At 36.4% G+C, this 231,102-nt stretch overlaps 1 protein-coding gene across 9 annotated transcripts; it reads right to left on the bottom strand.

The window, feature by feature from the left end:
- Positions 1-16,429: 16,429 nt before the first annotated feature.
- Positions 16,430-189,394, bottom strand: LOC145681014 (uncharacterized). 9 transcript variants are annotated; one of them, XM_081752289.1, is made up of 6 exons: positions 74,600-74,835; positions 67,970-68,103; positions 66,072-66,201; positions 40,150-40,307; positions 36,581-36,777; positions 16,430-17,772 (listed from the first exon to the last, which is right to left on the bottom strand). In XM_081752289.1, exons 3-6 carry the CDS (start codon positions 66,184-66,186, stop codon positions 16,791-16,793), a joined length of 1,452 nt encoding a protein of 483 aa, XP_081608415.1. In that variant the 5' UTR covers positions 66,187-66,201; positions 67,970-68,103; positions 74,600-74,835; the 3' UTR covers positions 16,430-16,790. The 9 variants fall into 9 exon arrangements, with proteins under 9 accessions (XP_081608415.1, XP_081608414.1, XP_081608413.1 ...); XM_081752288.1 differs by lacking the exons at positions 67,970-68,103; positions 74,600-74,835 and adding an exon at positions 128,747-128,885; XM_081752287.1 differs by lacking the exon at positions 67,970-68,103.
- Between the last annotated feature and the right edge of the window lie 41,708 nt (positions 189,395-231,102).

Here is a 231,102-nt window from a genome sequence, read left to right as displayed (position 1 = left end):
TGCATAATTTCAGCTGTGTTAGTTTTTCAGTTTAATGCATAATATAATATTCAAAATACATACAGCGGCACTTTGTATAACGATGTCGTACATTCAAACAAGACAAATACTAACCTTTGGACGCAAACACGATCCACCTTTTTGTTACTTCATGATCCAACTTATTTAAGGAGAATAAATAGTGGTTTTGCACGTTTCTATCACCTTTCTTAGGTGAGAAAGGCATAGTTTTCTTCATGCAGATTTAAGAGTCGACGGCAATCTTGGGTTTATGACGTCATATACTCGCCTTTCGCCTCAAAGAAAAGACAGTAACTTATGTTACTTTATGATTCTACATATGAAAAAAGATATTGGTGGTTGTTGCACGTTTCTATCGTTTCTCTAATGCGAGAAGTAAATAATTTTCATAATCCGTATGTAAGCCATGGCGCCATACTGTGTTTATGACGTCATATACTGGCTTCTAGACAGGGGAGCCAATCACATGTTATGTCAAGATTCTTCACATCCAAAGAAAGATATTGGCGGTTATTGCATGTTTCTATTATTTTTTCTGTGGCGAGAAATTCCCATTTTTCATACCGGAGATAAACCGCGTCGGCCATCTTGGATTTATGACGTTATAAAGGGTTTTCAGCACTGACAGGAGATAAACGCTTGTGATTTGCTATTCTCCACGTTAAAAGGAACATACTGGTAGCGGTACTACGTTCCTATTATCAAAGGGCCAATGGAACTACAAATGCCATATAACTACATCTACGGATACATTCGAACATTATTCACCAAAGTTCGATATTTAGTCCTACAAAAAATTGATTATCTCAGTTATTCGTTGAGATACATCAATGATTCTGGTTGTGTTCAAAAGCTATATAAATGACCTTCGACGATTGTTTCAAAGTATTTTTCCATAATCATAGCAGTTTCAAAGTTATTTGCTATAAAACATAGAAAATCGTTTTGAAAATAAACATTTTTCCAGTTTGAGACGCCATATTTAAAAATGGCGGCAATATAATGACAATGACAAGTAATGGCAAGCAATGACAATATAATGGCAAGTATTTACAATGACAATAGAGGTACAATGTATTCTCTGCAAAATAAAGGAGAAACGAAGTTTCTACCTTGAACGGTAATGGAGTTATGGTGCCTTCCATTTCAATTCAGGCAGAGCATGTACCATCACCATCTCAGATATTGTTGAAACTTTTTTTTATAGCAACTAGACATGTTTTTAAGAGACCCATATTTTTTTGTTTTGTCGAAAAAAATTTTCCCGCCAAGTAATGGGCCATCAAAGACGGGGAGTACAATTTATGAATTGTAGAAGACATGGAAAATGATCAATTTCGGAGCCTCACCATTCGGCTATGGAGACAGGTAGAGTTATAATTCTTGTTGTGGTATGTACATAGGGATATAAATAAACTATATTTTATTATAGTTTGGTTTGCGCATGCGTATCTTTTTGTACATAAATTAACAAATGAACGTCAATTTATCTGAAAAGTCGAAGTTTGCGAATTTTTTTCGAGCACTTCCGGTTCGAATTTTAAAATTCTGTTTTCACGGTTGGTAAGACCTAGTTACCCGCTTTCCGAAAAAAATTTTGTATCGCTTCTGTGGTCAACCGTTTTGTCGCAAAAAATTCGAGAAATTGTAAAATTTTCAAAAATCGCCATTTTTGGGCGCCATTTTCTCGAAAACACCATTTTTTAAAATTCTGAAATTTTGTCAGATGGTTCAACTTTACCTGAATAATAAACACACCAAATACCATTCTCGACCAATGCTTCATGGATTAACTGCAGCCTTTTAAAGTTAGCGAAGTTTCGCTAATTTTGATGTCACAGTTAGCAACACTGGGAACAATAAAAGTGCAATGATTTGATGATGTTTGTGGTTCATATTCATTAAATGAAGAATAAAAGGTTTTCTTGGCTGTTTTTTTTATTATTTTGAACAAAGAGGCTCTTTGAAATAGTAAAATGAGCCCCCCCCCCCCTACTCCGTTTTCTTAAACTGAAGTAATCTGAGGTGGAAATTACGATTACGAAACACACAAATTTTAAGTTTACTTGAAATGGCCATCCAATGAATTCTGATGATCTATAAAAGGCTTAAACTATTACCTCAGTATGATTTGGAATGCTCCAGACAAAGTCTCAATTAAGTGCGATGTCATTACAGTGATCGAAAAATGACAAAAAGTTAAAAAAAAAAATCGAAACATTTTCTTACGCGTTCCAAAGAAATTTACTGAATTTTTAAACAGAACAATCCCAGCATAAAAATGGGTCACTCGGAATTTTATAGTATTCGACTAAAGTGTGTCGGTCCGCAACCTGAGAGGGAAGTGTGTGTGTGTGTGTGTGTGTGTATTGTGCAAAATTTAAGTTAGCTGCTACTGCGTTGCTACAAATCAAAGGTGCAACCTGTATTGATGCTGTCATGAGTGACCTATTTCCTTTAGTAGTATGATCCGTAGAAAATGACAGCTGTCTTCTTCAAGAATGTGGAGAATGTCCTGGAGTGGAAGAAATAAGTGTGGTGTCTTTAATTATTGATCCTGATGAAAATGAAAGTGGTTACGTATGCCATATGGGAGAATAATGATCTCGTCACCAAAAAAAAAAAAAAAAAAAAACTGTGCCACTTTCTGTTTTCGTATTGTACATTGCCGGTTTAACTGAAAGAATTGTAATTCATGACTACATCAAGAAAATCCAAAGAGAATCAATTGCTACCGAAAACCACCGTATAAAATTTCAAGATACAAATTCTATTTTACTTCATGTGGACTTCGTTGAAAACTGGACTGTTATTCTGCAAAGTGAAATTCAGAGTTATCACCGAAATATGAAACAATTGACAGTTTTGTTGTAATAAACGTCGATAAAACACACGATTCGGCTCATGTACTCATAGTCATAGACAAAATTCTAAACATACTCGAAGAAAAGCGAAAATATATTTTATAGAAAAAGGTTTGAATACGTGAAAATAGGTGTCTACAATTTCCCAAACCGTGTCAGTGATTTCTGATGGTGCTGCATCCCACTTTAAAAATCGCTTTCAGATGTTCGAGATGCAGACAGGTCCGATAAAGCAGTGTTTTTGCAGTGAAACCGGCCATGCAAGGGTCTCTGCGACGGTAGTGGGGAAGGGGGGGGGACAAACAATGTGGCAACGCGCCATAGCCTTAGGCTAAAACAGATACACAGTATTAAAACCGCAGTAGAAAAAAATGAAATGAAATCTTTAAGTTTTACGTTCCACGCTTATGCCGGTTAGGCTAAAGGAGACGGTGATTATGAGAAATGAATGAAATGGTAAAATTGCAGAATGTTACGAGCTGGGATTGAACCAGGGACCCCAAGCACCGGAAGTGAACGCTCTACCACTGAGCCACCGCGTCTCCACTAAAACCGCAGGAGAATTCGTGAGTATAGTGCAAGTACAAACTCCGGGTATTACTCTCGTTTTGTTACCTGGAACTGAATTCGACGACTTCCGGAAGAAAAAACTGGTATTCAATGAAGTTATCTTTGGCTTTCGGAAAATTGCGAAGTTTTTATGGCAGTAACGGGTCACCATGAACTAACTTCATACTTCCCCCAAAATCGAAATTTTGCAATTCAAATTGTAGATTTAAGAAATCTGCAAAAAGGAACTTTTGTTATATACATATATGTATGATAACCAGTGGTGCGTAGCAGAAATATTATGAATAAATCATGAATTACGTGAAGTGCTGTTTATGCTTCCACATGAACCTTCAGCAGGGTACAGGTTTCCAGAAGAGCATAAGAGAAGTGAAAATAAGTGTTTTGTGACTATCGACAATGTGCTACGCAGGGGCGTATCCAGGACAGACTTCTGGGGGGGGGGGAATTGTAATACTGCTACTTAGAGCTACTTTTAAGAGCTCCAAACTCTGGGATGGGTTTTATTTATATATAAATAAGAAAGTTTCTTCTTCTGGGGGGGGGGCGGCAATCGTCCCCCTAGATCCACTCCTGGATGAGTTATGAGTGAACCAACATCTATCGGAGCATCTGCACGGTTACATGCTAGTAGCAAAGAAGACAACCACCAAGCAATAGATTGGTCCATGTAAAAAAAAAAAAAAAAAAAAAGTGAAATTTTATTTTCTAAGACCATTTTAAGTAAGTGAACTTGAAATTTGTGTGTTTCGTAATCGTAATTTCCACCTCAGATTACTTCAGTTTAAGAAAACGGAGGAGTAGAGGGAGGCTCATTTTACTATTTCAGAGAGCCAGGGGATATAGTTTATTTATATCCCTATCAAAATAATAAAAAAAAACAGCCAAGAAAACCATTTATTCTTCATTTAATGATTGTGAACCACAAACATCATCAAATCATTGCACTTTCATTGTTCTCAGTGTTGCTAACTGTGACATCAAAATTAGCGAAACTTCGATAACTTTAAAAGGCTGCAGTTAATCCATGAAGCATTGGTCGAGAATGATATTTGGTGTGTTTATTATTCAGGTAAAGTTGAACCATCTGACAAAATTTCAGAATTTTAAAAAATGGTGTTTTCGAGAAAATGGCGCCCAAAAATGGCGATTTTTGAAAATTTTACAATTTCTCGAATTTTTTGCGACAAAACGGTTGACCACAGAAGCGATACAAAATTTTTTTCGGAAAGCGGATAACTAGGTCTTACCAACCGTGAAAACAGAATTTTAAAATTCGAACCGGAAGTGCTCGAAAAAAATTCGCAAACTTCGACTTTTCAGATAAATTGACGTTCATTTGTTAATTTATGTACAAAAAGATACGCATGCGCAAACCAAACTATAATAAAATATAGTTTATTTATATCCCTATGTACATACCACAACAAGAATTATAACTCTACCTGTCTCCATAGCCGAATGGTGAGGCTCCGAAATTGACCATTTTCCATGTCTTCTACAATTCATAAATTGTACTCCCCGTCTTTGATGGCCCATTACTTGGCGGGAAAATTTTTTTCGACAAAACAAAAAAATATGGGTCTCTTAAAAACATGTCTAGTTGCTATAAAAAAAGTTTCAACAATATCTGAGATGGTGATGGTACAATTTTATATTTTTTTGCCTGAGTTGAAATGGAAGGCACCTTATACATTTTTAAACTCTGTTAAGTCGAAATTCTTTGGCGGCCATATTGATGACGTCATATACCTAAAAGAAGACCCCCGCCGAGGTGTTTCTATATCAGGATTTACTTATTAATAGGCCTTTTATCTCTGAAAGTGGCGTGTTGGTATCACATTTTGCACAATTCGGCCCTTTTATGCTGCTAAGGTACTAGACTACAATGCGTGATAGAGATTGCAACACCGTACAGCACACACAAATCTAGCGGCAGCGGTAAGTGATGACTGTTTTTGATTCTTACGACACTGTAAGGCAGGGTTACTTTGCACCAGAAATAGGGAATTCTAAAGGAGATCGCATGTAACTTACAAACATAATGTTTTAGAATGTTGTATTTTAAACATATAATAGCTACATATATAGTATAAGGAAGACATTTGTGCAAGTGCATTAGTAAATATTTAGTATGTTCATACTTATTGAAATACAAACTTTGGTGCAAAGTAACCTCATACGTGGAGATACTTTGCACAAATACAAAACAAACAAAAAAAAAAATTAAGTTCAACATACGAACATAATGTTTCTGTGTAATGTTTTTTCCCCTCAGGAATAATACATTTCATTTCCTACACAAAATTGCATGCAGTCTACATATTGATATTAGAATGATGGTACTGGTACCAGTACTTAGTATGAATTATCCATATTTGTAAAGAAAATTATGTAATTTCTGGTACCGGCACAGGAACCGCATTCTGATAGTTCAGCATATGCCCCATAGAAATGCCAACTCAGGAACAGAAAAAAATCCCCGTGAACTGTTCAGGCTTAAGGTCACACAACATCTAATGTTAAAATATACCATATTGACTTGATCCCTAGTCTTCCGTTGCAAGCGCTGCTATCGGCTGAAGGAATTCCACTCGCTTTCTCTCGCTTAACAACAGTTGAACCCTTATTGGCTCAACGCGTGGGTGTGTGAGGGTGTGAGCTTTAGTTCGCATTTTTGCCACGGCTCAAGACATTTTGGCAGCACAATAGTCATTCCTATGCGTATAAGCTTCAAGCCCCTTCCCCCTTCCAAAAAGCTCTACTGATTAGAAGAAACACTTTCTAAGTGAAGCCTCTCTCAAAATAATTTTCTGGATCCGCCACTGTTCGTAATTTATTTTCCAACAAGAAATCCATTCCGGCATCTACCTATATAGAAAATTTACCTAAAATTAGAAGGTAGGAGGTACCAGCAGTAGTAATTTCCTATCTAAGGGGTTACTTTGGACCGGTGCAAAGTAACCCCGATTAGAGGCTGAAACCGCCGTCTCCCAGTTTTATCTTTTTTATGACTTTAAAACATTTCACATCTCAATTTCAACTATTACCTCAAAGACTCATTATACAGTGTAGTATTCTACGAAACTGACTTAACTTTGACGGAAATTCTTGTAGGTGATACCTTTCAACTTTTGTCGGCCTTTAGAGTGACTGCTTTCCATAGCTCTACAACAAGAAACCCTCCCAGTAATTAGAACTGAAGTTAACTGCCAATATTATAGCCGAAATACAGCTAGATGTCCTATCTTATGGTGACAGTTGAAACTTTCTCTTTAAGTTCATGATTTTACGGACATAGGACTATGCAACTCATTTCGTATTTTGTGCAAAGTAACCTCGTCTTACGGTACTTGTAAAGTGGCAACGTTTTCACTATAAGAACAGCGTGTAATCATTTGCTTTTTCAATTTGCGTGGTAATCACCGCTTGAAATGCATCGCCAGTTGAGTGAAACACATAATATTGGTATCATGGATGTGTCTATTGTGTGTTCATGGGTGCGACAGTTCAAAGAAGGCAGAACGTCGTGTGACAACAAACCAAGGAACGAATGGAGAAAGTTGTTTTGGAGGATCGCCGAATGTGTGGATCGCCTCCAAAGCTGGTATTTCCGTGGGAATGTGAGCACAATCGTGCATAACAACCTGAAAATGCGAAAAGTGTCCTCCAGGTGGGTGCTACGAAATGCTGACGGACGACCAGAAAGCTGCGTGTGCCACGTTGCTAGGAGTGTTGACGCGTGATAACGGCATGAATGTGACTTCGTTTTCAGCGATTATGACAATGGATACCGTTTTTCAACCCTCAAACCAAGAGAAAGTCTGCTCAATAGAACCACGCAAATTCAAATAAAAAAAAGTGCTGAAAATATGATGATGGCCATATTCTGGGACCACGATGGAGAAATCCTTACGCATTGCGTTCCAAAGGATACTATGGTGACAGGTGCACATCATGAATGCTTTGAAGAAGCTCCTTCCAACATTGCGTAAAACGGCCGGAAAATGCTGCCTGTGCACTCTTCCACCAAGTCAACGCACCAGCCCATCGAGTGAATAACGCAGCAGTTTCTCTATGACAACTTCGAAGTGGTTTCTCGTGCTCGCTACTCATCGACCTGTCTTCTAGCGACTTTTCGCCGTTTCCAACATAGACACACTCAGTGGTTGAACATTCACTAGCCGTGCTGTTATTGCATCAGCGATTTTACAGTAGTCAAAACAGCTCATAAATGCGTTCGCTGCGACCATGGAAGCATGACATCGAAAAATATGTACGGCTGCAGGGAGATTGCGTCGAAAAGTGACGCAAGACTCATAGTTCTCGTATGATTACTTACTGAGAAAAAATGGGTGGTATTATAATTTGAATGTATCTCGCATACAATGTAACTCTGGATAATGCAATAACACTCACAGACCCTTTTCAAACTTCAATTTAATTATGTTCAATTCTCAGTCTTAAGTATGTCTTCTCAGAGCAAACAGAATGTTTTGAAACGAAACACTACAATACGTAAGAGACGTAAAAGACTCTTGTGATCCAAACTGAACAAGGGAAGTCACTTCACCGATTTCAGAGCGTGCACTGCCGAAATCATTGAACCCATGTTCTGGTCAGTTAGGGCTAGTCTTTGGGATAGATTAGACAACAGACTTCAATGTAAATGCTATATCCATGAACTATGGTTATCCTACTATTGAAAAACGGCAATTGTCAATTTATTGATTATTTTACGAAACACATTTTGTCCTAGATCATCGAAATATCAGACTGTGCGACGGCATGTGAAGTGCTTCCACTGGACAACCTAGTAGACTTCACTGGCTGATCTGATTGAATCGACCTCAGAAAACGGAACCTCTTCCAATTCAGCTATTAGCAGATTAGTTGCCTTCAATTCAACTATTAGACCAGATGGCGATTCTGTCAAAGTCCTGTTTACATGGTCGATTGAATCGAAAGCTAAGTCAGTTCAAGTGAATCGACCACAAATCACCTAAATGAAAACGCCACTTACTTGCGTACCTATTGTTGTTGACCATGATCCAGTTACCGTGCATTAGAAGACTATAGAGAACACTATTACTACAACTACAGCTGATTGGTGGTTTTAAACGGAACACATTGTGTAACGCAACTCTCAGTGGCAGAGCTAAAGTAGACAGGCAATGTTTGAGTAAAACGCAGATTGTAGTTAGTAATACAGCCTTCAATGCCCACATGCGATTGATCTTCCATTACCTGCTTAGAAGCGTCCGTGTAAATTAAAACAGCTTCTGGACGACGTTAATTGATAAAATTATCCCATAAATGTGCCACCATGAAATGTGGAGTGATGTGCGAGAGTAGTTGAAAATTCAAGTTACGAAATACTTAGAGATGTCGAGTAGAATGTTAGATAATAGGGAAGTTTAGATTGATGTATGCAAAATTGGTCTAGGGTAGTTGTCGGTGATATGGTAGGGTTTTTCAACGATTGCTGGAATACGGCATTTGTGAATTAGAAATTATAAGCGATCTAGCAGTTTCCACTGTTTCACAATGAAGAGCTTGGCCATATGAAATTTTTAGAGTAATTCCCTTTCTTCAAAAAGTGCTTTATTTGACGTATTTCGGGGCTACCGTATTAGAAAACGGATTTGTGAGCTGACGTCTGTTACATGTTTAACTGAACCTCGCATTAATGGTGAGAGAACTAGATTGCCATAACGGAGCCGGGATTCCGAACACTGGTGCCCTTATATCCATATCCCATTATTTGGCAAGTATAGCGAGAAGATTAAAAATTGGTTGAGCTCTGGCAGTAAGGAAAGCTAGGTGAGTATTCCAAAGTAAACGATAATTTAAGCGTCATGCTGAAGTAATTTGATTCACTGAAAAGAGGTCGGCGTCCTAAAGTGCCAACAGAAAAAATACATTCCTCTGTTTCCTTGTAAAAAACGTAGTTACTTTTGCGCCTGTCTACCAAGGATGTAACAAAATATAGGATCTGCCCTTATGCATCTTTATCTTATGAACTCAATGAAGGAAAAAAAAAAAAAGAGTATCGTCTGAGCTGACACGTGTGATTGGCTACTCTCGTTTCCACCATGACTGCTGGCTCGAAACATTGCGATTTTAAAGACACGGAGCGGGCAGAGCGCGCCTGGCGAAACTGTGACGTATGGCTTCACGATTTTGTTGTATGGCAGATCCTCTATTTTATAAGATCCTTGCTGTCTACACCAATGCTGTAAGGTTTGGAGAACGTGTCGAAGTGTATCACCACGTTGGGTCACTGTAGGAGTAAGAATATAAAGCAAATAAGGCGATCGGTTAACTCGTACTAGCATTAGTAGTTCTCGATGAAGCGTGATCGTAAAGAGATTGAAGAGAAACGGACAGACTGCAGAGCCTTGTGGTACTCTTTGGGGAACAGTCGTTAGAGAAGTGTATCAGTATTCTAACATGTACTAAAACCTGACATTAAGTAAGTCAGTTATACGTAAAATCCAGATATTCAGCTGGGACGTTCAGTGCAGAAAACTCATGTATGAAGGCATTCAGCAGTACATTGTCGTATGTCCTTACAATGTGGTTGTGAATATCTATATAAGATATTCCCGACGTTGACAGGTGCTCTAGATATTCGTAACCAGCCTGGTGAAGGCATCATGGGTGCTGCGACATGTGTGAAAACCGTCGAAGGTTGGGGAAAAGATGTAACACTACTCTGGTCATCACATAAGACTTGATATGTAAGGAGCAATAGACTTAGCAGGCCAGGGTAGAAGGTGTATAAGGAGGAGAGACAAGATACCTTACTCTGCTGGAAGATGGTGGCCAGCAAACTGTTCAGTTAAGGTTGGAGAAAAGAACTGACAACTCAAACTTGCGATATAGTGACCATATTTCTCTGGATAAAGACCATACATGACTAGGAACTGTAACAGGCCATACCGAAATGCTACCTGAGGCTGCTACATAGCGAGTGCTGTAAGTGGATACCCCCCTTCCTTTCTATTATTCTCTATATTCCCAAAAGGCCCATCTTGTGTGGAATGAGGCTCCTGAGTTGCAGCGCAAAATTTTCGTCAGCAGCACTCTTCTGTGTAGCACAACAATACTCTTTTTCGTAGCACCAAGCAAACAGATTCTGTTAGGCGTAATTGTTTTGTGCTTTCAGAACAAAGACAGTAGGGTGATGTAACGAGTAACGAAATATAGTCCATAAAAAGCAATCGTCATCCGTACATATTCAAAGGTTTTTTGTAGTGAAAATTTGTTGAATAAATGGAAAACTATCATAAAACTGGATTATGCCTGTATTAGTGTGATATTGATAATTTTCGCTTACAATTTCATGTAAATCAGCGTTTTGCAATGGCGTAGGAATACAAAATACGACAGTCACTAGTCCGCGAAAAAATGTGAGTGTGCGCTACTGCAGCTATGGAACATGATGGTCACTGTTTCGAATTATGCTACAAGTATCGACTTTAATATTAATAATTAGTGACCATCTAATATTTTCTTTAGTGAGGTGTTATGCAAAAATATTGAAAAGTTACATTGCAATTATAGTCATGCAGTAATTATGTCAGGGTGATTTAACAAAAGTGAAAATTGCTAACGTCAGCTTATGGACATAGAACCATGCTGTTGTGAGAATAGAAGGAATGGAAAGAAACTTTTATCGTATCATCATTAATTGAAATGTGATGCATCTCAAGAATCTATCTACGAAGCAAAGACATTCATCAAGAACTATATCCCCACCCCCCACCCCTCTTCATCCCAATATCTTATTAGCATGTGTGAAACAGTGTAGTGTAATGAGTGAAAACGAAGAGAAATAAAGTGCGCGTTTATGCTATAATTGTCAGTAAGTGAATAAGCTGGCTCTTCGATAAAATACTATCATTATTGCTATTAATATTTTCTTTTCTTTTTTTTTTTTATCGTAACTATTCCAACAAATGGGCTACTAAGGGTACAATAATGACAATATTGGTAAATGTTATTTTGTATTGTAATATGCGCATATAAGTATTTTATTATGTTGCAATAAGCATATTAATTGAAGCTTACAGAAAATAAATACAATTCAATTCGCTGTACATTTAGATATTTGATTGATTGAATGCTTTTTAGATAATTATATGTTGGGTACAACGTTATGTGTGTGTGTGTGTCGAAATAACGATTAAGTAAATATTTTTATTTTTATACCGACTCTCATAAATTGTTTCCTTCGAAATCACGTATCAGAAAACATTAATCATCCAATGGCATGGTGGTTCGAACCCCAAAGTCTACATGCAGAAGGCATAGATTTACTTTGAGTGGGTCATGAGTGGTAAGTATTTGAAGTGCAAGGTATAAAGTTTGTTTAACATGGTTGATACGAAGGTAAATATAAGATTTTTGATTGATACTTAATGCTAACCACACCTACCTTAAGTATTAGCGTCTGAACAACTGACTCTAACCACCAAGCACGAAATAGAATTAGCGTCCGCAACTGGAACGGACTCTGTCGACCTTAGGAAATAACGTAAAACCAACCTTTCACGTTATGGAATTGTCTTCCCGAACAGGGACACAGAAGAATCGAAACCCGATCGTGTTACAGAAATGGCGCACCGATCAGGAACAGAATTTCAGAACCGTAAATTTTAAAATTGATGATTAATGGTTTCGGGATGTGATAGTGAAGTTAGGTTAATCAAGCGAACTTGTGCTAGATGGTCCAAACATCACGTTGCATTACCAACGCGTAATCATGCAGGGAAAATGAAAAACCAGTTTGATCAAAAAAGTGAATCCATTGTTTCATTCAAAATCACGCAGAAAAAATCGTGCAATAGAAATTTGGAAAGAAAGAAATACAGTGAACGAAATTACAAAATATGTCGAAACCGCAACGTAGTGAAAGAATGTGGTAAGTTGAAAGTCAAAAAATATTTCAGTATACAAAGCAGTGTTGTCTTATTGACGGTGGAAGATCATATGCGTATGCAAAGTTAATATTTATCAAAGTAATTAATAGTAGCAGAAACCACATAGTTAATTACGAGGAAATGTTAATTAGGTATTTGGCAACAAAATTCAAAATTCCTGTTGTGCTTGAGAAACCAAAGGTAGGAGTAGGATAGAAAGGAAGAATGTATAGAAGCCGGACTGTGTACATTTTCGAAATTTGACCTCAACTATGTCTAAGATATTTGAAAATTATTATAAAGTTAAAATTTCTTTTAAACCGTATAAAAGTTTTAAAAAGTGTTTAAAGTTATTGAAGCAGGCATCTGTGACCAGCGATGCGAGATCGAGATGCCCGCTGATATTCTTTTCCTAAGTAATGGAAAAACCAGCCAAGCTGTACGCTAAAGCATTGAGATGAGGTTCCCTCCCGTACATGTTGGGTAAAATATTTATGTAAAGCTCGAAGTAAGCCATTTTCTTAATATTCCTTTTTTATTATTTTAATTTTTAATCTTACATTCTGTCCTTCACCGTCATCTCGGGGTTGGAAAATAATGATTTTAATGTGGGTAGGTATCTTCAAATTTAGCAAGGCAGAACCTACCAAGTAGTCAAAGAATAGCATAACTGAATTATTACTTTGTAAAAATTTAGCTGTGAAACTCGAATGCGCCGAAAATTTCTAAATCAAACCTCGACAAATTATATTATTAAATGCTACTTTAATAATAAAATGTTTGATATGTCATGTGTTGTAATATTTTCATTTTGTTGTAAGGAGAATTATTTACATATTCCTTGTGTCATTGTAACTTTGTATGTTATGTGATGTTTATAAATATGATGAAGTAATATCGTCTGAATGAGACATTTTAAAATATCATTTAATGGCAATAATATCTAAGAGAAAATTTGCTTTGGAAGTTGTTTAACTGTAAACATGCACATGTATTATATAGCTGTGGAATTTCGTATTTTATTTTGTGTAATGTTGTATTGAGAAGTGAATTTATTTGATAATATGTAATGAAAATGTTTAGTTTAAGTATTATGGCACGAGTCACACAAACCCAACAAATATAAAATTTAAATATAAATAGTATGTGAGTCATATAAAGTCAATTTATATTAAAATAGTGCAGTATGGTTAAGAAATTATGCTGTAAAGATATCGTATTTTTAAAAAAAGGAGGAAAAAAGAGCCCAAATGTATGATATAACCCATTTCTTCAAAATAGCCCATCTACGTTTCTAGTGAATGAATTTTTTGGAAATAATGTTAGAAGAAAGATGAGAATTAATAACCTAAAGACTTCTTATTGAAGTTTGGACTCACCAGGATTCCAGGGTTCTGAACATCTTCGTTAAAGATCATCGTCCCTCCCGCGCGCCATCCGTAAGTGGATGCCCCCCTTCCTTTTATTATTCTCTATATTCCCAAAAGTCCCATCTTGTGTGGAATGAGGCTCCTGAGTTGCAGCGCAAAGTTTTCGTCAGCCGCACTCCTCTGTGTAGCCCAACAGCACTCTTCTTCGTAGCACCCAGCAAACAGATTGTGGTAAGCGTAGTTGCTTTGTGCTCTCAGAACAAAGACAGTAGGGTGATGTAATGAGTAACGAAATATAGTCCATGAAAAGCAATCGTCATCCGTACATATTCAAAGGTTTTATGTAGCACGAGATAGAATTAGCATCCCCAACTGGAACGGACTCTGTCAACCTTAGGAAATAACGTGAAACCAACATTTCGCGTTATAGTGCGAGCACAGGCTAGATTCTCCTTCTCACTTGTATGTATACGGACACAGTCATCATTTTATCCAAAATAGAAATGACTCTCACCGCAGGGTACCTACACTTTCCATTCGTCTCGTCACTGCGATCTTTTCGAGACCACCGAAGGCTTTTTCAGGGATGAGTAGGTATAATGGTGCAAGAGGAACACGAATTTGTCTCCAACAATCATATGTTTCGTGTTCGTGCATTCACATGGGACCACAGACTGTGTTTGCACTACCACCTGTCACCCTTTCAGACCAACCCGAAGGACCTGTCTCTTCAGGTACTCCTTGGAACTTAGCAGAAAATTTGATAGGCAGCGTGTGCTATGGAAACGTTCTACCCTCTATTCTGTACACTACCGATGGATTACTGACCCGTTACAAACCATGCAATTTTCTCGCACTATTACCAGGCGTGTAATAGTCCTCTACGCTCTCATTTCATTACTCGTAAAACAGAGGTTCACTGGCAAGTCTTGGTAATGCAGACAGAGACTCTTGAATAGCACATACAAGATGCGGCAGCTATTTGAGAACAAAATAACAGCCGCGGAAAAAGGAACCATTCTATGAAACCGCCATCTGCCGTAATAACAGCCTCTAAACAGTGTTGAAACCGTCGGCAGGCATGATTGAGGTGGGTCCTGGGAATGTTTGTCATGGCATCCACAATGGTGTTGTGTGGATGGTTATTGGAGGCCCTCTCAACCACGACCCAGACATAAAAGTCCAAAGGGTTGACATCAGTGGAGCTGGGGACATGTTTGGGGTGACGTCATGAAAATTCGTGGCCAACCATTCTCGGGTTGAATGGGCCGTATGGACGGGAGCGGAGTCCTAGTGAAAAACATATGGCCTGCCACGTGCTATAGCAGTAATCCAGGGCTGCACAACCATCTTCAACACATCGGTGTAAGCAACGGCGTTGACTCTGGCACCTTGACAAAAGAAATGTGGAGGCATCGCGTCGCCCTCACTGCTCACGACCTCCAGAATCATCACGGAGACGGGGAACTTGGTGTGCATGACGGTCGGAACCTCCTCGGGTGTTTTACACAGCCACCGATCATTTCTGCGGTTCGCCCTCTGGTCCTGGACGAATATTTTCTCATCCTAGAAGAATTAGAGCTTGTTCAAAAGGCGCCAAGCGCGGGTCACTCTATTCCCCCTGGTTCTCGCGGACATGAACTAGTCTCTCCGTATCACTTACGACTTGTAACGGAGTTCTTCATACACCACATGTCGAACGGTAGCCTCGTCAACTTGCTGCTCTCTTGCGAGTGTTCTCATGAACTTACCTGGGTCCGCTTCGACAACAGCTTGCACGGAAGCGATGAATTCGGGCGTCCTGGTCCTGTTCGAGCGCTGACAATATCGTTTCCTGTGGGAAACGGTTTCCACATCAACACTGGTGGCCTCCAGTTCTCTCCGAACTTTAAAGACGAATGACCGGACGACGTTCAGGAAGGCAGCGATCTTGGAATCTGCGTGTCCTGCAGCCAAGGAGACATTGACTCCATGCCTTTTCATTTCCTTAGTTAGCGTACGATTTGCCATGTTTACCTGCAACAAAAAGGGATGTGTTACAATGACACACAGGATACTGTGTCACTTATACTATGTGTTCTCAAATAGCTGCCGCACCCTGTATAACTATACTCGTCAAACTACTGCATAATACGCTTCATAGACATTTCAGTGCATTTTCGATAGTCGGTGTACTGGTATCTTCAAAGAGCAGTTTGCCCTCTGCAGACACGCATTCTGTGAAGCAAATTTCGTTCGAGTTGGACGGTGTATATGGGAAATTTACACTTTATTTTGGCTTGTAAATCGATTGTTTTGGAATGGATGTAACGAATTTTGATTCTGAGTTATTTAAGCAAATCTTCAATAGTATTTGTTTCTGGAGGAAGACTTTTCTTGTGATCATCCACTATGGACGATTAATGTTTGGGTGACTGATTCACTTCATTAATCTCTTAATATGTGGTAAATCTGTCCACTTCCAACAGAGAATAGCTTTCCACCAAACTGTCACCGCATTCTCTTGCCCGTCGCTTGCAAATATTGAATGGTATTTCCATAAGCAATATTTCTCACTAATTACAAAAGAGAAGTTAAAATCTTCAAGTCATTGTGTGAACTTTTAACACTAACGTGTTCTTATATTTCTACATAATGAAAACTTGGCGAATAAAACAGATATAACAACGAAAAAAAAAAACAATATTTAATTATTGGCAAGTAAAATAATTTTATTTCCAAATTTCAGATCTCAAAATATCTTATTTTTTTTCGAAGCGTATGAAAAAATATTGTATTTAGTTCTTATAAAATACACTTGTAGGACTATATATAGAAACAAAAAATATTATATTTAGTTCTTATAAAATATACTTGTTGGACTATATTATATAGTAACAACAATACAGAACTACTCGTATTAACAAAAACCTTTATGACCGAAGCTACATATATGACAAATACACACTGCAATTTGAAGAGCAACATTCTATACAATGATATGAACTTTAAGCTGAAAATCCAACTAAATGTAGGTTACGATTGTTCTTTCAATTTTTTCAGATGACCACTATATTAGCTATATCACTGGGTGGTTCGTCGTACATGTTACCCACATATATATATTTTAGCGATTTCTTTTCTGACAACAATATTTCCACACATTCTGGTGTGAAATGGCCGGATTCTATCAGACACAGAAGCTTCAATTCCCGTAAAATATTATCTTTTAACAGTAACTGTTGTAAAAGTTCACTTGAAATGGTACTGTCAACAATTAATACTTCTTGTAACTTTGGATTTGACAATAGGAACTTGTAATAATTCACAGGGAATTCGCCATATGCCTCTGCACTCGCCAGATACAAGGTCTTCAAGTTATTCATTGGCAATAAGTCATTCACATTTTCTAACACAAGGCATGAGTCGATTCCCAGCCACTCTATATTTGGACACAAACTGGCAATTGCGTTCATATCAATGGCTGAAATTGCTTCTAAATGCAGAAGTTTTATAATAGGCCCATTTTGCTTTAGAAGAGGCAAAATACAATCATCAAATATATTATATACTCTACCAGGATATATGTGTAACAAAATCAGACTCTCAAGGGCATTGAGTTTTAATAATGGTACTAGGTTCTTACATAATGGTCCATACTCAAAAACTATTTCTACAATTTTCATACAAGGACACAGGCACGCAACCGCTCTGATGCAATTTGTAAAATAATTATTCACAAATTCCTCAGATTCATCCTCAGCATACACTTTTAACGACTGTACAAGTTTCCATTCTACAAGTTCAATGTTGACCAAAGTGTACTGGGGAAGGTTGCTTCCACGCTCCTGACTAATTCTGTGCAGTGCCGCACCAACAAGAGGATGATTCAGAATTCGTAGCTGCGGTAAACTGTCCAAAATAACACAAAGATAATTCACTGGAACATTAAGGGTATAAACATCAAGCATTTGAATCCAATGGTTTTCACTTGAAAGACATTGGCTGATAAAGCCTGTGTTGCGTTTGTTGGACAATAACCTACAAAATAAAATATTATATCTATCTATATACCTATCTCTCTCTCTCTTTTATATATATATATATATTGACAAAAGAATCATGTATTAATAACAATAATTACGTCTAAAAAACAAAATTACAAATGTAGATACAGTGCGCTTCAAAAAGGCACTCCGAAGTGGATGCAAGTACTTGTTATGGTGAGAAGGGGTCTGAATACATTAACTTTTCTTTTTGTGTATGCTTATGTTATGCAAATCCCCGACAAAGACAAGAACAAACCTAGACTAACTTTCTACTCAATAGAGACGTACACTGGGCAATAAAGGAAACTCGCGTTACATTGTACAGGAAACTCGCGATCTTGTTGTGCTCAAAGATCGGTCAGTCTTCTGTTGAGTTCCTAGTTATACAGGTGCAAGTTACAATGTTAAAAATGGAGCAGCAACTGTTTTTTGGTTGAACACGTATCTCATGTGAATGACAATTATAGAGAGCATGTAATACACTGCTCGTTGAATCGCTAAACAGTATTAGGATCGACTTAAAACTATTAAAAGTACTGAGGGATATTATCACATGTAATTTTTCCGTCCCGTTTTGCCTTGTTTAGTAGGAGGAGATGATAGAAAACATTCCTTGTAAGAAAATGTTCCCAAAAAATTTAAAATAAAATTATAAGCGCAAAGCAAAATTAAGCTCGATTGGGTAAATCCTGACAATCGTGCTTTCAAAAGATTTCAGAAGTAGCGAAGGGAGTAAATGCTGAATCTGTTGGTTTAAACCTAGTGTCTAGATCGTCTGCCAAACATATATTAGCTTCTGCAATCAAGATTTTGTACGCAAATATAGAAACCTAAGTAGCATGCCCTTTCAATAAAGTTTCCGTGGATGAATGAGTAGGGTGAATGATTACAAATTTGCAAAGCATTTTGATACCGGATCGAATCCCATTCCCTTTCCTTAATTTCTTTGAGGGCGTACTAAGCAAGAAGGTACGATATACCCACAAGTTTGGCTACGAGGAAGGATGATTCTTTTTTAAATATATAAATTATATAAGTTTAGGTGCATGAAATATGAATACTTCCAAAGAATAGCATGCTTATGAACCAAAACCATACCTTTCTAAAACAGACAGGAGAGTGAAACACTGATATTAAAGTAATACAGATGGTGATCAGAAAAATGGAAACACCTGAACGAAATTGCAACTTACCAGATTAATATGGTGTCGAGCCACCTTTCGCCTTCAAAACAGCCTTGATGCGACGTGGGATGGAGGCATAGAGGTCGTGAATGGTAGCAAGTGGAATTTTACATCATTCCTCGTGCAGGGCATCGGCCAGTTCTGTGTGAGAGGATGGAGGTGGAAATCGTCGCCGGAGTCGTGTTTCCAAGACGGACCACAGATGTTCAATTATGTTGAGATCTGGGGATTGGGCGGGCCAGGGGAGGTGTTGAACTTCATCCCGATGTTCCTCAAACCACGCTGCAACAACGCCAGCTGTGTGAATGGATGCATTATCATCCTGGAAGATGGCGTCATTGTCCGGGAACAACATCCGGACCATAGGATGCAAGTGGTCTCCTAAAATTGCGACATAATCGTTGGCAGTGATTCGTCCGCTAAGTGTGACCACAGGACCCAATGAAAACCATGTTTCACAGTTGGGCGGAGACACTGCAGATCATAAGCTTCTTTGGGCGTTCTCCATACATAAACACGGCCCTTGGTTGGGAATAGGGTGAAGGATGACTCATCCGAACATATCACACGTTTTCAGTCCTCAATGGTCCAAGTTGCATGGTCGCGGCACCATTTGCGGCGTGCGAAAGCGTTATGGTCCCTGATGAGCGGTTTGGCCCGTGCAACACGACCCCGTAAGTTCATGTCATGTAATTCGCGGCGGACTGTGATTGTCGAAACAGGGTGGGGGAGGTGCTGATGGAGTTCCTCCGTCACTTGCTCCGCATTTGCACGATGGTTCTGCGTGACAATGCGCTTTAATACCCGGCGTGACCTGTCACTCATGATTTTCTTCAGCCCACTGTTCCGCTTCCCCGATGTGGTTTTCCCGTATGTTGTGTAGGCCGTAATCACCGATACTGTCCCACGCAACACACCTAACACAGTAGCCACTGCCGTCACACTCACTTCACATAACTGCGCACCAACAATTTGCCCTCTTTGAAACTCTGAGGGGTCTCCCATTTTACACTACCTCCGTCTGCTGCAGCCACTGGACACTACCTCCGTCTGCTGCAGCCACTGGACACTGCTGTTCCACTGCGCCTGACGTAGTATGGAGACCGACCTAACACACCACCACCAGCGGTCCGGCGCTGCGGGCGCCACGACACCACTGCCAACCCATACATCTGACGTGTTGCCAACTACAGGTGTTTCCACTTCTCTGATCACCATCTGTACATTGATAAGGCGTAAGCAACCTTTCTCTTCTAGCGTGAAAACATATGAACAATATTTCGTTAACTTTCTTGGGTTACAGATCAACTTATGTGTCGGTGCGTATTCTTTCACTAAACATATTTTTAAAGTTTACTACTATTCAGAATATTCCTAACCAAATTGAAGCGAAAAATTCCTTATGTCTCTGTGGCCAAGCGGCTAAAGCATATGGTCCCGCGTTCAATTAGCGCTGGAATCTAATTTATTTTGATTCATAAAGTTTTAGATATCACGTCGGCGCAAAAAGGATTGTTGAACGAACCAAAACAAACTAGTCAAACAACTAAGTAGTGTTACGAAGACTAGTCTTGATGCGTTAAAAATGCTCAACTCACATATGTCACTTTCAAAGGTGAACAAACTGAATACTACAATGTCACATTAGTCAGTAGTCTCACGCTAAAGTTAGATATTTTTGTCTTGTCTCAACAACAATTGCATTCCATGATGAAAGAAATTTGAGTCTACGAAGCGAAGAAGTAGTAAACCGCAAACTGCACCATCCGGTCATCAGGAAAGTTCTTTCCTGACAAAAGGTGATTGAAACAGACGCGGATCCAAAAATCTTTTGAATGAGGGTGCAGACGTTGGAATATATATATATATACATGTTTGCAGTGTCGGCGATTGGACATTAAAAGTGTGGGGAGGACAAGACACGATCTGAATATTTGTATATCAATGTTAGTTTTCCAGGTTGTTTCTAACACTTGGTTTTGACGAAAGGTTGTATAATAATACGATACTATTTTTTTCAGTTAAAATACCTATGTCATATTTCATATTATATTAAGTAAATTGACAAGAGCAATAGGTACTACCCCTTTGTACTCTTAAACAACGGAAGTGTAAGTATAGATTTGATTCCTTGCTCATGAACATCTTAAAATTCTGTCTGGAAAATCGTGTGATCAGATTGTTATTTCATAACAAATTTACAAAACAAATAAATAGAAAGGATAATATTAATCATAGTAAATGAATAATGAGGCTTGTTTTGTAGAAGTTATATTGAAACTGGGAATTAATGAACAACTTATATTTTTAATTAAACATAATGCCATTAAATGTATGTTATTACTCTTAAAAGAATGGAAGACAGTAAATACTACAAGCATATGCTACGACATTTAAAGAAATACCCAACTGCAATATTAATTGCTTTGAACTGCAATTAAAACGGAATTTCTGTAGCTTTCATAACTCCATGAGAAGACAAAGAGCCAATACGTATTCATGAAACGGCAAACATTATATGACATCATTTTTTTCTATGAACGAGTAATACATACAAAAATTTTACATTTCCAAATGAAACTATATACATTAAGGGGTCACTTCGAAAAAAAAGTGGGGGGCAACGCCTCTTGCCCCCTAATCGCCGCCCCTATGTGTTTGTGTATCTTTTCTTACACGGACGTGGTATCTAAACCCTAAGACTGGATCAAAATACATCAGGTCCCACCGCAAATTGAACCCGGAACTACGCACTTTAGCCGCTTGGCCACTAAGAGGCACGTGGGAGTTCTTATTTCGATTTAGTTATGAACACTGTGAACAGGTATAAACTTTAAAATATGTTCAAATAAAGAATACGTACCGACACACAAGTTGGTAATCCGTAACCCAAGGAAGTTAACGAAATACTGTTCATATGTTCTTACGCTGGAAAAGAAAGGTTGTTTACACCTTTTCGTTGTAATCTTTTAATATCAGTACTTGTCTGTTTTGGAAAGGTATGCTTTTGGTTCACGCGTATGCTATTCTTTCGAACTACTCATAATTCGTAAACCTTAACTTATAGAATTTATATATTTATTTATTTAAAACAGAATCATCCTTCATTCCGTAGGCAAACTTGTAGCAGGGGCCACGGTGGCTCAGTGGTAGAGCGTTCGCCTCTGGTGCATGGAGTCCTTGGTTGGATCCCAGCTCGCGCCAAGTGAATTTCGTGGTGGACAAATACCGTTTGCGTGGGTTTGCTCGAGTTTTTCCCGTTTCTTCCCACTTTCTTCATTCCATCATTTCATTCATTTCTCATCATCACCGTTTCCTTTAACCTAGCCGGAATAACTGTGGAACATATAAGTTCAAGATTCCATTTCCGAACTTGTGGGTATATCGCACTCATTGCCTTGTACGCCTCACAAACCAAAAATATGTTTTAACATTCTGACAAGTTCCACAAATTTTGAATTTTTCTTCGCTACAACAAAAATCCCTCGAAAACACAATTCCCAGGATTCAATTAATCGAGTTTAATTTTGTTTTTTGCTTATAATTTTATTATTTTAAAATATCTTTGGGGAGCATTTTCAAATAATGAATGCTTTCCATCATCTTCACTTACTAAATATTAGAATTTCGCCAAAGACAGAAGGAAAAATACAAGTGCGTAAAATCTTGAACTACAGTATACGCGCAAGAGTTAATAAGCATAAGTGTACATACAATTTATCAATCATCAATCTTTACTTCATACGATGGTAAGATTGACCTGCCTTGAAGCTAAGACAAACCATTTTCAACATTTACTGTGGTGGAGTGTTTCTATGTTAATCGTTTTATATTGGTGAATAACGAGAACTGATTTCTGAAGTTGGGTGAGAATTAGTCGTACATAATGGATTAACTTCGTCTAATAATGGATCAATTACTCACCTAATAGTGATCTTTCTAATTTTTCTTCTGTATATTTTGATTTAGTCACTCAGTCACCCTTCTTCAGGCCACACAAAACCTCAAGTAGTTTTTACATTGTATTCTTGTGCCTCTACGATGACAATTCAACATTCATTGTAAATGTTTGAACCTTACCGTTGTCTGTCTTTCCCAGTGGTATAGCTATTTCTGATTTCCAACACAAAACATTGTCATAAATATTTTAACATTAGTACATTAACAATTTTACTAACACCTTTTTTATTTATATTTTTAGTCTCTTTTCCTGTGGTTTGTTCTCAAAACAGCATACTACCATAACCGCTACATAGACATTTATTAAAACTACGTATACCTTAATGAAAGGAGGAAGCAATTGATTTTGTACACATCAGATCCTATGTAGGTGCGAATTCAACAACACACTAAGTGTGATTAAGTGAATGACTGGACCGCGATTCGAACCGGGGATCTTCGGCTTACCGTGCCTAGGTGTTAACCACTACGCCACCCAGTCAACTTCCCAGAAGAGCCACACACTCTCTCACTCTTTAAGTCGGTGTTATCCACTCAGAGCACGTGGCTTGTACCACAGCCTTCTGCTGGCTTGAACAATCTAGTATCTATAAATTGAGAACACTTCCTCCTCTCATTAATATGTATCAGGGGTTTTCAAACTTATTTTCAGTTGAGGTTCTCCTCAACTACCAAAACCTGAACGCGCCTCCCCTGTCAAAAATGAAATGTGTCAACAACATAAATATGTGTCCTTAAGAGAAAAACTATCACTACGATTAACTATGTTTTATTTATTAATCACTAATGGAAATATCTAATTACATTGTACGCACTGATTGTACCTTTTAATGTTAACAGCCGGTGTTAATAATTATAAATTGTGATAATTCAGATATTTATGTTAACACTGAAACATACAAGCAGGGAGGGAATTAAGATAATAAAAACCGACACATTTAAATGTTGAGTAAAGTCAGTGGGATGTATGACCTTATTTTGAGTCAGACAATTTATTAAATCTCGGCAAATATCTTGAAATGGCACGATTCATCTCTTTCTGGAGATTTATTTTTTACCTACATTAGGATTTGATCACCGCCATGGCTAAAAATCCGGTTTCGCAGAGATACGAAGTTCCAAAAGGAAGGAGCAGTCGCAAGGCCTTCTTACTTAATTTCGGATACTCATTCTTCACTGAGCTCCAAAATTCAGGCAACGATGCAGAGATAAATTGGTCTTCAATGTGCTGTCTGAAGAAAGATCAATAAGCTTTTCTCTTTCTCAGGTGGTGAAATTTGATGGATCCTCTGCGTTGAATGGACCCACAACCCAGTTGTGCTGTGTATCCTCTGGAAAGTACTTCTCGAATTTGATGTTCCTCAAACACTGATTTGATTTCTTCATTTAGTTGGTCCCCGGTTTCTTGTAACAACTTGGTTAGTGTAGGAAAGCAATCACTAATATTCGCATCTTCAAAGTTACTCTTCCAAAGCAGCAAATTCGTTTTGAAGCCTGGCATCTTGTGTGACAACTGCAAAATGTGTATCATTCCCTTATAAAGACACATTGAAAACATTCAGTTTCTCAAAAATATCACAAAGGTATACCAGCTTCTGAAGAAATACAGAATCGATTAAATTTTCAGCACTGGGATGATTTTCAGCCACAAGATACGAGTACAATTCCAGTTTTAGTTCAAAAACACAGAAGATTACAATACCGCGAGACAACCAATGTCAGTTGCAATAACACAGGAGAGAAGTATGCTCAGCTTCCATATCAACACACAGTTTTGAAAACCTGGCTTTTTTGGGGCGACTTTTGACGTAGCTCACACTTCTATTACTAATGGTAGTATGTTGTTTAAGTCACAACTGAAATTCTTGGAAGCAAGAGATTCCCTGTGCGTAATGCAGTAAGTCCAGAGTGCATTATGGGCTTTCTTACGTATGAGAGCTTGATAACGTCTTGACATGGATAGAGCACCGTCTGTGCATATTCCCATACATTTTCTCCAGTCCAGTTTGTTTTCTTCCATGAACTTGTCCCCAGTTTCGAACAAATCATTTGCTGCTGTTGAAAGTGCGATATTCTCACAAAACAAAAGATCCAAGAATTTATGATTTTCAGCTATGAATCTCACACAGCAGATCAAGTTTGCATCGCTGTTACTATCAGTTGCCTCATCGATTTAAATCGCGAATTCTTTCCTCCTTAGTTCCTGGATTAACATTACATTTACATTATCGGCTAGGTCACTTATTCGACCACTAATTGTACTATCAGACAAAGGTATACTTTTCAGTTGCTTAGCAGCAGATTCACCTACCATAATCGAGACCATATCAATTGCTGCCATTGCGAATCAAACCACAAAAAACGTCCTATTACACTTAATGTAATTAACACAGATGCCTGCACATAAAACACTTGCAGCTACTTTCTTACTGTTCACTGTCAGAACAACGTAAATTTTGGTATCTCTTTCTTCTCAGAGTAGCAAAATACAAAAAGCAGACAAGCTATGGCAACGAAAGAAGGAATAACCAAGTTGAACTGAATTCGACCAATGCAAATAAAACAAATAAGACTATTCGTGAATGGTGGTAGTACTTTAGAAAGTATTAGAACTCAAGAATCGTCCCAAAAATAATAATAGAACATTAAGAGAAAGAAAAATTCAGATAACATGGCATCACGAAAAATTCCAAAGACATTTAAGACGACATACGCATTATTCTATAGAGATAAAAAAGTAGAAGATCGTTAGTGGCCATGTAACAAGCACTATACATGTTTAAGCCAGAGGTGAAAAGGTCATTTCTGATCGTATGTGGAACAGAGGAGATACAAAGGCTTAGTCCACTATGTATTATTAAAGAAGAAGGGTACAGATTTATGTATGCGTGTTGCATTATTACTATGTTTCTTTTCAGAATCTTTTTTAAAAGTTCTCGCACTTCCCTTGACAAACTTCTTTGCCTCCCCAGGGAGGCGCGCCGCACAGTTTGAAAACCCCTGATATATATATATATATATATATATATATCTGAAATTACAACCATCAAAAAGTGTTCTCATTATATGGACACTGGATTGTCCAAACACAGCAGGAGGATGTGGAGCACCAACTACGAGAATGAGACTGTGGCTGTTCTGGGAAGCGGACTGGGTAGCGTAGTAGCTAACGCATCGGCACGATACGCCGAATATCCCGAGTTCGAGTCCCGGTCAAACATTCATTCACTTTTTCACTCTTTGTGTGTTAATACGTATATATTGTAGTCAGATCAAATTATTTTTCAATGTGTAGCTGAAAGTACAGTTCTTCTTAATTTTTAAAAGAATTAAATGTCTGTAACTCATAGAATATGAACTAACAAAACAAAATTAACAAAAACATCAAATATACTAATAACACCTGTGTAAGAGTTTTAGCAATGTAACATACCTTGATCAAAGACGTTATAAAAGATTCATCCAAGAATAACAACTTAAATATAAACAAAAATAAATAAATAAATAAATAAATAAATAAAATAAAATAAAAGGAAGTCACGCACATTTACCCACAGCCAAACAGGGTTTCCTCTTCACTTTTTACATCCACATATACAAATCATAAATTTTTAATTAGGAGCTCATCACACTTTCCCCAATTATTTGTACACATGTTCTGAATTCTCGACACCTGCACATTTGACAATGTACCCCGCGTTTATTAGTTCTTTTTTAAATCCAGTTCTATTTGATACCCCGCTGTATTCCATAAATCATGAATTGTAAGTCCGCTCGTCCAATTCATCAATATCTCTTTGTCATGTTTCTTAATACACTGAGCTTGTTTACAATTCCGTATCACATTTCTCTTTTCTCTCTACAGCCCTTCTATTGTTTCACAATCTATTTCATGTCCTGTTTCTTTGACGTGCTTATACATCGCACTGTTCTCTCTTCTTAATTTCGTCTTCTTTGCATTGCCTTATCGTTTCTTACAATCTCTTTCCTGTTTCTCCAATGTATTTCCTATTACATTATCTACAATTTATTCTATACTATTCCTTCCTCTTCTGTTTTTATCTCATTTTCGTTCTTCTTTCTATTTTCTCTAAATCTAAAATACTCTTCCCTCCTTTTCTGTATGTTTTACTCTTCCATTTCTAAGCAACGTCTTAAGAATTTTTGTTTTATCACCTAAACATTCAATTCCGAAACAACTACTTCTTCTTTTTATTCCTTTTTGTCTCCTTAATTTCTTTCTTCTATATTCCTTTCTTAATATTAATCGGTCAAATATTTCCATGTCCTCTTGCCTTCTTCCGTCGTTATTGTCTATCATTTCTATCCTTCTCTTGTTACTTACAAAATTCCTTTTGATCCCTACATCTACGTCATTAATTTTATGAAAATGTATTCCCGCAAAGAATTCCTCTTGCCAATTTGTCTTGAAGTTTCCACGACTTTCGATCGTAAAGACGAAGTACCATCTATAAAATTTATCTTATATTTCTCTTTGATATTTTTTGTTCATCCGCAATTCTCTTAATAATTTTTTACAAATGTCTCCTAGTCCCTTTACACATTCGCACTCAATCGTCTACATACCTACAAAATATTCTAAGATTCTGCTCCTACATCTTCATTACGATTTCTGCAAGTACCGAACTCAATCTCGATCCTATGCTTAGCCCTATTTATTGTCACCACTTTTTGTCCTAATATACACACACTATTCTCCCAACTCAACTTCAGGACTTTTATTATTTTTTCCTTTATCCAATTTATAATAGTGTTATGTTTTTCTTCTTCTTCCACTGTCTTTAAGACGTACTCTTCATGTTTTGGTCGGTTTTATTTTATTAATACATATTCAATATTCAAAAGCTATAATAAACAATGTGCAAGTTAAAAACGAATAACACTATATTACGTATATACAGGGTGAGTCAAAAGTTCTCGGACACCCTTATAATTCGAAGCCGAAAAGGAGCAAGTGAAAAGTGAATATAGCAGCTGATATTGGATGAGGGGCTGGAACTTTTTTGGGGTGTATGTCGATCATGGCCGCCATCTTGGATTCAAGTCGAATTTTTTGAATGAGAACGTGCATATGGCATATTAAATAACATTAGCTCGAACTCACGAATGCAGTGGTGTTTTTTTTTTTTTTTTTTTTTTGTGTGTGTGTGTGTGTGTGTGTGTGTCAATGTTGGAGGGTTCGGGAATTGTGAAGGCCAAAAAAATGGAAAATGACATTGAAACTGATATAATCTCTCTTTGTTGCAAGTGATCTCAAATGGGTTACACTGACAATCTCTCTCTGTTGCAGGTGATCTAAAATGGGCTACACTGACACTGGCAGAATCTCTGTTTGCTGCAGGTGATCTAAAATGGGCCTGACAATGGAACACAAGGAGGAAATCATCCTTATATCCGGAAAACGCAGCTACTGAGCTATTGCAGATGACTGCAACAGACGGCACCCGGACAGAAAACCGGTATCAAAGAGCACGTTCGCACAAGTGACCAACAAATTCCAGGAGATTGTTGAAGACAGGTCACGTAGTGTGCGACCAAAGACAGTCACCACTGAGGAAACGGAAACGGAGGAGAGAGGATCGTTTGTGAGAAGTCCTAAATGCAGTATCCGTCGTGTGTTATTGGAATGTGCAGTAAGCCAATCCTCCATGATCCGGATATTGAATACCTATCAGTGGCATTCTTACAAGCTGGATGTGCTACATACACTTAATGAGGATGATTCTGATTGCCAGTTGGAGTTCTGCATGTGGGATACTCGAAAACAGGAACGGGATCCCTGGTTTTCCAAGGGCATATTGTTCAGCAATGGGGCGTACTTGAATTTGAACGGAGAGTTCAATCGGCATAACTGTCGATACTGGTGTGACGAAAATCCGCACTGAGTTGAACCGAGTAGACAACATAGTCCAGAAAAGGTAGTGGTGTGGTATGGCATATGGAACACCCGCATCATTAGGCCAATTTTCATTACCAACCTCTTAACGGCGCGACAGCACCTGATGCTACTGCACAACCTAGTGTTTCCTTTTATACTGAACGCACACGGCAGCTTATCAGGGTGTCTACTAAAATTCCAAAATTAAATTTCGTGACCTTTTCTTTACCAAATCATAAAATTTCCTAATATTTTCAATGCGAATTAGGCCGAATTTTCATCCATGCGATAGAAACGTACTTTGCTTGCGATTTGGTAGCGTCTAAAGCCGACGACAGATATTTTTGGTACTGAACTTTGACGTTTTATAGAACAAAATTTTTCAATCTGTACTTACATTTGTACAGTTTAAAAAAAAACATCGTGACCCAAAAGCTAAATTTCGTGACTTTCATGATCGTTTTCTCATTTCGTGACTTTTTCGTGACCGATAGACACCCTGCTTATCTTATTTTCAGCACGATGGAGTCCCTCCTCACACACTATGGAGTTGGTATGCGTGAACGGTTAGATGCGCAACTTTCAGGGAAGTGGATTGGTCGCTGTGGTCCCGTGGAGCGGCAGCCCAGATCCAGGGCCGTAACTTGTGGGGGGCACGGGGACAACTGCCCCCCCCAGTGAAGCTCCCCGCTGTTCGAGGGGGGCCCATTTTAAGACAAAATTTTCTTACTTCATATACGAACATGAAATTATACATGAAGCATCAAACCATTTCACTACATTACATAAACAAAACAGCACACAAAAGGTCAATAAAACAAAAATGAGTCATGGGCCAATTTCAGTAAAAAATGTCTCTATTAGGGGCCCTAGAAATAATATTTATTCGTATGGCTTTGAGATCAGTCAATATTGTCCCCTTAATAAATGTCATGTATGGAACGTGCCCAAAGGCGTAATTAACGGCCCCGCAGACCTTGCCGTGCGGGAGGCCCACATGCACCGGGGGCCCATATAGAGTAAGTAAAAGAAGGAAAGAGGGGCCCAAATACGCGTATTAATGCTTGCCCCCTCCCCAGAAAAAGATCTAAGTTACGGTACTGCCCAGATTCCCTGATCTAACGCCCCTTGATTTTTATCTGTGGAGACTTTTTAAGCAGATTGTGTATGCAGAGAGAATCCGCACTTTGAGACACCCTGAGGCACGAGTCCAGCACGCCTGTGACCGACATTCTCCTCCTCCGCAGAGTGGTTGCGGTGACTACAGTTATGCATTGCACGGGGTGGCCACCACATAGAATCTGTGTTGTAGCATGCACTTAGAGATAATTTGCCAACTTTGGGCCTTCACAACTCCGGAACCCTCCAACATTGACAAGAAACAATTACACCACTGCATTCGTGAGCTCGAGCTAGTGTTATTTAATTTTCTACATCCAAGATGGCAGCCATGATCAACATACACCCCAAAAAGTTGCGGCGCCTCACCCAATATCAGTTGCCATATACTCACTCTTCACTTGTTCCCTTCCAGATTATAGAGGTGTCCAAGAACTTTTAACTATAAATTAGTAATACTACCATCCCAATCTCTATCAAGATTTCCTTTGTCAGTGTTCAGTATTGAATTTTTTCTGATGAAATAGACTTTTTTTTTTTTTTTTTTTTTTTTTTTTCAGTATTTCAGGTAGCACGGTGTAAAACTCTTAAATCCTGTACCGAGTGTTTGGTAATTTCTAGATGTTTCCAGCCCTTATTCAACGTTCTAAATATATTGACGGCGTGTTGTTTTCATATTTCCATATTAATTGAATTACAACCATTAACTATATTTGAGTTAGTAATTCGAACATTACGTTCCACTAAGAAGTGCCACCAATCTATACACTCTAGCACACATAATTATCCAAATTTTAGCCTTAAGTTGTCGGGAATGACCTAAGGTTTTGTGTACAAAGTAACTACTGACTGAAGGCTTTTCATATCCTTTTGATTAAAATTCGTTAAATCTGTAAAAAGAAACAACCAAAAAAAAATAATGCACTTGTTTTTCTGCTTTTTCGCACAGGAACTTAATTTTTGAAGCTATTGTTCCAATTTTTTCAATCAAAATTTGAAACATATTAAATACTTTCTTTACGCTGATGACTCGTTTTTGGTATACAAAAACGATGTTCATCTACAATTTCTACTACGGTATTATAAGTTTATTATGACGTGAAGATTGGTGACACTCTAGGAAGAACTTACAGATGAATTGAACCGAATTACTAACTTAGGTCCAATTTATGATTATAATCTAACAACTACGGAAATAGGAAATATTGAAACATTATTAATACATTTAGAAGGTTGAATAACAAAGGGAATGAAAAAAAAAAACAAAAAAAACTAATAGATACGGCCACTCAGTGAATGTTCTTTCCTGTATTTCTAAATTTGACCTTCAAATTACGGAAAACAGAAATAAATCACAACTTTAAAGTTGGTCTTAAACCTCCTACAAATACGGAAAGGTTACTAAGGTAATACAAAAACTATTTTGTTGAGAAAAATACTTTAAGTGGTATTTACGGAATTTTTTGTTAAATGTGATGCCACCTATAGAGGTGTGAGAAGAATGAATATTGGCATCAGGTTTACAGAATACATTAGAAAGTCCCGAGAAGACAAAGAAGTTATAACAGGTTTATTTAAACATATACAAATTACCGAACACTCGGTACAGGATTTGAGAGCCTTACACCGTGCTACCTGAAATATTAAAAAAAAAAAAAAAAAAAAAAAAAAAAAGTATTTGTAGTATATTTCATAAGAACAAATGCCAAACACTGACAAAGGAAATGTAGATAGGACTGGGATTGTAGACTTATCCATTATATCAACAAAATAATACTAAAAACTAGCAAGAAACTTCTGTTGGTTACAATACTGAATTTCTAAAAACAAAAATTAAAAATGCTTTGATTTTCACGAATAAAAATTTGAGGTTTACTTTTAGTACCGATCGGATAAATAGTTTGGACTGGGTATATACTTAGTGATTTAAATAAATGTATGTGTAGCAATCATGGTAGCATGCAGTTTCGAAACTAACCACACGAAAAAACATCTAAAAGAAGAAGAAGAAGGTATTATTAAAATTCTATTAGTGTATTAATTTGGGGAATTCACGTTTAATGTGGTACGTTGAAAATAAGACCTATCTATCTCATTGGAAAAGGCATCCAATTATAAGTTTGGAACATTTAAGATTAATGTTGAATTTCCACTGATGAGAGACAAGAATACAATGTAAGAACTCGTTGTAAGAAGAACTTAAGCTTTTGTGTGCTTGCGAAGAAGAATGGCCGACTAATTACAGGGGAAAAAAATTAGAAGGAACGTTACTAGGTGAGTAATTCGATGCTATTATGATGTGTTTCATGTACTAGATAAGTAACTGTACACCATAACTTCCATTAGCAGCATCTTCGTCAATGTAAATAAAATGTCGAACTTTCGAAAGAGATTTTATTAAATTACTAAACGAACAAGAAAAGGAACAAATTTTAGAAATTCTGCACCTTTACTAATAATAGCAACGAAGTAGTGGAAAAGCAGCCTTCATCTGCTAATTCTTCCTAAGTCACTCATGAGCAATTAAATTAAGAAATACCTGGCTAGCAGCGTATAGCACCTCCTTTTGTCTTGATGACGGCAACTATGTGGCGAGCACAGAACATAGAAGCGTTGGAATGCCATACTGATTCATGACCGCTGCACAGTCACCCACAATCTACGAAACTTGGTCGGAGCAGGGTTCAGACACGCTCATCCGTCTCGATTGTATCCCAGATGTGCTCAATCGGATTGAGATCGGGGGTACTCGGGTACCTGGTAAAAATCTTCACATCCATGAAGTGCTCATCGAGTTAGTCAGCTCAATTTGGGCTGGAATATGGTCTTGCTGTAGGTGCAAGTCACCTGCAGGGTGCTGGGAGATGAAAAAAAGGGGTGAGCATGATCAGCCAATAGGTTCCTGTAGCGTTCTCCAATGAGGAACTTATTAGAATTACCACTTACTAGTGGTCCAATTTCATCCAGCATGAACAGAATCCATGCGAAAATATCAGCAGCAGCAGCATGGATTGTACCCTATTGGTAAGAGGGATCTATTGCTGCATGTGGTTAACGACGCACTCATAACCGGATATCGGCGTGCACCAACTGGAACCTTGAATCACATGACAGGTGACCGTTTTTTATGCTGCGAGTTCCAATGGCAGTGTTCCTTTATTCATGTCACTTATTGTGTAATGCAATATGTGTTATGTTGGGTATTCAGAGGTGCCATAAAGGGACACTTGCTTGCGTATCCCATCTGGATTGTGAGCCTTTTACACGTCGTTGTTGTCCGGCATGGAGTTGACGAATGATCTGCTGAACTGTAGCCCGGCTATCCGTTTTTACCATCCGAGGTACCCGACGGTAACCCTTAACATCAAAGCATCGTACACAGTGACAGCTGAACCTGGCGACGTTGGTTTTGCCCGAATTCATGCACTCACGGTAGGTACATTTTTAATACGGTGGCCCGTGGTAAGATCAGCAGCTTCATGACATCAGAACTGAGTGATCCATACGTCTCGCCCCGGTAATTGGCCGTGACGAAATACGCTGAAGTTTTATGTCTTATCCATCCTATAGTCAGTTTTTACTCATACAGCCAGTACGATGTCTGATGTTTCCGCTGTTACATGCCACGATCTCCTATTACATTTGCCGGTCCGAGCACAGCGCCACTTCCCCAAACGGCATCTATCTCTAATGAAATTGCTCAGAAGTGTATTTTCATAATGAATCGTTGAATAATGGTGATTTCTCAAAAAAAAACCTAAACCATAATACTGTTTTGTGCCCGTTGATATTTCTCTATGGAATGAGGACAATCAGTAAGACACAAGTTCTTTACAGAGAAATAAACTCGAACCAATTGATATTTAGAATAAACAAGATGATCATTTTAAATTGCGAAACTTAGTAATTACCCAAAATAGAAGTGACAAAGTAGCAGTCACTCGTGAAACAAACAGTGCTGTGACTTATATATTTTGAAAACAGAAACAGGTGTATATTTTAACTGTTTAAGAGAAGTAAATCAGAATATACAGCATACATAAAGGAAATGATAGAAGACCTCCCGTGTACAAAAAGCAGTTAGTAGAAAAAGATAATGAAAAGAATTTCTTGGTGAAACAAACAGAGAACTTCATCGATATAATAGATGTTAACGACTAGGCAAGAGCATCTACAAATGCTAATAAAATTATTCAGTATTTTCTAAATTAAATCTGCAAAAGTAAACGGGTTATTGCAATTTTAGTCACTGCTTGTTACAGTATTGATAATACCTGTGCGACTTCTATTGAACACCACCTCAAGACGACTCATTAACAGTAATGACCGACTGTGTGTACAATTTGATAACGATTTTCATCTTCACAGAATGAAGAAATACAATCATCATATTCAAAGAATTGGACTACAATGATCTGATAAGCCTAAAATGAAAACGATTTCTTGTTTTCTCGTTTAAATTCACGTAGTATCGCTTCTATAAGAATTCCTGAAATTTCTGATTTATATGTTTGTCCACGAAACATGTCACAAAGACAACTTTCTTATTGTGTTAAGGACCAAAATACATTAGTTTAAGAATATTGAACCAACTGTAATGATAACAGCAAATGAACACGTCAAATATGAAGGAGTAGCGAAGGTGGATGTATATATTGGTATATTTCTGAATCCTAGACGAAGTTTGTCGCCATAATTTATCCTAAGAACTATTGAACTGTCTTGCAATCGCGACATATGATGCGGAATTTTTCTTTACTGAACAGAATCAAGAGCTTCAGTTAAGCTGTAACTACCCTTTTCCTCGGCGACTGCATTAGCTTTGAACATATGCAGATTCAGTTTATCCCTCCAGTGAGGAAGACTAAGGGAGTTTTGTATCTGCGTAGTTTCATAGTATCTACTGAAAATATATCCATTATGCGTTACAATGTATTTTTTATAATCCATTGTTAAAAAAATAAGGAGTCGTCTTGCATTCAGAAACCTACGATATATTATATATATATATATATATATATATAAGTACACACAAGGCACCAAAAAAAGTAGCCCAAAACTATGACACAATAGAGTATTTTCAAACAGACCACGCACATTTTCTTTTATTAATAATTACATATTTTACTAGCAAAAATGTTTCACTGCTATTTGATTAGATATACGTACCTACTTGAGAAGGGGGACAGTCAAATGTGGACAATCGTGAAAAGACATCAGTGAGATACCAACGTTATTCTACATCAGTCGTTGCAAACTATGGTGTTTTCTCAGTTCTTGTGTAGGCTCAACTGAATTGTTACCTATTAACAGTTCACTCGTAAATGCCATGGTCTATTGTATTGGAGCATGTCTGGCTGTAGGACTTTCAAAGAGGGCACATTGTTGATGTTTAGCTGGTTGACGCGTCTAGTCGCACGTATCCTAAGGAACTGGACTTCCAAGCAATGAGCACATATATGGTTAGAGTATTTGAACTTCACTTTATTCCCATCCACAGAATGATTATACGTTTAGCAAACACTGTCAGAAGCCAACAATTTAGAGCAGTGGTCGGCAAACTATTTTAGGAAGGGGCTGTAGAAAGAACTTCAGGTGGCCTAAAACAACAGTGCATCACTCTCAAATTTTAACATTCCAATATCTTGGATAAGTAAATAACTTCTTCCTAAAGCTAAGCATGCGAGCATTGTGCTATATATGTGGGTTGCCATATCCTGATATTTTGCAGTTCTAATTACTGTACACAGAACCATCACTGCCAAGCTCTAAAAGTCCATTTTGTGGGCACGTTCAACTAAAGGCACACACATAGTTACCTATAAGGTAACGGAATGTACCAGAAAGACATGGCTCCAAGTCACATCTCTAGGACAGGGATGGCGATTTTGCAATCGGCGCTCGCTCAGACTCATTTTTTCAATGGATCTCGAGCTCACTAACTTCAATGAAGCTCACGCTTACTGAGATTTGCAATTGGTAGAGCTTGGACTCGTTATCCCTCAGCAACGGTCACTAAGGGCTGAGGTTCTGTCCTCAATAGGTTTGTACTCGCTCGTGCTCGTACTCTCTAATCTCATCTCATCACGTCTCGCACTTGCTCGGACTAGAGTTCTGGCTCGATATCCACTTATATGGCTAGTGCATATGTAAACTCTCTCTTAATTATTTAGCTCGGGACCGAAATTCGGACTCTTCATTTTAGACAACTGTGCTCTAGGAACACCAAACGTAGTTTAAGCATCAACAGGAACGAGCACCAACACATCCACTGTGTTCCAAAATCACCAGATCTGAACAAAACTGTGGACCGTAGGGAAAAGAAAAAGAGGTTCCGTTACTCCACCATTACCTCCCAAGGAACTAGAGAACGTTTTGCATGACCTCAACTATCATGTTGATTTTGTTTGCACGAAAAATCGTTTAAAGTGCTACTAAAAACAATCTAAGACTTGGATGCTTCTCTTATGCGGATTCCCGCTGTTTTGGATCCCAAATGTGGTCTTTTCCTTATGCTTATTAGGCATGTTATTATTTTATTAAATGTTAACATTATTTCATTTATCCTTATATATATACACACACACATAGAGTTACTAAAATATCAAAGAAGAAATTTCACTATCATATAATTGTACCTAAATAAACTCCAATTTTTCATAGTCGCAGTGGAGTTGATAATACTTCTTAATTTGTGTAAGCAATAATCCTCAAATTGTAGCAAAAACTCGCCTTTACAATCAACAATATCGTATTTCTTTTTTAGTTCAATAAGTCTGCCTTCTACGTCACCTGCAGTTTTAGTACGCATGTCCAGGAAAAGACATTTCAAGTTCTGAAAAGACAAAAATTGATATGTTACTGTCATTTCATATTTCTTTTATGCCATTCAGTGACGTACGCAGAAGTTTGCCAAGTGAGCAGCAGTTTAAATTTTCAAGATCAAGCAATTTCAGGTGACTATATACGTATCTTACTAAGTTAACTATTATTTTTCCATAACATTTTGCTCAAAGGTGGGTATTAACACCCCAAAACCCTCCCCTGTGTACGCCACTGATGATACTACTCACATCTCCAAAATTTCTTCCTTCGAAATGAATTCTATTACATAGAACAAGTGTTGGCGTAGGTCATCAGCGTTACGTCAACGTTAGCAATTTGCAATTTTGGCTACTTTCACTAAAGTGAGTATTTTCAATTGGGAATACACACTACAAATTTCAAATATAAACTAAATAAAAATGTGCATGGTCTTTCTGTATTACCCTTCATCAGATTTTCAAATGTAAAAGTGGATATCTGTGAAGAATTTAAATCTATAAGATGAGAAAAGTTGCAGTATTGACTAGAATCTAATGCGCACAAGGATTTCAGCCAGAGTTGTAAACGCTCTTTTGAAACGAACTTCGCTCACCTCAAACTGAAACTTTGAAAAAGGAGCGCGCTCAACTCATGCTCAATCTTTTTGAACTATCGCTTAACTTCATGCTCAACGTAAGAAAAACACGCTCTGATGATTTAATAACTAAAAATACTCACAATGATACACATTAAGAACAGTCCGAATTATAACTGGAAATAATAGGGTAAAATATAATATTAGTTTTAAAAAAAAGAAAGAATAATGTCCATGGAACTCATTTATACAACCAGAATATCTGTAATTACAATAATAAGGTAGAACGTGACCTCTATATGTGCCTCCATAAGAGAACTATCCTCAAGAAAAGCACATCTTATGTGCTCTAACACCTAATAAGCACTTGTCTGAAGTATTGTACAGTTGTGTGACTTCGACGCCTTTACGTTATGCCACTCTCTTGCCTTTAGTCTGTCAGCTCTTACACCTTGGTGTGCGTGTTATGAAACAAATATCCCTGCCTAGCATGTTTAGTGAAATGTAAATGTATTTACGAGTTAAAGTATTTAAAGCATCAAGATACTTGTTGCCGCAAAAAACTCTCTATTTTGCTGCCATATTTTGTATGCTGGATAGTTCTTAACCTGTACGAAATGATTAAATCTATCTACATTATGCAAAGTTTAAAATACCATACTAAATGCATTAAAAATCGGTCACCTACGGAAGCTGCTTGGCATCAATGAGGGTTGCTTCACCATTTTTAATTTTTAAAGATTTTTTTATATACTATTACCATATACATGGCAGCATTAAAAGGTTTTTTGAAGTTTTATTCCCAGCCAGTTTATGAGAGGCGGTCATTTTTGTTTGTGAGTGGCGGCCAACAGCAGTATACACACGTTTGGATGGATGTTACTGACCATCAACGCATCCTCAGGATCTGAGAGGAATACATAAAGGATCTACATGACTAGAAACGCCGCCCACGAGATGTGACTGCCGAACTAAAGGAACAGATGGATAAAGAAGATAAAGAGCCTAGTATATTGAAAAGTAAAGTAATACAAGCAATCAAGATCACTGAAGCTGACGAAATACCAGCGGATTTACTCAAGGAATTAGGAGACAGTGTAATGGAAACATTGACTTCACTTATAGGCAAAATCTACCTGTGGGGAAAATGACCAAAGGATTTTTTTTAGATGTTACAATGGTTGCATTACTTAACAAACGCCAGGTAAAGAAATCAAGTGATCACAGAAACATTCGCCTTATTTCCTCAGACTAGAAAGATTATTTCGCGCATACTGAATAGGCAAGAAGATCAATTTGGATTCCGGAAAGGAAAAGGTACCAAAGATGCTATTGGGTTGTTGAGAATTATATTAGAACGAGTTCTTGACGTAAGAGTTGTGTTTGTGCTTCATAAATTGTCAAAAAGTGTTGATCGGGTCAATTGATTTTAACTTCTGAAAATATTTAAAGAAATCGGGCCAATTTGAAGGATCGTCGACTCATTCGCAACCTGTTCACAGGATAAAGAGTGAAGGTACACTTCAATCAAGGATAAACCAATAGTATGACAAGATACAGTATGCTACAGAAATATTAAACGTTTATAGTGAATGCTTATTGTAGTAAGCATTAAAGGAAGTTGGAGGGCAGATCATTAACAAAAGTCATGTACGTGGATGCTATGGTTATTATAGCTAGAACCGAAGGACCATAGGAAACTATGGTTAAAATAGTTGACACTGGGAAACAATATGAAATGGAAATTAACAGGGAAAAGTCGAAAGTCATTAGAATATTCCATGGAAACATGCCCTTATGATATTAGAGTAGAACAAAGAGAGCTTGAAAAGGCCAATCATTCAAATATCTGGGAAATCATCGTTCAGTTCAAATATCTGGAAAGTCTTTTGAAGGGAGACGCTTACTGTATCAAATCAAGAACTGCCGTAGCCAAAGAGACGGTTAATAAGAAAAGATCAGTCCTAACTAGTAGGCTTAATATTAGACTAAAGAAGAACGTGATCCAATGTTATATATGGAGTATTGGACTGAATGGTTCGGAGACCTGGATATTACGGATGTTACGAAAGAAACATCTAGAGAGCTTCGAAATGTGGCGTTGGAGGAAGATGAAGATAAAGCAGTCAGAGAGAGTAACTAACGAAGATATTTTGAAACAGGTAGGAGAGAAGAGAATGCTCTAGGCAGTAGTCTTCGTAAGAAAGCCAATTGGATTCGACACATCTTGGGAAGAAATTGTCTTCTTCGTAACGACATACAGGAAAAGATGGAAGCAAAGCGAGGAGTAGAAAGAAGAGTACAACTGATCGATGATTTGAAAAATAGAATATTTGGAGTTAAAAGACGAAGTTGAAGATCAAGAAACGTGAAAGAAACATTTCCAGATCCAAAATTATGAAATAAAAACAATCCCAATTAGTTCCAGAACCGGTCGATTATTATGATTATCATTATTATATGTAATCTTGGATTAAAAAAAAAAAAAAAAAACATTGGGGAGAGAAGAGACAAATGTTCAGTTTCTTGCTCTCGACTGATTATAAATCTCAATAGTGGAGTAGATTGTGAAACGTAAAAGATTACTTTATTTTAGCGACAGTTATCATCCGAAAACGAAAGAATGGGAACCATTTTATTTAGAATGTCAAAAACTATCCTGTGGATTGATTTTAAAAGCGATCCTCGTTAATATTAAGTATGTATCCTATCAATACAGAAATTGGAATTTACGACTTGACAGCTTACTACACAAAAAACTAAAACAAAATATCGCTAGTATGTAAAGGCAAATAAAGTATAACATACCGTGCACGTTTTATCCACAAAGTTAAGAAGGTCTTCGTCGAACCTTATGAACGTCCACCGTACATTCGGAGTTAAAAACACTTTGTATTCATTTCTCCATTTTAATTTCTCTTCTAAGCAAAGAGCGAGTATGAATAGTTCTTCTACAATTACTCTAGCTGAAAAAAAATATTATATTTACTATACAGCTACACATGTAGAGTACGTTACACTTTATATCATTCTCGCAAAGTGAAGCATTTGAAGTAATATACAAAGTTTAACAAGTAAGATAGACTTAATACGTTCATCTTCGAAACTACTTTAACTCATAAATCTTCGTTCACATCCGATAAATTTCTGAAGAAAAACTGATGTAGGAATAAAACGAAATATGAATAGGACATTAACACACAAAGCTTAAAAGATATTAAACTAAATACTCTGTACATCTCAGTTTTAGATCTTTCTTTTGTTCAAAGTAATTTATCATAGTCTGAAAAACAAACCTAGCTATTTTTCTCTTAGAGATGTAAACTGTGTAATGTCAACCGGACCAGATGGCTCGGGTTCGATATCCGATGGGGGCGGAATTTATTTCCATCTACGTTCGTTCCAAAGCGCTCAAATGGGAGTAAAGGCGGTTACTGTATGATGCTGGCTATATAATTTCCGATATCTATCAAAGTAAACAAGATGTGAAGCTTCAACCCCATGAGCCATCTTGATCTGTGATGAATGGAACCATCTTCATATATTTCGTCTTCCGCTTTCATGTAATTCGTAACATACATCAAGCATTTCACCCTCTTCTGCTCCCAAGTTCTTAATTGGTTTAAATAGTTGTATTATATACTCTAGTTGCTTCTCCATTCCTCATATTGCTGAAAGATTTTTAAATTAGTTCCGTAAGATCATATACTTCCTGTTGTCTTCATTTACTTCTTTATCATCCACAACATCAGGACTACGTGGTCAGTTCATAATTTCGCGTAATATTTCAATGTACTCTATTTATTTAAAAATTATTCTCGCTATCTTTCTATTCTTATTTTATATGTCGTATTTGAACGCTGGTTCTTATCTCTTTCCATTGATTTAATTGCTTGATACATTTGACCATATATATATATATATATATATATATATATATATATACAGGGGCGTAACGCAGGGGGTGGGTCCTGGGGTCCGGACCCTTCCCACCGAAATCCCGACTTTTTTGTAAATCAGTCTACTTTTAGGGGCAATTTTACAAATGTTCACATAATTTAGCCACAAATTGTATTTGGACCCCCCAAAACGCTTTAGACCTCTCTCGAAATAAATTCCTGCGTACGTCCCTGTATATATACTCCAAATTCACTTCTGCAATTTTTCATGTCTGTTTCAGATTCGTTTTGTAATTAAACTTCACACACACATTTTACCCTTCTTTGGTACCACAGACTTTCTTCATTTTCTCTAACGCTCGTCAGTAACCCATGGCACCTCAGCCCTGTTTCGACTCCTTTAGCTTACTTTATTCTTCTGTAGCTTAATGTTTGGAACGCTAAGTTCATCTCAATTGCTCATTAGTTCCTGTGCCTGTTTCTTACGAATTTAAACCTCTACTTTAGTAACTAGTTTATATTTCGTATATTAATTGGAGGAAATAATGCACCACAGTAATTCCACTATCGATATGAATTTAATGATACACAAAGACTGAAAAAAAAAAATGCACGACTGGATCGAAAGTGGAACCAAGGTGTTCGGCTTATCGCACTGATGCGTCAACCACTACGCTACCCAGGTCGGTCCTGAACCGCCATACATCGTATCACTCTTGAGGTGGGTGTTCAGCCACTCAAGAACACTTTGTTTACACGAGGGCTATTTGTTTTCATCCTCCACTAAGTCACCACAGGTGAACCATATGAGATGATGAAACGAAGACAAAACAAAACTGTTCATTAGATGTCGACTATCCACCCAATGATAGACTCTGCTATTCAATCGTTGTGAAATAGCCTCAATACGTTTGCAGTATGGCATCTGTATATCTCTTGTATGTCATTAGTGAATGTTTTCCCATCATTAGGACTTCATTAAAATCTCATCCCTTCTTTAGTATTGTAGGTTACACAGGTATATCATTTACTGTATTTTATTTATATCTATACATTTTGGCTTTAAAACATATCGAGTGCAATCGAAGCGCTCGCCAAATGTAATTCGATTTCTCGAGTCGCTGATCTTAAAAATTACAGAGAACACAGCAGACAGTTCAGAAATGGTAATCTATACCTTGGACGAACCGCATGATTCAGCAAAGTCGTCCGCCGCCATACCCTCCCAATTCTTGGCCCTCCATGTGGTATAAATCGGCAAGTTCTTTAAACTCACTGCAGAAGATATACACACAGAGCTAGCTCATAATCTTTACTTATTCCGTCGAAATCCTCACTCATTTGACGATGAACTGGAGCTGTATTACGGCGTTCTACTTGGCGGGCGCTTCGTTATGTATTGAAACTCGTTAATCTACAATGATTGAACGGAAGACTCTGTCTGCCGGGTGAGGGATGAGGGGGGGAATGATATTCAAGGAACAGCTTTGCCTTTTCCTTATTTATCATCTCATGTGGTTCTCCTCTGTGGCTTAGCGAAACTTAAAAAACATCGTGTTTCACCATTTTCCAACTTCTCAGTATCTAGTTTATTGTATCGTACTTCTACTCTCCTGGATTTTTTTTTTTTTTTTTTTTTTTTTTTTTAAATGTATAACGGCCGGGAAAAGATGTTGGCCCAGAAAGAACTTTAATTGAACGACTCGTAGGTTAATGGGGACGTCAGCGGTAAGACATCTGCCCCGTCACGGAAATGTCAATGGTTGAGATATATGCTAATCATAAAAGGGATCTTACAATGAAAACTATGATTGACTACAGACATCCGAACGCTGTAGATGAGAAAAATTATTCCTCCTGTGACGGTCGTCTGAGCCTTGCAGACAGCAGCATATGCTTGCTTCATTTGCAAATTTATAATGAGTCACTGCGGACAGTCGAATTGATGACTTTGAAGATTGGACTTTTCAAATACCCACAAAAAGTTTGAGATGGCGTTAAAGGTCGTAGTTCGAGCACAACTCCTCTATATTTCAAACATTTTTTTGTATATATTGGATAAAAGAGTCATAGGTGGCTTTGTCGCACGGTTTTACTTTAGGGTTAATCCATGTAAAGTGGTCCAAAGCAGGTTGCTCGACTATCTCCGAAAATTTAAAAATTGGAGTGTGATGAACCTTGTATATAAGAAAGTCAATAACACTATTCACGTTATAGTAAGTGTAAGTGTTCCTGAACGGCGGCCATCTCCGTTGTGGTGGAGTGCCATTTTATGCACTTGCAAGCGTGTACGAAAACTACACTTACACAGGACGTACGAATCAGACGAACACCAAACAAAAACGAATGTTTACAGGAGAGATTGAGGTACACGAAGAATACCATCTCTTGCTTCTAAATAAATATACAGGGTTCCAAACCAGTACATGAAATCACCAGAAAAAGTATAGAAAATTGCACTTTTAATGTGGTTGTGTGTTGGAACGGCATAAAGTGGGTGGCTCGTAAGTTTTGTGCTGAATACTATTACATGTAAAGATTCTGCAGAAATATCCACAGCTATGATACTACTGGTGCCATATATTTATGGGGGTCTGAAATTTGGAGTTTGTAATTTTGATGGCATTTTTGGGGTGCAATATCTCAGGAAGCCAAAGTGCTAAAAATTACTGCTTAAGCCACAAAGTAATTCTGTATGCGAATAAATTATTGAAAAAAAAATCAGGATTGATATTACATGGGAAATAGTGAGGACATGGTAAAAACGCAAAGACAGCACATGTGTGAAGATGGTCGTAGCTCGGAAGCAGGGTTGGCAAAACCATGGTTTTTATTAAAAAAAAAAAACTTTTTTTGGGGGTTTAAACCAGTTTTTGTTTGTTTGTTTGTTTAAATAATTTGCTCTATGTATTTACATCACATATGAAGAGAAATAAGTTTGTTTCGTCTTGGTGTTATTATGCAACAACCAAGTTATGCCGGAAGGTGTCACATAAGCTTAAAGCGGAATCCAAACCGCTTCTCGGCTTACATCCGAGAGAAATTGTCCTCCATTTGAACTCGAAAGCAGGACTAATTGGCCACAAATGCGATACGTCTGCCGACTCACTCACGAAGGACCCCTGATAAAAATACGTTGTACTGATCTTTACATACTTGCTAATATAATTGTCAAGAGTCATTTCATAATGGCAAAAAGATAAACAGCTGCACAAATGAAACCATTACATATGGACAGTTTCAAAATATTGCAGAGTACAGAAGAACTAATTAGTCCAAGTTAGTTCACTACGACATTTATTAGTCCAAGTTAAAGGAATACAACGACTTAATTTGCATATCAGTAAGAAAAGTGAATCAAGATACGAATTATTTGAGTCCACTTTGGCTCTGACCCATTTATACATAAATAGATACCAAAGATACTTCTGATTTCAATAAACGCCTCTCGTGAGGTTTGTATGACCCCCCCCCCCCCAAAAAAAAAAAAAAGTACGGCATTTCGATGTATTTTATCAATAGTAAACATTAATAAAACGAAACAATATTTAGAATTTTTCTTTGATTGCAATTGCATAGCCATAATAAGAAACTATAAAAAAATCACACAAGAAACGTTCATAAACTTAAAAAAAAGAAAAACAAAAGTTGCTTTTGTAGTAAAGTAATGAATGGGAAATTTAGGTCTGAATACAATACGGATGATATACGGGAGTGAAACGTGATAACCCACAAATATTTGTTCACCAAGATTTTACGAACACTTACACTTTTACGAACATTTTTCTTCTTTTGGTTTAAACCATGGTTTAAACCAGCCAACCCTGCCCGGAAGAATTTTAAATTTCTGGATATGTTTCATGCTACATATCAAAAGCTACGCACGGTTCAGCGATTAGGCCCGCTTTCGTTTGTGTGCACGTGTGGAAAAGCTTGTGAGTGGCGTTAATTCCTTCCTTCTACCTACAGGGTCATTCCCACTTCTATATGGGAAAGGGGGTCGGCTTCCCCTTGCACCCATGACACTCATCGCCGAACTGGATCGCGATATTGAGGCACTCAATGCATCAGCAAAGTATCATTGAAATCCAGTCCCAGTTACGGAAGTTAATGTGTTCACAATGTAACGTACATGTCACATATGTAGATTTGTGTGGCCCCCATAACACTCTTTGCGTATAATTTTGCGAATCTCAGATATTTATGCTATTTTACTGGCCACAAATTATTTAAAAAATCAGTAATTTAACAATTTAGAAATAATTTACATCTGTAGTAAGCTAGTTTGCATAGTGCTAAACTATAAATCATTGTTTTAGGCGTACTAACGATATAAGAATCTAAAATCGTAAGCTAAGTGTGCATTGAAGGGTGCAGGACAGAACGAGAGACGATTTTGCAGAGTAGTAGAAGAAGAAGAAGAACAAAAGGAAAATGTGCAGAAGCATTTTTACGTTTTGGCGCAAGGTGTGGTGGCGTGAAAGAAATAGTGATTCAAACAAGTTTTGGATTGTTTTTATAAAAGAATAAGATATCTTACAATAGAAATATACGTATTTATATAAATCTTCAAGAAGAGTAAGTGATTTATTTTGAAAATTCTATGCAGGCCATCGAACTAACGAGAGAAGTTGCTGTATTTGTATGATTGAAGTTTGTCACCGTATATTGTGGCTCAGCTTGGTAAACTTTGGACGTGCAAGCAAGTGATAAATTGGCTTGTGTCAAGGAATAAGTTATTCTAATACGAATTTTGAGAAATATTACCTGATATTTCATAGGTGTAATAAGCGTCACAAAGTGCATAATTATTCTGAAGAATTGTTGTTGTGTGTTTATTCCGGTATAAAGATGGCTAATGTAGATATCTTTGTTTTGTTGGGTAATACATTCGTAACAATGAATTCTGAGTAAGCTTTAAAGCCAAGCCACTAACCATGTAATGCCAAACTACCTAAGCTTGCCCCGTTAACTGGGCAAACCGTATTTTGCTAAGATCCAACTAAATTCGTCCACCTAATGTAGCTCTCGTTGTATATGCTCTGCTCTCTCGTCTGTCCGACAATCTCATGCTACTGATGCTCTCAAAAATGCCATTACTTCTTGTGACACACAAAATAAATTTCAATGTGTTTAGTTGTTTTGTTCTATTTGAAGTCATATACGTTATAGAATATTTAATCTGAGGGGTTCCTAAAGCTCCGACCTTATCATGATATAGTGCTTAAAACAAATAATAACGATAATGATTTGCATATATATATATTCTGTTTAATTTGCTGCTAGTGTTGAAGTAATATTTTCGTCATGCTTAGTTCAAAGGATCTCTATATTGCATTTTTCTTCTGTAGTCTGTATTGTTTGAGCGAAGAGAAAAAAAAAGGAGTACAAAGTAATACAATAATTGCGCTTAATATTACGTAGGAGACCTGAACGACCGGTGAAATGCTACATATTGCATACCACTGATATTGGAAGCGGAAGATTTGATTATAATTATCGTTGGCAACAGTGCAAAAACAAATTAAATTAACTAAAAAAAAAAAAAAAAAAAAACAGTAGCCTTTACTTGTGAGTTATTTCCAACCTGAAAAAAAAATCATATTCAATAGTGGTAAAAAGTGGTGATATGTTCATGAAATTATTGACATGTAGGATGGTCTTGAGTATGGTTCCGAAGACGGCAGACGCTAGTACAGACATACCGTACAGAGTAGGAAGTATTAAGAAGTTTAAAGGTCTGACCAGATAATTATCCTTGATAACAATTTTGATAACCGTATGATATTCCTTCCACAGTTATAGTGCGAATTAAGTTGTTAACAGTTTCAATTAGTATTAATTATATGTTATCCTCAGTAGCTGAATAATTTCTTAGATAAAAGATTTTCTTTGGAATCCATCGTAAATTCGTTATATCATATTACAATGGAGTTGAGTAGCTGTTTTATTAGATATTATCCTTTACAGTTATTCTTAGTATTTTGTTGTATTATTGTGAAGTTGAATGTCAGGTTTAATATGAAACTACGTGTGATACATACAAAGTAATTAAGTGAATAGCACGTTGTAACTCGTATGAAATTGAGTATTTTCTAAAAGTAAACTACAGACGTTATAAATAGTGTGAAATACCGGAATGTGTAACTGCATATTTTTCAAAACTTATCAGATGCGTCCACCATTTGTGTGATGATATGACTATATTTATAAACAGTGCATCATCAAAACGAGTGAGACATTCTAAAAGCGATTAGTGTAAAAAAATCCATTGTGCTAAAGTCATCGTTCCTACGGATCTTCGTAAAAAAAAAAAAAAAAAAAAAAAAAAAAAAACCTTTTTTTTTACTAAATAACCTGAGACAGTACATAAAATTTGAGAAGTATTTAAAGGTTTCTATGTGCAGACACCTGCCGTATTTGTAAACGTTGCAGAATATTCATTTTATTGAAATATATCTATATATATACATGGTAAGTTTGTGCTATTTCTTTATTTCATTCTATTCGTTAATTTTCTTTAAAGTTATCTTACGTTAATGTAAATAGTAACTTCATTAATAATATTAGCTTTCGTATTCTTTTAGAAAATTAATAATACTAATATATCACTCTTTAGTGACTAATCGTCAGTTATATTCTGAGAGACGTAGGTGCGTAAATGTTAGAGATATCGCAAGTATTGTGTTCCAGATATATACGTACGTATATAATTTAAGGTTGAGTGACTAAAGAACTAATTATCAGTATTACACTCGCCTTCTACGTCTTTTCTCCCAAACTTTACCTCTCTCTCTTTGCCCCAATTAGTTTCTTTGTGCGAGCAAGTAACACGGTAAAAAAAAAAAAATATCTTCGGATGAAGTTTGCCTCCAGTGGTTTTCATCGGGAAATCTACTGGTGGTTAACAAGGTAACAGAGAGGGGAAAAGAGGGGGAGGTTACAAAATGGCGACCGTGACAAGACGCGTGATGTCCTCGTGTTCGAAGGGAAATCACTAAGATTGTGAAGTCTTCGAAGAGAAAAAAAAAACTAAGAGAGTGAGAAAGCAGACGAGAGTGAATAGAGAGCAAAATGAATATTAGGAAGTTAGCTTGCATGGTTAGTGGTGAGGCTATTATATGAAAAGAAGCAAACAGATACATTTATATTGTTTGAACTGTGTGAGTATAATTTGTAAACGATGGATTCAATGAATTCGACTAATACTTTTAAAGGGAGTAATAACTCTGAAAATAAACCGTCACATATGTGACCGTACTGAACATGACTTATATACGTACTGGGTGCAGTGTACGCAGTGTAATGAATGGTATCATTTCAATTGCTTGGGTTTACCCGAAACAGATGAACAAAATGTAGCATTACAAAGTGATCAGGGGTGGCGATGTTTGTACTGTCGGAAGGAACCGCCAATATCAGTTACCGTTAGTAATGGTACGATGAATGGGAATACGAGTATTACGAATGGTTTTATTGGTGTTGGTCTTAAACCTCAGTCGACACCGATAAGCAAGGGAATTTCCAATCAGGGAAATGAAACAAGTGACATAAGTAGTACGGCTAATGGGAATACTTTAGAGCATGCAATCGAGAGAAGAGAACCCAATAAAGACAAACGTCCGGAAGAGAAAAATACGGATATAACATTGTCGGATTTAATGACACAATTAGTAATGGTGCAACAAAATAATCGAACTATGGATACTCGGTTGACTAACTTAAACAGTCAAATGGAAACTATGGTTACTAAAATAAACGACACGATAAGTGGAGTAACTGCTCATGTAGATCGTAAGATAGAGAATTTAGAAAGTCAGATTCAAGCTGTTCAATTAAACAATGAAAACCAGTTTAAAAGGTTACAGGACGATTGTAAGGATAGGTTTCAGAACATGTCTGTGAGATTCGATAATATGAGTCGTAGAGTAGGAAGTATCACATATGCTATCGATAAGAAAATTGACTTAGTACAGCAGGATTTAAATGACGGTCTAAGTAGAGTTAATTCTGAGATTATATCTCTAACGACAGCAGTAGATGATCTCAAGATTGAGATTAAAGAAGTAGACGAGCGCGTAAATGACGCGATAGAGAAAAGAATAGGAGCAGTAAACGAACAAGTTAAAAATTTTGAAACTCAGGTTATTGAAGTTGACGCTAAAGTTTCTGCTATACGGGAGCAGACCATGCAAACCCAAGAAGGGTTGAGGGAGGTAAATACCATCGTTCAGGGCATTTCTTCTCGGTTTGAACTTTACGAATCGAATATGGTTTCTTACACAGGGGATGTCAGCAAGTTGCGTAAACAGTCTGAGAAGGTAGAAATGGATTTACAATTAATTGATGCCACTACGCGGGGAATGCAACAGAAGTTAAATGATATACAGAGAAAAACTGCGGAGGATATTAGTGAAATTAATAACCGACTAATAGCTATTGAGTTAAAGCCAACACTTCTTGATACTGGCGAGTTAGGAATTTCTCGGAAGAGAAGGTATGAAGGAATAAACCAAGATAAATCGATTATAAATGAAACGACCTTCAAGACCGTGAGTGGGGAGCCACCAACCGTCATCAATTCCACAAAGGCAGCTACTACTTGTGTAACTACTAGTATTATTACAACTGGAGGCGTAAATACCACCTGGTCAGCACCTTATCTGTTTGGAGGTATGACTAGCGGAGTTTTCATCTCTCAACCAAGCCCTAGTTTTTATTCGCGAGTTGGAAATGCACAGACGACGGAATCAAGCCTAAGATGTGGAGTATTTACTCCCGGAGTATACGATAATGGCCATTATATTAAACCTCCTCCCAATAGCAATACTCAGACGGTAACGTGTAACTATCTTACTTCTAATTCTATTTCGCACGAGAATCCCAGAGTGACTGTACCTGACTCCAAGTTAGTATCAATAAAGAAACCTAAACTTAGTGACCGTAGCTATTTCCCTACATATGATGGAAATACTACAAAAGGAAAACCTCGTGAGTTCTTGGGAAAACTCCAAAGATGTTTATCGAACTACCCGTCACTAACCGATGAGGAACGTTTAGAAATCGCAAAAGAGCAATTAACATCATATGCCCGAGCGTGGTATAAAAGTGTCGAACATAGTATTAAGTCTTGTGCGGATTTTGAACGGTTATTTCGGGAGATGTACTGTAATGATCAACTCGAACGGGCGCAAAAGTGGGAGTTACAATCTCGCCGATACGACAAAATGAAGGATTCGTCGTTGATAGAGTTTACCTGGCGATTGATAGACGATTATTTCCAAATTGTTAATAATCCGGATGAAGCTGAAATTGTGGATTTAGTAGTAAAAAGTTTGCCGCCAGAAGAGTCCCGGACTATAGCTTCTCATTTATGCAAAAATGTTAAAGAGTTAACGGCAAAAATAGCTGCGTTAGCAGGACAAACGAATTCTATTGACTCTCGCCCTCCACCTAAAAGGTTTTTTGTGCGGCAAACTAAAACCAATAAGATGCCTCAAACGCAAGTGGAAACCAGACAGAATTTTTGACTTATACACGAACTAACAATAGATCACCACCAAGTTCCCAAAATAGTAATAGTGTCAATAATGGATACCAGAGTTTTAGTGACAATCGAAATAATCGAGAGTATCAGCCTTACTGGAATTGGAATAATCAAAGATCACAGTCAGGTAATAATGAAACATTTGGCTCATACAACAGAGGAAACGGTTCATATAATAGGAGAAATGGTCGTGGACGAGGAAGAGGATATAGTTACGGATATAACTTTAATAATCGAAATATAAATCATAACTCTGAAAGTAATAACAGTGGCAATAACCAAGGTAGTTCCGAGAACGATCAGAGTAGAGACTATTCTAGAAATCCTAGACATAGTGATGAAGACGAAACAATCCCTACGTCAACAAACTAGCCCCGCAGTTACCTTGTTTAGTGGGGGAGGATAACTGCGGAAAATCTAAACACCCCATTGTAAACGAAATTCGTGGCCCAATAAATATTCCAAGGTTTAACTTAGAAGAAAATTCTTTAGGTGATATGTCTAATCCAAGTTCATTCGTACGATTTGATGTAAATTTTGTGGTGGAGGAAGAATCTGAGAAGGAAAACGAGGTCAGGTATTTCTCAAATTCCCCTATAGTGAAGGGAAATATAGGGGGACTGCAATTAACCTGTATTATTGATTTCGGATCTGAACTGTCTCTTATGGATTGGGAAGTTTGGTGTAAACTAAAGAAACGATTCCCATCAGCGAAGCTGAGACCATATTCTAACCTAAAGTTGGGAGCGTTTGCTGGAAAGGAAACATTTATAGTTAAGGGTGTACAGACGTTTAATTTAAGTATTCAGGACCATATTTTTGAAGTGACGATGTTTGTTATTCAGTATCTGCGCGTCGATATACTACTTGGATGTCCATTTTTGGATCAGTTTAAAGTAATTTTAGATAGAGGTGAAAAGAAGATTACAATGAGAGATAGTAATGGTAATATTGTGACAGTTTCTACCGACCAGCCTAGTGTGATGTTAGTGAAGGTGCCGTATGAGGACTTGGAGATTAATTTAGAAAGAACGGGAAAAAGGACTTTTATGTGTGACCCAATTGTACTCTGCCAAGCTACATCGCCAGATATGTCATCTGAAGAAAAGCCAGAAAGGATGACTACCACCGAATCGTCCCTAAATTCTGATTGTAATGTAAACGAGGAAGATATTAATGAGTATATAAGTTCACGAAATGATCTACCAGATGAAATTAGAGAAAAACTCCGTAAAATACTGATGCGATATCGGGGTTTGTTCTCGGAACACCCTCGCAGAGTTAAAGCGCCTCCATATCGAATACAATTAAAAGATAATTCGCCAGTCGTTAAACCTATCTATCCTGTGCTACAAAATATGCAAGCGGAATTTGAAGCGGAGCTTGAAAAATGGTTGAAGTTAGGTATTGCCAAGAAAAAGTTATCACCGTATAAAAATCCAGTTCATGTAGTCAGGAAGTCATCTGGAGGAGTTCGTCCTGTACTGGACCTGAGGGCTATTAATGAAAAAATTATTGCTCCCCAAGTACAGGTAGAGCCGATTAATGATCTGCTTCATCGTGTGGCGAAGGCTCACTGGTTCTCAACTTACGACGCTTCCAGCGCATACTATGGAATAAGTATTCATCCAGCTTCGTACGATTGTACTAGCTTTATTTATAAGGGTTCTCAATACGTCTTAACGGTGCTTCCGCAAGGTCTTAAAAGTTCTCCAGCCATATTTCAACATGTGATGACGCAATTTTTTGATGAGTCAACTCGTGACTTTGTAGTTCTTTATTTAGACGATGTACTTGTGAAAAGTGTTACACAGACTGATCATCTAGAACATCTAAGACAAGTATTTGACATTTTTGAAAGGGCTAACTTTTCTTTAAATTTTAAGAAGTGTGAATTTTTCAAAACTGAGATAAAATTTTTGGGTCACATAGTGAGTGGAATAGATAAAGGTAGACCCTAAATTAAATGAGCCTATAAGATGCTTCCCGATACCTAAAACTAGAAAACAGCTTAGACGGTTTTTGGGATTAGTTAACTGGAGAAATCGATTTATTCCTAAATATGCAGAGCTTACGACAAAACTCTATGGTTTATTAAAAAAGGATCGAAAATTTGTAATCGATCAGGAAGCACTTGATTCGTTTTATAAGCTTAGAGTAGTTATGAGTAATCCGCCGGCACTTGACCAACCAGATTTCTCTCTTCCTTTCCATATATATAGTGATGCATGCATGGAAAACCTAGCTGGATATTTAGCACAATACCCGACAGGTGAAGAGGACATAGATCAAAAGCAACAGCGAGTTATCGGTTACGCAAGCCGTCGAGTGAAACCGCATGAGTTATCTCTCTCTATCTCACAGCTTGAGTTGTTAGCTATACTATTTTTGTGCGAGCACTTCCAACAATATATCATAGGACGAAAGACCTATGTCCACACGGATAATGCAGCCGCTACTAATGCATTCACTCAAAGAGGTCTTGATCCAAGAACAACGAGGATTCTGTTAAAGTTGCAAAAATTTGATTTGAAGTTCGAGCATTGCCCTGGAAAGGAGAACACCGTTGCAGATACTTTGAGTCGTAGCCCTCCTAATGTTGAAGCTGAACCAGAAGTGCATTACATCAATTTTCTGTCGAGGTCACAATTTTCTGAGATTGATTACGAGAAGATAAAACGAGAACAAGGAAAGGATGGCATGTGCTTAAAGCTGAAACAACAGTTGGGAAATACAAGTTCGAACAATAAGTTAACGTTATATAATGAGCTCTTATATTTACGACCGCCGAAAAGCTCTCGATGGCTCCTGGTAATCCCGGAAAGCTGCGTAGAAGAGATAGTAAATTCCATACACTCAATGGGGCATTTTGGAGTACGAAAATGTCTGAAGTTCTCTAAGTCGTTCTTCTATTGGAGGAAGCAGAGATATACATTGAAACGATATATTAACAGCTGTGTAGAATGTGCACAGACAAAGTTTTCTAATCGAGCAATCACTAGACAAGAATGCCATATTGAGTCGGATGCGCCGCACGTGAAACTAGGCATAGATATTGTAGGGAGGTTACCTCCTAGTGAAGGATATCATTATATCCTGTCTATAATTGATATACACTCACGTTTTGTGACGTTTCTCCCTTTGCGAACTGCTCATACCAAGGAAATCGTCACGAGCCTCGAGAAGAAATATTTCCATTTATTACCATATCCAGAAGAAATCGTATCAGATCGTGGTTCACAGTTTACTTCTAACATGTGGAAGGATTTCTGTAAGAAATATGGAATTCGCCATATCCTCACCTCGAGTTACTCTCCCACTTCGAATGGAGTAACTGAGAGAAGCCATAAGGAGTTGAATAGGTTGATTCGTCTATATAGTAGACAGGATCAGACGAAATGGAACCGGTATTTAGTGGAAATCCAACGTCTTTTGAACCACTCATATTGCACTAGTATAAATGGAGTACCCGCTGAATCATTTTTGAATTATTCCAGTGTTGACAGTTTTAGGAAAGCTTTTCCATGGCCCAAGAACGTAGAACATGTGGAAGATAAAACTCCGTATATAATTGTTTCCGGTAAGGATAAAAGTATTGCAAACAGTAATAGACAACAGGTCGAACTTAAGGAAGGACAACTAGTCATGCTTCGCACTCACTACTTGTCATCTATCTTAAAGAAAGAATCTGCTAAATGGATGAATGTGTATTCAGGTCCGTATCTAGTAGTAAAGGTATTGAGGAATCGAGCACTATTACACACATTACAAGGTGAAGTTCTTGGTACTGAAAACTTTCGAAACTTAAAAATCTTCGATTGTACGGATGAGAAACGGAAGGATTTGTTAAAAGATTATCCTAAACATTAAAGAGAGAACTGTACTGTAAACATTATGTTAAGTAAGTTTGATTATAGTATATAAACAAATTTTAAGCTTGGACTAAGAAAAATGTAATTACCATTAAATTTTTAATGGAGAGGCGGGAGTATGTAACGTACATGTCACATCTGTAGATTTGTGTGGCCCCCATAACACTCTTTGCGTATAGTTTTGCGAATCTCAGATATTTATGCTATTTTACTGGCCACAAATTATTTAAAAAATCAGTAATTTAACAATTTAGAAATAATTTACATCTGTAGTAAGCTAGTTTGCATAGTGCTAAACTATAAATCATTGTTTTAGGCGTACTAACGATATAAGAATCTAAAATCGTAAGCTAAGTGTGCATTGAAGGGTGCAGGACAGAACGAGAGACGATTTTGCAGAGTAGTAGAAGAAGAAGAAGAACAAAAGGAAAATGTGCAGAAGCATTTTTACGTTTTGGCGCAAGGTGTGGTGGCGTGAAAGAAATAGTGATTCAAACAAGTTTTGGATTGTTTTTATAAAAAAATAAGATATCTTACAATAGAAATATACGTATTTATATAAATCTTCAAGAAGAGTAAGTGATTTATTTTGAAAATTCTATGCAGGCCATCGAACTAACGAGAGAAGTTGCTGTATTTGTATGATTGAAGTTTGTCACCGTATATTGTGGCTCAGCTTGGTAAACTTTGGACGTGCAAGCAAGTGATAAATTGGCTTGTGTCAAGGAATAAGTTATTCTAATACGAATTTTGAGAAATATTACCTGATATTTCATAGGTGTAATAAGCGTCACAAAGTGCATAATTATTCTGAAGAATTGTTGTTGTGTGTTTATTCCGGTATAAAGATGGCTAATGTAGATATCTTTGTTTTGTTGGGTAATACATCCGTAACAATGAATTCTGAGTAAGCTTTAAAGCCAAGCCATTAACCATGTAATGCAAAACTACCTAAGCTTGCCCCGTTAACTGGGCAAACCGTATTTTGCTAAGATCCAACTAAATTCGTCCACCTAATGTAGCTCTCGTTGTATATGCTCTGCTCTCTCGTCTGTCCGACAATCTCATGCTACTGATGCTCTCAAAAATGCCATTACTTCTTGTGACACAAAATAAATTTCAATGTGTTTAGTTGTTTTGTTCTATTTGAAGTCATATACGTTATAGAATATTTAATCTGAGGGGTTCCTAAAGCTCCGACCTTATCATGATATAGTGCTTAAAACAAATAATAACGATAATGATTTGCATATATATATATTCTGTTTAATTTGCTGCTAGTGTTGAAGTAATATTTTCGTCATGCTTAGTTCAAAGGATCTCTATATTGCATTTTTCTTCTGTAGTCTGTATTGTTTGAGCGAAGAGAAAAAAAAAAGGAGTACAAAGTAATACAATAATTGCGCTTAATATTACGTAGGAGACCTGAACGACCGGTGAAATGCTACATATTGCATACCACTGATATTGGAAGCGGAAGATTTGATTATAATTATCGTTGGCAACAGTGCAAAAACAAATTAAATTAACTAAAAAAAAAAAAAAAAAAAAAAAAAACAGTAGCCTTTACTTGTGAGTTATTTCCAACTTGAAAAAAAAATCATATTCAATAGTGGTAAAAAGTGGTGATATGTTCATGAAATTATTGACATGTAGGATGGTCTTGAGTATGGTTCCGAAGACGGCAGACACTAGTACAGACATACAGAGTAGGAAGTATTAAGAAGTTTAAAGGTCTGACCGGATAATTATCCTTGATAACAATTTTGATAACCGTATGATATTCCTTCCACAGTTATAGTGCGAATTAAGTTGTTAACAGTTTCAATTAGTATTAATTATATGTTATCCTCAGTAGCTGAATAATTTCTTAGATAAAAGATTTTCTTTGGAATCCATCGTAAATTCGTTATATCATATTACAATGGAGTTGAGTAGCTGTTTTATTAGATATTATCCTTTACAGTTATTCTTAGTATTTTGTTGTATTATTGTGAAGTTGAATGTCAGGTTTAATATGAAACTACGTGTGATACATACACAGTAATTAAGTGAATAGCACGTTGTAACTCGTATGAAATTGAGTATTTTCTAAAAGTAAACTACAGACGTTATAAATAGTGTGAAATACCGGAATGTGTAACTGCATATTTTTCAAAACTTATCAGATGCGTCCACCATTTGTGTGATGATATGACTATATTTATAAACAGTGCATCATCAAAACGAGTGAGACATTCTAAAAGCGATTAGTGTAAAAAAATCCATTGTGCTAAAGTCATCGTTCCTACGGATCTTCGTAAAAATTTTTTTTTACTAAATAACCTGAGACAGTACATAAAATTTGAGAAGTATTTAAAGGTTTCTATGTGCAGACACCTGCCGTATTTGTAAACGTTGCAGAATATTCATTTTATTGAAATATATCTATATATATACATGGTAAGTTTGTGCTATTTCTTTATTTCATTCTATTCGTTAATTTTCTTTAAAGTTATCTTACGTTAATGTAAATAGTAACTTCATTAATAATATTAGCTTTCGTATTCGTTTAGAAAATTAATAATACTAATATATTACTCTTTAGTGACTAATCGTCAGTTATATTCTGAGAGACGTAGGTGCGTAAATGTTAGAGATATCGCAAGTATTGTGTTCCAGATATATACGTACGTATATAATTTAAGGTTGAGTGACTAAAGAACTAATTATCAGTATTACACTCGCCTTCTACGTCTTTTCTCCCAAACTTTACCTCTCTCTCTTTGCCCCAATTAGTTTCTTTGTGCGAGCAAGTAACACGGTAAAAAAAAAAAATATATCTTCGGATGAAGTTTGCCTCCAGTGGTTTTCATCGGGAAATCTACTGGTGGTTAACAAGGTAACAGAGAGGGGAAAAGAGGGGGAGGTTACAACAAGGTTGCAATTTTTAGCACTTTGCCCTCATGAGATATTACACCCCTCAGCACAAAACTTATGAACCACTCACTTTATGCCATTTCAACCCACGGCTCTTTTAAAAGTGTAATTTTCTGTACCTTTTCTGGTGATTTCACGTATTAGTTTGCAACCCTGCGTATTTATTTAGAAGATTTTTTTTCTGTTCTTCTGATTCGTACGTCCTGTGCAACTGTAGTTTTCGTACACGATTGCAAATGCATAAAGTGGCACTCCACCGATAACAAAGATGTCCGCCATTCAGGAACACTTGTACATACGACAACGTGAATAGTGTTATTGACCTTCTCATACAAAAGTTCATCACACTTTAATTTTTATAATTTTCGGAAGTGGTCAAGCAACCACTTTCACCATCTTTGGACCACTTCAGAGGATTGACACTTTATGCCTTTGGGACTGTACAGTTTTGTGTCAGGAGGCACATAATTTGACGCCATAAAATGAATCGTTTAATGTTTGAAGAGGATGAAATTAGAAATTACTTGCATCAAAATTCTGGGTTTGATTTTGATGATTGATATTGATCCGGATTACTTTCCTAGCGATGCAGAAGGTGAGAAAATTTTTGTTTACAATGCTTGTGTATATTGCGTATATGACATTGTTGTGTTATGAAGTAAATTTTCACTAGTTCACCACGCTAGTGCTGGATTTTCACTAGTTGCGAGAGGGAAGGCTACTCTGGGGGAAAACAAAATTTTATAATATCTGAAATATTGAACAATTCAACTGAAGCTGAAAGATTCCCGGGTTTTGAGTGTCCGGAGTTTTCCCTCAGGACACCCCTCTGGATTGAACATTGTTATCACTCCTTCTCTCATTGTTTTTATTAGTATTATGTATGTTTATATGTATTTTGTGCTTTTGTATGTGCATGTGTGTGTGTTTACGTAAAGGTACGAGTTTACAAATATAATAATTTTATATAGTACATTTGCGTAGATTCTCTCGTGAAGAGAAAATAATTTCTATACAAAACCTAGATTACGAAAAATGTGTTCAATTGCATCAAATTTGGTAAAAGTGAAGATAACTGGTCCTCCCTCTAATTTCGTGATTCTTGTGCACAAGTGAGAATATTAGTGAACATAGTATTTGCTTCACAGACCAGTACATCGTCTTTGTATTTCGAATGAATGCAAACCTAAAATTTTCTAAACCAATGACAACAATGCATCCATCAATTACACTACTTGCGAACTTCCATTTGTCAATCCGTTAGATTTTGAGCAACGAACTAATTCTCAGATCAAGGAAAAAATCGCATTTGTACTTTTTCTTATGTTTGTTTTTGTTATGAAATCATGATAGTTTCTTTCCACTGATCTTCAGATAAAGAATATTACCAACTCAATTGATATGCATACAATTTTTGAAATAACATGCTCTTTTGCAAATCCGATTTTCCATTTGCACATTCAAATTTATTTACTCTTTTCAGGTCACAGGAGAGCTAATATTCATGAAATGACAATTAGTATAGGAAACATGAACTTTGGTAATGAAGAAAGCAGCAAAGACACCGCCGATGATGATCAGCAGTGGTCTACATCTGATGCTCAACCTCAACTTCCTTTATTTCAGGAACATTGTAAAGTAAATGCAGATATCATTGAAACAAGTATTGGATTGGTTTGTTTTTTGGAGTTCGTCGACACGGAATGCACACAGCAAATAAAAACTGAGAAAAATCGGGACGCGGGAAGGAATATAGACAACACGCGACGAAGGAACAAAATGACGAAGGATTCTTTGTGGGAAATTTGGGTACCCGTGGAACTTCATGAAATGTATTCTTTTCTCACGATAATTGTTCATATGTGTATTGCACACAAACCTAAGCAATTGGACTAGTCTCAGGTTTTTCATTCGACGTTTGGACCAAACGTAATGTCGCGTGATAGATTTAACTCTATTCTATCAATGTTTCACCTGAATGATAATGCATTATATACACACACCGAAGACTGAAGTAGGTCATGATCCCTTGCATAAAATAAAACCATTTTTTGATCACATTGTGAATAAGTCCAAAGGATTATTTACCCGGACAAGAATCTAACTATTGATGAAGGAATATGCCCATTTCGCGGGCATATTTCATGCTGAGAAACCTTCAATAAATGGTATAAAGTTTTATGTTATAAGTGATGCTAAACTGGGTTATGTTCTGAACTGTGAAATTTACACTGGTTCAGCAGGACATGTGTACAACACGATAGAATCGCTTGTTTTGCGATTGTGTTCTCTCTATTAGAGGAAGAGTTACGTTATATATATGGATCAATTCTATTCTAGTCCTTCTGTTTTTATGGCTTTATGGAATAAGCAAACGCCTGCTGTTAGTAACAACAATGAAAAAAAGGAAAGAGCTCCCGAAAAATATTGTCAAGGATAAAGTGCACAAGTGGGAGACTATATTTCAAAGAAAAGAACTGCTTCTTGCTTCTAAGAGGAAGGATAAAAGAGACATATATGAACCTTCTACATTACACAGAGCAACTACTTCTTGAAGTTCAGGTGAAAAGTAAGAAAGGACCTGAACCGAAAATCAAATCTGACATGATTTTAGGTTATAACCTGTACAAATCAGGTGCTGATCATGGAGACCAAATGTTGGGATACTATACGTTCAACAGAAAGAAAGAAGGAAAAAGAAGAAAAAAAAACGTGGAAGAAAATATTCTTTCACGAGCTTATGATTGCAGTAGTAAATAGGTTCACATTATATGTAAAAACACAAAATAAGAGGATCCATCTAAGTGATTTTATTGGAAAGTTGTCAAAACAACTCGCTGAGAAAGTAGGAACTGAATTTCTAGCATCATCATTATCCATCGGCTGGATGTCATTTTACACTACTAGTGTCTTCACTTGGCAAAAGCAAAGTATCATACCGAAGATGTAAAATATGTGGAATTAGGAAAATAGCAGACAGAAAAAGCAAAGAAGAAGCAAAGTCGTTGGGAATGCAGGTTGTGTAATATAAAACTATGCATGCCGAATTGTTTTCAAACATACCATACGCGTTCGAAATACACTACATAGATGCCCCGCTAAACGTACATTAACGTACATCCTGTTTATATGACCTTGTACATCATACAGATCCACTAGTAGTATAAAATTTTACGTTTGGTTGTAGATTAGCTAATTTTCTTATTCAATATTAGTATAAGAACCTATTTTCTATTTCTAAAAATTGTGGTATTGAAAACCTTTTTTATGCAAGTAAAGCATTACGATCTGAATATGGAAATTGTTTTAAGTTGAAGTTCAAACTATATATTAGTCGAAAATAAATTCACGACATCATATTATCGTTACATTTTTTTAAGTGCTAGAAACTTTAAAAACATGCCGCATACTGGGAAAACACAGCAAAATCCAGGCATACTGAAAGTGTTGAGGCTGTGAAAAAGAGATCCTGTAAAATATACCATAAAACAAAATTTAAAAAATCAAAGACAAAATTGAAACAGGAAGTCGTGAAAACGCTAAAAGAACAAATAATAAAATAGGAAACAAATATCAGAACAATAATTATGAAAAGTAATACTACTAACAATAAAAATAAAATATATAATCCTCAGAGAATGTTATCTATCCTAATGGTACGTACTATGAGAACGATAAAACAGTAATTAAAAACAATTATTCTCCAAAACCCGAACAATGTTATCTCAGTTCTCTGACGTCTGCCGAACACTCAGTTGAATGAGACGACACGAACACGATTATCGATATGAATTAAATAGAAATGTATGGAACGAGTGTATCCGACATGCAAGAACCATTGCTTTTCAGCGACTAGTGACCGATGAAGTTTGCCAATTGTCCAAAATAGGTTCTATGGAATGAAACTCACTTTCGTTGGCCTCATTCCACTCGTTTGCCTGGAATGTTGAACGAAATATCTATAAAAATCAGAGCAAGAAATATGTTTACTTAGTCGTACTACTATTCCAATTTTGCCCAACAATAGCATTCAAATATTAAAGTTAAAATATTGGTAGTAATTACTATTTTAAGTATTTCTTTAATGTTGTATCTTGTAGGACACTCAAAGCATGTAGAAAGAAGAGGACTGTCTGGAGTCAATTCATTAAAGTAATCCCATCAGATAACAAAACTATAATACAACCATACATTCGTTTCTTTCCAGTTTTAACTTAATACTTAAGAGAGAGCGTAGATGTTTTATAACCATTCTCGCATCGGAATGGTAGTAGTAAAATTCGGATCTGGCGACCAATTGGTCTTACTGAAATTGTCCAGGATTTTTCGACAGCTCCTCCAAGTGAACAACGTGCTTACAATTTAATTGCAGGCACTGTACGACTTCGTTCCCTTTGTTGTTGGATTGGAGCGTAAAATCACGTTCGAGGCTATATTGGGATTCGAACGAATAAACAAACAAGTATGCCCTCCATATATCTAGTGATAACGGGGCAGTTAATACTCGAGTTATATGTAAAAGATTTTGAGATTTTGAACGATCGATCTTTCGATTGTAAGACGACTAGCACGAAGCACTACCATACAAACTTCAGATATGCTAAGTTAAAACAGTTACTTCAGAATTGTCTTGAAACTTAATTTAATGTAGTCAAATTCGCACAACGTTTATGTACTATCAGAAATAACGACTACAGTTGTAAGATTCCGCAAGTCTGAACCATAGGAAAAGATTTTTTTTTTTTTTTTTAACTGATAGGGTCTATGGTTTTGATTATTGCTAAAATTTGTTACAAAAATTGAACAAGACGAACATATTAATAATGTAATCATCTGTGATGTTATGGTTTAATTAGGATGAAACTATCAAAACAATATTTTAGAAATGAAATCTTTGAGTTTTACGTCCCACGTTATTGCCGGCTAGGCTAAAGGAGACGGTGATGATGAAAAATGAATAAAATGGAAAATGAAGAAAGTGGGATGAGACGGGAGAACGCCGACGAAACCCACGCACACGATATTTGTCCACTACAAACTTCACTTGGCGCGAGGTTGGATCGGACCAAGAACTCCATGCACCAGAGGTGAACGCTATACCACTTAGCCACCGCGGCCCCGCAATATTTTAGAGTTTTACTTGTATTCACCAGAGACATATACTTTGAGTTCTATATGGGAAGGGTGAGTAGACAATGTTTTTGCAAATAGAAGTATGAAATATCTTAATTTCTTGTAGAAAAAGAACAGATGAGCGTCAAACTTATAAACAACTTAGGAAGTAACCTGTCAAGGATAAAACAAAATAATGTGTTAAAATAATGAGCAGTATTTTGAAATACGTTATTATTATTTCAGTAACTAATTTGAACTCAACTGTTTCTCAATATCGTATTGGATTCATGATCACAACTACACTTATTTCAAATTTTCACCGTCAAATTGTCCATTTCTGTTCCGAACTATCAATTCAATTTCTAGCCTTTTATAAATATTTGATAAAATACGAATCAGAGTAGAGTTTTTACTTAATTCTTTTACTCTGTGGAAAAATAGTTATATGTTTATTATTTTAACTTATTATCATCTTTTGAGGTTCGATTTCAAATGACTATATTGAATATATCAAATGTTTAAAGTTTTCGAAATTATTTCAGACTAATCATTTCAGTGAAGTTTAGATTTAATCAACAGACCACCACATACTGCAGAGAATAAGTGATATATTTGGTTTAAAATGGTCGCAAACAGCGCTATATTAATGTTCAATACGATATAAGTACATCAGTAAGTAGCTTTATATACATATTTTGATATAACTGTATGTACTGGGTCAGCGTACATCCATATTTAAAAAAATAAGAAGAATTATGTTATTATCTCCCCCAAATAACCCACCAGACCTTCTCTCGTAAACTCTGATTCTTGAACCTTTTATCCCTCGGACAAGGGGAGTGTCACAATTCTTAGGACTGGCTTATTATTATTATTATTATTATTATTATTATTATTATTATTATTATTATTATTATTATTATTATTAGGGCAACCTTAAAGCATAAAAAGCTGTAAAAGCATAATGGAATTTCTCACCTATGGTCGCTACCATATCTGTGATTTTGACCACTTTACATATCCAAATTTGATAGTCTTATAATTTACAAAAATAAAGCCTAATGCTTAATCCAGAACCCTATGTGTACCATAAAGAAAAATTGTTAATACATTTTGTGCCAAAGAAAAAAAATATCAACAAAGACTGCTACCAATGCCGCATACAATGGAAATCAACTGCCAATTGCCTTTACACGCAACAATGGAAAGTTCCAACTCCTCCTCTCTCCACGCCTCCCACTGAGAATTTTTTTTTTTTTTGTTTCTTTTTGTTTTGTTTTCTCGCTTTGTGTTAAAAGGCAGGCAAGACTGGTCGTGCTTATTCCAAGATGCCAACATCAAAAGTATATGCAATCTGAGAGAAAGAGACTTCCCAACTGACCATTTCAAAGGAGAAGGCGGTAATCTATTCTGTATTCTTTGTTCTGAATTCATTAAATACGAAAAGTCTACTGTGCAGGTACATGTTTCTTCTTCGAAACACTGCACAAAATGAGGTAGTATGTTGTATTGATGTAATCTTTTAGTGGAAAATGAACAGTTTCATATACATTTTTAATGCTTGTGTAATAAAAACGAGTAAAATAAAACAAATATGTCATAGAAATGGGTAAAAATGCAGTATAATTCAAGGAACAGCATATTAAGGCATAACTTAGGAAAAAGCATAATAAAGCATAATGTAAGGAAAAATAAAGCATAATATGCAGCTGTATAAAGCATAAAATTGGTTGCCTTAATTATTATTATTATTTAATCGTCTCTAAAAATAAACATCGTGATGTACGACTGATGAGGATCTTGGCTAGAAGATCGAAACGTCACGTGTAAATGTGTTTTTTATTAAATAAGTGCAGTCTTGTTCAGCAGTTGTTTATTTTTCTGATTTTATTTGCAAGACGTATGACTATGATTGTGTGTCAGTTAATCGTCTCTATATCACAAAAGTGCGCTCACGTTTCGTTTTCTCTTATATCCACAAAATCGAATTCTTCCAACATATCGGAGCACAAATAGCCGTCCTTTTCTTCTTCATATTGGATGTCAACTGTGAAAGTATTCACTTCGCACATACTTTATTTATCAGAAACTGAAAATAAGTCTTCCACCATCTTTTGTACTGTATTGTTATGACAGCTCACTTTGCAGTAAGATTGCGGATTGTAACTCGCCTGTTCCCTTTAACCAATTAATTCAATCGTTGAAAATTTGTCGCAGTAGTTGCACTGCTAGTTTGTTTCCACTTGAACTTGGCATTTCTTTATAAACTTTTTCATTCACCTGTGCACATCATTCTTGTCAATGACATCCTCTTCGTAAATATTCTACAGCCTTTACTGGATATCAAACCGATTGCATCCCTCTATTATCAAGAACTCAAACGGTATGTTGTTTGTACTTTGCGTCCATTATTTATTTACAATGAGAGAAGACTTATTACAAGCTTGTATACAGAATGAATCACTACAATATCTGGAGTCTGGACGATCTATTTGAGTTAGAAGAAAAGTTAGGCCGACCACTGCACTTGTTTCGGTACGGCCTCTCCAATATTACGCCACTGTTTTCTTTTTACTGTTTATTTTTATTTTCACTTAAAAGACACTTTGCATAAATTTGAAGTTCCATTGTTATTCGGATTGCTGATTTTGACATTAATACTTTTGAGTGTTTTTAAATAGTCTGCGCTACTCTGCATCTTTGTTATCGCGGAGTCACTCTTAGTAGCAATTCTACAAGCATCACAGAAGAAAATGAACTGTCTCATGTGGACGAAGTTGCACTGGACTTTCAATCTTCGTCTTGGAAAAGCAGTATCAAAGCAACTTAGCTAAACGTAAGCCACAATTGTACGAAATCACACCCGATTTTTTCTAAAAGTCAAAATGTAACCGCAACATTTGCATAGTGGCAAACCTTTGATTTTCGCCGTACAATCAGTAGCAAAAATAACGAGAAACAATGAAAGTTGCGTATTAACACGAACTCTAGTTACTTGTCATTCCATCAAAGCTGAACTTGGTATGTCAAACTATACCCTCATAAAACATTATTTGCAACAAATTATGTTTTTCAGTGTTATCAAAATAGCAATAACATCTCTAATTTTAAACATTTGAAGACATGAAGCACTATTCGATTACTTTTTATGACTTCATGATTACTGAAATTCATATGCCGTATCTTCAAATCGCGTATGCTAAATAAAAATACATTATCTTGAACGGATACGGAATAATAATAATAGCTTTAACGCCATTATTAATATCGCAAGGAATATTCGAAGTTATGGGCGTGATGACGATACAACCTTTTTTGACTTCCTATTACTACGAACAGTCACCGACACACAATAAAGTACTAAACAAAATAACTTACGCAAATGATTCAAAGGACCAGCCTCAATTTCTGTAAGTGTACAATGCAGGAGATTATCAATTAATTTCTTTCCGGCTAGATTTTGAAGCGTGCAGGGCGACATCCACAAATCCATTTTTTTTATAAATTCCTGAAAAAAAATAAATAAATAACAACAACATTCATAGTAACACACTAAATGTTGAAAGCTATTTTAATAATTCTAACAATTTTAATACAGCACTGAATACCACTAATTCTAGCTTTGGAGCTTCTTGCAAACAGTAAAAGAGATTCTGACCAAAGCATATATTATCTAATTAATAATAGCGACAATGTGTCTGATGAAGGCAAAGATACTTTTCCGAAACTGTAACGCTATTATTTATTAGATAATATATGCTTTGGTCAGAATTTCTTTTATTGATTAAACCATTGCATTTCATCTGTATTTCTTCCGTTTTTATGAAACAATTGAAGTTCGGAATATCCCAATGGTTACCAGTCTTTGATTCATGCGGTTTCAGGGTTCGAATTGTTTTGTATGTTGCTATTTATGAAGGTTGCAGATATCATTCCGAAAATGAGTATTTTTACTGCCACGTTTTCTGAGACTCACAAGAAGAATTACGTGTTCAAACATTCAAAATTACCAACATTGCACTTTAGCTGTGTTACATTCCTTTACACTTACGTAGCATTTGCCAGAATGGATACAGTCTTAAAATAGGAATAATACTAATACTAATAATAATAATAATAAAATAAAAGTAGCTGATTTATACATGTTGATTCCACTTGAAGGAAGTCTAATATTTTTTTCACTACATTCCTTATTTGGAAGACTTTTGAAATGAGTACAGTTCATAAAACAATATAACGATGATAAGTACAGTAGACTCCGAGTATCCGGCTCGCGACTATCCGGCCTAGTTTTCGTTCATCGTAATTAAATGAGGAAGGCAAGGCGTTGCATTGGCAACATTGCCAAGGCATTGGAAGCGGGCGGCTGCTACGATCCTCCTACGTGTCGTGCGCAAAGTACAAGTAGTGACAGGAAAAGAGTAGCGTTTTGCTCCTTGTTCATTGTTTCGTCAATGTGTAACGGACCTCAATACAGTACGCTTGCCGCTTTTCCTCATTATAACTATACAGTACGTACAGTACTGTATTCGAAAATTATTCTTGGGGTATGCTTAACGTTCATAAAGAAATGAGTTCCTAGAACTCCGGCATATCCGGATTTTTTGTTATCCAGCCTGCCCTTCCGCCTCATTAGGCCGGGTACTCGGGAGTCCACTGTATCGAATTTTGGAATGCAGATCATGTTTTATTTTTACGGATGTTAAGCCTCTCGCTTCTATAATAACCAAGATGATAACCAAGATACGGTAGATTTATTATTGGGCTTAATTATCGTTTTTCTTCAGTAGTGAGAACATAACGATGGAACTTATAGCTTGAAGTGGAATCTGAATGACTACTCGATGTATATTAAAGGATTTACGTTCTTATCAGGAGTAGCGCCTGGAATACGTGAGCATTTAAAGCTCCGCATTAGCCATTCCAGTAAGGAGAAACAATATTAATGATTGGTATGTACTTCCAAGACAGGACACAGTGCTTTTATCTTCTCCGGTTGTCACCTTTCCTCTTTATTAGTCCACACACCTGAAGACGTTAGGTGCTGGAAGTTATTCTTACCATTGACTAATAGAGAGGACTAGCGCTATTTTAACATAGCGGAAAGTAAAACAACTAGACGTCTATAGGAGTCCATCAAATAGGCCTTAATTGCAGTGTGTGACCTTACATTGGAGTAAAGAAAAAAGAATCATTTATTATTTTGAAAATGTCGAATTTTCTCCCTCCCCTCCCCTTCAAAAAAAAAAAAAAAAAGCATTTGCGGACAGTATTACCTTTCTATCTCAAGAAATCTGCAGCTGAAAGTCGTCGTTAGCTAATGGAGAGCACGCTTTATCTGGATCAACTTGCAAAAGCTGGTTTAGACAATACAAAGTCAACGCTTTTGACGTGAGTGACACAGAGGGTCCTGTAATATGATATTAATATGTTATTGAATATAGTAAGAATTAATTGTTACGTTAAGTAATTAAAATGATGTTAATTAGAATGCTATTTTTTTTAAATAAAAGGATAGGTATTATTTATTTGGAGTATTTATTAAAATTGTTATTTTAAATGATAATAATATAGTAGTAAATAATATTATAATATAAGATATAAGAAGTATAGTGGTTGGAGTTGTACCAAGGATAAATCCTTGGTTTTTTGTGTGTATTTAAACGTTATGTAGTTTTTTTATAACAATATGTTATGTAAAGTTTATTAGCATAGTGTATATTTATAAATTTAGGTGTTTTTTTTTTTATGACTGTTAGTTTTGGTTGGTTTATCCTGGATGCAGATTGAATATATCAAACTACATTATTAGCGGGTATAGGTTGAATGATAATTATTGTTTTAAAACGCCAGCTTTTATATTATTATAAAAACTATTTTGGATTTAGAAAGGCATTGTTTATGCTGGGTTTTTTTTATTATATGGAAAATGTTTTTTTTTTATTTTTTAAAAATAATTATTTTGAAAGTTTTTATTTAATAATGTTACTGAATATAGTAACAATTAATTGTTATGTTAAGTAATTAAAATGATGTTAATTAGAATGCTAATTTTTTTAAAATAAAAGGATAGGCATTATTATTTGGAGTATTTATTAAAATTGTTATTTTAGATGATGATAATATAGAAGTAAATAATATTATAAGATTATGATATAAGATATAAGAAGTATAGTGGTTGGAGTTGTACCAAGGACAAATCCTTGGTTTTTTTGTGTGTATTTAAACGTTATGTAGTTTTTTTCATAACAATATGTTATGTAAAGTTTATTAGCATAGTGTGTATTTATAAATTTAGGTGTTTTTTTATGACTGTTAGTTTTGGTTGGTTTATCCTGGATGCAGATTGAATATATCAAACTACACTATGATAATTATTGTTTTAAAACACCAGCTTTTATATTATTATAAAAACTATTTTGGATTTAGAAAGGCATTGTTTATGCTGGGTTTTTTTATTATATGGAAAATTTTTTTTTGTTTTTTTAAATAATTACTTTGAAAGTTTTTATTTAATATATTTTGATGCCACTAGAAAATCCGTTTGCATGCGAGTTTTTTTTTTTTTTTTTTTTGTAACAATGTTATAGGACTTTTTTTTGTGGTTGGATTATATTGTTATTTTTGTTTTTTAATAGAACTTTCACAAAGGAAACATTACAAAGTATATGCGTGAATAATAATTTTAAACTTTTTATTGTTTAATTTTTATTGGAACATGACACCTGGTAAACAGAAAAAGTTTTAAGATAAAGAATTTGTGGTATTACTAGAAGATAAACCTCAGACGCTTATATTGTCCGAAATACCGGTACTAAATATCGATGCGTCAACTGTAAGTAGACGTAAAAAGCAGCGAGATTGACCCAGAAATTAGCAAACTCGGTACCACATGAATTGATGGAATGAGACTTACAAAATGTTTACCATTAGTGAATTGCTGCTTCAAAGACAAGAACGAAAATATTTTTTTTTGCACCGAAGTGTGACTGGCGATAAGAAGTGGATTCGATATGACAAGCGCAGGAAGTCATGGGTGCGTTCTAACGAACCATCAACATTAACGTCACAACAGGATATTCATGCAAATAAGGTCACGCTGTGTATTTGGCCAAATCAAGTCGTCGTAGACTCTATGAGCTGTTGCAACCGGGTCAAACGGTTAGTGCTGAACGCTACCTAACAGTTACTCAATCTGACTCGACCACTGACAAAAACGCACGCAATATGCCAAAAATAATGACAAAATTATTGTTCTCCATTACACTGCTATACCACGGAGGCACTTTGATATGATATCTTACCCTACCCGCCCTATTTACCGGAAGTCGCTCCTTCAGGTAATCAACTGTTTCGGTCGATGCAGCATGAACTTTCAGAACATTTCAGATATTTTGAGAAAAATCAAAAATAGCTAGATGGGTCGATCGCCTCAAAAGAATCTGATTTTATTATAACTAGCTGAACCTGCGCTCTCTCCAGTGCTCATCATTCGCATATGAGCATGAAACTCCTTGTACATGTCATCTCAACATCTCATAACATCTGTACATGTCTCTTTATCGACACAAGTAAAAGAGTCTTGATAAAAATCGGTAAGGGTACCATAAACGGGAGATTTTTCTTATTACTTTTTCAATATCTTGCACCGGTTGCAAGATTTGAGCCTACTTCCTGTTGGAGTTACTAATTCATGTATGATCAGTATTTTCTTTCTTCTAGCATGCAGTATATAATAAGCACATACATTACATACACAACTAACCATAATATCAGTCATATATTGTGTTCATTGGGTAAAACATTCAAACAATAAAGATTCATCTTAGACTGGAGAAATGGTTATCCTTCATTTTTCACTATCATTTGGTCTTGAAATAAACATCTAAGACATGGAACCCCTGCACACAACTATGTGATGTTGGAATATATAACTCGTAGTAGGATATGATGCTTTACTTTTCTAAAACTTCAACACTCCTAGTGTACCCCTAAAAATGTAATAAAGATATAATGGCCATGTTTTTTTTAAATATTCAATTAGAACTGGACAATCTACATAAAATTTGGGATCGACCAGTGAAAACCGCACGTTTCTAGCACTTGTGGTTTCCGAGATCTCATTTTCGAAAGGATTCGAGACGAACGTATAAACCTAGCTACGATTAAATTCATGAACGTTTGTGTAATTACTATTGTTAGCTATTATCTTATTAATCGATTTGTAAAATAAATGATAAATAACTGACTACGAAAACGCTCTAACTAAGGTTAAGTGCTATACAGAGACCATTTCTTTGAATAAGGATTTTCAATGTGAGCCGTCCCACAGTGTATCAAGTCCTTATAGTAGCCACCGAAGCTTCGCAAACTTCTATTTCGTAGTATCTAAATTAAATCTACAATATACTAACGTTTGATTTGATCCACATGAACCTGTATTGAAGAAGGAAACAAAAAGTGTAAAAGAAACCTTTGTCGGGGATGAAAACTTAGATTTTTAAATTAGAGGCAGGTATACTATCAACAAACTGTTTTTAGAAAAAAAAAAGAAAATTGTTGCTTGAATTAACTCTCGCTGTTCTTTTTTTTATCCCAACAAACATTCATGTCTATTTCCAAAGAACGGTACATTAATATATTTTATTCAAGGTATCGATCCTCGGAAGCTACAAATATTTTCTTGCCTTTCGGATCACATGGATTCCGCGATAATAATCTATATAATAAATTCTGCGGCAACATCACATTTCAAATTCGTCCAGCTTAGATATTTCAGTTTTTCTGAACATTCATCTCTGATACGTACAAAGCATGCCTTGTAAATTACAGTCGCAACGTGTAAAATAATTTTTTCCTTAAGTATTTGCGCAGGGTCTACCAAAGTAAATATGAACCAAGTGAACTTAATATCGTGATGCACAGCAGATGCAGAACCATATGAAGATGAAAAAAAAAAAAAAAAAACTTTAGTTAAATGTCATACTCTTATGTCTTTTAGGCTAAAGGAGATGGATGATGAATGAAAATGGACGACTGTGAAAACTAATATTTTGTGCTCTTCACCGGAAATCTAACCAGGGATAACATGCACCAAAGATGTACGCGCTAGCCACTAAACTAGCGGTAGTGTTAAGGATATGAAGATGATAAAGGCCACGTGAAGAGGTACTTGATCAAGTCTAAACAGTTGTCAACATAAACTACGCCTTTATGATTGTATAAACTGTATATAGGCTAGTAGTGATGCTGTGTATTGTTGAAACGAGCGAATTTTTTCCTACAAATTAAGCGATCTATGTTTTAAATTAACCCGTGAAGAGCCCAACAGCTTCTTCTTGCCCTCAACCAGAATATATAGATATCTTACTTTTACTGATCACCTATCACTGGTTGATACAAGTTTTTCGCACGAATATTCCTTTATGAAACAGTGTTTATTGTTATAACGGATGTGCTAGAAAAGTTAACCTGCATCGAGGAATACAAAGTGACCAACAAAATACGATTTTTGAAGGTACTAAGAGTTGGTTAGTCAAAACGGTATTGTATCTCTATTCCCAGTGAAATCTCAATTGAAAATTTGCACCACAATAAGTACTACTTGTCTTCTGTGGGGTTAAAGCTGTATCGCTGGACCAATTTTAGGAAATTTACCGGGCGAACTGGAGAATTTACTTTAGTTTCTGATGAAGAATGTGTGAAAGCCAGGTGGGAGAAATAGTTGAATTTAAGAAGGTATTTGTTGTTGGTTGTTTTTAATGTTATAAGCAGCAACGCATATGGAGGTGGAAGGGACTATTTGTCAGAGAGGTTTACTTGTTATGATTTAGTGACGGGAAGGGCAGTGCAGAAATGGCACTAAGAACAAACCATTATCTTAAGCTATGTCATTAAATTTACCATCCCTCTAGTAGTGAATAGCGTGTGAGCCTTGGGTTCACGTATTACCGGATTTATTTAGGCAACACTCGAGCAGACGGCTCTACCAAATTTTCACACATTTATTGCATTTTCCGACTTCTTCCTGCAGAGCATGCACTAAATGAGAAGCTAATGCGTAAACCACGAACCAACTTGTGCTAGGTGGCCCAAGCGGAGTGAGGAGGCGCGTCAGCGACGGGAGGTATACGCATAAACAAGGATAGTGGAAAAAATACATAAAATATCCGTAATAATTTTCACCTTCAAAAACACTTAAATAATCGTAACAGCTCTTACTTTCAAATGGCTTCACTGGTTTGCCGGGTACAAATGGCCAAGCTGCGAGAAGAAATTTGTCTGCTTTGAATTTTTACTTCTTTTCCACACTTTGCATAGTTGATTTTACGTTTCAACATACCATGACACTGCAAAAATTTATAATATGACGCTCGCATGTTTGTATTATATTCATCGCTAACACGAACAGAACATTCCTGCCGTTTATTTCCACCCTTTTCGCATTCTTGTATGCTTCCGCCTTCCGCTTCAGTAAATAGTTACACTTAGAACACGTTCACTTCCATTCAAAATGTATTTCAATATGATATCTAATGACAGAAATTATTTATATTCACACTCTACTTCTTTTACAAAAAGTGTTTGACAAAATTTTACCGTTAAATTTTCTTAGACCCGTCTGCTAAAGTGAACCCTTTATTTATATGAAGGCTGTGACTTAACATTTTTAACGAGCTTTATCGAATTATAACCTAACCAACTTAACTTGCTAGGTTGTCAGTACAACGGTGTATTTCTGTACAGTGTACAGAAGTTGTACTGTATTTTATGCCTACAAGTGGAGCGTTATTAGTATCAAATCATGAAAAGCGTTACTGAAACTCGTATGATTGCCAAAAACCAACTGTTTTCACTACTCGCGCTTACGTGCGTACCCACCCTCACTAACGTGTCTGCTCCCTTTGGACGCACCCCCTCCCTATCAGGCAGGCTCATCACCTTCGCCCTGCTCTAACTAGATTACGTTGCATTCCTGCTTTTCGAGGCCACCTACCACAAGTTGGTTTGTTTTAGCACTGTACTTTTTAAGCCATATATTTAGACGCCGCCTTTATACGCAAATAGTGATTCCGAATTCTAATTGTAAACGTTTACACGCCTTTGTTTTGAATGTAACTACCTTGTACTTCAACGTAATCTAACTACGTAATACAACCAAATCACATGTACTTTTGTGGATCGAGAATTTCGCAGGAATATTTGTTTTCACTGTGTATAAAATGCTGTATTTAATAGCTACAACAGTTATTTCTTCTTAATGTTAACCTTTACCATATCCGATACGATTTTGAAGAAACTACATTCGATTATGCCTAAAAGGCAAGGTATATGTAAAAATTTCTAGTGGAACCCCTATTGTAGATCTCAACAATATCCTCATATGCGAATCTTAAATATTCGAGTACGTCGAATTAACTTAATGTGTACCAAGGCTTTGGTAATAGTATACATAACGTCGTGATCTGCGTTTCTTCTGTGTTCTATTACTACTTCTACATGAAATACCATAAATTTTCTACGTAGTGCAATAGTAAGAAGTATCCATGCGCACAAGACATGCGATATGCGTTAAGTTCCCCCCCCCCCTTACACACACATAGTCATAGATAAAGTACAAGGGCACTACACATGCAGATATAAAGTACAGGTACGTTCTGTTTTATTTTCGTATCAGTCGATAAGTAAATCAAAGTCGCTTTGTTACCCCCTTGGTAAGTTGGTAGATACTCAATGAATAATCCCTGAAAGTATGAGCGTCCAGCTCCTTCGGGAACTGACGCGGCTTTACGTATACTATATCCAAAGCGTTTATTATATCGGTAAATACCAATTGTAATATAACCTCTTAATAATATTTACTTCACTGGAAGCATTCATAAATAAATTCGCAGTCAATTACTCACAGATCAACCGTAACACCTTCAGTATCCGAATTCTTTATGATACACTCCTGTTCCCAAAAAAGTAAGACTGCCTTCTTATCTTATCAACTTTGGTGTAGCTATAGAGCCCAGCCGACTTCATCACTAATATTGTTTCGAGTATAATTGGTTTAAATGTTATAGTATTGAACCACATTAACTATTTGCCGGAAGTAAAATTGAAAAAAAAACTACTAATTGAAAGAAAGAAAAGAAAGAAAAAATGAATGGGGATAGTTTTACAGCGTTGCTAGGTCTACCGATTTATCAGATTTCCTGATTTTTGCATAATCCACTGATCTACTGATAATTTATTTTTAAAAATATTTTTCTCCTGCTTTTACATTTTTATGAGAATATACGTTAAAAATCGATCGTGCTGCACCTTATAATGAGAAAATATTGACGAGATCTTCACGTGATATATATATAGTGTCCAGGGATGTACGCAGAGGGTGGGTCCTGGGGGTCCGGAAGCCCCGAAATTTCGATTTTTGTGTAAATTTAGCCTAACTTTAGAGCAATTTTAGGAATTTAAAATGCCCCATATTGAGTTTGGATTCCGGAAATAAATTCCTGCGTACGCTACTGATAGTGTCACATCAGGCAGTGCCGGATTTATAATCCGCACGATCCCCCGGTGCGGGGGGGCCCGGACCCTAAGAAGCCCAAGGGGTTTCAAAAGTTCCCCTGCGCCTTGCCTGTAAATACTAATTCTTAAAACACTTGAAAAAATGATATTTTCACAATAGTTTAATCAATTACATAGTATCGCAAATAAAGTATGATGAAAAAGGCTGAGGAAAAATAAAATGCAGCAATGATAGCCCGTTTCGGTTTAAGTCTTTAGATGCCGAAGCTAAAGAGCCGGATCTGAGCATTAAAAAAAAAAAAAAAAGTTTAATTACTTGAACCAAGTAATGAGCTACCAGAACTGACAACGAAGCAAGAGATGTCTCTTACAGTAATCAGTCCACCCAAAGGCCAGATTAATTATTTCAGCCATGATGTTCTTTATCAAAGGAAGATTATATGAGTTTCATTAATAGCTATGGAAATTTTACAGAAGTAAACAAAAGCGTTGAAAACGAAGTTTCGAGATATGTGATTAAAGTGTTTTTAGGATTTTTACATGTAGGAAAACCAACTGCATCCAGACTTGCAACTCTAGTGTTAAGTCATTTGGAGAAATTGGGATTGTCTGTAAAAGAATGCGGAACGCAGGTATATGATGGCGCTGCTGTGATAAGTTGTGCTTACGCAGGTATTCAGAGACTTCAAGAAATTGAGAAACGAGCTACATATATTCACTGCACGGTACATAACCTAAGCTTTGTCATTAATGAGGCCGTCAAAGGTGTAAAAAAAAGTTGCCAGTTACTTCACAACGCTCCAGGATTTGTATATATTTTTTGGCCAAAATATAAATAGGTGAGATATTCTGTCATGATTAACAGGAGAATCAGATGTCACTTTAAAATGTTCTATCCAATTAGATGGGCATCACGGTATCAGTCCATTGTATAGGCTGAGGTATGCTGATGTAATTATCTCTCCGAAAACTTCCAGTCATAAGTAAGAAGGTTAACGATGTATTAGAAGCAGAGGGATTTACGAAAGGCAAGGAGTTCCTTCGATTTTATTTTTCTTACTGTAGTGTTGTCAAAAATATTTTCACAACTGAACATCGCATAGCAACTTTTCCAAACTAAACAAATTGATCTTGAGAAAGCTTTACGCACTCCTGAAGAAAGCACAGAGGAATTCAAGAAAATGAGTGAAGAATACTAGCAAATAGAACAAAAGGCCACAGCTGTTGCTGCGAAGTGAAAAGTCAACCCTGTGTTCTTAGAAAAAAAAAAAAGGCAACCGAAAGTGAAGAAAACTTTTCGATGAACTGGTAGATCATCAGTTTTCGGACACAGAGGCTTGCTTTAGGGTTAATGTTTACAATACACTTCTAGATATCGCGTACAATGAAATAAAGAACCGTTTTACATTGCTACAAACAATTCTTGATGAATTTTCAATCATATGCCGAATGGTACGTACTTGTAAACCTTTCAGACAAAGAAATTTTAGTTAAAGCTAAAAAAAATACAAAAGAAGTACCAGCAAGACATTGGCGCTTTGCTACCATTGGAATTAATTTCCCTTCGCACTGAACCTAAATCCATATTTCAAAGATCACACTGTTCTTGAATTGGCGGTATAAGTCGGGTTTAATACTATTGCCCCAAGTTATCCTGAAGCTTTATTCCTGACTTTACTCGTGACTAGCTTCCGCTGAAAGGTCATTCTCAATCTTAAAGAGTATCAAGAGCTATTTAAGGTGTCCAGTGACACAGGAGAGAATGAGTGACTTAGGAATGTTGGCAACCAACCATGAGAGGCTTCGACCATCGAAACGAGAGGTCTTATACGGGAGTTTGCAGAGCTGAAGTCGAGAGTGAAGGATTTTTTGTAAAACATAAGTATTTGAATTTCTGTTTCTTAGCAAATAGAACACTAGTAATATTTCATGAAAATGTGCTATTAAAAATGTATTGAGTATAGAAGGGGTTCTTTCAAATATTCTTGCGGGGCGCCCGAAGTTTCTAGATCCGGTACTGCATGAAGGCCTATTCATCTAGGTATGTGTTACTCTTCCTTCATACGTGCCAATGGAAAATTCTTTTTCATTACTTGTGCATTAGAGATCTATCGAGTAGCTTCCATTTATGTGACTCACGTTATTGAGGGCAGCACATGAACTGTTCACGAAATAAGAGTTTTATTTCTTTAAGTTTTATCATAAATGTTAGATTTTATTCTACTTTATCGGAAAAATGACTAGATACAGTTCTATTATAAACAGTGTTATTCACATCTATTTCAGTAAAAATGAATGTGATTTTAAAAAGACTGCCTGCAGAGATAGAAAATTGATTGACTCAGTTGCAAGAAAGCCTTCGACGTTGTAGCTGAAACGAAGATAAAACTAACTTCGGTCAAGTATCAAGTCATTTCACAACAAAATTTTACTCAGTTTTCCAGTAGTTCACCTAATACTAGAAGCAGTAAATTCATAAATGTCCCATATCAACGACTGTCCAAGTCATTAAATAGTTATGAGACAATTGGAATAAAACTGTATAACAAGTTGCCTGCATCACTAAAAGATGAACATATAGATAGTTTTAAAAGTAAGTTATACAATTGGTTAGTTGTAACGCTCTTTTATACTTTACAGGAGTATTTTAATTGTTCAATAGAAGTGTAACGTATTTTGTAATCTCGTGTTGAGCTTGTATTTAAAATGTATATTGTTATTGTAATTTATTTTGTAATGTCATTTCATCATTAATTTAGTTATAGATCATTATTTATTTATACTTACGTATCAATATTGCATCACATTTTGACGTTGTCTATTGCTATGTATAGCTTAACGACAATAAAATTCTTTATTATTATATTATTATAACATGCTAAGGCTCGCAGTCAAGGATGTCTTAAGGATTTTAATTTTGGACAGACCCACTCCCTTGCGTATAGATATACAGGTATATGCACATTTGATTGATTAATTGCAATAGGAAATTACTTTTACAGTAGCGGTTGATGCTGTTTATTAAATAATTATTTACCATTAATATAAAAAGTACAAACTATATTTACTCTTTATTGTATCTTTTAGTGTTTATACATTTTTAAAAATTTTTGGTTAGGCCCGTGACTACTAGGCCTACCCGCTACAACCGCCACTGCTCGCAGTACGTAAAAGGTGCCAAAGTTACATCTTCAAGAAATGTTTGGCCAAATAATTTGGAATGAAAATAGATGAGTAAGACGGGCCTTATCCCCGATTATCTGACCTTTTGATTTGATTGAAACTAGAAAAAACATACAAGTATTTCCACATTGATATTGATATTTTGAATTGTTGCTATTTACATTGACAATATAAATATGAAAATAAAAGTATATATGATAATATTGGATATAGTATAGGATTATGTATATAAGACAAATCAGCTGATAAGGTGATGCCGAAAAAGGAGTTGTGATGAAGAATACTAACATTCTTTCTTAAGAGTCATCTTATGCTAGAGGTCTGCACGAGCTCGGGACGAGCCCGCGGGCTTAAAACCGACCCGGCCCGCCGGCCGGACTCGGGCCAACAAAGCATATATCACTTCGGACCTGGGCCCTAAATTTTTAAATATACAACCATATTTCTCGGGCCTAATTTTGTAAATATACTGTACAACGATATTATAAAATTCTTTGAGTTTATAAGGTAGAGCAATTAATGTACTCGGGATTTGGACTTTCCCTTCACCTTTTTATTATAAAAAGTCTTCTTAAATACAAAAATTATAATAAATAGTTCCTCTAACACATTGGGTTAGATTAAGATAGGAACCTGGTGACCAAGCGTCGTGGGCTTTTGCAGGTGAGGTTTTTCTTGGTGACCAAGCGTCATGAGAGGGGTTAAGATGAGGTCTCTCGGTGAGCAGGCGTCGTGAGAGAGGGTAGGAACCCGGTGACCAAGCGTCGTGAGAGGGGTTTTAGGTGGTTCGATCAACCTGGGCAGATTGATGGTGCGTGCTGCTCTTTTATCCTGGAGTGTCGGCTGCCATCGATGATCTCCTTCTTGCCGACTGCTGGCGAATGTAGGAGACACCTCTTCGGGTCCGTCGTCTGCCTTGATTTGTTTATCATTAGCACGTGTTAGTACACATGGTTATCGCATGTTATGGGGACATGCGGAACCTTACACCCCGGGGCGTGGGAAAAAAATAAGTCACAGGGTTATTTTTTGTGCCATTTGCATATTGGTCGCAGTATACACTGGAAATGTACTGAAACACAAAATCAAAGTTAAAAGCACTGGTTACTGACATAACACTGTATGAGACACTATCACACAAATAAAGTTTAAAGTTGAAGTTGAAGCACTGACAGTTTGTCCTCTAATCTAGCAGGATCCGTATATTACGTCATCTCCCTCAAAGGAGAGGCTGTCGAAGCTCTGGCGGTTAGAAATAATAATTATAACTACGTCACTGATGGTAATGTCCGTAGCATATTGTTATGACGGTAGCACGTCAAGGGGTGCTATTATAGAAAAGTTTCAAATATCGGTCTAGTTCTTACTAGTCGCAGCAAATGGATGACAGAACACACATATATAATGGTTAAAGTCACTAATGTGATAAACGTAGTCACGCCGGAAAAAAGTTTGTCAATTGAATATCCTGATTTTCTGAACACTGTATATGTTGCTCAATATATTAGTGACAATTATGAGTTGCGGCGGAGAAGCGAAAAAAATGTTGCTGCTGGCCTTGAGAAGTTCGTTCGCTGGAGGTGGACAGGAAAATGCTGGCTTGCAATCTTGTTGGAAGGAAATTGTTCGTTTGCAACCCGTTGGAATGGCAGAGTGCAGGGAGGTAAAGGAACTATGAGTGAAAAAAGACAGGGATTTGTTGCAATGTCAATACTAAGGTACGTACTTGATTTGGTCACTTCAAATAGTTAGGCTTATCATATTTCATATCTTGTTTTCTGATCTCCGTGTGTTGGTTGTTTCCTCTTTTTCTCTATGCCCCTGAAACATAAAGAATGCTTGTCCGTGTCGTTTGTTCGTATCTGCTGGAATCATGTTATTCTTGTTTTCCTTTCTTCTCATCTCTTCTATTCTTCTTCCTAGCTGTTGCGCCCGTCATCATATCCCTGTGTATGTTCTTCGGCGTCATGATACGGTTTCATTCTGTCGATGGAAATATTCTTTTTTGTTCCCCTGAAATTGCTGGGCATGCGAACTCGGTAGAGATTGTTATTTGCCCTTGAAAGTATTGTGGCCTGTCCATTGTGTTGATTCTCCGACCCTTCGAAAGGGGAAGTAAACTAATACTTTATCTCCATTGTGGAAAGTTTCTTGCGTATATTTTTTGTTAATACTTCTTTTGCTGTTCATGTGCCTTTAGTAAATTTTACCGCATTTTTTCTCCTAGTTTCACTAGTTGGTCTCGTTCCAGCTGTAGCTGAGTAGTCTGTAATTGGCAATCGCTGATCGTCCTAGGTTCGTACAAGTACATTAAAAAGAAGCTTGATTTCTTCGTTCCTAATTGGACGAAACTGTTTAAACCAAAAGTGACGTGAGGTAATAGTTTTGACCATGTCTCATGATTTTGTTGGACGAAAAATTTTAAAGCATTCTGTATAGTCTTGTTCATGACCTCAACTAATCCTATATCCTGGTGATTAAAAGCAGGGCAGAACTAAAGTGATATATTTCTGCTAGTTTTTGAAGTTTCCTCGCTCTGTGGAGTTTGGGTGTTTGTCCCCAGATGAAGGAAACGAAAGGCGCCCAATTTTTAAATAATTTCTTCCAGTAAGAATTGTTCAATTGTATCTGCCGTGATGCTATTAACAGCTTTCGTCACTATATAACAAGTGCTTGTTTCAATGGCGACTAAAACGTATTTTGGTTCCACTTCTTCGTGTGGATAAGATCCTAAACCGTCAAACATGCATCGTTCTCCTATAAGGCCTGGCGGGTGGTGTAGGAGTTCTCCTTGTGGCTTTTTTTTCGGGAGTTTCTTTAGGAGTTGACAATCTCTGCAGTTCTTAATTCTAAATGCTAAGTATGATTTCATGTTTGGCATGTAGTACTTCTTGAGGACGGTCTTATGTCTTCGAAAACCCAAAATGAGGCGCTAATGGGTCTTCGTGAATAGATTCGAACCAAGGTCCTGCCAAACTTTTCGGGATACACACAAGAAATTAATCCAAGCTCTGGATGTTTTTGTGTACGATTCAATATGTCTTTTAATCGAAAAGACTTAGTTGCTCTCATGGTAGAACTTTTTGTCGGTTCTTTCTCTTCCAAAACTGCTATTATGTCAGCGTATGCGTCAGCTTTGCGCTGTTATTCCCGTAAGTTCTTCATAGATCCTGGTTGTTGTATTTGAAAAATGGGTTCTTCTAAAGAATTGGATCTGTATGCATGCAAATCCTCGGTTGCCTGACGTGGGTTCTGGAGTATCATTGCTATTTTGTTCTAAGCATCTGATAATATCGGCCGGGTGCTTCTTTCCTTCAATATGGCAGATGTCAAAATTATACTCAGCTAAGAAAAATCTATAGCGTGTGTATTTTCCTAACCTGTCCGGGTGCGTACGCAGAGAAGTTAGATATTTTTCGTCTGTAAACAGTTTAAATTTACGATTAAGTAGAAAATATCTGAATTTACGCAGGGCATAAATAATAGTGTATAGTTCTTTTTGCCAAACTGAACTTTTGATTTCGGCCTTTGTAAGGCGACGGCTGCAGTACGAAACAATTCTTTGTTCGTTAGTTTTGGGGTTATAATAATCGAATAAGCCTCCTAACTGATGTGAGGACGCACCTGTGTAAAGCCTTATCTCTAGCTTTTCGTCGAAACGGTAGAGAGATGGGGCATTCAAAATGTCTTCTTTCAGCTTCTCCAATAATTCATCATGTTTTTCGGTCCACTTAAATTTAGCATTTTTAGTAAGGAGCTGCTTAAACGGTTCTACCTTGATCGTGAAGTCCTTATAATGACTACGAAGATTATAGCAAAGGCCTATAAAGCTCTTAAGTATTCGTTTAATGGTCTGCTTCTTAAAATTCTTGATCTTATTTGCTATTTTCGGTGAGATGCTAATCTTTTCTCTGGACACAAGAAATCCCAATACTGGGAGTTCTCTATATAGCAAGTGCGTCTTCTTGAGATTGGCTCTAAAGTCATGCTTCCGTAATTTTTGAAATGAAAGCTCCAAATCTGAGAGTTGTTGTTCCCACGTATATGAACCAATCATGATGTCATCTGCCAAATTAGTATTGCGTTTTGGTAAGCCGTCTAATAGCATTTTAATGACGATGGTCTAAGATTGCGAGTTAGAGGAATGGCCCATTACGCATCTAAGAAATTTATAGCTTTTGCGTTTATGATTCACATCAAGTCATGTATTTAGTGTTTTTTTGGATGAAATAATATTTGGAATTAGGATTTGGAAATGTCCAGGGTTGTAATTAGGGTTTTCCCTTTTAAAACTTGTAAAACGTCTTCTGTAGACACAAACGGTATGCTTAAATATTTGGTATAACTATTACATGGCTGTAGATTCAACACAAATCTGAATTCTGAACTGTTTGGCTTTTTCATCGCAATTAGAGGCGAAGAGTAATTACTCGTCTGTGTCTCAGTTATGATTTCGTCATCTAACAGTTGTATCTGCCTATCAATTTGATTTCTTATTCCTAATGGAATAGGTGGGGAACGCTGATGGAATTATACTTTTATTTATGCGTATTTTATACTCGTATCCCCTAAAATAACCTATATCCTCTGGACTGTATAAAAACATCCCTGTATTTATATAATAAGTTGCTTACAGCTATTCGCTGGTATTCCGGTAAATCATGATTTATATTAAAAAGGTCAATGTTAAAAGTTTTACCGGTTTGTCTTAACCTTCCTGTATCTCTTCTTGTGTTCTAAATTGATGTCTTTTCTTGTCGTCTTTTATTTTGAAAGAAAATTCTTCCGCGTTCTCCTCTGTATACGCCACTGGTGTGCCTTTATTTAAAGTTATTATTTGTGCTGTAGGATTTGAGATTAATAACGTAAGATTGTTACTTAGTATTTTCATGGCCATTACCTCCAATCCACATCGTTCTAACAATGATTGCAGTAGAGTAATGATGTAAAATGCTGCGTCATGATGTTTCTTCGGAATTGAAACAGGGAAGTAGAAATGTGATTTCGCTGGGATCGTAATTTTACTAGCTGTGATTACGTTTGCATTTATGTTCAAGTGCAAAGAATGAGTAATTTCTTGAGGACCAGCTCGGGAGAGTAATGCTCCCGGAAGTAGAAACGGGAAACACAGTTCTGATTGGTTGGCGTTATGCATTTCCTGTCACGTTGCATTAAAATAGCAGAAATCAAACGCTTGCTGCTGTCGGTCTTCGTGGCCGAGTGGGGTGACTCCTAAGACATCCTACAAATTAGCCCCACCTGTCATTTCTACGAAATCTGGTAACCAAGAAGATGATCTTGAGCATCGACCCTCGGTTCCGGACCCAAAGGAGTTCCCTGCTCTTACAATAACGTCTCTTGAGAAAGCAAAGGACGATACCCAACTTCCCAGTAAACGAGTGCCTTTATCGCCTCCATCGGAGGCCTCCGGCATACGAGTAGAGCAGCATATCACCTCACACAACATGGAAGTTGAACCACATCCCTCACCAGTTGAGGATAGCGAGGTCCCGAAAGAGACACAGGAAGAGCATCTTGAACCCTTTGAAAGCGAGTTTCTCCAGCATGAGACACAAGGAATTAAATTTAGCGATGTTATTTCTAAACAAAAAAGACGCAAATTATCCCGGAAGGAAGAACTGAATTCTCACTTGGAAGGCGGCCAAGTCTCTCTGTCTTGCGATCGAGACCCACGGACTCGCCCACAGCAGGTGTTTGAAACAGATACATAAGGTATTGGTCTTCAAGGTCAATGGATACGAATTCACCCCAAGTAGTATGGTGTGTGCCTCCGTTGGTTTGTTCTTTCTCTACGTCACGTGTGTACAACACAAGTGCCCTCCGATTCTAATAGTGCAAGAGTGCAGAGTGGAACAGCGGTATTTATCACGTATACAAACAGGAAATCCTTGAGTGTTAGTTGTGTTTAAATCTACCGTCGCCGTATGGTTTTATTTTTACCTGCAGCACTTATATTCATAAACATCTATCATGGATTTTGTAAGTTACTTTTTGCTTCACTTCTTAGTTTTAAGACTCATATTAACTTTGAATAGCGCAAACTTACGTAAATATCGACATTGCACAGAAGTGTTATACTACGAAATTTTCCTCTATATGACTGTGATAAACTCTTTATCCTTTCTCACGATAAATTTAAATCGCGCAAGTAGTGACGATAAAAAAGCATATTTAAACCAATTTCTCGTATGTCATAAACCGGATGTAGTTTGTGTGCAAGAACTTATACATGATTCATTTCACAATATGATGGACTATGATGTGTTTGCTAATTTAGGACCCACCACTGGAGTAGGGATGTTTATCAGAAAAGGATTGGGGCATACCAATCTTACTCTCTCCCCTGACGGACGTATTATTCATTGTGTCATACAGGGGCACCTGGTCGTCGGACTATATGCTCCTTCTGGCTATACAGCTAAGAAGGAACGGGCTGAATTTTATGGCCAAAGTTTGCCACAATTCCTGCCTCCTAATATTTCTCGTATGGTAATCATGACTGATTGGAATACCACTGAAACCAGTGCAGATTCAATTCCGCCCACCCCCCCTTGTCCCGCATTTTTGGAATTTTTGCGGGCTTATCACTTAAGGGATGTAGTCATTGTTTCCAATTCACCGAGGACCTATACCCATTGTACTTCACATTCGAAAAATAGGATTGACAAAATATACGTCACTCCTGACTTATTTCACACTATTATTGACGTACAGACTATTATACCATCTTTCAGCGATCATGCAGCGATCAAGCTCCACATAAAAACAGATCAACCCTTGCCAGCCCTTAGCAGGCGAGGATACTGGAAGTTAAATACATCCTTACTTCACCACGACGGTTATCGGGAGGAACTGGAACAACAATATTCCTATTGGGAAAGGATGCAACAATATTTTCCAGATCTCGCCTCTTGGTGGACGACATTTCTTAAACCTAAGATCGCTCGGTTCTTCCAAGGTAAAGGACACGAAACACGACACGATCGGCAGTTGATGTTTGAATTCCTCTATGAGGCATTGCGTCAGGCATGGTGTGCGGCCCCCTCACTACAGAATAAACGCACAGTGCAACAGCTCAAACTACGACTCCAAAATCTCCAGGCTCCCACACTCATGCCTTCTTTTATTAATGAGACCACATATTATAGGCTTGCCCAGGAAACTGTCACTATTTACGACGTTGCACGTCTATTGCACCGGCGGAAACAAGCTACAATAGTAGCTTTCCGACTCCCGAATGGTGATATGACTAGTGATTCGATTCAGATCTTAAATGTTTTCCGTGAGCATTACCATAAATTAGTACAACCCCGACCTTCTGACACCAATGTTACAACTCAGTTTTTGTCGATTATTCCCAAACTGATTACGGAGGAAGAGGGTCGTGATCTCATGCGCCCCATAACTTGTCAGGAAATATGGATGGCCCTCCAGGCAACAAAAGGAAAGGGCGCCAGGATATGAAGGTCTGCCATACGCGTTCTATAAACAATACTGGACTTTTCTTTCCGATACCCTAGTCAAGTTATTTAATACATATTTACAGGGAGGCCCCATCCGCGGTAACGTCGGAATCACAATCTTTATCCCGAAATCTGCCACTTCCCAGACTGTACAGGAGTACCGACCCATCACTTTACTGCCTACCGATTTGAAACTTTTTACCAAAATTCTGAAGGCACGTTTAAAACCCATATTGCAAAACTATATTAGTCCATATCAGGCAGCCACCCACCCCAAATATAACATCCATTATGTGTTACGTTCGTTACGGGATTTTATAGCGTACGTGCAAACTCGGCGCATTAAAGCGGGGGTCCTTGGCATAGATTTTTCTTCCGCATATGACTGCGTTGATCACGGGTTTCTTCTTCAAACTTTAGACGCTTGGGGATTTCCTCCTGCATTTCAACAAGTCATAAGACAACTATACCAATCGGCCCAATGTCGAGTACAGATCAATGGTCATCTTTCTGGCATATTTGCTCTGCAACGCGGATTACGTCAAGGTGATAGCATCTCGACGAGCCTCTTTGTGATAGTTCTAGATACCTATCTCCGGGCTCTGGCTAACATTACCTCTCCCGGTATACCGGAATACCATCAATTACACGTCTTCGGATTTGCGGATGACGTAACCTTAATAGGAACTACGCCCAAAGATATGCTCACCGCCATCCGCATAACTGACGAGTTCACCCAGTGCTCCGGCTTGGCATACAATAAACACAAGACCAAACTCCTGTCATTTCACGGATTCTCCCTACCCTCTTTACCTGATTCACGCTCTCACATTCCCACGGTTGATGTTTTAACAGTACTCGGCATAACTTTTCATAGCGATGTACGCAAACAAATGGATGCTGTCTGGCGTCCTATAGTTCATCAGATTAAGCAGATGCTATACTTACAACGGTTCCGAGGTCTGCATATCATACATAAGGTCCAATATCTTAACCAGTATGTTGCTGCTAAACTTTGGTACTACGCGCGCACCTTTCCCTTCCCTTCTGTTTACGCTCGCCAAATTGAACCTGTATTTATGTGGTTTCTTTGGCGGGGCTACTACTTCCGCCTCCGCCACAACACTATTTATCTTCCTCGCAGCGAAGGGGGCCTTGGACTCGTAAACATTCGTCTTAAAAGTCAAGTTTTATACATGCTAGATGCGTATCAAGACGTTGAGCCAAACATGGACTATACACGGGTGTGGATCAAATGTTTCTGGCCCGAATACTCCCAACCAAGGAATCCGCCTTTCTGCAGATTTGGCAAATTATGTCCTCCCTATGTCACCAATCTCGTTCAAGCATGGACATATTCTGGTGAGCTTGCTTCCCTACTACATATACTCACCAAACCTTATACCAGCAATTATGGAGAGCGTCACTTGTAGATGTGAGAGTCCGGGTACAATATATGTTCCCCAATAAACAATGGCGCCATATTTGGCAAAATCTAAGAACCAATGTCCTCCCTTTGCACACACAAGCGGTATGGACGACCATAGTTCAACTGCCTGCCACACAAGAACGACTTCTGCGCATTGGACGTACCACAACCCTCACCTGCAAATATTGTGGCCACTCCGACACACTACCTCATCGCTACATGTCATGTTCAGGTGCCGATATTATTTGGAAAATCCTCCTTCGTATGTTGAGCTTGATCTGCCGTACACCTGTTCCTTTATTTACAGTCGATCTCCTATTCTTTCCTGCATTTCAGTATTACCCAAAAACCAAACATAATACGGTCCTCTGGTTAGTTGGTACCACATTGTTATATGTTCATCATTCCATGCCGTGGAATGATGAATGCTTATATTTCGACTTTCTACAACGGGAACGCCGCAAATATTTTTCAGTCGATCTCAAAAGACAATCTTTCAGTGGTTTTTTGCAAGCAGCTCTGTCCCACATGTCGGGAAAGACCGGGAGGCCATGAATTGTGCTTGTGAACATTTTCCTTGTTATGCATAACCATTATCATCGTACAGCGGAGTAGGTTTGCTCAGAACCACATCTTGGACTCTCTTCCCAGTGGTCGGTCCTAGATTACGCCTATATTGTCTCCATGTAATTTTGCTATGTAATAGTAGTGACAGAGTACAATAAATATTCAGTGGGCTAGCGCTATATGCTAGTAATAAAAGTCTCTTTTGGCGTGAGTTCAAACCCGGTCCGAGGAAAGTTTATTTTTACATTTTTATCACACTTATTAAATTAAAATAATATGAAAATAATACTTAAAAAAGTGATTTATTTACTTTTGTGCAGATAAGTAGTTGTAGTACTTATGCCCTTGTACTCCATGATACGGGGCTCGTTTTGTTCCCCTTGGACTTCATGATATAAATTTTGTGCAACTTAAAACAACTGGCTAGGATAGCGCGTAAAACAGCTGGCTAGAGTAGCGCGCGGAAAAACGTACTTCCGGGAGTATTACTCTCCCAAGCGGGTCGTGTTTCTTGTGACATTTCTTCCGTTTCTTTTTTTCCTTAAGAAAAGTAGGCTTCCTAGGTTTCCTATATAACGATATGGAATTATTTTCAAGGTCTATTCGAGAAATAAGTCTTGTGAGAATGCCGTTCCCAAAAATCGGACTGAAGTCCGCATCTATAATGCGAAAATGTGAAAAACTTGTGGTGCCAATTTTAAATTTAATTAGAGCTATTTCCTTCAAAGTCAGAACTTCGTTAGCGATGCCCTTCATACGAGTTTGAAATGGTACTAATTGGCAATTTGGAGGTACGTCTCGTCTAGACCATAAACTAAGACTAGTTCCGGTATCTATTATTACTGGTAGACTGCTTGAATTTACTCTAATATTAAGTAGTAGTTTATTATTTTCTGTCCTCAGCTTAACATGTTCTCGGCGATCGTTGTAGGTTGCCTGGCTGAAAAAAATGTCCTCCTTATCACTAAAAGTTTCCGCTGTTGCCTGCTCAGTTTGAATGTATTGTTTTTTGATTGCGGTGGTTTCTGTGTGACCCGCGCCCTTTTCTGAAATGGCCCGCGAGGCTTGACTTTGGCCTGCCGGAACATCTATGCGTTTGCCTGGTTGGAACTTTCTGGATTATTCCAGCATGTAGATGCACCGTGGTTCTTCTTATATGGAGCATACAGATACTTTATCGCCTTTTACAAAATTTTTATTTTTCCTGCCACCGTTATTAGCTTTACTGTTATTCTTTGCGCCCATCTTTTGTCCGTTTCCTTGATGATGTCTTCCCCCGTTATTACGTCTGGAATTGGTTTTCGTGGCATTCTGTGCCACCATTAGTGATAATTCGGCATTTGGTTGGCTAGTTTAGTGAGGTGGGTTTTGACTTTGGTGGGGGTGCTGATTTGAAACTTCAGATTGAGTGGAAGTTGACTGTGGAGGGGAAATATTCTGCGATGGCGGTGCAGAAGGTAACGATTGCGAATAACAAGGAGAAGGTTGGGTGTAATGCACAGTAGAAGTTGGTTATTGTACATAGGTTGGCAAATATGAATTATGATTCGTTTGGTTATGATAATCGTACAAAGGAAATATTGAGGGGCGGTTAGGTTGGCCGATTAAAGAATGAATTGCCTGTGACAATTCCACAAAATTCCTCTTCTCCATGAGGTCCTGAGCCTTTTCCAAATCATGAAGTCGATCCTGCAGCCGCTGGACTGCTTGAAAGGATTCCAACGCTATCTTCTCTAGTAAATTTCTTTGTAACCCCAATTAAAGAAATTTTATCTTCTGTTCCTCCGAAGCCTCTGGCACTAGCTGTCTAATGGCCCTTAATTTCCTTAAGAAATATGATTCGACCGACTCATTTTCGTTTTGCTGTATTTGAAAAATTTCTAATTCCGCCTTATACGCTGGTAAATTTGGACGAGACAAAGAGATTAATTTGGCTTTAAGTTGATCATAATTTAGGGTGTCAAATTGATTCTAATTTTGTAATTGTAAAACACAATCGAGAGCTACATCCTGTAAATACATCGGGAGAATTTCTTTCTTCTTTTCGGGGGTACATGCCTGGAGTAAAGCCAAATGATAAAAAAAAAAAAAACATAAATCGATCCGGGTCGTCTGTACTGTTGCCAGAATATCTAGTTAAATGAGGAATATTAATAGGTATACGGGAGCCTGGCCTGATTCTGCCATATTATCATCACCTTCTCTATACGTATTTTTTCCAGATCTAGTTGTCGGCATAAATACCTGCCAGCCTCTAACGAATCAACTTACCGCTAAGAATAATGAGAGTGCATATAACAATACGGATATTATCTTTATATAATCCTGCTTTAGTAACACTAACACTAATACTGTACTTTTTAAAAATTTCTAAGTCCGTTTTTCGTTGCTGTAAATAAAAATGCAATTTTGCGTCCATTATTAAGTTTCTGTAATTCGGGCTCTTTTGATTATCGCACGAGCTCAGGCCTAAAGGCTAAAACATGTTTCGGACTCGGATCGGTCCTCACATAATAAATTCACGGGCCGGGTCGGGCCCGGGATAAAAATTCCGGCCCGTGCAAGATCTCTACCTTATGCAAGTAGTTATGGGACAACTAGTCCTCAATCATGAATATTCATGAGTGAGGACTTTTTTTTGACATTTTAGCAGTTCCTAATGCACGTTTAAAAAAATGGATACACCCTTTTACGCATACTAATGACACATAATGTATGCAGGTGCAGCCGGAGGTTGTATAAAGAACATGACATATAATAAATTGGTTTCCGGTGAAAAGAAATGTTAATTGGACAAGCAGAATACAGAAAAAACCTTTCGGAAATAAAATATGCAGATCACACACGTAGAACAAGGTAATAGATTGTTGGATTCATTAATATGCAGCACATGTAACGCGACAGCTGCTGGAGAATATTTTGGAATTTTGATTGTCGGAATGAGTGAAAGAAAGCAGTGGAAACTTCGAGATCTTTTTCCAAGCTTATTATTGTTGGAATAGGGGAAAGAACACTCTCGAAACTTCTGGAAAGATTTCTTGTAGTATACTTGTGTACTTTTATATGGGAAAGGGATATATTGTAATTGTTGGAAGTATAAGGGGACGGAAGTGTTTGTTTTAATCGGGAATTGATTGCGGATTTTCCGGCATTGAAAAATGATATGACTCGGAGTACTTTTATGGAATTATAACGTGACTAAGATATAGTATAATGTAATATGTGGGGAATCAACATTTTTTTCATTGCACCGGGAGTCGAATTAGTATTCTGCCACGTGGAGAACCGTACGCTAAATTTTATGCTTGCAGTGCGAACTTGTTACTTATACATAACTATGAATTGTGTATGACATAACAGGTATATATAAATTATATTGTACAGAAAGTTAGCAGAATGCGCTCCCGGGAATCGAACCAGGACTCTTCCACGTGGAGAACCGCACGCTAAATATTTTTGCTTGCAGTGTGAACTTGTTACTTATATATAGCTATGAATTGTGTAAGACATAACAGGTATATATAAATTATATTGTACAGAAAGTTAGCAGAATGCGCTCCCGGGAATCGAACCAGGACTCTTCCACGTGAAAAGCCGTACGACAAACATTTTGCTTAGCAGATGTTGTTACTTATATGTAGCTATGAATTGTGTAAGACATAACAGGTATATATAAATTATATTGTACAGAAAGTCAACAGAATGCGCCCCCGGGAATCGAGCCAGGGCTCTTCCACGTGAAAAGCCGTACGACAAACATTTTGCTTAGCAGATGTTGTTACTTATATGTAGCTATGAATTGTGTAAGACGTATAACTGGTATTTAGAAAGTATATGGTAAGAATTATTATTATTATTATTATTATTGTAAACTGTTGTGTTTTGTTTCATAAACGCTAGTGTAACAATGAGGTTATATGGCGACAGAACGTTTAACGTTACCGCAGATTGAACTTAAGGGTTTTTTATGTTGAAAGCTAAGGCAACAAAAAGAGAGACCCGAGACTGTTTGAACATATTACCCAGGATGAAATGTAGTAGTGAAGTTAAAAGGGAAACTTTATACTTATATTTTGTAATTGGAAATCGTAATACAGCAAATAATTAAATTTTAATTCTTTTATTGTTTTTAGGTGGTGAAGGAAATAAAAATCTTAATAGAAACACTGGAGAACAAACATTATTTTCCTGAATTGTTTGTTGTTGAAATATAGCGGAGTTTTTTAGTGAAAAGGAGTTATAGATTGGTCGTAAAATATGGATTTACTGAAACCGTTGGATCTTAGTTGTATGAAATATCGAAAATATTGGATAATGTGTGATATGAATATTGAATACTGAAATATCGACATAAAAGTTATTATAAGTTTTTACATCCAACGAATATACTGGCTAGACTAAATGAGACGGTGATGATGAGTAATGAATGAATATGGTGGAATGAAGAAAGTGGGAAGAAGCAGGAGAACCACGACAAAAAACCACGCACATAGTGTTTGTGCACCAAAAAGCTAACTTGAAACAAGCTGGGATCGAACCAAGGACCCCATGCACCAGAGGTGAACACTGTATTGCGTACCCACTATAGCTTTTCTATGTATTATATTTGGATGAATAAAGTACACATTTATAATTTGGTGGAAACCGGGGATTGTAGGAGGAAACGGGAGAACTTTACACACAATGTTTAAACTAAAAATACACTTGGAATGAGCGAAAGCATTTAGTTTCAGAAGTGACTTTTTTTTTGATTAGCGCTATTTAATGTGTATGAAGGAGGAAAGAAACTGTAGCAGTTATTGGAGAATTATACTTTTGAAACTCTTTATACAAAATTACGTGTTTATATAACTTCATACATACTAGTAAAGAAGATATATTTAATAACACGTAATGTACGTTAGGGACAATTTTGACATTATTTAAACAGTGTAGGTAACGACACTTAAGGCAATACAAGAGACGGACAATTATTTGACAGCAAGTGTGAAGTACATACATATATTACAGTGTATAAAATTATTGCTCCCAATACTAAATTATCAAAATCATATATTTAATTAGTCTTACGACTAATATCATTTTTATAAACTAACATCTATAGGTAAAAGTTTTATTTTCTCAAGTTATGTCAATGCAGTATCCCATTTAACCATACAACGCATATGTGCGCTCTGTCAAATAGAAATAGTAGACTCAAAACATAATTAAGGTACCTCGTAATATAATAAATGTAAATCAAATCTTCATGTTTTGTGACATCTAATATCGTAATGTGCTTTTGTATATCAACTAATTTTAGCCTTGTACAAACAACAGTTTCCGAGATTTCTCTTATTTTGTATCAGTACTCTAAGTTTTCATACCTGGGGTCTCTTAGACTTCGTTAAGGAATATTTTTGTGTGTATTACTATATATGAACGTTGTCAGATAATGGGTTTTTTTTTCTCATATAACTCTACACTCGAGTTTTGCAGGTGTTTCATAAATTTAATTCCCGAATTAACTTCACTTTAGATCATAGTATTGATCTGTCAAACGAAAACTCTTCTATCTATAAAAACTCATTGTACCAGTATTTGTTATTTTGATTTTTCTATATATAGTCCTTTCGCTGGGGGTTTCCCAGATTATGAACGTTTTTATGAACCTTCTTACTAATAATTTTAATATCATAGATTAAGTACTTTCCTTTGTGTGAAGTTAGTGTTACAGTATTACGCATCAGTGTAATTTAGTGTCAGTTTCAAGATACGTCAACTAGGGAGTAAAAATTCCTTCAAGAAAAAAAAATGGGGGGACACCAAAGCTTCAGTAAACTCAAAGTATAGTAACTTTAGAAAAAAAATGTGTCTGAGTTGCTTGCAAAAACAAGGATTTCAATTTCTGAAAAATGTCTTAAAGGATACTTAAAAAAACGCTTAGAGTAGGTAATCCGTAACAAATTGTTCAACTAAAACCAAATATGTTATTGTTAGCAATCTTAAAGAAAAGGCATAGCTTCACAAAATAAAAAAATCATGTTAAAACGATACTCCTACAAAGCTAAATGTAAAATAAACAGTAAGTGCGTGTTTTTACGGTTTTCCCATTTTCCTCCCACTTTACTCATTTATTCATTTATCATTATTACCGTTTCAATTACCCTACTTGGTATAATCATTGCAAGTAAAATTAACAGATTTCATTTTATTCGGGTGATGTGTATTACTTCTAAACGCTCAATGATAATAATATATTTAATCTTTTTATATTTCTAAACATAAATATATTTCAATTCTATAATTTCGTTAACGATTTCCGGGCAGTATAATAATTATGTACTTAGTGTCCACATTTTAAATTAGGAAAATCCTATTTCGATTTTTTATCGATTATTAAAAAGCATGGTACACAAATATCTTTAAATAAGTCCGGCTAATCTGTATATCATTTTTCCTAAAATCCCTCTAAATAACAATAATATTAAAACTCATTCTAATATTATGAAGAATGTAGTAAACATTTAACACATTAATGTATTTATATCAATACTGATTATTTAAACCAAATGTTTTCCAAATCTATTAAGAAATGTGTGTTATATAACATGAAAAATCTAAACATTTACGTTGCACAATAAAAATCTAGAATTGTATTATTACTGTACTGAAATCATATATTTTTCAACTTTTCCTAATATCTAATGCTATTACAATTTTACTTGCCTTTGCAAATTTATCTTCAACGATGGGAGTTCTTGGTTTTCTTCTGGCTTCCCACCTCGTCCGTAGTTTTAAAATGATAATTTTCCATCTTCTAACTTGTATATATAAGTTTCAAAGCTTGTTAGCAGGGGAGGTTTTCTAAATAGAAAACAAAAGCATTTCTACCCTTCTGATCATATAATTTCTTCTCACGTATTCACCGTTTTCCCTCACTTTCCTAGTTCTCGTTCTAAATCAAAGTTACAGTATTTTTCTCCTTCATTAATTTCTTCTAAACTCCCATGTCAGATCTCCTTCTGATTTTTAACAACAAAAAATCTTTACCACTTAACAATACATATACATTACTTTTCCTAAAACATAACTCCACCCGTTATGTTAATTTTTACAAAGCTTTCCATTTTCTGTAAAATACGCATTTCGTTTTTGTACAAACCGCATATATTTCTCTTAACTATAATGCATGTTGTATCAAAACATGTTTTTTCTTAAAGAAAAGAAAGCCATCTTTGTTTTCTTCCTACCACAACATGTTTTTCACAGTCCAAGGTTTCTAAAATGCCTCTTAAACATCTGATTTCTCTTCGTATTTAAGCATTTAAATTCAACATCACGTCCATGCAAGAGAATCCAATTTTTCAAAAAGACAGGAAACATTTACTCTCCTAGCATGCGAGAAGATAACACTCCAAAAATAAATATTTTCACTTTATACCCTTCCATTGATAAAATACACCTGCCTTCCCCAACACGCAATAATTTCCACCTCTGTCTCCCTGCAATAAATTTAAATCAACTATCCCCCTATAATTCTCCTTTTCTCAACACACACCCACGATAAATCCATTTAATTGTTTAATTATACAAAACCTAACAAAATGATGTCGTCCTGCTGATTATTTCACCCTTTTCTAACTAATAATAAAATACCTTTAAGTCCAACATAATACGTGATTTACATCATGATTTCTTTCTTTGTGTGCGAGTGTGAAAGGAGAGAGAGAGAGAGAAAAAATGAAAGTGGTTGGGTTAGTAAGGGGAAATCTGCTTTAAAGCTACATTTTCTATTTCCCTTTCTTTTGTGTTTAACTCAACCTATTTACTAGAGAATAAATAAAATCGTTTAGTCCACAATTAAAATAGGTAAATAATAATGCATAAATCGATAAAATCAAATAGGGAAAGAAAAGATTCCAAGTAAACCCACACCCAGCACGAACTTATCTTGTCGGAGGTTAAACCATGGATCACACGCAACAAAAGTAAACCACTAACACCCCATCGCTTTTCTACATCCATTTGTTATAAGTAACTATGGTTACTATCAGAATCAATAAAAAGTAAAGCGTCTGCAGTGTGTGTCAATTCATTATAGTTGTCTAACAAAAGGCTTGTGTTTGATTTTCAAGTCCAAGGTAAGTGCAAACTGCACAATATAATCTCTTTAACGTTTAGGAAAATCTAATTTTCTTGAGCACAACACTTCTGATATGTTATAACTGTATGTCATGTATTCACTCACAAATATATCTGCGCTGTATATGCAGACAACTAAAACATTAAAATACTATTTTCTTATGCAATTGTAACAATTACAACAAAGTTTAAAATTGTCGAAATTCAGACTAGTTTTTATTAAAGTTTAAATTGACAGAAATCTATTTCAACTGTAAAAAGGACATGTTAGCTATTATTTCGTTTCTGGTGGTCATAACACCATTACAAGAATATTTTCTTGTTTTTCTAACTTACAAACAAGACCTATAAATAAAATACCCTTTTAGTTTAACAAACATTTATCACACTTCAAATAAAATACAAAATTGTATCAGACTGTCTGTAAATATTATATGCAATCCTCAAAACATTTTTAACTTGTCGGTTGCATAATCTTCTAGGTGCCAAAGTCAAATATTCATACTCATTATTATTATGTATGCAAAATGTATCTGTCTCTCCAACACACTAATTCCCATCGCTTACAGTCCTGCTAATAGTTATCACCAATGGTGTTGGTTACCTTGTACTTAATGTTATGAGTTCTAAAGTAAAGCAATTTTAACCAAACTATACGTTCAAAGTGCTATCTCTTATTTAAAGCAATTGCTTCCATCTGCATATAAAACAAATCTGTGCTGTCAAATAATTGTCCGTCTCTTGTATTGCCTTAAGTGTCGTTACCTACACTGTTTAAATAATGTCAAAATTGTCCCTAACGTACATTACGTGTTATTAAATATATCTTCTTTACTAGTATGTATGAAGTTATATAAACACCTAATTTTGTATAAAGAGTTTCAAAAGTATAATTCTCCAATAACTGCTACAGTTTCTTTCCTCCTTCATACACATTAAATAGCGCTAATCAAAAAAAAAAAGTCACTTCTGAAACTAAATGCTTTCGCTCATTCCAAGTGTATTTTTAGTTTAAACATTGTGTGTAAAGTTCTCCCGTTTCCTCCTACAATCCCCGGTTTCCACCAAATTATAAATGTGTACTTTATTCATCCAAATATAATACATAGAAAAGCTATAGTGGGTACGCAATACAGTGTTCACCTCTGGTGCATGAGGTCCTTGGTTCGATCCCAGCTTGTTTCAAGTTAGCTTTTTGGTGCACAAACACTATGTGCGTGGTTTTTTGTCGTGGTTCTCCTGCTTCTTCCCACTTTCTTCATTCCACCATATTCATTCATTACTCATCACCGTCTCATTTAGTCTAGCCAGTATATTCGTTGGATGTAAAAACTTATAATAACTTTTATGTCGATATTTCAGTATTCAATATTCATATCACACATTATCCAATATTTTCGATATTTCATACAACTAAGATCCAACGGTTTCAGTAAATCCATATTTTACGACCAATCTATAACTCCTTTTCACTAAAAAACTCCGCTATATTTCAACAACAAACAATTCAGGAAAATAATGTTTGTTCTCCAGTGTTTCTATTAAGATTTTTATTTCCTTCACCACCTAAAAACAATAAAAGAATTAAAATTTAATTATTTGCTGTATTACGATTTCCAATTACAAAATATAAGTATAAAGTTTCCCTTTTAACTTCACTACTACATTTCATCCTGGGTAATATGTTCAAACAGTCTCGGGTCTCTCTTTTTATTGCCTTAGCTTTCAACATAAAAAACCCTTAAGTTCAATCTGCGGTAACGTTAAACGTTCTGTCGCCATATAACCTCATTGTTACACTAGCGTTTATGAAACAAAACACAACAGTTTACAATAATAATAATAATAATAATAATAATTCTTACCATATACTTTCTAAATACCAGTTATACGTCTTACACAATTCATAGCTACATATAAGTAACAACATCTGCTAAGCAAAATGTTTGTCGTACGGCTTTTCACGTGGAAGAGCCCTGGCTCGATTCCCGGGGGCGCATTCTGTTGACTTTCTGTACAATATAATTTATATATACCTGTTATGTCTTACACAATTCATAGCTACATATAAGTAACAACATCTGCTAAGCAAAATGTTTGTCGTACGGCTTTTCACGTGGAAGAGTCCTGGTTCGATTCCCGGGAGCGCATTCTGCTAACTTTCTGTACAATATAATTTATATATACCTGTTATGTCTTACACAATTCATAGCTACATATAAGTAACAAGTTCGCACTGCAAGCAAAAATATTTAGCGTACGGTTCTCCACGTGGAAGAGTCCTGGTTCGATTCCCGGGAGCGCATTCTGCTAACTTTCTGTACAATATAATTTATATATACCTGTTATGTCATACACAATTCATAGTTATGTATAAGTAACAAGTTCGCACTGCAAGCATAAAATTTAGCGTACGGTTCTCCACGTGGCAGAATACTAATTCGACTCCCGGTGCAATGAAAAAAAATGTTGATTCCCTACATATTACATTATACTATATCTTAGTCACGTTATAATTCCATAAAAGTACACCGAGTCATATCATTTTTCAATGCCGGAAAATCCGCAATCAATTCCCGATTAAAACAAACACTTCCGTCCCCTTATACTTCCAACAATTACAATATATCCCTTTCCCATATAAAAGTAAACAAGTATACTACAAGAAATCTTTCCAGAAGTTTCGAGAGTGTTCTTTCCCCTATTCCAACAATAATAAGCTTGGAAAAAGATCTCGAAGTTTCCACTGCTTTCTTTCACTCATTCCGACAATCAAAATTCCAAAATATTCTCCAGCAGCTGTCGCGTTACATGTGCTGCATATTAATGAATCCAACAATCTATTACCTTGTTCTACGTGTGTGATCTGCATATTTTATTTCCGAAAGGTTTTTTCTGTATTCTGCTTGTCCAATTAACATTTCTTTTCACCGGAAACCAATTTATTATATGTCATGTTCTTTATACAACCTCCGGCTGCACCTGCATACATTATGTGTCATTAGTATGCGTAAAAGGGTGTATCCATTTTTTTAAACGTGCATTAGGAACTGCTAAAATGTCAAAAAAGTCCTCACTCATGAATATTCATGATTGAGGACTAGTTGTCCCATAACTACTTATGCATCATCTTGCATTTTTTACTTAATAATTTTTATGGTCAAACATGTCTTGAGGATGTGAACTGTAGCAGCTTTTACGTACTGCGACTCTTACCATGTTAGAGATGAACTATTGAAAAAAGTGAATAAAATCTTGATATTATACCGAATTAAGTTTATTTTATATTCGTTCCAGTTACTACGTCAAACGGCTTTCTTGCAACTGAGTCAATCAATTTTCCATTTGCCCGCAGGTATTTTTTTTTTAAATCTCATTCATCTTTACCAAAGTAGATGTGAATAACACTACTGATAAAGGACTGTATTCTAACATTTTTCCGAGACGAACTAGAAGAATAACGTCTAAAATTTATGATGAAACTTGAAGAAATAGTTATTCTTCTTACAGCCTCTGTCTGTTAGAACAGATTATTACGAATGCAGGGCAAAATTCAAGAGGACAAACCCCAAGAAAAATTCAGACAAAACGGACAAAATCATAGGCGCAGATTAATAAAAGAATGATTATTTTCTTCTTCAACTGTTATGCATCTAAAATGTTATCTGAAATTCTTTTTACGGAAATAACATTAAAAAGTGCTGGAAACCCAATAAAAACGTAAGACTGTTATAGTAAGTATTGTATATATATTTCACATTTCGATCTTTGGTAAAAAAAAAAAAAAAAAAAAATCTTGATCAGTACTTCAGAATTAAGGGCCATTCCATCGTCACGGCCAGGACATTTACACTACATTTTTGATGCTTTAAAGTTATATATTTCTAAAAATACAACATAAATTCTGTTAATTGTATGATACATGTGCAGTACAGACTTAGGAGTATATGTAGCTGATGTTTTCAGTATTTTTTTCTGTTTAGAGTAGAAAATATTAATTCCTAAACGTCTGTCACAGGCAGGGACGAAAAAGAGAAGTGACTTTCGATACACCAAGTGGATGTTACAAAACTCTGTGAATTCTTAGCTCAAAATGTTTTTATTTAAACAGAAATGTATAAATGATGAAATTTTTTACCAAAATTCATGAGAAATTTGCCAAATATTTATATTAATAAAAAAACTCAACTTTACTGTGTCACGGGCAGGACACCGTGTGAATCAACACACAAAATCTCAATAAGAATGATTCGAAAACTGAAATAAAATCGAAAATAAGTCAATTTCTACTGTTTTGTTAAATCATTGTACACAAATAATTCTATTTACTTTATTGGAGCTCGCTTTTATCACATAAAATAAAAATATATAGCACACTTATTTCTCACCACCTACACTTTAGGAAATGGTTTTATTTGCCCATTTACACCCACCTTGTAGGGAACTTCGTACAAAACACTGTCTAACAGTATATAAAATAGGCGCTGGTATCCAGTGGCCGTGCCATGGAAAATTAGCTCCCGGGGCGAAAGTGTACGACGGCGCCCCCGTAAATATGAGTGAGGTCGACAGACCAGCCGCATAGCGTCATATGGTTGGCGCCATGCGTAAGAAAATTTTCAAAAATATACCCTGCTTTTCCTTGATTTTGAGCACTATTTAATACTTTTTCCTTACATTTTTTATATATCTTTTATTTTTTCCTCCTGAATTTGGCGCCCCCATACTTTGACGCCTGGGGCCGTCGCCCCGCTCGACCCTTTCCCCCAACGCCATGGCACTGTTGGTATCACAGGTATTATTTGATTGAAATGCATGTACGACCCATCTTCAACAGTCTTGAAAATTTTTACAGCAATCGCGTACGGTTTCACACGAATTTCCTTGACTTCGTCCTCTTCCACTGGGCTATGTGCGATAGTTGCATGTCTATGCTTTCTTTTTCTGTCCACTAGAGAAAAGTTCAGTCAACAAAAATGTTCCTTGTTATATCTTCAACAGCTGGCCTAACATAAGCCTTGTTAACATGTAAACCTAAGTCGTCGCTCAGGATATCTTCATGACTTTCGGAATCATCATTTTCAGAATCTGAATAAAAGTCTGTTAGGAATTTAAAGATTTTACACGGATGAAGCTCTGATTTAAAAGTTCGACGAACTACTCAATTTTCGCTGTCAAATTGCAGGAAAAAAGTGTTTTGATTGGAGATATTCAATTGATAAGAGCATTTTCCCGCCTTTTATTCAAAGCGTCTTTTTTTTTTTTTTCCAATTTCTGCTGATGATAGTAGTAAAATATATATTTTGAAACGAAGAGCTTAAAGCTGCCACGAAATCAGCAGCACATTCTACAATTACTTTCTATTGTTTCACAAAGTCCCATATGGCCTTCTTGTACGTACTCCAATCCCATCCACTTCTCCCTTGAAACGAATAAAAAGGTGACGCTAATGATAATATTTATATGACACTTATTTTACGTTAAAACATCATACTAACAGTAATAGATAATCCTCTATTTAAGTAAATAATGTTCATGCTTAGAAAACTTTATTTTAGTACACATGGAATCATTTTCTATCATGAATAACCAATGTACACAAACTTTCCCACCAATGGCATGCCCACTGTCACGGGCAGGACAAGTTTTCAAATTGAAATAAATCGAAATATATTATTAGCATTAGCCCAAAATTTGGTAAATGTGAAGTACACATGCAAATTGTTACTTCTACTAAGTACGAACCACATTCTCAAATTTAGTAATTCAGTACAATAACTTTTGGTAGTTTTCTGTCACGGGTAGGACACTTAAGTTGACATTTATATCTTTAATGATATTATAAACAATTTTTATCCTGTAAACACTTTTTCAACTGCAGCTTGTAGCAAAAAGAAGCATCTTGAATAGCTCGAAATTACTTCAGCCGAACATGCACAAATTACCGTAAAATGTTGCTGATAACAAGGATAAAAAAAATCCTCGCAGCTGACATGTTACAAATTTACAACTTAGACTTACAATTTTACGTGAATTCTAAGTATAACTAAGTTTTTCTTTGTGAAAAAGTAAATTTCGTTCTATTTACTTCATATATATGTAAAAATGCATTGGTTTTGACAGTTATCGAAAATTTGGGTTCAGGCTCACTTTCGCGTGGAATGGCCCTTAAAGTAAATATTTATACATTACTCAAAATAAAAGACTGCTATATGCTACCACACAAGAACTACTTTTTTTAAGAATCAAATAGCACCACAGTTACTTTTCGTAATTAAAATGAATGGTCTTACTGCAATATGCCAGGCACGTAACCAAGGGGGCGTCCGGACCCCCCCCCCTTCGAGACCAGAAATGAAAAGAATTAAGGAAGAATTAGACAAAATGAGATGAGAAAAAGAAGGACCAGTGTTAAAAATAAACTACAGGATGCTTTTGGTTACTCTTATGAAGAGATTTGTATTACTTGCAATACATGGTGGCGAGGTCAGAGTGATATCCTGGAAGAGTAAGGGAATTTGAAATTTCTAGAAAAGTTACTGAATTCTCAGAATTTCTGCCACTAGTGAGGGAGATTTCACGCTTCCGAAAGCATTGTGCCGTTGTGTAACAGCATGGACATTTTTTTTTATCATAATTTTTCGTCATCGTATCCTTGCAGTATCAAAAATGTTATTTCAAAAACAATTTTCTACTGCTCCTTTAACCTGTCATTTGGAACAGACAGTAGTTGACGGAATAATAAAAACCAAAATTTATGTGGACAGTAAGTTCTGTTGACATTTGATTAAACAGAGAAAGAAAAGCAGATATTGTAAAATATTTTACAAGACATTATTGAGTATGTACTTTTTATAATAGTTGAGATCATAATGAAAGGAAAATTCTTATATATGAATAAACTAAGGAAGGATGTAAATATTGTTAAAGCTTTTTCAATACTTTTTTAATTTTTTTATTCGAGATTTCTTCATAGTTTGATATTAAATACTTACTAACATATCCTCATTTTATTGTCACAACAAACCAATGTATGTTGATAGTAAAGTAGTTTAAATTGATCGAGGTCCTGGGCCTTCAGAATTTAATGTCACGCCCCCCTCCCCCGTTACGAAATCCTGCTAAGCAAACCAATACGCGTTCCAGTAAAATAGTTCAGAATGATCGAGCCCCTGGTATGATAACAACAGTATTCCATGTCACTCACCCCCGCCTTCACGAAATCCTGGCTACATGCCTGAATATGCTAAACGTATTTCAAATGTATTAAAGGTATAATAAATTGGAATACCCAGAACTTTTCATATGGGTATGTGTGAAAGTAATTAAAGCTAATCTGCCCTTTTATTATAACATTTTTATGTTTTATTGAGTTTCAGCATTTTAAAATAAAGTTATTTCAGTTTAAAAAAAGTATAGGTAACATTTTAGAATATATGGCAGTTGAAGGGAAAAAATAATCATATAGGGTATGCACTGGTACATCCAATAAATACTCCTGTGATTTTGTCCTCGTCAGAATTTTCTTTGAATTTTGACCGCTTGGATTTAGTTTTCCCGCCCTCGTTACTACAGCCATTTTACACATGAGTTCCGATCTGCATACAAACACGCTAGGAGTCAAGCTTTTCGGTGCTGCATTTCCCTAAAAATTTCCTCCTCGCATAGAATTTCCTGTCTCCAAAGATTAGATAGAACGGGAATTCCACTTCTGCCTAAAGATCATGTAAAATATTTTCTACAAAATCCTGGAGGGCTTTAGGCAGAACGAGAATGAATCTTTTTAATATTGCACCCCCCCTAGTAAGAGAGGTGTAAGGAATTTATTTCCGAGGTGTCCGAAAATTTTAGAGGGGTGTAGATAAATCACTGTCTGCGGACTTCCTGGAGTTGACAGAAACACACGTAAAAATTCTTTTTACAGGTTCCTATCAGTTGTCTCATGCAGTTTCCTATTCGGGTAAAATGAAGAGTGAGAGCTCCTTTTGTGCCTAAGCAGATAGCGCACGCGCCTTTGGCGTGGGAGACCCAGGTTCGGTTATTGGCGAGAGCTTGTGGTTCGGATTCCACGTTAATCAGTAGATCCACATAACATATAGCCTCGCTACTGAAAGGGACGTTAAAATCAACTCAACTCATGAAATAATGAACGAAGGTAACATCAATCTCCGTTCCTGAAAGAAAATACGAACATCGTTAAATTCGATCTCGACATATTAGTGAGAAGACATACAAGAGTTATATTGATTTTGTCCCAAATACAATAGAGTATTCGGGTCTAAAGCGATATCATTGTGAATGTGCATATATCGCTGCAAACATTTATTAGCTTTCACATGCTCGCTACTTTGCTAAGATTGTTCGGTCTAGAGATTTTAAGCAAATTATGTGTTGCTGGTTTTGTCATTCCAATAATAAATGCACACAGTGATGAAGATTGAAGGTTCTACATACATGTCCTCCATTTTCCCTGTAATGTTTTCTAATACAGAAGGACATTGCAAAAATATTTGGATAATTTTTGTATCATCATCATCATGTGCATTATATATAGGGATACTCAAAAAAGTTTTCTGTAAATCACGATTGGTATCCTACGGCAGACTGAAAATTAGTGGCACTGGTGCTCCTACCCTGTTTCTGAAAGAGGTACTATTATAAGTTATATTGCCACTTAAAAGCATTAAACATCATTGACTTCTGATAGTATTCATGCCAGCCAAAATATTTATGGCCTACCGCGAGTTGCATATTTTCCAAGCGTATCCAACTTTAGCTTTACTCATTTTAAACCAAGTTGCACGAGGATATCAAACAATGGTGGAAAATAGAAGGGTGTCATTCGAACATAAAACAAAAAGATTTGAATTCGAATATTTTAGACGCGCTTTTCGCTAGTAATTTGAAAGGTGTAATACATTGTTTCTTGTTCTCGGTAAGGCCGTTTAAGTCAAGTATATTCATATCTTGTTTCATCCTCGTAACAAGTCGTTTCCGAGATATGAACAATTTTTAATTTTCGAATTTTCAACAATAACTTTTGAAATTCAAAGCAATTTGAAGTTGACTTTTTGGCCAAAGTTATCATTGGATATGCGGTACGTTTAGTATATCACAACAATCCATGTAAGGGCACTTTTCACCCTTTTATCTAGCTATACCCTTTGCATATACCAAAATGTCTTTCTATACATCTAATCTTTTGATAGTGTATTCTAACAGTAATTATAAGGGAACTTTTACAGACACGCCTGTAACAACTATTCCTAGCGGGTAACATTCCTTATTGTCAGTTTTTACTTTATTACTCCTCTTCAACCGTTTGGTCTGGTCACGAATAACATTGCACTGGTGACTCGATAGATTTGTCAACTATTAAAGGAACAGTTTATTTTGGAGAGTTAAGGTGACCTTAGGCTTCGGAGGATTAATGACGGGACTACTACATTCTACCAGTTGAAAGTCCCTTCACAATTGAAGCAGAATCCTTTTTTCTCTTTTGTTTGTTTTACTTCAATGGCCAACGACAACTATTCATGCCTTGTTTCTTCAACCACTCTTAACTTTACGTTTTTAACTTCCGGCTGCAATCACTGAAGGACTTGCGAGACCTTCGAACATGACCTTGGGACATACTAGGTTGCGATGTCATGACAACAACAAATTGAAGACTTCTCTCAAGAGAAAATTATTTTTCCAGAAAATTAGCCATGATTTGGTACCGTCTTCCACTTCAGTTTAAGTTTGTGACTGAAAGTTCTAAGTGACGCCTTAATAGAAGATAAAGCCTAATCAGATAATAGGCAGCGTTCAACTGATTACTTAGCATATATCAGTAAGGCATCAAATGTCATTCAACTTGAATTCCTTAAGTGCACTAATTTGCGCAATAACACATCAGTTTTTAACAATCTGATACCCTACCTGTGACTTGAATGAGGTGCATTCAAGTTATAACACCTCCAATTTTTCTCAGGACTGATAACAGATAGAAACGTGTCGTTTGTCTTGAAATACGTATGTGCGCAATCGTTGTCAATGCGTGACAGAAATGGCAACACTGTACAGCACACACAAGTCTAGCGAAAGCAGTGAGTGATTACTGTTTTCGATACTACGATATTTGTAAATTGGCAATGTTTTCGTTACAAGAACAGCGTGTAATTATTCGCTTTTTCCATTAGCGTGGTAAGACACCACTTGAAGCTCTCCAGTTGAGCGAGACACATAATGATGGTATCATGGATGTCTATTGTGTGTTCGTGGGTGCGACAGATCAAAGGCAGTCGTGTAACAACAAACCAAGACAATCTCGGCCTGGCACAAACCGGTCTGACGACATAATCGAAAGAGTGGAGAAAGTTGTTTTGAAGGATTGCCGAATATGTGGAACACATTGCCTCCAAAGCTGGCATTTCCATGAGATACGTGCACACAATCGTGCATAAAGACCTGAAAATGCGAAAAGTGTCCTCCAGGTGGGTACTACGAATGCTGACGGACGACCACAAGGCTGCGCAAGTCATGTTGCTAGGAATGTTGACGCGTGATAACGGCATGAATGTGACTTTGTTTTCATTGATTGTGACAACAAATGAGACATGGATGCAGTTTTTCAATTCTGAAACGAAGAGCCACTCTGCTCAATAGAAGCACGCAGATTACCACAAAAAAGTAAGCGCCAGTGCTGAAAATACGTTGGTGGACATGTTCTGGGACAGCGATAGAGTAATCCTTACTTACTACGTTCCAAAGTATACTATGGTGACAGGTGCATGCTTTTGTAGACGCTCCTTTCAACACTGAGTAAAAACGGCCGAAAAAGTCTGCACGTGTATTCTTCCACCAAGACAACGCACCAGCACATCGAACGAATAACGCAGCAGCTTCGTGATAACTTCAAAGTGGTGTCTCGTGTTCCCTATTCAACCGACCTGACTCCTAGCGACTTTTCGCTCTTTCCAACGTAAACACTCTCAATGGTTGCACATTCACTAGCCGTGTCGGTATTGCATGAGCGATTTTCCAGTAGTCAAAAGACTCCTAAAGAAGCGTTCGCTACGGCCATGGAATCATGGCATCGACGTTATGAAAAATGTGTACGGGTGCTCGGAGATTACATCGAAAAGTTATAAGTTTCACAGTTTTCGTATGATTACTTACTTAGAAAAAAATACAGGGTGTTATAACTTGAGCGCATCTCGTATACAATGTAACTCTGGCTAATGCACAAACACTCACAGTCCCTTTTCACATTTAATTGTGTTTAATTCTCACAGTTTTAAGTATGTCTTCTCAGGGCAAAAATAATAGTTTGAAACGAAACATTACAATGCATAAGAGACGTAATACAAGCACCACAACAATGCATACTTCCAACTGCTGTTACAAGACTCTTACGATCCACACTGAGCAAGGGAAGTCACCACTGATTTCTGAGCGTGCACTGCCGAAATCACTCGACCCATATTCACATAAGTTCGAGCTAGTCTTTGGAATAGATTAGACAACAGACTTCAATATAAATGCTATATCCATGAACTATGGTTATCCTACTATTGAAAAACGGCAATTGTCAATTTATTGATTATTTTACGAAACACATTTTGTCCTAGATCATCGAAATATCAGACTGTGCGACAACATGTGAAGTGCTTCCACTGGACAACCTAGTAGACTTCACTAGTAGATCTGATTGAATCAACCTCAGAAAACAGAACCTCTTCCAATTCAGCTATTAGCAGATTAGTTGCCTTCAATTCAACTATTAGACCAGATGGCGATTCAGTCAAAGTCTTGTTTACATGGTCGATTGAATCGAAAACTATGTCAGTTCAAGTGAATCGACCACAAATCACCTAAATGAAAACGCCACTTACTTGCGTACCTGTTGTTGTTGACCAGGATCCAAATACCGTGCATTAGAAGACTATAGAGAAAACTATTACTACAACTACAGCTGACTGGTGGTTTTAAACGGAACACATTGTGTAACGCAACTCTCAGTGGCAGAGCTAAAGTAGACAGGCAATGTTTGAGTAAAACGCAGATTGTAGTTAGTAATACAGTCTTCAATGCCCACATGCGATTGATCTTCAATTACCTGCTTAGAAGCGTCCGTGTAAATTAAAACAGCTTCTCAATGAGGTTGAGTGATATAATCATCTCATGCCGTCATGAAACGTGGAGTGATGTGTATCTAGTGCGACAGTAGTTGCAAATTCAAGTTATGAAATACTTAAAGATGTCAAACAGAATGTTTGATAATAGGGGAGTTTAGATTGATGTAGGCGAAACAGATTCAGGGTAGTTGTCGGTGATAAGATAGGATTTTTGTGATTTAGGAATTATAAGAGATCTAGCAGTTTGCACTGGTTTCAAAATGAAGAGCTTGCCATGTGAAATGCGCAGATTTGATAGAGAGTAATTCCCTTTCTTCAAGAAGTGCTTTACTTGACGTATTTCGAGCCTACCGTAATAGAAAACGAATTCGTGAGCTGACGTCTGTCACACGCTGTTAACAGAGCCTCGCGTTAAAAGTGAAACAGCTAGATTGCCATAAAGAATCCACCAGGATTCCAAACACTGACGAAAAATGTACTTGTGGCCTTATATCCATATCCCATTGTTTTGTAAGTTTAGTGAGAAGATTAAAACTGGTTGAGCTCTGGCAGTAAGGAAAACTAGGTGAGCATTCCAAAGTAAATGATGATTAAGCGTCATGCCGAAGTAATTTTGATTCACTGGAAAGAATTTAGCGTCCTAAAGTACTAACGGAAAAAATACATTCCTCCGTTTTCATGTAAAAGAAAGAAAGAAAAGTATTTATTTTTGCGCCTGTTAGCGGTAAGCCATGGTCTCTACACCAATGATATAAGGTTTCGAGAAGTGTCGAAGTGTATCTCCACATTGAACCACTGTAGGAGTAAAGGTATAAAACAAATAAAGCGACTGGTTAACTCGTACTAGCGTTCGTAGTTCTTGACGGTAAAGAGCTTGAAGACAAACGGACAAATTGCCGAGCCTTGTGGTAATCTTTGGAAGACAGTCGTGGGAGAAGTGTATCAGTGTTCCAACACGTACTGAAACCTGACGTTAAGTCAGTCAGTTATGCATAAAACACAGATATTCTGTAGAGACGTTGAGTGTAGGAAACTCGTGTGTGAAGACATCCAGCAGTACACTGTCATATTACCTTACAATATGGCTGTGAATATCCATTTTCCCGATATTGACAAATGCTCTAGATATCCGTAACCAGCCTGGTAAGAGCATCATGGGTGCTGCAAGCACTGTAAAAGTCTCGAAGGTTGCGAAAAAGATGCGACACTACTCCGGCTACCACATAAGACTTGATATGTAAGGTAGCAGTAGACTTAGCAGGTTAGGGTAGAAGGTGTATAATAAGAAAAGACAAGAATACCTTACTCTGGTGGAAGATAGGGCCCGCGAACTGTTCAATTAAGGCTGGAGAAAAGAACTGACATCTCAAATGTGCGATATAGTAATCAAATTTCTCTGGATAAAGACTAGAGGTGACCAGGTGTAACAGGCCATACCAAACTGCTACGTAAGGCAGCTTCATAGCGAGTGTGAGCGTAGGCTAGATTTTCCCGCTTACCTGCATGACTATGGACACGCACACAGCCATCATTTTACCAGAGACAGAAATGACTCTCATCGCAAAATACCTACATACTTTCCATTCGTCTCGTCACTGCGATCTCTGAGAGACCACCGAAGGCATTCTCAGGGATGAGCAGTGCTTAAAGCGAGCCGGTATGAGTCAGCTATGCATCCGAAAGTTAGAAAATCTGTCGATATGGCATACCGGTAAAAGTAACTTATTTAAAGATTTAAATTGTAATTTGAGTCTTGGAAAAAAAAAAAAAAAAACAGATTTTACACACAAAAATAAGTACGACGTTAGCATTGAGTCAACAAATTTGATTGTACTATCAAAGATTTCGTTGCTGCTGCTTCGAAAGTAAATAACAGTTCCATATCACCCTATTCAATGGCACAATTTCAACATCTGTGCGAACAATTTCAACCCCCTTCCCCTTCAAAAAATTCTAACTACCGCACTGCCCATCTAAAATGTTTAACCTGGATCCAGTCGTGGATTAACAGGACTTTATATATATATATATATCTAATTCAAAATTATTCTCTTCACATTGTTTGGATTTCTGTTTACAATTATAAAAAAATTAGTGTTAACCACGCGACGAGACGAGACCAGAAGAAGCTTTTGAAAATGGAAATGACATTGCGAAGAATCATTAAATACTAGAGACGAGATGAGAGTGCCTACAAAGCCTTGAAAACGAGATGAAAAAGGATATAGGCATATTATATATATATAATCTATTTAAAGGCCGTGTTGGATCACTATGTTATTGTAAATGCGATGTTTAAGTAAACGTACCATCTGTGTTCTCCACATTTAGAACGCCGATATGCTCCAACAAAATCTTAGAAAAGCAAAATCATTTTATAAATATTTCTTTCTGTTAGGCTAATCATAGTGGGGAGTAAAACGTTTACTATATTAGTCCTTAACCCCTCTCTCTCTCTTTCTATAGATTCTTCGCATCAAAAATGGTGCAAAAATGTCAGGAGTAGAGATGCTCTTTAGGGTTCTGTCAAAATTACTGCTCTAAGTGATCATATTTGTTCCATACCGTAACCTCATCTGGTGTTATTTAAAGCACTGGGATGAGCAAGCATAATGGTGCAAGAACGACACGAACTTGTTTCTAACAATCATTTTTTTTAATGTTCGTGCATTTACATGGGACCACACACGATGACTGTACTGCCAGTTGTCATCCTATCAGGGCAACCGGAAGGACCCGTCTATTCAGGTGCTCCTTGGAACTTAGCAGAAAATTTGATAGGCAGCGTGTGCTGTGGAAACGTTCTATCCTCCATTCTGTACACTACCGACGGACTAATGACACATTACGAACCATGCAATTTTTCTCGCACTATTACCAGGCTTGTAGGAGCCTCAAGACATCTACTCTCACGTTTCATTACTTGTAAAATAGAGGTTCACTGGCATCGTCTTGGTAATGCAGACACAGACTCTTGAACAGAACATACAACTATACTCGTCGTGTTGTTCACGACTATACTCATCAAAGTACTGCATCATACACTTCATCGACATTTCAGTATATTTTGCGATAGTCGATGTACTGGGCTCTTCAAAGAGCATCTTACCTTTTGCAGACACACATTCTGTGAAGCAAATTTCGTTCGAGTCGGATGTGTATTCGAGAAATTTACTATTTATTCTCGTTTATGAATCCGTTGTTTTGGAATAGATTTAATAAATTTTGATTCAGCCTCTATTTAAGCAAATCTTCAACTGTATTTAAGTTTCTGAAGGAAGACTTTTTTGTGTGTGGTCATTCACTAAGGACGATCAATGTTTGGGTGACTGACTCTCATCATTAATCTGTTAATATACGGTAACGCCGTGCACTTCCAACAGAGAATAGCTTTCCACCAAACTGTCACCGCATGCGCTTGCCCGTCACTTGCAAATATTGAATGGTATTTCCAAAAGTAATATTTCTCAGTAATTACAAAAGAGAAGTCGAAGTCTTCAAGTCATTGTGTGAATGTTTCACACCAAGATGTTCTTATATCTCTACATAATGAAAACTTGGCGAATAAAACAAAGACAACAGCGCAAAAAATAAACAAATAAATAAAATAAAAAATAAAATAAAGAACAATATTTAATGATTAGTACGTAAAATAATTTTATTTCCAAATTTCAGATTTCAAAATATCTTATTTCTTTTCGAAGCGTATGATAAATATTATATTTAGTACTTAAAAAATATACTTGTAGGACTATATTACATAATAATAACAATTCACAACTATTCATATAAACAAAAGCCTGTATGACCGAAGCTACACATATGAGAAACAATTACGTGTTGCAATTTGAAGAGCAACATTCTATACGATGATCTCAATTTTAAGTTGAAAATCCAACTAAATGTAGGATTTTTTTCTCGATTTTCTCAGACGACCACTATTTTCCTGGGTTCTTTGTACATGTTATACACATACATATATTTCAACGATTTCTTTTCTGACAACAACATTTCCACACATTCTGGTGCGAAATGGCCGGATTCTATCAGACATAGAAGCTTCAATTCCTGTAAAATATTATCTTTTAACAGTAATTGTCGTACAATATCACTTGAAATAGTACTGTCAACAATTAATACTTCTTGTAACTTTGGATTTGATAACAGCAACTCGTAATAATTCACAGGGAATTCGTCTTGTACATCTGTATGCGCCAGATACAAGGTCTTCAAGTTATTCATTGGCGATAAGTCATTCACATTTTCTAACACAAGGCACGAGTTCATTCCCAGCCACTCTATATTTGGGCACAAACTGGCAATTGCGTTGATATCAATGGCTGAAATTACTTCTAAATGCAGAAGTTTTATAATAGGCCCATTTTGCTTTAGAAGAGGCAAAATACAATCATCAAATACATTGTATGCTCCACCAGGATACAGATGTAGCAAAATCAGACTCTCAAGGGCCTTGAGTTTTAATAATGGTAATAGGTTCTCCCGTAACGGTCCATAGTCAAAAATTATCTCTACAATTTTCATAGAAGGACACAGGCATGCAACCGCTCTGATGCAATTTGTTAAATAATTATTCACAAATTCCTCATATTCATCATCACTATACACGTCTAACGACTGTACAAGTTTCCAATTCGCAAGTTCAATGTTCACCAAGGTGTACTGGGGAAGGTTGCTTCCACGCTCCTGACTAATTCTGTGCAGTGCCGCACCAACAAGAGGATGATTCAGAATTTGTAGCTGCGATAAACTGTCCAAAATAACACAAAGATAATTTATTGGAACATCAAGGGTATAAATATCCAGCATTTGAATCCAGTGGTTTTCACTTGAAAGGCATTGGCTGATAAAACCTGTGTTGCATTTGTTGGTTAATAACCTATAAAATAAAATATTATATAATAAAAAAAGAATGAAGTGTTGATAAAATCAATTAAGTCTAAAAAACGAAATTACAAATGTAGATACAGTGCGCTTCGAAAAGTTGCTCCGAAGTGGATGCAAGTACTTGTTATGGTGAGAAAGGTTTTGAACATTAACTTTTCTTTATGTCTATGTTTATGTTATGCAAATGTCCAAAAAAACAGGAACGAACTAAACTAACTTTCAACTCAATAAGGTCATATACCGGACAATAAAGATGGTTCACATTACACTGTAATCAGCAGTTGTGCTCGAAGATCGGTCAGAGTTCTACTGAGTTTTCAGTAATACATGTGCAAGTTACAATGTGGACAATGAAGTAACAATTGTTTTTTTGGTTGAACACGTGTTTTGTGTGAATGACAATTATAGAGAGCATGTAATACACTATTCATTGAATCGCTGAACAGTATTAGGAGCGACCTAAAACTATTAAAGTACCGAGGGATGTTATCACATATAAGGTGCAAATATGCTGATTAAATCTTGCGCATATACTACACTTCATGATTTTTCGCATTTATTATTTTTTTACGTCCCTTCTTGGCTTAAGTCGAGTGATTAGTAAGATGATATAAAACATTTATTTTAAGAAAATGTTCCCAGAAATACTAAAAAAAAATAAAATTATAAGCAAAAAGCAAAGTTAAGATCGATTAACCCTTGTCCGGGCAAGATATTTTTGTAACGTAGACTGCAACTGGGGCCTTACCAACTCTATTAGCCTTACCAACTCGATATGTTTTTGACTTTAACTTCGACTAAAGATAGAAGAATTCAGAATTTTATGTCATCAAAATATTTATGGTTATTGAGAAATTCGGAAAAAAATATATATATATATATGAAGCTACTGGGCCTGGGAGGCCCCGCTTGCCCGGATAAGGGTTAAGGTAAATGCTGACAATTGTCCTTTCGAAAGATTTTACAAATAGCGAAGGGAAAATCACAAATTTTCAATAAAGGAGCTGTGTAAGGGAGCAAATGTTGAATACATAGGTTTAAATCTAGCATTTAGTTGTCTGCCAAACATGTATTAGCTTCTGTAATCAAGAATTCGTAAACAAACATAGAAACAAACAGAAAAAAGCTCTTCTTTTGAGGCTCGAAGCGACGCGCTACGACTGGAAATGCTCAATGTATGGTAACCTTTCAATCAAGTCCCAGTGAGTAAGTGTGTAAAGTGAAAGACTACAAACTTGCAAAGCACTCTGGCACCAGATCGAATCTCATTCCCTTTCCCTTGTTTTTTTTATTTTATTTTTCTTTTAAAATAGTAGGATACCTGTATGATTTCATATTCATACAAATTGAAATAACGCAATAAGAGTAACTTCTGTAAAGTTTTTTTCTTTTTAATCTACGTATCCTATCAGAATCATATTATCGGTAACAGCTCTTGTATACTTGTTCCTCCCACCCCTTTCCTTTTGTTGCACATCAGACATATCTACTTCGAAATCAGAGAAAGTGACATAGGTATGTCGCTGTCTTACTTCCATGAATGAAATAGAAAATATTGCCGTTAGCAAAGCAGTCAATGGAAAGTTATTACAGTTGAACTTTTTGAACTCGTCAGCATGTTAAAAAACATTATCTTTGTGAGGGAGTACTAAGCAAGGAGTGAAAGAGTAAATATATAAGAGAAATAAGTAAATATATAAATTCTGCAAGTTTCAGTGCCTGAAATATGAATTTAAAAAATGAAAATGAAATCTGAGTTTCACGTCCCATGGTTATGCCAGCTTGGCTAAATGAACGGTAACGATGAGAAATGAATGAAATGATGGAATGAAGAAAGTGGGAGGAAATCGGAGAATCCCGAGAAAATCCACGCACACGCTGTTTGTCCACTACAAAGCACACTTGACGCGAGGTGGGATCGAACCAGGGACCCTGTGCACCTGATGTAAACGCTCTATGACTGAGCCACCGCGGCCCCTGAAATATGAATACTTCGGAAAAAAAAAAAATATATAGCATATGTAAGAACCGAAATCATATCTTTCTCAAACAGACCGGAGAGAGAAATACTGATATTAAAATACTACAAAGAAAAGACGTACACAACCTTTCTTTTCTAGCGTGAAAACATATGAAAATATATCGTTAAATTTCTTGGGTTATGGATTATGTATCGGTAGGTATTCTTTCTTTAAATATATTTTTAAAATTCACTCCTATTCACAATATTCCTAACCAAATTGAAATGAAAAATCCTATATGTCTCTTTGTGGCTAAGTGGCTAAAGCACATGGTCCCGGGTTTAATCAGCGCTGGAATCTAATGTATTTTGATTCAGCGTTAAGGTTTAATTATCATGACGAAAAAAAAAAAAAAAAAAAAAACTAGACCAAAACAACCCAGTGAAACAACGAAGTTGTGTTACGAAGAGACATTATCCAATTAGTATTAGTGCGATTGAAATGTTCAACTGACATGTCACTTCTTTCAGAAGTGAAAAATCTGAAAACTATGGGCCTTATGCAGAGTCATTTTGACGTCTGATTAAAGCCATACTACGAGATTGACTAACGGATGGTTATAAAAATTGTATTCGGAATCTCTTATTAGGACGTCGTATTTGACGAAGTTAATCACATGTGACTAATTAATCTAGAGCAGAGGCTAATCCTTTACCCACGGTTTAGCGCGCGACACAACATTTCGGATTTCGTAATTCCTCTATTTTCATTTTTAAAGACTACGCATGCGCTCATCTACTTTTCCGTAGTTGCCACATTCTTTTTTTCAGCAATGCATTGGGGTTGTGTAAGTTAATCATACCCAAATCAACGTTTTAGTTGTACTCAAAGTTGACTCTGAATACCAAAAAAGTGCACCTTCCTTAATAAAGATATAGCATGCCATTAACTAGTCCACGACAAACAAACGAGTAACTCATTCTCTCTGAATACCGCCCTATAATATTATGCTAGTCAATAGTCTCACGCTAAACTTGCACATTTTTGTTATGTTTCAACTAGGGATGGCCAATTCCGGAATTTTTACTTTCCGGAATCCGGAAAGTAAAATCGGAAAATTCCAGAATTCGGGAAAGTTCCGGATTTCAGAAAAATTCCGGATTTCGGAAAAATTCCGGAATTCGGAAACATTCCGGATTTCGGAAAAATTCCGGAATTCAGAAAAATTCCAGAATTCGGAAAAAATCCGGAATTCAGAAAAAATATTATTTTTCTTTTTGTAATCCTAAGAATTTTTGTTCAAATGCAAACGAACAAATTTCCTTTTTGTAATCCTAAGAATGTATGATGCAAGTTAAGCTGAAACATCCTAAAGTATACACTACTCAATCTTCCCATGGTTAATGAGATGTAGTCCAAAAGTACGATGTACTCCTAACAGGGTTGGCAAAAACCATGGTTTTTATTTAAAAAAACCAAAAAAACCGGGTTTTTTGGTTTAAAGTAGGTTTTTTTTAGTTTAAACCAGATTTTTATGGTTTAAATGATTTGCTCTATATATTCATATCATATATGGACAGAAATAAGTTTGTTTCGCCTTGATGTTATTATGCAACAACCGGGTTATGCTGGAAGGGGTCACATAAGCTTAAAGCGGAATAAAAACCGCTTCTCGAGTTACATCCGAGAGAAATTGTCCTCCATTTGAACTCGGAACCAGGAATAATTGGCCACAAATGCGATACGTCTGCCGACTCACTCACGAAGAATACTGATAAAAAAAAAAAAAAATACGTTGTACTGATCTTTACATGCCTCTTAACATAACTGTCAAGAGTCATTTCAGAAAGACAAAAAGATAAACAGTTGCACAAGTGAAACCATTACACAGAATTATATATGAACAATTTCAAAGTACTACGGAGTACAGAAGAACTAATTTAGTTCAAGTTAGTTAACAACGACTTTTATTGGTCCAAATTAAAGAAATACACCGACTTAATCTGCATATCAATAAGAAAAGTGAATAAAGATACGAATTATTTGAGTCCACTTTGGCTCAGACTCATTTATACATAAATAGATACCAAAGATACTTATTTCACTAAATGCCTCTCGTGGGGTCTGTATGCCCCCCCCACACACACACAAAAAGTACGGCATTTTCGATGTATTTTATCAATAGTGAACATTGAAACGAAACAATATTTAGAATTTTTCTTCGATTGCAATTATATAATAATAACAACTACAAAAAAATCACAAAATAAACATTTATAAACTTGTAAAAAAAGTTGCTTTTGTAGTATAATCTTTTTGAGTAATGAATGGGGAATTTAGGTCTGAATATAATACGAATAATATACGGGAGTGAAACATGATAACCCACAAATGTGTGTTCATCAAGATTTTTGAAACACTTACACTTTTACGAACATTTTTTTGTTTTTTGGTTTAAACCAGTTTTTTTTTTTTTTTTTTTTGAAAAAAAACAGCTGGTTTAAACCTTGGTTTAAACCAGCCAACCCTGACTCCTAATATTTAATTTTTGTTTTACTGTGATATTGTCCAGAGGTAAGACATATATCACACTGAGATAAACAACTTGACATAATGAAGATGTTATCATATGTAGTTTTCCAGAAAATCGTGAGAAGCGAATTTTTATGAAGTTAAATATGCGTCGCTTGTTGCCAGTGTGATGCAATTGATAACTTTTATGCTGGAATAGTCTTATTATTATTATTATTATTATTATTATTAATCGTTTATGTACTGTAAAAGAAAAATATGAACCGTTAAGTAGTAGATTTTATCTGTTGTTTTTTGATATCTTCTAACAGTAATAACAAACTGCTTGTAAATACGCAATGATTATCAAGGACAATGGCATATTAATGTAAGGACTACTCTGCAGACTAACAATAAACAATAGTTGCAAAAAAAAAAATGTAACTAACTTGGGCACGTCAGAATTTCGCGAGAATATAGGGACGCATTGAGACTAGCAAAGATCGTGGTGGTGTTATTACTCAAAGGGCCGTACGATGGAGGCATTAACGTTAATGTTAATGGCACTAATGAACACTTACTTGCTCTAACGGTTAACCTCATTTTTGAGATGATTCTTGGAAGTGGGTGTGTTGGCATGCGGTTAGAAGACTTATATCCATTATTTAAAAAGCACACGTTATCTGTGGAGTACTAACGATTTGCGTCACTATCGAACACTAACGTAGCACTAGTGACGTTTAAAGTCGAAATTGGAGTCTGACATAAGTGGCTTGTCAACTTCACGGACATTATATTTTCCTTGAATGCGAGAAATTTGCGCCCTACCACAAAAATAGGAAAAAATGCGCTCGCAATATATTTGCACTGGGATGTTTGCGCCCTACCCCAAGAAGAGGGGAAAATGCGCCGGCTATATATTTGCACTGGGATGCTAGCGCCCTACAATTCAACTTATTTTTGTATTGTGTAAAGTAACTTCCACTCACACTTGAACTAGGCTTGCCTCTCATCGTCTCAGTGAGTTACTCCATCCGTTATAATATTCCGAACAAATGAAAAAAATACCATTTTAGTTCACTAAAGGGCAATCCATACAAATACAATTTTTCATTATACTACAAAATTTACAATAAAAGTATAAATGACTGACATATAATTATTTATTAATATAATCAAAGAGTATAATTTAATCTACAAAAGGCTGTTTGGCTCTACCCAGATATCTCTGTTCACAATCCTTGCGAGTTGTTTGGCTTTTCAGGACACAAAATATAGAAAAGAAAATGTAAAGTGAATGTAAAATCAGTTCAGTAATATTATCAAGAAAACTATGTACAATGTGTTTACTTGCTGGAATTACACTTCAAACACACAATTGCGTTCAGTCGTTCTTTCAGAAAAAATGTTCCGGGGGGCACACTTAGTATTCCGGAGGGGGGTCACTGCTGGTACTATTCTATTTATTATTATATTATAGACGTATTATTTTGGTCTCCTCCGAGGGGGCACTCTGAGAGCTCTGGGGAGGCCAGTGTTCCCCCAAAATCATCTCTCGAAGAAGCAGTGATTGCGTTGATCCGTTGTGTTCTTTTGGCTTATATTGAAGTTTATTCTCCCCTTATATAGCCACAATGAAAATAAATCACAAATGGCATGGTTGTGGGAGGAGGATTGTTTTATGCTGTAATGTCAGCCCCTCCGAGCAAATGCGTAAGCTCCAATAGGTTCTTTAATTTCGCAGGGCTCAAACTTCCCGGTGGAGGTACATCGCAGGCGCAATTTTCCCTGTTCTTGAGGTAGGGCGCAAATTTCCCAGACGCAAAATTCTCGACATCGTTCGAATGACCTCGGAAGACTATATCTTTTTCAATACTTTTTTATATTCTTTTACTCGAGATTTCTTCACAGCTTCTTATTAAAATACTAATATATCCTAATTTTATTGTCCTAACCAATCATTATGGGTATCTTGTCAGTAAAATATTTAGATTGATCGAGCCTCTGGTGTGTAACCACAGTATTTCATATCATCCCCCCATTAGAAATCTTTGCTAAACGAACCAATATATGTTGCCAATAAAATAGTTTAGAATGATTAAGCCCCTGGTAAATAACCACAGTATTTCGTGACAGACCCCCCCCCCCTTCCTATTACCATATTCTAGCTACGTGCTTGACTCAGCTAATTCTCTACATTCTTTACCAAGCACACATTTTCTAAAGCGGAAAATGCTCTCTAAATACCTAAGCTCATTATTTTCAGCAGATGCACAAATTGGGTAACATTCTATCTACATGAATGTTATATATGTCGATTACTGGAAACCGCTTCTCGCTATCTATTACCGTATTTACTATATAATGATTAACGTTAAAAACGGAAATGGTTGATTTGTACCGCTTCCGGTTTGAATATTACATTCATCAGGGAACTCGATTCTTAACTATTGACTCTGTACATCATGGCCAAAATTGATGGTAATCCATCAGATAGTTCTTGAGACTGTTTGTTTCACTGACGGACAGAATGAATATATGGCTATAGAGTTTTGATAAACTAAATTCGTTAATGAGTGATGATGGAGCAATAGGCCTACCACCGAGAAAATTTTCGAACACAAAATTAGCCATCGAAAACCCACATGTCCTGGGTTAGAATACCATAGATGAAAACTACCACTGAGTCATCAATCACCCGCTTATTAGTTTTATTAATTATTATATTAATATAAATTAATGAATGCCTGCTTATGTTAATTATTGAACAATTACATTGTATACTTCGTAAAGTCAAAAATTATAAATTTGTATTTACTGTACATACAGTGGGAGCAGAAAGTGTTCGTACACCTATGCTATTGAAACGAGAATGCCTGCGAAAAAGAAACAGAAAATTTAAGAAGTGTAATAACACACACAATATGAATAATGAAAACTAAGCTTTATGAATATATCAATAAAGAACCACAAAGACAAGTTTAATGGTCAGAAAGTAAATAAATTCCGCAGAAAGTGTATAGAGTAGACGCAAAAAGTGATCGCACACCTGACGTACGAATACGAAACAAAGATACCACAACTGGGGTTCACTAGTATTCACCTGAGTATACACCTCTGTATAGCATGACGAGTAACAGAATGAGTTTAGTTGTGAATAGAAGTGAAAAAACTGCACGGTGGGCTGTCAAAATGGGAAGCAACCGAACAGAAACAAATGAGGAGACAAGAAAAGTAATTATTAAATTGCATAAAAAGGGTAAGTCTTTGAGAAAGATAGCAAACCTTGCAGACAGGCCTCGTTCAACAGTACAAACAATAATTGCGATGTTTCTATCACTGTGCGAAAAAAAAAAAAAAAAGAACTGGAAGACCAAGAGTGTTGAGTGAACAAGATAAACGTTACATTATTAGGGAAAGAAAAAAGGTTCCGAAAAGTAGTGCTGTGCAATTGGCAACGGATCTGGAAACACGCGGTGTTAAAATATCAGCCAGTACAGTGCGGAATATTTGCAGGGTATCATGGTCGGATAGCCAGGAAAATGTTCTGGGTGAACAAGACAAATCATATAAAGAGACTAAAGTTTGAAAAAGAGTATACAGATAAGGGATCAGGCTTCTTTCTGGAATAGGGTCATATTTTCGGACGAAAGTAAATTTAATCTTATAGAGTCCAATGGGAGGCGTATGGTATGGCGCAAGGTGAATACAGAGATGAATCCTCAAAATCTCGTCCCTAAAGTAAGACACATTCTTTACTTCTGTTCATTCGTCAGATTAGGAATCATGTCGAAGCTCGGACATAACCCTTCAGGGGACACAACAGCCAACCTATTTTCCCAACATAAACAGCCAAAGTGAGTCCAATAGACTCACTGTTGATAACATATTATCAAACCTTACATTGTGTTGCAAAGTGTAATTTTGTATAATGTTTAATAATGTTTCATTTTTAAATGTTTCTTACAGAACATGGAAGTATAACAATCACGCATTCCTAACGGTAGTGTATCTATAAAAAGACATCTATTGAGCAACAAATAATTTCCAGACGAATAGAAATTATACGCCATGAGTCCATTGGACTCGATTGGACTCGTTGGTCGTTCAGGGACTAAACTATCTTTCCTAAAGCCAAGCACGCGAGCGTTCTGCTATGATATATGGGTTGCCATATCCTGATATCTTGCAGTTTTAATTACTGTACACAGGACAATCACTCCAAGCCCTAAAGTCCATTTTGGGGACACGTTCAACCAATGGCACACACATAGTTACCTATAAGGTGACGAAATCTACAAGGAAGACATAGCTCCAAGTCACATCTCTTGGACAGAGGTAGCAATTTTGCAATAGGGGCTCGCTCAGACTCATTTTCTTCAATGGATCTCGAGCTCACTAATTTTAATGTAGTTCACGCTTTCTGGAGATTTGCACTTGATAGAGCTTGGACTCGCTACCCCTCAACAACGATCACTAAGGGCTGAGGCTCAGTCCTTAATAGGCTTGCATTCGCTCATGCTCGTACTCACTAATCTCATCACGTCTCGAGCTTGCTCGGACTAGGATTCTGGCTCGATATTCACTTATATGGCTAGTGCGTATGTAGACTCCCTTTTTAATTATTTAGCTCGGGACCGAAATCCGAACTCTTCATTTTGGACAACTGTGCTCTAGGAACTTCAAACGTAGTTTGAGCATCAACAGGAACGTGCACACAACACATCCCCTATGTTCCACCAGATTTGAACAAAATATGGTCCGTTTTGAAAATAAAGAGGTTGCGCTTCCCTCCTCCTTCCAAGGAATTAGATAACGTTTTGCATGAAAAATGATATAAAGTGCCACTAAACACAATCTAAGACTTGTATGCTTCTCTTTCTATGCGTATTTTCGCTGTTTTGGATGCCAAATGTTTGCATGTTTTTTCCTGATGTGATATTGATATGCTCTTTAAACAGAAATTCGTTTCAGGTGTTTTGGAGTAAAAGAGCACAGTTTTATAGTGCATATTTATCTGCATATTTCGGAAGTTAGTGCATGTTTATGTCGTTACTGCATATAAATGTATATTTAAAGGAACGACAATACTGATACTTTTTAACGTCCAACAAATTTCCTTATAAATGGAATTTCAAGTTTCTAATATAAATAGACTCAAAATCTTAAAATGGTTCATTGTTGTCGGTTTAGAATATCTTCCAAGGTCCGAAATAAAACACTGAACTGCTGAACAAGACTATTCCCTACTATTCATAAAAAATACTTTACTTTACTTATTTATTTTTATGAATAGTATAGTCTTGTTCAGCAGTTTAGTGTTTTATTTCTGTTCTTATTTGCAAGACGTGCAGCAATGTTCTGTTGTTACTTCCAAGGTCATGTTAAAGGAGAATAACAAAAGGGTAAGTGATTTATCCTCCCAGCAATGATGCATGAATGTCAGCTATTTGGAAGAAGATATAAATAACAATGTCAAATCACCTACAACCAATGTTTCTTTCAGAAACAATGTTCCGGGGGGAGGCACACTTACGAGTAGTATTCCGGGGGCGCACTGCTGGAACTATTCTATTTATTAATATATTATAGCCTTCTTGTTTTGGTCTCCTCGGGGGGGGGGGGGTCACTGAGAGATCCGGCGGGGCAGTGGCCCCCTAAAAACATGTCTGGAAGAAACTCTGCCTACAACAAAATGTCCACGGCACTCATCCCAGCAGTTAAAGTTGCTAATGTTGTGTGTGTGTGGGGGGGGGGATTTGAAATTGTTTAGTCGTGTGGCAGTATAAGAATACCAAAAGGAAAATCTGGGTCCATTTAGTTGTAGAGCATCATCTTCAAATTAGAATTTTATCTGACTCGGAATTTGGCTAATTTTTGCCCATTTTTGTCCACCCAAGAAAAAAAATTTGTACCATTCAAATTAACAAAGGAGGGCCACTTCGATCACCTGTAGTGCGACATCTTCAAATTCGAGTTGATTTTAGTTTAGCGTCCCTTTCAGCAGCGAGGCTATATGAGACGTAGACCTACTGATTAACGTGGAATCCGAACCACATGAGCTCCCGCCGGGAATCGAACCCGGGTCTCCCACGCCAAAGGCGCGTACGCTAACCATTTAGCCATGGAGGAGCTCTATCTTCAAATTCGAATTTTAACTTGCTCACAATTTTGTAAACCCAAGAAACAAAATTTCTACCATTCAAATAAACGAGAGAGGAACATTTCAAATTTTTGGTTCTTCGATCACCTCATCTTCTAATCTTCTAATTTGTGCGACATCTTCTAATTCGAATTTTAACTAGCTCAGAATTTTGTCCAATTTTTATCCACCCAACAAAGAAATTTGAACCATTTAAAGAAACGAGGGAGGGCCATTTTAAAATTTGTCCACATCGATCACCTTTTGTGCGACATCTTCAAAATTGAATTTTAACTAGCTCAGAATCTTGTCCATTTTTGTCCACCCCAATAAATTGTACCATTCCAATAAACGAGGGAGGGAGAGCCATTTCAAAACTTCGGCCACTTCGATCACCTGTAGCGCGACATCTTCAAGTTCGAATTTTAATTAGCTCAGAAGTGTATCGAATTTTTTAACATTTTTGTACCACGAAGAATAAGTTATGTACTATTGAAATAAACCAGGGACAGTTATTTAAAAATTTGGCCACTTGGATCGCCTGTAGTGAGACATTTTCAAATTCGAATTTCAACTATCTTGGTGGTATAAAAATCTACAAAAAATATGGAGAATTCTAAGCTAATTAGAATTCGAATTTAAAGATATCACACTCCTGGTGATTGAAGTGGCCAAAATTTCGAAATGGCCCTCCTCTGTTAATTTGAATGGTACATTTTTTTTTATGGTACAAAAATGTACGGAAATTGGACAAATTATGAGCTAATTAAAATTCGAATTTGAAGATGTCGCACTACAGATAATCGAAGTGGACAAATTTTGAAATGAGCCTCCCTCGTTTATTTGAATAGTACATTTTTTTTTTCTGGGGTGGACCAAAATGGACAAGAATCGGGTAAAATTCAAAGCTAGTTAAAATTCAAATCTGAAGATGTCGCACTACATGTGATCGAAGTGACCAAATTTTGAAATGTCCCTCCTTTGTTAATTTGAATGGTACAAAATTTTTCTTAGGTAGACAAAAATGGACAAAATTCTGAGCTGGTTAAAATTCAAATTTGAAAATGTCGCACTACAGGTGATCGAAGTGGCCGAAATTTTAAAATGGCTCTCCTTTGTTAACTCGAATGGTACACATTTTTCTCTTGGGTGAAAAAATAGACAAAAATTGGACAAAGATGTCGCACTACAACTAAATGGGCCCGAAAAATCTTTGAAGTTATCTTCTGAAACAATGGAATAAATTGAGGCGTTAACAATTCAAGAAGTAAATATATTATGCAAAGTGTATGCTAAACAAGTAATATTTTCAAAGTAACTAAGCTTGATTTCAGAGGAGGACATTTCTATTTTTTTCGACAGCAAAAGCTCAAACTTCAAAAGCTCTCAATTGTTTGCCCTTCTTATATTTTCATAATAGTTTCAAGCCTAATAAGGAGTTTATACAACTGTGAAACAACCCAGATGTGGCGTTTATATATATATATGAACAACCCTTTGGAAATGAGCTCTAAATTAAAATATTTGCTTTACAAAATCTAAAATTTGTCACAGCACTTACTTTCTGAGATAGGGAGATGAGTTCCCAAATTTTCCTTTGAGGATTTAAGGGAGTATTTAAATATAAGCTAGTGTTGCTTTGATACGCACCTCGGTTTCTCGAAACTCAACTTTGCTACTAAGTCTTCTGTTAGGTTTTCGGTAACTTTACCTTCTTCCCATTCATGCTCCATGTCTCGCTCAAATCACTTTATTTCATTTTAAAATATCAATATTATACATTGTAAATTATTACTGTTTGAAACGGACAATGTTACTCTAGAAGAAAATATTCTAGGATTTACACATAATTGGATACAAAAAGTCATTTCAAGTGGCTTTATTTGCTTTTAAGCAAGAACATAAGGTTTTTGAACACAGTCTTTTAATACAGTAAAAACGGTCAACAGATCCCTTATTAAACGGAAATATTTCACCGTCCCATGAATTTAAAGGTAAAAGGACATAGTTAAATTCTCTTGATTAGGCGGAAACTGTGTTGCGAAGAACGGATGTTAAAATATATATTTTTAATAACGGAAATTGTCAAGTTCCGGAATGTAGCATTTAGAAGATTTTTTGACATTTTGTAAGAGGTTAGGTATATGAACTACGTTGTCTGTAAAGGTCTTAGTTCACTTGTTACCTTACATATTTGACCTTTAGTTCACCACCATGTAAGACCCTAGGTACCGTGCGATTTTTTGAACGAAGTGCAATTTACATAGTAATTTCCAAATACCAATAATTCGTTCTCTAGCTGGTTTAGAGACATGGAACAAGGAGCATAATATACACAACAGTTCAAAAGGGGGCCACCAGTAGAAGGACGAGCGCTGAAAAGGGCATAGCAATTACTTTTTGTCTTAGCCTTTGAAACCTTTTTTTTTTTTTCTTCACTGTAAGTTTTATGTGTATTAATTCGTAGTACAAATAAATATTGTAATTGAATACGGTAGGGCTATGTACAACATTTTATCTCGCTATGTCCATTATATGTATGTACATTACGTAATTTTTTAAAACATATATCTATCTTCATTAACTTAAAAACCTTTAACGGAAATTTTTGCGAGTCCTGTTCAATTTCGCTAGGTAGGTTTTATTATACAGGGTTTTCATAAAGTATGGACGGATTTAATTCGCTTATAATTTACATAAAAATGCTCATATTGAAATCAAATAAAGTGCAAACGGTAGCGGAAGGATTAAATTTTTACCTGTAATCTGCACCAGCTGTTCATTCACCGCCACACCTCCAACTGGGCGTTATTTACGTCCACACATTCGCGTAGGCGGCGCTGGAATCCACTCACAGCGTTCCGCCGTGTTTGATCCAAAATGCCAGCCACAGACGCCCTGATTTTGTCCTTTAAGTTCTCCAAACCACTTGGCTTCTTTGCATAAACTTCCGTTTTCACATGACCCCAAAGCCAGAAGTCGCAGGGGGTAAGGTCGGGTGATCTTGGCGGCCAAGCGGTCGGGCCACCGCGGCCAATCCATCGGTTAGGGAATTTCTCGTCAAGGAACTGTCTCACCTTGATTGCATAGTGAGGGGGTGCCCCTTCCTGTTGGAACACGATGTCGTTCTGGATTCCATGTGCCTCCAGTTCCGGAATGAGGTATTTCTGCAACATATCCAGGTACGAATCTCCATTCACGGTCTCCTCTTCAAAAAAGAACGGTCCAATCAGATGATCATAGGACACAGCGCACCAAACGTTCACTTTAGGGCTATCTCTCTCATGTGTCTCAAATTCCTTTGGGTTTTCCGTGCCCCAAACGCGATAGTTGTGTCGGTTAACCTTCCCGGAGACATGGAAGGTTGCCTCATCTGAGAACATGATGGCTGAAAGGAGAACGTCGCCATGTTCCAACTGCTTGAGCATGGCGTCACAGAAGTTGAACCGGATGTCCAAATCTTCATCATGCAGATCCTGGACTATCTTGATTTTGTAACCTTTGGCCCTGATCGTCTTCTTGGCTATCTTAAACACGGTTGTCTGTGGAATTCCGAGTTCCATGGACCGTCTAGGAATCGACTTCTGTGGGCTGTTGATGATGCTTTCCCTTACCCTGCTCACTGTTGCAGGCGATGTTGGCGGCCTCCCACTTCGAGGACGGTCCAGGACGCTTCCTGTCTCCAAGAACTTAGCATGCCACTTTCCGATTGCACTCTCAGTCGGTGCCGGCTTTTTGAACTCTTTGGTGAACTTTCGACACACCAGAATTGGTGATTTTAGCTCTGCGTACCACAGAACACATTGCGCTTTCTCTTTCACCGACGCCATCTTTGATACGGAAAAAAAAAAAAATAGTCCTCTCAGAGGAGTTTTTCATTTATTTATTTCTTTAAAAGACACACACACCAATACAGCTTACAACTTACTTTTAACAGTCAACATTGAAACAACAATGAAAACAACAATGGATGGAATTTGGTAAGAAACTGACCCTTGCCCTCCCTCTCCCTCTCTCAACGTGTTCAGAGTTGCCGCTTATCTAACAGTGTTGCCAACTAAAAATTTAATCCTTCCGCTACCGTTTGCACTTGATTTGATTTCATTATGAGCATTTTTATGAAAATTATAAGCAAATTAAATCCGTCCAGACTTTATGAAAACCCTGTATGCTTAAGCCAGAAATGTTCATTTACCTAGGTACTTCTCTGAGTATATTTATTCTTTATTGACAGATACTAGGCACATTCTTTTTTATTTGTACATTAATATATATATGTTATATAAGTAGGTGTATATTTTAATTGCACATACTGACTGTGAGCTATTTGAACCCGAAGAAACCAAATGTATTCAAGAAGCCTTGGACGCTTCCAGAGCTGAAAGCATTAAACGCGACCTTGCGTTTATCAATACTCATTTCAGTTAATTTCAAAGATCATAACGAGATCAGAAGAGCGATGATTAGGACTTTGTAGTGCATTTGTAGCTGTTTGATTCAATAACGAAACAGACGTCACCAAGACCAATCGGACAAGCATTTCTTCGAAACGCAGAGTCAATAGACGCGAAAAATCCTGTCATAAAATTCTTGTCTAATGTAAATAAAGTGTTCCTGGGAACAACGACGCACAAATTTATCGGCAAGTAACATTGCTTCTTTGAAATACTGTGTCTTAACGACCCGTGACACGAAAGGAACGTTTTCCATGTACAGTAATGTTTTGACTGATAAATGTAGGTTTTCCCAGAAAACACCGAAAACTACATAGTTGTGTATTGTAGCATGAATGCATCATAGTTATACACTAAGTATATGTAGTTCATGTAATATACCTTTTTCTCTCTACAGATAATAAAATTCCTCATTTACTATAGCTTTTGAATGGTGCATATTTACAATTTTTAGTGCATATTTGCATATTTTCGTCATTTTTAGCGCATATTTTGCCGTTTTTCAGTGCATATCGATCCGAAGTCTACTTATTAGATATGTCATTCTCTCTTTTATTAAGAGTTCACATTATTTAATTCATCCTTATATACACACACACACAGAATTACTACAATTTCAATTTAAGAAACCTCACTAATTATCACGGAACTATACCTAAATAATTCCCAATTTTTATCTAACGAACTGGAGCTGATAATGCTTCTTGATTTGAATAGGCAATAATCCTCAAACTGTAGCAAAAACTGGCCTTCACAGTCAACAATATCGTATTTCTTTTTTAGTTCAATAAGTTTGCCTTCTACGTCACCTGCAGTTTTAGTACTCATGTCCAGGAAAAGACATTTCAAGTTCTGAAAAGACAAAAATTGATATGTTACTGTCATTTCATATTTCTATTATGCCATTCAGTGACGTACGCAGAAGTTTGCCACGTGAGCAGGAGTTCAAACTTTCAGGTGATTGTATACGTATCTTACTACGGTAAAGTTTATTTTTCAATAATATTTTGCTCAAACGCTGGTATTAACACCCCAAAACTCTCCACTGCGTACGCCACTGATGCTTCTACTAACATCTGCAAAATTTCTTCATTCGAAATGAATTTTATTATATAGATCAAGTGTTGATGTAGGTCGTCAGCGTTGCGTCAACGTTACCAATTTGCAATTTTGGCTACTTTCACTAAGGTGAGTATTTTCAAATGGGAATATACACTAAAATTTCAAATATCAACTAAATAAAATGTGCATAGTCTTTCTGTATTACCCTTCAACAGATTTTCAAATATAAAAGTGGATATCTGTGAAGAATTTAAATGTATAAGATGAGAAAAGCTGCAGTACTGACTAGAATCTAATGCATAGAAGGATTTCAGCTAGGCTTGTAAACGCTCACTTTTGAAACGAGCTTAGCTCAGCTCAAACTCAAGCTTTTTTAAAAGGAGCGCGCTTAACTCATGCTAAATCTTTTTTAGTTATCGCTTAACTTCACGCTCAACATAAGAAAAACCCGCTCTGATTATTTAATAACTAAAAATATTTACAATGATACATATCAAGAACTGTCTGAATTATAACTGGAAATAATAGGGTAAAATATTATATTACTTTAAAAAAAAAAAAGAAAGAATAATGTCCATGGAACTCATTTATACAACAGGCAAATCTGTAATTATAGTAATGAGGTAGAACGTGACCTCCATATGTGCCTCCATAAGAGAAATATCATCAAGAAAAGCAAATCTTATGTACCCTAACACTAATAAGTACTTGTCTGAAGTATTGTACAGTTGTATGACTTCGACGCCTTTACGTTATGCCACTCTCTTGCCTTTGGTCTCTTAGCCCTTGCACCTCGGTGTGTGTGTGTGTTATAAAACAAATACCCTTGCCTAACATGTTTAGTAAAATGGCAGTCTGCTATAACCTGACCAGCGAACGAGTGCGGGCGGCCGGTTTTGGAACTAAAATACAGACAACAGTGTTTCTAACCGGATTACTTGTAATTAATCTATCACAGTTGTTTTTGCCCTGTTCATAATAAACCACTTCACGCATATGTTCAAGTTAAGACAAACACAATTTCAAAAGTTATGGAAGTTATTTTCAGATCATTTTAAGGGACTGCAAAAAAAAAAAAAAAAAAAAAAAGTACATGCACCCTCCATATTAATTTGGCAATAACTTGCGAATAAACAAACCTCAGTGTTGTACAAAAGAATACTGAGAACTTCGTAGCATTAGAGTGTAAGGAATTCCTACTTCATCTATTAACAAAACCTCGAAGTTCATATTTGTGAATCAAAGTTATACTTTGGCAACTGCGCTTTCATTGTTTAAAGCAAGTTCTATTGTGTAGTTTTGAGATAAGGCGTCTTCGAAATTGCTACCAATTTGGACAATGTGATCGATCGATTGACAGTACCTTCAGTAACAAATTTGCATTGAGATCATTTTCGGATGTGCTGCAAAAGACTGGTGAGAGAGAAACTGATAATCTAACCACCTCCGAAGGAGATTTGGATCCGCCCCTAATTAAGATGGTAGATAAAGATAACTTTCTCTGATATCTAACCTTTCATTATTTAACATTGTTTGGTAATTTAAAAATCCAGTATTTCTACCATATTTTGAAAAATTTATTTAAAAGAAATAAACCCAATGTTACATTGGGGGCGGTAGGGGAGCAATTAAAATTTAAAGTGGGGAGCCTGACAATTGATTTCTTATAGCTGCAGTGAAATTCAGAAAAAATGAATTTCATATTAAAAAAGAAATACAAAATACATTTTCATGGTAACTCTTACATTCATTATGTTATTATAAAGTTAATGGTACTTTTGAAATTGAATAGAGTGAATAGATATGTATTTCAGTAACAAAACCACTTGCGTAAGTTTTTCAAAATATCAAGTTAGAAGAACGAAGTTTGTCTTCCACTGCCATCTCATTGCTCAAAGATACCGGCGATGAAACAATTGGCCGGAAATCATGCGGCCGCTTCTTACATCAAATCATGAAGAAGAAGATGAGTGCCAATGTTAAGTACGTAAGTTCAGTTTTTTAATTTTTTTTTATTTTAAGGATCCCAACCTCTTGGAACTATACGTAGCACATTTTAGTACTTACACTTGAAATAAAAATACAACTGTTTAAAGACGATTGATTGCCTTTGTCTTTGAATTTCATATGTGCACACGGGATTTGTTAAACAAGACCGTACATCTGATATGTTTGAACTATATGCAACTTATGCTCACGGGCAGTCTTCTGAAGTCAATCGACAAATGATTATGTATTACAGGCACAAAGACAACACTAGGCTCCCAAGTTTCAAAATTATATTGTGTATGAAAACAGATAGTAGAATTAATTCTTTGTCACAAGAGACCTAGGGTCTGAAAGAAATTCAGAGGGATTTCAAAGGGAATTTCTATACTCATAAATAAAAGTTGTGAATTTAATGTGTATTGAACCAATGATATTTATGCTTACATTACCCATACGCTGATGTTTTATCGATACATTTATTTCACATTTACCAAAAGGCTGGGTTACGATAATAATCCTAAAAAAAAAAAAAAAAAAAAAAAAAAAAAAAAAAAAAAGATGCATTCTAATCAGGTTATACAAGGCAATCCCGAAAGACAATCTATCCAATCCCGTAGCCTTTTAAAAAATTAAGGAAAATTTCTTCTTCACTTCCTTTTCCCCCCAAAGGGTTCACATTCATCGAAAAAATGAAATTAAATTTCTTTAGTTGATTATGCTCTTTATGCTAGAGGAGACAGATGATTAATGAAAGTGAAAGATTGTAAAATTAATTGTTGAGCTCTCACATTAATTGTTGGGCTCTCACAAAACCACGTACAACAAAGACACATGCGCTAGCCAATAGACCAACGGAGAGAACTTCCACAGTTCTCGAGTGGAAACGTATCGGAATTCTTTCTTGGCTACAACTCAAGAAAATAATTTAATTGTCAATTGATAGACCTAGATTAAAACAAATACAAGCATCGCAAGCCTTAACTTAATTTAAACTTACAGTTACAAGATATTGCGCAAGTATCTAAGCTACCAACCCATAATTAATCTTTTAGTCATTAACATCTTATTACCGAGTTTTACAGGTTTCTACTGTTTTATAATGAAATCAAATAAAACGTAATCATTTTTTATATATAATCTGCTTAATACACGGTAGAAACTCACTTGCGTGCTATCTTGTTCTTAAATTGTTAATTTCCATGCATATGCCATTATCCACAATACATCTACATTACTGCAGGAATAACCATTACTGCATTAAATAACAACTATATAATTTATGGAGTTCTTTATTAAGCGAAACAGATTAGGCTACTTATAACATGTAAACTGCAACTTTTGAAGATCGTTGGATACACTGCAGAGTGACGCTCTCCGTTCCCCTGTCCCACCGCGCTTACCTAGAAACTGATGTAAACACGACACTAGCGCCCTCCACGAAAAACCGCACTAATATCCTGGTCAGGTTATAACAGAATAAATGTATTTAAACCATCAAGAGATTTGTGGCACCAAAGAAACACTATTTTGCTGCCATATTTTATATGCTGGACAGTTCTTGATCTGTACGAAAACATTAAATCTGTCTACATTATGCGAAGTTTTAAGTACCATACTAAATGCATTAAAAATCGATCAATCTACATGAAGTTGCTTGGCAATGAGGGTTGCTTCACCATTTTTAATTTTTAAAGATTTTTTTATATACTATTACCACATACATAGCAGCACAAAAAGGTTTTTTGAAGTTTTATTCCCAGCCAGTTTGTAAGAGGCGGTCATTTTTGTTTGTGAGTGGCGGCCAACAGCAGTATACACACGTTTGGATGGATGTTACTGACCATCAACGCATCCTCAGAATCTGAGAGGAATACATAAAGGATCTACATGACTAGAAACGCCGTCCACGAGATATGACTACCGAACTAGAGGAACAGATGGATAGAGAAGATAAAGAACCTAGTATATTGAAAAGTAAAGTAATACAAGCAATCAAGATCACTGGAGCTGACGAAATACCAACGGGTTTACTCAAGGAATTAGGAGACGGTGTAATGGAAACATTGACTTCACTTATTGGCAAGATCTACCTGTGGGGAAAATGACCAAAGAATTTTTTTTAGATGTTACAATAGTTGCATTACCTAACAAACGCCAGGCAAAGAAATCAAGTGAATACAGAAACATTAGCCTTATTTCCCCAGGCTGGAAAGATTATTTCGCGCATGCTGAATAGGCGCCAGGAAAGTAAGATAAATAAGATGTTGCAAGAAGATCAATTTGGATTCTGGAAAGGAAAAGGTACCAAAGATGCTATTTGGTTGTTGAGAAATATTATTACAACGAGTTCTTGACGTAAGAGTTGTGTTTGTGCTTCATAAATTATTTTGGCAAAAAGTGTCGATCGGGTCAATTGATTCTAATTTCTGAAAGTATTTAAAGAAATCGGCCAACTTGAAGGATCGTCGATTCATTTGCAACACGTTCACAGGATAAAGAGTGACGCTACACTTGAGTCAAGGAGAAACCAATAGCGTGGAGATTCGAACAGGAGTCAGACAAGATATATTATGTCAGAAATATTCAACGTTTATAGTGAATACTTATTGTAGGAAGCATTAATGAAAGTTGAACATTAGGATTGGAGGGCAGATTATTAACAAAGTCATCTATGTGGATGACATGGTTATTATAACTAGAACCAATGGACTATAGGAGTTGATGGATAAAATAGCTGACACTGGGAAACAATATGGAATTGAAATCGACAAGGAAAAGTCAAAGTCATGACAAGATTCCGTGGAAACTTGCCCTTACGGATTAGAGTAGAACAAAAAGAGCTTGAAGAGGCCGATCATTCCAATAGCTGGTAAGTCTTTCGAAGGGAGGCGCTTACAGCATCAAATCAAGAACTGCCGTAGCCAAAGAGACGGTTAATAAGAAAAGATCAGTCCTAACTAGTAGGCTTAATATTGGACTAAAGAAGAACGTGATCCAGTGTTATATATGGGGTATTGGACTAAATGGTTCGGAGACCTGGATATTACGGATGTTACGAAAGAAACACCTAGAGAGCTTCGAAATGTGGCGTTGGAGGAAGATGAAGATAAAGCAGCCAGAGAAAGTAACTAACGAAGATATTTTGAAACAGGTAGGAGAGAAGAGAATGCTTTGGGTAGTATTCTTCGTAAGAAAGCCAATTGGATTCGACACATCTTGCGAAGATATTGTCTTCTTCGTAACGCCATATAGGAAAAGATAGACGCGAGGCAAAGCGATGAGTAGAAAGAAGAGTACAACTGATCGATGATTTGAAAAATCGAAGAGAATATTTAGAGTTAAAAGACGAAGTTGAAGATCAAGAAACGTGGAAGAAACATTTTCAGATCCGAACTTAAGAAAGAAAAACAATCCCAATTAGTCCCAGAACATGCCGATAGGCAGAATAATAATAATAATAATAATAGGTAAGGCTGGAATTTTTTTTTAAAAAAAGAAAGAAAAACACCGGGGAGAGAGGAGACGAAAGTTCAGTTTCTTGCTCTCGACTGATTATAAATCTCAGTAACGGAGTAATTCTGAAACTTTTTTTTTTTTTTAAACAACGACAGTTATCATCTGAAAACGAAAGAATGGGAATCCTTGTATTTAGAATGTCAAAAACTATCCTGTGGATTGATTTTAAAACCGAACTTCGTTAATATTAAGTATGTATCCTATCAATACAGAAATAGGAATTTACGACTTGACAGCTTAGTACACAAAAAACAAAAACAAAATATCGCTAGTATGTAAAACAAAATAAACCGTAACATACCGTGCAGGTTTTATCCACAAAGTTAAGAAGGTCTTCGTCGAACTTTATGAACGTCCACAGTACATTCGGAGTTAAAAATACTTTGTATTCATCTCTCCATTTTAATTTCTCTTCTAAGCAAATAGCAAGTATAAATAGTTCTTCTACAATTACTCTAGCTGGAAAAAAAATATTATATTTACTATACAACTATACATGTAGTGTATGTTACACTTTATATCAATTTCGCAAAGTGAAACATTTGAACTAATATATGGTGCCTTCCATTTCAATTCAGGCAGAGCATGTACCATCACCATCTCAGATATTGTTGAAACTTTTTTTATAGCAACTAGACATGTTTTTAAGAGACCCATATTTTTTTGTTTTGTCGAAAAAAATTTTCCCGCCAAGTAATGGGCCATCAAAGACGGGGAGTACAATTTATGAATTGTAGAAGACATGGAAAATGGTCAATTTCGAAGCCTCACCATTCGGCTATGGAGACAGGTAGAGTTATAATTCTTGTTGTGGTATGTACATAGGGATATAAATAAACTATATTTTATTATAGTTTGGTTTGCGCATGCGTATCTTTTTGTACATAAATTAACAAATGAACGTCAATTTATCTGAAAAGTCGAAGTTTGCGAATTTTTTTCGAGCACTTCCGGTTCGAATTTTAAAATTCTGTTTTCACGGTTGGTAAGACCTAGTTACCCGCTTTCCGAAAAAAATTTTGTATTGCTTCTGTGGTCAACCGTTTTGTCGCAAAAAATTCGAGAAATTGTAAAATTTTCAAAAATCGCCATTTTCTCGAAAACACCATTTTTTAAAATTCTGAAATTTTTTCAGATGGTTCAACTTTACCTGAATAATAAACACACCAAATACCATTCTCGACCAATGCTTCATGGATTAACTGCAGGCTTTTAAATTTAGCGAAGTTTCGCTAATTTTGATGTCACAGTTAGCAACACTGGGAACAATAAAATTGCAATGATTTGATGATGTTTGTGGTTCATATTCATTAAATGAAGAATAAAAGGTTTTCCTGGCTGGTTTTTTATTATTTTGAACAAAGAGGCTCTGAAATAGTAAAATGAGCCCCCCTACTCCTCCGGTTTCTTAAACTGAAGTAATCTAAAGGGTGGAAATTACGATTACGAAACACACAAATTTTAAGTTTACTTGAAATGGCCATCCAATGAATTCTGATGAACTATAAAAGGCCTAAACTATTAACTCAGTATGATTTGGAATGCTGCAGACAGTCTCAATTAAGTGCGATGTCATTAAAGTGATCGAAAAATGACAAAAAGTTACAAAAAAAAAAAAAAATCGAAACGTTTTCTTACGCGTTCCAAAGAATACTGAATTTTTAAACAGAGCAATCCCAGCATAAAAATGGGTCACTCGGAATTTTATAGTATTCGACTAAAGTGTGTCAGTCCGCAACCTGAGAGGAAAGTGTGTGTGTGTGTGTATTGTGCAAATTTTAAGTTAGTTGCTACTGCGTTGCTACAAATCAAAGGTGCAACCTGTATTGAAGCTGTCATGAGTGACCTATTTCATTTAGTAGTATGATCCGTAGAAAATGACAGCTGTCTTCTTCAAGAATGTGGTGAATGTCCTGGAGTGGAAGAAATAAGTGTGGTGTCTTTAATTATTGATCCTGATGAAAATGAAAGTGGTTACGTATGCCATATCGAAAAATAATGATCTCGTTACAAAAAAAAAAAAAAAAAAAAAAAAAAAACTGTGCCACTTTCTGTTTTCGTATCGTACATTGCCGGTTTAACTGTAAGAATTGTAATTCATGACTACATCAAGAAAATCCAAAGAGAATCATTTGCTACCGAAAACCACCGTATAAAATTTTAAGATACAAATTCCATTTTACTTCATGTGGACTTCGTTGAAAACTGGACTGTTATTCTGCAAAGTGAAATTCAGAGTTATCACCGAAATATGAAACAATTGACAGTTTTGTTGTAATAAACGACGATAAAACACACGATTCGGCTCATGTACTCGTAGTCATAGACAAGATTCTAAACATACTCGAAGAAAAGCGAAAATATATTTTATAGAAAAAGGTTTGAATACCTGAAAATAGGTGTCTACAATTTCCCAACCCGTGTCAGTGATTTCTGATAGTGCTGCATCCCACTTTAAAAATCGCTTTCAGATGTTCGAGATGCAGACAGGTCCGATAAAGCAGTGTTTTTGCAGTGAAGCCGGCCATGCAAGGGTCTCTGTGACGGTAGTGGGGAAGGGGGGCAAAGAATGTGGCAACTCGCCATAGCCTTAGGCTAAAACAGATACACAGTATTAAAACCACAGAAGAAAAAAAATGAAATGAAATCTTTAAGTTTTACGTTCCACGGTTATGCCGGTTAGGCTAAAGGAGACGGTGATTATGAGAAATGAATGAAATGGTGGAATGCAGAACGGCACGAGCTGGGGTTGAACCAGGGACCCCAAGCACCGGAAGTGAACGCTCTATCACTGAGCCACCGCGTCCCCACTAAAACCGCAGGAGAATTCGTGAGTATAGTGCAAGTACAAACTCCGGGTATTACTCTCGTTTTGTTACCTGGAACTGAATTCGACGACTTCCGGAAGAAAAAAGGGAAAGTATGCGACCGGTAACTGGTATTCAACGAAGTTATCTTTGGCTTTCGGAAAATTGTGAAGTTTTTATGGCAGTAACGGGTCACCATGAACTAACTTCATACTTCCCCCAAAATCGAACTTTTGCAATTCAAAGTGTAGATTTAAAAAATCTGCAAAAAGGAACTTTTGTTATACATATATGTATGATAACCAGTGGTGCGTAGCAGAAATATTATGAATAAATCATGAATTACGTGAAGTTTAAGTGCTGTTTATGCTTCCACATGAACCTTCAGCAGGGTACAGGTTTCCAGAAGAGCATAAGAGAAGTGAAAAAAAGTGTTTTGTGACTATCGACAATGTGCTACGCAGGGGCGGAACCAGGACAGACTTCTGGGGGGGGGATTGTAATACTGCTACTTAGAGCTACTTTTAAGAGCTCCAAACTCTGGGATGGGTTTTATTTATATATAAATAAGAAAGTTTCTTCTTCTGGGGGGGGGGGGGGGCAATCGTTCCCCTAGATCCACTCCTGGATGAGTTATGAGTGAACCAACATCTATCGGAGCATCTGCACGGTTACATGCTATTAGCAAAGAAGACAACAACCAAGCAAATGATTGGTCCATGTTAAAAAAAAAAAAAAAAAAAAAAATCAGTGAAATTTTGTTTCCCAAGACCATTTTAAGTAAGTGAACTTGAAATTTGTGTGTTTCGTAATTGTAATTTCCACCTCAGATTACTTCAGTTTAAGAAAACGGAGGAGTAGAGGGAGGCTCATTTTACTATTTCAGAGAGCCTTTTTAATCAAAATTATAAAAAAAACAGCCAAGAAAACCATTTATTCTTCATTTAATGAATGTGAACCACAAACATCATCAAATCATTGCACTTTCATTGTTCCCAGTGTTGCTAACTGTGACATCAAAATTAGCGAAACTTCGCTAAATTTAAAAGCCTGCAGTTAATCCATGAAGCATTGGTCGAGAATGGTATTTGGTGTGTTTATTATTCAGGTAAAGTTGAACCATCTGAAAAAATTTCAGAATTTTAAAAAATGGTGTTTTCGAGAAAATGGCGATTTTTGAAAATTTTACAATTTCTCGAATTTTTTGCGACAAAACGGTTGACCACAGAAGCGATACAATTTTTTTTTCGGAAAGCGGGTAACTAGGTCTTACCAACCGTGAAAACAGAATTTTAAAATTCGAACCGGAAGTGCTCGAAAAAAATTCGCAAACTTCGACTTTTCAGATAAATTGACGTTCATTTGTTAATTTATGTACAAAAAGATACGCATGCGCAAACCAAACTATAATAAAATATAGTTTATTTATATCCCTATGTACATACCACAACAAGAATTATAACTCTACCTGTCTCCATAGCCGAATGGTGAGGCTCCGAAATTGACCATTTTCCATGTCTTCTACAATTCATAAATTGTACTCCCCGTCTTTGATGGCCCATTACTTGGCGGGAAAATTTTTTTCGACAAAACAAAAAAATATGGGTCTCTTAAAAACATGTCTAGTTGCTATAAAAAAAAGTTTCAACAATATCTGAGATGGTGATGGTACAATTTTATATTTTTTTTGCCTGAGTTGAAATGGAAGGCACCATATACAGTTTAACAAGTAAGGTAGACATAATACGTTAATCTTGGAAACTACTTTAACACACAAACTTCGTTCACATCCGATAAACTTTCTGAAGAAGGAAAACTGATGAAGGTGTGAAACAAAATACGTAATAGGACATCACACACAAACAGAAACACAGTTTACAACATATCAAACTAATTACTCTGTACATTTCACAGTTTTATATCTTTGTTTTGTTCAAACTAAATTATCACGGTCTGAAAAACAAATTTAGTTATTCTTCCCTTATAGAAGTAGACGGTAAGACGTCAGCTTGTCAACCGGATGGATCGGCTTCGATCTCCGATGGGGGCGGGATTTATTTTCCAGTCTACGTTGATTCCAAAGTGCTCAGGGTTCATATAACATGAGAGTAAAGGCGGCTAAAGTGTGATGCTGGTTATATCACTTCCGGTATTTACCGAAGTATACAAGATGTGAAGTTTCACCACCATTAGCCACCTTGACCTGTGATGAATGGAAACATCTTCATATATTTCATCTCCTGCTTTCATATAATTCATAACATACATCAAATATTACTTTCTCTTCTGCCCGAAGTTCTTAATTGATTTAATAGTTGTATTATGCAACCTAGTTGCTTCTCCATTCCTCATATTGCTAATATATATATATATATATATATATATATATATTAATTCGTTCCTCAAGATTTTATACTTCTCGTTGTCTTTATTTAATTCTTTATCATCCAGAACATCAGAACTAGCTGGTCAGTTCGTAATTTCGCGTAATATTTCCATGTACTCTCTTTATCGATTTAAAAATTATATTTTTCTAGCTATTTTATTATTCTTATTTAATATGTTGTATTTGAACTGGTTCTTATATCTTTCCATTGATTTATTTGCTTGATACACTTGACGAAATATATATTCATACTCCAAATCCATTTGTGCAATATGTTTTCATGTCTGTTTCAGATTCGTTTTGTAATTAAACTTCACGCACATATTTTACCCTTCTTTGGTACCACAGACTCTCCTCATTTTCTGTAACGCTCGCCAGTAACCATGGCATCTCAGCCCTGTTTCGATTTCTTTAGCTTACTTTATTCTTCTGTAGCTTAATGTTTGGAACTCTAAGGGTGGCAAGCACCAAACTACTATAAATTACTCTTGTAGTAACTCTTACCTTTTTTAGTCTGGACTACTTTAATAAATTACTTCCGTAGTAATATACTTTTTTAGTAACTGTTGGAGGGCCCAATTTCAATTTACTTCTTTAGTTGCAACTAAAGTAGTAACGCCCTTTTACTAAAGTAAGCCATTTCTACGCACTGCGGGTGGCACGTGCATTTCGTTTCCTGTCGGAAAATATTGTTTGTCGGCAGACATTATTGCGTCACCTTTTGAAAATAATATCGTGTTAACGTAATTTATGCTAGAAAGGATTATTAAAATTTACAGAAATTAAATGCTTTTGTATTAATGATAAGATCGGTGTATTATGAAAAAGAAATGCTATTAATGGATGAATGTATTGTTCAATCCTTAACCCCGCCATCTACAGCTATCACCGTTCATTATTGGTGGGTGATGTGTTACTTTAAGCGGCATCATATTCGACATTTGCAGCTTGAGATACGGGCTGACAGCAACATGGAGGTAGCCAAGGACTATTTAAGTGTTAAGAAACGTTCAAAAAGCATGCTAGTCTGGTCTGTTAAGGATAGGATCGTGACAGGCCGGACACAAGTATGAAACTTGGCAGATTGAAAGTGCCTTAGTATTCAATTCGTTTTAGGGTTTGGTGCCAAAATTTTCTGGCAGTCATTTTGAAATATTCTGCCATATTGGAAACCTAAAAATGATCATGGCTTCTGAGTTATAAGTTTTTTTCTTTACTGGGACTTAATATCATGAAGCGCCATGAGGCGTGAGTATAAACTTTGTAGGAAGTAAAATAACACGACAGTAATATAAAATTAGCAAAATATGCACAATTTATGAATCAAATCTTGTACAAAAAAAAAAAAAAAGCGTCTATTATTTCTTTTTCACCTATAGCGCAACTATTAAGACATCAGTGAGGTAAACAGTTGACTAATTTGTGTACAGGGTTTGGCACTGTTATTGAAAGTACGACCTATAGGAATTGTGAACTCTGTGGGTGTGAGTTTCCGGAGAACCTTGGTGATTGGCACCCACACTTTGTCATTCGTACGTAGTTTAAAAGAGGTTCTTGGGCCATAGGGATGGAAAAAGTGAATAAAAAGATCGTCCTGACTGATGTCTTCAATTCTCCCAATCCGCTATTTCTCGTCGTAAATACAGACTACGGTATCATTAGGTGCAAATTACAACATGCTATGTTCTGGAAGTACTGAAGCACTGCAATCAATAAATTCATCTAGTTGTGACAATTCATAACATCTGATTTGTGTTTGCGTCCGAGGTACAAATCTGTGATATGATCTGGTATTGATAATTCTTTTACAAGTAGCAAATATAGAATTTCTTGCTTTTTAACTGCACTTCTTCTCATGAAACATAGATAAATTGTATGCCTGAGATACTATCAACACAAAACCTGAACATCTGTTCAGTTGTTAAAATTTCGAATTTCACATCATTGCAACAACTTATAACTCAGAAGCTACTCAAGTCTCAGTGATGCAATTTTACCCACGTGTTACTGCACAACTAAGTCAATTTTTTGCAAATTAGGGATTTTTCACTTGCGTCCTTCCAGAGATATTTGATGGTGAAAATACACGGTTTTCGAAAATTCGCAATGTTTAAAAGTTTCCAAAAGATCAAGTACATATATGGTTCTCAAATTTGAAACTTGTTTGGGACGTTGTTTATTATCTAATCTCTACGTAGACAAAAGAGTCTAATTTATTCCTTTTCAAAATATACATTCCAAAATGGTCATTTTTAGGTTTCCAACATCAATGTTCAGAGCTTTTTCCTGACGTTCTAAAGTACGTCTCAATGTCCACAGAACACAGAATATTGTCCATTCTATTATCTTTTATATGGTTTTGGTTTGATCTCATCTTTCATACCTAAAAAGTTACAGTGTTTAACGGAGTCCTCTGAAAAGTGCAAAATACGCACACGCGCCTACAAACAAACCTACACGGCTAAAAAATAAATGAATACCCGTTTACAACTCCCTGAATGTGGTACAATCTTAGGTAAATAATAATAATAATAATAATAATAATAATAATAAATTTTGTCAGCAACCTTTGACCTGGAAATTGGTCGATTTTATTTGGATTGCCCCGGCTCTATTGTAGCGTTCTTCCGCTTCTATGTGAGGTCGAAACACATAAGATGCTTGGAGAGAGCATATCCACTATCTCCAACAAGCAACCCAACTTATTGTCCACTTTCGAATTCTGCAGTAGCAACTCTACTATTGTCCCAAATGTGTGCATCATGCGTGGAACCCGGCCAACGGCTTACCACATTCAAAATCCTCATATTGGCATCACAAATGATTTGTGTATTGATAGAAAAGAAATCTTTACGATTTCTGTATAGTTCTGCATGTGCTCCAGAAGAATAAAGTATGGGTATATGTACACAATCTATGGCCCCTATGACATTCGGGAATCACCAATCCGGTAAAACTCCCTTTTGTTCCATGATATATTTTCTTGGTTCTGTAGCATGGACACACACAGTGGCTTTAAGGCAATTAAACTGTTTATCACACTGCTGAAAGCTCTTCCAACAGTAGTACGATGGATGTTAATGAGATCCCCTGCTTCGATTTGATAAGTACCAGTGCGAAAAATTCGCAATCCACAGAGAAGTTGCACTCTAGGAGACAAAGCACGGTTCCTATCAGAATTATGCTGCAGTAACGGCTCCAAAATACCAAGCAGCGACTCAAAAGATTCCTTACGAAACCCAAACCGTTCTCTGAAATTATTGTCGCTATACATCGCAAATGGTTCTCTTCTCTCGATTAAAACCCTCATTCTTGCGATGTCTACCTCTTTCTCCATCTTCATATATTCTTCGTAGTCCAGGTAATCCATAGAACTCGATATTTAACATGCAGAAACCAAAGAACACACCTTACTCTCTAACTTTACTCCTACTACTGCTTAGGAATAAATTTTGGCCTTATTTCCTCTTTAAACTTCACTCCTACTACTGCTTAGAAATAAATTTTGGCCTTATTTCCTCTTTAAGTTACTAATGTAGTAGCGTACTCTTTAATGGTACTCTCCCCCAGTTATGGAGTAAATAAATTTACTTCGGAAGTAAATGAAAAGTTTTCTCCTGTAGTAATTTACTCATTTGGTTCAGTACTCTCGACTGGAAGTCGCTGATTTCCTTCTCTCTTAGTAACTTACTACTTCAGTTTCACTTACTCTCGGTTGGTGCTCGCCATCCTAAGTTCATCTCATTGCTTATTAGTTCCTGTGTCCGTTCCTTGCGAATTTAAATCTCTACTTTAGTAACTAGTTTATATTTCATATGTTAATTGGAGGAAATAATGCATCACACTAATTCAACTATAGATATGAATTTAATGATACACAAAGACGGAAAAATGCACGACTGGATCGAAAGTGGAACCAAGATGTCAGGCTTACCGCACTGATGCGTCAACCACTACCCTACCCAGGTCACTCCTGAATTGCCATACATCGTAACAGTCTTGAGGTGTGTGTTCAGTCACTCAGACCACTCGATTTACACGAGGATTATTTGTTTCCAACCTCTGCTAAGCCACCAGAGGTGAACCACGTAAGATGACGAAACGAAGACAAAACAAAATTGTTCATTAGATATCGACCTAACCCCGCCTCCATACTGATAGACTCTCGCGTTCAATCGTTGTGAAATAGCCATACATATTTACAGTACGGCATCTGTATACCCTTCGTGTGCCCTTAGTAAATGTTTTCACACCATTAGGATTTCACTGAAAATGTATCTCTTCTTTTCTATTGTAGGTTATATGAGTATATTATTTATTGTATTGTATTTATATCTTTTGGCTTTGAAACATATCGAGTACAATCATATACTCATCGATGCGTCCGCCAAGTATAATTCAATTTCTTCAGTTGATGATCTTAAAAGTTATAAAGAACTCAGCAGACAGTTCAGAAATCGTAATCCACGCTCTCCCGTGCAAATCGGCAAGTTCTTCTTTACATACAGCCATGACTTATAATCTTTACTCATTTGACGATGAACTGGGGCTGTATTATGGCCTTCTACTTGGCGGGCGCTTCGATATGTATTCAAACTCCCTACTCCACAACGATTGAATGGAAGAATCTATCTACTGGGTGGGGAATGAGGGGAGTGAGGTTCAATGAACAGCTTTGTCTTTTCCCTATTGATCATATCATGTCGTTCTCCTCTGTGGCTTAGCGAAAATTGAAAAAAAAAAAAAAAAAAAGCCCTCGTATTTAATCATTTTTCAACTTCTCAGTATCTAGTTTCTTGTATTCTACTACTACTCTCCTGGTTACATTTTTTACATGAATAGTTTGGCCGGGGAACGACGTTGGCCCAGAAAGAACTTTGACTGACCGATTTGCAGGTTAATGGGGACGTCAGCGATAAGATTACTTGTCCCCGTCACGGAAATGCCAATGGCTGAGACATGTTCAACACAAAAGGGTTTTCAAAATGAAAACTATGATTTAGAAAGACTTTTAAGACTGCGAAAAGAGATTTAAATCCTGTAAAATATACCATAAAACAAAATAAAATATCAAACGTAAAACTGAAACATGAGGTCGTGAAAACACTAAAAGAACAGATAATAAAGTAGGAAACAAATATCAGAAAAATAATTATGAAAAGTAATGCTACCAACAATAAAAACAAAACATCCTCAGAAGATGTTATGTATCTTAATGGTACTGTGTGAACGATAAAATAGTAATTGAAAAACAAAATTATTCTCCAAAACCCTATCAATGTTATCCTAGTTCGCTGACGTGTGGCGAACACTCAACTGAATGGAACATTTTTCACAACACGAACGATTACTGACATGAATTAAACAGCACTCTGGGGCACGAGTGTGTTCGATATGTAGGTGATCCAGGATCATTGCATCTCAGCGACTAGTACGCGACAACATTTGCCAGGTCTCCAAAATAAGTTTTATAGAATGGAACTAATTTTTGTTATCCTCGTACCACTTCGTTTGCCTGTGAGAGCACATTTGTTGAATGATATATATACAAAGATGAGAGCATCCCAAGTTCCCAGCAGATAATGATGATACATTTCTGTTGCTGCAGCTTATGACATCTCACAACAATGTCTTGCACAAGTGCGAATTTACTAAAGACATTCTTTCAGGCTTACAATAATGCTTTGCGAGTCAGTGCATATAAGCACAAGACGAAGCGAAAGATGAAATGCATGGCAAGTTTGACTGTAGTTAGTTCACCAGTGAATACTGAATAGAGATGACTCAAACTAAATACTGAGCTGTCCTCGTCTGTGACGACGAAACAGCCAACAGAATTTTCATCTTTGGAACCATATGTAAGAAAATAAAGAAAAATCTAACACGCATTATATTCGAGTACTATATTATAGTGCTGCCAAAATGTCTTGATCCGTGGCAAAAATGCGAACTAAAGCTCACACCCACGCGTTGAGCCAATAAGGGTTCAGCTGTTGTTCAGCGAGAGAGCCTTGAAGCCGTGGGAATGGAATTCCTTTGACCGATCGCAGCGTTTGGAACGGAAGACTAGATGTCAAGTTAATGTGGTATACCTACAGCGACCACCCTAACACTTGCTGGTATTTCTGAATACTTTGTATTTTACCGTGTGACAATCACGATAGAAGGGTACAAACCTGTTAAAGCAAAGAGACGACTACACAAATTCGTTCCTGATCAGAGAATCAAAAGCATGGATGGTTTTATGAGTGTGTAGTCCAAGGACATATGTATACCGATCATAAATATGGCCCAGATGCAAAAGAAAGCTATAGGTGTGATAGAAATTACAATGCACATTGGCTGTATAATCCACAAATCTCTCACAACGATATACTAAGTGTTGCTTTTGCAATTACATAAGAGTTAGCAACAGTACTACAGCGAAAAGTACTAGTAGCTAGCCAAATGGTGAAGTGATTAATATCATGTTGTTGCAGCAAGGAGGAACGATCACAGGAGCAAGCGATACAACTATAATCTAATTTGGACCCAATTAGATTATGAGATATAATCATAACAGAACAATACAATCAGCACCCCAATGCGGTGCCTTATCTTTTCTTTGTCTTATTCTTACATTTTAATTTCTTCGCTAGTGTATGCCTACATTCTTGTCTGGTTACGGGTAATAGCCCTGGCCAATTTATCACACAAGAGCTATTGACTACGTAAAACACAACTCTCTTTGCGGGCTTACATTTTAAACTCTTCACTTGAAGTCGTTGACCTATGCCACTATGCTCAAAGTCGATAAGGACAAAATCGAATTGCAATATAAAGACGTAACTCATACTAAACGACATGTACGGTACTACAGACGAATATGTAGTTGTGAAATCGCGCAAAACAATTTGCTCGCGATACAAATATAACAGCATTAAATTCTCAATCTCGCACAGAAATAATAACTCTACTCTCAAGCCTTCCCTGGCTTCTCCGAGAGGAGGGGTACGCGCTACCACTGCGCTACCATTCATTTCATATAATTCATCGGCATCTCTCGCCGGCACTGCAACTACATTTAAAACCTGTCTGTCTACGGATACTCGCATCAAGCCGTGTTTAATTACTGTCTCTGTATTGCCCATTTCTTTTCTCTGAACGCTAACATCCTCCTGTTTTTCTCTGTATGTATTTACCATCGACTTCCCTTCAAGCGTTTTACACAACATATTGGGTTCTTGTTCGAACTTACAAAACAATTCATTCGCCACTACGCAAAGTTGTTTACCAAAATCATAGTCAATAGTCTCACTAACATTGTTTTTCCTAACCACTATTTCCGGTGAAAACAAACAAATTTCTTCAAATACATGATTATCAAGTAACTCACAATTCTCTTCCGTAACCTGCGCTTGTACGTACTCAAAGGTTTTTTCGATTTCTAATGCGCCTTGCACTTCGTATGCTACACTTGGAACTACGCTGACACTAGCCTGATGTACTATTAAAGGTGGTAATTCGCAACTAACACACTCAGAACGGATATTATTGACGCAAATTTTCTTCGTTTCATAACTAATCAAAGGTGTCGCTATTTCAAACGGTTCCTGATTGATATCAACTATGTTTACTTCCTGAAATTCTACTTTGATTTCACTTACACTAGACTGATGTAAAAGTAATGGTGGTGGTTCAATAACTACAGGTGTAGAAATCTGACATCGTTCTATACATTCATTTTCTACAAGGGTGACGTTAGCTCGTGCCTGCTCTACCTGATTTTCCACTAAATTATTTTTACTTTCTAAGCATTCAAATTCGATTGGCCTAATTTCGCAGCTATCCGGCTGTTTGACTCTCAACGGTGGTAATTGAATTTCAATAGAAGGTAAAATTTTGTGTGTTTCCTGACATAAATTGTCTACTGTAACTATGCGTGCATACTGCGGTTCAACTTTCAACGATGATTTTAATTCCCAACATCTTTCAAAATCTGTGTATTCAAAATCATGAAACGCGTGTTTGTTCCAAGTTTTCAATTTACTTAAAGTTATGTAACGAGTAGGTGATGCTGACCTGCACAACAGCTGCTTGCCTGAATCTACTTCGGATGTATCAGCTGATTTCTTATTTTTAGCTTTGTGTCTCCTACGCTTACCGGGTTCACTTTCGAGTTCTCTTACAATTTGTTCATGCAAGTATTCATCATACCTCGAGTCTCCTATTTTCTGATACTGTTCTAAAATAAATTGCAATTCTTGCATTATACGTCTACCTATGGCTATAATTCGTCGTCTGTCATATGTGCGCACTTCTGCCGTAACGTCAAATGTAAATGGCCAAGTTTTTACGGTGAAAGTAACTTCTTTCGGAATGTTCGAATTTTTGTCTCTATCTGTTGAATCAAAACATTCTAATTGACGAACCCTACGCCAAGTGATATAATTGGTTTCTTCACTCTTATCTAAATATATATCGAAAAAATGTCCGTCTATAGTTACTTTAAACAGCCTCATGATTTTTTTTTTTTAAACAAGAACTCGAAACTAAACTCTGGAATATTCTAAGTGTTTAACATTAATTTCCACTTTCTAAGCATTGTTTTCTAAGTTTGGTCTAATCTGTGCTAACTGGTCCTTTGACCATGTTTGAAGTTGTTCTAAAATACTAAAATCCATGTTTACTAAAGTCACAAGTATTCAACTCACAATATAAAACATGCAGAAATAAACACTTGAGTTCACCGACAAAATGTAAACAAACACCTTTCTGAAACTATTTCAATTACACAAAATTGTTATTTTGTTTTAAAATTTCATTTTGCAAAGTGTTTCAATAGACAGTTAACATAAACAAACAAATTATTATTCATTCATTACTCTCTAAGGTGCATATATGAATACAACTGTGTGTGTATGTGTGTGTAACTCTGATCAGCTGTTCGGTGTTTTCGTTTATACGTACTCTAAAAGTTGACGGAAGAAAAATTCGCGAACAAATAAAATGCTTTAATTTCTCACAAAACAAATTATACTAAAGATATTTCTCTGATAACTAGCTTTACTTTCTGTTTTTAAACACTACCTATTATTTTCTTTCCTTTTCCTCTTTTCTTTTCATGAGTTAAAACAATCTACGCATGATTCTGCGCCAAGTAAACTACTTATGACTACGTGATTCAAATGTTTACTATTTTCGTACTTTAATAACTGAACGCTGAAATAATTAAATGCAGTTCTATCCGAAGATTGAAGTGTGTCGTGTCACGGTTTAGCCATTTCGGGTGTAATCGTTATTTACGTCGTGGTTCGGAGTAATTTTTATCTCTCATATATTCCCCCTTTTCTTAGTTATGATTCCCAGTTACGCCATGCGATTACTGCCCATGCCTACAGTTTCCATTTACGATGACTGGGAGCATGGCAAATGAAAATGTAAGCAACGTAAAGTTTGTTGTTAAGCTGCACGTATAAAGAAGATTAAATATTAAATAGAAGACAAATTATAAAATCACTTTCCGATAAAAGAAATATAATATTATTATATCAGCACAAATATTACATGCATTCACGCTTCCAATATGCACAATTAACAATTTAGTACTAACGAGACTATGGTGGCGTGGCTTTAATAATAAATAAAGTGGTGGCTTAAAATGTTAGTAAACTCACGTGTGTCTTCGGCTAGCCTGTTGATGCTGCGTCTTTGATGTCCTGTACTCGAGTATATGCACTACTTCTGAAGCTGAAGTTCCAAGGTTGAGTCCCAATCGTGTCTTCTTCACTAATTATTCCGGATAACGCTACGCGTGGGTTGTCAACTTTATGTCCTCAATCAAATCGTGTTTTAAAGCTCAGCTTACGTTCACAATAATAAAGGATACTCCAATTGATTAGTGGTATGACAATGTTCTCTTGAATAACTATTACGTTTAACTTCCAACACTAATTAATAAACTGTTAAACTGATAGCGCATACCTCCTTTTCACAATCGAGCTACAACTCAAAACGAACGGGCTACATTCTAAGCAGCAAGGCACGCTGCTCTTCGGACGCTACGACGCGAAAACTGGGAGTAAGTAGGCTCCCTCAAACTGTCCACAGCAGACTGAATGCCTTTTTCAATTCACTATCATATACATGTTTTCGAGTGTGGAGCTCTCTGGTGATGACGTATAATAACAAGCTCACACTCTTTGGCTGAAGAAGTGCGGACATTTTAAATAATCAAATCAGCGTTGAGCAATGACAAGAAGTAAAGTGTTTTTGCGACTTTCCCGATCTTCCGGAGTTAGAGAACGTTCACAAAGGAAATCACTGTCTCTGCAACGTATGCCCATATATGGTTACAAAATCTTGTTCGGGTTCACCAACACAGACGAAGAGACATACCAAAGCGATGACAAAAGAGTTTCTAGAACATTTGGATTTATACGAGGGTTGGTTAATAAAGTTCAGAATAAATCTATTTTCTCAATGTTTCTTTTAAATCGCAAAAATGAGCTGTAGGACGGTGACAATACAGACCAAGAAGACAAGTTCGTTGGAGATAAAAGTGTACATAATTACTTTCTTCAAAAGCAGAAATCTTCCGACAGACTAGAACCCACGAGCACCCTAAAATAACGTTCTTCGAAAAAGTGATATAGCCACGAAAAATTCAGACTTTAACGTTCTTTTAACTATTCGGAAACTTGTCCTATATTATGATTTCTATTTTGTATTGGAAAATCATCCAGGCGTTTCTGCTTACGTTGTGCTGGTTCAATAGTGTCTTCTATTGATGTAAGTTCTCTTTATTAATGTCTCTTCTTTCTTACTGCTTTCTCTTCTAGACCTACGCTTACATAGTCGTACTACCATTCCAACTCTGCCTCATAATAGCATTCAAATCTTGAAGTTAAAATATTCCTATTTTAATTATTTCTTTAATGTGGTATCTTGTAGAACAATCAAAGCAGGTAGAAAGAAGAAGACTGTCTGGAGTCAATTAATTAAAGTAATCCCATCAGATAACAAAACATAATATAATCATACATTCGTTTGTTTCCAGTTTTAACTTAATACTTAAGAGAGAGGGTAGATGTTTTATAAGATTCTGGCACTGGAATGGTGGTAGTACAGTATGTTTCCGTCGACAGATCGGCCTTACTTAAGTTGTCAAGGGTTTTTCGATAGCTCCACCAAATATATAGCGAGATTATAATTCAATTCTAGGTCCTGTACGACTTCGTTTCAATTGTTGGATTGGAGTGTAAACTGACGTTCGAAACTATATTGAATTTGAACAAATAAAGAAACAAGTATGCTCTTGTTTAGTGATACCAGGGCAGTTAACACTCGTGTTATATGTTACAGACTTTGAATGAGAAAGACAACCAGAACGGTCACAACCGAATATACTTCGTATTTTATTGTAAAACTCTTGAGTACTAAATTCCTTTCCTAAATTGAGTAGTAAGTTCAGACTTACATAGCTCTATTTTAAACACAAATTACTGTTCTGTATTACTATGTACTAGAATGAGAAAATGTATAATTTTATTTTGTGTAATACTATAGTTCCTCTATATACTGCTTCAGTGTTGTAATGTAATACCTAAATCTTAGAAGTAAAGGTAAGTTGCCCTGTATGGGGATCATTGAAAAATGAATAAGCAAAAAACTACTTTTATTCATACACCAAAAGTTTATGCGATATCTAACAGCTTAACATGTTTTCAGTTGTGCTAAGTTAGAACAGTCATTTCAGAATTGTCTTGAAACATATTTCAAAGTAGTCAAATTCACAAAATATTTATGCATTAACTGAAATAATAACTACAGTTGTAAGATTCTGCAAGTTTACACCGTAGAAAAAGAGTGCTTTTTCTAACTGGTAGAGACTATGATTTTGATTACTGCTAACTTTCTTACAAAATTAAACAAGACGAACACACTAATAATGGAATCTCCTGTGGGGAATTAGGATGAAACAATAAGCAAAGCAAGATTTTAGAGCTTTTCGATATTGTTTGCATTCACTAGAGACATATATTTTGCGATGTATATGAGAAGGGGTGAATAGACAATGTTTCAGGCAATAGAAAAATGAAATATCTTAATTTCACGTAGAAAAGGAACAGATGAGCGTCAAACTTGTAAAGACTTAGTAATTTCTGTCTCGGATCCAACAAAATAATAATAGGTTAAAATAATGAGTAGTATTTTGAAATATGTTAATATTATATCAGTAACTAATTTAAACTCAACTGGTTCTCAATATTGTGCTGGATACATGACCACAATTACACTTATTTCAAATTTTTTACATCTTATTGTTCATTTCTGTTCTGTACTATAAATTCTATTTCAGTCCCTTTATAAATATTTGGTAAAATACGAATCAGAGTAGAGTTTTTAACCTAATTCCCTTACTTTGTGGAGAAATAGTTATATGTTTATTTTTTAATATATTACCATCTTTCAAGGTTCGATTTCAAATGATTATATTGACTATACTGAATATTTAAAGTTTTGGAATTTATTTCAAAATAATCAGGTGATTACAGCTTTGATTTAACGCGAGAGACCATCATATACTGCAGAGAATAAATTATATATTTTGGATTAAAATGGTCGCAAATAGCGCTATAATGTTAAATACGATATAAGTATATCAGTATCTTTACATAACATTTCGATATAACTATATACACTGGAACACAGTACAGCCATATTATATATATATATATATATATATATATATAAAACACGTGAATGATGTTATCATCTCTTCCAGCAAACCCATCAGTCCTTCTGATTCTTGAACCTTCTATTCCTTAGACGAGTGGAGTGTCACAATTCATAGGATTGATTTTTTTGTCGTCTCTGAATCAAAAAAGTACACTCACGTTTCGTTGCTTCTCACGCAAAATCGAATTCTTCCAACAGAGCACAAATAACCATCCTTTTCTTCTTCATATTGGATGTGAATTATGAACGCATTCATTTCGCACATACTTTATTTACAATAAACTTAAGTCTTTCACCATCTTCTACATTGATTGTTATGATAGCCCACTTTGCAGTGAGATCGTGGATTGTAATCCGTCTGTTCACCTGAACCAATTAATTCAACGTTGAAAATTTGTCGCAGTGGTTGCAATTAATGGCCTACCACTGTGTGCTTTGTTTCCATTGCTGGCTTTTCCTTCATTATAAACTTTCTCATTCACCTATGCACATCGTTCTTGCCAACGATATAGTTTCCGTAAATATGAAGGGGGGGGGGGGGCATGAAAAGTTCATGGCTTTGTTCCCTTTAAATTTAAGTAGACAAATACAAGTATTGGCATATGAAAGCGTCATGTCTTAATATAAAACTATGTTAAAATCAATTAAATCCTAATTGCACAACATCTGTCATTGCAGGTAGAAGCTGAGATGGAAGAGGCAAGAGAAAGTTTCACGTCGTCGGAATTGAGGACCATTATGAAGTTTTTATGGCTCCAAGGAAAGTCTGAAGCGAAATTCATGTGGAGATGTGCTAAACATGGGGAAAGAAATGTCCTCAATACAACTGTGTAAAAATTTGGATATCACGTTTTAAGACTGGCCATTTCACGGTGGAAGATGAGCCCCGCAGCGGACGCCCGTCAACCTGAATAGACTACAAAACATGTGATGATGTCGATGCGCTAATTCTTGAGGACCGTCGAATACCCGCCAAAAAGATTGCCCAGACACTGGACATCTCCAGGGAGCGAGTTGGATATATTATTCACAATCCTAATCATGTGCAAGCTTTTAGCGAAATGAGTGCCGAAACTTGTGAGTACGGACCAAAAGAAGGGTTGTGTAGAAGCATCTAAAGCCACCTTGGTACATTTTGAAAAGCGAAGGATTTTTTGGCTAGAATAATGACAGAAGATGAAACCTGGCTCCATATTTATGATCCCGAAACCAAGAAAAAGTCAACGGAATGGCGCGATAGTGATTCCCCCCGTCCCAAAAAGTTTCGTACACAGAAATCGGCCAAAAAAGTCATGGTGTCAGTTTTCTGAGGCAAAGATGCCACTATAATGGTGGACTACATACTGAATGGCGTCTTTATCACCGGAGAGAATTATGCTAACTTTCTAGACCAGCTGAGGGAGACAATTAAGAGGAAACGCCGTGGAAAGCTCACAAAGAGAATCATAATGTTGTACGATAATGCACCCGCACACAAATCCAACATTGTTGCTACCAAACTAGACACCCTGGGAATCCAATTGGTCCACCACCCACCTAATCCCCAGACCTTGTCCCTTCTATTTTATATTTCCCGACCTGAAGGGTCATCATTTTGAGACATTTCTGACGTCACACAGGCTGCTGGTTTGAGGGATAATCAAAAGATTATTTTTCACGGGCTAGAAAAGCTTCAATAACGCTGTGTCAAAAGTGCATTGATCTCAGTAAGGAATACGTTGAACATATTGTTGTGATTCCCTCCTTCCAGACTGTTTCGGCTCTTTAAGGGAATTCAATCATAATAAACCACAAACAAATAATAAAAATTACCACCAAATATATGGGTTGTCTTATTCTCAAATGAAAATTAGTCTTATCGGGGTAAATAAATATTTATTTAGATAGTAAATAAACTGTAGCGATTCGACGAAAATCCTTAAGGTAAAATTAAAAAAAAAAAAAAAAAGAAAAGAAAGAAAGATTCCGGAACTCTTTCACTTTAGAGCCCTATCCCTTAAGTCAGATGATCATCACTCAGACCAACGGACTCCTACAAATTTACTTAGTCAGACTCCACCAATCCGTCACTCCCTCAGTTTTGTCTGACGCCTACCGCTATCAGGAAAGCCTGACTACAACCTTTCGTCTACAAATGTAAGAGACCTTGTTGTTAATGGATACCACTTAATCACTTAGTCCAAAGACAGATTCTCTTTCTCTAAAGAGAAGATCATCACTCAGGCTTCTCTGGCCTAGCAAAAAAAAAAAAAATCTAAAGAAAACCTTAACGTGTTTTCTGCCTCTGAGGTTAAATATATATATATATATATATATATATATATATATATATATATATATATATAAATATATATATATATATATATATATATATATATAAATATATATATATATATATATATAAATATATATATATATATATATAACCTACTTCTCCTAACTAGAAGACAATGGGAATCACTTATCCCAATAAGCTATCATTTAAGCTTATCACCTGGCTAGCTAAATGTTATCAAAGTTTGGTCATCACTCAAACTGAAGGAAATCACTTATTCCTTACTCTAGCCATCACTTAGGCCAGTCCCTTACTTATTTCATTATAAAAATCAGAAAATCCTAATGCCATCACTCAGGCTCCAGAGAAATCATTTATTCTCTGTCATCGGTCATCATTCAGACCGTTCCCTACAATATAGGAAAGTTTAAAAAAAAAAATTTAAAAAGCGAGGCAGGACCTTAACAACGTAGAACGGCTCTAACAGCCATAGTCATCCAGCAGTGCACCCTATGCGGCGAGAGGCTTCCTTTTATATGGTCGAAGACCCTTCTCCTTTTTAGTTTACTTAATTTTATTTTCGATTAAAAATCCGAAAAAAAAAAAAAAGTCTTTTGAATGCGAGCAACCGTCGCAAGCCTTTGGAAAATTCCATCGATCACTATAAGAAAAAACTATATAGAAAAAATTTGAATGTTGAGATCGTTAAAAAAAAATCCAAGCAAGAAATACACAGTTTAAGCAGATATACAAATAATTAAGCAATAACCAAGATGAAATTATAAATATATAACACATAATACGTATATATGTAATTAAATACATATATGTGTCTGGCCAGACTTACCTTTATCAGTAACAAAATTATATACAATTTTCACTAATCCTTTATTTACCAGAAACACAGTAAGGGCGAACACTCGTCCTTACAATATATATGATCTCGGACTTTTGACACTTGTTTTTCTTGGCAAAGCCAGGAACTTTTCAGCACCCCCTCGTATTCTACAGCCTTTCCTGGATATAGGACCGATTGGATCCTATTTTTGTCAAGAATTTTGAAGGTACGTTGTTCGTACATTCTGCCCATTATATATTTGCAATGAGAGAAGGCTAATTACAAACGTATAGAGGACAAGTCACTCCAATATTTGGAGTCTGGACAATCTACCTTAGTTAAAGGAAAAATTACACCGATCATTGAATCAGTTGCGTTACAGCCTTTCCAATATTATGCAACTGTTTTCTTCTAACTGTTTATTTTTATATTCACTTAAAAAATGTTTTGCATAAAACTGAAGTTTCATCGTTACTCGGAAATTGCACATTTTAACATTAATACTTTTGAGTGCTTTTAAGTAGTATGCATTCCTCTGCATCTCTATCCTGGAGTCACTCTTTTATAGCGCTACACAGCATCACAGAAGAAAGTGAAAACTGTCTTATGAACGAAGTTGCACCGGATTTTCAATCTGCCTTTGAAAAAATTTCGAAGCAACTTAGCTAAATGCAAACTACAATTGTACGAAATCACACCCAAAGGTTAAAATATAACAGTAATATTTGCATAGTGGCAGGTTTTCCATTTTACCAGTACTGCACAATTAGTAGCAAAAATAACGAGAAACAGTGAAAGTTACGTATTAACACCAACTCCACGTTACTTATTCCATCAAAGCTGAACTTGGTATGTCAAATTATGTCCTCATAATGGATATTTTGCAACAAGCTGCGTTTTCCAGTGTTACCGGGAAAGCAATAACAGCTCTAATTTTAAATACTTCATGACATGAAGCAAAATTCACACACTTTTTATGACTTCATGATTACTGAAATTTATGAATCTTTACGACCAAAAAACACTATATTAAATAAAAACATTTTATCCTGAACGAATACGACATAAGAGTAATAGCTGCAACCCCATTATTAATACCACAGAGGACATTCGAAATTATATAGACTTTATAACGTAATTGTACAAATCTGACACTTCACACCTTTCACTATGCACAGAATACAGTACTAAATAAAATAACTTACGCAACTGATACAAAGGTCCAGTTTCAACATCTGTAAATGTACAATGCAAGAGATAATCAATCAATTTCTTTCCGGCTAGATTTTTAAGCGTATAGGGCGACTTCCACAAAGGCATTTTTATAAATTCCTGGAAAGACAAATAAATTTAAAAAAATAACCATAACATAATTTATAGTAACACACTAAATGTTGAGAGGTATTTTAAATAATTTAATATCCATAACGATTTAAACCATTGCATTTAGCCTGTATTTCTTGCTTTTTTTAATAAAATAGTTGAAGTTCGAAATGTCTCAATGGTTACCAGCCTTTGATTCATGTGGTTTCAGGGTTTGGATTTTTTTAGTATATAGTTAGATACGTAAGTCACAGGTTTCATTCCGAAAATTAGTATTTGTACCACCACGTTTTCTGAAAATCACTAACGTAAGAACTATGTGTTAAAACATTCAAAATAACCACCACTGCACTTTAGCTGTGTTACTTTTCCTTACACTTACTTAGCATTTGCCAGAATAAATACAATTCTTAAATATATATATATATATATAATAACGACGATTATGTATCGAATTTTGGAATGCAGATCATGCTTTGTTTTTACGGATATGAAAGCTTCTCGCTCCTATAATATCCAAGATAATTATACGGTAGATTTATTATTGGACGTAATTATTGTTCTTCTTCAGTAGTGAGGTCATAATGATGGAACTTATAGCTTAAAGTGGAATCCAAGTAACTACTCGGGATGCATTAAAGGATTTAGTAGTAGCACCTGGGATACGGAACATTTTAAGTTCTGGATTAGCTATTCCGGTACGTAGGAACACTATTTATGGTTGGTATGTGTTTTTATCTTCTTCCGTTACCATCTTTCCTCTTTATTAGACCTAGTGTTGTAAAAAAACGCATCTTTCCTCTTTATTAGACCTAGTGTTGTAAAAAAAAAACGGTTTTTTCTGTGAAGTTTTTTCAAAAAAAAACATCGTTCTTTTTCATGTTTTTTTTCAAATGTCTGTTTTTTTTTTCTGGCAACTATTATTCATTGATTTATGTTGCAGATTATTGAAATAATCAACAGAACTTGAGTCGAAGCCCTCGTAACTTAAAAATCGTTTGTTTCTTTGTACCTATACGAGCAAAATTATGTGATTATTCCTTTCGGACCCAGGTCATTTTTGGCGTTTTCCTACATTTTCAGTTAGTGCTCAAAAACCATTCATTCGATTGATATGGTTAAGGTCGTATTGTCTAGAAAATGGATGTGGCTATTTTTTGGTGTAAGTTTCGTTGCAGTGTTGCGAACGGTTGGGAAATTACTGAGGGAAATGTAGGGGTGAATATTTACAAAAATTCCTGATTTTAAATTTTTTTTTTTTTTTTTTTATCTAGCACCACTGCTGCTATATGGGTTCTCCAAGTTACCTAAAAAAATCTTTGGTGTGTTGACAAGGTACAGTGAAACCTTGCAGTCGCTGGCTTCCATTCAAAGAGGGAAAGGAAAAATTCTCTGTCATCATACACATGAAATTTTGACACTTTTTACGCCTCAGAAGCAAAAATCAACAGCTATGCCGGGGCTACAGCTTCTCTAATTATTTAATTGAAACTTTTTATGGTGCGTTTTGTAGGGCAAAGAGGAAGCTTTCAGGTAGTGGTACGTTTGTTTCAATGTATCTAGCAAGAGGGTAATAACAGAGGGGAAAAGGGAAATTTTCCGAATTTTTCACCTAAAATCGGGAATTAATTGTTTTGGCTGGAAACACTGCCATCAGACAGACGAAAACTACCTGAAAATAAACCTTAGTACTCCAAGAATATATCCTACAAGTATCATGGCGATTTCTAACAAAGTAAGCATGAAATTCTAAAAAATATCTCATTCTACCTCAGAAATCCCCCCCTTTTTTTTTTTACCATTTCCAGAACATAGTTTATTATAAACCTCAACTGTACTTCTCCTAATTATTCTAGTGAAACTTTTTATGGTGCGCTGTGTAGGCTAAGGACGAGGCTTTTAGACACTGGTACGTTTGTTCGAGTGTAGCCAACAAGACGGAAATAACAGAAACAAGAAAGGGATTTTTTCCAAAATTTGCCTCTAAAATCTGGAATTAAAATTTTCTGTAGCTGGCAACACTGCTATCAGACACACACACACACACACACACACACACACACAAACTATCTTAAAATAAGGTTTCGTATCCCTCTAATATATCCTACAAGTATTGTGACGATATCTAATAAAGTAAGCATGTCAATAAAAAATATCTCTTCTACCTTAAAAAAATCAGTTATCTTTCCAATTAGAACACAAAGTTTATTGTAAACCTCAACTGTATTTCTCCTAATTATCCTATTGAAGCATTCTACATTGCGTTGTGTAGGGCAAAGACGATACTTCCACATACTGGTATGTTTGTTCCGATGTAGCCAACAAGAGGAAAATAATAGAGACAAAACAGATAATTTTCCCAAAATTTCCCCCTAAAATCTAGAATTAAAATTTTCTGTAGCTAGCAACACTGCTACCAGACAGACGCAAACTATCTTAAATTAAACATTGGTACACCACTAATATATCCTACAAGTATTATGGCGATATTTAAGGAACAAAGCTTCTAATTACCAAAAATATATTACGGTAAACAGCAAAGTAGGGAAAAACTAGAAAAATCAAGGGTTAGAACCTAAATACGAATTTTTCGTGCGCCCCCTAATTACAGCATTGTAACGATCTGTACTTGCGTTTGTTAAGTAAGGACAAATGTTCGATTGGCGTAAGTTGACTTGCTCTCGGACGTATAGGTACGGATTTATAAACAAAAATTTCGAATTTTTTGCGCAAATTTAGGGAAATTTTAATTTTCCTAATTGACAACACTGCGCGACGGCCCGTCCAATTGATGTCAACAGTTAGGTATCCCTCCGAGGTATCTACCTGGCAAGTCTTAAGGTCTTTCTACAACGAAGGAAGCTACAGGGAAAAAAGAAGTAAAGGAAATTCAAAATTAGAAAATTCTCGAATTTTTGACTGGGGAGAAATTTGAGAAGGAAATTCGACACCAGAAGAAAACGAAATTAATATGATAAACTATGGTATAACCATATTTGGCAAGAATGATATCCCGATATCTTAATTAGTGTCCACACAAGAGCGGATTTAAAAAGTGACACACCCGTGTGTGCCACTTTGGCCACCGAGTGTACATTTGATTACATTCTTTTGACCACTAACTCGTGTTGTTATTGTAGTTATAGTCTCGACTAATAATAATACCATTGTTGTAAACAATAACTTTATAAGGAAATTTTTCTCTCCTTTTTACATCTTAGTTCCAACATTGTTGGTGAGAAATGCAGGATGTTTCAAAATGAATATCGGGTCTTCGTAGTACTTATTACATTTTACGTACAATTATAAGCAATGCATCAAGTAAAAGAGCACCTCAAACAGTCTTTGCTACAAGTGTTCGATGTTAGATTCATTCGTCACACGGCACACTTCTAGTCGATAGGCGAGAAAGTCCCATAAACTTTCCGCCAAATGCACAAAACACATTCAATTTTTGGGAAGTCTCGTTTCAACTGTACCATCTCCTGACGATTTGCTGACGGCCAAATGCAAACATTATGAATGTTCACATTAGCTCTTTGATGAAATGTCGATTTATCACTGAAGACGACACGATCCAGAAAATCTCCATTGTTATGCAGCTATATTTCACTTGCGAAATTGGCACGTAAACCGTAGTCTCTAGGCTTTAGACCTGTAGCAACTGCAAACAATAAGGACGGAGTTGTAAGCGTCTCCTTAATATTCTTTACACAGACGGTTGCACTGTACAGTTTCAGCCTTTATTAAAACACTAAAAGCTTTCTTCTCTCTAGTCTCCATCTTTGCTACTTGCTCTTTCTAACGGCAGACAGAAGAAACAATACATACGTGTGTACAGAACTGTTTGAGTTACTCTTTCATTAGATATAATATTTATAATTGTAAGTTAATTGTAATAGATACTACAAAGTTTCAAAACCCTAATATTAATTTTGAAACGCCCTGCATTACTTCAAATTGTGTCATCCTATATTCATGCCTTGTATATACGTATCATCAGAGCCGGCCCTAGGCAATTTGTCGCCCCGTGCAATGACATAATTTGCCGCCTCCCCTTTTCTCCAGAAAGAACAAATCTTAAAAGTCATGATTTTAAGTATGCTACTCCAGCATAAACAACGAAGGGGAGGGTAAGTGCAGTTGCACTCAGAAAGGCTTAAATACTTACTAGAAATGCAATCCCGTTGTGTCTGTCTTTTTTTTTCTTTCTTTAAATATTAATCTATTATGTTAGTGAAAGATAAAGCAAACACACCTGCAGAGGAAAGATGGTAATCCTTTTCATAGAATTCAATATCGAGCTTCAATCTCAATGTATCAGTTTGCAATTCCAGTGCAACTAGCTCTTTTATCTTTATTTCTTGATTTTTCTTCTACATCTGTTAACAGTTTTTTAAAAAACTTGCTTCTATCTTCAATGATAAGGAACTTGTTTCTGACAAAAACAAGAGTAGTTGTCATATCAAAACTCTGATAACTTACTAAATGGAACAGATATTCGCTATTATTCGAGAATTAAATTCTTGCATTTAACAACAATCAAGCAATTTGTGCTCGGGTTTTTTCGACCATTTGCTTTAGCATTGTCCATGTGACCTTAAACTAATGCAAACTAAATATAATTTATGAATGTAGTATTCAAATAGGTCAGTTTAGTAAATGTAACTACCATCATCATGAAGTCTGTTTCCAACAAGAAATATTTAATTTATATAATATACTTATGACAGATTTTGCCGGATCCTCCAAACTTGCCGCTCCATGCAAATGCACGTGTTGCATATTATGGTAGAGCCGGCTCTGCATATCATATATATCTAGTCGACAAATTATTTATATATGATATTTAGAAAATACTATTAGGCAAATTAGTATTAGTTTTTACCTTTAGACAAGTTATTTGAATTTTATACTGTTCGTGACATTATTTTCGTACTTATTAAAGCCTACTTTCACGAAAAAACAAAATTTCATTTCTACTTTTATTTCTTAGTTGATATTGATGAAAACTGCTGAAACCCGAATTGTTAATAGGTGTGGAATTCATGTAAATTGTAAAATATTTGTAGCGTATCAGTATTTAGCGTTTAATTTATATTGCATTTTACGGTGATTACAAATACATAAAAATATTTCATACTTAAAGAGAAGTAAGATGCATTACAAATGACTATAAAAACTAACTAACTAACTCTATGGCCTATGGAACCCGGAGGTTCAGTGCCGCGTTCACAAAAGCTCTCCACTGACTTCTATCCTTAGCTAATTGCATCCAGTTTCTACTTTGTATTCCTATCTCTGCGAGATCCATCTTAATATTGTCCTCCCATCTGCGCCTAGGTCTTCCTAATGGTCGTTTTCCTATGGGTCTACCAGTCAAGACTTTGAAAGCGTTTCTACTTTCTTCCATTCTAGCTACATGACCTGCCCACCTAAGCCTCCTAGACTTGACGACCCTAACAATGTTGGGTAAACCGTATAAACTATGTAGTTCCTCGTTATGAAGCTTCCGCCATTCCCCATTCTCGTTCCTCTTGGGTCCGAATATTCTTCTCAGGATCCTGTTCTCAAATACTTTCAGTCTATGTTCTTCCCTCAGAGTAAGCGACCATGTTTCACAACCATACAGAACAACAGGCACGATTATCGTTTTATATATTTTAAGCTTCAAATTCCTGGACAGAATTCGCGACGACAAGAGATTTTGAACCGAATAGTAACACGAATTCCCTGCTTTTAGTCGACATTTAATTTCTTCGTGAATATGATTTTCGTCTGTTAATATTGATCCTAAATATTTGAAACTATGCACTTTATCAAAAGCATTATTTAATATTTTAACGCCTCCACAATTTGCCGTATTACGGTCCCGACGCACTTCCATGTATTTAGTTTTATCTGCATTTACTTCTAAACCCATGTCCCTGCATGCGTTTAATAAGATCTCTGCATGCATTTCTACTGTTCTCCTATCATCCCCTATTAAATTTACATCATCAGCATATGCCATAACCTGGTGAATGCCGTTCAACTCTAGGCCCTGGTTGCTATCTTTGATTTTCCTTATGGCGTATTCCAGCACAAAGTTAAATAATAATGGCGACAACGCATCTCCTTGTTTCAGGCCATTTTCGACGTGGAAGCTCGTGGACAAAAATTTTCCTACCCGGACTTTACTTTGGGATTCACTTAAACATATCTTAATTAATCTAATTAGCTTTCTCGGTATTCCAAGCTCTGTAAGAACGTTGTATAATGTTTCTCTCCTAACCGAGTCGTAAGCCTTTCTAAAATCAATAAATAGTTGATGTACCGGGGTATTGTATTCCCACTTCTTTTCGAGTATTTGGCGAATGGTAAATATTTGGTCGATAGTTGATCGATTTCGTCTAAATCCGCACTGATAATCTCCAATAATTTCATCTGCGTATGGGGTCAATCTTGCAAACAGAATATTTGAAAGGATTTTATAGGATGTTGACAGAAGAGAAATGCCTCGATAATTATTACAGTCAGTTTTGTCGCCTTTCTTGTGAATTGGAACAATGATTGATTCTTTCCACTCTTGTGGCAATTCTTCCTTGTTCCAGATAAGGAGAATGAGTTTGTGTATCTTGTTCCACAATTTTTCGCCTCCAGCTAAAATTAACTCAGCCGGAATTTCATCTACGCCCGGAGATTTGTGTTTCTTCAATTTCTTTATAGCGGCTTCCACTTCTATTCGATTGGGTTCTGGAATATACGGTTCTGCGGTGTGTATCTCCTTTTCTCCACGCACATTAGTTTTTGGCTGCGTGTTCAGCAAATCGTCAAAGAATTACAAATGACTATTTGAAAAAAAAAAAACGAAATTTAGAAAAAACGAGAGGTAATGTTTTTTTTCTTAAAAAAAACGTACATTTCTGAAAAAATACGAACCGTTTTTTTTCTATTTACAACACTAATTAAGAAATTAAGAAATCTGCTGCTGAAAGTGGTCGTTTGCTAGTGAAGGCGTATGGGAAAGAATGCTCTATTAGGGTCAACTTTCAGAAATTGGTTTAGATTGTACGAAGACAATGCTTTTGATGTGAATGATAAACAGCGTCCTGATCAGGAGAAAAAGTTTGAAGACAACGAATTAGAGCATTAAAAGAAGATTCATCTCAAACGCTTAAAGAAGACAATTCACCTCAAACGCTTATAACGTTTGAAGTACTAAATATCGATGTGTCAACTGTTAGTAAAAATCAATGAGACTAACCAACTAATTAGGAAACTTGGTACAAGATGAATTAACGGAATGAGACGTTACGAAACGTTTAACCATTTCTGAATTGCTGCTTCAAAGACAGAAAGGCAATCGTTCCTGCACCGAATTGTGACTGGCGATGATAAGTGGATTTGTTACGACAATCCTACGGCCTGGCACACACTTCCGGTATAACGGCGAGGTTTACCTGTACAGGTAAACCGGAGCGTGTGTGCCAGCCGCTGCAGGCCAAATAGCTCAGGCATAGCGACCTGTGCAGGACACCAGAGAAGAATCGAAATTCAATTCTTACTACCTGAGCAGGCGTGTAGACTTGAGCGTATGTGTGAGTCACTTCGGCACACTTGTACAGTGTTTAGGTGAGTTGTGGCTAGTTCCTTGAATAGTAAGCGTCGGTTGTCGTCGTCTTGTTCGCTCGCCATCTCTCGACTGAGTTAAAATCTTCAGGTTTACCGCTGTGTGTGTGTGCTCTAGCCTGCACAGGTACACCTTTCCCGTATACCGGTGAGGTTTACCTGACAGGTATATCGTAACGTGTGTGCCAGGCCTAAGAGTAGGCAGTCATGGGTGCGTCCCGGCGAACTATCAACATCAACGTCAGAACAGAATATTCATGGGAAGAACGTCGTGTTGTGCATTTGGTCAAATCAAGTTGGTGTAGTCTATAATGTTCTGCTGTAACCGGGTCAAACGGTTAATGCTGAACGCTACCGAACATTTAATTAATCTGAAACGAGCACTCATAAAAACGCCCGCAATATGATTAAAAAAAAAAAAAAGATAAAATTATTGTTCTGCATGACACTGTCATACCACATATTGCAAATCTAGTGAAGGAAACTTGGAGGCACTTTGATGTGATGTCTTACTCCACACGCCTTATTTACCAGAAGTCGCTCTTTCAGATAATAATTTGTTGCGGTCTATGCAGCATGACCTTTCAGAACAATATTTCAGATATTTTGAAGGTACCCAAATAATGGCTCGATAGGTGAATCGCCTGAAAAGAACATTATTATTATTATTATTATTAGCGCAGAATGCACGTAACCCGCAAGGTGAAAGAATGTAGCTTTCGAAGGATAATACCTTCAATAAAGTAAAACGTACCATACTTTTGAAATAAACATGGATGTTTGTTGGAAAAAAAAAAAAAAGCGAGAATTCAAGCACTAAAAAACTTAATATATCTGCTCCTATATTGAAAAATCTAAGGATCTCCGATAAAGGTTTTGTACATTTTTTCTTCCTTCCCAATACAGGTTCATATCGATAAAATCAAACGTTGGTATTTTGTAGATTTAATTTAAATACTGCGAAATACAAGTTTGCGAAGCTTCGGTGGCTAATATAAGGACTTTATACACTGTGCGACGGCTCACAGTGAAAATCCTGGTCTCTGCATAGTACTTAACCTTAGTTAGAGCGTAATCCTAATTATTTATTTTACAAATCCATCAATAAGATTAGAGTTTACAATATTAATTACACAAAAGTTCATGAATTTAACCGTCACATGTCAAACCATGATATTCGGGTAATATTTAAAGAAATTTTCATGCAAGTTGTAAATTAATTTCATGAACAAGATTCCCTCCCTTCCGAATTTTACCTCGGCAATTAAAAAAACAATAATACCGTCTTTCTATTGTCATTGAATAAAAGAAGGAAAATTGAATAGAAAATGGTATAACAAGGAATGTGCAGCAGGTATTTACTATCATGAAAGAGGTGACGTAGATAGTAGCACGAAAAAGAACTTTATAAGAAATATGGAAAAGAGAATAGAAGAAATACATAGTGAAGAAGAAAAAAAGAAAGAAGACAAAGTTTCACAATCTTCTAGATAAAATGGTTATAACAAAGAATATAAAGAAAAGTACGGTAGAATCAAAGAGGACAGAAGGAAAAGACAGAGAAAAGAGACAAAGGAAGAGAGAAGAGAAAATGACACGGGATAGAGAGCATTCGAGAAAAGACAGACACACTAAAGAATTTATTAAGAAAAGGGGGTGTGAACACATACAGAAAAGGAAGAAGTAGAATCCTAGAAGTGATTAAGAAAATGAGGATTGACAAGGAAGACATAAAAGATGGAGGAGTAGTAGTGTATGAAGTGAAATGTAAGAAATGTAATATGATATATACTGGGGAAATGAAAAAAGCTTAAAGAAAGAATAAAACAACGTAAGGATGACGTGAGATTTAGAAGAGAGAATAACGTGATATATATAAACATATAAAAGAAACAGGACATGATATAGATTGGGAAGGGGTACAAGGTTTAGAAAAAGAGAATAGAAAATTAATAAGAAAATGGAAAGAAGCGAGAAGGATTAAAAGAAAAAAAGATTAATGAATCGGACAAATGGACTTTAAATTCATGAATTATGGAACAGGTTGTTAGAACGAATTGAAGACTAAAAATTTACGGATAAGAAAAATTATACGGATAAGAAGAAGAAACGAAAGAGAAAAACGATGAGTTAAAATGAAACGATAAATCTATTTATTGTTATTGATATATATTTATTATTGTAACAATCTTATTGTTACATATTATAAATTTAAAATTATATATAAAAAAACAACAATTAAAAACTTATATAAATAATTTAATATTATGATGTCTGTATTACCTACATTAATAAGAAAATACATATGTCAATTAATGTCTCAGGAAGATAACGTTACGTTATTGAAACTGTTAGGAATTATTTTAATAAAGAAGAACATACTCTGGTCAGAAAAATATTAATTATTTTTGTAATACAAATTCACTTCATAAGTGGTTTTTCTACGCTTGACTTTGATTTTGATGCTGAGATGCAGATTCAAAATACACCAATATTGAAAAGCGAAACTGGTAAATTTCGGTTTTTCTAAGTTACCGTATTATTTTTATTCGATTTTTTTAAAGATCCTTATGTCATTTAATACGAGGAATCGACGATCAAGGTGCCGATTTTAGGAGTGACCGCAACAAAGTCAATAGACAAAAGAGCAATCCCGTAGCATTACGCTTCGGGGATTACTACGCGCATTCAGAACTTTATAAAGGTCTTATGTTGAATGTTGTTGACTACCTTAACATGAAAGCACATAATTCGCCCAAAAAAAGTTCAAAATGTTTTAAAAATAACTTTCAATGTGATCACCTTATTTATACCAATAATATACTAACAGAAAGGTCAAAAACCCAGGTGGAGTTTAAGGTGTTTTTTGTTTTTTTTTCAGGTGGGTCCAATCCGAAAAAAAACGTTTTTTTTTTTCGGGCTGGGCCCACTAGGGCAAACCCTGATATACATAGGGCCTACTTCATGGTCACTTCTTCCTCGCTTTATCAATGACCATTTCACTGAATATTTCTCCTGAAAAGGACACTTCCGCTTGGGCATGATGGAAACACTTTATACACCAGACAGCAATGTGAAACAAGAGCATTGACTTCACTCTACACCGAAAAAGAATTCAATTCACTTCACTTCGCTTGCAGATAGATGTATAGTATACACGCTGGACTGGAAAAAACGCTTGATTGTAAAATTGTGCCACAGAAGAGGGCAGACAGAACGAAATAGACTGTCCTGTCTAAATGCGGTTAACATGCAGCGATTGAGTCAATTGAACTAGTTAAAGCCTATAACCGAAAAAAAAAGTTCTTTCCTATTAAAAGTATATTCAAGAAATTATTACCATAACACAATCCCCTCTTGAATATTTTTAAAAATCCTTTTTCCCCCCTCTGGAAGCTAAACAATCCCTAGGCCGAAAGAATACATGTGATTTTCATACTCCTTGTTCTTTTATTTAGTAAAATTAATTAGCTACACAAATCCCCGATGGCAGAACTTTCTTTACCTTTCTGCGATGAGCTTTTGTAAGTCAAAAATTATCTGCAGAAGAATCACTCGTGATTGTTAAAAATACACTTTACGAGACATAAGAAACAGTTCAAACTATATTTATGAGTCGTCCGTGCATTTAAGATATCTAAACATAACAGGCATGTTCTGTTTGCTGTATTATTCTTTTCCTCTGGCAATTTAGCTGCACAGGCGCGGCAAATTTTCCGCGATCACATCGCAGACCGCGGCATATTCTGCTAGGGGCACAAATATTCCAAAAACCTATCGTTTTTAGGTAAGACATCCTTACTTGTTCTTGTAGGTTAAATTTTTTTCAACCTGAAGAACGAAAACAGGGACGGGTTATGTCGGACAGATGGGGGCCAGATTATGTGTAGAACAGAACCCAAACAACCCCTGGGGGGCTTCTAACCCGTTCCTACTCCTACTACTACTACTTGGTAATAAATGCTGGCTCTCATCTATCCGACATATGCCAACCGGGACAAACAGGCGTCCCGACGGACTCTTTCGGTAGTTCATTCTTTTACCGAAAACCGGGACTGTCCCGGAAAATCGGGACGTCTGGGAACACTGTGTTGAAAAAATATAATTATATCACTAATTTCTTTAATATTGTCTCCTAAAAGATATACTGTGGGCGACATGAAATCATCTCCTTTGGAGAAAGGTTCTAGAACACAGGTCACCCCCATATAGGTTGGTTCCTTTCTATACCAAAATGTAATACTTAATTCTAGTAGTATTGCCGGGCACGTTGTTTTCGGTCTTTATTACAGCTACATGGAAAGGGGGACCTGCCTTCTAGAACCTTGCCCTCATTTGGCATAAATAAAATTCAATGGGGTAATTGTTTAAAAAGTTACAATTCTTTTACGATTTTGCGTATAAATACAGCTTCCGAATGCAATGCATAAAAACTCACACACCAGCCTTTGCTAGGTGGCCACAAAAGTTATCTGAGTCAGAGCAGGGCGTAGCTGGTGGGCCCACGCTATAACACAGGGGAGCGGCTGAAAGGGAGCAGGCGCGTAAGCGATGATGGCTTTTCGCAATACGAGTTTCAATAGCACGTGTGATGGTTTCATACTAGTAACGGTCCACTTGTAAACATAAAATACAGCTTTTGTACACCGTGCAGAAATACACCGCCGGTGGAAAATGCAATCTAATGCAGTGATCTTTCATATGCACTCATCTATTTTATTCGTCGTAGTACCCTGCAGAAATTTGTTCCCTATAAATATGTCTTTTCGCGCAAAGTAATCAATTTTACATATAATTCTTGTAAAATCTAATGCGCGAAAACTATACCAGCAACCTTTATAGTACCAGTCTAACACAAAATGTTTTGTTCTTCTACGTTGTTTCGTGATATACGCACTGTTGTTTTTATTCCACAGATTCACATGCTGTAGTTCACTCAGCTCAGTCCTCCTGAAGTTAAGCCCATTAATACAACTCTATTAAGTAACACTTTCTAAAGGCATTTAGAGTGCATTTCCTGCAAAGAGAGGGTCTCCTTCCATGTATTCGGATAGCATGTATAAAAGAATCCGTACGTAATGAAATAAGAAAACGCAATACTTTAAAATAAATCCAAAATACATACTTGAACGGAAAATAAATTCTCAGTAAATTCTTGCACTACATTGAAGACATAAAAGTACCAAAATACCCATTCAAGAGTTTAAGTTCATTTGAAGAGCCTCTCTATAAATCCCCCCGAGCAGTGATGCCAACGTACAAAATTATAAAATCCCACTCCTTGAGTCAAAAAGTCCCATTTTGCTTTTGAATTTCACACGTTATACAATTTCCAAGGTGATAATAATAATAATAATGTGAAATGAAACTATTCGATCTTCTACCAATATAAAATAGCTTGTGAATGAGTATTCCTCAGTGGCAGTGCGGGGGGCCCCGAAGTCTTGCGATGAATAAAGATTTAAAGAAGTAGAACTTCAACCTTACTTCTGCCGCTTTACAACTAGGGCCCCTTCTTTATACCTTGCGGGGGGGGGGGCGCAAAAGTGTGCTACGCCACAGGTATTCCTTAATCGAAAACAAGTATTGTTCGCTATCAGAAATATAGTGTGTTCATCACACCTTTGAGCCATGATGGTATCGTATCTTTTTCGAAACTTTTCGTATCTTTTTACCTTTTTTCTCCCGAATTTTTCGCCCCTCTTACTTCGGCGCCCGGGGAAATCTTCCCGCTCACTCCCCCCCCCCACACACACACGACACCACCCTGGAGCCATATCATGCAGAGCCTAACGATATTGGAAAATGCTTCCACAAATTCTATGTGGAAAATTTTTGAAGTTGATTGTTTCTTGTTTGGAATTTTACTTTTTCTTTAATTTGCTTCTCGTTTGATTTCTCTTTCTTTCATTCATTTGTCTCTTTATTATTTTATTTTACCAGAGCACAATTTTTGTTCCTTGGTAGTTGATTTTTGATATCATACACTCTTCAAAACACTTCTTCAATAGCACGAACTTTCAAGGTAAAAACAAGTTCTGGTTAAAATTAAAAAATAAACACTATTTCACGCTCTTTCAAATGAAATGAAATGAAATCTTTGAGTTTTACGTCCCACGATTATGCCGGTTAGGTTAAAGGAGACGGTGATGATGAGTAATGAATGAAATGATGGAATGAAGAAAGTGGGAGGAAACGGGAGAACCCCGAGAAAATCCACGCACACGGTGTTTGTCCACCACAAAGTTCACTTGGCAGGGACTGGGATCGAATCCGGAACCCCAAGCACCAGAGGTGAACGCTCTACCACTGAGCCACCGCAGCCCCCAAGCTCTTTCTTTCCTTATATCTATTTTTCGCTTCTATAGAATTTTATTGACGTGGAAAATCTCATCTATTCTTCCAATTTTGACGAAAATTCCCTTTATCTCTTTCGGAGAAAATAATGTCAAAAGTTCCACAAATGGGAATTTTCACATGGATTGGCACCACTGCTTCCCAGTGTTACCAAAAGATTGGCGCAAAAAGTCGCTAAACGAGAGATGAAATTACGAATTTTGGGTGAAAAGTCGCTAAATGAAATACTTGTGAAATCCGTTGGCTATATGTGATGTGAAATCCGTTGTCTATTTGTATACACTGTTTTAAAGTTTCATATATAACCTATTTAAGGTAAACGCGCCGGATTTCGACAGGTTAAGGACCTTTTTCAAAATCAATTGTCTATTGTGGCCATAATATTGGTCGGTGTTGGCCCATTTTTTCCTTGAAATGTACAGTCTCTACTAATACTAAAAGTCACTTCAAGGCTCAAATGCTAATGTTAAATTTTTTTATGAAACTAGAACTCACCAATGGAACCCGAATTCGACACACTTCACCTGGTTTCGAGAGTTGCGGTACCTGAATTCGACACCTTCAATTATATCCATGTAAAACATTAAGTCGGCATTATTATTAGTAGTAATCTCTTCTCAGCTTCAAATATTGTTTTATTATTCTGCAGAAATTATCAGACGGGCAAAAGAACACAACTTAAATTTTCTGAACTGAGTAGTTACTTCGATGATCCTCAATTCGACATGTAGGAACCCGATTTCGACATTCCATATCGAACTGAGGTTACAACCATCGGAGAATTATGCAAGAAATAGCTTTATGAAAGACTTTGAACATACTTGTACGTTTAGATACTCAGTTAAAATTATATTTGTACTACTGAGCATGAATTCGACAACCTTGTCGAAATCCGGTTCACGTTACAAATAAAGGCTCGTGTTTTCGACAACCCCCCGTTCATGTTACATCACAACCTTTGTCCTCACAGAAGAGAACAAAACGCACTGATTGAAACTCCTTTACAACATTAAAGTACCACTATTTGTTTGAAGCAAACCTAACTTTAATAAAAATCTTACGAAAATAACCTGCCGTCTTATGATTTTCTTAAGATTATGTGTTTTTTTTTTTTTTTTTTTTTCAAAGAGTGTATCACACACACAAGAATGTACTTCTTTTCTCCATGCGTATGACTCATCTACTGTAACCGCACTTTTGATACGAGAAAAGACACTCCCATAATGTTGCCACTTCTATTCACGATCGCAGGGATGACATCTTACGCTTATTTCACAACATTTAAGCACAGGTATGTCGAATTCGGGTGCCTGTCAACTTCAGGCGCGTTTACCTTAATATGACTTACTATATTTTCAAGAAGGTCATGGTCTTTGTATCTATTATATAACAGTTCCGCGACCAGTTTGAAGTCGTAACTTATTTACCCTACAGAAACATATAGGTAAAATCGTAAACGCAAGAATCACATATAAAACCAAACAAATCCACTTGGCGTAACGGCCTGAGCCGCTCCAAGCCATCTGTTAGCGATTAGTGGAACTACGTCGAGCCTAGCGAGGAACGCGTGGACAGCGTGCCGCATCGCCCATCGCTAACCGGCGTATCGCAGGCTTTCTAGACCTTTCTTTTACTCACATGACTTCCCAGTTTGCCTCACGACGCTGGGTGGACGCCGAAAATCGAATCCAACCGTCCGGGAATCAAGTCCGGGACCACGAGAACTGAATCCAACGGTGTCCCGGAGCCTTATGCAGAGTCGTTTTCACGCGTGATTATTGCCATACTAAAGAGTTCGACTAACAAATGTTTACTGCAGCAGTCAGGATTTTAGTATGACGCTAATCTTACGTCAAAACGACTCTGCATAAGGTGGACGGTGTCTACGAATGATATATACATCCAGGGGCGTCATTTAGGGGGGCAGGGAGGGGCAATTGCCCCCCCCCCCCTTGAGTTTGAGAATTCTATAGATTTTATCAATAAAATAGTATTAAATCAGTGAAATACGCGAAATTTTACTTATATCAAGGGGTTTTGCCCCCCCCCCCCAAGCAAAATCTGAAATGACGCTCCTGTATACATCGTACCATGATTAATTGTGGGATGTTGAGTTCTTGTTTTGTAGTTCATAAATACCTTTATTCACTGTCTTATTTAGTAATGCGTTGTCAACTGCTTATCCTGCTAGGTACTCAGGTTTCAGTTACTCTTTTATAAACTTGTTACTGCAGACGCAATAACAACAGCAGTTCCAAAATTTAATTTCAAATAGGCATAAATGGGTAGAACTTTTTTTTTTTTTTTTTTTTTTTTTTTTTTTACGCTACACTAAAATATCGCTTACACACACCTAACAGTTTTTCGGATATGTCTTACACTCATCAACAACCAAATGATAAAACTTATCAACAAGACATCACGGAAATGCGGAGAAAGAACATTGCGTACGTATCTATAATTTCTGTACATGTTTATGATCCTTTCGTAATTCTGAATCAGGCTTGAGTTTAGGGAAATGCTTTTTGATGTCAACTGAGATAAATGGTCAAAAGACTCAATGAGTAATGTTCCGCTTATACTGCACTTGGTGGAAACGCGCTTTGGTTGTTCTACTTTCAAATCCAGTTTCAGTTAACGACTGCTGCAAAAGGGATCCGCATATTTTGTTTTATGTTTTTTAGTGACAGCACTGGCGCAAATCCAGAGGGGTTGAGGGGGACATGTCCCCCAATCTTGGAATTGGAGGGACTGTCACCACAATAATCCGATTTGAAATGTGTTTTTTTTTGGGGGGGGAAGTGTGATGATTTGTGTCCGATTGCCACAAAGGAAAGTGAGATAAAATTGATGTTCCCCCCAGAATAAGCCTCAAATCTGCCCGCCTTCCAATGTTGAAGACAACTCTACTTCCTGATCCTCCACAGGATTGTTTTTCAACTTGACAATTCTTTTGGGCATCCCTTAACAAAAAAAAGCTCTTACTTCCCCCCCCCCCCCAATGTTGAAGACAGATTTGCGGTGCTGAGTGACAGCGTGCTTTCTCAAGTCTGTTAACTTTGCATGTGCAAGTTTTGTTCATGTTTTGGAGTCATGTTTTGATCTGAGACAATGACTGCAAATTGTAGAATATATTTTTCTGAACATATTGATGGAACAACCATGACTCATTCATTCATTCGTACGTTACATCGATTTATTTTACTATGACTTCCTATTGTGCCTACTTTATCTGGTTTGTTTGAGTATTTCATTAGCTTACAAAACGCGAGAAATTATCATATAAACATTACAGTTGTCAATAAAATACATACAAAATATTAGGGTTTATAAGGTAGCAGAAGATATTGCACCTAATGTATCTTACTAAAATACAAAACCACAAAATAGGAAATATTAAGTATATGAAAATTGTAATTAGGTAACTATTTATGCCACACCTATCATGTACTCAAGAGTATCTGTTATCAACTCTTTTCTTCTCTAGTGATTTGTTTAATACGTCATAACAGGATGCTTATCAAAATGCTACCATGTAAAACCACCATACACATTTGATCCTACAGAATATTATACCGGATTTTTGGCAGCACATTTGCTACGAGAAATGCTTCCGTCTAAAACTAGCCTTAGTCGCCCTATTAAGAAGGAGTGTATGAATCGGATGGAGTTCCCGCACGAAGTTTATATAGTAAGTCAGGGCGCCAAACCTTGTCAAAAGCTTTTTCTAGATCAAACGTTACAAGGCAAGAAGAAAGCCTGTATTAAACTAATTGTAAACTAATAGTCCTGAATAGTAGAGTCTATAATAGCACTTTACAGCAAATGGGTTAAATAACTTCTTACGAAAAACAGTAACATTAATCGTATACTTCAGGTACATAGGAAGTTTAATATACAGCCTAACACAAGTCATGCACACTGAGGAAAATGATTGGGTTGAAATTGACCCTATTGGTGCATTTTTAAATCCAACCAGGTAGCTAAAACTGCTCCAACCCAAATAGAGTCAAAGCGTTTAGTTAAACTTGGTTGAAATAAGTTTAACCGAACGTGTAGTTAAATGTAGAAGTCGAACCCAACATACACACACTTCGTTCCGTTCACACTTGGCATTTCTTGTCAATAGAATCTGCTCTGTTTCGTAACATTTTCCCAAGGATGTTATAAAATAGAGGATATGCCCATACGTATCTTCGTCATAGGAACTTAGTGAAGCCAAAAATCAAACGAGCATCGTCTGAGCCGGCACTCTGATTGACTACTGCCGTTTCCGCCATGATTGTTGACTCGAAACATTGCGATCTTAGTGGTGCGGAGTGGGCAGAGTAGGTGTGGCGAAGCTGTGACGTATGGCTTCACAATTTTGTTGTATGGGCAGATCCTCTATTTTATAACATCCTTGCATTTTCCCCAGCACTTCTGGTCCGATTGCAGCGCCGTGGTGTGTTAAAAGGAAGCGAAAGAGTTTGTGCCAAATATCCATGCTCTTGGTTTTGAGTGGGAAATTGAATTGTAGTAAAGAAAAATGAGTTGGAGTAGAGACGCTCCTTGCCCACATACTTCTTTGTAGTTTTCGTTTTTTAATATAACCGGCTAGAACTGTTATTACAAACACTATAGCTTTAGCTACCTCACGCTTTACTTTCAGAGCCATAATTGCGCTCTTCTCTAGTGATTTGTTTAATACGTTATAACAGGATGCTTATCAAAATGCTACCATGTAAAACCACCATATACATTTGATCCTACAGAATATTATACCGGATTTTTGGCAGTACATTTGCTACGAGAAATGCTTCCGTCTAAAACTAGCCTTAGTCGCCCTATTAAGAAGGAGTGTATGAATCGGATGGAGTTCCCGCACGAAGTTTATATAGTAAGTCAGGGCGCCAAACCTTGTCAAAAGCTTTTTCTAGATCAAATGTTACAAGGCAAGAAGAAAGCCTTATTAAACTAATTTAAATGGCTGTGGTGAGACAGAATAATTGGTCTAGAGTGCTAAGATGTGGTCTAAATCCAGCTTGGTGAATTGGAAGAAGGTTGTGTGAGTTAAGATGGTCGTGCATGCAATGGACAAGGATTCGTTCCAAGATTTTGCAGAGACAAATTGTGAGATGATGAGAACGTAGGATTTGACTTCTGATGGAGTGTTTTTGTTTAGAAAAAATAAGAACTTTAGAGTATTTCCACTTGAACGGAAAAAATCCAAATCGTAGAATAAAGGTGCAGATGCTGCTAAGAAAGATGATAAAAGAATGAGACGCTTGGGAATCAATCCATGCAAAGTGATCGAGAAAAAAGAAAAATTGCCTCTCTACCTTTTCAAAAAATCTAATTTTTTTCATGAATGTTTATCCTATATCAGGGTAATTCAAAACTACAATTGGATTTTTAAAACATTTCGTAGCTACATAGAGGCTGCCGCCATTTTGCGATTTTTCGATTTTAGGCGTTTACATTGTTTTGAATATCTCAGCATGTATTTGTCCTACCAAACTGAACATTGCTGGACGGCTCTAACTCATGCAGAGCTAAAACTTTGATTTCTTGAACATTTTTGCCTAAAACCACTTGAAGAGATGAAATCAGGGTTTACAGTAGCAACATTTTTGGACATTAAAGACGTGTTTGTGAAGAGGAAACAACTGACGGAGAGGTCTGAATTTGTGTGTGCATATAGTCCGGGGTCATAAGTTAATACACAAAAATTTAAACACCTGTAGCTGCTCCCAAAGTCCTGAAAAAAAATCATAAACTTGGGGAATTATGCCAATTTGGCATGTTTCGCTGTCCAATGGGCCTGGATAAAAAAGAGTCTGAAATTTTGAGAATAGTTAGTCCTTTAGTATACCGTAACACGCAACGCGTGTTTTGTGTTTTTGAGCAGAAGAGGGTCAAAGTATTAAGTAATGACGTCATACTCTACGAGGTGTATTGTTCATAAATTCAACTGAAAATTTGTTGTTGTGAAGTAAAATAAAGTAGAATGAATGGTTAGTCCAGTCAAGGCTCTCAAGCTCGTTTCTTTCCTCTACTCTTTCCTCTATTTGTGACTCATTGTCTTATCATACCTACAGCAGCACTGATGAAGAATGCCGTTATCAGCAGAAGGCGAGGAAAGTCAAAACTGTTATCCTTTCGTTTGATCTACATTCTCGAGTCAGTGAACACTTCCTTGCTGTAAACACTGACTTGGGAATGTAGATACTTCTACCTCAATTTGGTGAATGTAGACACTTCAATTTGGTTGTAAAGTATGATCAGCAGATGGTCGAAAGGAAGCAGAAGCTGCATCGGTATGTCGGTTCATTGGTTGTAGGCGGTCTGGTGTATGCGAACCGGGTAGTGGGGTAAAAATACTTTGAAAGTAAGAACCAAATATATTGACCTTGTCTGTATCCGTAAGGACTGCTTGATGATTATGAACAATGGAGTATGGCGTACGGTAAACTCTACCGGTTAGTTGATGAAATCTGCGCCAATATTTCGTAGAATGTGCTTCATTAGCAAGTGTATTGCAAGTTTCGATCCAGTGGCGTTACTTAAACGCAACGATATAATTATGAGTAATCCTTAGGTATTGGCGATAAAGCCGAAGCGCTTGAAGGTTGCCCGTAGCTAGATATTCACGGAAAGCTCTGCGTGAGGCTGAAATAAATGGCAACTATTGCGGGCAGGGCCTAAAATTCAACGAAATCACAGCTCCACACTGGTAAAAATTTTGTATAGTATAGTAAAACTAGTTTAGTCAGCATTTGCTTTGACATATAATGAGTGTTCTGTCCAGTACATCATGTTTACCTGCGACCAAAAATTATTATTATTATTATTATTATTATTATTATTATTATTATTATTATTATTATTATTATTATTATTATTATTATTATTATTATTATTATGTAGGAAAATTTTGGCATCCAGAGCAAACAAAATTAAACGCACATTAGGATACATATTTAATTGTATTAAACCATAAAATACAGGAAACAAACCGGTAAGAAAAATAGTCACACTGGAAGAAAAAAGTAACTTTCTCTTACATAAGAATTTCACTGTCATTTTTCCGTGATCATCACGCTGTCTCAGTCTGTTTTCTGCCGAGGCAAATACATCGTTATACCAGGGCTGTTCCTTTGACTTCCTACCAGCTTCAAAACACCTTTCCTTTCTGGCCAACCATTTCATAACAGCAGTGGTTGGGCTAAAATTTTCGAACGGACCCATATTTATATTAACGTGAAGGTAATTTTTCACAGTAGTGGAAGCCAAAGAGAGTCTGTTATCTGTTTGCAATATGTTGTAGTCACTTATAAGTCTTTCAACATCGAAAGAAGATTGTTTCGAAGCAACAACTCGGGCTAGACTTGTTGACAGAGCATGAAATGACTGATTTCCACAGATTTTCATGAGAAGGCTTTTAGCATCCAGACCTTTCAACATACTGCACGATGATGCCTCTCTATATTGCATTGCGAACTACGAAAGATCTGTATCAGGACAAATAACTTTGTGGCATTCTCTTAGGGCATCATCAGTTACATCCTCTTGCAAAACACGCAAAGGCTCCAAAGCAACAATACTGTCTTCATACAGCAAACGCTGACTAACAAAGTTAATTATGGAATCCAGGACTTCGTAGCGTACTACAGTAAAATCTCTTTTCTCACTGACATGTTTGTTATGGGATTTATTGCGACGTATTTTACGATGAAGTTGAATACCATGTAATGAGTACTGTATTTCTCCGTTGACGTTCTCTTGCACACGTTCGTTTAAAAGCGTTTCTTCCCACCCGTCTAACAGAGGTTTCTCCTTCATACTCTCCAATTGTGCTACAGTTCTATTTTTATTTGTTATTATGTCCAAAAGAAACATTTCATCACTCTCAAACTTCTGCTGGCAGTTCTTGAAAACATATTGAGCGTCTGTCACAAGACACAGAAGATGAAGGCGATCTATTTCTATCCATTTACGCAGATGACTATTGGCTTCATTACATCCATAGCTTTCCGTTTGCAAGTAAAGGCAGCTTGGATACCAATATTTTAGGAGAGTAGTGAGCATACTGAATGAAAATTCTGTCCACCTGACGTCAAAATATTCTGGGTACTGCAAAACTTCTAAGTTATTTTCTGAAGCTACCATCGTTAAACCTTTCGTTAGCTGCCCTGAAGAGTGATATAAAGCACACAATCCAGATGCTGCTTTATGAAAGATGAAACTTCTTGGACATTCTTGGTGACATCTTTCCATGCTAAATTAATGCCACCAAATTTTCAACAGAGGCAATGTTTCACCTGAAGTAACTCTTTCATCAGTTACCAATTTCCACATTCCTTTGTGTTCTCCTGTATTCATGTTTTCATCAACAGTAACTATCGAAGTCACTCTGGAAAACAGTTCTTTCCATGGCATTACTCTTTCTACTGATTTTCGTAAAGCTGTAACATGCGCTTCGGAGCCTCTTCCTTCTGGTTTTTCAAAGCCCAGGAACAATAACTTGTTCTTACCCTTTTCGTCAACAATATATTTGGTCTAGGAATTAATTCGTGCGGTTGGTACGCACACATTGAAGCTGTAGTACAAACACAAAATACATAAATACCTTAAGAAAAATATTGTCCATCGCTAGCCACCACTTTCGCCCATCTGTCAGGCAATGTACGGATTCCGTGGCGAAAGAAGTCCTCATCCTTGGAAGCGATCCAGTCAGAGACCCATGTTTCGATATCTTCTGAAGAAGTAAACCGCTGTCCAATCAAATCGTTGTTCATGCAATCGAACAAGTAGTAGTCCGAAGGAGCAACGTCTGGTGAATACGGCGGGTGGGGTAAAACTTCCCATCCGACATTTTCTAAATAGGTTTTGACCGGTTTTGCGACATGTGGGCGAGCGTTATCATGTTGAACAATAAGTTTATCATGTCTGTTCTCCCATTCTGGTCGTGTTCTGGCCAGAGCTTGCTTCAAACGCATTAATTGTCGTCGATAACGTTCTCCATTCATAGTTTCACCCGGTTGCAGCAGCTCATAGTACACCACACCTTTCATATCCCACCATATGCACAGCATAACCTTTGCACAGTGAATATCTCGTTTTGGTTGTGATGGACCTGGTTCACCTGGTTTCACCCAGGCCTTTTTTCGTTTAGGGTTCTCGTAATGGATCCACTTCTCATCACCCGTAATAATTCGATGCAGAAACCCCTTTCTGCTCTGTCGTTGAAGCAGCAATTCGCAAATGGTTTTTCGTCTTTCAACGTCTCTGTCTTTCAATTCATGTGGAACCCAATGTGACATCTTTTGAATCATTCCCATGGCTTTCAAGCGTTTGGAGACTGTTGTTTGATCAACGCCTAATGCTGCTGCAAGTTGTTCCTGCGTTTGACACGAATCCTGCTCGAGCAATGCTGTCAATTCTTCGTCTTGAAATTTTTTTGGCTGTCCAGCTCGCTCTTGGTCTGCCAAGCCGAAATCACCACTTCTAAACCGTGCAAACCACTTCTGACACGTTCGCTCAGCTAGAGCATGGTCACCATACACTTCCACCAAAATACGATGACTTTCAGTCGCACTTTTCTGCATGTTAAAGTAATGCAGCAGGACACCCCGCAAAAACACTTTATCAGGCACAAATTGCGCCATGTTCACTTAACTACAAAGTGGTGTTGTTGACGCTTTAATCCACTGCCCTATACTACGAACGATACGCGATGACAGGGGTTTGCAATACATGTGTGGATACACGGAACTGTGGGACGCTCCGTTCGTTGCGCCATCTCTTGTCCACCCGCACGAATTAATTCCTAGACCAAATATATTATAGGCTCATTAAAGCGATACGGGGGGACTAGTCTACAGCATTCTACTTACTCCCCATTATCACTACAGCATACACGATGGAAAGTAATGACGAAGAAACAAACAGATGTTACGTTTCTTTTATTATTAGTAGGCGTACCTATTTTCAGGGATCCCTCCACGTGGGCGTCGTTTTCCGCACTTAACATCGCCGGGACGCCGCCCCGCACTTAAAATTGCCGCGTTAAAACGTGAAAAGAATAAAACTACTCTGAGTTAGTGAAGTACTTCTCCGCTGACAAGACCATGTACTCTTTTCCCCAACATGCTCAACTTGGCTCAAATTTACTGCGTTATAGGCTACTGCCTACTGTACCTGTTCATACTGCCGACTGTGATCGCGATTTCTGAAAACCGGGTAATATTTAGTCAGTAGTGGGTGCCCACACTAAGAAATTCCTGGAGGGATCCCTTTATAATTTTACTGAGGCTTTGAATTCCAATGTTCCATATAAAATTAATAGACCTAATTGTCCAACGCCCAGCAACATGGAAAATTGAATACCCTATGCTGCTTGTAGGCACGAAGTACCGGTAAATCAACTAGACGAGAACCATGTGTCAGATGTCGTATCTGCAGGTATAAAGACGAACTAAAGGAACATTGTCTTGCCTTTTGTTTCTTTAATTCCTTCCTCTGTTCCATTTTCGTTAATGTTTCTAAAGTAATGAAATTACTTTACCAAAGACAACAATGCATCGTCACCAAACAGCGAACACTGATCTATGGACAAAAGAATTAACCTGGGCCGGCTAGCGAGATTTTTTCTCATGAAACTTACGAACGGATAATATTTCCTGGGTTATGATTGGTTGTTGAGAGTCTACGGTGCTTCGGCTAAATTTTTGGCAGTTATTGATGTATGTTATCTCTGGTAGTACATATTTCTATAACGGATTCAAAGGATCGTGTAATTTTTATCTACAAAACAACACATTCCATTATATCGGAAAAGTGTAATGTCCTATTGAAAAACAGATAAACGTGCAGTTAGTTGCATATTTTAAAACTATATAAATGCAACCGAAAGCGTTTGGAAACTAAACATAGTTAAAAAGTTCCTTCACCTCAAAATTGGCAATGGTTTTCCCTGCCATCTAGGAGAGACACCTATACGTATTATCTCTGGCTTAATGTCATATACTAGCAGTTATATGGAATTGAGTAACCCATTGCATAATGAATGTATTGAATCAGTAAGACTTAGTTTGACACACTAAACGCGTTTAAATGCGTAATCCGAGAAAAGTACTCACATTAATACCACTCCACACTTTAAGAATTATAGTTCCACACTCCTTTCCTACAGTTCCACAAAGTGTGGAGTACTCCACTGGATTTTAGGCCCTGATTGCGGGGGTAGCTTAGGTTTATGTAACTGAACTTCAATTGTTGGAATTGAACGTTGCGCTGCGTCCTGAATTGATGTAGTAAGGGCAGTTGTTGTTCGTTCGAGTTCGTATTGTGTACTAGGCATAGTGAGCATAGTTACTGATGAGTTCCCGGCGGGAGCTCATGTGGTTCGGATTCCACGTTAATCAGTAGGTCCACATCTCATATAGCCTCGCTGCTGAAAGGGATGATAAACTAAAATCAACTCAAATCAACTGCAGCGTCTAAGTCGGAGCGGTATTGGTCCCAATTTGCCTTTTGGTAGCAGTAGACCTTCTGAGGAGAGGGCTTAGGTTGAGTGTTAGGAGAACAGTGAAGTTTGATTTTGATGAGGACATGGTCGCTACCTATGGAGTCTAGCACAAATACATGTATGGACTGAGAGAGTGAAGATGAGGTTATGACTACGTCAGCAGTAGTGGTACTGATAGGACGTGTAGGTTTTGGTAAACTATGGAATTCAGCTCCTGTTTCATTCTGAACAAAATCTAAAAGTTGCCCTTGTCACATTGTAAGCGACTATGAAAATTTAGATCGGCCATGATAATGTAATGTCAGAAGAAATGGTTGAAAGCTCTGCCTGTACGTGCTGCCTCTAAAACAGACCGTCATGATGTTATGTCAAGGAAGGCGAAGTGCAAGTGGAACAGTAACTGCACAATAAGGAAGATTGTGCCGGATAATAATAGCTGTGCCTCAATAGAGACGTGAACCTGTTCGAACGTCGTGAAGAAGTGACACTTTGGTATACAACACATTAAATATGGCGCAAGGTAAGTTTCATTTAGTACAAATGCGGCAATCCGTTCTTCCTGGAGGAACTATGTGAAGAGTATTTGATGCATCAACAATGATTGTATGTTAAGAAAAAATAAGTAATAACTCATAATGATAAAGAGTATAACTGAATAGGTCAAAGTATCCACATTAAACATAAACTTCAAGTGGTTGGATTTGAAAAAGCACTGTTGGTCCGGAATAAGTTGCATGAAGTTGTAAACTAAACAATAATTTGACTGCGTGCATAATTTGAGATAGAATATGTTGCGAAGAAATGGATGAATGTTCTGTAAGGAAATAGTGAGAAAACGGAGTAGATTCTCTACAGTAACTGGATGACGTTACGAATTTGCTGGTGGAGTAGGTGCGTCGACCGAACGTATGTGAATAACAAGTTCAGGCTTAGCGGGATCAGGTTGAGTCTTAGCTTTACATTTATAGCTGTATGTTGGATGACGTTCAGAACAGCGATCACAACGTGATGGTTCTTGAAGGTTTGGGCAGTTTTTAATAGGATGTTCGAGGGAACAATAACCACATTTGATGTTTGTGAATTCAGCTGTTGGGTGTGAATTATACTATTGTCATCTCTCGCATCGAACAGGTAGAGGTGCTGGCGTGTGCAGATGGCTCGACCTTATATCGGCGTTGATAGATATACGCGCCCTTGGATAGAAGTTGATCAATCAGCTGTTGTTGATTATTCAGCACTCGTAGGAGATAGGTTGGTCCTTGGTTATTCTTGATCCTAATACAACGCTTTATAGGTAGCCCTTCGTGATGAAGTTCAGCAAGAATTTCATCATTAGTAAGATCAGGTTTTACACCACGAATAACTACAGACAGCATAGGAGGTCGCCGTAGTGGAGGAGTTTTGCGTGTACTCGGTTGTAAAGTAGAATTCTTTCGCTTCCACTTACTTCATTCCACCATTGCATTCGTTTCTCATCATCACCGTTTCTTTTACTCTAGCCGACATAATCGTGAGACGTAAAACTTAAAAATTTCATTTTCATTTCATTTCAATTAGAACGATCTATCTTTATGCAAGATGGACTGTGCCTCATTTTGTATGTCCTGTGTCTGTGTGGCTCAACATCCATTGTCCTAAACGCTAGTTGAGACGTCTCGAAATTCGAGTCGAGACAAAATATACACATACATCAGCCAGACCGTTATGACTACCTACCTAATTGTTAGTATGTCCACCTTTTGGCACGAATAACAACGGCAACGCGTCTTGGCATGGTCGCAATGTTCCTCAGTAGGTCGCTGGAGAGAGTTGGCACCACATATGCACACACAGGTCATCTAATTCACGTAAATTCCGGGGAGGGGGTGATGCACCCTCACGTCACGTTCAATCAATCCCAGATGTGATCGATTGGGTTCAGATCCGGATAGTTTGGGGGCCAGCACATCATTTGGAACTCGCTCCTGTGTTCCTCGAACCACTCCATCACACTCCTGGCCTTGTGACATGGTGCATTATCTTGTCGAAAAATGCCACTACCGATGGGAAACATGGCCGTCATGAGGGGGTGTACGTAGTCTGCAAGCAGCGTGCGACACCTCGGCCGTCATGGTGCCTTGCTCGAGCTCCACTAGACACATGGATGCTCACCTGAATGTTCCCCAGATAATAATTAAGCCGCAGCCAGTTTGTTTCCGTCCCGCAGTACAAATGTCAAGGAGCTGTTCCCTTTGAACATGACGTATTCGCACCCTCACATCGTCATGATGAAGAAGATATCGGGATTCATCAGACAATGCAATGTGGTCAGGTCTAGTGGCGATGGTCACGTGTTCATTTCAGTTATAGTTGTCTATGTCGTGGTGTTAACATTCTCCATCGTTAGGAGTGTTCGGTGCACTGTGTGTTCAGACTAGTGTTGTGAAGGCCTGTGATAAAAACGAAAATTTTGGGTTTAAAAAAAACAGTTATTTTTACTGTTTTCCCGAGCTGGGGAAAAAACGGAAAATTTGGGTATTATCAGAATCATCATTTTTGTTAATCACAGAATCATTTTAGTTAATATGTTAAATCAAACATATATTTCATGGAGATATCTTCATTGTTCTATGTAAAATTCCGGAAATTTTGAAACCATTAGAAAAAATCATTTGTTAGGAAATATTGGCAAAAACAGGAAAATGTAGTTTAAAAACTATTTGTTGGCCTGATGATCTTACTTGCTGTAACATGTCTGCAACATATACAGTGGGAAGTGGAAAATCCGAACTAATTGGGACCACAGGTATTCGGATTTTCAAATTGTTCGGATTTTCGAAAATGATCAAGAAAATGCCACTTAGGCTTACATATACTGTACCGTATGTTCTTCTATCGATACAGTGGTTATTCAGTACATACAGTAATTACAATACCGTACGTAAGGCTACTTACATTTAATGTTTCTGAAGAACTTGCTTGTACTCTAAGTCACACTGTTCTTGTAAGTCACACTTCAAACTTATAGGCCTAAGAAAAAATAAAAATAAAAATACATGACAAACAATTACATATAAATGAACTTTTGTAAAAACACTGACTTCACATAACGTCGATGGGCAAGCTATTGTTTGTTTATCGCTAGCGTTAAGACAAAATGTAAAAAGCTTCTAGGGACCGCGTTCGGATTTTTGACGTTAGGATTATCGACGTCCTACTGTATATACAATATATTTCGCTAACGGAAAAATACTTAAAGCAACAGGTTTTAATTCTACTTTACACACATATACCGCACAAGTGAGTAAATTTGAGCAGCGAGAAATATATTAAATGAAACTTCCGTTAGTTTTTACAGACTAGCAGAATATCCGTTCTTCGCACGGGGAGAATACGTTTCATTTTGGACACAAAGGGCACCAATGAACTTGTGGAGCCCCAAAACTATTAATTTGACTTTAATATCGATAATTTTCAATTATCTTTACATGTCACCATCCTCCTTAGAGTACTAATGGAGCTGAATTTGTGGATTTAAACGGCATCTGCTGTTCATCTCTGCGAGTATGGATTCGAGGCCATTTTCGATCATGTATATATATATATATATATATATATACAGAGGCGGATCCAAGGGGGATATCCCCCCCTTCACACTCAAGTATACACTGAATAAAATGGGCTTCAATCCTGCTTTACACTGGATAAAACTGCAAACTATGGTTTAGCCCCTCCCTTGATCATATCCTGGATTCGCCAGTATATATATATATATATATATATATATATATATATATATATATATATATATATATATACTGTATATAAGGTCAAAAAATTAGGGGTTCAGCTGAAATATCACACAAGACCTTAAGATAGTGTATGAATAAGCTTGTGTTTGACTCATATTATCATACAAGAAGGAATGCTTTAAGATACACTAGAAAAATGAGGCACATACTGGTGTTGGGGCACGGAAAACCTTGTTCACATGGCTCATGACACAAGACGGTTATGTGTGCACCTCTCGAACTGCTCACAAACAGGCAAGGCAACAACACTGATTGTTCCTTAATATGCCATATGATAACTTCGAATAGCCAACAGAGCCTTGCACCTGCGTGGCGTGGATTCAATCAAATTATCGAAGAGTTCTTGGGGGAAGTTGTGTCACTCATCCAGAAGAGCGACTTCCAGCTCTGGAATGGTTGTTGGATTTACTGGCCTAGCGGCAATTCGTCTGCCAAGCATATCTCAGACATGCTCAACTGGAACGAGATCCGGAGCCACTTCAGCAACTTCATCCGAGCGATACCCTCAGCATCCAGCATCTCATCCACTAACCGAGCTCTGTGAGGACGAGTATTGTCATCCATAAAAAGGAACGAATCACCAATGGCACCAGCATAAGGAAGAACAAGAGTTTTAATGATCTCATCCCTATATCTCATCCGAGAGCCGTCAAAGAGCCATTTCGGATGATGTGGAGCTCAGTACGCCCACCAATGCTGATTCCTGCATACACCATCAGTCCACCACCATGACACTGGGATCTTTCTCGCACAAACATGGGATTGTATCGTGTTCCACACTCTCTCCAGATGAAAACACGTCGATTATCAGGCTCTACACTGAATCGAGACTCGTCAGAGAACAAAATATTGCCCCATTCATTGCGTCCCCACCCACGATGTTCCTCCGCCTACGCTCTTCGATCAACACGGTGTCGTGCAGTTAATGGGACACACACCATAGGCCTACGTGCGTAGAGACCACCTTCTCGAAGGCGATTGCGAACCATTTGAGTAGATATTGTGCGTCCTGTTGTTGTTCGGAAGGCTCGCGGTAGCAGAGTTGTATTCTGACGCTGGTTTCGACGGGCTGTTAACAAGAGATAACGATCGTCTCTGGCTTTGGTTGCTAGTGGACGGCCCTGTCCTTGTCTTCTTCGAACACTTCCAGTTGTTTGAAATCGATTCCACAATCGGGAAATCACACTTTGTGCCACTCCTATGGCATGTGCCACCTCCCGCCATGACTGACCAGCTTCCAACCTCATTGAAGGCCGCGGTGGCTCAGTGGTAGAGCGTTCACCTCTGGTGCTTGGGGTCCCGGGTTCGATCCCAGCCCCTGCCAAGTGAACTTTGAGGTGTTTTTCTCGGGGTTCTCCCGTTTCCTCCCACTTTCTTCATTCCACTCTTTAACTCATCTCTCATCATCACCGTCTCCTTCAGCCTAACCGGCATAACCATGGGACGTAAAACTTAAAGACTTTTTCCCGGCCCGCATACAATTATAGCTGCATTTGAAATAATCGCAAATGGAAGTGTCACCATCGATATTAGCGACCACGAAAACTATGGATTTGACACTAATATCGGTCATTTTGGATTACTTTTACATGTCTCGGTATCCGACCCCTTCCCCCCCGGTGACCCCCGGCCCGAATAGGGTGAATTTGTAAGTTAATGTGATCAGAGTTTTACCATTGATTTCAGCGACCGCGAAAACTATGAATTCGACAGTAATATCGGCCATTTTCTACAATTTTAAATGTCCCTGTAAGCGCCCCCTGAGACCCCCTGGTTCGAATTAAAAAAAAAAGATTCGTCTTGATCTGGGGCCTGGGCCAAGGTACCCCTGACTAAAATTTGGTAACTCTCGGTCCACTCGTCTGTTCCCCAGGTTGCATACAGACAGACAAACACAAACAAACTATTTATTTTATTTATATTAGACTAGATAGATTCTTGCAAATTATGCCAAATTTTCATATTATTTTTCCGAGCTAATTTTAAAGACCCGCTCCTACGTACCTTTATATATATATACACAGTATATCTATATTTATATCTATCTATATCTATATATGTATATAACAAACGCAGGAATTACACCCTAAATAACGCTCCTGGAGGACCCCTTTCTCAAAAAACATTGCTGGGGAAACACTTGTAGAAACTTCAGTTTTCGTGCCAGACGATTACCGAGACCTGGTGAACAAAAAAAAAAAAAAAAAAAAAAAAACCTCCTTTAGCAATCGAATTAAAAAAAAATAGTTCTCCTCAGGTTAGTATTCACTGAGAATATTGTTATACAATTTAAATTTTATGGGTAAATCAGTAGACTTTGAATACATCCACATCGTATCCACTGAGTTGCGAAATTGTGTACCTCCAGACATGGACGGTCGAAGAAAATTTTCTAGGAGGGCATCTTCAATGTTTGGTATATTAGTCTGGCATTTAATGTGCATGGTTTTTTATATTACGTATACGTGAGCCAGGGAGGTTCATTCTTATCAAACACGGAGATTATGAAGGAGCAGATCTACTGTACAAAATATAATAAAAAACATCTCTTTCGGATTTCTATCATCCCGCAGTCCAACCCCGAGACGGAAACATAAGAGATAGTCTTTTTGTTTTTAAACAAGATAACGTGCCTAGCGAATGCTTTACATTGTGAAGATTATATTAGTGAAAATTAAACGAATATAATTTTACAACTTAATATACATATCACTAAATGTTGAGCTCCCCGTTGCTATGTGGTTAGCGTATGCGCCTTTCTCGAACGAGGTTTGATTCATGGTAGGAGCTCATGTGTTTCAAATCCGACGTTAAACTGTACGTTCACGTCTCGTAGAGCTTTGCTCCTGAAAACGACGCTAAACTATAATCTAATTTAATATTACTAAATATTAAAAAATAATGACTTACCAAGGTGACGTCAATTTGGCAGTCATCAAATCCATTTTATACTTTCACTTAATCCAGTGGATATTAATATAACAATTACAAGACACACGCGCATATAAATACTCAGAAACAAGCACATACACACGTACACATACACAAATATGAACCCTTCAAATCTATTTACATGTGGTGGACTGCGCTGCATCAAGCGTTGTTATCTTCGTCATCATCTTCTCATGTATCTGCATTATTTGATTCATCCACAGATTTGTTATTTGTACGCATCATTCATTTTTGCTTTTTCGGGAGGGTTCAGGGTTCTTTCTTCATTTAAAGAGTCGGTTGTCTGTATTGGAAAGAGAATCAGGGGAGGAAGGGGGAATTTATACTTTATGAATGGATAACATTTTAAGAAATATATACAAAACATGCCGCTTCCGACGCAGCACTGAAGCATTTCTTTTAGCGGTCATACCCCCTCCCCTCTCAAGTTGTAAAGTGAGAAGGGACAGAAACATCCCAGACACTCAGGGTTCAGTTGATAATAATAAAACTACGGGTAAGTAAACATCTTGTACAGAGTCACGTTTTGCTTATTTTTGAACATGTTTGTGAATTTAACAATACAACAGCGGAAATACTAACTGGTTTTATTACTCCAACCATCGCTTCAACTAAGGGATAATTCCCAACGGTCAGTGAGCCATCTAAATTTTCGTTCTTTTTCTGTTCTCCAGAGGAAAGAATGAGATTTTGCCAAGATGCTAAAGTCAAGATGCTAGATGCTAAATGAGAGTGAATTATGCTAGATCTAGCACCAAGATGCTAGATATGGCTTCACTGGCGGGCTTCGATATCTACAGAACTTTCTGCCAAAGCATACAAAGAAACAATAGCACAATAGTTTCGATAACATCTGTGTGGTCCTTCGGTAGGCTACACATCCGGTAAGAAGTTCATCCCAAAGAGTAGTTTGGACAAAAGACTCGTAGCAGGCTTGTATAGATAATTGAATTCAAATATTCAAGTATAAATATACCGAATGCCCATATCGTGTATGCATGCATTTGCATGCATTATTTAATAAGTAAATAAAGTACACACACAATTAATTATGTCAGTGATAAACGGCGTTTATTGAAAAAAAACTCTCCAAACAATGAAGATTAATCTTAGACTGGAGAAATGGTTATCCTTCGTTTTCATTATAATTTGGCCATGAAACAAACGCCTGACAGATATACAACCTCTATATACAACTATGTGATGTTGGAATATATAACTCGTAGGGTATGATGCTTTACTTTTTCAAAAATTTCAGTACTTCTAGTGAAATGAAATCTTTAGTTTTACATCCCACGGTTATGCCGGCTAGGCTAAAGGAGGCGGTGATGATGAGAAATGAATGAAATGGTGGAATGAAGAAATTGGGAGGAAACGGGAGAACTCCGAGAAATCCCACGAGCATGGTGTTTGTCCACAACAAAGTCCACATGGCGCCATCTGGGATCGAACCAGGGACCCCAAGCACCGGAGGTGAACGCCCTACCACTGAGCCATCGCGCCCCCGCAGTACTTCTTGTGTACCCCTATAAATGTAATAAAGAACTAATGGCCATGTTTTTTTATATAAAAATATTCAATTAGAACTGGACAATTAACATAAAATTTGGAATCGACAAATGAAAACGGCATGTTTCTAGCACTTGTGGGTTCGAGATCTCATTGTTGAAAGGATTGGAAACAAACATATAAACTTTTCTGTGAGGAGAAACATATACGCGTAAATCTAGTATTTTAATATATAGATAATAATTGGAATAGTTTTATTTTCGAGTGCTATTTTTTAATATTCGCAATATTGAAATTTTTGAACTTAAATTTTTCGCGTGTTTGAATCATTACTAGTAAAATTAACCTAATACGAACATATTTATTTTTTTCAATTTTTCCGGAAAATCAAAAAAAGTTTAAAAAAAAAAAACAGGTTCAAAATTTCCGGAAATTTGACAACACTAGTTCAGACACACTTGTACTTTGCCCAGCATTAAACTCTGATCTTAGTTCCGACGCAGTTCGCCGCCTGTTCTGTTTTACCAGTCTGCTCAGCCTACGACGTTCGACATCTGTAATGAGGTGGGGGCACCCAACTCCTCGACATTTGGACGTCTTTTCCCCTTGGTTTCGCCACTTGCTGAAGACAATCACCACAGCACTCCTCGAACACCTGACAAGTCCTGCAGTTTCCGAAATTCTCGTGCCGAGTGTTTCTGATCGAGCACTTTCTTCAAAATAATATTAAAAATTACAGAAAAATTTTCGAGACATTCGAGTCGAGTCGAGATTTTTACCAGCTGTCTCGACTCGACTCGAGTCTCGACTTGAAAATTCGAGTCGAGAAATACGTTTGTCTCGACTCGTCTCGAATTTTACAAAATGTGTCTCGACTCGAATTCGAGTCGAGTCGAGTCGAGATTCAAGACATGTCTCGACTCGTGCGCATCCCTACAGAGTTCGGTGTGCTTGCTATGTGGTGTCGCCATCTTTAAATATGGCGGCTATTATCCAGGAAAAATATTTTTTTTCGTTTTCAGATAATACTTTTATGCCAAATAACTATGAAACCGTAGGAGAAACGGAAAAATATGTCGATACAAACGTTATAGAGTGGAAACTGTTCTCTCTAAAGATGCTAATATCATTGATGTATCTTGTGAATTAAGGAAGCTACTTAGTTTTAAGTATCACAGGGTGTTATGTTTTGGGACATTCAATTCGGAAAACTAAGCAGAATGCCTGTAACTTTCAATAGGAATAATTACTAATTAAAGTAAGTTAAATTACATTTGGCCGAAAATAGTTCAGTACATCATAGAAACGCTAGACCATGAGCTTTGAAGGAGGGGGGTGGCGTTTACAGGGTGAAAAGAAATACTTAAATAATCTTTTTAAATATGTAGAATATATGGCTTTCTCCTCTAAGATCAGAAAGGCTTCTTATAAGACTGATGGTGTTTCACTGCCTTCAACAAAATGTCTAACAACCACTTCCACAGACAATACAAGCATAAATGAATAGGCTACATGTTAGGGAGGAGGGGAGACGAAACAGGAGTTGGAATGGAGAGTAGTACTTTGACTGCATTCTTCAAGTATTAATAATAATATATGAATAAAACTGCTACAAATTTTGAGGAGGTGGTTGCCCCCTCCCTCTTCCCTCGTAGTTGCTTCTCAGGTTATAAGAATCCGGGATCACGGTAGCTATAAGACCAGCGAGGAGGAACACAATAGTGGGAAAGTATACGTGCATTAGTTATTCGAGAAAATGGCTGTTACGCTATACCACCTTGATACGAGTTAAGGTCAGGAAATTTTAATTTTGATGCTTCTCGTATTAGGAAAACAAGATATGATCATGATGATTTTGCAACATAAAACTGTAAGGGAAAAAAAAGTCTAGAATTGTCAGAAAGTAACTGAGTTGAATGGACTTGAACTTGATAGTTATACAATTGCAGTTAATTGTAAAACTATGTTAGCACTGGTATAGCCCGGTTCACTTATCTTATTTTTTTGTAGTTCTCAAGAAAAACAAGTTTATCATTGCAATTATTCAAAATTTATTTTCGGCTACCAAATCATTTCTAAATTATAGTGCTTTCCTCCCCTCCTCCTTGCATATTTTTTTTAATTAATGAAGGAAATATAATGTTTATGTGTAAAAAAGCATAAAATAATCTGTGACCTTGTAAATATGAGATCACAGTATAAATAAGATATCACAAAGTCTGTTGTTTTATGGCGGTAGCTCTTAGCAACGACGCGTGACAAATAATAGTCAACGTGGGGCTTGGTCTATCATTCGATGTATGTGAATATTTGTAGAAAGCAAGTAGCCCACTGACCTTTCCTTTATCACTCTCAGTTTCTGAACTTTGCTTTTGTTTGTCGATGTTTATCTTACAGGATAAATAAAATACACATTGGAGACTTGTCAAGTTTATTTTCGGGGAAGAGGATTTCCTGTCGGATAAAACTTCCACATTTTGTCGTCTCTTAGCCATTGTCTGTATGAAATGATACTTCAATCAGAAATATTGAAGGAGAAGAATATCGAATATCCTAACATAGGATTATATAAATATTTGAATTTAAGAGCAGAAGCTAACTGTAAGGGGCATATCCGGTTGCAATTGATGTGAACACATTTTGGGGGAGATGGCTGAAATTCAACTGAAATGTAGAAGAGACCATGGGCGTCTCTGTCATGTTAAAATGGAGGGCGGGACTAGAATGCTACAAGTATATAGCCGTAGCCGTATGCTACTGAGAATAAATACCTTCACCATTGATCAATTTCATAAGTACACAAAATAGGAGGGACGCGTTCTCCCTGTCTCCCCCCGCCAGAGACGTCCGTGGAAGAGACTATGTAGATTCTATATTTCAAAAGCAAATTGTCCTAAAATGGATAGAATATAGTCAAAAAAAAAACTTTAATGTCAATGGGAAATCAATGAAAAAAATGAAATCATCCTCACATTTCAAAAACTATAATAAGGAGATGGCTAATTAAAAGCTTATCGCAAAGACATAATAAAGAACTTAAAAACGATGTATAGCACGTAAGGTAAATATGGATAGAACATTGTCAAAAGTCAAGTGGTTTGAGTAAAATTAGGGATGCGCACGAGACGAGTCGAGACAGAATTTTCCTGACAGAATTCGAGTCGAGACATCACTTTTACAGCACATTTTCGAGACGAGACAGCCATAAATCTTGTCTCGTGCGCGTCCCTAAGTAAAATCAATAATAATGATAAAGTATATGCATCTTCTGCGAATTACCCAAGGCGCCCCATGTAGAGGTTACGTGTTAGAAATATCTCACATCTGGATTTGGAATCTCCAGACTCGATTTAGTACGCAACGTGACTTTTGACCTGCTCACGTAACACAGTCTGATCCTTATGGCAAACCTGATAACCCCTTTTTTAGCGTTAATAATTCTTAGTACTTTTAGAAACAATTTGGGGTCGTTTTCGCAAAACTTGGTTTCTGAAAAAATAAAAATCTTATTAATTTCTTTACATATGACTGTTGTCTACATTGTGATTGAATAATTTTTATGAGAACCTTAAGAATCACTCTTGCTTCAGCTTACAATATCCTGAAATTTGGGATTTACTCCATGATGTCCTAAGAATCACTCTTGCTTCAGCTTACCATATGCTGAAATTTGGGATTTACTTCGTGATGTCCTGTTAAAAAATAGTTCTCTGGCCGCTTTTAAAAAAAAAAGATAGCTAGTTTTGTAGAAATGGTCTTCAATTGACTTTAGGAAATAACTAAAGGGAACAGTTGTATCCAGGCCCTAAAAGGACAACAACTTGTGTTATTTTGTTGCAGTAACCGCTGTTGTTGTCTTTAAGATATGAAAATACGTAGTATTACAAATGGATCACTTGAATGCCAAGTGGGCTAATTCCAAACAACAACAAAAATTGACTAACGTATTCATTCACTCCCACAGATGAGTTCCTTTTCAAAAAGACTTTTGTAAATTATAAAACTATAAACTCCGAAGTTATGGTTTTCGTATCAAGAAAGAAAGAAAAAAAAACAGAGATATGAATTTTCTTAAGATATTAAACTTCAAATTTCACTCCTGGAAAATTTCAAATTTTCAACTAGACCACTTGATACCCAAATGGCTCATATATTTCATCGTAATGTTGTGTGTACTTGACAAGCTGGAAATACTCCAGCGCGGGGTCCCAATTCGGAGCAATTTGTTCAATCGATGTAAGTCCGACCCTGTTTCATTGTCATCTTGCATACAACGCAGCTGTTGAAAAAGTATTTTTTGTTTCAGCTTGAAAACAAGCATATAGAGATTTGTATGATAGTATCGTATCTGAGACAAACTTACTGGAAAAAATGTTAGAGGTGGCAAAAAATGTGAGAAAACTATTGTATGCCATACAAATCACTAGTATAATTGCCCCTTTTAGACTTCAAAACTATGCTACACATAAGTGTCGGAAGTCTTATAGAACGGCTTCGTCTGTCTGTCTGTCGACAGGTACCAGGGCAAAAATGGTAAGAGATACCGAAATGCAATTTCTTGTGATTGATTCAACATCCCAAGACAAGGTTCCGTCACCTACGGTTACTTTCTATTCAGACTGGTTCAAATGAGTATTTTCCGGTTTAAAGATTTATCTCCATAGAACGAAAACGGTAAAAGACAGCGAGAAACGGTTCTCCGCAAATGATTTAGTGTTTCAAGGTAACATACCATGTTTATCCCAGACACTCTACCATAATCGGAAGTGGTTCAAATTTAATGTTACTTCCGGTTTCGATACTGATTTGTAAAAAGAAAAAATGGTAAGATACCAGGTATATCAAATTACTCTTTTTTGCAATCAATTCATTGTTCCAAGAGTGGATTCCATCTTCTTTATTAATTCTTTATTCAAAAAGAAAGTAGTTGAAATTGGTCATTTTCGGTTTCAACATCTGTCACTATAGAATAAAAATGGTATGAGATAGCGACAGGCTGTTTTCTACAAACGATTCGGGGGTTTCAACATGTCGTCAGAAGCCCCAACATTTTACCGAAACTGCTCAGTGGTAGAGCGTTCACCTCTGGTGCTTGGGGTCCTGGGTTCAAACCCTGCTCCCGCCAAGTGAACTTTCTGGTGGACAAACACCGTCTGCGCGGGTTTTCTCGGGATTATCCTGTTTCCTCCCACTTTCTTCATTCCACCATTTCATTCATCTCTCATAATCACTGTCTCCTTTAGCCTAACCGGCATAACCGTGGGACGAAAAACTCAAAAATTTAATTTCATTTCATTTTACCGAAACAAGAAATGTTCTATGTATGTATTATACGACACTATAATTAGGCATTAAGCCTGTTGTGTTGTTTTCTAAATAAATAAAATAAATAAATAAATTTATTTATTTATTAAAATTTACTACTACTACCACTTTTAATACTGATTTCCATACAGCAAAAACGGGAAGAGATATCGAGAGGCAGTTTTTTTTTTTTTTTCAACTATTCAACTTCCCAAGAGTTGGTTCTATCTCTTCCCTTAACACTATATTAAATCCGGAAGTGGTTAACGTCAATTGCTACTAAAACAGTATGGCATAGCGAGTAGTGTCTGGATATGTATTCAACGTTCAAGAAACAGCTTATATCTACTATTTTATTAGTATATTGCAATCAATAGCTATAGATGTATTACTTCAAGTTTGAGTATTGATTTCCTGTAGTTTGAGTCTACCGTAATTTCACACTGTGAAACGGAACTCGCTTGTTTTCAAATTTAAATCTATGGTTACCCTAGACAAATTACTACTCTCCGAATTGGAGCGAAAACTGATTCCTAAAACTTAACCCAAACAAAACTCTACTTTATATTTTATCTTAATTGAAAACAGCCAATAGAAGCTAACGTAAATCAATTATCATAAGCATCCAACATATTCATCCAAAAAAAAAAAAAAAAAAAAAAAAAAAAAATGAGCTAAATATTTAGGATTGATATTTTAAAATAAGCTCAACTTAAAGCAACATAAACGAATATTGTCATGATAAGAATAAAACGGACAATGATCAATATAGACCTTTCCACCAAAGCTAAAATCAAATATACAAAACAATAATACGTTCAATGCTATTATACAGTATCAAATGTTTAATAGAATATCATAGAAGAAATAGTCTCAACAGAACCCAGCAGGAAATGAAAATTACAACACACACACACAACACGAAGGAACTTAAAGAATTAGCAAACCTAACCAACAAAACATAGAAATTAAGAAACTCAACATAAAGTGCTGTCACTAACAATGCAAAATGAGAACAGTCTAAGTGGGAGAAAACAAGAGAGTTATACGTATATATATGGTGTTTCAGATAAAAACGTCCAGTGCTTATAAATCCGAAACGGCTGAGAAGAAAAAGGAAACAAAAACTGAGATAGGAAAATGTCATAGGACACATCACATGGTGTTGCTGTGGCCCCAGGGGCCAACTTCAAATTTTAAAAAGGGAACACGTAATGAATCATACCTCATTCAATAGTACTTAAAAAACGAAACAACTTTTGTAGGAAACAATTTTCGATTTGGGCCACCGTTTTCAAAATGGCCGCAAAAAGTGGGTCCTGTATCAGATAAAACGTCCAGTGCTTATAGGCCTAAATCAGAAACGGCTGAGAATAGAGAGATGAAACAAAAACTGAGATAGAAACGATGATAAAGCATATCAAGTGGTGTTGTTGTGGTGGCCCTCAGGAAACTCCGTGAAGGGGGCCCAGGTGCCAACTTCAAACTGATACAGGACTTTTTGCGGCCATTTTGAAAACGGTGCCCCAAATCGAAAATTGTTTCCTACAAAAGTTGTTTCGTATTTCAAGGACTATTGAATGAGGTATGGTTCAATACATGTTCCCATTTGAAAATTTAAAGTTGTCCCCTGGGCCCCCTTGAAGGAGGGCCCTGTGGGTCACCATGACAACACCATGTAATGCGCCTTATAACATTTTCCTATCTCAGTTTTTGTTTCATCCTTTTATTCTCAGCCGTTTCGGATTTATAAGCACTGGACGTTTTATCTGATATAGGACCCACTTTTTGCGGCCATTTAAAAACGGTGGCCCAAATTAAAAATTGTTTCCTACAAAAGTTGTTTCGTTTTTCAAGTACTATTGAATGAGGTATGATTCAATACATGTTCCTATTTGAAAATTTGAAGTTGGCCCCTGGGCCCCATTGATGGAGGGCCCTGGGGCTCACCACAACAACACCATGTAATGTGCCTTATGACATTTTCCTATCTCAGTTTTTGTTTCATCTTTTTATTCTCAGCCATTTCGGATTTATAAGCACTGGACGTTTTATCTGAAACACCCTATATATATATAATGTAAGACGGAAGGGAAAACTCCTCCGGATTATTCGACATTGAGAGTTCACATATTTGAGTTCAGTTGATTTTGAGTTTAACGTCCCTTTCAGCAGCGAAACTATATGAGACTGGACCTACTGATTAACGTGGAATACGAACCATATGAGCTCCAACCGGGAATCGAACCCGGATCTCCCATACCAACAGCACTTACGCTAACCGCTTAGCCACGAAGGAGCTCTTCACATATTTGAATATCAGTAAGTATTAAACTTCCAATTAGTAATTCCAATTCATAAGTGTCAAAAGCCTTCTTTCTGTTCGTCTGTCAGCAAGTATCAAAGCAAAACCGGTAAGAGACATCGGGAAGCGGTTTTTCGCAATCGTTTCAGCACTCGAAATAAGTTCCATCTCCGTTACTGTCTATTCAAGTCGAAATTGATAGAAGTCAACTATTTCCAGTTTCAACGTTGTTCACTGTAGAAAAAAAAAAAATGGTCTTAGATAGCGACAAACGGTTTGGTTTCGGAATCGATTCAATATCTCAAGAAAACATACCATAACCACCCGTAACACTACCAAAACCGTAAGGGGTTGAAACTTACTAGTATTGATTTTCACAGTACAAAAACGATAAGAGCTATCGAGATTTAATTTTTAACTGACTTCTCAATTTGATCAGTTTATATATAGACCCGTCTTCGCAGAGAGAGATTAAGGTTTAAGCACTGTATCATATTTGATGGTAAAGAAATGAGTGGTATAAATAAATAACGAAAAGTAACGGCTTTGGTGTCGCCTCAGTGAATATGAATATGATAAATACACGTTACTTCCCCATCCTTTCATAACGATGGAGGCTAAACTTCGAGATGAACGGCGTCGGGGATGTCACTGCTCATCCCGAAAACTATTACTTTGACACTAATATCGGTCATTTTGAACATGTTCTTTTTCAAACCTCCATCCCCATCCCTCATTACGATGGAGGTTGAAGTTGGACTTGGATGGCGTCGGGAGCGTTATTCATCTCAGCGACTATGAATTTGACACCAATATCCGACGTACAGAATATTTATTATACATTTTGATCCCCGTAATTTCCCACGAGCAGAAATTTGAAATCGGGGCTTCGTAGACGATTAAATCTGGTGAAAATTTATGTGTGTACGAAATTTGGTTTACTATGTGAAAAGCTGATTACATATACAATACATATACATACATACATACACACACACATATATATATATATATATATATATATATATACAAAGGGTGTTCAAAAAGTTTTGCACAATGGCCTCTAATTCTTTTATTTGTTGCAGGAGGAGAATGAAATTTTTTGTGAACATACTTGGAATATTAGCTATAAGTTGGCATATAAAGTATTTTCTTTTATTTACAGGTGAACCATAATGGACTGTGAAGGAGATGTCAGATTGCGACAACGGTCGGTGATGGAGTTTCTCTTCAAGACCGGCGACGACTCTGCCACATCGATTCACAGGAAGTTGCTCCCTGTTTATGGGGAGGACACATTGGATCGCAGCAGTATCCAGCGGTGGTTGCAGAGGCTTAAAGAAGGTGATTTCTTTCTACTGGACAATCCACGATGCGGTAGACCATCGACGGTAGTGAGTGATGTGAATAAGGAGACCATTAATCAAATCATCCAAGAACAAGCTCCACAATTAACAAGGACCGTTACTGTTTGTCATTGGACAAGCTGCGACGTGCCATTAAGACCCACAGACCACAGCTTCAGGGTAAGCTTTCAAATTACACCATGACAATGTCAAATCCCATACAGCCCTTGTGACGCAAGAGAAAATCACGAAAATGGATTGAAAAGTTGTTCCTTATCCTCCCTACAGTCCGGACTTGGCTCCGTCTGATTTTTTCCTCTTTGGTCGTCTGAAGGCCCACCTGCGCGGTAAAACATTTGATAGTGAGAAATACCTTATTTCCTGTGTCAAGCGATGGTGTAAAACTCAATCCCCAGAATTTTACCAAAGTGCATTTACATCATGGAAAGAACATTGGACTAGATGCGTCACAGCTGATAGAGGCTACATTGAGTAGGCTCAGTGTATAGTTAAATGTTCCAAGTATGTTCACAAAAAATTCATTCTCCTCCTGCAACAAATAAAAGTAGAGACCACCGTGCAAAACTTTTTGAACACCATTTGTATATATATGGGTGTAACATAACTGCATGGCCAAACGTGACGAGGTGATTGCGGACAACCAAATAAGTAAGAATGTTCCTATAATTATGGCTCAGATGCCGCTTCGTTTCCTATATACAGGGTGGTCAAATGTCGAGTCCCTCCAATGGCTCACTACAGGAAAGTGAATGGAAATGTTCAATATTACAGGAATAATACAATCAAGTGGATTTATGCCTATGCAAATACATTTACACTAACACAGAGAATGAAACTAATCAACATTTGAAGTTATTGGGTTGTCAGTGTTGCCAACCTGATACAAAGTGTTGTTTTCAAATAGCATTAGACTTCCACATGAAGTGAGCGACATTGTTACTCAATATCATTACTTTGTGACTTCATACGTAAGTTATTCTCATATACATTCATTTGTAACGTCACAATAATTCTTTCATGCAAGAGTTGTAATCTATGAATCGTTGTTTCCTATTGTGCACCGTTAATGAAGTTCACACTTGGACTCTTTGTCCAATTCTTTGGAACTAGATCATAAAAGTCTTCAACAGCTGAGAGTTAATACCGTGTGCACGCATGTTTCGTAGGCCAACCTATTTTATAGGAAGTTAGTGCCCTATTTTTAGTTTAGATACCTACTAAACCAATGACTTTGACTGACGACACATTTTACTGAATGACCACAGCATCGATCACATACTTGTTTAATTTTTTAAAATTAACAATAGGGTCTGCTTTACTTTACGAGATAAATCCTAGGAAATATCTTACGATTTATCTGAGGACAAATGTTACGACATATCTTGTAGGAAATCCTATCATCTTGTGCCATACACGTGAAGATTTTTTTTTTTTTTTGTTTGACCGAATAAAGTTGCGAGATGTTGATCCATAATGCATTGTGGTAATAAATGGCGCCTACGGTTGAACAAGCAACTGGTAGTGTGGGAATAGTGTTAACAATTTGGATTTCTTGTGAAATGTTTCTTTCAAAAAATTATATTACACATTTCTACCGTAAATTTCACAAATTTGCGAGATCTAAAGTAAGATGCGAGATCTAACTACGCCCTTGTTTTTCAATATCATGAGATAGTTCTATTCAATGAAAGTTCAAAATGGGTGAATTCCTACACTGCACACCCTACTGATATTGATACCAGGCTGGCGGGAAGAAAACAAATTTGTTTTCATTTTCTCTCATCTGATGTCACTTAAATCGAAAATCTTACTAATTTTCTTTCCGAAATAGAGCGTTCTCTAAACAAGAGAAATCTCATAGGATCGTTCAGATCATAGGAAATGACATGCGATCTGATGCCATACGTGTTGAGATTTTGACTCTAGGAAAACTCCTAAAATATTTCCTAGGATTTATCTCATAGTGTATAGATGGCCTAACATACATTATATTAGTGTAACACTAAAAGTTTCTGTAAAGTAATGACTGTATGGAGTACTGAGCGTTGTTGCTGCTCTGGAAGAGCTGACTGATTAACTCTGCCTCAAAATTGATTTTCACTAATTATAATCTGATTTTTAAATTCTAACATCTTGCGACACACCGGTTGGGAACCAATGTACTAAACTACTGGGGTAAGGAACAACTAGAAAAATAAATAAATTTAAAAGAAAAGTTACGACTTCAAAAACGCACTAAAATGCAGAAAACATAAACTTTTGAAAAAATCAATATTAACTGATTTCAACGAAAGCGCTAAAAAGTACAATATAACGAAATGTAGCGCTTAAACGCAAACAATAAGTCATTATTATTATCTATAAAAACATTTTAAAATATGTGTCAAGCCTAGCAAATTAATGCCTAATATAAAACAAGTTGGACGGTAATTTTATTTGACGTTAATTTCTTAGTTTGGCGCAGACTTCAAACATTTTTATAGATAATTGTAATGAATTATTTTCTGCTTATAAACGCTTTATTATTTTTGCTTTTAGTGATTGAATTATTTTGTGCTTTTTAGCGTTTTTTTTAAACTGATTAATATTTTACTCTTTTAAAGTTTTCATTTGCAATCGATTCAATCCCAAAAATAGGTTACATTTTCTTCATTAACATTCTATTCAAACAATAAGTTGCAGAAATCAACCATTTCCGGTTTCCATCTTGATTCTCATAGGGAAAAATCGGTATAAGATGCCAACAAGCGTTTTCTTTTCCTTTTTTTTTTTTTCGATTCAGCGTCACAAGGAAACCTATAATAAGTAACCGTAACACACTACTAAAATTGGAAGTAATTAAAATTTAATAATTCTTCCGATTTGAATATTGATTTACATAAAGTGGAAACGGAAAGAAATATGGAGAAACTTATTTTTAGAACCTATTCAGTGTCCCCAAAACTCTTCCATTAAATCTCAAGACAAACTGGAAGTGGTAGGAATCAACCGTTTCCTGCCTCAACTTTAATAACCATAGAACAAAAGCTATAATAGGGTCTAAATATTGACGAGCAGTTTATTGGAATTGATTCAACGTCTTAAAAAGGATAGAATCTCCACCCGTATTACTTTACTATAGGGTTCCCAATCTAATTCCTATCACGACCTCCATTTTATCACATCCCCTTGCCAGCGACCCTCTTATAATTTCTGGTTTCTAATAAGCTTGTGTAGGATTTTTTAACATACCTATTGCGGAGATCTAATAGGTAGATATGCAATTCTCGTTAGTTTCAATCGTACCTCTTTCATTTAAATTGATTTTTAAACAACTCTGCACCTGTTGAAAATGTTCAGTAGATCTATTTTGTGTTGTTCTTAACAGCATGTATAAAAGTAAAAATATACCTATCAGAACAAAATTCGAAATAATATTTAAAACTATTTTCCGGTATTAGATTCTAATTATATTTATCTCTTCCGCTTATCTTCTCGACTTTCAGATTGAGGAAGCCTGCTTCACTAAAACCTTAGGCGGTAAAATTTACTAGTACTTCCGATTTCAACGTTGATCCCCGAGAACAAAAATGGAGAAACAGCATCAAGCGGTTTTCTGGAATCGCTCGTTGAGCGAAGTCGCAATCGTCTCATGTATCTCTTCACTACGACCGGAAGTGGTAGAATTCGTTACTGAACAGGTTTAATTTCTCGCTATCTCTTTGATGCAACCGGAAGTTGTAGATCTCTTTCAATATTAAATTCGTATAGTTTGGAAGTCTAGCGTAGATTCACAACGGTGAAACGAAACTCATCCGTTAAACAATGTAGGATTAAGGATACGCTAATCATTACTTCACTAAATAATTACTAATGAAATACATGTTAATTACACAAGGATTACTGTAATTAATTTGCAAACATTTGATAGTGCCATTTTATTCACTCTCCACTAAGCTATTAGTGAGGATTTCTTCAAAAGTATTAAGTGAGGAAAACTCTTCTCCCAGGATTTCGCACCCTGCTATAATTGACAGTAACAGAGATGTCCTTCCAGTCATGGGCATCCGAAGAAATTTTTCTGGGGGGGGGCATCTTCCTGATTGCTATGTTTGCTACCTTCGGTATTTTTTTATTTGTATTAATAAAATCTTAAGAAATTTAAGTTGTTGTTATATACATTTTTGTGAGCTAGTGAGACCCGGGCCCCCTGTCAACTTCTTCGGGCTCCCATGCTTCTACGCCATTTCACACTGAGGAATAGGGATGCGCTCGAGTCGAGACATGTCTCGAATCTCGACTCGACTCGACTCGAATTCGAGTCGAGATTCGAGTCGAGACACACTTTGTAAAATTCGAGACGAGTCGAGACAAACGTATTTCTCGACTCGAATTTTCGAGTCGAGACACGAGTCGAGTCGAGACGGCTCTTAAAAATCTCGACTCGACTCGAATGTCTCGAAAATTTTTCTATAATTTTTAATATTATTTTGAAGAAAGTATTCACTCAGAAACAGCCTTGAAACCAATTCCAGCTTTTATTCCTTCAGAAAGGTACAGAACGCATAAAATTAATAGTTAATCTTTAAAGATCAAGATTTAATTTTCAGCTCAATTCAGTTAATTAGAACTAATAGTTAATGTTGTTGTATTTGGTTGTACTGCAAATATAATGATAATAATAATAATTGATTATCTAGTTTGTATAAAACTATTATCCGTAGTTTAAATCTAGTTTGTATAAAACTATTGCGATAAAGTGAACTTCATAAATTCTCTGAATGAGCAGTTGATAGTCTATAGTAATTTAGCATAGTATATAATTATTGTTTTTGTTCCCATGAACGCAATAGGGTTCGTAACTTCTGGATTATTCGCTTGCCCAACTATTTTGAGGCTTTAATATGTTGCAGCATATCAAGAGCTACGGATAATATATAATGAAACATTTGTTGTACATCACATATTGTGATACGAGACTATTTTACATAGTATATCTTATCTAATATAAATAAAATAAAGAGTTTGTTTGTGAGTTTGTCTGTCTGTTTGTGTGCGACCTGGGGACCAGACGAGTGGACCGAGAGTTCCCAAAATTTGGTCACGGGTACCTTGGTCCAGGCCCCAGATCAAGACGAAGCGTTTATTTTTAAATTTCGAACCAGGGGGGTCTCGGAGGGGACGTTTACTGGGACCGACCTGAGGACCAGACAAGTTGACCGAGAGTTACCAAATTTTGGTCACGGATACCTTGGTCCAGGTCCCAGTCTAAGGCAAAGCGTTTTTGTCAAAATTGTAACCAGGGGGGTCTCAGGGGGGCATTTACCGAGACATGTAGTAAAAGTAATCCAAATTGATCGACATTAGTGTCAAATCCATAGTTTTCACGGTCGCTGAGATCAAAGGTGACACTTCCATCAGCGATGACTTGCAAATTCAGCTACCACTGTACGCGGGCCGGGTGTCAGCGGGTGAGGAATACCGAGACATGTATAAATAGCCCATATTGATTGATACTAGTGTCAAATCCATAGTTTTCGCGGTCGCTGAAATGAATGGTGATACTTCCACAGGTGTTGACTTCCAAATACAGCCCCCATGCGAAGAATGGGTATATTAAGCTAGTATTACAATAAATGGACTGCTTGGATGCCAAGAACTAGTACAGATAAGTACCTTTCACTTCTGTGAATAGGTATTTTTTTAAAGGATTTTTGTAAACACTAAATTATAAAACAATGAACTACATACAGTAGTTATGGTTTTGGTTCCCAACATAAAAGAAATATGAATTGTTCATGAGATATTGAACTTTAACTTTCACTCCTGGAAAATTTCAATTTTGGAGTTAGGCCACTTGGCATCGAAGCAGTTCACTGTAAGATAAATACATTCTGCACATTAGTAACATAGTTGTTCAGGGGCCTTCGATTTCCATCCTCTCAAATGAAAGCTGAACGATTGCTTGGTACATGCTGACTATATAGGAGAAATAGTGTATTAAGTTTTCGAGCTTTGGTGCGTATCCGTATTTACACTCTGATATAACTTTAAGTTCACACTCAAATCGAGCTAATTGTTTAATACATTTCGAAAGCTTTTGTTTATATGCAGCTCATTAAGGAAAATCTATTTCATAATCGTAACATTTATATACTAAGAAACTATGAACGTAAAGTGGACTCGACCTAGCCTCGTGGCTGCTGTGACTCAGTGGCACAGCTTTCACCCTTGGTGTGTGAGGACTCTGATTCTGTGTGTGTGTGTGTGTGTGTGAACTCCGTGGCTAGTGTACGCGTCTTTGTCGTGGATGACTCGGTTTCAATTCCCGGCGCGCGCTCATGTAGTTCGGATTCCACGTTAATCAGTAGGTCTACACTTCATATATCCTCGCTGCTGAAAGAGACGGTAAAGTCAAAATCAACTCAACAATATATATGTGTGTGTGCTTATGTGAATTTCCTCGTGGCTGTATGGTTAACACATACACCTTGATCGCGGGAGACTCTGGTTCGATTTACGGTGGAAGCTCATGAAGTTGTTACCGGTATTCCACTTTAAACTGTAGATCCATGCCTCATATAACCATACATATAATATATATGCCTTTGATACACTTATTTTCCGACTTGGAAGCCATCGAAAATTTCCGGACACAGAGTCCCGTAGACCGAAAATGAGAAACATGGCTACAGAGTAAAACTGCCATAAAAATTTAAGCTTTTTAGGCTAACTTAATCCTTATATATAATGCAACTAGCTTGGCCAAGCTATAATGAAGGAAATGCTATCATTTGCAACACTCTGAGAATAGAAAATGTTCGCCAGGTATTACTATCCTCCCCTCTCCTGCAGAATGAAAACCCTGACTAAAACTCAATATTATTTTTATATATATATATATATATATATATATATATATATATATATATATATATATATATATATATATACAGTGGCGGATCTAAGGGGGGGCTATAGGGGCTATAGCCCTCCCCCTTGACGCTCGGGTATACACTGGATAAAATGGACTTCAATCCTGCTTTACACTGGATAAAACGGAAAAATATGGTTTAGCCCCTCCCTTGATCATATCCTGGATCCGCCCCTGTATATATATAACTATTTTGTGTAATGTAACAAACAGTGGCGGATAGTAATCATGTTTTCTTGCAGAGGTCCTTACGAGGGTTCGCTTCCATCTTCCTCTCCCCAAGAACTAATAAATTAAAAAATTGCGATTACTTGTTAATCTTGTAAAATTGCGATTACTTGTCAATCTTGTACAAAGGACGCAATTAAAGTCCCAGTGTAACATCCCTTCACATTTAGATTTTTGCCCTGGAAGAAAACCAGTTATTGTTTCTTGATTTCTCAGTCTCACCTACATAAACATACGAATAGAATTAAAGGATAGGACATGTTTAGAGTGCTTGCACGTGACATCTAACTATATTTCTCATCAAATGTGTCACAGGTGAAAATGTCCGTTTGTACTGCCTCTATTTTCTGGTACACATGTTTCATTTATGTTATGTTGCTAAAATTCGTTAGGAAACAAGTACAGACTGCGCCTGTGTGCCTGACAAAACGTAAATGTACTGGATAATTATTTCTTCACTTTCTTAAAAAAAAAAAGTAACACATCTCATGTCGGCTAACAAAAGGAGGTAGCGGACCAAAGATAGCCGTTGTTTACCTAAGGTCGTTACACAGCAGGGGTTTCACTCAGTCAGAGAGAGAAAAAAAAATAATTTAAAGTTTCTACATTTGTTTTGAACTGCAATATACTTCTTCCTTTTATTTTAAGAACCATTTCCTTGTCATTTGTCTGCATCAGAAAAAAATGCAAAAAAATCACTAGATTGTGCCTATTTACCCAAAGTACGTACTAGATCACTAGTTCAATAGTAAAATCACTAAATCTAGTATTATACGAAATCATAAATGTGGCATCCCTGGGTTGGAGCGAAAGTAATGGTTGAAGTAAAAACTAGTTTGTATTTCTACTGCGTTCTGTTGTTGAATTCACAGAAATGTTCAAAAATAAATTCAAGAAGTAAAACACGATCCTACAAAAGACTGTTTACTTGCTCACTGGTTTTAGTATTGTGAACTGAAACTCAAGTCGCAGTCATGTTGAATACTTCTGTCCCTTTCTAGTAGTTTCTACTTTACAACTTGAGGTAGGATGAGGGTCGAGTCGGAAGCGGTATGTATTGTTTATACTACTTACAATGTTACCCCCCCCCATAAAATATAAATTCACCCTTTCTCCCTTCCCTTTTTCGAATACAATGAACCGACTCTTTTGCTGAAGAAAGATGCTAAGAGAAAATTGAAACATCTGTGTCTAAACTTTCTTTGAAGCGCATTCTTTTGTATTTGTAGGGTTTTGCGAGTGTTTTCACGTCAATATGAAGAGATAGTTAGCCAAATCTTTTACCATGGACTCCTGCTGCGAACTGACCGTGAGCAAACATAAACACCCGATCTCGCTGTGCTCAATTTCTCTCGCACACGTGAAATGGGTGTTGTTGTTTCCAAAACAAATAGGAAGTTATCTTGTGCTTTTGCATTTCTGCACGCACACAGGTACCATTGCTATATTTTAATGATCAGAAGAAATATCAAAACCATCCAATATATATGATACGAAACAGCTAACAGAGGGAGGCAAAGATTATAGTATACCAAGTTTTCCGCGTGGTACCATTATGGAGAATAAATATTTGATAAAGTCACGTAGATGCGCTTAAACCTATTCCATCTGTCCTTATAATTTTTCTGGTCTCATCAATTTCTCAGGAAAATACGTACAACATATGTCCAAATTCCATATATACTATTTCTAAACTAATGAGTAAACTCATTAAGGACACCAACTGATATCAATAAACAGGAAAGAAAACAATACTTTATACTTCTATCATTTGGTACACATCTCTATGAAGCACAGCTTGTTTCTTTTCGAAATAGCTCCTTCGTGTCACAGCTGTGGTTAATTTTTTTTTTGTGTGTGTGTTAGGATGAAAGAGAGAAATGCAACATTTGCTTCGCGGTGAAGTTATCTATATTATTAAGATGAGCGGTGATAAGCGAGGTTTAACAAAGAGTGCCTTTCGGATGCACAATTTAACGGGTAGTTGCAGTCCGTGTTGAGAATTGAACCAAAGCTATGTAAGACATGTTAATATTGAGCTCTTTTGTGGTAAAAGTGAACTTCAGAAACACACAAAAGACTTGAAACATCAAACTAATGTAAAGCAATTGAAAAATAGCCTACCTATCGCTGCATCTTTTCTGTGGCTAGGAACATGCAGTGTGTAGCAACAAGAATCGTGTTAAGGACTTTTTTTTTCAAACATAACATTCCCTTCCACACCATAAAAGACAATATAATGTTTGTTAAAAGAAAGTGCACATAATATTTTTAAATTTTGTTTGTGATCCTATCATGCATAATTATAAATAATGCCTTTCATACTACGAGAATGAGTTCAACTATACGTCATGGCCCCTCTAAAGCGGGGCCGCGGTGGCTCAGTGGTAGATCGTTCACCTCTGGTGCTTGGGGACCCTGGTTCGATCCCAGCTCGCACCAAGTGAACTTTGTGGTGGACAAACACCGTGTGCATGGGTTTCCTCGGGGTTCTTCCGTTCCTCCCACTTTCTTCATTCCACGATTTCACTAATTTCTCATCATCACCCCTCTCCTTTAGCCTAACCGGCATAACCGTGGGACGTAAAACTCAAAGATTTCACTTCATTTTTTCCCTCGAAAGCGATATCTTTCAAAATTATTTATTGTTAGATATTGTAAATTTACGGTATCTATTTTAGTGGACGGGAAATTTTGCATCTAATCGGATAATTTCATGGCTTCTAACAGGAATTCGCAGTTACGAAATTTGCATCACTGTCTTTTGAAAGGATGCCTAGAAAAAATACTACTAGAAAATAATTGAAAACACAAAATGGATTTGATAGCCAAATTCACGTCATCTTGGTTCGTCATCATTTTTCTTTAAATATTTGTATTTAGTATTAGATTAGAGTTTAGTGTCCCTTTCAGCATCAAGGCTATATGAGACGTGAACTTACAAATTAACGTGGGTTCAGAACCATAGGAGTTCCCATCGGAAATCGAACCTAGGTCTCCCGCACCAAAGACGCGTACGCTAATCATATGGACAAGGGTGTTCGATATTTAGTAATGTGTACATAAAGTTGTGAAATTGTGCTTGTATAATGGAATGCAATTCCTTCTACTGACATAAACCTTCACAATACTTAGCTGGACAAAGTATCTTTAAAAAGAAAATGTCACTCTTTATGTTTCAGTCGAACTTCCTGGTTCGACTGAAGGATGGAACAAATTGCAATGAGCGTTTTTGGATCCTACGTTGTGTAGTTGATTCATCATAAACTTGGTATTTGATACGGATATGAACTATTACACTTATTTGGTGTTTATTTCTAAATAAGTCCTAATACAATTTCATAAAGTTGTAATTCTTCTTTAGTTTGTATCACTTTACACAATGTCAAATCCAAAAGGTGTGTTGTATCGGTGCAGTACCAGTTTTTCACGTTTTTCAGAATGTTCCAAAACCCAAAGAATAAGTTTAATTTCTGATATTTTAGTCGTCACAAATTACAATTTTATAATGTAGTCAATGTAACGTCCCGTTCAGCAGCGAGGCTATGTGAGACGTGGACCTACTGATTAACGTGGAATCCGAACCACATGAACTCCCACCGGGAATCAAGCCCAGGTTTCCCACGCCAAAGGCAAGTATACTAACCGTTAGCCACGAAGGAGCTCCACCATAATTTTAGTGGGCGATAAGAAATATTTCGCCAGTGCTTTTACAATAAATAAAATTTTATAAGTATTAAAGAATAGTGGTAAGAGATTTTATAATAGCTCTTTTATTTATGAGATATGAGTATTTAAAAAAAACAACAACTAAAGAATAGGTTGGCGGAACCACAAAAGACTCGTAAAATAAACTTTCTTATAAATACATACGCACCTTACTCACCTTTTATAATTGCTATGCTTAAGTTCATAAAAACAGAAATTCTCTTTTAATGATACTTTACACAAGATCATGAAGTGGGTTCAAATTTAATTAAAGGCAAAATACAATACAATAATCCACAAATATTGCCTCAAGTGAGTTTAAAGATTTCTAAACACTAGTGCGAAACCGGGCTCTGCCGTTGCGATCGATTTACAGGTCTTGAGACGAAAGTAAGAAGGGACTTACGCACACAGTAAGTAAAAACAATTAATATGCCTGTAACTTTCCCCCAAATGGGTGCATCTTAAAACTAACCTCACCATTATTTTTCTAATTAAATTCTAGCCCGAAATTATGTATCATATTACCCTATTCCCATTTTGACCTTAATTCAAAATGGCGAATTTCAAGATGGCTGCCATCAAGGTCATATCTACCATACGACTTCCCCCCAGGACTTATATGTATCCACATGGTTTTTCTTCACTTTTCTTCATTAACGCTCCGTTTACAAAGGGTAGTAAGGGACTTCTGTAGTAATCTCTAATAACCACATCACAACTCTTAAAAGTTATTTAAAAAAATAGAAAACATGCACCATGGCAAAAATTTGTCATCACAAGTAATGATGCATACATGCCTTCTATCAGGAAAAAAAGTTTCATTGAAATTGGAGCCGTACATTTGAATGATGTCCCTTGTGGGATGTGATTGAACGTGACGTCAGAACACATCGCCCCCCTTCCCGGAATTTACGGGAATTAGGTGACCTGAGTGAGCACATGTGTTGCCAGCTCTCTCCAGCGACCTATCAAGGATCATTGCGTGTATGCCAAGACGTGTCGCCGTTTTTATCCATGCCAAAAGTCGACATACTGACAATTAGGTAGGTAGTCATGATGGTCTGGCTGATGTGTGCGTATATTTTAACTCGTACATTTTGTCTCGACTCGAATTTCGAGACGTCTCGACTCGAATTCGAGTCGAGTCGAGACAGAGACTGTCGAGTCGAGACACGAGTCGAGACAGAAACATATTTTCGAGTCGAGACACGAGTCGAGACAACATTTTCTCGAGACGAGTCGAGACAGGCTTAAATCTCGACTCGACTCGACTCGAATGCATCCCTACTGAGGAAGATAATCAACCAAAAAAAAAAAAAAATACACCCCGCTATTTCAAGGTCTCATAGCCTACTATCACCAAAACACGCAAGAGCTAGAAGTCGCATAAACGAAAAACACACCAACATGCCTTATTACATCAACACGCCATCCAAGTAAGACATTTTTTTATTTTGTAATATTAAAAATTAAAGTATTTTTTTAATTGCGGAAATTAAATAATAAATAAGTAAAAGTAAAATATTTTAAATAAAATATTAAAAAACATTTTGGTAAAAATAGTGAAAGTTAAAAATAAATATTGTAAATATGGAAGACGTTTACAGAAAAAAATAATTTTATTTTTTAAATTTAAAATAAGAAATAAAAGTATAGAAAATAAATATATATATATATTCTAAAAATCTTACAAAAATCATCACATCGCAATCACAACTCAACCTCAACGCATTCGCACAACATCGTTTACAGTGGTGTTCTACGATCTTAAGAGTTAGTAGGGTGCAGACTCAGCTGTCAATTGACTGAGCCTGATCATGGACTTCAGCCAGGTGTAAGTACGCAACCATGAACTCTGTCCGTTATTATAATGAAATACGCATATGGCAGTCTTAACATAAAAACAAAAATATGTAACCCCGTGTAAATCAAAATATTATTTATTATCTTCTCCATACTCTCATTTACTTTAAATGTTATTCATTTCTCTCTCAACATTTTGGTGACGGTCATACATTCCTACGTATATGCAATAAAATCATTTTTTGCATTATTCTTCTAAAAATCTGATTGTCTCCTTTCAAGCACTATACTACCTGCCCTATGGCAATCAATCATGTTTTTTATTACGCCTTACAAGCGAATTTTGGATTTGAATACACTGCTGACTCTTGTACTAATGCGACGGGCCCACAAGTGTTGAAACGGCAAAAGTCCCCTAACGTAGGGTAACTCTGTTATTATCAGAATTACAACAAAATGTAAGAGGGAAAACCGTCTCCACATATGATGTTTTCAATTTAAAGTGAAGGAATTTTTTAAATCGGAAGAGCCATTTGGGCTGAGCACTCTTTATGCGCCCAATGTTACAGGAAAATGCAACGTTGCCATTTACCGGGAGGTGGATAAATTTTGTAAAAGTATAGTGAATGGAAGTATGTTTGAAATGGGGGATGACCATTGATACGGCTGGCAACATTGCATTTCTATTTAACATTGGGCGAATAAAGAGAGTACAGCCCCAACGACTCGTCCGATTAAAAAAATAATAAAAAAAATTCACTTTGAATTGAAAACATCTTATTTGGAAACGGTTTTCCCTCTTACATTTTGTTGTAACTCTGATAATAACAGAGTTACACTATATCAGGAGACTTTTGAGACATGCTGTATCTTTATCTATCTATCTATATACAGTATATATATATATATATATATATATATATATATATATATATATATATATATATATATATATATATATATATATATTATTGATGCATTAAATATCAATAAAAAAACGCACATTACTATCACAAACATCCTCATTCATGCGCTTACGATGGGAATAAGCTTACAATTAGTTTGATTGAACCCTAATTAAGACATATTTTGATTTTTTTTTTAAATCTGCTTGATAGCTTTTCCTTTCCGTATGGAAGTTGAGAAAGTCCTAACCTAAAGTAGGTCAGACGAAAGAGTGCGAAGATTTGTTGACCCACTAGCAGCAGTGAATCGATTGAACTGATGCAACATTGTAGTCGTGTGACGCTAAGTTCAATGGAACTCTTTAAGATGTAGACCAATTTAGCTGCAAGGCATGCTTTTCCTTCCTCATATCGTTACGTATGAATGAGATTTAATTTCTCTTTGCTACATGAACACTTTTCTTAATGTTTAAGTTAAACTTGTTTTTCGTTGATTTTCTCTTCTTCCAAATCTTATTTAGGAGTTCAAGGTCAGCTACATAAACGTACTGCATGCCTTGGAAAGTAGCAAATGAATGAACTACTTCTTTTTTATATTCCACGGTCAAGTCCTGATTGTAATGCAAATGAAAGATGATGCAAGAAATGATGAAATGAGAAGAAAAGTTGACACTGGAAGAAACCCGTATGCTAAAGAACACAAGAAATCTTGCCTGCGTGAATTTTGCAGGAATGATGGGATGGATGAGTTCATTCTTCTTATAAGGAAACTAGGTGATGAACACCAGTGTAACGTGTGTACTACACAGATACCGCTCATTACTCACAGAGAGTTATTCCTTCCCCTCAGATGGTGAGATTTATCTTCTCCCCCAGAAGTTTATTAAAGATCAGAAATTAACATGTGTAACACTGATCAGTCTTCCTACAAATATACATAATACCCTTTCCAGAACGGATTTTCTGTAAGAAACCCTGAAAGTAGTTATTTTTTTTAAAGTTGCTTATAAGTTATCTGACAGCATAAGTCTTACCAAAATTTATTCAATAGTTCTAGGTATTTAAATGCAATAAATGCACTTCAATATTAGTATTATCCATGTATTAAAATGCTATTTTTTATGCTTGTGGTCAAGAAAAGTTTATGTTTGTGGCCAGTTCTTTCGACAATGAGATCTCAAAAAACACAAGTGCTAGAAACGTGCTGTTTTTTCTGGTCAATTTCAAATTTTGTGTAAATTTGCTAGTTTTCATTCAAATTTTCAAAGAAAAAAAACTTGTCTTTATTTTTCCATTACACATTTTAGGCGTCGTTTCGACCCTGTTATTTTAATATTGCGACTAGGGTTTTAGGGTTAATACCCTAGTGAAAGGCAACCAGTAGAGGGGCTACGTAAAGCGGGTTGATGGACATTTCAGGCGTTTTGCTTTAATCTGAGTGACAAAACTTATTGCAAGCTGGCAACTTCGAAGGCTTGTGGACTCACAATGAGGGTACTCGGATATGGAATTATAAGAAAAAATATTTTGTAATTGGTATCATCTATCACTTATCCAAGTTTGCCACAAACTCATACCAACATTCTATATATTAAAATACTATATTTATATGTTTGTCTATAGCAATTCACTCCCTTTGAAAGTCTTCCTGTCCTTTACTTGTGTCTGTAAAGGGACTTGCACAAACATAGTGAGAAGAAGATTCACGCTAATATTAAAACTGTATGCTGTGTAAATAGCGCAGGTTCAGCTAGTTTTTTTTTTTTTTTTAATCTTAACAATTGTTTATAATGTGACAATTCTGAATCTACTTCGAAAACAGCATATTCATCACACAACGTCTGCGACTAAATGAAATGGCCTCCCTTTACAAGTGAAATCGATAGCACGACCCCATATGATACAACCACGTCACAAATTTTCTCGTGGCTAGCTTGGAATACTTTTTTTTTTTTTTTTGCTTTGGCAAAACGATGTATACAAATATCCAAAATATGTATGACAATGAAATTATGTTAATCGCATTATAAGCAAGTTTGGATTTTACCATCCAACTGAGTAGTAGCCTTGTTCCTGAGTAGGCATTATCTTTTGATACGCGACAGAGTCGTAGAGTGACAAAAGTTAATGTCTTCTATTCAAGGGCGTCATTTGGATAAGTCAAGGGGTAATTGCCTCTCGTGAGTTTAAGAAACACATAATTTTAACAAATCGTATACTAATATATTAATATAAAACATAAAACTCTTATGTTGGTGGATAATCTTGCCCCCATCCCTGACAAAACCTGAAATGACGCTACTCCTATCTCTAACAATGTTCTCCATTGACTCATATATCAATTCACTCAACAAAAGCAATCAACATCACTATTCTTATTATCATTTAAAATATTATGAGTTATTTAAATTACTATAAACTCAAATATTTTTTCTTTAATATTATCACCGATAACAGCGGCTACATGAACAACACGTCGCTGCTGGTGAAGTACCCGGTGTTCCTTGGGTAAAATATAATAAGTTGTGGCTATTTTACACAGCGGTTCAGGGTAACTAGTTTAATTCATTGAAGCCGTTTAGGAGAAATTAGTGAAAAATTACAAGCCAGAAATACTAAATCACTAACTAAAAATTGTAAGCAGCCTACTGTTAATGAAGAAGTATGCCAAAGGTGTGGTTTTATGTTCAAAAATTTATTTCAAACGGTCCAGCCGTTATTCTTCGTATAGAATAATATTTAAATCTCTTTTTCCTTTAGGATACACATTTTGATCAAAATGTAATAATTAAAACTCAGGTTAATCAAACTACTACTTTTAAGCACTTCAGCCGCTTTCTATTTTTGCCATTTTATGAAAACAAAACAGCGGAAATTAAAATATTATAGAATCTGCCTTCTTCCCACTTTGAAAATGAATTTTTGAAAACATTAGAACACATGTTCAATCACTTTTAATGATCGACTTTCACCTTCCTAACTTGAGGAATTCCTTAGATCAAGGTTTCTCAACCTGGGAGTTGTGATTACTACGTGGTTGTAAGAGGGTTTCATGAGGGTCGCGAAGATAAGCAGAAGAGATAAATATAATTTTGATTTTGTTCTGATAGAAATATTTTTATTTTTATACATACTGTTAAGAACAAAAATGGGTCTACTAAACATTTTCAACAAGTGCAGAGTTGTTTATAATCAATTTAAATGAAAGAGATACGATATAAAACTAATGAGAACTGCATATCGAAATACCAGAAAATTACAAATGCACATATTGAAATGCAATTAAAATTAAAAGCTAATGATATACCTGAGCATGGTGTGATTTCACTCGTGCAGCAATGTCTGGTTCAATCTTCGTGACGTAATTATAAAGTCATTTCTAAAATACTCAATAGTCTTTTTAACAACTGTCCAAGGGTTTTTTAAAACCAAAATTAGAAATCACTTTATTTTTATTTTTATTTATTAATTGTTTTGTCATGACTCAGAATTAAGAGAGTTCTGAAGTTTTAAAATTTTCAAACAGCCTCCATTTTGAAACAGAATGACGGATTCGATTCGATATTTGTAATATGAATGAACTGACCAAATTTGGTTTTAATCCATTCGCTTTTAGAGAAGTTACTGTATCCATTATATACAAGAAATCGATTGTACTATTATAGAAATAGATGGATATTGTGTGATCTCTGCAATAGGTATATTAAAAATTCCACACAAGCTTATTACAAAATAGAAATTATATAGGAGTCGCTGGCAAAAGGATGTGATAAAATGAGAGTCATAGACATTAGGTTGAGAACTACTGCCTTAGATACTCTACTTTTGGCATAAATTTTGAACTTCTTTGCTCCTTATGACATGCCATTGATAGCGAAAAACAAAAAACAAACATTCAGCTCGTATATAAAATTCATTCCCAGTAAGACAACGAAATGCTTTGTTGAAAATGTGTTTACTTTCCTTCCCCAACTTAAAAGAATCAATTTTAAAATATTGAGTCTTTCTAAACGAAAGAAAAAGTCCTAAGTGAATGACTGACTGATCAATGTCCAGATCAGACCGCTTAAGCTAGAAACTTGAAATTTGGATAGGGCACGGGAGTTGTGACGTATAAGGTACCACTAAGGAAGGATTTTTGGAATTCGACGGGAAGAGTGGTAATGGAGGGATGGCAATTAAGATTTCTGAATTCTTGAAGGACAGAGATATGAAATTTGGTAAGAGAAGAGAGTGGTAACATAGATAGGTCTTTTTATTTCAATCAGAGATTAAGCCCTATCACATTATGGGCATTATTTATTACTGCAAATTAAACCCTCGTTTCCTGTGTACGAAATATTTATTTGGTAACCAGAGAAAGTACCATCAGAGAGAATACAGAGAGAATATATATATCAAAATGGAGGCCTTAAAAAGATATAAGAAAATATTGGTGATGATATAAGAAAAAGAAAATTTGGTTTCTAAACATAAACAAGAAAAAAGATAGGAATAAGTTTCTAAAAAGTAGTGGGCCTTTCTTAGATGGTATGTTCTTTTATCACTCTATCGGGACTCAGAAGGATATCTATGTTTCTCGAATTGCAATTCTAGTGTGTCGAGAATTGTGACATTTTTCTTGTTGAATCACCTTGCTATTGCTTTCGATGTTCCACAAAGTTTTCTAATAATAATTTTACGTTTTTAAAACGGTTTGTGAAGGGATCAAACCAACCACGGCCCGCTTCCTTGAAGGGATCTTCAATATTTTTTTTTTTTGTTTTGTTTTGTTAACTGATAGACCAGTCTTTATACATCCTTCCTAATTAGTCCGTAAAATTTACTCTATACAATAATGTATTCGACCAACTCTTCCTCCAACTCACTGAATTGGAGGCCATCCCAATTTCTATAGAAACCATTCGCCAGGGGTTTTATTCCTTATAGTAGAGTTTCCCAACCAAATTCCTATCACGACTCCTATTTTATCGCATCCTCTTGCCAGCGACCCTCTTATACAGTAATTTCTGGTTTGTAATAAGCTTGTGTGGGATTTTTAATATACATATTGCGGAGATATCACGACATCCATTTATTTCTACAATAGTATATACAATCCATTTCTTGTATATAGTAGATACAGTAACTTCCCTAAAAGCGAATGGATTGAAATTGGTTAGTTCATTCATATTGCAAATATCGAATCCGATCCGTCATACTGTTTCAAAATGGAGGCCATTTGAAAATTTTAAAACTTCACAACTCCCTTAATTTTGGGTCATATGATAAAAAATAAAGTGATTTCTAACTTTGGTTTTAAAAAAAACTTGGACAATTATTAAAAAAAAAGTTATTGAGTATTTTAAATGACTTGATAATGTGCGTCAGGAAGATTGAATCGGGCATTGCTGCATTAATTTTAATTGAATTTCAATATGTAGGGTTTTGTTGCATTTGTATTTTTCTGGTATTTTGATATGCAGTTCTCATTAGTTTCATATCGTATCCCTTTCATTTAAATTGCTTTCTAAACAACTCTGCACCTGTTGAAAATGTTAAGTAGAGCTATTTTTTGTTCTTCTTAACAGTATTATAAAAATAAAAATATTTCTATTAGAACAAATTTCAAAATAATATTTAAAAATATTTTCCGGTATTAGATTCTAATTATCTCTTCCTATTATTTTCGCGACCCCGTGAAACTCTCTTGCGACCCCCTAGGGGTCGCGAACCCAGGTTGAGAAACACTGCCTTATAGATTCAAACGTAAGGAGCGTTTATTTTAGCACTTTGAATTGATTGGATGGTTCCGATAATTTCATTTTCTTCTTCTTAACCGCAATTACTGTCTGTTTCATACATCCTCACTCCAAAATTTCCTTTTTGCGTGGGAAGTCGTTCGCCGTGGATCCTAGCTTCTTTCTGGGCATCTTTGAGGTAACCACAACCTACGACAAAAAAGATTGTACTTTAACACGGAAATCATAATTTCTCTCATCCACATATTACCATCCGCTTCATGTTTTTTTTTTCTTTAAAAAAAACAAACTTTCTAAACTGATCCTCGAGATGCTGTTGTGTATTAAATACCGGTACATCCGTAATTTTAGGCATATTAGTCCAGTCCATACTTTATAACATGCGATACTATGATCTATCTTACCTGCTTCACATTATAAAGAAAAATGAACCATGCCTCACCTTGCAAAAATTTTGGTTACTCGGGAAATAACACTCATACGTTCATCTCCACGTTTTGTAATAAACTGCAGCATAAGGTTTGGGATTGCTTGGTGTTGCTTCCCACAATAGCAATGCTTCGCTAGGGCTTATTGGTAGCAAGTTACGGCGATTCGTGTATTACAACCCTCTCCTGTATTACCACCACCTCCTCTATGTATGTGAGATCCTGACTGCCTACATTGTTTCATACGGAAAGTACGTATAGATGAAACACTTATACAGAAAGTATTATAAAACGTGTGTTTTCAGTTATACGTCTGCTGTACGTTAAGTCCAAAAACTACAAGAATTACGCATGTAACCTATCTTTTAAGTACGCCGCCTACAATTCTTTTTCTCAGTGCACATACCTTCGGGCAGAACACCACATCATAATCATCACTAAGAGAATTAGGCCATTTAAAATTACGTTATAACTTTTATAACTTGTAATACCTAAACTGCTACTCAACAAAGGCTGGTATGTTTGCAAAATCACGACTTGTTTCCTTGTTTGAGACATTTTTGCGGGAAGGGGAGATAATTATTCATAGCACAATATATAAGTACGGGCCTGGGTGGGAATTGCAATTTTATAATAAGATATTTGTATCTCGGAATCTCTTAAGGTTAGACTGGTTTGGACTTTACATTTAAAATAATATGTGTTTCAACATTTTTGTTATTTCACCTAGAAGGAAAGAAAAGGGCGAGAAGGAAAACAGAGCGACCAAGGTTTATAATTATTGTAATTAGATGTCTGTATCTAGGAATTTCTTAAGGTTAGAGACATTAAATTTGGTATTTGGACTTCTCATTTTAAAATAATAAGATATAGATTTCATTTTTTTTTTTTTTAATATTTAATCTAGAAGAGAAGAAAATAGAGTGGGCAGGAAAAAGGGACAGGACTACAAATTGTTATAATATATCTGGAATTCTTTAACGTTAGAGACATGAAATTTGGTGTTTGGCTCCATCATTTAAAACAATTAAATGCAAGTTTCGTCGTTCTTTGATATTTGTCCTAAAAGAGAACAAAAGAGTTGAGAAGAAAAAGAGAGGAGCTTGCATTTATTACAGTACGATATCTACATATCGGAATTCCTTAAGGATAAGCACATGAAATTTGGTCTTTGGATTTTTAATCTAAAATAATTAAATACGTGTTTCAGTGTTTTTAGTTGTTTGATATAGAATGGAAGATAAAGGTTGAGGGTGGTTCCTTAAGATGCCCACACAAGATATTCGAAGTTTTTACGAGACCTCAAATTCAGAAAGGTGGAGGAGAAAGAAAGCAAAATACTTCCCACAGTAACACGTGGGGCCATTTGCTAGTATCGCTACATTCTTTTGTGATTTTTTCTGGGAGCATCTTAATATGATGTATGCCCAATCAAGAGCATTTCTCAGCAATGTTCTATAGTAGATCAAAATAATAATTTTAAAAAGGAAAATAAAACTACATTGGTAACATTCAATTTTGCATAGATGAAATGATCGTATGTTTATACAATCAAAGTAGCAATTTTCGGATCATGTTGGACCCGTGACATGATCTCAGTGGTGAGTCTTGAGGGAATGCTGATCGATTGCAGAAAACTTCTTGTCGTTATTTATTACCATTTTTGTTCTATGGCGATAAATGTTGAAACTTAAAGTGGTTAATTTAAATCACTTCCGGTTTGAATAGAGGGTAAACAGCGGAAATGGAACCTATTCTTGAGACAATGAATCAACTACAAGGAGCTCTTTTCGATATCTCTTACCGTTTTTGCAGTGTGGAAATTAATATTGAAACCGCAAGTAGTAGTAAATTTGAACCACTTCTGTTTTGGTAGAGTATTGTGGGTTGTGATTTTATGCATTCTTGAAACTCTGAATCGATTGCGGAAAACCGTTTGTCGCTATTCATAACAATTTTTATTCTATGGCGATAAAAGTTGAATCCGATAGTTGTTAATTTAAACCACTTCCTGTTTAAATAGATGGTGGGTCCTATTATTGGGACAATTCATCGATTACAAGAAAGCACATTTTGATATATCTTACCGTTTTTTTCTATGTGGAAATCAGTATTGAAAACGGAAGTAGACCCTAATAGTACATTTGAACCATTTCTGTTTTTAGTAGAGTACTGCGGATAGTCCTGGTATGTTGCCTTGAGATGCTGAATTGTTTAGAAGAAGAAAAGAAAAAACACTTCTCACTATAGGTTACCGTTTTTGTTCTATGACGATAAACGTTGAAACCGGAAATTGCTAATTTGAACTACTTTCGATTTGAATATAGGGTTAACGGAAAAGATAAAAGCTATTCTTGGGACGCTAAACCAATTGCGAGGAACCACATCGGCAAATATTTATATTTTATCACCACAAATTAAGACAAAAGAAGCTTACATAATGCACTAATGCTTCTATACCTACAGATTTCTTCTTCCTTTATTGATAAAATTGAAAATTTACCAATAGACTTCTCTCAACATCCGCCCGTGCATGGTCCTGTAATGTAATTCCCTCGGATAGTGTGGTAGGAAATTGGTTGTTTTGTGCGTGCTGATCTTCGATTATAATTTGGACACCAGCCAGCTACATCTAATTCAAATTCCGGCGAAGCTTGTCTCGGCAAGCAAAACCAAAATTTTGGTCCTGTTTATATAAAAACCTTTGATATTACATTTACTCAAAATTACCAGTTTCCTAGTAGCAGAATTGTTAATATGGCTCTTGTTCTTACTCCTGGTCATTTAAATTTCTGTTGGAATAGTATCTCCCGTGTTAATCTAGCATTTTGAAGCAACGGGAGCACTGGTTGAGTTAGAAGCAGCTCGGTCTGAGAAACCAGAAAACTTATGTAAAAGAAACATTAGAACTAACAAGCCTCTTGCCTGTCACCTCTCACAATGCCAACATGACCTTTGCACTAGGGAAATTGTAAGCAGACAAGACTTTGATACAAATTGATACAGATTTGATGTCCTTTGTTGATGCAATCCATTAGCAGTAACTCTTTTAGCATCTCTTGTCAGTTCTATACTGACAGCCTGTTATATACAATTGGTTAGGTTGGAAAATATATTTCCCTTTAAAGAAGGATAAATGATAAGAGAGTTCTCCAAATATATAAACCTTTGCAGAATATCAGCTGAGTTACCAGTATTGTTCCAGTTAGTTACTTTACTGGAGAAACCAACTGCAAACGTGACAAGAAATTCTATCGGAGTGGGAATGAGGTCAAAATCACGAACAAGAAGAAAGACGTCATAAATGACTCATTCTGGCTCTGATTCATGAAGACAAATTCTCACACAAAAGTTATTTGTGAAGATTGTTTGATTCTGTGAAACCAGTTCCCATAGAATCGATATTTGTTTGTATATAGTTTATCTTTATTGTTAGTAGAAGATAGTGTTATCAAGGACAGAATACAAAAAGTTCAATGGACGTTCAGTTTGTATTATGATTGAGATTTTTTTCTCTACTTACAATCAGTATCAAATCTACTGGAGTAATGGAACCATTTGATCAGTTTGCATCATAGGACTCTTTGATTCTTATTGATCTTAGGGGACAACTAGGAAAGATATATGTACGCTCTTTCCTTTATAACTTATGCTTAAGAAATAATTTTAATGAGAGGAAAATTATAACCGAAAAGCTGCTATTAAATACGAGGCGGGTTCGGAAAGTAAGGTAACAACGACTAGTATTCATTAAAAGAAAGCAATATAGGTGATCTCAAAGTATTCGCTGACAATTTCCAAACATTTGTTAGTATTGTAAGTCAGGTTATTAGCTTCTATATCCCAAAGTCATAGAATTCTAGTTAGTGCTACTGGAACCACATTTTAGTTTCACTTTTGATCTCTTCATCGTTGTGAAAGTATTGTTTTAGCAAGTTGTTCCTTTAGGTGAACGGGAACAAGTGCTTGGTGAATATTCGCTGGGAGTTTAGCTTATGCTTGGAGACAACATATGACGGAGAAAACTTCGTACTTGGCGGGATTTGGAATCGGCGCACTCATTGCAAACATTTGTAACTCTCACTAAAATCCAGCCCCGAAAAGGAAGAGGAAAGCGACTGTGCAAACCACCATAGCCAACTTACACACGAAAATATTACTTTTCAGTCTACAGAGGCTGTAACTTCATGCATATGCCTCGTACATTAAAAAACTGAACACGATTTACACTGCGTCAGTGTCGAACTCCGATACTTTATTCTGAGCAGGGGATATATATTTTTTTGTTAGACCCTATTAGGGAAGTGGGAATCATGCGTATTGTGCTGCATAATTGCAAAACATGGCCGTTTACTCTGAGGGAAGAACGCAGAGTGAGAGTATTTGAGAACAGAATCTGAAGGCGAATATTCGGACTTAAGACGAACGGGAATAGGGAATGACTGAAACTTCATAACGAAGAACTGCATAATTTATATCGTTTACCAAACATTATTATCATCATCAAATCTAGCAGGCTTAGGTAGCCATGTCATGTAGCCAGATTGAAAGAAAGTAGGAACGATTTTAAAATTTTAACTAGAAATCCAATCGAAAATCGACCATTTGGAAAAGTAACAATAACAGTACCTATATATAAAAAGGGTGATAGAGGTAACCCTGGTAACTACCGTTCTATATCCATTGTTCCAGTGTTTTCTAAAATAATAGAGTATTGCGTTAAAAAGCAATTATCTCCTTATTTTGAACAAAATTCACTTATTAATGTAGCCCATTTTGGTTTCAGACCAGGGTTATCTACTATTGATGCTGTCGAGACAGTCGTGGACGAAATACTAAATGGTTTTGAATCCGGCTCATATACGTGTACTACTCTTATTGATTTAAGTAAAGCTTTTGACAGTTGTACACGATATCTTACTTACAAAATTACGATTCTATGGAATAAATGACATTGAACTATCTCTTCTTAAGAGTTTCCTCACTAACAGACGGCAAATAGTAAAGTTTAACAATAAGACATCTGATGAGTTAGAAGTTTTGACTGGTGTTCCTCAGGGCTCGGTACTAGGCCCATTTTTATTCTTAGTGTACATGAACGACCTACCAAGTTGTCTACCGTATAAAACAACAATCTATGCTGATGACACTACTTTTATTACAAATGACCATAGCATACTCAATGTAAACATTAAAAATAAAGAAATGTTAAAGGCTTCTTCTCTATGGTTCCAAACAAATAGCTTGGTATTAAACACGACAAAAACAGAAACTCATTTCTTTTACCTAAATAAACCACCGTGTATCTTGAATAACCAGAATTATGTGAAGTTGTTAGGCATATATTTAGATACAAAATTAAACTGGGCAGTTCACACTCAGGAACTATGCAAAAAACTCGCTCGTGTTCTTTATGTATTGCGGAAATTAAAAAGGTCTGTAAGTAAGGAAATGATGATATCAGTATATTATGGTCTTTTTCACTCTCATTTATTGTATGGTAATTTACTATGGGGAAACTCTGCAGGTGCAAAGGACGTATTCAAATGGCAAAAGAAGGCATTACGTTGTATTAAAGGTGTACCTGTTACTGAGTCCTGTAGGAATATTTTCAAAGAATACCGAATCATGACAGTTCCCTCAATAAATATTTATTATAGTTTAATTTATATTAAGGAAAACCAAACTAGTTATAATTTGCGATCTAACGTGCACGATTATAATACAAGGTACAAAGATAATTTAGAAACGCCGTCTGTCAGATTATGCAAGACGCAGCAAAATTTTAAATATAATGCAATAAAACTGTTCAACTTGTTACCTTTACATGTACGTAATTTGGAAAACAAGCAGTTTGTTAAACACATTAGTAATATATTAATAGAGTATTGTATATATAGTATTACGGAATTTGAGGAATGCATTTGTAATCAATAAAATGTAAATAGCTGGTAAAAATTTGAGGGTAAAGTTCCGTAGACGACATACCTCCTTAAAGGATTCAAACATGGTAGCAGTAATCAACTAAACCTGCCATTACCTAATCTACTACTACTATCGCTACTGTTACCATTGCTATTGCTACTACGGATCTTCACCCAAATTTGAAAGATGTAATTCAATAGAAGGCTTAACCCTAATAATGGTAATAATGGGCTTTTTGTTTATTGATATGTGGTAGTGCCATCAATGTAAATATGAAGTATATTTATTCTATGAAGTATATATGTAGTAATATTTCTATGAAGTAATTATGAAGTCTATATGTAAATATGAAGTATGTAAATATGAAGAATGCAAATTGTGTTATAACTGTTAGTAATAGTTTCAATTAGTTATTAACTGTCAATTAGTAATAGCCATAGTTTCTTTCTTTGTTACATTTCAATAATTTTTACAATTTAAATACTATTCTGGACGAAGTCTATTGCAACTATGTTGTCTAATGACTAATATTCTATTCTATTCTATTCTATTCTATTCTATTCTATTCTATTCTACCTAGGTGCAGATGGGGGGGCAATATTAAGACGAATCTCGCAGAAATAGGAACACAAAGTAGAAACTGGATTCAGTTGGCTAACGACAGAAGCTAATGGATAGCTTTTGTGAATGCGGCGTTGAACTCCGGGCTCCATACACCATAGAATTATTTAGTTAGGGAAAGTGGGAATAATTTTGAAGATAAATAATCTCTTATTTTGCAGGACTTAAGCTGCTTCCCCAAAAAGTTCACCCAAACTTTTTTTTTTTTTTTTTTTTGAATATTGATCAACTGTAAAACTACAAAGTATACTGAAAATATAACTAGGAAGACAGGTAATAACTACAAAATGTTATTAAATAAAATCATAATAACTGTTTTGTAATCTACTTTTACAGATTAAAAATTTGGATACACAGTTTATGACGTCATAATTGGTCGGTACCCAAACTTATACGTTATTACGAAAGGACTTGAAAACAATTATTATTTATATAATAGGATTTTGCAGATACTCGTATCTGAATAACTTTCTAAATCTTTACTGTCTTCAATTAATTCATAAAATTGAAAAAGAAAAAAGAAAGAAAGAAAAATAGGGCTGAAGGTAGCAAATAACTTTCTATTTTCTGCCTTCATACTTTCTGCTTTATGTTTAAGCGAGTGAAAATTCCTGTAAAGGAAAAGAAAAGCAATTACAAAAATAAGACACTTTTAATGTAAGAATATCGTTAAATACATTTATAATACAATAAACTGATTCTTTTAAGTAAATAGACTAGTGTTTTATAGTTATTTATTAATTTAAATATTTTATCTATTGATTTACAGAGGAATATAAGCAAATTGGAGAACACGCTTATAGTTACTGTAGATACAGCGTGTAGTACACATCCCATGTGCGAGTTGTAATCACAACTTTACTAAGACTCAGTTTTATGTTACTCCCTCAGGATAATTACGAGCGAGGATAAGAAAATAAGGTTATAAGACCGATATTTCTGGAGTTCCGTCTGTTATAAAGGAATGGGGAGTGTGCGGTAATTTTAAAACATGGGGTATTTTAATACATGATAATAATTTTCTAGCACTTCCGGTTTTAGTATAGAGATTCGTGTGGAGACGGAATATATTTTCTTGAAACACATAATTGATTGTAGAAAACCAAAAGTGATTGATTTCTGTCACGTTTCGGTTTGAAGATGGTTAACAGAAAAGATTATACGTATTCTTAGAACGCTAATTCGATTAAACCAACAAAAACAACTTCTCCATATCTCTTTTCGTTGAGTATATACAGTAGATCAATGTATTCTTGGGACGCTTAATCGGTTGCAAAGAAAGTCGCTTCTCGGTACCTAGTAGTACCGTTTTCGTTATATAGTAAATTAACGTTGAAAGCGGAAATGGTTGATTTCTACCACTTCCGATTTGAATATTACCTCCGTCAAGGAACCTCTGTTCGTAACTTTTGATCATCTACATAATGACCAAAATTGATGGTGATCCATCAACTGGTGACTTCAACTTTTGCCTATTCAAGATTCGCCTAGTAACCTCAGGCAATGGAATTTACAGATGTTAACTCAAGAGAAAGTGTAGGTAAATCTTGAATTCAAGATTCTCCTTTCAAGATTTGCTTCATGTGAAATTACTGATAAGAAATGACACCAAAAACTGTAGTTTCTAAATTAAAAAGAGTGGTCAGGAAATGGGAGTACCCCTCTCATCTTTAGTTCCAATAGTATAATGTTAGTTATTGTAGAATGTCTGTACACAGTTCCCTGAAGTCTTAAGAAAATAGTATCAAACACATTGTTGTTATACAGCAAGATGGAGCACTACCTCACTTTCGCGATTCACGTGTGCAATTACCGGAATCAGATGTTTCCTGGCTCTGGATTGGAATAAGTTGTGCATCTTCACCAGCTCCCTTTGCTTGGCCTCCAAGAAGTCCCGATCTGAAGACACCAGACAATGCTCTCTGGAGTTTCACAAAGCAACAAGTAAGAAACATTCGATATCATACAACGCAGGAATTACGACTAGGTGTGGAACACGCCTTCTTCCTCGTGATTCGAGAACTTGGCTGTGTTACAACATGGATGGTGATCATATCGATGTTCATGAATCTTAAGACTTGAAGGTAACTGTGTACAGACATTCAATCATAATTAACACTATACTCTTGAAACTAAAGGGGGGGTACGCCCACTTCTGGACCACCCTGTACATACATATTTCAAAAGTAAATAATTAAACGCTAGTAAATACTATTACAGTATATGACTAGATATTATACGTTTGACTTCGAGATATGAAAATGTTACATGAAATTACAAAATGTATGATGGGAAACATAAAATGAAGTAACAAATTCTACCAGAGTTTGCCTAAAAGTAGTAGAAAAATTGCTGATCTGGATCAGTGTCTGGCGTTTTTGCGTTTTTTCGCAGTGATCCCTGAGAGCATGTACTCGATTTCTCAGTGTCGCATGATACGCCATGACCCATGTGCAGGGTGTCTACTAAATATTCATTTTCAAATTCCAGGTTTTATCAAGGTTTTCAAGGTTTATTTTTCCTTTTTATCCAGGTCTATTCAGTAGACTGACATTTATTGTAACACGTATAAGTTATTGCAATTTTAAATAGTTCTTAACAAAAACTGGTTATAATTAGAGAATGCATATGGCAAGTGATAGTTTAAGTAACAAGATGAAAAGAAAAAATTGAGTGAAATGTAGGTTCTCAAAACATTTTACACAAGAAAATGTTTAATTAAAATATCTCCTACCAGAAGGCCGGTTGAGAAAAATGTGCAGTAGCTTTAAATATCCTAATGTAGAAATACTATACAGGGGCAAACCTTAATTAAACCGACAAACTTTGGGAAATGATTCTCGGCACCCAAACAAGAAAAAAATCCCCTTTAACTCTTCTCCAGGGCGCATAGTTTCTGAGCAATAAGGTGCCGAAGGTGTGGAAAAATGTACTTCCGACGCCTATATTTCCAAAGTAAAGAGTGCTGCTTAAAATCTCACAAAGGAAATCATATGTTCAGAACAGATAAGACTTCCTTAAAGAGATCTTAAACTGCAATCTCTACGTTGGGTAAGTTTGGAAATATAGACCTCAGAAGTTCATTTGTCCACACTTTCGGCACCTTGTAGCTCCAAAACTATGTACCGAGGAGAAAAGTTAGAGGCATTTTTTCTTGTTTCGGGCTCGGGAATCACCTCCCGAAGTTTATCGGTGTTCACCTGTATAATAGTAAATTTTCGTCAAAAATATTGCTTCAAATAAACTACTATTATAGTAGTAGCACGTGAGTGTTGATGAACAATAACAAAAAATGGCGGGAAAATAGCTTACTCACCGCTAAGTTATGGGATAAAATACCACAAGAGATTTTTACTACAAGCACTCCCCTTTAAAGTACTCTTGTGGTATTTTATGCTAAGTACTGGTAGGACTTAGCGGTGAGTAAGCTATTTTCCCGCCATTTTTGTCAAACTAGTATTAGTTTAGAAGTAAAAAGAAAATGATCATATATAATACAAATTCTTAACGCAAAATAGTCCATATTGTTATAAACGTTACTGCACATTCTTCTTGGATGGGGACTGGCCATCAGTTATATTTTATTTTAAAATGTATTGTAACACGAAAGTTTAAAAAACTGAAAATGTTATGGAACCACGCACATTATATGAACAAATATAGAAAACAACTTTCACAGTGAACAGTTTTTGACATTTAACTTCTAGAGTCCAACATCCCTTTTAACTTTTTCGCCTGTTCTTCCAACGCATCTACTTCTGCTTCGGCGTCAGTTAGTATTCTTTTCTTCTTTAATTCCAACTCTTTTTATTCTCTTCTTAATATCTTTCTTTTCTCGAGCTGCTCTGTCTTTTTTTTTCACCGCGGTCTTTCAGATATTCATTTCTTCTGCTTGATGCATTCCTCACATACTGGATCATACACTTTGTGATATTCATATTACGTGTGTCACCAGCAACACGCACAGAATCCAACACACTTCTCTGGCCAATCAAGCACTCCTCTTGGAGATTTTCAACAATGCACTCTTTGTTAATGGAGAAACTCCTTTCCACTGTTGCGTTGCTATGGAAAAGTACACATCATCTTCAGTATCTTATGCATGAATGTTTTAAACGCATCGGAGACACCTTTATTTAACAGATCATGGAGAAAAACGTCTAATCTGTCATTTTTGTAACTGAAATTTGACAGTTTACGTGCTGTGTCTTGGTCTGAAGAAAATTTTAAATATTCCCGTTTCACCATATCAGCATTTACAGGTGTTATTTGCTCCTTGTCGACAAATGTCTCCAGGGCGAGTGTGATACGTGATTCACGAAGGATTTCTTTGGCTGCAATTTGCGGCTCTTGTTACACTGTATTTTAAAGGACATTTTAGCATAAGTTTTTTACATAGTTCTTGTAAGAATTTTCTGCATTCTTTCTTAAAGTTCAATATATCAACATCCTTCACTACTTTAAGCGATGTAACCGCAGAAAATCCAACATCAACTAAATTTAGTGGTTTTAAGATGTCCTTATCAAAAACATCTATTGAGGTCAGTTTTTTTTTTAAGCTACTTTTAAGACATCATCTTTCACGAAGCGGCTTAAACTACGAATCAACGTGTTTAGGTCATTCCATAGAAACGGTAGTAATGAACTGTCTGTCTGATACTTAGTGAGGAATTATTCTAATTCTACAGATCCGGACCGAAGGAACCCTAATCTAGCAGGCAACAGTACATTAGAGATGTGGGCTTTTACTTTAGAGGAGTTTGATGTTTCAGGAGGTTTTGTTTTCACTGCATCAACCTAAACTTTTAAGGCAGGAATCATAGTTATGGCACGGTTGATAACTTTAGAATTCTCCACCCACCTAATAGAACAAAATTTAAGAGGGAAAACTGCTGTTTCAGATGCTGCCATAAAATCTGTTCTTCTTGAAGGGAAGTCCTTGAATAAATAATACAATGCTCTCAAAAACTCTGTCACATTCCAACCAGCTTTGGTATGCGCCGTCTTAAAAGCCCCATTAACAATATGTAAAGAGCACGTTCCTGTCTCCAAAAGCTGTGGATCTTCACCATTTTCTTCACTAAGATCGGCCTTAAAATCACTCAGAAATTT

The sequence above is a fragment of the Thermobia domestica genome, chromosome 3, assembly GCF_964235325.1.
Source record: "Thermobia domestica chromosome 3, izTheDome1.hap1.1, whole genome shotgun sequence".
Lineage (NCBI taxonomy): Eukaryota > Metazoa > Arthropoda > Insecta > Zygentoma > Lepismatidae > Thermobia > Thermobia domestica.
This window is presented reverse-complemented; position numbering and strand designations above follow the sequence as displayed.

Excerpts from the sequence above, each read along its gene's own strand:
- LOC145681014 (XM_081752286.1), bottom strand. The coding sequence starts at position 161,295 with ATGAAAAGGATTACCATCTTTCCTCTGCAG. Across the intron at positions 135,118-156,889 it reads TGGACCTTTGTATCAGTTGC|CTAGAGTAATTGTAGAAGAA; the intron begins GTAAGTTATTTT and ends TTTTTTTTCCAG. Across the intron at positions 128,944-134,959 it reads TTGTGGATAAAACCTGCACG|AACTTGAAATGTCTTTTCCT; the intron begins GTATGTTACGGT and ends TTGTCTTTTCAG.